The sequence below is a fragment of the Cannabis sativa genome, chromosome 1 (genome assembly GCF_029168945.1).
Source record: "Cannabis sativa cultivar Pink pepper isolate KNU-18-1 chromosome 1, ASM2916894v1, whole genome shotgun sequence".
Classification (NCBI taxonomy): Eukaryota; Viridiplantae; Streptophyta; class Magnoliopsida; order Rosales; family Cannabaceae; genus Cannabis; species Cannabis sativa.
The window spans coordinates 32845925-33129979 of record NC_083601.1 but is presented as its reverse complement, the minus strand read 5'-3'; the positions used below and the strand labels follow the sequence as shown (position 1 = coordinate 33129979).

The window sequence follows — 284055 nt, the reverse complement described above, 5'->3', positions numbered from 1 at the left end:
AATTATACTTTCTAACACCATATATCAATAATATTCAGAGATAGTGTTATATATCATATTCATACATATATTGTATATGTCATCCACTTTCGAGATGTCCCGTTTTCACATCCACCTAAATTTATATGCCTTGAATGCACATTCATTTAATTTATATAAGTCAATAATACAAATAAATATTGGTTGAATTCAGCAATTATATATTACGAAATGAAATTTGAAATATGACATTTCTTATAAATATATATAAATCTTATACAGCTTGATCTTCTGACCATTTATTATAATTAATTGTCATATATATAAGAATTGGCAGTAGGGTTCTGGCTAGGAATTTGTGTTGGATAGATGAAGAAGATGCATATGTTGTCCTACGTACGTACTGCTAGTCTGCTACATACGCTCTCAATTTCTGTCTCCACGACACAAGACAATAATAACAAAAAGTGGATTATATTACCCATATTATATATTGCCACTATATATAATATATTAAAAAAGTATTAAATGTGCATCTCCAATGCTGATCATATATATATTCATACATTGTAAAATATTTCTTTATATATGTAGAATGTAGTCGATGTACGTAAATTTTGGATATTTTGATATATACATTAATGATCTAGTGCGGTGATGAATAGTATTGGTTTGGTTATATTAGAAGTACAAATCTTTATTATTTTGAGAACAATTCACTAAATTATAATTAATAACCCTATGTAGGGATCTATTAATCGACCTCATGTTATAGTCATATATTGTGGGTATTTTTTTAGTGTGTGGTGAATATATAGGGATCTATTAATTGACTAATACCAGTCCGAAAAGAAGAAAAGACACAATGTTTGGATGTAGTGCATGTGGTCATTAATGAAAATATTAATGGTTTGGCTGCCATTAATATTATGTGCTAAAGTAAAATTAACTAAAGCAGTTTTTGCCAACTATATACCCTAGTAGGTAGTTGTCTATTTTAACATTAAAACTAACATATATACCTCTAGTAACATATTCACGAAGATATATACCTGTATATTAACATATGATGTATAATCACCAATTTTTTTCTCCTAAAATTAAAAAAGGCATATAGAGAGACTCACTTATTCACAATCACATGCTTAATATTTTTTAACTGTTTCTCTTAATGGTAAACTTGTATATATATGCTGGTCAGTGGTCACATTTGTTATATTATTTTATAATATAATAAGTGTAGATTAAAATGTAGTAATATATATTATTATGTGAATAATATGTATTAGGTGTTTGGTAAATAAATTGTGTAACATATAATTTATTTAACCTAAAATTGTAACCTACACTTTATAACATGGAGAAGAGTTACAAAGTTAATTGCTTTTGTAACTTCTTTTGGTTGATCATAATATTGTGTAATAAAAGAGATGTTACACAATTTGATGATAGGATTCAAATGGTTTGAAATATAGTTGTTACAAACTATATTAATGCTCATTATATGACAGAAATGAGATGGTGAGTTTGAATTCTAAGTGTGATCACCTAAACACTATATAAAGGAGTCTAATGTGCTCATTTGTGAGAGATGGAGTTTTCTATCAAGAAAGCACATTGCTAGAAAACCCTAAAAGGCTTGATAATTCCCAAAGCTATTTCCTAGAGAGTTCCCTTAGTGCTTAGAGATAGGGGGAAATAAGCTTTTGGACAAAGGTGTAATACCTTGTTCAAGTCATGGTGATCTCACTAATCTACACTCAAGGTTGTGAGTGAGTGTTTATATATATATTATTCTCTTATTATATATATACATATTTTATATTGCATGTGTTGTAATCTTCTCTTCTACCTTTCATATATATATAATATATAGTGTATATATATATGTATTGTAACATATATTTAATCAATCTCTTATTTTAATCCTTGTATTATTTTACAATAGAGTTGTAATAAATCTTGATTTTCTTCCATTGTTATAAAATCTCTAACAACATTTAGCCCCATTCACACGTTATTAAATCACATTTTATAACAAAATTGTTAGAGATTTTATAACAATGGAAGAAAATCAAGATTTATTACAACTCTATTGTAAAATAATACAAGGACTAAAATAAGAGATTGATTAAATATATGTTACAATACATATATATACACTATATATATTACATATATATATATGAAAGGTAGAAGAGAAGATTACAACACATGTAATATAATATATGTATATATATAACAAAAGAATAATATATATATATAAACACTCACTCACAACCTTGAGTGTAGATTAGTGGGGATCACCATGACTTGAACAAGGTATTACACCTTTGTCCAAAAGCTTATTTCCCCCTATCTCTAAGCACTAAGGGAACTCTCTAGGAAATAGCTTTAGGAATTATCAAGCCTTAGGGTTTTCTAGCAATGAGCTTTTTTTGATAGAAAACTTCTTCATCTCACAAATGAGCACATTAGACTCCTTTATATAGTGTTTAGGTGATCACACTTAGAATTCAAACTCACCATCTCATTTCTCTCATATAATGAGCATTAATATAGTTTGTAACAACTATATTTCAAACCATTTGAATCCTATCATCAAATTGTGTAACATCTCTTTTATTACACAATATTATGATCAACCAAAAGAAGTTACAAAAGCAATTAACTTTGTAACTCTTCTCCATGTTATAAAGTGTAGGTTACAATTTTAGGTTAAATAAATTATATGTTACACAATTTATTTACCAAACACCTAATACATATTATTCACATAATAATATATATTTCTACATTTTAATCTACACTTATTATATTATAAAATAATATAACAATCCCCCACTAGATTAAAATGTGTAACACACTTGTAACACACTTGTAACATTTATTTAATCAATCAAAATATTATATCAAAATATAACATTCCCCCACTTTGATTGAATAAATACACACTTTCAAAGAAGTCTTGCTTAGGTGCATTAGGTAAAATGTCTTTCGACTTGAATTTTACCTTAGTGTAGTTACCACAAAGTTTGATGAAATTTTGGTTGCCGTAGCATTGAACCACTATTTCTTTAGTACAAACCGGTGATAACACACACACCCTCGCTAATGCTCACTTGAGACCGCGTGTCTCGCTCTTGCACCGTTAATGGCCATGTGCAAAATTCCAATTCATAGACTCTCTAGAGAATACTCCCAATTCTCATAAGAGGCGGCACCACCTCTAGTCCATATAGGTGGAGTTTTAGTGTCTCACCACTCGTTAGACACTTCTTAAGCTTAAGTGAGTTTTCTTAAGCTTAAGCTCCATTAAAAAACCTTTTGGTTTTAACCCTCAATTTTACAACATGTACTCATCCATAGATGGGACAATTGAGTACCACATTCACTCTATTGACTTGTTATTACCTATTGAACTTAAGACTAGATTTTTACTAGTGTTAAGATAGGTTACCATCAATGAGCAAAACGCTAAGGGAGTTTAGGTCCCATCCCTCGAAAATTCATGCTTTAATCTTGTACGGAGATTAAGCGATTTGTTATAACCTCTCACTATTGATTCCATGTGAATCATGCATGCCAAAAATATAGTGTTCACTTTGTGACCACTTTTCTCCTTAAGTACTTAAGCTTTGAAAATTCAATCATAAAAGATTAATTTTCACACAACTCAAATTCTCAATAATTTTGATACTAAGCATATCAAAATTAAACACTAATTTAGACACCAAATATGTCTAAATTACACTTTATTTTAAGACACTAAACATGTCTCAAATTCTCATATTGGAGTATGCACCCCCACACTTTCACATTTGACTTATCAAGATAATATCTTGATTTTAAAATATAGAAGACCACTTTATCTCTATAATTTCTCTTAAATTTAATTTCTTTCTTAAAATTATTTTTACCAAAATTTGACACCAAAATATGTCAAAATTTTACATATGCACATAGCCAAATTTGATTTAGAATTTGAATTCAAAATCAAATAAATTAATCAACAATGGCTCAATACATTTTGATTAAATTTGTGGCTCACCCCAATATTTTTACCATAAAGTGTATATAAAATATCACTTTTGTGCATTTTCCTCTTCAAATGACTCTTTAAGGCCACTTTAAAAATACCATTTGACATTTTTAGTTTTCTCAACAAAACTAAAATGTCAAACTCACATTACTACTCATAAAATAATGTGATTATTTTTTGCATAATTTTAAAGTTATCTCCTCATTGAGATTAGCCCAAAATTATACCAAAGTTAACAAAATTCTCATCAATTTTGTTTACAACTTTGATCATTTAAGATTCAAAATTGCTTCACTATTTTTTGAATCCACATTGATTCATTTACTTTTGAGTCCAAAATTGCTCTTCCAATTTATGGCTCATTTCACAAGTGATTTAATACAATGGAAGAAAATCAAGATTGTTAGAGATTTTATGTTAGAGATTTTATAACAATGGAAGAAAATCAAGATTTATTACAACTCTATTGTAAAATAATACAATGATTAAAATAAGAGATTGATTAAATATATGTTACAATACATATATATACATATATATTATTCTCTTGTTATATATATACATATATTATATTACATGTATTCTTATCTTCTTCTACATTTCTTATATATAATATATATAGTGTATATATATTGTATATTATATTGTTGTAACATTTATTTAATCTCTTTGTTGGTCCTTGTATTGTACTACAATAGAGTTGTAATATCTTGATTTTCTTCCATTGTAATAAAATCTCTAACAATATGTTATATTATAACATATATTTAATCAATCTCTTATTTTAGTCCTTGTATTATTTTACAATAGAGTTGTAATAAATCTTAATTTTCTTCCATTGTTATAAAATCTCTAACAACATTTAGCCCCATTCACACGTTATTAAATCACATTTTTTATTTATATATAATATTGTTAATTATATAATATTAATTTAATACATTCATTTTTAATTATATCATTATTATTATGTTTTAAAAAATTCATTTCATTTATTAATTATCATTAATAACACCAAACTATAACCCATGATAGGGTTCTAGTAATGGGATAAATATATATTGTGATTAAATCTATTAAAAAAATTACCATTAATAATAATTATTTTTTATATCATTTTGTAACCTAATTTGTTATTTTAGATTGGATTAGAGCACACAAATACAAAAATTGTATTAGTTAATAAATATTTACTTATTTTTTTGAGCGAAGTGTAAAATTTAAACAGTGGCTTGTCTTGTATGCATGAGTCATGACATTAATATTTGGGTTTAGTATAGTATGATATGTCACATATAAAAAGCAATTTATTTAATAAAGTCCTTATCATCATTTTATAGAGAAAGAGAGACCCACCATCCATGTTGGGTCATGAATGATCGAGAATATGGAATTAATATCATGATCAACAGAGCCCTTTCAGACGAGGGCAAAAGGCTTCTTCTCTCTTGGTAGCCTAGTCTAGACTGCAGATATATGCAAGAAAATTTTATGCAAAGTAACTAAAATTATATTTTTTTTAGAGGAAAAGTAACGTTATTTTCATTTAGCCGCAAGGCCCACAACGTAAAAAGGTGTAAATAATAGTTTTTTTAAAAACAACCTAAAAACACAGTCTCTAAGAAAAAAAAAAGTTTATAAAAATATTTAAAAAATTAGAATTTCTTAAAAAAAATATCTTTTTTTTTTTTTTTGTTTTTTTAAAGTATTTCAAAAATAATCTTTATATACAAATACTTTATATGCATAATTATAACGAGGACCAGTTCTAAATTTTATTGGGTCAATGGAAAAAAAATAGGCCCATGTCTAGAAAGAAATGTAGTATTTTTAAAATTAGTAAAAAAATTATGTGGTATTAGTTAAAGTTAGTTACAACAATTAGTTTCTATACTCTTTACCAGAGAGCTAGCTGGACTTGGACTTAGGCAGCTAAAAGGAAGTAAGTTATGATAGTTGGGGTATCTCCAACTATCTTGGACAAAATTTATAAAGTGTACAAATCACTTTGATCACTAATCTAAATTCCCTTTAAAAGTAAATTGTATAGACTAAGAAACTAGAGAACTCTTTGTGAGTCTCCTAGTTCAGTCAAACATATGGATTTAATTACAAATTTACACATTAAACAATTCTAGGTACCCATAATGACTTAATCTTCACGAATAGGAAAGTTAATGTGGATCTAGAATAAGTCTTCGTGATAATCCTGGTAGTATGTTTCGGCCAACATGTAGCCCCTCCGTCGCTCGGTAAGAATCAAGTAACTCCTTCTGATCGGTCAAGTCCATTGGTCAGAGATTTGGTTGATGTAGCACATTATGCTTCATTATCTCTCAGTATTCTGCTCAGCATTTGATTTCATGGATCTGCCATGTGCTGACTAAATTTTCTTTCTCTGCCACGTGTTATCTTGTCTCGTTCCATGTTACATAGGCAATTTTAGGATAATATTTGCCCCCTCAGTCCTCGTAAGATTGTACTGGTCATACATGGACTTCTCAGTTCGTTCGTTAGGCGGCCATATAACAAGTGTAACGCCCTAAATAATTAGGCACGCTACCCAAAATGCTTATGAAACCCTAATCCCCTAATCGAGATTACTAATTAAAATAGCGCAGAATTTAAACTTTTATATTAATCAGAATGAAAATAAACTTGTAATATATTTAAACTTTTCAAAATTGTTGGGATCCCAAAAATATTTACAAACTTATTACAAGTTCTTTCTTACTAGCCGACCTAAGCGGCAAAACAGAATACAAAAGTCAACACTGTTAGACCCATAACCCCGCTTGGTCTGAAGTGGCATGAACATGTACATTCTTCGTCCTGCTCCTGAAACTCATGGCTGATCAGCTAATGCCTTACCCTTTCCTGCACAGTAGAGCACCCGTGAGCCAAGCCCAGCAAGACAGTATAAATCATAACAAATATAATATGCTCATTCACATATGTCTGTATAGCACAGACCTAATCATTATATCAACATGCCCATTTATGTCTACCTGCCGTAGACCTATGTGTTGCGCTCACACATCTAATTAAATCTCCGTGATGTAGACCCACGTGTTGCTCTCACTTGTCTAATTACATTAAGGCCTTAGAAGTGGTTCATATATCTCAAAATCACCAAATAGAGCTGCTAGCATAAATCAGAGGATCAAAAACACCTATCTCATGCATCAAATCCAACAATAAACTTCATAATTTCATATTACAAATCCATAAACATCATGCTTCAACCCACAACATGTCAAGTTCTAAAACTTGAGCTTTATACCCAATTTACTCAACCCATTTCCAGCAGCAAATACCATAGAAAACACATGGTTAAAGCTAGAAAATATTCTCAATACTTCATCTAAAGCTCAACAACATAGCTCATAACCAAATCATGCATAAACTCACTTACAACAACTCAAAATTCAAACACATGCAATCCAAGCATCACAACGCTTTTTCCATTCTCATCCAACAACAAAAATCAGTAACAATAACAAGAATTAAAGCTTTAGAAACTACCTCAAATACTAGCAAGGCTAAACACAATCAAACTCCAAGTCTTAAGCTCCAAAACAAGCAAATTCCAAGCCAAAGCCAAACACTTTTCTTCAATTCAAAATTGAAACATCAAGAGGGTTTAGAGAGAGAGAGGGGGGTCGGTGGTGTGCTATAAAACCAGAAAATTGGTTTTCTCATTTGTAAAAATTCTCTTTTGTTGATAATTAATCAAATGGTCAAAAGATCAAAATGCCCCTAGGGCCAAATAACATCCACTTTAACATACAAGGGCATGATTGTCATTTCACACTCATTTATTTTCAAATAAATTTCAGATTTCATAATATCAAATATAATGCCAATTAATTCAATCCAATTTGCATTTCGGGTCATAATTACCAAAATGCCCCTGGCTCACCAACGAGGTCTTTAACATATTAAATTTCATACAAAATCACATATATTGAACTATATAATAATATAATTCCTCAATTATTCATAATTATCTAATTAGGGTTTTGCTAATCCATTTCTTAATTCCAGGGTATTACAACAAGTGTCCCAGGCCATGTGATCTAAACCCTAGGGGTCCGTATCTGCGTGCAATGGATCTCCTCGCATCTTTGTAAATCTTTAGTCGTCCTCACTACTTGTACGAAAAAATCATGTGTGGAGAAAACTACTCAACGGTTACACAGTTTCTGAGACAATGTTAATGAAAAGTGGAGGCTTTGGATTTTTGGAGGGAAAAAGCAATCATTTAAATTTAGTTTCCTAAAAACTCTTTTCCATTCACGCTTTTCCACTATAAATATCCCCCCTTATATTCCATTTATTCTTTTAGCAATTCTAACTTTTCCAAAGCAAGAAAAAACTTCCCATTCTATAGCCTTTAAGCTTCCTGGATAGCTCCAAATTTTCTTGCAAGGAATCCAAGAGGTTTATTAGCTTTCTTCTTCACACTTTAATTTGAACAATGAGTAAGTCTTCTTATCTTTTTTTGGCATGGATTTTTAATAAATTTGATTCTTGTATTTTGTGTTTCTTTTGCCTGTTGGGACATGTGTGTAAGGACTTTGTTATTACTTGTCTGAAATTAGAGCTCTTCGCGATGAGAAATTTTAAGGTAATTCTGCAAAGATTGCCTATTTTATCTCCCTAAGTTGAATGTTAGCGTCTTTCAGATTTTGGGTTTCCTTTAAATTCAAGAAACCCTTGTTTTTTTTTTTTCAAAATTCCACCAAAAATTCGAAAACCTTGTGGCTAGATCTCCACTTTTATCTGGTCAGCATGTTGGAAGTGTTTTCTTGAGGAAGCACTTTCCGTGCAGTTCGGTATTTCACCTTTATGTCATTCCTATTTTGTAGATTGAACGTTGTTGTTATGGATTTTCTAGTACGCAAGTAAACGTAGTCGATTCAAGTAATAGACTCACAAGAGTGAGGTCGATCCCACAAGGACTGTAGTTAATTACTAACAATTAAATTCTTAAATTCTATGTGGCAACAATAATAATTGAAACAGGGAGTTTTAAAATCTATTGGAAAGGAAAACAAATGAATTAAAGTACAATTTAACAATGCTTTTATCTGAATAAATCCTATATGGCCTTATAAACCACATGTTTCTGTTGCTTGTGCACTTGGTGTGTGCGTGGGCACTTGTGCACCCACGCATGCCTACACACCATGCACAAGAATTTTTTCAACCAATTTTGCCTTTGTCTTTTTTTTTCTTTCTTATTTCTTAAGTTTCACTTTTGGTTTTCATCCAAATAAATCCTATATGGTCTTACAAACCACAGGTTCCATTGCTTGTGCACTTGGTGGATGACATGACCCTGTGCACCATGGGCACCTACGCACCATGCACGAGATTTTTTTTTGACTAAGTTTTTGTTGCTTGTGCAGTTGGTGTGTGTGTGGGCACCTGTGCACTCATGGACGCTTGTGCACCATGCACACGATTTTTTTGACCAAGTTTGCGTTTGTTTTGTTTTATTTTCTTGTTTTCTTAAGTTTCACTTTTATTTTTCATCCAAATAAATCCTATAAGCCTTACAAATCACGGGTTTTTCGTTGCTTGTGCACTTGGTAGATGCCATGACCTTGTGCACCATGGGCGGCTGCGCACCATGCACAATTTTTTTGGGACAAAGTTTGTGTTCCCACGGTTTGTGTTTCCACAAGAGGTTCTTGGATCATTGGGTCAAGTTTCTCTATTGTAAGTGTTTCCTGGATTTTTTTTGAGGGGGGGGGGGGGCTTCGTCCACTGGAATATCCCTTATGTTCCATGGTTGACCATCTTGGGGATTCGTGGGATTTCCATGGTTATCACCTCTAGAGGTTACCCCATGTCTTTAGGTCTTTGAGCCTCTAGGTCTTCCTCGAGGTTTCCTGATGGATGTGTTTGGTTGGTTAAGAGGTGTGTCAGCTCTTGCAGCCGCAGCTTCGCGTTCTAACTCAACATTCCTCCAATCTGATTTAGCCAATCTTTATCGGAGTTGTCTGTTTTCTAATTCCCCTAATGGTACATATCTGGTAGGAGCGTAAGCATCCTCATTGGGCCTTTATGGGATTCCACTCCTAGTTTGTTCAAATTCTCTAACATTTTCTCTCTCAGAGCGAGAAGTTAATTTCAGTTGTATTTCTCCTATGGAAATTATAATGTTCTTTCCCTGAACGCTGAGCTATTTCTCTTGGTTGATTATCTTCGTTTCAAGGAGTATCATCTACCATGAATGGAAGGTTTGAATATGTTTCAGGGAGGGTATTTTTCTAAATTTTTTCTTATCAGGCTCTTAATAAAAGCACCAAACTATTAATGTAAATTTTCGTTAACCAATTAATAAGCCTTAAAGTAATAAATAAATTATAAAATTTAATAAATAATAATAATAATAATAATAATAATAATAATAATAATAATAATAATAATAATAATAATAATAATAAATGACAAGAAGATTTTTAACGTGATTTTAAAATTAATTCTTCATAGTCCACAAATCTATTTTATTTTGGAATTTAATAAGTCATACACAAAATACCAAGAAAATATTGGAATAATACATACATTAACAAGAAATTCAACCCAAATTTATTAGAAACCTCACTCATGGCAGAGGTTTACCATATTAACAATCAAGAAACACAACAATATTTAGGGTTAATTGCGGCAAAATTCTCAATAGTTTCACTTTGCTTGCACTTAACCCTCAAAATTCAAATTTAGGCGACAAAACTCTCATGTTCTGTTAGCAATTTAACATTTTCGTCCATTTTAGGTGTTAAGTGCCATATTAGATTGTCCACGTGTGCATCTACGTGGACACAGTGTTATATTATTTATAATAATATAATATATAGATTAAATATGTGTAATAAACTAATAATATGTAACATATGACTATAGTAGTTGTCATCTTTTGTAACATTTGGGGAGTTGTTACTATGAGTAACCTCCACCATTATCACCAACATTAAGAGTGTAAAAGATGTTACACACTTTTATTTGAAATTCTTAATGCTATAGGAGTTATGGTGTGTGTAAGAGTTACATTTGAGTCCATAACATCTATAGGGGTTATGAGTTTGAATTTCAAATGGTGATATCCTAAACACTATATAAAGAGGTCTAAGGTGCTCATTTTGGAGATGAAGTTTTCTATCAAAAAAAGCACATTGCTAGAAAACCCTAAGGCTTGATAATTCCCAAAGATATTTCCTAGAGAGTTCCCTTAGTGCTTAGAGATAGGGGGAAATAAGCTTTTGGACAAAGGTGTAATACCTTGTTCAAGTCATGGTGATCCCCACTAATCTACACTCAAGGTTGTGAGTGAGTGTTTATATATATATTATTCTCTTGTTATATATATACATATATTATATTACATGTGTTGTAATCTTCTCTTCTACCTTTCATATATATAGAATATATAGTGTATATATATGTATTGTAACATATATTTAATCAATCTCTTATTTTAGTCCTTGTATTATTTTACAATAGAGTTGTAATAAATCTTGATTTTCTTCCATTGTTATAAAATCTCTAACAATCAAAAGCTTATCCCTTTTCAATGGAAGAGGTGATAAATCAAGATTGTGAGAATACAAGGATAAGAGATTTTATGTGAAAGTCATTCATGGGTGAGCATGATGGTGAATATTATGTGATTTACTAATTTATATGATAGTAATATATAATATATATGAGTTATATATATGTGACATATATGTGATTATGTGTTTGTATCATATTAATATATATAGTAGTATATAATATGATATTTAAATTTTATATCATGCTATTATATGTATATATGTGAGATATATAATATATAATATGTATGTATGAGTAATATATATTATATATATGTAGAGCATGTGATATAATATATATTAGTGAGATTAAATATGTAGAAATAATTATTTCTATGTATTTATATGAGACATGCATATATAATATATGTTATATATATCATGCATGTATATTAAAGTATATATATGTAACATATATATAGTTATATAAAATTAATATATTATGTGTATATGTATTATATATATACATGTATATTAAAGTTTATATGTTATATGTATGTGAGATATATAACATATATATTTATATAATTAATATTATGTATGTTACATATATATTATATTAGTTGGCATAGAATTATTATTTGAGAGCTATAATTCATGCATGGGAGTTATATATTAATTTTGTACATTAATATATAAATTATATAATGTATATGATAACAATGTTGATAGTAATATAATAGTGTTTATTACTATTGATGTGGAGATTATTATCATATATATAGTGAATAAAGAGAATTTAGAATTCTTTTTTCAATAGTGATTTTGAGAAAAGAAATTGTAACTTGTGAGAAGTTACATTCTTTAGAAATTAAAGTGATAATTATCTCATGTTATGAGATAAGGAAAAGTGAACTATGAGAGTTACACTTATGAGAATTGTCTTCTCATAGCAAGAACAAATGGATCAAAAGTGGATCCAAACTTGTGAAATGAGCCATAAATTGGAAGAGCAATTTTAGACTCAAAAATTGTGAATCATAGTGGATTCAAAAATTGTGAAAAAGATAACAAAATTGGAGAATCAATTTTGAATATCTTAAATAATCAAAGTTGTGAACAAAATGATGAGAATTTTATTAACTTCGGTATAATTTTGGGCTAATCTCAATGAAGAGATAACCTTAAAACTATGAGTAAAAATAATCTCATTATTTTGTGAGTAGTAATGTGAGTTTGGTAATTTTTGTTTTGTTGAGAAAACTAAAATGTCAAATAGTATTTTTAAAAAGGATCTTAAAAAGTCATTTCAAGAGGAAATACACAAAAGTGATATTTTATATACACTTTATGCTAGAAATGTGGGGGTGAGCCACAAATTTAATCAAAATGTGTTGAGACATTATTGATTAATTTATTTGATTTTGAATTCAAATTCTAAATCAAATTTGGCTATGTGCATATGTAAAATTTTGACATATTTTGGTGTCAAAATTTAGTGAAAATAATTTCAAGAAGGAAATTAATTAAAAGAGTTATAGAGACAAAGTGGTCTTCTATATTTTAAAATCAAGATATTATCTTGATAATTCAAATGTGAAAGTGTGGGGGTGCACACTCCAATATGAGAATTTGAGACATGCTTGATGTCTTAAAATAAAGTGCAATTTAGACATGTTTGGTGTCTAAATTAGTGTTTAATATTGATATGTTTGGTATCAAAATTATTGAGAATTTGAGTTGTGTGAAAATTAATCTTTTATGATTGAATTTTCAAAGCTTAAGTACTTAAGGAGAAAAGTGGTCACAAAGTGAACACTATATTTTGGCATGCATGATTCACATGGAATCAATAGTGAGAGGTTATAACAAATCGCTTAATCTCCGTACAAGATTAAAGCAAGAATTTTCGAGGGATGGGACCTAAACTCCCTTAGTGTTTTGCTCATTGATGGTAACCTATCTTAACACTAGTAAACATCTAGTCTTAAGTTCAATAGGTACTAACAAGTTAATAGAGTGAATATGGTACTCAATTGTCCCATCTATGGATGAGTACATGTTGTGAAAATTGAGGGTTAAAACCAAAAGGTTTTTTAATGGAGCTTAAGCTTAAGAAAACTCACTTAAGCTTAAGAAGTGTCTAAAGAGCGGTGAGACACTAAAACTCCACCTATATGGGCTAGAGGTGGTGCCGCCTCTTATGAGAATCGGGAGTATTCTCTAGAGAGTCCATGAATTGGAATTTTGCACATGGCCATTAACGGTGCAAGAGCGAGACATGCAGTCTCAAGTGAGCATTAGCGAGGGTGTGTGTGTTATCACCGGTTTGTATTAAAGGAATAATAGTTCAATGCTACGGCAACCAAAATTTCATCAAACTTTGTGGTAACTACACTAAGGTAAAATTCAAGTCGAAAGACATTTTACCTAATGCACCTAAGCAAGATTTCTTTAGAAGTGTGTATTTAGTCAATCAAAGTGGGGGAATGTTATATTTTGATATAATATTTTTGATTGATTAAATAAATGTTACAAATGTTACAAGTTTGTTACTAAAGAGATAATATTTAATCTAGTGGGGGATTGTTATATTATTTATAATAATATAATATATAGATTAAATATGTGTAATAAACTAATAATATGTAACATATGACTATAGTAGTTGTCATCTTTTGTAACATTTGGGGAGTTGTTACTATGAGTAACCTCCACCATTATCACCAACATTAAGAGTGTAAAAGATGTTACACACTTTTATTTGAAATTCTTAATGCTATAGGAGTTATGGTGTGTGTAAGAGTTACATTTGAGTCCATAACATCTATAGGGGTTATGAGTTTGAATTTCAAATGGTGATATCCTAAACACTATATAAAGAGGTCTAAGGTGCTCATTTTGGAGATGAAGTTTTCTATCAAAAAAAGCACATTGCTAGAAAACCCTAAGGCTTGATAATTCCCAAAGATATTTCCTAGAGAGTTCCCTTAGTGCTTAGAGATAGGGGGAAATAAGCTTTTGGACAAAGGTGTAATACCTTGTTCAAGTCATGGTGATCCCCACTAATCTACACTCAAGGTTGTGAGTGAGTGTTTATATATATATTATTCTCTTGTTATATATATACATATATTATATTACATGTGTTGTAATCTTCTCTTCTACCTTTCATATATATAGAATATATAGTGTATATATATGTATTGTAACATATATTTAATCAATCTCTTATTTTAGTCCTTGTATTATTTTACAATAGAGTTGTAATAAATCTTGATTTTCTTCCATTGTTATAAAATCTCTAACACACAGTATACACATGGCACAATTTTATTGGTCCACGAAAAAATTATTTATAAAAAATAAAAAAATTAAAATAAAATTGTAAATAAACAAATTATTTCTTTTTTTTTTCCTTTCTTTTTTTCTTTTCAGTTTTTTTTTTTCATTTACAGCTCTCTCTCTCTCTCCCCCAAAAACCAACATCACCTAACCAAAACCACCAGCACCTCACCAAAACCACCACCACAAAAACTCAGTTAAAGTTCACCTGAAACAGAAAAAAAATGCAAATCACAAAACACCAAAATGCAGTTTCTTAAACCAAAATAGGATAGTGAAAATATGTAAATCGCCTCCCTCTCCACCTAGATCTGGAAAAATAAAATAATATTTTACCGCAATATGTGATAAGAGAAATGAGGAGAGGAGAGGACTTATGAGAGCACTAAGGGGGAGAGAACTGTCGAGGTGGCCTGTGGTGGCGGCCCAATCTTTTTGAAAACTCTAAATCGGGATTGAAAGAGAGAAAGAGGAGGTCACGAGAGCTTGGGGTGGTCAGAGAACCACCGAAGTGGCCTGTGGTGGCTGCCCAAGGGTTTTGAAAACTTTAAATCGGGACTAAGAAGGAGAGAGAGAGGAGATTGAGATTGAGAGATAGAGAGAGGAGATCACGAGAGCCTTGGGGTGGTTGGAGAACTGCCAGGGTGGCCTGTGGTGGCTCACCAAGGGTTTTGAAAACCCTAGATCAGGACTGAGAGAGAGAGAGAGAGAGAGAGAGAGAGAGAGAGAGAGAGAGAGAGAGAGAGAGAGAGAGAGAGAGAGAGAGAGAGAGAGAGAGAGAGAGAGAGAGAGAGAGAGAGAGAGAGAGGAGATGAACAATGAGAAAGAAAAGGAAAAGAAAGAAAAAGAAAAAAAAATTATTTACAATTTTTTTAATTTCAAATTAATTTTATTTTAATTTTTAATTTTTTAAAATAATTTTTACATGGACCGATAAAATTGTGTCATGTGTACACTGTGTCCACGTAGATGCACACATGGATGTTAGGTTGTTTTAGTATTATTTTTAGGTTAATTTTTAGTATGTCATTAATTTAGTTCTACTCTTGTTTGGAGTAATTTTATGCTTTTTATCTTTTATTTTTGCAGATTTAAAATAGAAGAAGATTAGAAAATATCAAAAGATTAAGATGGAAAAAAGATAAAAAGATCTCACAAAAAGATGATCTATAAAATAGAGAAAATTGTGTAAGAAAATAAAGTTAAAACTTCAAGCCTAAATTAGACTATATTGTGATCATATTTTGGAGAAAGTCAAAGCATAAAAGTTCTAGATCTCTCTTTTATCTTTCCGGAACATCTTTAATCGTCCAATTTCAAGTAATATAGAGAGAGTTATGGTCAAAATACTATCAGTCGATGCAGTAGAAAACTCACTGCCCAAATAAAGGGGGGTCATGCCTAGGCATGGAAATCCCATGCCACGGCCTGCCCCTCCTAATCCTGAAAAAAAATAGGTTTTTCAGCGTTTTTTATCTTTCTTTTTTTTTAATCATTTTTTGGCTATAAAAGAAGTGGACTTCAATAATTTTCAACAAGCAATCAAGGAGTGCGAATTTTAGAGAACAAAATCAATATTGGAGGCTTTCTCAACAGAGTTTTCATCATTCTTTTCTTCTTCTATTCTAAATTAATATGTGTAAAATTGCCACGATGAACATGAGTAGCTAAACAGTTCATTACGGTCTAGATGGAGATTGTTTGATGTTGATTTGTGGTTTTAATATGATTTAATTTTCCCTCAATTTCTATACATGTATTCTATTTCATTCGTGCTTAATTACTTTTAATTGTATGATCACCAATTATCTGTTTATGATTTTGATGCGAGATCTGAGAAGTGAGTGTCGATTATGCTATAGTGAAATAGAACCGAATTTCGATATAGGACGAGAGTACCTATATGGTTTGGATAGCTTATAGAATTTATGTGCTTAATGGATGTTACATGTTTAATTTATCACTGGAGTAGAAAATTCGCATGTAATTGAGGTTTATATATCTGAAAAGACTATAGATCTGAGAAGACTATAAATTACCTTAGTAAACCTGCTATTGCATAGAAATTGGTAATAGAAATAGAATCATGTTTAACCATAATCAATAGATACAATTGAAATCGAAAGCCCTAACTTTTATTCATTGTTAATTCCTTTATTAATTTACCTCCTTCTTACTTTCGTTGTTTTCCTTGTTTTTCTGATTTTAATTTTCTCTTAAAATTTTATTTAGCCAAATAGAAGTAAGAATTTAATTTTAACATACTTAACTACAATCCTCGTGGGATCGACCTCACTCTTTGTGAGTATTACTTATTAAAACGATACGTATACTTGCGTGTTGCAATTTATCACAATAGTGGACAGTCTATGTTGTGATAAATCCAACACGCAAGTATACGTATCGTTTTAACAAGTAATACTCAGGTAAGTGAGATCGTTCCCACGAGGACTGTAGCTAAGTACCAATCAATTGAATTCTTGTTTCTATTTGGCAGAATCAATAATAAGGTTGAATAATTAAATAACTAAAAATTAAAAAGCAGGATAATAATAATAAAAAGTGTAATTAATTATGGATGAATATTTAGGGAAAAGAATCCTGTTGATTTAATTACCCAATTGTTAATCCTAATTACTATTCTCTTTCTCAATGTGAATGACAGATTATAAAAATTAACCTAACTCTTTTCAGATCTTTTAGGTCCTAAATCATATGTTATCTAATCATCTCTGGGATAGATTAACATATAATCAGCATTAAGCAATAATCTAAATGTCACAAAGGCTATGCAAATACTTTCGTTTCACATCAAAACCTAGTTTATCCAATTTTAGCATTCCCAATTCTCACTTTTCAGATTTTGAATTAGGATCATAGAACATGAAGAAGGTGATCAATCTTAAACATGTAATTAAACACAAATATGGATAAATTCACAATCAAGAAAGGAGAAATAACAATTATTATTAACCAAAAGTAATTTCAATCAACATTCATCATCTCCCTAAATAGGAGTTTAGTTCATAAAATCCATAATAACATCCATAATCAAAACTAAAACAGAAATTAACATAGAAACTAAGAGTTTAAGAAAGAACTAGTTGGTGATTGCATTCCGGATCGCCACAATTGCTTCCTTTGCCTCCTTCTTCATCTCTAGGGTTTTATTTCTGTCTCCTTTCCTTCTAAAACACGAGCCCCTTAAATAGAAATTAGGGTTGCTACCTTTGAAAAAGTCAAAAACTGCACAAAAATCTCGTTTTTCGCCCCTAGTCGCGACTACATAAAGCCTAGTCGCGACCATGGGCAAAATACGAAAAAAAACTCGCTGTTTGGCTCCTAGTCGCGACCATGGAAAGTGGTGGTCGCGACTACTGGAGCAAAATTTGACAGCTTCAGCATCTTTCAGTAAAATGTGCATAACTTTCACATACAAACTCCAAATGAGTTGATTCAAGATGCGTTGGAAAGAAGAAAAAGAAATCTAAAACTTTTATGTTTTGACTTTTTCCAAAATCTGATAAGAAAGTAGTCGAACTTAAGCTTGAAGTTTCAGCTTTATTTTCTTGCAGAATTTTCTCTATTCCATAGCTTGTTATTTTCCGAAATTTGATCAATTAATATATTTCAAGTGTGAAACCTGAAATCAAAGAAAACAAGCGTAATTCTATTCCAAAAAGAATAACAAAGAAGGAAAACAACTATAAAAAGTGACCCAAAATGTAGACTAAAAATAGCTTAACAGTCTAACATGACACTTAATACCTAAAATGGACAGAAATGTTAATTGCTAACAGAACACGTGTATTGGGGGTTTTGCCGCCAAAATTTGAGTTTTGGGGATTAAGTGTAAACAAAGTGAAACTATTGGGAGTTTTGCCACAATTACCCTAAATAATATGTATTTCTTTATTCTTTGAACTTTCGCATATGTTTGAAATGATAAAATCTTTGCTTTAATATTGAGATCATATAGTTTGTTAAGGAATACCTCTGTTTTATATTTATTAATAAAAAATATTATTATATTAAATAAAGATAAAAATTAAAACAAGTAAAATAAAGGGATAATTACATAATATACTATTTTTTGAAAAAAAAAATTACGTTTTTACGTTTAATGATTTTTTTTACATTTTTTTACAGTTTCCCGTAAAATAACACGAAAACAACAAAAAAAATACATAAAAGTAATATCTAAATAACATCAAAACAAGAACAAAAAATAACATACAAATAACAAAAAATTAATATGAATGCAATATAAAAAAACTGTATTTTCTGATAATAAAATAAAAAAATTCGTAAACATATTTAAAATTTCGTAAAATCGTATTTTTGTAATTTTTTTATTATTTTTATGTATTTATGAAATTATCTCAAAAATAAAAGGGATAAGTTGAAAAATACATCTTTTTTGTATCCATTAATAAAAAATACTCTCATATTATTTTTTATTAAAATATACTCACTTTTTTGAGTGGATTGATTAATATACCCTCACTCTCTATTTAAATATCACATATAATTTACTTTACCTAAAGGGTCTAATGAAAATACCATTAATAAAAGTGAGTATATTTAAAAAAAATATGAAAATAAAAGTAAAATTTAAAACAAATAAAATAAAATGGATATATAATATAATTTCCTAAAATAAAATGCATATAGAAGGTCCGTTCGAAAATTCCAATCTAATCAAAGTTCAAAGGGTTTGTTTGGTGGCACGTGACTCATCACGTGCATGTTTCTCTTCTTCTTCTCAACGACGACGTTGGTGTTGGTGTTGGTGTTGGTGTTGTTTGAGTCGGAAGGGCATTTGTTTCACACAGTAATCCCGATATCAGATACCTTTTCAACTAGAAAAGAAAAGTTCTAGGGCAACGCTGAAAATGGAGGTTGCCTCCATTACTTCAGATTCTGTAGTCGAAACCCTAAAAAACAGAGGATGGTGTTTGAGGGACTTGGAGCAGCTGGACGCAGTGATCATGATTCAGTCTGCTTTGGCCGATGACTCCAGTTCGGTCATTGATTCGGTGGAGTCGGAGCTAACCAACATGGACCTCAAATCCATTGGGGGCAAGTCTTTGCCCGATCCTTCAGTTCTTCGGAACTCTTCTCATATTGTTGGCCCCAAAGTTCTTCAGGTACTTCATCTTCTTTACTCTCTGCGTTTGGTTGCTGAGAAAATGCGGGAAAATCATATGGTTTTTAATCGCGGTCTTTTGTTTATGTTCAATCTTCTCTATCAGATATCTTCTGTGAGAGACATATCTAGAAGCAGCATAGATGATTTGACTAGAAATTCAGGCGGTCGACGTCTTTTGAGTCTTAATCTCACTGATGGGATTACGGAGATTAAAGCTATTGAGTATTCACATGTCCCATCGATTCCTGATGATGTTGTTCCTGGTACTAAGGTATTTGTTTTTGGTCTGAGCTCGCGTAACCTGCTAGTCTAGTGAATTTGTGTATGTTATATCTTTCCTTTCTTGGAACAACCAGGTGGGTCTATGTATGTGTTTCTTGTTTTCTCCCTACATTGATTTATAATACAAGTGATATTGTTTTGCTTAAATTATGCATAGTAATGGTATAAATATGCAATGTTGGGACCTGATAAGTTGGGTTGGCAGGAGATTATTTAGAGATTGACATTATAATTTTCTCCATATAAGATGGCTTTCAAAGATAATTATCGAAGTTTGAGACTGTATCGTAGACTTTGGATGAAGAGAGTGATTTTAGAGAAAAAAAAATGATGAGTTTGTTTTGCTTTGACATTATTTGTTGATGATATGAATATAGGAGCTCCTGAAACATGATTTAATTCTTTATCATTGGAGACAGCCAAATGTACTGTGCGTGTTAACATAAAGTTAAGTCTCGTTGAAGTGTCAAAGACAGGCTTCCTTTTCAGTTTATGTTGTACATGCATGCAGAATGAAATGTTAGAATGATAGAGTAGAACAGGCTTCCTTGTGAGGGTTGGATAGCCTTAACATGCTTTATGCAAATAAGTTTTTTTTTTTTGCATATAGCATGTTACTCCGAGACTTCAATTCCAGCAGTTAATTTATTTCTGTGTTCTGGTTGGCAGGTGTGTTTGAAAAATAAAGCTGCCATACATTGCGGTATAGTCTGTTTGAATCCTAGAGTTATTACTGTGATTGGAGGTGTTGTTCCATCACTTTATGAAGAGTGGCAGATGAATAAAAAGTACTCAGGTTTCTCACGTTCTTCTTTAAGGCTATCCAAAGAAAATGATGGTGCCGGTCCTCCTCCATTTGAGAAGTTGCAAATTGGGGTGTCACGACGTCCATTGGTCCAGAAAGGCAAGTATTATTTATTTAGTTTCAACAGTTTTGATATATTAAGCCATTTCCTTTTCTTTTTCCCCTTTTTACTACAATTGTGTATGTTTTTTCCCTCATCACAGTCATCCCTAGTTTTAATTTAGTACCATCATAAGGTTAATGCATGAGAAAATAGAAAGTGAACATTATGTAGTTGGAATGCTTTTTTTTTATCCCCATCCCCTTTAATAGCACGCAACTCATTGAAAACATGGACATGATGATATGCAGATTATTCAAGTTTGAACTCCAAGAATGGTGGGCCTATTAAAGATAAAAGAGAACCTGGGATTAGGCCGATTGGAAGAAATGATGATTTTCACATCAAAGCAAATGACACAAATAACCATACTAAATCAACTTCTCATACTGAAAAAACTGAAGAGAAACCAAGCAGCTCAGAAACAAGGCCGAAAGAAGGTGCAAGTTCAAACCTCTGTGATTATATGCTTTATCTTAACTCGGGGAATTTAGCTTTAAATTTTGTCCTGGTATGTAGCATAATATGATTTGTATGAGATGAGTTTATGGCTTTCAAAGCAGTTATATAAAACTGATCTGATGTTGTCATTGTATGACAAGGAGTCCAAATTCTACTCTCTAAATATCCATGAACTAACAGTGGATACAAAGGCTGTACATGGATTCTTCTTCATCTTAGAAGAGAAGTTGCGACTTTTGCTTGCTTTATTAATATTTTATATATGTTTTGTTTGTTTATTTCAATGTCATATTTCTGCAGCGGTTGAATATGTTCCAGTCCAAAATCAAGCAGCTGCACAAAAACTCCTCCAGAAATTGAATAACCAAAACGACCAGCATTATAAAGGTAGAAGGTTTAAGGGGAAGGAGAGACGAGAAGAGCCTTCAACATTCACTCTTGATGAATGGGAAAAGAGAAAAGCTGGGGCAAGCACAAAACCTCTAATAGGGCCCGGGCATCAACATTTGAGTCATGATGAGGAACTTGCATGGCAGCTTCAACACCAATTTGATTTGGAAGACTCTAATGTCAGCATCCTTGCCACTTAGTAATTATTACGAATACCACAATAATAATTGTAGGCCTAACATTGTTCAGTTGCAATTTTATCAGGTAGGAAGCGGTTTTCCAAATGCGGAGGCTGAAGATATAAAAATGAGCATGTTCAGCTATAGAAAAGATGACAACTGGGGTGGTGGGATGGAGCATGAAGGCAATAGAAGGGGTAGGGGAAGAGGGAGAGGTAGGGGGAGGGGAAGGGGGAGAGGTAGGGGGAGATGAAGATTTCATAGACTTTCTGCCTCTCCTTTGTGATATTATAATTTCTTTTATTTTCTGAGGTAATTTGATGTTAAGCATGTGTAAATTGTTGCAACAAAGCCCTCAAATTTTGTATCTGTAAAATTTGGTTCACTGTTGCATTTCGCCCGTGATTTCTGGCGGAATGTGTGTGTTGTTTCCTAGGAAATGATAACTTTTAGAGTCTATAGGCTTTTGATCTGCTGGTCCTAATCTTGGCTGGTTTTTTTTAAGTGAACTTGGTTGTTTTTTTTTCTTTGTGGGGTCATGCCATTGAATTAGATACATGCTGAAGAAAAAACATTATACTAGATTAGTATTGCTTGAGGCAGTGACAGAATTGGCAAATATTGCAAAGAGCTATTCAGACTGATCGTCTGTCTGTCTGCGTTTCATTTAAAGTACCAGATTTAGATTTGATTCATGGGATGCTTTTCTTACTGTTTTTTTTATCTCAAACATATTGCTGGTAAGGTGACTGTTTATCTTTGTTTTTTCATAGTGCAACATCAGTAGTGATGGTTTTATTATCATTATTATCAAGTGCAACTCAATTAATTTTATTATTATATATCATTGAAAAGAAATAAAAAATTACGCTCAATATTAAAAGGGATACTGAATGATATGGCGAATTGGTGATTAACAAGTTTAATATTGTTTTGGAGTATGAGTTAATGTGGTAAATTTATTTATTAGCATTTCATTATAAACTTTTTCTGGCAATATTGAAGGGGTATGGGGTTGCACATGTGACAGATCATGTATATATAGAAGTGAAGTTAGTATTAGTATTTAGTAATAAGGTAAAAAATCATAAACATGAAAAATTTAAACTTAAATTTTCACTTTCCCTTCAGTCACCATGGATAATCCGCTGTACTAGGAACCAAATCAATATAATATCCCTTCTTTCAGTTTAGTAGGTAAGTCTTTCTTGGGTTTCTAGCAATTGGGTTAAATTTCTTATTGGTTGGGAAATTCAGTTAGAAGACAAACAAACAGGTTTAGTTTAGTTCCAAACTTCCTATATAATAATTGCTATCAATAAGTAGACTATTCTTCATATCTGCCAGAATCGTACTGTTTCACCATTGACTGGGCTTGTTGAGTATTTCGGGAGGAAAAAAAATGGAAAGAGGCATGATTCAACCCTTAATTGCAGTTTTAATCTCTTCTTTAATCGCCGTCAGAGCTTACCGGAGAAAGTCCCTCAACCTATCCGGAGCTCTTACGGGCTTTCTCGTTATGACCATTCACTTCGCTGTTGGATACAGGTATATATATATACACATTTTCAATCCTATTCTTTTCTTTTTATGTATCCATAATCATAACCATAATCTTACATATTATATTTGGTTTTCACTGTTTCTTTCTTCATTAATCTTTCAAAGGTACGGGGCATTGATACTGGTTTTCTTTTTCACTTCCTCTAAGCTAACTAAAGTTGGAGAAGAGAAAAAGCGTCGCGTGGATGCTGATTTCAAGGATGGCGGCCAAAGAAATTGGTAATCAACGTATTTCAATTCCTCAAGCCTTGTTTCTTGCTAGTTCATTATTGAATTGGGTTTCTGTTTTTTTTTTGGAAGGGTTCAAGTTCTTTCCAATAGCGGTATTTCTACCATATTGGTACTGATTATCTGGAGAGTGACTCAGTGGGAGGACAAGTGCTTGGACTCAAAGAGTTCGACTCTGGTTACATCGTTGATTGGTGGGGTGATTGGTCACTATGCGTGCTGCAATGGAGATACTTGGTCATCTGAGCTTGGAGTACTTAGTGATGATCAACCTATATTGATCACTACCTTCAAGGTCCAATTTTCCCTTCTTGTCCAAGTTTTTTTTTCGTTTTTTGAATTCATGCATATGATTTTGGCAACCAACTACCTTATTTGCCATTGCCACTCCCTTTTTTTGCTACTGCTATTTGGTTTTGAAGCTTAAATGCTATTCCTCTTGATTATTGTATCATTATTATTAGTAGAAGAATTCTTAATAGTATGTTCTCCCGTTAAACCCAGACAATTCTACCACTCTGAAACATTGTTAGGTAGGTCAACACGAGGCTCCTCTTGATCATTATAAGCACAACCTACACATACATATTTGAAAATGCTTGTGTTCCAATCGAGTGGCCCTGTTTAATTGATTTTTGGACACACTACAAATTCCAGTTAAATTCTAACAGTCTGCCTTTGGTGTCTGTTTCAAGTTCTGATTAATCCCATATGCATTTCCAAACCGCTGTGTATTATTTTTTCTTTCTCTTTTTTCTTTTTTGAACTTAATATTAGTCTTATAAGAGTAGTTTTGAATTTAGTTTATCCTTAGATTGGGATAAAGTGCAAGTAGAAAACTTACATGTTTAACTTGGTTTTTCCATGGCTTCTAGCCTGTTCGCAAGGGTACAAATGGCGGGGTGACTAAAGCTGGACTCCTAGCTGCTGCAGCTGCGGGTGCTGTAGTTGGGGTAACGTTTGTTGCCTTTGGATTTTTCACTGCTAAATGCTCATATAATATAGTTATAAAGCAGCTACTGGCGATACCCCTTTCGGCTTTAGCTGGATTAACTGGTAGTTTGATTGATTCTCTACTGGGAGCAACACTGCAATTCAGTGGATTCTGCACTGTTCGTAATAAGGTATGTCATATCATATATTTTGGTCTTTACCGCCATTATAACTGAAGTAATGGACGGTAACCAAACTAGAAACAAGAATTTAAGAAGCAAGTTCAAATAATTATTCCTTTTTTTTTAAAAAAAAGCAATCACACTTTTTCGTGAAGTTTTGTTTTTTGGCTATGATTTTAGGTTGTTGGAAAACCGGGACCAACAGTGAAGAAGATTTCAGGTCTTAATTTTCTTGACAACAACGCCGTAAACGCTGTGTCAATACTGCTGACCACTATTCTAACTTCCATTGCATGCGTATACATCTTCTGATAACCATGAGGTAATAAGTTCATAGGGTTCTGAAGAATTTTTCACAACTGATATCTCTTATCTCTTTAGTACTAAATTGCTTACTTCCTAAGCCCATGAATTGCAGAGATTAGTTTATAGTTTCTGGATAAATCGGGCTCAAGTCATATTGATAATTTGATACTATTGTAATAATACAAGAAGAGGAAAGCCACCCTTGATGGGTGTATTTTGAAGGACGAGGGATCATGCAATTCCTCTTCTCATTTTTCTTATTTTCTGCTTAACATTTTTTTTAGTGCTTTATAATAAGACTTGAAAATTATAACATAAGGCAAGAGATTCATCTCGTTCTTCATCTATTCTATTGTTTACAACCAATGGTAAGTGATTAAATGATACTTCATAAATTATATAATTGCATCAGGAATTATCTATGGTGCAATTAAATCAGATGATTACATAAAATTATTATACACTACTCATGATGAGAAAGAATATCCTCTTGACACTTCTAGAGAGTGATCCCAATGCGAGTTATTCTAACTAATTCACTTCGTAGTGTTCACACTATGAGAAAGTGATTCCATTGCAGATTATCAATAATAAGCCTACTTTATCTTGTGTCAACGTTTTGGCCGATTGACAATGCAATTTCCTCTTAGGACAACTAAGAGCTTTAATAACAAAGGTCATGTATTATTGTGTAGGATAACAACACTTCCCCTAGTTAGTGGAAAATTTCAATAAGTGCATTTACTGTGGTGGATTGGTGCTCCATCTATATATATATCTATAATTCTCTTGCTTGGACAGATGACATGGCGGAGTCTATGAGTTTTTCTCACATTTCTTTATTTTCTTATTTTTTTCAATTTTTTAATATTATCTTACTTTTGTTAGCTTTTTAACATTTAAATCTAAATTTTTCAAGCTTTTTCTTCACTACTTAAATGCTAACGGCAGAATTTATTATTTTTTAATGTGATCTTCCTCAACTATTCTATGGAGTCTCTTCTCTTCCCTTTTATTTTTTAAACGTATATTATTCATAACATTTCTAAAGTATACATTAATTAACATTAATATCTTATTAAAAAAGAGAATTAAGACAAAAAAAAAATAATGGAGACCTTTTAGTTTCTCCTTTATATAACAGTAAAGCAATCTTTCGAGGCCTAACAAGTCTCTTTATCTAAATGTCATGCCTTATCATGAGAGTTTGCCCTTGGTTTGGAATCTATAGGAAGTTGTGGGTCTCTTCTCTGTGACGCTAAGCTCCACATCCACAGGTGTGTTTCCAGTTATGTGTAATTCGTAATTAAGTAAATTTATATATATTATAAATATATATATATATATATATATTGTATGGGTTTAGCTGTTGGAGATCAAATAATCATTTAAATGGTTTAAGTTTACCTATAAAAGACAATATCTTTTATGGTATTTTAGGTAATGCAAAAAATATGAAATGTGGACTATACATCTTTATATATTAAAAGTGCTTATTTAACGACATTTCTTAGTTTAACAGAATATACTTAAAAATAAAAGAATATATATTCTGTTAAATTTAACGATTAGGTTTGATCTCCCGTTAACAAATAAACCCAATAATTAAACCCAAAAAATTAAACAATCTTTTAAATATTAATAATCTATTTTTAAGTTAAAAAAATCATCTTAGCCACATATTTCTCTAACAAACCTATATAGGGAGAATATTAATAATTTTTTTTATTTATTTTTTAAAAAAATCTTTATTTTTTTGATTCCGATGCATAATGTGATGTTATTCTTTTTAATTGCTTTATTAATTTCTTTTCTATTCTAATGTGAATAAATTTTTGGCAATAGAGTCATTCAAAAAATTTTTTGGCAATAGAGAGTCATCAAATTAGTCCAAGTGTTTGCACTCCATAATCTATATATCTATCTATAATATAGGTCATTACTCTTTTTTTTAACCTATTAATTATACAGGTATAATTATTAATTTTAATTGATGATAAAATTTAATTTTTCTATTTTTCTATCATATAAGGATAACTATTTTTTTTATTGTTATTATTTTTTTCACTATGATGTTTGTAGATATTTTTTTTTACTAAATAATTATTAAATATTAAATAGATTAATTAAAAATATCTAAATCATATACCATTTAAATTTAAATTTGATTAGATTTAATTCTGTATCTACTTTCTTATTATTTGTAATTGTTCTAAATCTAATCGTGCAAACTCATATATTAAACATAATACTCCACCTTGAAACCGTTCTCTGTTTTTTTTCTTTCTTATTGGTTGGTGTTAATCCGCCCCGATGATTCAAGTGTCATGGTTTAGCAGAAATACCATTTCTATCTTTAATTTTTTCAAATATAAAGATATTTCAAATATAAATATTTAATTTTTTTAAGAAAAAAATTTGTAATCTTTAAAAATAAGATATATTTAAAATCTTAAAAAGACTAAAATCTTAAATGAAATTAGCAATACATGGCTCGGCACGTACATTCACCTAATATATAAATAGATGTGTGTGTGCATGCGTTCGTTGGTGCTTTTATATTGGTTGTTTTTTTAAGAAGAATATATGACATATTTGATTAATTAATCATGTATCTTGTATATTTATATAATCCTTTTGGCATGTGAGGTGGCTTCTCACATGAATTTTCTTTTACTTTTGTTGCTCTTTCAATTTTTCACATTTTTGTTATATTTTTATTCTTTATTAATATTTATTTATCATTTAAAAAATTATTAGTGTCTTTTCATTTTCATAACTCATATCCTAATACTATTTTATTATTACTATCTATTTATATTATCACTATTATTGTTGTAACATTTTTTTGTATTACATGATCATAACTAATAAGATTAATTTGTATTATTAAATAACAAATAATATATTCCTAATCTTTAAGTACTATATAAGATGATTTGGCTTGTGAGTTGGCAGCTAGAGAATTTTTTTTATTTGATTATAATGGTTTGTTTGAAGAGATGAACAAAGTAAAAATGTCATGCAATGCATTTGTGGTTTGAACGTTAATGGTATCCATCATGATCATTATCATTTCATTTTTGTTTTAAATTTCGTATGTTTTTTTTTTTCTATTACTTTGAAAATTAGACTTCTAAAATTATGAGTAAAAGTCTTTTATTTTACTTAATATTTTATCTATATATATATATCATAATTATGAGTCAAGGTCTTTTATTTACATATGTCTCATGGTGAGGTTTAATGTTCTTAAAATAGGTGATCACTACACTATTGAGTAAAATCAATGTGTATTAGGCTTTGGCTCACAAAAAAATTAAGAAAGAACGACAAAAGTATGAAGAAGCGGGATGAAACTCTACTTGAAGAACTCTAAGATTATAAAAAATGGGATAATACTCGAGAACAACAATGAAGTTTATATTACCTATTAGAGACGATAAACAATTCTTATCCAACATTGTGTATTATTATGTTTAGATTTTTTTTAAAAGCACTCCCATATTGTGCTACTGTATATTTAGACCTTTATATTCGGAATAAAATTTCAATTTTATGTGATCTCTTCTATTTTATTTTTCTCTTTTATTTAAAAACATGTATACATCAATTTTTTTATAATTATTTTTATGCCATAAGTTATATATAATTTTAGTACAATATATAAATTTCTTTATGCTCCAATCATTTTTAACAAAATTCATATATTATTAATAATTAGATACAAAACATTGTTTATAAATTTATATAATTTTTTTTTATTTTTAACATAATTATTCAAGAAAAAAAATTACTTCCTTTCGAGAATATTAATTCAAAATAATAATTTTTTTTAATTAATCTATTTGCATTATATTAATTTTATTTTATTGCTATTCATTAAAAATTCTTCAAATTTTATATTAGAAAGCTAAAAAAAGAAAAGAGGCTATATTAGAGTACACAAAATTATTATCATAAGGAAACAAATCTTATAAAATAGTACATAAAACATAAACACAAATTAATCAATCAATATATATATATGAAGATTTTAAAGAGTTGATGTCGCATGATTCTTATTATTTCTAATACTTATTTTTTAAATTTTTTTTATTAATTTTGTAACCCTCTATATGTAGACCAAAAATCATATATATATATCATACTAATACTGTACTTAATACTAATAACTTTTACAGCAATGACCTATCCATTCATATATTTTTTTCAATTCTCCTCTCAATGCTATTTATTATCAATCATAGTAGTTAAGAAAAATTAACTTTTTTTATTTCTTTCTTTACTAAAAAATTACATGCCTATGATATTCTAAAAACAAAACCATCACTTCTATCATTTATATACATTCATTCATTTTATTAAAAAACATAATAACAAAATAACTATATTATACCATACGTTTTTCATTATTACATGATATCTACACCCATATTTCATCTATATATATAGATATCCTCATTTAAAAAGAAACAAATTAAATACAGAGGCTAAATTTTACTTTGTGACATATGAAATCATTATTATGACTTGAGTCTTTTATATATATATATATATATATGGGTGACTATTCAATGGTTACATTTTTATTGTAACCATATGGTTACCTTTTTTTTTTAACCTGTAATAGCAGGTTACTAATAGGTAAACTTTCCTTTTTTAGATTTAATTAATTATAATTAACTATTTTCTTAAAATAATTAATTAAATAGACATTCCTTTTTTAGAATTATTTAATTATAATTAACTATTTTCTTAAAATAATTAATTAAATATTTAACAAGACCTCTTTTAACAATTAATATTTATATTTAAATCCTTACTTGACTTATTTTAATAATTAAACCATTTAATTATAATATTTACAATAAAATTTATTTTTTTTTTTACAAAAATTAAACTTCTTTTGACACAAATTAAAATTCTCTTCTTATAATAAATTTTCAAATAATTAATTATTTTTAAATGATATTTAATTATTTTGTTACAATTATATGAACTAAGTGTGAGGCCTCAAGCTAATCAATCGATAACAAGTGCAGCCATTTTTTTTTCTAAAAAATCCTTCAACTTATTTCATTTTTTACTTTTTAAATATTTAAATAAACAAATTAAATAATTAAGTGTAATAATTTAAAATTAAGATTACAAGTATAATAAAATTTAAATTATGAAATTATATGTGTATAATTTTAAATTATAAAAAGTTTTGCTATAAAATTTTAAATAATTTAAGTATAAAAAAATAAATTGCTAAAAGATCCTTATATAGTAATGAATTGCAAAAAATTAATTAATAATTATAATTAATTTAATTTTAAAATATAATTAATCTTAATTAAAGTTTTATAAGGAAATAAATGATTAGGTTACTTTCAGGTTACAAGTTATTTATTATTTATTTTTATTTAATTTCCAAAATAATCACAACCATTTAATAGTAATCCAATGGCTTAAAAAAATGTAACCATGATGGTTACAATAAAAATGTAACCATTGAAACCTCTTCCATATATATATATATATATATTTCTAATAGATTTTTTTTTTTGGTAGAAGCTAAATTTCATTAGGAAAGATCTTTCACTTCAACAAACACAACTAATCATTAATTTGAGTATGATCATCATTCTTACTAGAATTACTTTTTTAGGTGAGTCTTAATATTTTCCTTAATTTTATTAATTTTACAAGTATTCAAAAGAATTTCTTCATTTTTATTTATTTTTAAAGTTTGTGCATATTAATTTGTTAAGTTTGTGTTGTGTATGATAGTTGCCAGAAATTTTTCCTGTAAAATACATATTGTAGTAATGTGTTGCTGTATTATTATACAAACTTTTATTTTTATCCTAAACTTTCTCCTCTTATTTTTTCTGATTAATTACTTAACTTTTTATTTATTTTTCTCACTTAATTATCTTTTATAAGAACATGTGTATTTTATTATTTCTTCAAGATTCATTTTTTTTAAAAAAAAATATTATTTTGCCCACTTTGAAGTAAATATGTTATGCCAACTTTTGTTGTATTTTATTAAATATAATTATTAATTTAAAACAAATATGTTGAGTTGTTTAGTAAGTGAATTATAAAAATGAATATTGTATAAGAGATGTATAAGTTACACAAAATTAATTCTTAAAATTGATTTATTTTTAACTGTGTAACGTATGTAACTATTTTTTAATTGATTAATTTAAAATATAAATACATTAAGAAGTTTATTATTTAGTGAATTACAAATTTAATTTAAAAATTAAAAAAAAAATTATATAGCCAATGAGTTGTAGAAAATGAAATTCGTGATGTTAAATTTCAACATGTATGTAACATTCATATGTATTAATTAATTATTAATAAACTAATATAATATTAATGTGCTTTAGTGTATTAAAATTATTGGTTTACAGATGCCAATTTAATAAATACTTTGAAAAAATATGATATGTATCTTTCTGTAATTTTTACAATCTCATTTTCAGACATGTATATAACTTTTCTATTAATTTTTATTGTAAAACAATATTTTGTCATCTTAATTTTTATTAAATACCAAATTGTAGTACGGAATCATCTCCAAAGATCTCAGTCAAAGCAGGCATATGCCAAACGTGTATACCCCCCGAAGCTACAGGTAGAACACATGGTAGAGAGATCATTTCGTACTTATCCTAATTGTTGGTTCAATTTATTAATATCATATATATGTTACGCAAAGCGAGGTCTGTCATTGAGAAGCTGGTGGGAGGTCTTTGTGTTTCGGGATTCTTGAGATTTTTAGGCTGGTGAACCCTGTTCTGGGGTTGATTTTTATCATCGATGACGTGAGCCTTTTACAACAATTACCTGATGAAATCAGAGGGACCTATTATTGGATATTAGGTGGGATTCTATCATCAAAGTCTAAAGCATGGTTTGAACACTAAAACATCATCACATGGGATTAATTTTTAGAATGAATTAACATATCAATTAGAAACAATACTAATATAATTTCAAAAACTGATAGCTTCTTAAGTCGCAAATTTTCATTAAAGGGTATCTATTAGACTATCAGCATCAATCTAACAATTAGAAGTTTATGCTGCAAAATATAATTAATTTAGTATTGCTTAATTTATTGTATATTTTTGGATGAATGCAAGAAAGATTCTTGAATTTTTTAATATTTTTTCAAAACTTTAAAATTTAAATTAATCTTTAATTGTTTTTAAAAATGAAAATAAAGCTTTATTTAAAAAAGAATTGTCTAATAATAGAATATTATAGTTTATATTTTGTCTTGCTATTTATGGTATAAGTTTTTTACTTTAAACTTATATAAAATTAATTATAAATTAATAAAATTATATATTTTTTTTGTCAATTATTGAAAGGACTGCGCAACGCGCGGTTACGTTTCCTAGTATATATATATAAAGGAGAAGTATGAGACGGTGACGTGGCGGTCTAAAATCTCTCTAATTAACCTTATTTGTTCTCTCCTTAATTCTTTCTTTTTTTTTTATTTAAATAATCCATATATTTATTTTTTCTTTCATTCTCTTATTTCTTATTTATTATTTTTTTTTTAAAAAAAAACAATAATTCTAAATCTATTTCACATGTTTTTTGCTTTATTTTTTATTTTTTATTGATTCAAAAATTAATTAGGATTAGGAGCTATATTATGTAATCTATGCCATCCGTGTCTATATTAAATTAAATTTTTTATTGATTTTAAAATTATTTAGGATTAGGAAATTATGTTATGTAACCTATCTGTGTTTATGTATATCACATTATATAAGATCGTATAAATTTAAAATTATTGTTTAATAGTTAAAATTCTCTTATTTTTTCTTTATTACTTTTTAAAAAAAGCAATAATTCTAAATCTATATCACACGTTTTTGGCTTTATTTTTTATTTTTTATTGATTCAAAAATTAATTAGGATTAGCAACTATATTATGTAATCTATGCCATCCGTGTCTATATTAAATTAAATTTTTTATTAATTTTAAAATTAACTAGGATTAGGAAATCATATTATGTAACCTATCCGTGTCTATATATACCACATTATATAAGATCGTATAAATTTAAAATTATTGTTTAATAGTTAAATGAAACAAAAAATCTAGCAAAGAAATCATAAATTCTTAGAGACTGAGGCTTAGTTAGTTAAGTTAGTTATGGTTGTTAATATCTGTTATATATTCGGTTGGTTAGTTATTTCACCACCGACTCTACTCTGCTATATATAGCAGTCATTTTGCCATTGTAATCTAATTTTTCCAATCAATAAAATTCAATTTCTTTCTGCTCTTCAAAGCTAACATGGTATCAGATGCAAACTATTGAAGCTTCAAGAAACTTCATCTTGCACATTCAAACACTCATCAATGGCGAGAACTCGAACCACAATTCCAGCTACCACCAATGATCCTCCCATGGTCGATGCTGCTCCAGTTCTGCCACAACAAACCTCCGCTGACAACACAACTCGAACTGAAAATCCAGTTCTTGATCCCGATCCATTGCGATCGATTCTCGACCTCCTATTCATGATCGTCCTGCATACGAAGATGTGAGATCTCCCTACTTTCTCAACAATGCAGATCACCCTGGTTTGGTTCTTGCCACTCCGGTTCTCACTGATCGTAACTTTCAGCCATGGCAGCGTGATTTCAAACTCTCCATTGGCGCCAGAAACAAAACACCATTTCTTGATGGATCTTTACCTCAACCTCCATGATTTTCTGTACAGCTCCTGGAATAGATGCAATCAAATGGTTATGTCGTGGATCAGTCACTCGGTTTCCCCAGAAATCAAAACAAGTATCATGTACCTCGACACAGCAGCAGAGATGTGGACTGTGCTCAACAACCGATTCAATCAAGGTAATGGCCCTAGGATCTTTGAACTCAATGAATCTCTTCTTTATCTTCATCAAGGTGATGAATCTGTTAGTGCTTACTTCACTAAACTCACGGCTATTTGGGATGAGATTAACAAACTCCGGCCAAGAATACCATGTGTTTGTGCTGCTGCTGCACAAAACCATGATCACATAAATCATGCTCAAGTTTTGCAATTTCTCAAAGGTCTCCATGAATCTTATCATGCTGTTCGAGACCAAATTTTTCTTATTGATCCATGCCCACCCTTGAACAAAGTCTTTTCTATGGTGATCCACCAAGAAAGACAAAGAACTTTGGGTAATCGCAACATCCCTCCCATTGCTGCTACAACAGCCACAACATCCACACTCAGCACTGATCCAGCTGCAAATCAAACATCCAAGAACAAACGGCCTCGCCCTCACTCTACTCATTGCCAAAAACCAGGGCATTATAAGGACAAGTGTTATTTCCTCCATTGCTTTCCACCTGGATATGGAAAACCAAGATCTGACTCCAACTGACTCAAAAAAAAAAAAAAAAAAAAGATCTGACTCCAACAATCACAAGAAACCAGATTCTGGTTCCACATCTCGTCCTCAAACCCATCAAGTTTCCACAACTGACTCCCAGTTGACTCAAGCACAAAGCCAGCAACTAATTTCCATGCTGACCCAACAACTCCAACCTGCTACTGATGCATCAACATCAGACCAACCCGCAGTCAACAACATTACTGGTAAAATCAATCCTTCTTCTCCTACATCTTGGATTCTAGATAGTGGTGCTACTCACCATGTTTGTTGCCATATCACATGTTTTTCTTCTCTTCACAATATGACAACTCATAAACAGGTTACCTTACCCAATGGCACTTCAGTGACCATTGAAAAATCTGGCACAATTATCTTAAATTCCACTATAACAATATCAAATGTTCTATATGTTCCAGCATTTAAATTCAACCTACTCTCTGTCAGTGCATTGTTACACAACACATCCCTCACTTTAACATTTACTCCTACCATTTGTTATGTCTAGGGCCCTTCACTGACATCGAAGACTGGGATAGCTAAAAAGCAAAGGAAACTATACTACACTCAGCAAGAAGCTATATCAATAAATAATATCAACTGTAAACCAGCTGTATGTAATGTTCATATTGAAAACCCTTGGCATACACGCCTTGGACACCCGTCTGTAACCATTACAAACAAAATAAATAAACAGTTGAATTCATCTAAATCTCTTGCAAATACCTTTAATTGCCCTACTTGTCATTTATCAAAACAAAAAAAGCTACCCTTTATTTCCAATAATAACTTTGCTGCTGCAATATTTGATCTCATTCACTTAGATATTTGGGGTCCTTACCCCCTACCTTCAATAGAAGGATACAAATATTTCTTAACTATAGTTGATGATCGCTCAAGGTATACATGGTTATACCTACTAAAGGCAAAATCCGATGCCCCTATGATCATCCAATTTTTTTTTCACACATATTAAAGTTCATTACAAAACAGACATCAAATCTGTTAGAACAGATAATGCCAAAGAACTCACTCTCACTAGCTTCTATGCAAGCAAAGGAGTTCTCAATCATCACTCTTGTGTTGGCCGCCCACAACAAAATGTTGTAGTGGAACATAAACATCAGCATATACTCACAGTAGCCCGTGCCTTAGCCTTCCAATCCAACTTACCCTTATTATATTGGGGACATATGGTCAAGACAACAACATATCTCATAAATAGGACACCATCCATTCTTTTACATGATAAAACCTCCTATGAATTGCTGCATAACACATCCCCTCAATACAATCACTTACGCAATTTTGGACGCTTAGCTTATGCCTCACACGTTCACATCCCAAATAAATTTTCACCAAGGGCTCGAGCCTGTATATTCATAGGTTATCCTAACAACATGAAAGCTTACAGTCTTCTTGACATCCAATCTCACACCATCTTCCACTCAAGAGATGTAGTTTTTTATGAAAATATATTCCCTCTCAAACAAGGCCATCAAAATATAAACCATCAAATAGACAGATTTTTATCTCTCTACCTCCATCAGACAATCAATTTCCTACTGCTGACATCCCAGCAGCATCCCAAACAAAACAACCTGTTGTACCACATCAATTTCCCACTGCTGAAATCCCAGCAAAAATCCAAACAACACAACCTGTTGTACCACACTCACATATTTCCACCCAACTATCAGACAAATCTGATGAAAATAAACAAAATCCTTCTCCAATTGCTGAGATCCCAGCAGCCATACCAACAACACCATCTGCTATACCCAACCCCAAGATTCACACCAAAAGTGGTCGAAAATCCATTCCCCCTACCCATTTACAAGACTACATATGCCAAACTCAAACAAAGGCACCTTCCACTTCTTATCCTATTGCAAATTACATATCATATATAAAGTTCTCTAAACAATTTCAAGCAGCTATCCTTGCCGCTCACCTTGTTTAATAATAATTACAGCTAAAATTCATATTAATGGTCCAAAAATACCCAACTAATTACTTACTACTTTTTATTAATACGTATCTATTTATTGAGACAAAAAAGGATTATCATGTTTTCTTCACATTTTCAGTGTTCTCAGACTAGAATCATCCTATATAAAATCACATGGTTATATTAGTTTATTCAAACTCAAAAGTGTGTTTTAAATTACTCTCACCAAATCATTTTCATTGATAGATAAATAAATTAGAATGAATGAAAGAGAAGTTAATAATAAAGAAATTTGAAAGAATGGAAGCTTGCACCAGTGTAGGAAATTGGTCAATACAAGAATCATATTTGAGAGAGGTAGATTTTAGAAATTAAAGTGTTAGGTGAAGTTTTGTGAGACAGCAAAAGGATTTCAATTCGTAAATTGAAAAGTGTGAAACCTATTTCCCTAGACATAAACCTCTCATTTTTCTCTCCATCACACTTCCCCTTCAATTCCATTTTTATTTTATTTTTTCGATGTATACCAATTAATGAATTTTCACTCTCCTTTTCGAACGAAAAGTCATAATATTTGTGGTCAATAAATGTTATTTTGTACTGACAAAAAAAAAACGTGTTGTTTTGAAAATTGATTATTATTTTTAAGTATAATTATTGAGCAATGCTGCATAGTAGCTTCTAAATGTGTTGTTTTACCATTTATAAGCGATACTCTTTAAAAATTATTATATTAAATTATGTGAGATCTGATATTTAATTGTACAAATAGCAATATTGACACGTAGGAGTGTATTAGACACTATTAGTGCCTTTTAACATCTCTCGTAATTTCTTTTTTATTTTTCTTAAAAAAAAAATCCTGAAGTTTTGGCCGTTGCAACAGAGCAGAATAATAATTTCTCTTCAGGGTATATAATTTTTTACTCAAGGTAATTATTATTTACAAGTTAATCATCTCATTACTCTGTTATTATGAGGGATAAATAATAGAGTGAAGTAGCAATCATTTTAAATTGTTTGGTAGAAAATAATAAAATGATAGGGAATGAAGAGTATTTGTTTCTAAAATTATTATGTAGTCCTTATAAATAATGTTTTAATGACATATTAAGAAAATATAATTGTAGTTTCTTGTTAAGGGAATCTGTTATAGTGGTTAGAGTTAGTTAGATTAGCTGTCAAATATTGTTGTGTTTCTGTTATTTTCTCAGCTGATTCCTAACTGTCTCTCTCTCTTACTTCTGTATCTTTGTATATAACCTGTATCAGTTTCCCTATTCATCAATAAGACTCTTCTTTGTCTTCTTCATCTTTCTGTATCTTTTCTCTCTCTTTTCTTTGCTCTGTTTCTCTGTTCATGCTTTTCTTTACTTTGCAACAATGTCACGGGGATACAAATCTCCTCACATGGTATCAGAGCTGGAGTTTCCACCATTAATGGCTAATATGGCAACAACAGGTCCTGGATCAACCGTGAATGGTGGAATTCCGATCAATGCCTCAAATCGAAATTAAAACAGAGCATCAGATGAGAACGCTCCTATTCATTTCAATCATTCGATCTCCATTAGACTTAACGATCATAACTTTCTTCTTTGGAAACAGCAGGTCCTAGCAGCTATACGAGGAAATCGACTGATGAAATTCATCCAAGATTCTGCTCCTCCTCCACAGTTCTTGAATGATGCAAATCAAACTAATGGAAATTATGCTTTCACTAATTGGGAGGTGCAAGATCAACTTCTGGTATCGTGGCTCCTGTCATCGATGACTGAGAGTCTTCTAACTCGGATGGTAGGATGCAATTCAGCTCGCCAGATCTGGAACGCCTTGGAGAAATACTTTGCTCTGCGTGTTTCATCAAAGATACTGGAGTTTCAAACCAAGCTTCAAAACCTTCGCAAAGGATCAATGTCGCTTAATGAGTATCTGCTAAAAGTAAAACAGACAGTAGATCTTCTTGCGAGTGTTGGAGAAGAAATCAATGATTGTGATCATATCTCTGCCATTTTCAAAGGTCTTCCGAGTGAATATGACACGTTCATAATATCCTCAAACACCAGAATTGAAGGATATACAGTCGTTGAAATTGAAGCTTTGCTTCTATCATCTGAATCAAGAATCGAGAAAATTGAATTGGAACCAGAAATGAGTGTTAATCTTGTTAAGACTGATACTGAGTACTCTCTTGAGCAAGAACCGAGTATTGAAGCATACTACACTCAATTCAATCGAAACATGAGGCCTCCTGCACTAAATCGAAATTTCTCACAGTCGTACTTCAGTTTTCCTAGAAGTGGATATAGTGCTGGAACTCCCAGGGGCACTAGTTCTCAGTCATCTCAACAAGGCTATGGTACTCGAGGAGGAATATCTGCAGCAAGAGGAACCAGATTTCCCCCTCCACCTTCTGGGATTCAATGTCAGCTGTGTCATAGACTCGGTCATGTTGCTATAGATTGCTTTTATCGCTTTGACAAAAGCTTTACAGGTATCAACACCAATGTCTCACAGCAGCCTCAAGCTAATTTGGCTCAAAACTCAGCAACTGCCTCTCAAGATCCTACCTGGTACCCGAATTCTGGTGCAACAAACCATTGCACACCTGATGTGCAAAATCTGATGCATAGAGCTGACTACAATGGCCAAGACAATCTCTTTGTTGGAGATGGTACAGGTTTGTCCATTTCTCATGTCGGTACTTCTTCCATTCTTACACAATCTAATCAGTCTCTTGTCCTTAATAACTTGCTTCATGTGCCAAAAATCACAAAAAATCTGCTTAGTGTCTCAAAGTTTGCTAGAGATAATAAAGTATTCTTTGAATTTCACCCTGATTTTTGTTTTGTTAAGGACCAGGTGACTCGCACCATTCTCCTGACTGGTATTCACAGGAATGGCCTGTATTCTTTTGACCATATCCAGCTTCAGCCCTCTCCCAATTCAGTGTCTACAACAGATGACAGTGACCACAACCTGCCTTCTTCTCTTCAAGCCAATGTCATTAGTTCTATTTCTTCTCAATGTAATAAGCCTAGCAATTCCTTGTACACTTTATGGCACAATAGGCTAGGTCATCCTAGTGAAAAAGTTGTTAAAAATGTTCTTCAATCTTGTAATATTTCTATCAATAATAAAGAACACTTTTCAACTTGCTCTGCCTGCTGTCTAGGAAAAATACACAAGCTTCCATTCCCAAAATTTTCCACAACTGAATATAATCAGCCACTGCAACTTGTTGTCACAGATTTGTGGGGATCCTCTCACACAACATCTCTCAATGGATATACATATTATATCCATTTCCTAGATGCCTATACTAGGTTCACTTGGCTTTATTTACTCAAAAACAAGTCTGATGCACTAAAGACTTTTCAATTATTCAAAGCCGAAGCTGAACTTCAGTTAGGCACCAAAATAAAAGTCCTTCAGAGTGACTGGGGAGGTGAATATAGGTCCTTCACTTCATATCTAAACCAATGTGGCATAATCCATAGGCATCCTTGTCCCACAACCCATGAGCAAAATGGTTTGGCTGAACGAAAGCAGACATATTGTTGAGAACGGCCTCACCTTACTTGCTCAAGCTTCCATGCCATTAAAATTTTGGGATGAAGCATTTAGAACAGCTGTCTACATCCACAATAGGTTACCTACACCAGTTCTTGGAAACAAATCTCCAATAGAAGTGTTGTTTAATATCACACCTGATTATACAACCTTCAAAACCTTTGGATGTCAATGCTTTCCTAACATTAGATCCTACAACAAACACAAATTACAGTTTAGATCTTCACCCTGCACCTTTCTTGGATATAGCATAAATCATAAAGGATATAAGTGTTTAGATTCTAATGGTCGTGTCTACATCTCTAGGGATGTTATCTTTGATGAGTTAGTGTTTCCCCATGCACACAAAACCTCTGCTACCTCAGCTAAAACTATCAGTTACTTACCATCTGCATTAATACCTGTGCCACCTAACTCATCAACTACTGTGACTGACCAATCTATATCTACTCACTCTCATCCTTCCAGGTCTGAAGCAGGTGAGTCTTCTAACTCTGTGTCTCAGTTTCCAACCGAGTCTAATGAACCTCCTAATTCCCCACTCAATTCTCATTCCATACCTGCCTCTGTTTCCATCCCTATACCAGAAAATAATCCCTCCAATACAAGTGAGCCTACCCCTGTTGAATCTATTCCAGCCACCAATACTCATTCCATGACCACAAGAGCCAAAGCTGGCATTCGCAAACCAAAAATCTACATCTCTGAAAAGATACCAACAAGTTTTTCTAACCATTTAAAAGGGAGAGTGTGATTCCATAGAAAGATTCTAAATTGAGGATTTAGAAGGATTTGTTCAACATCTAACTATTCTTTTCCTTCTCAAATCTATTTGGCCAAACAAGAAGAATAGATATTTGCTCCCATCTCTCTCCCTCCAATACCGACCTCTCCCTCCTACCAAACATTGTGTTAAATTGAGAGAGAAAATACAATTATTATAATACTAATTTTGTTTATCCAGTCCAGTTTTGTTTATGATGGTTAATTTGGACAGGAAAAAAAATACTCTAACACTCATTTTCACCTTCATTAGTTAAAAGATTAAAAGTAGTTTTAATCTTAATCACATTTTCCAAATTCCTACATGTTTTAATTAAACTACCGAGTATATTCCATTACATTAAAAGAAGTTCATAACTAGTCCGGTTAACTTTATTCCAAAAAAAATCATATATGATAGTACTTACTATTCCTGTTAAGTTTATTCCAACACCCCATATAGATACTCATCAGTATTACTTTCAGCTCTTTTCCTTTTTTCCTAGCTGACCCAACACAATCTTAAAAAAAAACATTGTTTTGGTTCTTTCTGAGCATTAAAAAAAAAGCCTGAATTTGAAGCTCAAGAGCATTTGGTTGGGTATATATGAACTTTTGAATGAAGGGCACATGATGACTGATGCCAGACTCTGCCAGTGTGTCTCATATCATAAAAATATGAAACGCAAATTAAGGTGAAAATTGATTATAAAGACAGTAAAAGATTAAAATACTCATGACTTATTTACTGTAGGCACTATCATTGTGGTCTGAGATTGCTGATAAAAGAAGACATATCATCATTAAAAGCATCATATACTTTCTTTTTATTCATCAAACACAATAACATTAACATAAAGAGAGTAAAATTAAAAGGAAGAAAGAAGATTGGATAAAATTAATTATCATTCACTGCTGTGAATTGAACAGTACTATCTTTTCTAGTTTTCCTTCTTTTAACGTTACAAAAAAAAATCCAAAAAGATAAAAAATAAATGCACAAAGAAAATCATGAAATGATGAACACCCTTTATTCATACATATGTATGTATGTGTATTTTCCTTGATGATCAACAGCAGCCACAGCAAAGAACATCAAAACAACATTCACAAGTCTCGAAGCAGCAGAAACAGCAACACAGGGCAAACAAACTGTAATAATTATATATCAAAAATATATTAAAATTAAATCCAATTAATAATTAGATGATTAATTATGAAAAATAATAATAATATTTACCAAGCGTAAAAAAAGCCTTTATCCTCGTGGCGCTTTTTAACATGTCCAAGGTATGATTGATCCTCATTTTCCCCTGGAGCATCCATTTTTTAAAATTAGATAAATACAGAATAGAGATTAGAGAGTGAAGCAAAATTAAACTCAGATATCATCATATTATTTCAAAGGGCACATAATTTATAATCACTGAACTGTGATCACAAGTCACTGTTCATCTATATTATACTTTTCAATATTTTGTATGATTTGTGTCACTGTTAACGTTATTGTGGCCCATTTCTTTGTGACCAAAAAATTGTACCAACAACGTCATACAGCTCATATCTGACTTTTTATTTTGAATAATTTTATAATTTCTCTCCTAATTATATGGTTAGAGTGTTAATTGAAACATCTTTTGAATTTTACAAGTCACATTCATCCCTTCTGTATTATCAGATGTAAAATATATTAAGAAGATTGGTGACATAAGATTATAAAGACATTATGTTTATCTTCTAATAATATTGGAAGACTGATGCATAAAATAGAGAAAAGAAAAAAAGTGAGACAATCCATGGGGAAGAAAGATAATGACAGACCATCTGTGTAATAAAAAAATTATTAATAATTGGAAAGCAACAATGTAATTGGATTTGTGTGTAATTAGAGGTAATTATACAATTTAGCATATTTGTCTGAACATTAATTACACTGTAACTACTGTGTAATTGGAAGTAATTGAGGGTTCCAATTACACTCTCCAATTCTCATGGCTCCCATGAAAATTGAATGTAATTACACTTTGTAATTACTGAAAAATTTCCATATTAAATATTAGCTACTAAAAAAATATTATTTTCCTATGTAATTACTAACTATTTTGCCAAACAAGATATTAGAAATTCATATGTAATTACTACCTCATATCCAAACACACCTTGCTGGTACGTTTGGAAAGCCATAATGTAATTGGATTTGTGTGTAATTAGAGGTAATTACACAATTTGACATGTTTGTCGGACTATGTAATTACACTGTGACTGTGTAATTGGAAGTAATTGAGGGGTTTCAATTACAGCCTCTAATTCTCATGGCCCCCCATGAGAATTGAATGTAATTACACTGTGTAATTACTAAAAACTTTCCATATTAAACATTAGCTACTAAAAATTACTATTTTCTCATGTAATTACTAAGGGTGCATTTGGAAAGCTACAATGTAATTGAATTTGTGTGTAATTGGAGGTAATTACACAATGTAATCTAAACTGTGTAATTACCACTCTAATAATTACCCTACCTAATAATTATACAGTTACTTCCACAGTCACTTCTAAATACATCCCAAATATTATTTAATAAAATTATTAATTTTCAAATCATTTGTTAGCAAATTAATTGAAAAATATATATAATTATAAACAAATGTCAAAATTATAATACAAGAGACAAATGTCACTTTTAAAATTTATGGGACAATTCACATTAAAGGAGACATTTAAAATTAATACTTTATTATTATTTAAATTTATTGTATTACATTGTAGTGGTAGCAGGTGGTTGATGTTTTATTAAACTATATCAAATCATAAAGAGATTAACAAATTTTGTAAATTCACATGTAAATCTGATATGGTCATGTGGACAATAATGACAATTACATTTTTTTAGTTTCAGATTTTAAATGAGATATACATAATTTAATAAAAGAATGAGACACATATAGATAACCCACTAAACATAATAAGATATACTATTTTCTCTTTACTTAATAAAATAGAAAGTCCAATACAGAGTATAAAAACATCTATTACTTTTGATAAGCTACACTTTACAATCTCATGATCTTATGACTTTAATACAACTCATACCCTCATCTTATTTTCTTTTTATTTGGGATCTTTTTGTTATTATCGTAAATATTTCAGAAGTGGCTTAAATTGGTTTCAAAATAATGATAGTGTTACAAATTGTAGTGGCAGGTGGTGATGACTTATTATTATAATAATTCTATCAGTCAATAGTGGCTGTGGAACATGTGTAAAATAAATAATTTTGAGACAAGACAGGGCAGGTCATATCAACTTGGAAGTGGGTCTCATGCTCTTATATTTATCTGTTTTTTTTTTCTTCTTTTTTCTCATTTCCTTTTTATAAATTTCTTTATCCACCGTCTCAACATTCTCGTCTAAACTCAAATAAAAAATATGGCCTGTTTCATTACAACTCTGCCCCTACAAAAGAATCCTATTCTCATATAAGTAGGGGTAAAAGCAATATTAATCTATTCATGGTTTTATTACATAGTTAAGTAATAATACTGCTTGTACTTTATTAGCTTCTCATCACTTTTCTTGAACAAGTTTGCATAATATTAGTATATAATTTTTGAATTTGTCATAATTCCTCATCAAGAACATCATATAACTATGAAAAAAACTATAGCTAACAGTATTTATAATGCATCTTTCTACAAAAAAAATATATATAAAAATAAAGAAAGAGCCTTCAAAACACCTGAACTAAGATCAATATTTTCTTAGAAGGGGTAATAAATGCAACTTATGGAAGGTAGATATTAAGCTAAAGACAAACAGCACTTGTGGAAAATATACATCAGACGTTCATTGACATAATATTGCAAGCAAAAGGGCCTCTTGTGATTTCAAGGGCAAGGGAGGGATCACTAATACAATTTATCACAACATCCAGGCACTAATACACACCCAATTTTTCATCCCAAACTCATATCTTCCAACAACCAACATCTCATACTATGATTGACTTTCTTTACCAAATACTGTTATTCCACATGAATTAGCAGGCAACAGAGCATGTAGCAGGCTTTACGGGAACTAGAAAGTTACCAGCACCAGTGGTAGTAGTAGCTGGGGATGGGAGACCAGCGGCTGTTTCAAGCAATTCCCAAGTTAATCTTCGCTTCTCAGCTGCAGCTTTTAATCTTGAAGCTTCCTCTTCCAACTTACATTGACAAGCAAGGACAAGCTCCTCATCGATCTCACGGAATATCTTCTTCACATTCAATGTCAAGTTCAGCACTGCTTGATTCCAGTGATTTTGAGTATTCTGCTCTAGAGCCGGGACGACAAGTGGTAGAATTGCTTGCCGGTTTTGAGTGGTGAGATTAAGAACGCTCTCATTGTTCCACAACAAATGGGCTCGTTCGGCCACCTGAAAAAGGAGGGGTAGTAGGTAGTTATAGTCACCACAACAATGAAGGAAGTAGTTATTCACATCATTTAGTTGTTACCCACCAAGAAAACGAAAATCCTGAAAAGTCACAACCAGGCGATACAAAAGAGCAAAATGTCTAGATATCTGTCAAACAAGACTTATACCTGATAATGTTTGCTGTTGAGGCAGTAAGCTATTCGTCGAAATAGTGGGATCATAATCTTTTGGAACTCAACCATATTGATCAACTCCAAAATCTCTTCCATCTCACCTAAGAACATCAACTCCTTCTGGCTATTTGTTATCGGCCAGTATTTCAATAGGCCTTTGATCACACTACCGGCCAACTTTTGATCCTTGTCTATGAACTGTAAAACACAATATGTTAGCTGTTGGTGATAAATACCCACTGATTTTGGTTTGTGTAAAGGAATAAGAGCCCTCCACAAAAAGATTTTGTGCTCCTCCTTTAATGGAGTGGCAAATCCACTAATTACACTGCCAAAAATCTCCAACAGCTCAGCAATACCGTTATGCCGTTCAGTTTCAAAGACAAACCGGTAGATGATATTGCTGACAACTTTACGGATATAAGGCCTATGTACCATAAATTTTCCATAGATCCTGTGAAGAATTGTTTTCAAACAATCTCTTTCTCTTGGATCCTCAGAATCAAATAGGTCAAGTAATCTTGAAATAAAAGAATGATCAATATATTTCTTTGCCAACTTTGTGTCAAGTGAGTTACTGCTGGAAAACCTAAGAAGCAGATCATACACAAGTTGTAGATGAGACCAAGCAGGATCAAACATTGGTTCTTCATCTTCTGTCTCACCACCACCAATGATAGAACGATACTTAGGTGGGAATACTCTAAAGAGGTTTGCTGCACACATTTTACACATTGCTGAAATTGTAGGTTCCGTGAACTTTGCTGAACCAGAATTAACAAAATCAACAAGCTCTAACAAAGTTTCCCGTTTAACATCTTGCTTGGCTGTGTCACTGTAATCAATGATCTCGCAACAGAGGTTCAGCTTACTGATAAATAAATTCTGCTTCTGTTGATTTGAGACATCTTTAAAGGATAAATGAGGTTCTACTGCCTCTGCTCCAGCTGCAATACTTGTTGGGAATACCGCAGAAGAGACTCGTTTAACAACACTTAACTTGCTGGAAAGAGAACTCCCACCTATTGTACACGGGAATCCATTGCCCAACTTGCTATTGCTGCCTGAATCACTCCCTGCAGCATCTAGAGTGTCTGATTTCGGTACCTTCCGTGGGAGTTTGCTCAGAATTTGTTTCAGCATGGTAGCAAATAGCAATGCTGCTTTCTGGGTCAATAAGTTTGCAGTTAATTCAATGGCCAAAAACACTAGAATATCAAATGAAATTGGTGAGAAAGTAGTATATCATTCTTCAACTGATCATCAACTACAAATAACAGACAAATAAAAATCATGTGCGTGAGCCGTTGTTTGTATAAAAATTAAGCAAAAGAATTCATTTAATAGCAATATATTACTTCCCGTTCTGAAAAGACAACCAAGAACACTACTTAACATGCGAGCATTCAGGAATAAGAGTGCCTAGACTCAACTATCAACCAAGGGAAAGAAAAAAAAAATGAATCATCATGATTAATATCAAAAGCACTACGCTTTATTACAATGATATGTAAGTAAATTAAAATATAGTGGGGGATAATTTCTCAACATTACAAGATATCTTTAGGAAAATGGGTCTGCAACCAAACCCGCTATATACAAATCTTGGTGCTTGGGTTTGGATATTACAAACCCAGATCAAAATTATAACTCAACCCAGTAAAATTTAAAGCAAAAAGTTACCCCAATTTAGAACACTTCAAGACGAGATTAGAAGAAAAGTCAATGAGACACCATACTTAGCTATGACAACAAGCCTAGATTTAAGTCAAAGTAGTCAAATTGGTCAACAGAAACCCAGATCTGGGACCAAAACTAGGAGCAAGATAGAACAGACACCGAAGGATCTAGTTCTAAACAAAACCCAAGATAAAACTGTCTATATGTGTAGATATACATCAAAAATAAATGATGAAAAAAGCTAACCCATTATCCACAACAATGCATATGCTTAAACTTTCAAGTTCAAAACCAGAAAAAAGTAAATCTATGCAAGTTAGCTAAAGTACACAGTCAGAGAGAAAGAGAGAGAGAATGAAGTGAAAATACCTGATTTTGAACAACTGGGTATGAGTGAATCACAAGGAAAAGGCTTTTAGGAGATGAGAAAGGCAAGAGAAGAAGGTCATGATAACCTCAAAAACTCACTCCATAATGTTTTTTCCTTTTTGAAAGAGAAAGAAGCATTATTAGTTTTCTTTTCTTTTACTTTTAAATAAACCCAAAAACAGTAGTACACAACACACAGTATGGCCTCTCAGCCTCCTTAGATAGAGATTATAAGACCGTGTTTGGGGTGAACTGGGTGTGAAGGTTCCTCTCTTTCGCTCTGATATTGATCTACTTTGAGTCCATGGAAGGAGATCAATAAGAGAACCTCGATTAAAGAGAATAAGCGGTGTGGCATTTTCTGAGAATTGCAGGTACTACCAGTCCACCAACATAACATAACCAAAAATTTAAACAAACAAAATTAAAAAATTTAAAGAAAAGTACTAATATTTAGTATTTTTTTAAAAAATATATATATAATTATTTCTAAAGTACTTTTTTAAAAAAAAAAATGGAATTACATTATTAAGATCCTTTTCTTTCTTTGAAATAAATAACAATACTTATTCTCACTTTTTAGATCTATTCTCTACATATTGGATTTTACTTTGGTTAAAAAAAAAAGCCATAGCTTTGTATTGTATTTTGTACTTGTATTTGTGGGGTATATAAGAGAAGCTGATTAGTACTATGTACCAACCTTGGTATGGTTTTGAGCATATGCACCAGATGTGTGTCGTTTGGTGTGGCCCCAATTTTTGTTGTTAGGTTTTGAAGAAAAAAAAATAATAAAAAGTTATGTTACCCACCAAAAGCATCAAATTTCAAACTAAAGATTATTGTAATTTTTTTTAGTCTTAAATGGAATAAAAGAAAAAACATGTTTGGATAACCATCAAGTATTTAAACTGACTGTTCTTCTTTTCTTTTTCTAGTTTATTTTTCTGGTAAATTCCAATAAGGATTTCTAGGTTGTAAGTTGTTTTCAACTTTGCTAAAAAAAAGCATTATGGTCTAAAGACAGGACATATATATAGAATAAGATATTTTTCTGATAGTAATTGTTACTAAAATTAACTGTACTGAAATTATAAGTGGGTGAAACAAGTAATTGGGTTGGCACAAAGCAACTCTATCAAATTTCAAATCAAAGTGTTTAGCATATTTTCCTGGAGGCTCTACCTTTTTAGGGAATCCAATCCAATGAATCAACTTTAAAATATAAAACATTAAAATAGAAATCTTCTGAAAGGCATGTTCCGACTGCAACAAGCCAGGGAACTCTATGTTTTGATTTTCTTCTTTAATATATAAATATTCTTGGTAAAATTGCAACATATATTTATTTATTATATACATGGGTGACTAGGAAATTACAAATGGATGTTTTAAGGTTGAAGGTTAAAAAAAATGAGAAGGCTTAGAGATAACAGTACAAACATATGGATCAATACATGGCCTTTTGTCTAATTTGATTGCTGAACTTAAACTTGTTTCTCTTTTTAGAAGTGGTAGTTGTGAATCTTATGTAAAGGAGTTTTGGTATTTTGTTCCAAATAATGATAATGAGGTTTTACAACCCTACCACCTTCACTTTTTCTTCATTTGTATATTTTGGGAGGGGAGGGGTAAAACAGTCTATTTATGTGTAACACTTTTATATACGTGGACCTATCTCTGGAATTAGTGGAGTTAATTAGTGGCAGACCGAAGAGTTTTCAGAGTAATTAATAGCAGCCCAACTTCTTATTTGACTCTTTAATCTTTATTTATATTTTAACAACAATTAATATACCAACTGCTTACAAAATTTATACACATTAAGTATTGTATTAACTTCCAATATGATACCCTTAGGCCTGATGGATTACATTAATCCTTTTCCCACTGTTTTACTTTACAAGTTTAGCATCCACTCTCTATCTAAACTACTAACCTTTTTTGGCATTTTTACTTGAATTCTATTCCTAGCCTCCACTTGTATAGTCTTGACTATTGTAGATGGGAGTTGTATACATTGGAGCCAATAAGCTTGATTCTTCTCCTTCCATATAGGTATATGGTAAATTGCAGCAGTAATTACAGTAATAAGCACTTATTTTCTGCATTTAGCCATGTTACTTTTTTCTAATCCGCTTCAATTAGGCCGCACCTATTGTAGAGGCAGAGGTCTTCCATTTAAGTCATTTCAGCAGCTCCTCAAGGCACCTTCTACTAATTGGACACTGGAAGAAGAGGTTCTCTATTGTTTCTCTAGCTACTTCCCTGCCGCACACCATGCAAAGGTGATCATTAGGAAAAATGCTCAAGTGCAGCAGATTGTCTTTAGTTTTCTTGGAATTTCACTCTTGGGATTTTGGTTATTTTGATTCATTGCTCTTTTACTTACTTGAGGGGTGCCGATTTGTAAATAATATGTGAAATTTTACAAATATGTCACATGCACAAATCGGCACTCCAAGTATCTAAAAGGCATTTTACTCTTGGATACAGCCACAGCGATACACAGCAAATTTTGATTTATTGGGATATAATCTTGATGTCTCTGAAAAAAATTTCAGGCCTTGAAGTGTAAGGTATATGGACTTAAAATCACCATGACTAAATATGAACACATTATCCGCGAAACACTTATGATTTAACTCAAGTTCCTTGCATTTATCATGGAATTTAAAGTCTCTTTTCTGTCCTATTTTCTTCAAGATTCCAGATAAATATTCTACCCTAGGACAAATAGTAGTGGAAACATGAAGTCCTCTTGTCTCAACCCTCATTTAACTTCAAAATAACCATGCAATGCTCTATTAAACATCAAGAAAAATCTAGGACTTTTTGTATACATACTATTATTAGTTGAACGTACTGGATGACATTATCTCACGCAGATCAAATATAAAATTATTGAGCTATATGTAAGAACATGGATTATTCCACTTATCACAAATTAGTTTTGAGAAAAAATCTCATGATTCTTAATAGAATGACTGTGCGAGGGAAGTGAAAGGCTCTCAATATTTCTTCAATGAATTCCCAATCTATCGTTTCATACGCTTTCTTCAAGTCCAGTATTATCATGCAATTTGCTCTGGTGTTCTTCCTTCCATAATGGCACATTAGGTTTTCGACAAATTATTTTATTGTGAGAAATATATCTCCCTCGAATAAATCCCCTAGGTTTGAGTTATTAGCATAGGAAGAATGATTCTCAATCTTGTATACATCATATTCATAGCCACTTTGTATAACACATTACAACACACAATTGGTCTAAAGTCACTAACCAATGTTTGACATTTTCCCTTTGGGACAAGTATTAAGGTTGTAGTATTAAGCTCATTTAACAATCGACATGTGAATAAGAAATCCAATACAACAATACTCACCTCATCCTCAATCAAATCTCAATTGTCTTGGTAAAGTTGACATGTTAGGATATTACAGTTGTTGACATGTTATATATCTTATGGGTCTAGATCCTCCACACAAATGCTCTGGTTAATAGAATCGTTGGGGCAGTTTTTCCATCCCCGAATGTTATAAGGCCTCTATACCTGAGTACCCGACTCTTTGTTTCGCACGATTCTGCCCTGTGGAATACTGATTGGTTGGCCTAACCTTGGGGCTTGAGCATCCATTTCTTTCTGTTGGGGTTGGTCGATTGCTCTTTAGTTGTTCTGTGGAACATTGTGTGTGGGTTTTCTCGAAGGGTCGCCCATTACACCCTTTCCTTTGTTATTTTCTAGAGCAGACAATCCAACTCTAGGATGGTTAAACTTCTTAGCATGAGGGTTTTCTTTTGGAGGATGTAACGTAGAATGATATCGAGAGTCTTCCGAATGTCTCTTTAGTTGCTTGTTCCTGATTATCCCATGAGGGTATTTAAATTTGTCCTGGTGGACCTTTTAGCTTTTGGGCAGGATAATATCTCCAGAACCAAAGTGGTCTAGCATTGTTGCTTCTATAAGTTTGACTTTTGTTCAGATCCAGAGCCGTAGCCTGAGTCTGGTTGTGGGATGATCTATTGATTTGATTGGGCCCAAGAGTGGGCCCGTCTTGGCTAATATTAGGCCTTGGAAGCATACGTGTCATCAATCTAGAAATGCAAATAACACTGATGTATGCTGTAATATAAGAGTTTGAACAAAAATAATAAAAAAAAAAATAATGTTTCAGTAATGTAATTTGAAGGACAGAGTAGAAAAACTATGAGAGTGCTCTCAGTCGCAAATATAGTATTACAACGTATTATATTGTATAGTATTTTATTGAATTGTATTTATGCAATATTTTTGTGCAAAACTATATGGGGTATTAACTTTTATAAACACCTAAATATATAATATTTTAGTATTTTAAATTGAAATTTAATTTAATATTATATAAAAATATGTTATGTAACCCAATTTAATATAATACCATACAATTGGACTTACCTACCAAACAAGCCCCTCCTAAATATTATTCCACAAAGCATAACAAACTCTTCGCAAGAAAACAAAAACAAAAAGCAGGAAAAAGTACATTAACATTAAAAAAAAAATACATCAATTGAAAAAATATTAATACAAGGGATCGAGGCAGCATATATATGTAACCATGGCAGGTGGTCTATTTCTCATTATTATTGTCTAATATTAACCTTAATCTCTCATGGTGGAATACACTAATCAACTCTCAGAAAATATATATGTACTGGGGAGGGGTGTGGGGTGCTTTGTGTGGCACAATTGGTAGCTCTGATAATTAATTTGATGTTCTACCGATTCATTTCAGGACTCTCGTTCTTGGATCGAGCTGCTGCATGTGTAAAGAGGCCAAAATGGTTGAATTTTATTTAGTAAACAAAAACCATATAAATTAATTAGGTAAAAATTAAAAAAGGAAAGAGGTCATCTTTAATGTATATAAGTGTGTATTATTACCTAACCCAAGAGCCTCTGAACTTTTCATCAGTCTGATACGTTTGCATGATTCTGTGAACATTCTGCCATATTGAAAAGAAAAAGAAAAATTAGACAATATGAAATTATATGAACCTTCATTATTTTTATCTAGATATTATATAAAAAAAGTACAAAACAACCAAATATTTGACTTTGTATTGGTAATTTTTTTAAAAAAAATAATTAAATATGTAGATAGTTAATTAAAAGAGTGTTTCTCAATTTTTTTTTTCAACAAATAAAACTAATTTAAAAACTACTATTCAGAAATGCTTTAGAATACTCTAGCTACCTAAAAATAATAGGAAAATTATGCTATGTAATAGTTTTTAATTTTTTTTTTTTCATATTATTAATGGTTTGTGTTGCTCGGTTTTTTTTCTGATGGCTTCTATATGAATTTTAATTACGATTTAGATTGTCTTGTTGATTGCTATGTGGGTTTTTATATTGATTTCCATAAAAATGTAAAAACTAAAAAATTATTTTGAAGTATAAAAATAATAAAAAAAAAATCCCAAAATAATATTCGTTTATTTTTTTCACCCACATACTTTCAAAATAATTTCCAACATCAAAATGGTGAAAGTATTTACCTATCTGGTATAAATTTCTGGCTTACTATACAGAGTATATATGTATACACTAAAATGTATATTTTCTTATGTTTAAATTTTAGTGAGGTACAATTGATATAAATTTAGGTGGCGTTTGGTAACACTTTTTAATCAGTTTTTTGTTTTTAAAAGTAGAAAAGTGAATTTTTTTTTTCAAAAACATGTTCTATAAAACTGTTTTTACTTTTCAATTTTATAATTAAAAATCAAAATTTTAAAAATAAAAAAAAATCACTTTCAATATTTTTTTAAACAGTATTTCATTTTTAATCACTCTTTTGGATTACGACCAGACCCGGACCCAAATCTCCTCCCTACGGCCCTGGCGCTGAACTCGGCTTTTGACTTGAAACCGAATCCGACCCCGGACCTAGACCCGACTTAAATAAAAATAAAAATAAAAATAAATTTTAATAAACACACTTTTATTTTCTGTTTTTAAAATTAAAAAACAAAAGTGGTTAGAGAACGCATTTTTATTTTTCAAAAATAAATTTTTTAAAAACAAAAATTTTACTTTCATTTTGTGATTAAAAAATTAAAAAAATAAAAGTATTACCAAACGGCACTTTAATTAACTTCTATTTTTTAACTTTTTTTTTTTCTTTTTGCATGGTGTTTCGGATTTTAATATATTTCCAACATTTGAGTACTTGTACTGACAAAGCGGGTATTATAATTTTGTAATAAAAAAATTAATTAATATTTTAATTAAATATAAGCTAGTTTGTCATTTTTTGATGATATAAATCTGGCAAAGAAAATATATATATGATGATGATGATGAGATTTGGAAATTAATTAAAAAGGATTAACATTAATTAAAGAGATAAGATCGAGTTTGAATTGGAAATTAATAATAATCTTACTTCCAAGGAACGTCTCCAACTAACATCAAGTCTCCATCTTTGTCCTCATAGGTTGGCACATATTCAGTACTAGTTCCTTTCACTGCTTTAGCAACCTTATAATCAATATTGCTTCTTGATATTTGATCCTCCACATTAGTACTACTACTACATGCTGTGTTCAACGTTCCTAATTATAATTAATTTAATTATCAATGAATTAACATTTATATTATAAATTAAAAGAAAAATATTAAAAATGAGATCAATTAAGTGCGTATATATATAGGGTAGGTAGGTATACGTACCTTGGATATTGGTGATGAGGCAATAGTTATTGTTAGTAGTAGTGGGAGTGGGATTAAACATGTTGTGTAAGGCTGTCAATAGTTGGTGATAAGTATTGTAGTTTTCTAGGTCCACTTTGCGTAGATATGGTGCTCCGTCTGCGCCTACTTTTACGTACTTGTTATTCATAGCCTTCTTTCGGAACGATCTAACGGGTGGCCAACCAATTACTTCACCCCTATACATACACATACATATATTATATCTTGACCAAAATATTCAAACCCCCGCCCCTTCAATTACTTTCATCATCACTAATAATAACATATACACATGCATTCAATATGCCAATGTCAATGTGTGTGAATATTGTTTAATATATGCTGTTTAATTTCTTTTAAAGTGGTAATAAATAAGTACATACACACACTAGACATATTACGTTAATCAATGTGGTGGATATGTATAGCATGAAGTTAGGTACATATACAATCACAGTATATATATGCTATAATGTACGCACAAGGCTGCAGGTGATCATATCATTTCAACAGCTTTAAGTAATATATAAATGGTGTTAAATTGAGGGTCTATTTATAATCATATAGTAACTTTCCACCCGCGAAACTGTTAGACATGCGTGGTATTTACCTCAACAAATTCCCATGCATATATATATTCTCATCCCAAGAAAGATATATATTTGCTTTTATATTAATATTGTTAAGTCAGATCGATTCTTTGTATCATTCCTCTTATCGCGCGCCTTTTAAGTATAACTAAACTAGTTAAATTATACAAGATATTGAATTTAATTTCACCAAAACATAAAGTATAGTGTGTATATTATCGATCTTTAAAGAATAAACATAAATTTTAATATCATAAATGTTAATTATATAATGTGGTTTCTATTTATAGACAGTTGATAGTTTTTCCAATATAAACTATACATTTTATTATATATATGTGTAGATGTAGTATATGAAAAACGAGTATTACTAACTTACTATACATACATGTAACAAGTTAACCACATAATCAATATAAAAGACAATAATTAAGTTTGTAAAGTTATTTTTTTGGTAAGTTAGATGTGAAAATATTTTTTATTTATGGTGAGATTTATTTGTATTATTAATCCAATTTTATCACCTTTTATTATTTGGTTTTATTGTTCTTTCTATCTTAAGAAAGAATTATTTTTTAGCTGAACTTTTCTTTATATGGAAACTTCTTGTAAGAGAAGAAATTCTATTATGGAAAATTTGTTTTTTAAAGAAATTTTGACTATTATTATTTTCTATCGAATGCACTGTTTATGGCAGGTATCAAGACCCAATACATGATCAGACACGTTTTTGGCAAGTTTCTTTTTCTGGTATGATTTGCTGGGACAGAATCTAGTTCTGATGCTGCAAATTAGGGTTTTATTTAGGAAAGTTTTTGTAAGCTGTAGATTCGACTTTATGGCTGTCTCTAGGATTTCTATGTTCTATAAATAGAACTTAGAGAGCAGCCATTCGAATTAACTCTTCTAACTTTCATTTTTTTGTATTTTTCTCATTTTGTGAAGAGAGAGTTCTTTTTGTGAGAACCTAGTTGTTCATCTAGGTTCTAATTTTTTTCATATCTGTTCTTACTCTGTCTTAGGGTTGATTAGAACACTTGATTGAACAAGAGAGATGTCTTTGGGAGAAGACTTGTTCAAACCTTACTTCGGGAGGAAGTAAGCACGCACCTTGAAAGACGAAGGGAGTTCGCTGTTTGAAGGTGTTTCAGAAATCAGATTCATAAAGTGCATTACAAAGGATTGAGCCAATAATTTAGAGAGAGTCTAAACTTGTTTAAGTCAATTGCTATTGTAATTGTTGATACTTTATTAATGGAAAACTTACAAAAATACTAGAATTTGGGTTAACTTTTACAAAAATACTGTGTTTTTATAAAACACCAGTAAAACACAAAGCAGTATAACTCAAAACAACAGTAGAACACTAGTAAAACACCAGTAGAACACTAGTGAAACTTAACACAGTATACTGCAGTATGAAACTTATAAAAAAACACAGTAAAAGAGTAAAAAATACCGCATAGCAGTATTTTTGTAAAAAAAATAGTAAAAGTTAGTATACCATGTAAATTTCCCTTATTAATTGATATTTTTCTCTGAGCGTGGACCTGTGGACTAAGACCACGTATAAATCTCTTGTGTCAAGTGATTTAATTTTCTATAATTATTTTTATATTCTATCTATTCTTGTTTGTCTTTGCAAAACTGATTTTTGCAGTAACAGAATTACATTCTTGTGATATAGACGTATACAGTTTTATATTTCGTATATTTTTGTAATAATTATTGGCATTTGTACAAACTAGTTTTTTCAAAATTAATAAATTATCTTCAGAAATAATTAATATATTAATTATTAAAAAAAAAGGAAAAAAAAACGAAGAACAAATAAAAAATTTGACTTACTTAGCAGGTGGGGATTCAGATGCACTAACAGTACGAGAGGTGACGTCAGCATGAAACGACATGTCGTTTAAATGATAATTTTTATCCTCCTCAGTAGAGCTGAGCTGGTCGTGAACTTCAACTTCATCAGTACTCTCAACAAACGCACGTTTGTTACACTTAAGACTCGCCGCCTCAGCCACCGATAACTCACGGCCGCCGCCAGGGGGTCCCAAAGTGAGTTCGGTAATATCCTTGAAAGCCATTATTCCGGTGTCTGAAACGCATACCACTCTCTACAAATCTCTCTGTTTGTATTAATTATATGTGTGTTTTGCGGCTTTATTTGGTTGTTAATATTATTGTTTGCTTTCTTTCTATGTATGTATATATATAGAAAGAGAGAAGCAGTGAGGACCAATGAGAGAAGTGCCACGTGTGCACGTGTGGAGCCACGGATACCGATTGAGTTGCATGCTTTGACGGCGGCAGCATTTAAATTTGGGGCTCTAAGTTGTCGGTTCATCTAATTCAAACCACTTTTCTGTCTCCTACGTATGTATTATATGTTATACATAGTATAGTATTACTGCATATACAACTTAATTATTATTTCCGCTTATATACTGTATATATATGCAATTAATTAATTAAACTGTTGATGAACTATTATTATATTATTAGTTCCAGTAAATATATTATTTTAGAATTTATATTTTGTAAAAAAATTTAATTTGATTTTTTATTTTATTAAAGAATAAATTACACTTTGTATTTTTTAAAAATATATTATTAAATTTATAAAATAAAACTTAATATATAAAATTGATTACGTTTTTTATTAAAAAAATTGTCTTTAAGTAAATTATATTAAAAAAATTATTAAAAATTGAACTCAATGTCTATATTATAATTTTACTAATTTTAGAAAATATAAAATTTATTTTATTATTTAATAAAATAGAGATTTTTTTTTTGAAAAAAAAAAAAAGTCTTAAGTATTAACCCTATGTGTGATCGAGCACAATTAGCAAGTACATGTGTATGTGTTATAAGTACCCCAGCAATAATTTACGGTAATTATAACTTAATTTATAATCCATATATATATAATTAATGCCCAAATGTTCATTAACTGATCGATCATATATATTAGATGGTCCCCTAACTTCCCCTTAAATTCAATAACATCATTCAAAACCTTGCATCCAAGTTTAAGTACATATGTGTATACATGTTTGAATAAAAATCAAAATGTATATGATTTAATAGTTTATATTTACGTATACTAATAATTGAGATATTATTTAGATAAGGTGTATATATATAGTATAATATGAATAACTTAATTTATTATTTTGGACAATATTGAATAAGCATATACATTATACACACATATATACTTATACACAAGACAACACCTAGGCAAACAATTTCACATGGACTGCCTACCAACTGATCATATAATATTATTGGTATATATATGTGATATATAGTTTCAGACATATACATTTAATTCCTATATATACATTCTTTGAATGCGTTAATTTCTTAATAAAATAAAATAGAACCTTGATGATGATCATTATTGTATATATATGTAGAAACAACATAATACGTACGCTAGAATTAATAGTCTGATGACTATATTTGATATTTTTTCATGCATGTTAATTTGTTAATTATATATTGGTTCACATTTTACATACGAAATATTTGGACTGAATTTTATAATAACAAAAAGGTCATTGTTGATGGGACGTATTAATGTTAAAAAGTATGCTTGACAATGTAAAATAATTAAACTCCCTATAGATGGACATACCCTGAGGCAATGTCTGAAAATGTCATCATCAATATATATCCATCATTATTACTATTATTATTATTATTATTTGAAGAAGGAAAATGCCAAAGTAAATATATTAATAATTAATGAGAAGATTTATGAATTTGAAAGTGAAAAGATTAAAAGGAGAATTGAAAATGGAATACATGCATGGTGAACGGTGATCACTAATGAGTTAATTTATAAAACACATGTGACAATGTTGGAATGTCGGCAATGTCGTTTTTTGTATTCAAAGAATCTAATTCTAAAGTCAAAAAGAAAATTCAAAAGTCTGTGTACGTACTGTGTAAGGGCTTAATTAATTACAATTAGTAAAAATACTCAACTATAAAATTAATTAATGTATACCTTCTTTTACACTGCGCAATACCGGTAGGCTGCACAAAACTTTTCATGGCTTTGCATGTGGGTTTAGTTTTGATTCTTCATTGTGTCCAGTTAGACATTAATTGTTAATTGAATTTTCATTGCACTTATTACCCTTTTTAATTGAAGGCAAATTTATCTCCCTTTGGATATATAATATCATTATTAAAAAAAACCTAATTATCGTGTAAATTAAAAATAGCGTGATCAGTTGAAGAAATTATTGAAAATTTGTCTTAGACATCCTTGAGTAGCTTGATCATGACAGACTCAGTTCCTTTCATTTGACATATGCTAGATTGTCTCCCAATTTCATATTCCTTGTTGGAACTTTAATTTTATGAAATTATGTAAAAATAAAAAAGTGAAGCGTGTGAGTAGGAGTCCCACATGGAATAGAAACATTTTATTTAAAGTGTATAACTAGTGCAAGTTTGAGATATAAGTTTGGGCCCTAAGGGGCACCCAGTTTTGTGCGCATGGGTGAGGACTCACAGCGAGCCGCCATCCGACTGAGCCAGGGCTGGTGAGGTGTCACTTAATTTTTTAAAGAAAAATTATTTAATTAAATAAAGATTTATTTTTTATTTATTTATTAATTAATTTTAACACGTGATCAGAAGTGGTAAAACGCGATCAGTAATGATCCGCCTTTTACTCCCACAATCCAACTCCTCCACGAACGATAACATTACCGTTTTTTCTTGGATCGACTTCTATACAAGTCGTATCAGAACAACGTAAGAACATATCCTTTCCAACATTAAAAATTCTTTTCTTTCTTGCTTACGATTTTTTTAGAACAAATTTTAGGGTGTTATAGAGCGATACAGTTCGGTGCAGAACGTATCGTACTTATACATAGGTTGTTTTATCCTAGGGACGCCATGGTTGCTAGACTGCCGTGCACACTTCGGGCAGAGCAGCGAAACGTCTTAAAGAGATCGACATTGTCCGCGACTCAGCCAAATTATTCTATCAGTAATTCGTTCCAATTTCATTGTTTTTAATTTCGGAATAACATTCCTTATTTGACAGATTGGAACTTACGAAATCTTGATCTTTCAAGGTAAATGTGAAATGAACATCTTGAATGAAGCACCCAACTTGAACTAGAATCACCCTCAGACGCTATTAGGATCCTTGAACTTTCATAATCATTAGTGTCTTCCCTTTCAAAAAAAATTCTAGCGTTGTCAAACTTCTTATTGAAATTCTTGAAAATTGAACAATTTCTAATCAAATGATCAAGCTTGTTAGAGACATAGCATCTTCTTTGTTTTGTCTTTGATCTAGTCTTTTTGTTTTGATTTCACTGATCTTTGTTCTCTTTCTTGGAGAATTTCCCTCGAGCAAACGATCCACATCCGATATGTCTACTCTTTCATCTCATATTTTCTCTTTATTTCTTTAGGCATCAATGCATCCTGAACCTCCTCAAGTGTTAATGTTTCTCTTCAATACATCATAGTATCTATGAAATATTCATATGAATATGAAGGCAATGAATTAATTCAAAATAATAATTGCTTAATCTTCATCTCCAATCTTGATGTCAATATTCTCCAAATGAAGAATTATCTTGTGAAATTCATCCAAATGGTCTTTAATATTCTTTCTCGATCCCATCTTAAATGAATATAAATTCTACCTTCAAGAACAATTGATTGTTTTATAGAGCGATACAGTTCGGTGCAGAACGTATCGTACTTATACAGAGGTTGTTTTATCCTAGGGACGCCATGGTTGCTAGACTGCCGTACACACTTCGGGCAGAGCAGCGAAACGTCTTAAAGAGAGCGACATTGTCCGCGACTCAGCCAGATTATTCTATCAGTAATTCGTTCCAATTTCATTGTTTTTAATTTCGAAATAACATTCCTTATTTGACAGATTGGAACTTACGAAATCTTGATCTTTCAAGGTAAATGTGAAATGAACATCTTGAATGAAGCACCCAACTTGAACTAGACGCTATTAGGATCCTTGAACTTTCATAATCATTAGTTTCTTCCCTTTCAAAAAAAATTCTAGCGTTGTCAAACTTCTTATTGAAATTCTTGAAAATTGAACAATTTCTAATCAAATGATCAAGCTTGTTAGAGACATAGCATCTTCTTTGTTTTGTCTTTGATCTAGTCTTTTTGTTTTGATTTCACTGATCTTTGTTCTCTTTCTTGGAGAATTTCCCTCGAGCAAACGATCCACATCTGATATGTCTACTCTTTCATCTCATATTTTCTCTTTATTTCTTTAGGCATCAATGCATCCTGAACCTCCTCAAGTGTTAATGTTTCTCTTCAATACATCATAGTATCTATGAAATATTCATATGAATATGAAGGCAATGAATTAATTCAAAATAATGATTGCTTAATCTTCATCTCCAATCTTGATGTCAGTATTCTCCAAATGAAGAATTATCTTGTGAAATTCATCCAAATGGTCTTTAATATTCTTTCTCGATCCCATCTTAAATGAATATAAATTCTACCTTCAAGAACAATTGATTGGGCAGAGACATTTAGAATGTTACAGTCTTTTCATTTAAAATCTATCTACGTACCTTATTCCCGAGACTTAGAATAATGGCATTATGAGTTTTGTTTCTTTTCATTTAAAATCTTTGTGCTCTCAGAATCAAACTTTGCATAACCCATATGGTGATAGATTTTCATCACAATCTTGATCCAAGAATTAAGATCGCCTTTCTTGAATCATCTTCACCAGCTCTGATACCACTTGTTGAGTTTTTAAGCTTTGATCTTATCACTGAAATCTACACAAGATCATATAAACGCAAACCTCTCTTGGATAAATAATGAATAAATAGTATCTTTATTGAAGTGAGTTGTATTACATTAGGGAAAAATAATATGATTTAACAATTAAGCTTGTGTTCAATGTTAAAAAATTAACAGAAAAATCGGTCAGCCAAAACTAACTGTCCCTAGGTAACTAACAAACTAACTTAGACAAAGTAATCAGATTAGCAATTAACTAACAATATATATATAATATATATCTTATGCCTAAAAATTCGTCAATCTATTTTTAACTTATTCAATTTTATTATAATTACTATTTTTTTTTTAATTATTATTATTATTAATATACTTCAATTAACTAGTTAGTACGGTAATTAATAATTTATCTAATAATTATAATAACAATAGTGTATAAAAATATGAGTGAGCCTAAAAATAATTTGATTGTACATTTAAATATAAATATATAATATATATTTATAGAAAAGCATGGATGTGTGAATTATAATTAGTTGGGCGGTTAGAGACATTTGGTAGTAGTACTATATAAAAGAGTCCCCAGTTGACGACTTGGGATCGATGATATGATCAATAAATCATGTGATCTCTCAAGTTTGGAGAACTTGTTCATGTGCAACCATGACTTTTATATTTATTATATACTGCAAACTCATAAATATTGATATATATTTATACAACCATCGAATATACTATTTGGCTTATCTTCATATCTTTTTAAAAAGTGCCATTATTAATCTATTTAAATATTAAGTTCAATGAACCATAAAATTTCCTTCTAAATAGCTAGCTAGGACTATTATCCAATTAATTAAGTTATTTTTGGTTCATGAACTTTGTTCAATCGATCATATATTGCATATATATACTAATTAAATGGATTGGTTCTTTTCTTTTCTTTTTTTCTCGTCTTTTATATTATTAATTAGTTCGTTTTTTATATATCAATATCATTATATTGTAGGAGATTCTGATTTATAAATTCCGTAAAAGAAATATTAATTAATTAAATCATAATATAAAGACACTGATATTATTTGTGTTGCGAACAATTAATGGACACAACACACCTTAATTTATAATCACTATGGGCCCGTTTGGTACGCAGGATTGGACTGGATTGGACTGAAAAGGATTGGACTGGACCGGACAAGATTGGATTATGCTGAAAGTAATCCTGTGTTTGGTTTAAGAATGGACTGGACTATTTTATTTATTTCCTTTTAGAAAAAAAAAACTTAAATTAAATAAAAATATATAATAATAAATTAAAACTAAAATATATAATAATAAATAAATATAAATAAATAATTCGTAGCAAAAAAAATAATATATCATATATAATTAAGAATATATCATAAATATATAATAAAATATTTTGTCATATTTTTTATTTGATAAATAATTAAAATAGTAAAATAAAAATACTTGAATAATATAAAATTGTTTATCTTAAACACTAATTTAATATAAATATTAATTTTTTAAAATATTTATATAAATTTTTTAGTAATTTAAAAATAATATATCATTTTATTGTCAAATTTTTTTCTTAGAATCAATTTAAGTAACTATTATTTAATTAATAATATTCTAAATTTTAAAAACTTATGTATAATAATTCAAAATTATACATTTTCACTAATTTTAATGAATAAGTTTTTGATAAAAAAATGTATAAATAAATGTGTGATAATTATTTCCTTGAAATTCTTATTAAATTTAAAATATATTAATGAAATTTAAATTAAAAAACGATAAAAAAAAAATCTCACCTGCATGAGATTATTTATCCCACTCTGCTGGATGGGATAAATAATCCCAGACAGATGAGGTTAACAGGATTAGTTATCCAGACTTGTAACATGCCCAAACACTGGATTGGACAAATTAACCTGTCTAATCCAATCCAGTCCTGCGTACCAAACGAGCCCTATATGTGGTTTTATTTTTTTTTAGTTTTGAACAATAAATTAATTAGCTGTCTGCTATGGTCTATAATCAATAAAAAGTTATTATAACTAGAGTATTATTGTTCTATATATAATTATCACAAATTATTGGCTAACTTATCATTAAATTTAGAATTCGAATCAAAGTAATGAAAATTATCTAGACAAGAATTAACAAAAAATATGATTGTAAAACGACACGTACGTCTTATGTTCTTATTATTATAGTTAAAAATGAAAAGAGATATTTTATAAAGATCTGCTCAATTCATTCTAAGGCAGATTGCAATTCATTTATAGGTAAGATTACACATACTAGAATATTCTGGATTAGGGCCAGCACACCAGAGAGTTTGTTACATACAAGACAAAACAGAGGAATATTCCCTTAACAATACAGAATGAGAATCAGGGAAATCATTCCCTAATCATTAGGAATAAGCTGACGTGGGAGAACAATCAGCAAATGCTGACTTGGACGCTGACATAGCTTTGACTGGGCTGAGTAGGATCATTTCTTTACACTTCCCCTCAAACTGAGCGGTGGAGATGTCACGCCCAGTTTGTCGACTAAGAAATGGAACCTGCTGCTTGAGAGGCTTTTTGTAAGGAGGTCTGCAACTTGTTCTGAGGATGGCACATATCTTATTTCTAAGGACTTGGCAAGAATCTTGTCTCTTACAAAGTGAACATCAAGCTCAATATGTTTCGTTCGTGCATGATAAACTGGGTTGGAGGCCAAAGCCTTTGCTCCCAGGTTATCACACCAAGTAATTGGTGTAGCAGGCAGTGGAAAGCGAATTTCCTTTAGCAAGGATTGGATCCATGCTATTTCGGCTGATACATGTGCCAATGCACGATACTCTGACTCCGTACTTGATCTCGACACGACTGCTTGCTTCTTCGACGACCATGACACGAGTGTGTCTCCAAAGTATACACAGTAACCTCCTACTGAGCGTCTGTCATCGGGACAGCACGCCCAATCCGCATCTGAAAAACCCGTGAGAGCAAGTCTAGGACAGTACTTGATATGCAAGCCGTGATGCATTGTGCCCTTTAGATATCGAAGTATTCTTTTTACCGCTGTCCAATGACTGGTTGTGGGAGCCTTGAGAAACTGACTCAGCTTATTAACGGCAAAGCTTATGTCTGGTCTTGTGTGAGTCAAGTATTGCAAGGCTCCAATGATGCTTCTGTAGTCTGTAGGATTGTCGAGTAGAGTACCATCGTTTATAGACAAAGTTTTTCCCACTGACATTGGTGTTGGACACGGCTTAAGGTGAATCATTTTGGTCTTCCTCAACAGTTCAGACACATATTTGGATTGTGTGAGATACATACCAGTATCATCTCTTTGAACTTCTATTCTGTTAGGCTATTTTTAGCCTAAGTTTTGGGTCACATTTTATAGTTATTTTTCTTCTTTATTATTGTTTTTGGAATAGAATTACGCTTGTTTTCTTTGGTTTCAGGTTTCTACACTTGGAATGTAGAAATTGGACAAATTTCGGAAAACAGTGATCTATAAAATAGAGAAAATTTTAAAAGAGAATAAAGCTGAAACTTCAAGCCTAAATTCGACTATGTTCTGATCATATTTTGGAAAAAGTCAAAACATAAAAGTTTTAGATCTCTTTCTTATCTTTCCAACGCATCTTGAATCAGCCCATTTGAAGTTCGTATGAGAAAGTTATGCCTATTTTACTAAAAGATGTCGAAGCTGAAAATTCCATCTCGCCGCGGCGAGATTTCCATGGCCGCGGCTAGAAAGTCTGGGCAGAAACGTAGTTTTTTGATGCACTTTTGGCCGCGGCGAGACCACTTTTGGCCGCGGCGAGCGTCCGTACGGTCAGGGGTATTTTTGTCCGACGAACCCTAAATTTTAGTTATAAATAGAAAATTGCGATTGGAAGTCTGGGAGAGCGATTTGGAACCCTAAAACACAGCTGAGAGCGGCAGGAAGAGCATAGAGATTCAAGTGAAGATCCAGAATTCATCCTCAAACAGTTCTTTTCTTTATTCCTCTTTAATTTATTTATGTTGAATATTGCTATAGGAATGGTTATGGATTTGTTTCTGAACTAAATTTCCCATTTAGGGAGGATGATGATTGTTGTTTAATGTTTTCCTAGTTAATGTTTAATTACCATTCCTCAATTCTTGTGTGTGTGAAATTATCTTAATTTGTGTTTAATTTCATGTTTAAGATTGATCACCTTGTGCATGCTCTATGATCTCAATTCAAAATCTGAAAAGTGAGAATTGAGAATGCTAAAATTAAGATAATCGATGTTCTATGTGAAACGAAAGTATTTACATGACTTATGTGACGAGTAGATTATTGCTTAATGCTGATTTCATGTTAGTTTAATTAAGGAATTAATTAGATAACATGTGATTTAGAATCTAGAAGATCTGAAAGGAGCTAGGTTATTTTATAATCTGTCATTCACCCCAAGAATAGGATAGTAATTAATCATTAACAATTTGGGTAAACAACAACAGGATTCTCCTCCCTATTGTCTCATCTTGCTCAACTTTAAACTGTGTTATTAAGTTTTCTGAATTTCTTTCAAATTTTACTGTTTTTAAACTGTAATTGCTTTTGATTTACCGAATAGAATCATAAGTATAATTTAGTGGTACTTAATCCAATTCCCTGTGGGATCGACCTCACCTGTGTGAGATTTACTACTTGATTGCGTATACTTGCGTAGTGTTTAAAAATATAGCAACAAGTTTTTGGCGCCGTTGCCGGGGAATTGTATAAAGATTGATATTACATAAAATTATACTAACTTCTACTTTGGTTCTTTTTGCTTATTTCTAATCTGTTTCTTTTAGATTAAATTTTGTAATATTATTAAAAATTAAATTTTGTTCTAATTTGGTTTTACTTTTTAGTTTTAGTATTAATTTTGTTGTTTCAAATTTTTATCTTTTTAGTATTAATTTAGTTTTATTTTTCTTTTAATTTTACTAATGTGTTACTTATGAGTTTGACCTGCAAGATAAATCCAGATGTTATATCTTGAGGATTTTGCCCAACAACACAATGAACCATTCTATTCTGCTTGGAGGAGATTTAAAGAGCTTGGAGAGAGATGTTATCCCACTTTCTCAAGTGGGTGTTTTACATGGCTCTTTTATAACGGACTTAATGATGAAACAAGAAACTGGGTTGATTATGGAGCAGAGGTCACTGGAGCGCCTCTATTAATGAGAGGTTATGACGTAATAAATCTGTTGAATGATATGGCAGATTTTGATTACGACTGGCATTGGGATCCATCACTTCAGGGTTGGAGTCACCAATACCCACCTTATTGCCCAAATTCATCCCAACAAACTGAAAAAGAGGAGCAACTACTATCACTTCTACAATCACTTCCAGGAGAGATTAACCGCTTAACTGACATGGTGAGATCCTTATGTGATAATTCAATGACTCATGATTCAGAATGTAATAACTCCAATGATGAAAGTTATGAGAGTTGTTGGTACAATGAAGAAGGGTCATTATTTGAATACAAGGAAGATAATGAGCCTACAATTGAAGATCAAGATCCTTGTGAAGAGGAACTCATTGAATATGAAATCACAAGCAAGGGTATGGATAGCCAAGTGGAGAGTGAGCAACAAGAAGAAGTGTTGTTAGATGAAAGTGTAGAAACTGTGACATTGGAGGATGAAGAAGAACATGGCATCATTGATTCAACTTCATCAATGATATTGACTAATAAACCACCAATGAATTCATATATTTCATCAACACCATATTATATCCTCTACAAGCTACGAAAGGCATCTCCCCAAGCTCATCATCCAAAGTCTTATGTTGTTGGTACTGACTTTGATTCAAACTCATCACTTGCCAAGCTTGAAGGCAAGTACAACAATAATTTTCAAGTTGTCTTGCATGACGCTTATTACGGGCGTCAACCGCTTATTGATGTGGCACTCAGGTAAGTTTCTCTCAACACAGTTTTATTTTCACACATTGGGGACAATGTGCATCTTTAGTTTGGGGGGAGAGACTTAATTTTTTTCTTTCAGTTTATTTCAGTTTTTTTTTTTTTCGTTTAGTTAGTTTTTTTTTTAGTGTCGTGTGTTGATATCTGAGCTGGAATATTGATTGAACTACTGTTATTCACTTGTGCAATGGATTAAAATCTTAATTGTGTGCTTGACTCGTAACTTTTTGAATTAAATTGGATGTTGTGTTAGAAGTTTGTTCATTTAGATGTAAAACATTTATTTTTGACGCATATCATTTTTTTTTCTATTTGGATTGTGGAATGATTTGGCTTGACATGAAATAGAATTTGTTTGACATACTCTCTTGAAGCGAAATTCTTGTTGATTTTTGTTTGGAAAATAATTTAGGAAAATTTTCTTTGGATCGATTGAGCCTTTCAAGCCTACTTAAAAAAGTTTTATCCTTAGTATACCCAAAGTTGAGCCTTAGCTTATTCTAAAAAAAATTTCACCACTTAACTAAGTTGAATTCGTTATCTTTAACTACTTTCACCCTCAACATACCTTATTATGTCATAAGCTTTTAAGCAAGTTTGGGGGGGATAAATTATTGTAAGTGGGGGAATAATTTTTGCAGTAAGAGATTAAAAAAAAAAATTAAATAGTTGTCATGTGTTGTGCCTCTATTGAAAAAAAGAGAAAGAAGAAAAAAAAAGAGAAAAATGACATGTGATAATTTCTTCTTGAGAATCAATTGTGAACAATGGGGTAGGCACATAGGAAAAAATATGCAATCTCTTACTATCTTCTTTGGGATATATGAAAAAGAAAAAAAATGGATAAGTGTGGGTGCTTGTTTGGTATAATTGTGCTTATGGTATAATGTAACCTAAATGACTTCTCATCTACCCGTTTTGCCTAAGCCATGCTATTATAACCGAAAAAGACCTTTTGATTCCGAGCAAAAATTGTCAACATTAGTGGAAAGAGGTATGTCATCCAAACTTATTGAACATGGGTTAGCGGAATGTCGGAAAGTGTAGAATGGTTGTGATATGAATGTCAAAAGCGATGTTTTGTGTCTGTATGAATTGCTTACTTCTGAATTGTGCATCCAAGTTAGTTCTTAGAGTTATTGAGTTGAAATTCTGGTTATTGATTTGCTTGAAGTTGTGCAGGTGGTAGTGGTAGTTCAATCATTGGAAGGTTTAGTTATCTATTACATTGTTTTTTTTTAGTTTAGTTGAGTTTTAGCTTTACTCGGGGGCGAGTAAAGATTCAGTTTGGGGGAATTTGTTAGGCTATTTTTAGCCTAAGTTTTGGGTCACATTTTATAGTTATTTTTCTTCTTTATTATTGTTTTTGGAATAGAATTACGCTTGTTTTCTTTGGTTTCAGGTTTCTACACTTGGAATGTAGAAATTGGACAAATTTCGGAAAACAGTGATCTATAAAATAGAGAAAATTTTAATAGAGAATAAAGCTGAAACTTCAAGCCTAAATTCGACTATGTTCTGATCATATTTTAGAAAAAGTCAAAACATAAAAGTTTTAGATCTCTTTCTTATCTTTCCAACGCATCTTGAATCAGCCCATTTGAAGTTCGTATGAGAAAGTTATGCCTATTTTACTAAAAGATGTCGAAGCTGAAAATTCCATCTCGCCGCGGCGAGATTTCCATGGCCGCGGCTAGAAAGTCTGGGCAGAAACGTAGTTTTTTGATGCACTTTTGGCCGCGGCGAGACCACTTTTGGCCGCGGCGAGCGTCCGTACGGTCAGGGGTATTTTTGTCCGACGAACCCTAAATTTTAGTTATAAATAGAAAATTGCGATTGGAAGTCTGGGAGAGCGATTTGGAACCCTAAAACACAGCTGAGAGCGGCAGGAAGAGCATAGAGATTCAAGTGAAGATCCAGAATTCATCCTCAAACAGTTCTTTTCTTTATTCCTCTTTAATTTATTTATGTTGAATATTGCTATAGGAATGGTTATGGATTTGTTTCTGAACTAAATTTCCCATTTAGGGAGGATGATGATTGTTGTTTAATATTTTCCTAGTTAATGTTTAATTACCATTCCTCAATTCTTGTGTGTGTGAAATTATCTTAATTTGTGTTTAATTTCATGTTTAAGATTGATCACCTTGTGCATGCTCTATGATCTCAATTCAAAATCTGAAAAGTGAGAATTGAGAATGCTAAAATTAAGATAATCAATGTTCTATGTGAAACGAAAGTATTTACATGACTTATGTGACGAGTAGATTATTGCTTAATGCTGATTTCATGTTAGTTTAATTAAGGAATTAATTAGATAACATGTGATTTAGAATCTAGAAGATCTGAAAGGAGCTAGGTTATTTTATAATCTGTCATTCACCCCAAGAATAGGATAGTAATTAATCATTAACAATTTAGGTAAACAACAACAGGATTCTCCTCCCTATTGTCTCATCTTGCTCAACTTTAAACTGTGTTATTAAGTTTTCTGAATTTCTTTCAAATTTTACTGTTTTTAAACTGTAATTGCTTTTGATTTACCGAATAGAATCATAAGTATAATTTAGTGGTACTTAATCCAATTCCCTGTGGGATCGACCTCACCTGTGTGAGATTTACTACTTGATTGCGTATACTTGCGTAGTGTTTAAAAATATAGCAACATATTCCCAAGAAAAACTTTAGCAAGCTAAGATCCTTAAGGGCAAACACCTGATTTAATCTTGCAGTAAAGTTTCTCAGTTTCTCTGAGTTGTTGCCTGTAACGATTATGTCGTCCACGTAAATGAGAACAAACATTATGTCAGTGGCTGTTATGTAGTAGAAAAGAGACGAATCAGCCTTTGAACTTTCAAATTTCCAACTCTGTAGTGTGCTTCTCAACCTGTCAAACCAAGCTCTTGGAGCTTGTCTCAGCCCGTACAACGATTTGGTGAGTTTACACACATAATCTGGCCTTTCTTTGTCCTCAAAACCCAAAGGTTGTGTCATATAAACATCCTCCTCTAGCTGCCCATTTAGGAAGGCATTATTGATATCCATCTGCCTAACATCCCAAGACTTGGCCACTGCTATAGTAAGAATAATTCTGACTGTAGAGGCCTTAACAACTGGACTAAATGTCTCTCCAAAATCAATTCCTGGTCTTTGATTGAAGCCCTTAGCTACAAGGCGAGCTTTTAATCTTTGGACTGACCCATCCGCGTTCAATTTGATTTTGTAGACCCATTTATTTCCAACAATGTTCATATCAGCTGTCCTCCGAACCAAGTGCCATGTCTTATTTCTCTTTAAGGCAACAATTTCTTCATTCATAGCATTGTTCCAACCTTTATGAGCTAAAGCTTCTTGAATATTAATCGGCTCCTGCAACTTTTCTTCCCATTTTGACTCTCCAATGTAGACTTTGGGTTTAAATATTCCTGCTTTAGCTCTAGTCATCATTGGATGTGTTGAAACCACACGGGTAGGAGCTTCAGGCTCAGTGTTTTGCTGCATTTGTGATTCGGGTAAGGGTTGATTTGGTTCCTGATCTTCATCAATACTTTCATCAATATTAGTAAGTTCAAAATCAGCAACAGATTGGTTATATTCACTTACCTGATTGCTATCAGTTGGAAAACTTTGCTGGTGAGATGGTATTGCAGGGTCGACTCCTGATGCTGCATTTTCAGACCTGAGACTTTGTGTTTCACTTGGTTGGACACGCTGATTGTGTGGAGGGATGTTTATATTGGCTGACCATGAAGGGACACTAACCTGAACTGGTTGTTCCTCCCTATGGGTATTCAAGAAGCCTGTTTTAAAGGGATATTCAGACTCGTTAAAGATAACATTTCTCGAAATGTAGAGTCGACCTGTGCTGCTTAAGCATCTATAACCCTTGTGGCTATCACTGTAGCCAAGGTTAACGCATTTGGTTGAGTGAAACTGAAATTTATGTGTTTGGTAAGGCCTTAGACACGGGTAACAAGCTGAACCAAACGTCTTAAGAAATTTATAATCAGGCTTTCTAGAGTACACCATTTCATAGGGAGACACATTGTTTAACATAGGTGTAGGGAGACGATTTATGAGATACACAGCAGTTTGGAAAGCGTCCCACCAATATTTTAGTGGCATGCTGGCTTGTGCAAGTATTGTGAGGCCCATTTCGACAATATGTCGATGTTTTCTTTCAGCTCTACCGTTTTGAGCTGAAGTATGAGGACACGGATGAGTGAACTCAATACCATTTTGAATGACAAAATCAGACAGGGGTTGGTATTCTCCTCCCCAATCTGTTTGAAGTCTTTTAATCTTCCTATTGAACTGATTTTCGACTAGAGCTTTAAACTGAACAAAAGCATTGGTAGCATCAGATTTGGCTTTCATTGGATAAATCCATGTGAACCGTGTGTGATCATCAATGAAGTGAATGTAAAATCTATAATTGATGTTAGACATGATCGGTGATGGACCCCAAACATCGGAATGAATCAAGTCAAGAGGAGAATTAGCTCTAGCAGTGTTAGTTTTGAATGGAAGAGAATGTGCTTTGCCGAATTGGCATGCCTCACAAAAGTGACTTTCTTCATTTCGAATAGTGTTTACATTCAGTTCATTGAGTACAAGATTTAACACACGACTGGACGGATGGCCAAGACGTCTATGCCATTTATCCTTAATTGAAACTAAATAACTTTGTTTTTCAGCAACAGAAACTTTAGACTCTAAACCAGAAAACGAGGCTAAACCAGTAAAAAACTTGGGTTGGGACTTGACATTAACTTGAGTGAGAAAATTTGAAAGGCTTGTAGAATGTGTTCTGGCTTTGTCAAGTCTGTACAGTCCCCCTTCAAGTCTCCCTTGCAGTACCATCTCCCTTGTTTGTTTGTCCTTCACATAACAACAATCAGGTGTAAATTCAACAATAACATTGTTATCTTCTGTTAATTTGGAAATACTAATCAGATTTTTGGTTATGCTAGGAACATGTAGGATATCTTTAAGAATTATTGGGCAGCTATTGACAGAATAAAGAGTACCATTACCAATGTGTTCAATGGTGAGTTGACTGCCATTACCTACAGCCAGAGTATCCTTACCCGTATACTTGTTTTTCTGATTCATAGTGCTTGTGTCAGCAGAGACATGATTGCTAGCACCGCTATCCACGTACCAAGCATCATCCTCGACCATTTCAGGAGTAGCAGTAAAAGCTGCTGGGTTTTGTGTGGTTTTTGCAGACTCAGATGCATCATTCGAAGGGGCTGAACCCATGTATGACTCGTCATATCTGTTGTAACAATGAGCGGCTGAGTGACCATATCTTCCGCAAACTTGACATGTGGGTTTGTTACCACCACCACCACCAGATCTGCCTCTTCCCCTGCTTCCAGACCTCCCACGATTTTGATTGTGTCCTCCACGATTGTTCCTCGGATAGCCAGATCCAGTGTTACTTCCAGGAGAACTTTTGTTTGCAAGATTTGCTGCTGGTGACAGCGTGTTGTTCTGAGACTTAATGCTGTGCATAGAACTCATTCTCTCCACTTTACTGTCGAAGCAGAGTAAGAGATCTTGAAGTTCTTGCCATGTTGTTGACTGCCGCGCTTCGATTTGTAGAACAATTGCAAGGTAAGTCATGTCCAAACCAGATAGCACGTTCGACACAAGCTGTTGTTCAGGGTAAGGTGCACCAGCAAGTGCAAGGACATCTGCCCACTGCCGCTTTTGCCTGAGATATTCCACCATAGATTGAGAACCTTTGTTAACTGTCTGGATTTTTGTCCGATATTCATCCATCTTTGCTTTCGAATGAGCTCCATAGAGTGCTTCCAAAGCACGCCAAAGATCTGTTGATGTAGAGCAACCCATCACTTCTGTAGCTATGGTCTCTGTCATAGAGCCATATAGCCAGCACATAAGAAGCTGATCATGAACAACCCATTGTTCATATTCTGGGTTCATTTCAACACCAAAGCCCGGTTGACCATCAAGGTTTGGAGTCGAAATGAACTCTTGCGGCTTGACCTTTTTCCCTGTCAAGTAACCATCCAACCTGTGTCCTTTGACAATGGCAGATACCATTGTTTTCCAAAGGGAGAAGTTGTTCCTATCCAACTTGAGAGCAAATGGCTGGTTAAGGGTACTCCCAAACTGTGGAACCACTACACTCGAACTAGAAGCTCCCATGGCTGTGTTCGATGACTGAGCAGCAACGTTGCTATTCGTCTGTGTTGGATGTGGAGCAGATCTGTCCACCTGAGATCCTGCAAGTGGTGTTTGTTCGCCGGTCGACATCACTCCGGAGGAACCTCCCGCTTTGATACCAAGTTAAAAATGAAAAGAGATATTTTATAAAGATCTGCTCAATTCATTCTAAGGCAGATTGCAATTCATTTATAGGTAAGATTACACATACTAGAATATTCTGGATTAGGGCCAGCACACCAGAGAGTTTGTTACATACAAGACAAAACAGAGGAATATTCCCTTAACAATACAGAATGAGAATCAGGGAAATCATTCCCTAATCATTAGGAATAAGCTGACGTGGGAGAACAATCAGCAAATGCTGACTTGGACGCTGACATAGCTTTGACTGGGCTGAGTATGATCATTTCTTTACAATTATAATTTATATATACTGCAATCTTGAAGGTAAAGAAAATCTAGCAGACCTCATAGACAATTAATTCACTCTTTTATTATAAGCTCAATGTACTTCTTCAAATATATCAACACAGTTAATATAATGTGACACCATATATACTTACGGATAAATAACGTACATACGTACCTTTATATCAAAATAACGGATTCCTACAAATATTTGCCAAAGAAAAAATAACGGACAAAGTGCTATATGTATTTTTTAGCTCAACTTGATAAAAATAAACTTCATTTTTTTTTCGTATTATATTGTATTTTGTTACATTAATATATTGTATTGTTAGTATTATTTAATACAATAATATATTTGGTATTGACTTGTATTAATAGGTTGTGTAAAGTTATAATATATTTTCAATAAACTCGACCCCAACACCGACTCCAGGTCGAGTTCGAGTTCGAGTTCGGAATCCGACTCCAGGTTCAGGTCGAGTTCGAGTCTAAGGTCCGACTCCCAGGTCTGAGTTGAGTCTAGGTCCGGAGTCCGACTGTCAAGTTTAGGTCGGGTTTGGGTCCAAGTCCGGGTCGAGTTTGGATTCGGATCTAGGCTCGGGGTTTGGGGTCCAAGTCCAAGTCCTGGGTCCGAGGTCCAGGTGTGGGTCCGGTACCCACGTCTGGGTCCAGGTCTCAAGTTTGGGCCACGGGTCCTGGTCTTAGTCCTGGTCTGCGAGTCTAGGTCTGAATCCTAGGTCCAAGTTCGAGTCCGGGATCAGGGTCCGGGTCCATTTTTGATTTCCGAGTTCGGATTCGGGTCCAAGTCCAGTTCCAACTCCCGAGTTTGGATTTGGATCAAGGTCTGGGTCTAGGTCTCAAAAAAAGAGTGAATAAAAAAAGTAACATTTATTGTAGGATAAATTTAATCAAGTTTATATTTTGTGCTAAATTTAATATAACTTTTAGCATGTATTAAATTTAATTCACACTATCCACAACTATCCTAATAATTATTTAATGCAGTTTCTTCTTCCTTCCAAAAAAAAAAAATTAATAATAAGAAAAAAAACAAAGCATTAACAAAGTTGAAAATGCATAAGGTGATAGTATCATGTAATAGGCCTTAGAGCTAGCTTTTAGGGATCCATGCCTTAAATGGGCTCTAGCAGGGGTTTGATCCAATGATGTCGCACTAAACAACGGGATGATTGAGATGAGTATAGTGAATTTTGAATGTTCTAGTATTTTGTTTGCAAATATATCCATTTCAATTTGAGAATAAATTCGTTTATTCATTAAAAAAAATATATTAAAACAAAAAATTATATTGTATACTCATTTTACTTTATATATTTTAATTTTTACGTTTATTTTCATATTCTTTAAAATATACCCACTTTTATAGATGATGTTCATGTTATACCTTTAGGGCCCGTTTGGTACGCAGGACTGGATTGAATTAGACAGACTAATTTGTCCAATCCAGTGTTTGGACATGTTAGAAGTCTGGATAACTAATTCAGTTAACCTCATCTGTCTGGTATTATTTATCCCATCCAGCAGGGTGGGATAAATAATCCCATGCAGGTGAGATTTTTTTTTTTATCGTTTTTTTAATTTAAATTTTATTAATATATTTTAAATATAATTAGAATTTAAAGGAAATAATTATCACACATTTATTTATACATTTTTTTATCAAAAATTTATTCATTAAAATTAGTGAAAATGTATAATTTTGAATTATTATACATAAGTTTTTAAAATTTAGAATATTATTAATTAAATAATAGTTACTTAAATTGATTCTAAGAAAAAAAAATATGACAATAAAATTATATATTATTTTTAAATTACTAAAAAATTTATATAAATATTTTAAAAAATTAATATTTATATTAAATTAGTGATTAAATTAGTGTTTAAGATAAACAATTTTATATTATTCAAGTATTTTTATTTTACTATTTTAATTATTTATTAAATAAAAAATATGACAAAATATTTTATTATATATTTATGATATATTCTTAATTATATATGATATATTAATTTTTTTTTTGCTACGAATTATTTATTTATTTATTATTATATATTATAATTTTAATTTATTATTATATGTTTTTATTTAATTTAAGTTTTTTTTTTCTAAAAGGAAATAAATAAAATAGTCCAGTCCATTCTTAAACCAAACACAGGATTACTTTCAGCATAATCCAATCTTGTCCAGTCCAGTCCAATCCTTTTCAGTCCAATCCAGTCCAATCCTGCGTACCAAACGGGCCCTTAAATTAATAAATATTATGTATGATATTTTAAGTGTAGAGTGAGAGTATATTAGGCAACCCGCTCACAAAAATGGATATATTTTAATTAAATATAATATGAGGGTATTTTTTATTAATGGATAAAAAAAGTATTGTACAATATATTATTATTAATACAGATCCAATAAGACGGTAATAAGTAACCCACAATAGAATGGGTAAATTGAAAAATACATCTTTTATTTATCAATTAATACCTCTAATTTATATTTAATTGAAATAGATTTCTTTTTATATGTACTGTATCCAAAATATTATGATATAAGAGAGTCACGTGAAGAGTATATTGAAGTGATTGAGAAAAAATTAGTAAAGTATTTTAAAAAAAAAAAGTAAAAATGATAGACTTTAAAAAATGTAAAAATAAAAGAGAACAATATAAAAAAAATATATATATATAGTGTAATTTCCTTCAAAAGAAGATTAATAGATAGTTGAAAGGGATAATTTCACAAATGCACAAAAACAACAAAAATACGGTTTCACGGAATTTTAAACATTTTTACGATTTTTTTGATTTTATTTACATAAAATACGGTCTTTTTATGTTGAAATTTTGTTCATTTGTTGTTAATTTTTTGTTATTTGTATGTTGTTTTTTTGTTGTTATTTTGATGTTATTTTCATGTTACTTTTATGTTGTTTTCTTGTTGATTTTATGTTGTTTTCGTGTTATTTTTTGGAAAACCGTAAAAATGTAAAAAAATATTCTTTGAACGTAAAAATGTAAATATTTTACAAAAAATGATGCCTTATGTAATTATTCCTAGTTGAAAGCTAATACAATAACTAATTTTGTCTTTGTGTTAATTTAAGGTGAATATGCGATTAGCTTTTGTATTTTGTTAAATGAAAATTAATATCACATGTTTTGAATCAAATTAATATCATATATAAGTTTTACTTTGATCAAACAATTAATTCTTCAATAAATTGATAATCCCTAGCTCAATTTCCCAACCATAACTTTGGATATAGATCTAGCCATACCTTTAGATTTAATTATATATATAAAAAAAATAGCAAAAATATAAAATTAATTTATTTTAATAAAAGTATGGCCAAAAAATTATCATTTAAATGCAGGACTAATTATATATTCGTGCTAAATGGGGCATGTTTTCTTTTTTCTCAATCTAATAAAGTAATACAAGAAAGAATTTTTTTATAAATTTAATATATATTTTGCAAAAATGAATTTAATATTCTTAGTGAGCTTGTAATAAGCTATTCATGCTTCTTCAAAAAGATATATATTATTATTATTATTATAAAAACTTGAAATATATAAATATACTGTAAATAACATTTTAGCTAGATTTTGTGTTTTTAAAATTTTCCAATTAGTAGAGTCCTTCTATTTTATTAAAGGTCAAATTCAACCATTTTATGTTTTATAAAATGGAAAGTAAATAATGGTACTTTTAGTTAAATCATTTTAATCTTAACCTTGAAACTTTCTTTTTCTACCTCTAAAATTTTCTCTTCCACTATAGTGACATGACTTTTAATAAATTCGAACCTTAATTTTTTTTTTATGGGTATTAGGTTCATGGGCCAAATTGTTATTTGACTGAGAAAACGGATATATTGATAGTTCAATTTGGACAATATTTATTACATTAAGATAACGCTCTACAAGACTAACCAAATTATTTACAATAAAAAGAAAAAAAAAAACTGTTTTTAGTGATTTAGTATGTTCGAGAGTCAATTATTATTATTATAATATTTTATAGTTTTTTTAACAAGTCAATTATTATATCAATGTGTGGAAGAAAAGAAATCTAATAGCAGCAAAATAGGTTTTACTCGTACGTTTCTTTGTTCTTCTTTCTTAGGTATACTTGCCATACTTGCCAAATCAACGCCAGTATTAATGTCTTTTTACACTTTGGTTAATTATTATTATATATGTAACATTTATTATTGTTCGTTTCTGTCAGATAAAATAGTTTTGCTGAATTTGGATTATATCTAATTTTAGTAAACTGCCCCAATGGAGAACAATGTACTTGCCATTACCAAAAGAACAAATTTTCCCACTCCTATCTATTAGAAAGCAAAAATATTAGATTTGAGAGATTTTCAATAAGACAAGAAACATAATTAAGGTACTTAACATGGAGATTTTCAACGAGAAAACAAGAGAGCTAATCATCAACACTTTCTTTTTTGTTTGTATAGTAAACACACTATTATTAATAGTAGTGAATAGATACATCTACAGATTCTGTGTTAGAATAATATTATATGTTATAATATTTACATATTCATTGATTCTCTAAACATTACTATATATTATTTCTAATACATCCAACCCTAGAAACTCTCAATCATACAAAGATAAAAGTATAGAATCCAAAAGTATAAAGTGGCGCAGTCCTTATTAGCCGCCATGTGTCTCCCAAAGGGAACCTCATGTGGTCAAGCTGTAATCTCTTGGTTGCTTGTTTTTGTTAGGCATTAGTTTGTCCCAAAAAAAAATATTATATATGTAGTTGGCATTCATTTCAAGATGTGACCTAACTATTATGTACACAATATCAAGTAAAAGGGGACTACATAATGAAAAGCAGCATAAATTTACCTCAATTTTCAATGGAGACAGATGTATGCAACTAAGGGAAGAAAAAGAAATAAAAAACATTATGGAAGAAGTATATATACTTGATAAAACTAGCATAAACAAACCATCAACAAAAGAATAATTAGTAGAAATATATTTATATTAAATCGGCATCAGTATAATTAACTTTTATATGTATAATATTTCTGCATTACCAATTAGATTATGTTAAAAACCTTACCTTTGTCATAATAGATATCTCAGCATAACAAGGATTCCATCTTTAATATAACTTATAATAATAGTGAATAAAATAAAACTAAAAAACCAAGGAATTTAACAGATCATATCCTTCAAAGAGGTACACGCACATGGATGGATGAGTAATCAGATAAATGGACTTAAACTTTGTCAAAATTAACTTTTCTGTCCATATATGTTTTTTTGGAGAAAATTCCACAAAATATATATCAAAATATTATCTTTAATCTTCAAAAAATATATATATTATCTTTAATGATACAATACTTTTCTAAATCAGTAGGTCCTAGTTTAAAAAAATATGATTAATTAAAGAACTGGTTGTTGTGTGCTATTTTTTCGTGCACAATATCATTATATTTTTTAGGATTAATTGGGGCATAAATACCTAATGTTTCAGATTTTATACACTTAAATACTTAATGTTTATTTTTGGAGGCAAAACTACCTAATGTTACAATTCTCTTGCACCGTTACTACCACTTCCGTTAACTCATAAATATGGACACGTGAAGGGTTCAGATGCATTACATTTATTTTTATTTTATTTTAAAACTTAATATTTTTAGTATAAGAAACTAAATGCTACTTGTTTAAAAAAAAAAAATTGTTCTCATTACATATACTACACTACTTCACTCAGCTATGGTAATTTAGTATTGCATTTCTCTTTTTTTTTAAAAAAAAAACAAGTAATATTTAGTTTTTTATATTAAGAATATTAAATTTTCAAATAAAATAAATAAATGTAATGTATTTGGACCCTCCACGTGTGCATATTTATGAGTTAATAACGGAAGTGGTAGTAACGGTGTAAGAGAATTGTAACATTAGGTATTTTTGCCTCCAAAAATAAACATTAGGTATTTAAGTGTATAAAATCGGAAACATTAAGTATTTATGCCGCAATCTACCCTATTTTTTATTTGTGTAATTATAGATAGTTTGTTTAAGAACATTATTATTGGGCACTAGTAATACTTAGAACTTTTTAAAAGTGGTGATATTTTCTAAAAATTATTGTATTAAAATATATGGCTGATACATAATTACATTAACAATGAATAGAGTGTTAGACATCACTAATATCTTTAGTATTTCTCTTTGTTTAGGTCTCTTTTGGATTTGCACGTTGAGAACTCAAATCTCAAAAATAAGCTTACACGAGGATTGCATTTAACTTGGGAAAGGACCTTGATAACAAGTCTTTGGAGGCCAAGATAACATAAAATAAAAATAAATAAATAAATAAAAGAAAGTCTTTGGAAACCAGTTATAACTTTCAACTTCAAAACTATTGATCTCCAGGAATAACCAAATTTTAAGGTTCTTAATAAAGTTAATGCAAGATAACCAGTTTGATAAATTAATTTGATGAACTGAATTACCTTCTAAATTAAAGCAAAAGGAAAATAGAAAAATGCTTTCAGTAAAAAGGTTAATACCACGAAGGTTAATGTGAGATACATACAAAAGCCAGAAAGATTATCATGGAAAATATTTTGTTTTTATCACCCATAAAATGAAATCATTTTCTTTTACCCAAAATGGTGAATAAATAAATAGATACCCACCCTTCTTGGAATAGGTATATTTGGTTTCAACTTTTAAGATATGATCCATAACTCAAGCAAATAAAAAATTTCTTTCTATTTCTTAACAGGACAATAAAAATTTCAAAAATAAATAAATAAATAAATACATGTCTTGCCCAGTTAACACTATAGGGCCTATGGCAATAATCCTGTACTATCAAGACAGCTATATATATATTAGGCCAAACGACAGAATGAGAGTTGAATACTCCCTTCAAATTACCCACCATACCAACCCACCAGGCCACCCAAGCATGAATAATATTTTGACAGAGAATTGGAGACATTGATGAGAGAGCGTGAGAGCAAAGCTAATTACAATGAGATTTTCTCTCTTTCTTTTCTTTTCTTTTCATTTTTCTTTCTTTTTTCTGACAACATATTAGAGGGAGATTATATAAATAAATATAATATATATATATGCATTAAAGAACGAAAGCAAGATTCTACACAAGCGAACACACATCAGAGGGGCTAATGTTGCTCCAGCTACAAAGAAAGAACACTCTTGAGACTAAGTGCTTTCTGCTGGAAGCTCACCCACCGATCCAAGATTGTTGGCAAACTTGGGCCTCCACTCGGTCCTTCCCCTCACAATCTCCCCTCCATTCTCCAGTTGAAGCAAGTGCTGGCATTCAACACCGCCAGGAGTTCCCAAATCTCCTACACCAGCATCAGAAACAGTGGTCAGCGACCGCAGCACGCTGTCCCTCCCGCACTCCCTCCTGTACTCAAGAGTCAGAGATGAGAGCTCGTGACTCTCCAGGACTGGCAGCGGAGCACTCTGCAACAAACACAACTATGTTTGAGAATGAGCTTGTAAATGACAAGTAATTAAATCCAGGCATCATGTTTCAACAAAACGAATAAATGAAGAAATATGTCTACGCTTGAAAGTTAAGCTAGAATCATTTCCTTTTAATTTCTAATCCAAACACATCCTTTGTATAGTATTAGGAAGTCAGAATATGCTTTAAAACAGTCAGAATTTATCTGAATACTCTACTCTCATCAATCATTTTACAAATTAAAACTAATTCATGGGAATTATTATTGAAAAATAAAACACTACTTGGCCTAGCTAAGACTAAGATCATCAGCCATACCCATAAGCATCTTTAACGATTACAGTACAGTGCTGACTATATTAAATTTAACCCTGTACTTAAAGATGCATCACGACCAAAGGGAAGACAAAAAAAGGATAAAATTAAATTGTGTCTTACACACCTCGAGGATCCAGCCAATGTATTTGACATTGTTAACATGCTGGTTGATATCCAAATCACTCCATCTAGGCTGCACAAGAAAAATATCGACCACGATAAGGAAAAAATATATAAGAAAGGAAAGTTTAGGAAATGGTTAACAAGATGAGAAAACTGAGTTTAACTTACAGTTAAACCAGTACGAACAAAGTCTGCTGTCTTGTCATCAAGCTTTGTCAGCTTTCTACCATCCTCTTCAACAACAGGATCAAAATTCCAAAAATAAGGCTCTATTTCCCCTCTAACTTCTTCAGGCATCTTTGATAACCTCCTCGTCAATTTATTCATCATCACCCAAACACTAAAATCAAAAGAACAATACAAAACACCAAGTTAACATCAGTTCAACCAATAAATCATAGAAGGACAACATTTAATACATAAAAAGTTTATTATTCTTAAGCCAACCAATAAATCATAGGTGATGCCATTTAAAATATAGCAAGTTTAATTTCAAGTCATCGAGACATTTTCTTCAGGATACAGAATATATTGAATAAAAAAATACAAAGATACAAATTATTAGGATCGAAAGAAAAGATAAATAGGCTAACAATTTAAGCTTAGTACAAATTTAGACAAACAGATGCATGCTTCTCCTATCTTAGTACCAATAAATATACAACTTTTACCACCAACTTGCCAGTAATAAATACCAAGGGAAAAGAGAAAGAACCATCCCCGTATAATATTTTTAACCAAAAAGAAATACCTGGACGCTCTTGTTAGGATTGCACCAGTTCCAGAATCACGAATAACCCAATCTCGACGCATACCATTTTTTCCAGATGCACTCACCCAAGTGTCCACTTGAACAACATCACCCCTGCAAAGAAAGTTTTGATAAATTTATAAATCTCTAGACATTATTACCACATAAAACTGATTTTCTGATACAGTAGAACCAAAAGAAATAAATCATAAAATATCTCACCCACAATATCTAAGGACATACATATAACATTTCAGTTTATGGTTCAAAAATCTAAAAACCCTGACACACTCCTAGTTTCAAAGTTCTATCTGAAACCTCAACCATGTGCTCAAGTCTATCTAGCTTCTTCCCTTCCAAAGAATTAACATCAAAATATAGCCATCAGAATGCAGAATTCTTGTCACATATCTCAGGGTAACAAATTGATAGAGTTCACATACATCTCATTCATCGAAGTACTTATTACATGAGCAAGGAAGGTTCCATGAATCAACATACATATTTATGTTTAGTAACAACATCAAATCACCTGAGCTCCAAAAAGTTATAAAACTACACCACAGGCAAAAAAAAAATTACTTACCAAGTCGGATAGCGATCTATCACAACTTGCATTTTAGTGACTACCCATATTAAGTTCTTCTTTGTCATTTCCGGTGTTGAACCAAAGCCATCACCAAGAAGCCCAGCAGACTTTACATGATTAAGTGCCGTTTCCTAAAACAAACAATAAGAGGGGGCAAAAATGAAAAGTGAGGAGAGCAAATCATACATGTTCTCATGAAGCAAATTAGTTTTTTTAAAAAAGAAATGGGTAAATAACAGAAACAGCAACAAAAATACATGTACAGCATGAAATACCTGTAAATGATTCATTAACGTCTCTATAGAAGCTGTTCGATCGGCACCTATTTCATATGATCTAATTGAAAAGTTCTGTCTGAAAACAAGACCATCCTGAACAATTCTTCCTAAATCAAATGAGTCCATAAGCATGTCGGGCCGTTTGGGTTTCCAATCAAGCATCATCCACTGCTTTTCAGCAGCTAAAAAGATTGTCGTAATAGCAGCAAGAAGCATACTCCAATCAGGCAATTGGTTAATAAAAGTTCGCGGATGAGAATGAGAGGATGGCATGTCGTCCCCGCTCTTCATTCCTTCCACAGAACTAGCCAAACCAACAGAAGTGCCATTGATTTTTGGCGGGGCTTGGGCATTTGCCTTGACTCGCAAAGAGCCTGAACCAGATTTTGACTTGGGTACACCTAAATTTGTCGCTCCAATCTTGGAACCCTTTGAGCCAGTGTTGGGAGACGGGGAAGGGGAAGCAGCAGGAAAGAATGCCGAAGTAGCAGCAGTGGCAACCATGATGAGCTTTAAAAATAAAGAGATTCAATTAGGATAGAGTACCAAGAAAAGAACTAACCCAAGAAAGGTGTTTGTTACCTCATCAATGTAAAACTAACAAGAGAGAAGTGCAAATATAATAGTTATCAAAATGAAATAAAAAATAAAAAATAAAAAATGCGCACAAGACACGGCCAATGAATAGTTCCGGCGATACAACTCATACACAATCAAAGTTCAGAATATTCGTTAACTCAAACAAAACACTACTACAGAGATAAAAGGACAATACTCAAATTTTCAAAAACAGAAAATAAATATAATTGGCATCAAGCATGGACTGTTCAACAACACTAATCCGAAAATTGTCTAATAATAAGCTTCCCATGCTTTCAACGAGTCCAACTTTTTTAAAACATGTATAAATATATTTATATATACAGAATATATTCTTCTAAACAAAAATTGCCCACGAGACGAAATTGAATTGGCCCTTAAAAATGGCCTTTTTCTTCTCAACGATCAACAAAAAAACTCATACACAAACAATCCCGGAGCAAAATTATTTGTTTTCTAAATTAAAAAACCAGAACACTTACATAAAACACGATTATAATAGAGTGAAGCAAAAATAAATGATACCCTAATTTTTTTTTATTTAAACGGATATCTGAAGCGATAATCTGGGCAGATCTGGGCAGAACACAGAAAGTATCTAAAAGAAAAATCTAATAACGTGCCACTACACACGCACTTCCACACACACAAACACGCATGGAGAGAGAGAGAGAGAGAGAGAGAGAGAGAGAGAGAGTCGATAACTTTCTATAATTCAAAGGAAAACTATCCTTCAAACCATTTCAATGCATCCACATAGCCATGGAAGTTTCAAAACACAAAAAGGAAATACGTGAAACATCATTTGTAAACGCATTTGACTCAAGAGAACACAAAGAAAAAGCAACAAAATTATATTTCTGTAAACAGATCTCTCAATTTAAGAACCAGAGAAACAAAACTTCACCAAAAACGGCTTAACAAAACCTTTTCCACTCAAAATGCAAACGTTTTCCAATTTTAACAAAGATGAACAAAACCAGAGCTATATACCTCCTCTCACCCCCTAACTTTCTGGGCAACCAAACAAAAGCCTCAGATCAGACGCCAAATAGAAAAATAGAAAAGTAGAAAAAACGAAAGAAAAATGATGGAGAATGGCGGCGTCCGTACCTCTATCAGAGAGAAGACCCAGAAGAACAGGAAAGGAAAGAGATATATATATATAAGGAATAATGCAGGAAGAGGAAGAAGAGAAGGACTAATGCGTCATTTGGGATCTAGAAGCTTGTAGTTTGTAGTAATGGTTTTCGACTTTGTTTATTCTCCTTCTTCTTCTTCTTCTTCCTTGGTTGGTTGCCTGGTAAGGTTTCGTTAAGCTAGTTCTTAAGAGAGAGAGAGAGAGAGGGAGAGAATTGGAAATAAGAAATTAGGGCCAGCGATTTCGTGGGTGGTGGGGAATTGGCCTCCACCCACACCCTGCTTATTATATACTCTCTACCTGGCGATCCCGCCTCTCCTTTTTTATTATTCAAAGTTCCATTTTCCAAACTCAAACAACTCTTATTTACTTATTTGCCCCTCCCTTCTTACTTTGCCTCGAATTTTCTTCCCTTTTTTTTTCTGCCTCTTTTTCAAAAATAAACCCCCCCTTTTTTTTTAATTAAATTACCAAAATTATTTATACATTAAAATTCAAAAAAAATATATATCGGAAATTTCTGTACTACAACGGGTAATTTGGTAGACATCATGTCTCTTTCGGCATCTAAAACTATTTATTTTAATTTTATTTTTTTTTTTTGTTATTATCGGGTATGTTGTAAATATTTATGATATTTATTCCACATAGTCGTTATGGGAAGACATAGAATAAGCTTTAGAGAAATTTTTTCTCTCTCTCTGTGAGTGTACTGGGCGTGGTGTGAGTGTACGTTTTCGTATGTCCGGTACGGCGGACAGGGGTAGTGGCCTGCTGCCCCCTGACCCTGATTCAGTGGTCCTAGGGTTCAATATCCCTTTTGCTATGAAGCAATATTACCTCATTCCTTTTTTTCAGCCGCCTCCTTCATTTTCTTTCCATTTTCTCTGTATTCCTCTGTCACCTGGTGGGGTTTTCTGGGCTGCTACAGTCATGGTTATTGCAGGGAAGATGACGATTGATGATTCTGTCGAAGCTGTTGAGAATTTCTCCTTGGATGATTTTTCTATTCAGATTACACCCGATACGGCTGCTGCGAAGAACACTCTTGAGACCTCTATTGTTGGGCGTTTCTTTTCAAAGAGGGAGTACTCAACGGCTACAATGAGAAAAGTGCTCTCTGGAATGTGGAGGTTGCAGAGGGGTTGGCGCTTCCAGCTCGTTGATCGCAAGTCGAAAACTTTTGTTTTCCGTCTAAACTCTGTCGGAGAAGTAAAACACATTCTTTCTCATGGTCCCCGGTCCCCGTGTGATGGTTTTATGTTGGTTGCTGCTATGCCGAAGGATGGTTTATGGTCTTCTGCTGATTTGAGCTCCGTTGAGTTATGGGTCAAGGCTCATGGGGTCCCTCTGGAACTACTTACGGACGAAGCTGCAGTCCAAATGGCTAACCGAGTGGGAAAGTTTGTTGCGGCAGATAGAGTAAGGCGAAATGGCATACTGGTGAACTCTTTTCTCCGCTTCCGGACTCGGATCAACATCTCCCTACCTCTGGTTCCAGGGGTGTCACTTGAAGGTAATGGTAAGAAAAAACATTGGGCCTTTTTTAAATTTGAACAACTGCCTGTGTTCTGCTTTAAATGTAGTGTAATAGGTCATATGGAGGATGTTTGTTCTGGTAGAAAGAGAGTTGTTCTTGTTGATGATGGCAGGAGTGTCCCGTTATTCGGACCGTGGCTTCGTGATGGCTCTCGACTAGAGAATGGATTCGCCTTACTTGAGGTTGAAGAGATTCAGGACCGTATTGTTTTGGAGAAACATGATGTGGCTCAAGACTCTGCTCCGGTCTCTGGCCCTCATTTGGAGGCTACCGGTGTGAGAGGTGTTGTGGAAGGGGACCCCGAGTCTAGCTCGAAGAAGATTGGAGGTGATGCCCCTGGTCTAGTTAGAAATGATTTGCTAAGTGGGGGAATGGAAGGGGTCCCTAGACAGAGGTCTGATACGGCCTTTACGGTGGCCTATAACGACTATGTGGAATTACCATTTCCATCTCAACATGTGGCCCAGGTGGCCAAAATTTTTCAAGAAAACTTAGGCCCGGTTCGCTTTGGGGCGTCTTTGAAGGATGACGACATAACATTGAAGCGCAACAAATCCACCTATCAACTCAAAAAGTCTAAGATGGTTGGACCTAATGGAATTCCAAAGACACCTGTGTTCCGTTTCTCTAATCGTGACTTGGAATCGAAATCAGGGGGTAAACGTAAGAAGACTTGTCGGGATGACTTTACTGGTGAGAGTACTGGAAATGATTGTATTGCGGTGGTGGAAAATCATCGGGTTAAAGATGTTTTTGGGGCTGGAAGTGCTATCCTACCTGGTGATGCTGAATCGGGTGATGGAGAATCCACTTTTTCCAATAAGAAACTGTGCCGGGCTGAGGATAATTTAGCCACTGAGATCTTACAGTGCTCAACCCAGTCGGAGGGTATCGGTGGCGCTTCGGGGGACTTGGTGGTGGAATCCGCACCTGCAAGAATTGATGGTATCTCTAAAGTTGGGTTGTCTTGTATTTCGGATGCTAGAATGCCTTTGAGTGAAACCCGAAAGTGGTGACAATGAGATTGTGGAGAAGGATTTTCTGTTGGCCGAGGAGGCGGGCCGTATCATGCCCCCCAAATCCCCATGAAACTCCTTTCTTGGAACTGTCGGGGCTTGGGGCAAGCTCGGGCAGTTGAAGCTCTGCGGGGTTTGGTTTTGAATGAGAATCCTGATGTTCTTTTTTTGATGGAAACTAAGGTTAAGTCCGTTAGAATGAGTAATATTTGGCGTCGTTTGGGTTTCTTTAATGCTATTGTGGTTGAGGCTGAAGGGTCTTCGGGTGGTCTCTGTCTGTGTTGGAAATTTGGTATTGATGTGGTTAATCTAGGTGCTGATAAATCTGCTATTACTGTTCGCTTTGCCAATATTTTGAACAAGCCGGCTTGGAATGGGATCTTTGTCTATGGTCCTCCAGTGAGGGGGGATCGGGTGGATTTTTGGGAGTCCCTATCCCTTCAGGTCTCGTCCATGAGTGAGCCGTGGGTCTTATTGGGGGATTTGAATTCGCTGCTGAATCAAAGTGAGAAATTTGGTGATAGTTTGGTTTCTTCGGGGGAAAGCCATTCTTTATCCGATTTTCTAATGCTCTCGGGAGGTGTTGACATTGGGTGTATTGGGAACTTCTTTACGTGGTCTAACAAACGCTCGCTGCCTTATCTGATCAAGGAAAGATTGGATCGCGTTATTGGGGCGCCTGAGTGGGTCATTAACTTCCCTAAGGCTGGGGTTAAGGCCCTTTCTATTAGGGCCTCGGATCATGCTCCTTTGGTTCTTGATTTGCTTTTTGATCAAGAGAATGTCCATAGACCGTTCCGATTCTTGGACGCTTGGACTCGCGATCCTTCGTGTTTTGATGTGGTTAGAAACGCTTGGAATTTGGCAGTGAGGGGGGTTAAAAGCTTCCAATTAGTCTCAAGAATTGCTAATACTCGGAAGATGCTTGCTAAGTGGAATCGGGAGTACTTTGGGTTCTGTAAGGAAAAGCTCTCGGCTTTGGAAAAGTTGTTGCTGGATGTACAAAATCGAGTCCCCTCTCTTGAGAATTCTCAATTGGAGGTTGATATTTTGCTTGAAATTGACGAAGTCTCTGCTCGTCAATGTGATATTTGGCGCCAGAAATCCCGTGAGACTTGGCTGAGGGATGGAGATCGTAATTCCAGATTTTTCCATGTGTCTACGGTGATTAGACGAAAGAGAAATTTTATCGGAGCTATTTCTGATGATGGAGTGCATTGGCTTGAAAGTCGGCCAGAGATCGGAGAGTACTTTAATGCGAATTTTAAACAAGTTTTTACTTCGGCTTGCCCAGTGATTGACCCTGATATTTATGAGTTGATTTCTCCTCGTATTACTTCAGAGATGAATGATGAGCTAACTAGAATCCCCTCGGGGGAGGAGATTAGGAGGGTGGTGTGGTCTATGGCTCCTCTCAAGGCGCCTGGACCGGACGGTATGCCTGGCCGTTTCTATAGGGCAAATTGGAAAACGGTTGGTCAAGATGTGGTTGATTCGGTTATTGAGTTCTTTCGGACAGGGGAGTTCGTTAAAACTTTGAACCGCACGTTCATTGTTCTTATCCCGAAGAAATGTGGGGCTTCCAAATTTGATGATTACCGCCCTATTTCGCTGTGTAATTTTGCATACAAAGTGATCTCTAAACTAATTGCCAATAGGCTTCGAGTGGTTCTCCCCTTCATTATCTCGCCGTTCCAATCGGCTTTCATCCCAGGGAGGTGGATCGCTGAGAACGGGATTATTGCTCATGAGATTCTCGACTCATTCAAGAAGAAAAAGGGAAAGATGGGGTTTGCGGGTCTTAAACTGGATATGTCTAAAGCCTACGATCGTATGGAATGGAAGTTCCTTGAGGTGGTTCTCGAGGCTTTCGGGTTTTGTGGAAAATTTCGAGGTTTGGTGATGAAATGTATTTCCTCAGTTTCTTTCTCTGTGCTGCTGAATGGTGGTCCGCTAAAACAGTTCTGCCCGTCTCGAGGCCTCTGACAAGGTGATCCGCTATCTCCTTATCTGTTCATCATCGGTAGTGAGGTTTTATCCCGTCTCCTCTTTCGGGCTGAAGGGGCAGGCATGATCCACGGGTTCAAAGTATGCCCACAGAGCCCCCCGGTCTCTCATTTAATGTATGCGGACGATACTTTCCTGTTCTGCAAAGCTCGGGTGGAAGAGGTTATGGTGATCCAAGATTGTCTCCAAAAATATTGTTCTTGGTCGGGGCAAGTTCTGAATATTGCTAAGTCTGCATCTATTTTCTCGGGCAACACCAGTTTTGAAGTGAGAGATTCTATCCAATCTCTTCTGGGGTTTCGTTCCCTCACTCCGGCGGATAAGTTCCTTGGTAACTCGATTTCTTTCTCTAAGAATTCCAGCCGTGACTTTCAATTTGTGGTGGACAAGGTGATGGCTAGATTGGAAGGATGGAGGAGTAAGCTTCTGTCTCAGGCAGGAAGAACGACCCTTATTAAATCAGTGGCTGCTAGTGTTCCTCTGTACACTATGTCTACTTTTCTCCTCCCCGGGATGGTTACTGATGAGCTTGATAAAATTGTTCGGAAATTCTGGTGGGTTGGTTGCTCTGAAAAGAACCGTTTCTTGGCGCTGACTAATTGGGACTCGATTTGCAAACCAAAGGAGCATGGTGGCCTCGGAATCAAAAGATTTGCTGATTTAAACCTTGCCCTGATTTCGAAGCTGGGTTGGATTATTGCCAATGGTGATGAGAGACTCTGGTGTAGAATCTTTCGGGCCAAATATTGTAAGCGAGGTGACACTTTTTGGAATATGGACTATCCTTGTGTGGCGTCCAAAGCAGCTCGGGGTATCTTAATGTCGAGGGAGCTTATTCGAAATGAATCTTGTTGGCTCGTGGCGAATGGGAAAAGTATTGATTTGTGGTCTTCTCCTTGGATCCCATGGCTTAATTGGAACGAGTACATAGCTGCCTTCAATCCAAGAATTCATTGGCCAAAAGTGTGTTGGTTGCACGACTTTTTTTGTGAAGAAACTGGGAGGTTTCGGGATGAGCTTGCTGAGTGGTTTATTCCCCATCTTGGACAACATCTTGGCCGTGTAAAGATCCTTCATCATGCTGACCAAGACCGTTTAATTTGGCGTGATGCGACTGATGGTTCTTTCTCGGTGAAACAGGCATATCTTTCCTTGATTAAGCCTAGGTTGGGATTGGTTAATCCCCTCTGGAGTAAGATTTGGAAGGCCCCGCTCCAGGAACGGGTAAAGTTCTTCCTGTGGAAGGTCGGAATGAACATCCTCCCTTGTGGGACTCGCATTCAGGCTATTTTTGGAACCACCAGGCGCTGTGTTCTGTGTAATGATGCTGAAGATTCTTTGCTTCATCTCTTCTTTCACTGCCCGTTCGCGCGTGCGTGTTGGTTCAGCAGCCACTATTGCTCCATAGTGATCAGGTACTCCTAAATTCCTCTGCTGATATTGTTTCATGGATTCTTCATCCCCCGTCAGGTGTTGTGCCCATCCGTTTGGATGCGGTGCGGTTCACTCAGTTTGCGGCCTTGCTTTGTTACTCGCTGTGGGAAACGAGAAACCGTGCTTTTCATGATGGCTCTTTGCCCCGGCCGATGGATGTTTTGGCTAAAACTGTGAAACTTGTAGAGGAGTTTCGTCAGGCCTTGGTAATTAACTCGGAATCGGTGCTGGAAGACTTTGGAGAGTGTAGAGCGATCCCGCACGAGCCTAGAGACTTCAATTTCTATGTGGACGCTGCTGTCCGTGGGAACGAGGCGTATCTTGCTGTGGTTGTGTTTGATAGGACTGGGGGTTTTGTGGATGCTCTCTCGGCTAAGGCGGTTGTTAATTCGGCTCTTGAAGCTGAATGCCTTGCCTTATGTCATGCCTTTTCGCTGTGCTCTTCGTGGGGTTGTGTGGAGGCAAACTTCTTCTCGGATTGCCTCCAGTTAGTTACTACTTTAAACAAGAATACCATCCCTATTTGGCATCTTTCTCATCTTTTTCTGCATTTGTTTAATAGCCTTTCTTTTGCGGCCCATGGGTGTGTGTTTTGGCTGCCTCGTTCGGCTAACTTGGTGGCTCACAAGGTGGCGGCATGGGCTGCGTCCCATAATGTTTGTCGTCCACTGCTAGAAAGGGAAGTAGCACCCTTTGTTGCTACTTAACTGTTTTGTTTTGCTGGTTTTTCAATGAAGTTTCTGTTATCAAAAAAAAATTAGGCTTAAATAATTAAATATATAAAATAATATTGAAATATTATTCTTGATATTGTAGATTACTCGAACTTTTTAAAAATTAACAGATAGTCCTAAACAAATATAACGTATGATATTGTAAAAAAAAAAAATGATTAAAAATTTATGATATGTTGAAATATATAAAAAATCTACCGAAATAATCATTTAAAAAGGTGTACTATAGACATAAAAATAAAATTGGTCATCTTATACCATAATACAAGGATGAAAATTGTCAATCAAATAACCTCATTCTTTATCTATAGTGTACATATGATGAATCGAAATACAACGTACAAGACATACACTCCAAAAAACAGATAAGAAAGATCTAAATTTTTATAAAAAATAATCTCGTAAGAGATGAGGAGAATAAAAGCATTGGTATTAGACACCTTAGAGCAATTCCAATGATAATATTTTAAAAAATATTTGATGACATGAATATATTTTTAGCATTTTTTTAATAAATGCTTACTATTAGAGTAAAAAAGAATACTAGTAATAATGCCTAAATATGACATCATTAATTATCTTTCTTTCCTTTTTTTTATTATTATTTTATCATAAAATAAAAAATCAATCATTTAATATATATTGAATAACAGTATTATTTTAATAATTTTAAATATGCTTATCATTAGAACATTTTATAACAAAAAAGTATCAAAAATAATTTAAAATAAAAATAAAATAAAATATTATATTTTTAGGTGATGTGAAAATTTTTAACAATCTTAAAGAGTGTCACTATTAGAGATGTTGTAACGGTGCGTTGTGAGTGGTTAGCAGTTTTTTATATTATTTGTTAAATGAAAAAATATTAGACCTAATATATATTGAATTGCACTAATAATTTTTTGTCACCTTTTATAGTAATTAGCACATTAAGGTGTCTCCTAATATATTCCTTAGAGAATAAAATTATCTACTATAAAAATATGAAACTCTACTAATAAAATAAATTAAAACCCCTAAAAAGTTCCATAAATAAATAAATAAAATGTATTTACACCCCAAATTCAAACTTAGTAATAGTAAGTAGGTAAAGGAAAATTAAAGTATTTGTCAAAAAAAATATTAAATTAATGTAATGGACGTTCAAATGAATTACATATATTACATGACCAATTAAAACTAAGATTTATACTTTTACAATTCAAACACTAAGTTTATTTTATCCAGTTCAAAAAATATATATTAATAAAAAATATGTTTTTATTATTATTTTTTTACAGTCTAGTCTTAAATTTGTTTTTGAAATTTTAAAATAACAAGTTGTAAATTTATTGATGATACCCTTACCAAAAAAAAATATTGAAGATATGTTATTACAATAAAATAAAGTATTTAAGTGCTGAATCGTAACTTGGTATTTTGTTGGCAAAAGAAATTACTGTGGTTCATAAAGACTTAGTATTTTAATTTAACTAAAAAAATAACTCTCTGTGTTAAAATTGTAACAATTTAAATGCTTTAACAATAAATATTTTAATAAAATATATATTACAATCGTGTCACTTGCATACGTTGCACACGTATTTAATATAAACTTTTTGCATTGTAATTTCGATGAACTTTTGTTCCAACAAAAAGAAACAAAAAAATAAAATCTAATTTACCTATAAATTTTATGTTAGCACTAATCTTCTTCAGTTTTTCTCGTTAAAATAACAAAAAAAAAAACTACATAAATAAATAAGACGTAGTGCTGGTATTTTCTCTTTTCGCTCTTTATAGACAAATTTAAAGTCATGTTACACTTACTAGCTATAACACTAACCTTATTAAATTACTTAACTAAGTCATTAGTAACTTATGCATGTCCTAAGCGTTATGTCCTTTGCTAAACTGATCAATTTTATTTATTCATTTTATCTTAGGTTTATATTATTATTAAAAGTAATGAATAAAATTTAACAAAAAATGCGTTCCTCCTAAATAAGAAATAGGAGGAGATATGAATGATTCATTCATTCTCTAATGTTAAACAAGGCGTTTGGTTAATACGGTAGGCCCTCAACTCGGACCCCAACCAGTCCCTGCTCCGAACTCAGACCTTGAATTCGGCCCACTTTCTCTCATCTTAATTTCTCTCACTCCCTCACTAAATAAAAAAATAATGATAAAACAAAATAAAATTTATGAAACACAAACAAAAACAAAAAATTCTCAAAAAATAAAAAACAAAAATCTAATTTTATTTTTGTAATTTTAAAAAATAAAAGTGCTAGTTTATATATATATATATAAGAATAAACATAGAGTTAATCCAATATTCATTTAGAAAAAGTGTGTTTAAGATAAATTGATGAAGCTATAGACTTTAGTTCTCGTCTTTTATAGGTCACAGTCAAAACAAGTGAAGAACAATAATTGATAAATAAATGCAAAAGAAAAGAACTCTTTGGAAAGAAATAATTGTGGGCAATTAGTCATGTATAGAGAGTATCATGATTCATGGTGTCTACCATTACTTGATTTAGATTGATACAAATATAGAGTTTTATATATATATATATATAGGTGTACTCTTAATAGGTAGTGAAAATTACATGAAATATGGGATTTCATAACAAAGTTAGAAAAATATGGCATTTTTAGGTTTGCCACTTTTCTATGGCATTTTTTCACATTTAAGTTTTTTATGGTATTTGATATGCCATATTTTTATAAACTTATTATCCAATCCCATATTTTATGTTTTTGTTTTTAGCTTAATTAATTTTATTTATTTTTTTAATTTATTTTACACTTACATTTTAGGGTTTCTTTTTATTTGAAAAATTTACACCAAATACTACATTTTTTTTCAAACATTACATTTTTAATTTGACAAGAACATTTTACTTTTATACTTTTATTAATTTTTTTTTCTTTTTTACTTATTGAAACTTCAAAAAAAAAATTTATTTTTGTCTTTTTTATATATTTTTTAGTCAATTTTGGCTCTCTTTTTTCTTTTCAACTTTTAAGTCAGTTGCTACTTTTTTTTTTTTCTTTCTTTCGCTTATCTCTCTCTATTTTTTTTTTCTAATTTCTCTTTGTGTCTCTCTTTTTTTTTTTCAATTTTTTTCTCAACCTAATTTTTTTCTCAACCTAATTTTTTTCTCTTAATATATATAATAAGTGTACATTTTTATATTTCATTTTTTTTACAAAAATTAAACTTGTTTTTTTTATTTAAACTACTATTCGTTTTTTTTAGTTAAAAACTAATTATTCCATTAAAAACAGCAGAAAAAAAAACCAGTTTCATCAATATCATCCTGAAAAAAAAAACAATATAAAAAATCATAATCTAAAAAGAATCCAAACTTTAAAAACTAGTTTCATCAACATTGAAAGAAACTAATAATTTCATTTAAAGAATACAAAAAATAGTTTCATCAACAAGATAATGAAAAAAATTACAATCTAAAGACGATACTAACTTTAAAAACCAGTTTCATCAATATTAAAATAAACGAATTATTTCATTAAAAGAGGCAAAAAAAAAATAGTTTCAACAATAACATAATAAAAAATACACAATGCCTAATAACTAAATTTTTACAAATTAACGATACTAAATTTAAAAACCAGTTTCGAACATAAAAAATTTATATCAATACCTAATAATCAAACTTCTAACTTCATTCTTTATTTTGGCATTTAATTTTTTATTTGCTTGCTCAAAAATTAGAGTTAATTTAAACATACAATATGCAGCAAATATAACAAAGAGAATCACAAATTAAAATCAAAGAGAAAAAAAAAGAAACAAAGAAAATTAAAGAGACAAAAGTGCAATAAAAACCATAAAAGAATAACAAAAAAAAAAACAGTGGAATGTGAGAAACCAGTTAGTAAAACAACCAAAATAAAAATAAACAAATAAAAACCAGTTTCTTGAGATAAATTAATAAAAAATTGAATAAAACTCAATTATGAACAACAATAAAAAAAAATTAATTACTTAAAAAAACCAGTTATGAAAATAATAAAATAATATGTATGTCAGAAACTGATTAATTAAAATAAAATAAAAATTGTTGTTCAAATATCATACAATAATAAAACTGGTTTTATACAAACGAAAAAATATATAATAATATCATAAAAATTGAGCAACCCCATTACAGAATAGTTAAAACATGTGAAACTAGTTTCGACATGTGAAACCAGTTTTGACGTTATAAAAAATCATAACAAAATACAAATGTTATTAATAAAGTTAATTGAAACCAGTTTCATCAGACAATCAAATAAAAACATACACACACACAAATATACAAAAAAAAAAAATACTAATCACAAATATAATCAAAACAACACATAATGCCTACCAATAATTTAATAACAAAATATAAGTGTAAGTTTCCAACCTAGAAACAAAATAATAAAAAAGTAACTTGAAAAAAAATTCTAATAACATAATGAAACTATTTTTTTTATTCTTTTAATGAAATTAATAGTTTCTTTCAATGTTGATGAAACTGATTTTTAAAGTTATATTATCTTTAGATTATAATTTTTTATATTGTTTTTTCTTCAGGATGATGTTGATGAAACTGGTTTTTTTTTTTTTTTTCTGTTGCTTTTAATGAAATAATTAGTTTTTAACAAAAAACAAAGAAAAAAAATAGTAGTTTAAATAAAAAAAAAACAAGTTTAATTTCTGTAAAAAAAAAATAATATCTATAGTTGAGATCATTTTTGATTTATTTTAGTATTTTATTTTTTTTTTAAAAAAAAATAAATAAAAAGAAACACAAATTTTAAGTTTTTTATGGCATTACTCAAGACTTTTTCCCATATTTGTAAGTTTTTTTAAAAAAATGCCATATTTAGTGTAATTAAGTTTTTATGCCATATATATCAAAACTTATCTTTATTTTCCCATATTTTTGTAAATAGCCCTAATAGGTATTACTCATGAATGGGTAAAATTAGAAAATTTTGAGTTTTTATACTTAATTTTTCTATCTAATTAAAAAAAATCTCTCATTTTTATATCATATGGGCTGAGATTGTTTCATCGGTAAAAAAAAATTTAAAAAAAAGTTTTTAGCAAGAAAAATAAAAAAAGAAAAAGTTGAGTTTGAGTTAAATATTTTTGTATGAACATATTTTTGATATAGTGTAAAAAAAAATATTTTTTGATATTTTTTTTAATTAAGTAGTTAAATTAAGCATAGAAATTCAAATTTGTGATTTCATTATTCGTTATTAGATCAAAATTCGATGGTTTGATAATTTTAAAATTAATATTTATAGTTAAATTTTTTTAAGTAACCATTTATGAGTAATACCCATCAAGAAGTATTCCATATATATATACAGTAGAACCTCTATTCAAGAATAGACTTGGGACCAAGCAAATTATATTCTAATTGAGAGGTTATAACTAAATAGAGTTATACTAGAAAAAAAAAATTTAAAATACTAAAAAATATCAATGTAACAATAATAACAATTAATAATTATTAATACTATATTATAATAGAATTATTTTTAGAGTAAATATAATGGTAATACATATGTTACAATTTTAAATAAAATTATTAATTTAATGTAAATAAATTTACAAAACATATGTATATATTTTATTAAGATGTAATTATTCTTACATAGAGGTATACTTTGTTAATATCGGACTTAAAAAATGTATAACTAATTACAATTTAGAGGTTATTCTTATTTATAACTGGCCCAAATTGGGACTTGATTTTTTTATAACAAATTAGAGGTTATTCTTAAATAGAGTATTCTTAAATAGAGGTTCTACTGTATATTGAATTATAGAATGCCATATATCAAATCATCGTACAAATAGAGTTGCTCCCAAATTTCCACAAAAATTAACTAAAGAAAACAATAAATAATTAGTAATAGATAAGGTAATAAAAATAACAAATAATGGAAGTTCAAATAATATTATATATTTTATCAATTTAAAAAAACTCAGTCGGCTCCTTATATTCCTCATGAATATCCAAGAGTAGGTTGAAGTAAACTGAGGTGGTAGAAAGTAGGTACGGTAAGGGTTCGGGGCTAAGGTCTGAGTCCAAGGTCAAAGTGTTGGTGTGGGTTGGGGTTGGGGTTCAGGGTCAGGTCCAAGGTTGGGGTTTGGGTTTGGGGTCGGGTCCGAGGTCTAAATTTGGGCTCCAGGGTTGAAGTTCAAGTATAGGTTCGGGGTGTGAGTCAGGGTCCGAGTACGGGTATGGGTTCGAGTTTGGAGTTCAAGACCGGGTCCAAGGTTAGGGTCTAGGTACGAGTATGGGGTCCGAGGTCAAAGTTTGGGATTGAGATCGAGGTTCGAGGTCCAAGGTTCGCGTCTAGGTCTGGGGTATAAGGTTGGGGTCCGGCATCTTGCTCGGGGTCTATGTTTGGATCCGGGTTTCGATTCGTGTTTGTGTCCAAGTCCGGGTTGGGGTTCAAGTAACGAGGTTTGGGGTTCAAGTCGAGGTCCTATAACAAGGTCCAAGGTTCGGGTCCTAATAGGATCGGGGTCGGGGTCTAAAATATTGATGAAAAATACAAGTAGACTATAATTAAGAAAATGAAAACAAATTGTTTAAAAAAATTTTGAAAGAGACTTTTTTTTATTTTCAAATTTTTAAAATTTTGATTCTCAATTTAAAAATTAAACAGTGAAATGTAACATGTTTTTTTAAAGAATTTTACTTTTCTAATTAAAAAATAAAAAACTGATTAAAAAAGTGTTATAGAACGCACTCTTAGGTAGCGTTTGGTAATATTTGTTTGAATATTTAATCACAAAATTGAAAGTCGAATTTTTGTTTTTTTTTTTTAAATTTTATTTTTGAAAACTAAAAATGTGTTGTGCAACTACTTTTATTTTTTAATTTTAAAAACAAAAATAAAAGTGTATTATGTAAATTTTACTTTTCATTTTGGTTTTTCGTTTTTATTTAAGCAGGGTTTGGGATCTGGGGTCAGGGTTTGGGGGTTCGGGGTCTAAAGTTCGAGTCTGGGGTCAGGGCCTAGGTTCGGGTCCGAGATCGAGGTCAAGGCTAGGGTTGGGGACAAGGTCCTGACTTCAATGTTCAGATCCATGAAAGGTATATCTCAAAAAGTTGAACTGAAGTTCCCAAACAATCCAACTCTAAGTATAGTCTAAAAAAAATTACGTCAATACTACAGTAAAATATTTATCCTGGTGCATTTTTCGTTATTTTCCAAATTTTTAATGGTGAATTTGTTCATATTAAATCATAAAGAGACATGTAAATAGAGTTATACGTACGTGGAAACACTGTTCTGATTTTTAATGTTTCACAACAGTTGCATAAATATTTTGCTAACAGTTATTTCGTCTAATTGAAATCTTCGTCTCATGTAACCTTCGGCCAACTACCCAACAACCACCCTACAACTATCGTCTGATTGAAACATTTGTTTGACGCAGCAACCACGCAACCATGCAACAACCACTCTACAACCATTGTGTGATTGTGTAAGTAATAGTGTAGGTGATATTTTAGTAATTAAAATCACATAAAAGGTTAAAATGTTATCCACACCTTATGGAGATATAATATATACATAAAGTGTCAATTTATATTTTTTTTATGTAATAATTCTTTTATTTATCATATTTGTATATGGATATGTAAAATAAAATATCATTGAAACTCTTACAATCATATATGCATGTTATAAAAACTTCTATAATATAATTAGGCAGCCGATTTTGTGCCCATATATGCAAAACACGGATTGGAATCCGTTGTACGGCAGGGGGGCCCCACCGTACTTTTAAATGTTTTTTAATTTTTAAAATGTAAGTGGTAACCGGTTGTTGTAGGTGTGGTTACCGGTTGGGATTTTATTTTTTTAATTATAAAATAATTAGGTACGGAAAAAGTACAAAATGGTACTGTTTGTGTTAGTTAGAGTACAAAAAGGTACATCACTCTTCACTGTTCCTGGCAGTTGATGGTACGAAAACACTGTAGGCAGTGGGTCCATGTTGTCGGATTAAGGCTATTTTGGTATTTTCCTTCATTCATAAGATCATATGTATTTGTGGGATGGTAATTAAGTACATTATATAGAGTACCGTGTACATTACTTATTTCTGCGTGATGTTTAGTAAAATTAGTGTACATAATATCACGTACCGAGTACAAAATTTCACGTACCGAGTACGTTCATTTACGTTTCGTAGTATATTGTTTAGAATTTTTTTTTTTTAGTGATGAAATTATTTGTTGTTATACATTGAGTTTTTAGTTGGTGTAATTTTGTAATTGTAAATATTTCGTATATTAAAAATTACCAGAAAAATATATTTTTTCACCTTATAAGATTCAGTTTTTTTTCCTAGGCATAATTTAGTTGTTCGTCAATAATAATTTTGAGGTTTGGTGAAGATGAGAGAATTACCTTAAACACAGCAAACATAACAAGAAGTATATAAATGTAGATCTTGGGTTGCAATAAGTAGAGTCATAAACGTTAAAACAACAATGGCTAAAAGTAGCTAGTTATAAGAATGACTATAGTAAGACTCTTGTGTGGAGGAAGGCGGTTCCGGGAAATACGCGTTGGAGTGGTCATTGAATGAGTCAGATGGTGGTTGATTGTTTGGAGGTTGTTGCCCCTGAGATCCAGTGTTATGTTGACGATTTGGGCACCGTCGATAATCATGGTCTGATGAGCGACAAATGCGACAATGTCTTGAGTTTCTTGGGATCTGCTCCCCGTTTGGTCCTTCCCTTGTATTTCCCGTACCCTTTGTTCTCACAACTTCGGGGTCTTTAATAATGTTGGGGTTGCTACGATATCTTCCAGGTTGTGGCGTCTCTCCTTCCGGATTGGAATTCAAGTCAAATTCTTCCTTGAACATTAGAGTTAGCCGTTCAAGCTCTTCCTTTGCACGGTTGTACGAGTCCTCTGATTTCGCTGCATAGAAAGTGAAGTTATAAGTCAGTGAACTGAGAGATCCAAACCTAGCCATCTCGTAAATGTGCTGTTGTGGTTGTGCTGGCGGGTTAAAATATAGGTGGAGATTTATCTTTGCGGATTTGCTCCATCGCTTCATGAGAAGAGAATTAGGTATTCTTCTCATGTTTAATCTTTTCATTGTAGCCCATAAATGTCTACAAGGGTACCCTTGACTTTCATAGAGCAAGCAACTACAGTGTAGTGCTCGTCGGCCTTCACAGTAATGAACTCGGTATTGGACGTCCGGATGCTTTGGAACTTTCCAATGGTGAATATACGCCACTCTCCTTCTTGCTCTTGAGTTAGGACAAAATAGTTATTCTCTAAATCAAGGCTCGGCAACCTTGTGGTACATAGTTCTTGTGTAGAATTCCGCACATTGGTTGTAGTAAGTGGTCAAGCATGTAGGATTAGGTGGGTGAGGTCGAGTGCATCTACTTTTGAAGTCATTTGCGGTCTCGTTGTGTACGAGCTTTGAGGCTTGTCATATCTATGGTTGTTACAAATTCACGCAAGCAATAATTCTTCTCTAAAAATTTTTTTAGAGCGGAGTTGATGGATTCGCAACGTTGGGTGGTTCTCATTCCTGCAACGAATGAACCCCTTAAATACGTTTACGCCCATTGTTGTCTTGACTCGAATGTTGTTTGACACCATTCATTATACGGTAGTTGTTGGGTTTGGATGACGTCTAACCATCTTGCTTCAAATTCTTCCTCCTCGTAGTAGTTGTACATGAGATCCTTAAATGTTTTTAAGAAGATCGGATCTTTAACCTTTTTCGAAGCATTTGTATTGAGATGCCAAGCGCGAGAGACGGTGCGTAACATCGGGCATGTGTTCAACGATAGCTTTTTCATGGCCGCATCTTGGTCAAGTAACTACAACACTTGGCTTCTTATCTCCATGGCATTCTAGAAATTTTTGAAGTAGCCAAGAATATGATGGAAGCTTCTCGTGGAGGAGGAGAGCAAATCCGAAGATGCATGTGTTGAAATGGTGGTTGACGCCAATGAGAACAGTGAGGGGCTTATTGTACTCATTCGTCATGTAGGTTGTGTCAAATCCTAGTACATCCCCAAAAGCTACATAGTCCACGCGTGAGTTTCCATCCGCCCGAATAAGTTAGCCAAGCGATTCTCGTCGTCAACCACGATAGACAACGAAGAAATTAGGATCCTTCTCTGCGAGACAATCAAGAAATCCCGCAGCCCCTTCCGAGTCCGTCTCTATCTTCTCTTCTCGCTTCGCACCGGCAACCACTGTTGTACACATCTCGAAGTTGACATGGCATTTTCTCGTAACCTCCACTTTGCAAAGCAACATGAGACATTATGTTGGCGAGTTTTAATTCCTACGGAGTTCATCGACGACTTGGGCAAGCAACCCATTGGAGACAACTCTATATGATCTCAAAAATTGTACCTCACTTGATGAAGCCAACTCGTGATTGTGCATTGTCTTGAACTCTTTGCATTTCCAAGTGTTAGACGGTTGTGTGAGTAAAATACGCAATGCTGCCTGACATCCGGTTCTAGTGACATCATGAGGTCTTTTTTTTCTTGGTGTGTCCGGTGATGCGATTTTTTTCGAACCCTCTGAACAACAAACCCACCTCCGCATTACAATGACCCCATGAGAACGCCGTACATCGTCTTTCCTTGTGCCGAAACCCATCCGTTTCGCATACATTTCGTAGAATGCTTCCCATTTTTCCAGTTTGTCGAGACTCTTGCCTAGCACGTCCTGTATCTCAATCTCATTCACTGGTTTTATGATGTTTAGCTCTGCTGTGATGGTTTCCCATTCATAAGTGTGTTCGTCATTCATGTTGGCTTGTTATTGATTTGTAAGAATTGTAGATGAGGAGTAAGGTGTAGAGGGTGGTGAGGGGATTGAAATTAGATTTTGTGAGTATAGAAGGCTGAGATAATAGGGTTGTGTGGAGTTGGTGATCACATTTAAAGCTGTTGGTGATATTAATGGGCCTCTTCAATATTACAATCTGAACTCAACTCCTCTCGTACGTCATAACAGTATAATAGTACAAATTGTTTTAATTTCATTCCACATGTAATTGTGAAATAAGGTTATTTGACGAAAAATTTGAAGGGTTGATGTTATTGAGTTGAAAGGTTTGGTGGTGGGATTTAAATAGATTGGGGTTATGTTAATGGGCCTTCACCTAAGTTTTTCAATGACTTGAACCATATTCGTACGTCCGAAATAAAACATTGTACTTTTATTGTTTTTGGAAAAAAATATGTTAAGAAAAGAAGAAAATTTTAATAAATGGTTAGTTGTTCACATTTAAATCCATTGGGCTTATATTAATGGGCCTATACCAACATCTTTTAATTAATTCAACCATTCCTGTACTTTACAAAGATAACGCAGTACTATTATGAAAACCCCATGCGTGTACACGTGTATTAAAGTGATGTCTTATTTTAGTAGAATGGGTAGTTTTACTGATTTATATATGTTGGGGATTTATTTATGTTGGTGATATTAATGGGCCCTTCACCTACATCTTCTTATAAGTTAAACCATCGTCGTACGTTAGAACGATGCGTAGGACATTAGGTTTTTTGGAAAAACGGCATTGATGAATAATGTTGACATTTGACCATACTACGTACGCCTACACGTGTATTTAATTGTGTAATTCAGAGATTTAAGCACCCCTCTTTTGACACATCACATTTGCCCAATGGAGTACATCCCAATGGAGTACAGCTAACTAAAAAACGTACTATAGGGTTATTCTCCACGACTTATATAAGACACTTGAGACGTTTTCCAATCCAGCATCAAGTTTATAGAGAAATTAATTTGTAACTTAGTTATTAGCATTACAATATATCAAGTATGAGTTCAGGTCCACACTGGGTTATTTTCAATGGACCAAATGAAGGTATCTATAGTACGTACGAAGATGCTGTAAGCAAAAACACTACTTCTGATGCGTCCATAAAAATAATTCGTTATGAATCTTTCATAGAAGCTTTTTCTGCTTTATGTCTACATGGAGAGACGGGAGAATGCTTCACCGGCGTAAAGTTAGAGAACTTTGCTTTGTGTTAATGAGTTTCCCCGCATGTGGGATTCGATGATGATAATGATGAAGAGGCTATCCTTAATTCCGTTTGCTCACTTTGTTTGATGAGGGTGAATGTTACGGTGCAATTAAATCACCCGAACAGACAATGTGAAAGATTCGGCGAGAAAGGTGAGGACCGAAATGGAGATGATATAGAAGTTGGAGACAAAGGAGGAGTGGATACTTCTCCCAAAAACAGTAAATGATGCCCTGTGTTAGTGTCCAAGTTATGTTATTTTATATTTTAAGCTATAATGTTGTACGATCAGTATTTGTTATGAAATATGTACTTTGGTTTATTTTGGAGTATTAATGTCACTTTCCTCATTAATTAATTGTGGAAGTAAAAGTGAAGTGAATCATTGTGAAATCACAACTGCAAACAGAAAGCAAAAAAACTTAAAATAATATAGTAAAGTTACAAACAAGTAGATATATAATAGAAGTGCTTCAATCTCATTAAATGGCCTAACAAAAAGTTGATTCAACAGCCATATGAGATGAGTTGTAACAAAAGTACAGTATATATATATGAAAAATACCACGATCGAAACCGAACGGATGTTCAATCAAGTTCTATAACTTGAGGGAACTTCCTTTGAGACGGAGGGCTATTGTCTCTGAACGGGGACTTTGGTCGTGAAGGGCTTTCTCTTGGAGTAGTGCTTGGTGATTCTTGTTTCACATGAAGTAGGTAGTGGGGAATGGACACCTCGGTGTAGTCGAGAATGTCATCCATGATACCCTCTAATTTTTCTCTTGAACTGTTGGCTTCTTGCATGGCGTGGGCTGAATGGTACAGATGTTCCGCGAGTTTGTATGACTCTTGCTTGGCCTCCGTGGCTCGTAAATAAGCCTTCTTTATAATTTTTTCGTGTTCGTGGAGAACAGACTCGAGCCTTGCACAGTTAGGACATCCTGAGATGGACGCTGAACGGAGTCTTGGACTCCGTGACGGTGTACCTACGTGTCTTGTGGAAGAAAAAGGATGCGGTGGGGATTTTTGAGGACTTGTTTCAAAAGGGTTGAAGTTTTGGTAAGGGTCCATTTGATGTAGGTAACAGTAAAACGGGGTTTGATAAAAATGCTTAGTGAATAGACATAACCTTTACTTATATAGTGGGTTGGTGGGTTGATGTACACGTGATTGGGTTGATGTAATAATATTGGTTTTCTTTTTCCGAATTTAACCATTTCATAGTTAATAAATTTTGACAATGGTAATATTTACACATTTATTAGTTAACCAATTTTAATAGAAGGAGAAGGTGAATCAAATCCCACAAACAAAATCTAAGCAATATCGGGAAAGTACTAAGTGATGTGACATGTTTATATTAAAAACAAAATTACGTACGGTTTGAGAGATTTAAATAATAATTTGCAGAATTAAAGTAAAAATAAAATGCTTTTAAGTATTAGTACAGATGGAAGACATAATGAATGATGTGAATTGATTTATTACAGCCGTATAAAAATGTCACATCACCATCTTTAAGTAATAAGTACACGGTTTGAAACATGAAAAATAGTGTTTTTATTTTTCAATCTAAAATTCAAAATAATACCCAGATTTTGTTTTTGAAAATATTTGACTAAATCAAGAATTTGTATGTAGACCCACCTTTTGAGTTTATAAAAACATAAAATTGTTTTCAAATCTTAAATAATAAGAGGAGTCACTCTGAATTTTTCTGGTTTTGTTTTTATTTTTTTTAAAATTGTTTAAAATAATGATAATATAAAACATACTTTGAAGTTTTCAAAAATTAAAAAATATTTGTTTGATGTAATTTTGTAAAAACAGAAATTATTTATTTATTCTTTCTTTTTTTCTTAGAAAATAAACTTCAATAAAAAAATTAATAAATATATTCATAAAAAAGAAATGCATTTTAAAGTAATTTGGAAAAAAAAAATTGATGAAATTAAACTCCGACAAATAACTTTTTGGTGTTCTCAAAATTTTATATTTTATTTATTTTTTTTTTAAAAAAAAAAATCTTCTGAAAATATTGTCAAACACTTATAATTGTAGGCATTATTAAAAAAAAATTTCAGTTGTTATGAATAAAATTTATTTTTTAATTATAGTGCCAAAACACCATCTAAATAATTTGTCAAAATGAGTATTTGCCTTCTTTTTTGTTAAATGTTGTATTAATTTAAATTTACTAGCCTAAATTTAAATAAGAACACAAAATGTTTCTAAATAAAATATTATATATAAAAAAAAAAATCAATATTAATTGAACATAAAGATCAAATGTGAGGTCCCATGCACCATATGCATTAAAATTTAGAATTATAAAATTAATTTTCAGAAAAAGAAAAAAAAAATGAAACTCTATTAAATGTATCAACAATAAATGTTATAATATATTGATATCAAATCATGGTGCTCTTAATTGTATTAATCCTAATTATTTTATTACAAATAAAGTAACTATATGTAGGATGTTTGTCTATTTATAGAGATCAAAATATAAGGTACATAGAATAGAACATTCCCTACAATTATAATAAATAATAAAAACAAGTTTTTTTTTACAATATTTGGCACAATACTCGAAGAATTCACGTGACATGTATGACTTTTTTTTTAATATTTTGGTCGGATCCCACAGAAGGAGTAATTATTTAATGAATACTTTGTCACCTAAATATTTAAATGTTATGGTAATAATAAGTACATGGTTTAAATGGTGAAATTTAAAAAGGTGATGTGACATCTACTCATTTCAGTCGTAAATAATTTATTAAAATTTGACATCATAATCGTTGTTGGTACTACTATCATAATTTATTAAATCTGACCTAATTGATTTGTCCAAATTTTAATAAGAAAAATGTCATATTAGTATATTAGAGCCCAACAAATATTAAATCTCCTTAAGTAATTACTGGTAGGTTTCGTGTTTTGAAATAGTATATTAATTAACTCAAATCAGGGAATCCCATGAGATCTGCATGTCGAATGTAGTCGAGTTTGATTTGATGTTACACCGTGAAATCGGCCGACGTACGTTATTTAAAGTGTAGGAAATACTCCATTTAACGTCGGTGAGTACAACGTGGGACGTACACAGAAAATTAAATATTGATAAGACAACTATTGATTTTTTTAGTTAGTATCTACAAATTAAAGAGGAAATAGTCCATACTTGGTTAAGAAGATTACAATATTTGGACAATTTTTAAATAATTCCCAACAACTTTAAAACGTGGTCCTAAATAGGAAATGGTTCAAAATGTATTAAAATAAGTAATGTACGAATAAATATGTTCGAAATTATAGTTTACATTTGAAAAAAAATCTTATTATCTCATTAAATTCAAATATTGAGTAAACATAATTGCAGCGTACTGTATTTCCGATATAAGGTACTCTGCACGTATATTAATGTACGTTATTTTCAAACTTGAACTTATTGAGATATGGGAGATCCAAATTTTCCGACGTACATTGAAATACGTTCCAAACATATTTTCATATAATTTATTTCTGTGACTGTTGAAAATTGATTTTAGGGTTGGAAAGACATACGTAGAAATACGTTATTAGGATAAAGAAATCTTTTATATATGCTAATTAATTTGTAGTAACCACATTACAATTTCTCACTTCTTGATTACAATAAAGTATTAAACATTACAATTTTCAAATAATAAAAGTGAACAACCAACTAATGGATTAACATTTGGATTAACCCAACAAAATGGATTAATTTTTGTCTTTTGTTAATAAAAACTCCTACCGTACATATGATGTGACATATATATTTAAAACTCACCCAAGTACGGTTTTATAATAAAATAATAATTTTACCAAAAAATGTAAAAACGGCGACATTTGCCTCCCGCGTATCATTTTGTTCCAGAGTATGGCGCACCGTAGTGTCAAATATGATAGATAACACTCATCCCTCGGTGGCCTTATTGGAGGTTTAGGTTCGGTTGGATGGCATATTTGGGTGCCATGATTGGAGGTTGTTCGTGCCACCCTACTCCACCCATCCGAAACCTTCGTCAACGTTTCCTGAATATACATATACCACATACATAAAATTTTTAAGAAACAATTCGTAATAATATAATTTTTAAAAAAATAGACGTAAATAGTGGAGTTATTACCGAAATTTCTAATGAGATGATTGATTGAATTGCTGAAATTCCCTTGATGCACCTACAACAAACGGTTGTAGTGCATACCAATCCTTTTGTTTACACATCTTCACTTCGGTGCAACAACAATACATAATTTACTATTTTTTTTTATATATATTATCCCTATACATACGTCTACAGATAGGGAGTGAGTTTTCTAGGAAAGAAAACAATACTAAATTGAGAGGTGAAGGAGTAAGGAGAGGTAGAGGGGTATATATAGTACTTGTGGATGTGATTGTTGAGTGTAGTCTTGTCAAATATTACAAAATAATAATTAATATAACCCTAGGTACGGCTAAAGGTGGTATAACCCCAAGACAAATTTGATTTTGTCAATCCCTTGAAAAACGTAATTTGAACAAACCCAACCCCCTATTAACTTTTCCTTGGAAGACGTAATTCCAACCAACGAAATTATCGATTTTGTTGTGGTTTGGTTGATTGTGGTTAGAAAAAATTTCTCCTTTATTAATATTATTATTAAAAAAATGAAATAATGAGCTACTCACATATTCTCACTTTAATAATTTTAAAATATATTAATTCAGCGGTTGTACGTTTTCTTTTTTTTTTTTGCCAATTACTTTTTTAGGCATCCCTACTTTTTTATTTATTATTTGTATATGACTCATGACACATATAGTAAAAATATATTTTTTGTAATAATAATAATAAACTTGTCAAACATTCTCTTTTTTAAATTTTTTAAAAAATATTTTAGTCTTTTTCTTTTTTTATTTTATATAAGAATATTTAAATTTAAATAAAATTTAATGTATGAAAACAAGTTACTACTTTTAAATTTTTTATATTTGAAATTAGAAAATTAAATTAAAAATAAACTTATTTTTATAAAACTATTTTATCAGACACATTTAAAACATTATAAGAGTTACATTTAAAAAAAAAAAAGTTACTTCAGGGTATCTTAAATAATATAATAACATAATATAGCTTAAAAATATAAAAAACTAACAAAAAAATACTTTTAATATTATTCTTCATTTTATGTTTCTCACATATTAAAATGAGTACATACTGTTACGAATACAATAGTAGTTTGAGAGAACAAGTGAGTGTAGTAATAAAGTCTGGAGAATAATGACTCTGGTACGCTTCATGATTAAATGAGTACATACTGTGCCACACCGGGCCCGTACACACCGCAAGTCACATTGTGGGTCGTACGAATGGTTGAGTGTCACTCAGTACAACCCGAGGTCGAACTGGATTCGGTGAGTTCGTTGGGAGAGTAGTGATTCCGGTACCCCAAAGCGAACTTGAGTACATATTGTGTGTCACCGGGCCCGTAAACACCGCAAGTCACAATGTCAGTAGTAGGAATGGTTGAGTGTCACTCAGTACAACCCGAGGTCGAACGGATTCGGTTAGTTCGTTGGGAGAGTAGTGATTCCGGTACCCCAAAGCGAACTTGAGTACATATTGTGTGTCACCGGGCCCGTAAACACCGCAAGTCACAATGTCAGTAGTAGGAATGATTGAGTGTCACTCAGTACAACCCGAGGTCGAACTGGATTCGGTTAGTTCGTTGGGAGAGTAGTGATTCCGGTACCCCAAAGCGAACTTGAGTACATATTGTGTGTCACCGGGCCGTAAACACCGCAAGTCACAATGTCGGTAGTAGGAATGGTTGAGTGTCACTCAGTACAACCCGAGGTCGAACTGGATTCGGTTAGTTCGTTGGGAGAGTAGTGATTCCGGTACCCCAAAGCGAACTTGAGTACATATTGTGTGTCACCGGGCCCGTAAACACCGCAAGTCACAATGTCAGTAGTAGGAATGGTTGAGTGTCACTCAGTACAACCCGAGGTCGAACTGGATTCGGTTAGTTCGTTGGGAGAGTAGTGATTCCGGTACCCCAAAGCGAACTTGAGTACATATTGTGTGTCACCGGCCCGTAAACACCGCAAGTCACAATGTCGGTAGTAGGAATGGTTGAGTGTCACTCGGTACAACCCGAGGTCGAACGGATTCGGTTAGTTCGTTGGGAGAGTAGTGATTCGGTACCCCAAAGCGAACTTGAGTACATATTGTGTGTCACCGGGCCGTAAACACCGCAAGTCACAATGTCGGTAGTAGGAATGGTTGAGTGTCACTCGGTACAACCCGAGGTCGAACCGGATTCGGTTAGTTCGTTGGGAGAGTAGTGATTCGGTACCCCAAAGCGAACTTGAGTACATATTGTGTGTCACGGGCCCGTAAACACCGCAAGTCACAATGTCAGTAGTAGGAATGGTTGAGTGTCACTCAGTACAACCCCAGGTCGAACTGGATTCGGTTAGTTCGTTGGGAGAGTAGTGATTCCGGTACCCCAAAGCGAACTTGAGTACATATTGTGTGTCACCGGGCCCGTAAACACCGCAAGTCACAATGTCAGTAGTAGGAATGGTTGAGTGTCACTCAGTACAACCCGAGGTCGAACTGGATTCGGTTAGTTCGTTGGGAGAGTAGTGATTCCGGTACCCCAGAGCGAACTATATGTAGGATATTGTGTGTCACCGGGCCCGTAAACACCGCAAGTCACAATGTCAGTAGTAGGAATGGTTGAGTGTCACTCAGTACAACCCGAGGTCGAACTGGATTCGGTTAGTTCGTTGGGAGAGTAGTGATTCCGGTACCCCAAAGCGAACTTGAGTACATATTGTGTGTCACCGGGCCCGTAAACACCGCAAGTCACAATGTCAGTAGTAGGAATGGTTGAGTGTCACTCAGTACAACCCGAGGTCGAACTGGATTCGGTTAGTTCGTTGGGAGAGTAGTGATTCCGGTACCCCAGGTCGAACTGGATTCGGTGTTTTTTGGTTAAGGTGACACACAGTATGTAGTCAAGTTAGCTTTGGTGTACCGGAGTCACTATCCTCCTAAAAAACTCAATGAATCTAGTTCGAGCTAGGGTTGTACGACGCGACAGTCAACCATTCGTAGTACTGACGTTGTCACTCGCGGTGTTTACATGCGCGGTGACACAGTATGTAGTGAAGTTTCTTTGTTGGGTACGGAGTCACTCCTCTTCTAACGAACTCACCGAATGAAGTTTGACCTAGGGTTGTACAGAGTGACACCGATGCAGTATGGGAGAAGTCGCACTATGAATTTAGGTTGTTTGGGCTGAGTGTGTACTCAGTTCATCATGACGCGTACCAGATTCACTATTCTCTTGATTTTATTACTAGAGTCACTTCTTGTCTTAAACTACTATTGTATTCATAACATTAAACAATTTTGTTATTAAATATCTATATTTATATAGTATTCAAAAAATTATTGTAATCTTGATTCCAACGAGTGATACGTTAATGTAATCTTACAAAAATTATTGCAATATTTACTCCAACGAATAATATTTTAATGAAATATTAAAATCGTATTTAAATAAATATTGAGTTTTCATTATTAGTAAACATCCTAATTTAATTTCTTATTCATTTGGCCACACATGTTTATTTGGACATAATATTAGGATATTTGTTGCTACATGTGATAACAATGGGAGCAACATTTACCTTATTTAAATACATAATTTTTGTTTAGCACAGTGAACCAATTCAATGTTGTGACCGAGCATGCATATTGGTTCCAATTACGTCTTCCAAGGAAAAGTTAGTAGGGGTTTGTCTATTTGTTGATACTACGTTTTTCAAGGGATTGAAAAAGTCAAATAAATAGCTTTAGGTTATTTGTAGCCGTACCTAGGGTTATATTATTAATTATTATTTTTAAATTTTTGTGAAGACTACACTCAACAATCACATCCACAAGTACTATATATACCCCTCTACCTCTCCTTACTCCTTCACAATTTCGTATTAAACCCTATCCTAGAGAACTCACTCCCTATATGTAGACGTGTGTATAATATATTAAAAAAATAAATTATGTATTGTTGTTGCACCAAAGTGAAGATGTGTAAACAGAAGGATTGGTATGCACTGCAACCGTGTGTTGTAGGTGCATCAAGGGAATTTCAGCAATTCAATAAATCATCTCATAACAAATTTTGGTAATAACTCAACTCTTTATGTCTATTTATTTCAATATTATATTATTACAAATTGTTTCTTAAAAATTTTATGTATGTGGTACATGTGTATTCAGGAAATGTTGACGAAGGTTTGGGATGGGTGGACTAGGGTGGCGGGAACTACTTCCAAAACGGCCACCCAAATATGTCATCCTACCGAACCTTAACCTCCCGAGTGGACAAGGCGACCGAGGAATGAGTGTTATAATATTTGACACAACGGTGCGCCAGACTCTTGAAGAAAAGATATGCGGGAGGCGAATGTCAGCGTTTTTTACAGTCCTATGTCAAATTGCTTCCTCATGTACAACCTACTGATTTGACCGTATATGGATTGATGGGAAAATATTATTAAAATGTTTATTATTTTAAAATACAAAAAAGGTCTTCCTCATTTATTTAAAATTGTTTTTTAGGGTTTTGAAGGATTTGTTGTTTACTTTAAGTGTTGAAATTATTATTTTATTGTAAAAACGTACTTGGCTGAGTTTTACATAGTTATATGTCACATCATATGTACTGTAGCAGATTCTATTAACATAAGACAAAAATTAAGTTTCATTGATATTAACCCACTCAAAATTCAAAATGTATATTTAAATGACACACATTATTTTCATTCATATTGACTTCAAAGGTTTGTATATTTAAATAAGTATTTTTTATTTTATTAAAGAAGGTAATACATCCTACACATGTCAACTGATTATTGGAAATTAGAATTCCAATACATCCTACATAAAATTAAAATATAAGAAAGTTCATACAATTCCATTAAACCAAACTAAACCGGCTGTATATGTGGTTTATTCATGTGGGGAGAAATATTTATGTGTTGTACTTTTAACTGTTCATAGAGTTAACATAAAATATTATTTTAATTTGATTGAATTTGCTTGTGATTGATTGACACTACTTTTTTGTATATAAGTATAGTGCACCAAAGACTTTGAAGCAAATATTTGAGAGGAAGCACGAAATATGCTCCCCAATTTTAATATACTTTCTAACGTTTTCAAAGAAATTCGGTTTCCCCCCTAAATTTATTTTCACAACCTATTTCCACCATAAGGTCAACGGAAACACTCCTTTTCAAGCCTCACTAACACCCTAATTTGGTTTGTTAAAAAAAAAACATGGTGGGCAGTTACCGGAGAGGACCCCTACGGGTTCGAGAGGGATTTCCCTTCATGGAAAAATTCACTTGGGGGACACCCCCATTGTTACTGTGGTGATCTAGCTTATGTTTGGACTTCTAGCAGTAGAGCAAATCCGGGTCGTCGCTTCTTTGGATGTCCGCACTATGTAAGACTTCGAACGCCTTAATAATATTTTAAACTAGGCTTTGTAAATATGGTGATGTACTTATTTTAAATTCGGTGAGAACAACGAAAGTCGAGGATGTGATTACTTTTGTTGGATCGATCAAGCTCATCCTAAAAACCCGAGACACTACTCTCGGTTTGCGAAACCAAGTAAGGAGTTTGGAGAAAGAGAAGATGCACCATGAAAACATTATTAAAAAATTATATTTCATTATATTTATTTGCCTCTTCATCATTTGCCAACTTGTATTTCGTTAGAGATATTGTATGTGGTATGATGTTTATTTTATGTTTTTTAAGGACGTAATTCAAAGGAAAGGTAGGCATTTAAGTTGGTTCTATTAAAAATTTCTTAATTACTATTTCGTCATTGATTGTGAATGTCAATATGTGCGTAGTACAGTAATTAATCTAGTGTGAAATACTAGGATTTAAAGATAAATATCGGTAATTTTCACAATATAATCCAAAAAGTGTCATAATAACTTAGTCAACATTGTTGTGTTTCACTAATTTGCATTTTAAAAATACTTCAACTTTTTTTTTCAAAGTTTAATGTTTAATAGATTGCTACCATTTTCAAACGTTGATGTTCAATACATTGCATTTTTTAAAAACACTAACCTTTATTTTTTTTGGTAGCTTTTAATTGCATTATTTAGAAATGGTGAAATTCAGAGTTATTATGTCTCATCACTGTACAGTACTTTAACTATGTGTTTAATGTTGAATAGATTGGTACCATTGTTTTTAATTTTTAATATGTTGGAGGTATCCATATAATTGTTGTAAAGGTTGATGTTCAATACACTGCATTTTTGGAAAACAGTTCTTTTTTATAGCCTTTAATTACATTATTTAGAAGTGGTAAAATTGTTACAAAGGAAATTGTGTGACAGAGTTATTATTATTGCTCATAAGCATGCGTACTTACTCTTTTTGATCCAAATTTATGTCCAAGGCCGTAATTAATGCCTTCGTTGTTGATTGTAGGTATTTTTATTATTTTGGACATAATTGGAGTAAACAATTTCATTTTGAAAATAATGTAATTCACTATCCAAAACCTAATAGTACGGCAAAATATAACAACAGTAATAATATTCACAATAGTAATGGGAAAGTACATAAGTATAAGTATTATTATTATTTTGGCTATGGACATCATTGGACTAAAACAGATAGTGCGAAAAGGAATGTAAAAATTGGTTAGTTTCATTTTCAGAATAATGTACTTGACATATTGTTATGGTAAAAAAAAATCCAAAACCTAATAGTAATGGCAAAGTATAACAACCTAAATAATATTCACAATAATAGTAATAATGACCATACAATAATAATAATCAGTTCCACCAAATTCTAAAAACTACCACAAGTCTCACCCTATAGTAAATTATAAAATCACCAACATTAGTGCAATTCCAAATCACCTAACAGTAGTATGATGCAAGTATATAACATGACTGAGTAAATATAATTTACGACCTAAAACCTAACTTTTGTAACCATTGTACTGAACATAGTAAATATATAAATAAAGTAACTTTTCTAACCATTGTAATATACTACTTGTTACTTATGGCCAGCCTTTTAGAATGACGTGTTTTCGGGGACTTGCTCTTGCCAGTCCACATGTTTTCGGACACGGCCTTCGACTGTCTTGAATCGGGGGTCTCGAGGAGACCTTGATGGACTACGTAATGCTATAGTTGTAGATGTTGATGGAAGAACTTTGGTTTTGCTCAATCCAAATTGCTTCTTAACTCCCTCCATCACAGCATGTTTAGCCTTGTTACTCTCGTGGGTGACAATTTTCCCAACACAATCCAGTCTCGCTTCAATAGGATCAAACTGCAGTGTACATTAGGAAACCAATTCAGTAATACACATGACAACCAAATCCATAGAAACAAATCCATCAAAAAATAGATTGACAACTCAATTTTCACAATATAAACGAGTTAGTTAACGGGATGAAAACTTAAACTAAAGAAATCAACATTACATTACCTCTTCCAATATTTCATTTTCCTCGAACAGTGATTCCATGTACTTCATTACAAACATTCCACAATCGTGGCCATTTTGTTGTTGTGGGTAGTCCTTGCTTGAAGAAATAATTACAAACTCGGCCGAAATTCAGTCCTGCGGCTTCACGGGGGCAAACAATTGGTCCAAAGTCCGGAGCCGCAAAAAAATTAAAACAATCACGAGTTGAGATTAGTGCAATTACACTAATAAAACGGCACACCGTGTACACACGTGCATACCATCTCTACGCAGTGCTCCGACGTGACCTCTTATGCATTGCGAAGACAACGAGTCCCTAATTTCCACACGTTGTATTAACCATGCTCACATTCGCCGCAAACCGGTGCGGAGCACTCTCGGTATCCGGTAGGGGTACCACCATCTCGACAAAGTAAAACAAACAACGTCATCGGAAAATTGAACTACACACATTTGATTCAACACAAAAGTTTCAAGAAAATGCAAATTACAGTGTGACATAAACTCAAATCTGCATCGTAATAAAGAGTGGACCACTCTTCGCTTCGCCATCCTCTCCACGATCATCGATCTTCCAAGTAACTTGCTCTGCACAATAAGCACACATAATAGATTACATTTTAAATAAAAACTTAGATTTAACGAGTTTACAAGACAAATACAAAAGATTCATGTCCACTTTTAAATATCAAATTTCATACCGAAATTCGGTGGGCATAAACCAAGTTCTCTTACTTCCAATGCCGTTGCGCTTCTTCTCTCGAAAATTCATGATTTGAGCAAAGCAATCAATGAGCCGACATTTACACAAACAATATCCGTTATGTTGTCATTCATACAATTTGTAAATGGCATTAACTAAAGTAATGAACTAAAAATTTCAAAGCACCCAAAAGCCAACTTCTACGTACATCGTGTGATATATCGGTCTCGGTTTCATGCATTTGAAATACATCCGCTCGACCTCAACCTTCCCAAAATGGGCTAACACTTCACCGAAATACCAAACAAATAATCAACAACGAAACGAATGTACTAATATCAACTACGTACACGGTAATCATGACACATGAGATTACCTCGGATCATTGGCGCTAGAGAAAATGTAACGGAACAACTCGTCTTGTTGATTTGAGTAACCCTTCTTCACGGTGAACGGACCAATCACCTTCCCTCCGCATTCTTTGAATCTTTCGAACGCAAGATCATCAAAATCATCCTTCACTTGCCTCGCTCAACTTCCTCTTTTACAATAGCGGGGAGATCTTCTCCCCAAAAGTTCATAACCTCAAACGAATCATCGAAACAACCACCTTAGTTGGAACAACGACCTTCTCTTCGATAGATTAAGTGAAGGGACACTCTCTACATCATCAACATCCTCTTCCAATTGATCCTTCGTCCCTTCACCATCCTTTTCCTCGACAACCACGTCATCCTTCGTCCCTTCACCATCCTTTTCCTCGACACAGACGTCATCCTTCTTCTCGGTCTCCCCGTTGAACGAAAGCGAGCGCTGAACTTTGCTCGTCTCAGGTATCTCCAACACTTCTTTCATAGTCCCCTTCCCAAGGGAAGTGGAGAGTACCTTCGATAATGACTCTTTTGCGCCTGCTCACCTTCAAATCAAGCCGAAGACCTCATCTTTCAACTCACACACAAACTTTGTATATTGCGTCATTTGTGGGTTGCCCAACTGCAGCGGATTCAAAACTTGGCAGTAACACATACGTGTTAGTCAACTTCACCTGCTTAGTACACCAAAAAAACTAGTTAGCATATCTCTCAAATAAAATTCTCACGCATTAGAAAATTGAAGTACTAAATGTACCTTTCCACTTGTGTGACCACCACAGTCTCGAATCCACTTGTACACCGACTTGCGGTGTTTTGTGGTCCAAAAGTCAATTGGAGCCACAAGTTCGGTCCACGTGAGTAGCAGTCCAGTCTACGTGCGTCAAATATACAAGCTGCCACCAAACAAAAGTGCATACATATATTACCACGCGGTACACGAGAGAATAAAATTACTACCATCACAATAATTCGAAAACTTACTCCGTAAAAATATCGTGCAACCGGAGACATTTTTGGTGTTCTTCGTCTTGTACCGTGTAGAGAGCTCATTAGATATCGATATCCGGCAGTCGCCCAATTCTTCTTCTTAATTGACCTTATGTCAACTAAAGAATGCATGTAGCTAGTGCTGACCTCGGTACCATTCTTCGGCGGCAACACGGTTCAATACGTACAAGGAGAAACTTAATGAGAAACAGTAGTCAACGCCGGTTTCCCCGAGCTCATTCTCCAAAGCAAAGTCAGGGAATACCTATAGTCCTTGGCCTTGAAGAGGACGTCAAACTCAACCAGGTCACGCTCACTTTCGGTTGCCACGGGTTCTCCGCCATCCCGGATTCCCATGACATCCTCAAACAGCTTGGCGGATAGTTGGATTGTTCTTCCAAATATCTCCAGGTAGAAGTGGTTGGATCCACGTGATCGATCAGCCAACTAACTATCTTAGCGTCTATGTACGGGGCATCCTCCCTTAAAAATGTTGAGAAACCGGCATTTCTCACCATTTCCTTTTGAGCCTCGTTCAGCAGTGGGACTATTCTCCCCAAACGCTCGAATGAGCAACGACCAGAAACTTGAACGTCCCCCACACCTTCGTTGTTGTCAATCCACGGCTCGGCGAGATAATGTCTCCTTCACCTTCTTCCCTTTCCCTCTACCACCAACCTTGGAGGAAGCCTCGACTTCGTATGCAGCCCAATTCTCAATCTCTTCATCGGTAAGAAGCTTGAATTGCTCCTTAAAACTACGAAGCACCTGCAATATTAAGACTCGATTATTAACAAAAGTACGCTAAATCAAAGATAAAAAATAAAAGATCCATAACACAGTCCAAGTCACTCACATCTGCTTTAGGTTTCTCTTTGTGTGCATCAGCATAAGCATAGAAATTGGCTTGGCTGCATCAATTAAATAAAGGAATGGAATTATAAATATTATTTTCAAAACCAAAAAATATTACCACTAAAATAACTGCCACAAATAACTCACTAGTACTTCGGCCAAGCTTCCTTCGGATCCTTCTTCTTTATCTCTCGTTGCATCCTTTTTGTCTGCAGCCCCCCTCTTCCGTTTAAATACCATTTTATAAACCTATTACACAAGACAAAATAACTTAAATTAACAAACATTCAAAACACTAAAATATTGGAAGACAAAGACTTTGAATAATTCATGCAATTGTCTAACATTTCAGTGTATTCATGACATCCCGACACTTAATTTTCTATATGTGTACAATAACAGGTAAGCATCTCTTCCCATATAACATAATTTCATAATATGTATTACATGGAAACTGTTAAGTACAATGTACCAATATGCCTAAATAATGGATTCTGTAAATTGTTAGTTTTGTTATAATTCTAATTTCCCAAAAGGAAAATTCAAATAAGATTAAAATTCAATTAAAAGCAATGTCAATTTCCCAAAATCGAGTGGGTTGTACCAAACCAACAACTCCAGTTACTGATTGGAACAAAAAAACCGCAAAGTACAGCAGTTCACAAACAATTAATAAAATAAACAAGTAATAATAACAATAAAAATCACTCATCTTGTTGCAAAATAGTCTCCCTTTGCTTCCAAGTTATCATATTTTCCTAAGATAATTTACTATTACAATACCATCCCAGCAAAGTCAGTTATACAGTATTCACTTTTAACATACAATGATGCCAACATATGTAATATAAAATATAGAAACAATTATATTAAGATTTTATTGTAGGCATCTCAGTGTAGATGCAGAAGGAACATGAAAATATACACTGAGAAGAATAAATAATAAGGATCTACCACAATTTTTTAAACTTATTTTCTATCCCTTCCACATTTTTTCCCTATACCTAACATAGTCAAAAACTCCATAATTCTTCAAAGGAGAATGCAACTAATGTTTTACTTCCTAACTAGAGTACTTACTAATGTCTTATTACACTTCCTCAAGTATGAACATTAAGCTTTGATGGGGTTGCAAAATGGGACTTCTAAACCTTGTCCACTTCTATATTACTTTACAAAATAGCTTTCTTTTGATACTATTTTATAAGATGAATTCTATCTGCATAAGTGAAAAAATTTCGAAAGGGTTTTAATTTTATAAGGTCTCAAAAATGTACGAAAATTTTATTTTCTATAGTACAAATATCTTTACAAAATTTAAAACATATATTTTTTTAAATTATTCTTATCCGAATTTTTAATAGTACTCCTAATTTATCTGTGTTAAGTTTTTAATTCAATACACAACTTGTTTGGTTTGATAATATCTCCTATTTCTATTAGGATATTTAAATTGTATGACATTATGCTCAGTACCAATAAGTTTAGTGCCTCTAAAATTGGTACCATACTTACAAATACTTGATATTTTCATATTTCATCCCAAAAACAAGAAAGAAAGCAAAATCAGTTACATAATGATAAGATCACTAAAACAATATCCAACCTAATATTATAGAACTTGTGAATTATATTTTTCGGGTGTTGCTCAAAAACATATGATACATTTATATCTTTAGTCTTCACCGTACACATAACTGAAAAAGATAACATCTTTTTCTCTAATACCTATACATAAGGCCATAATAATAATAACAATACAACTATTTTTGTTTTATTGGGTTCAGATTTTTAAATTGAAATGAGTTTTGTCATATTGCTCAAAAAATCTCCATTTATCCAATCCCCAAATATTCAAAATCCAAACAAGTCAACTAACACATTTCACAAATACCGAAATCAAAATACCTAAATCAAAACCCCTAAATTACAGTGCATTCCACTTTAAATAGAAATACCGAATCATATATTCATAAAAAACTAAAACGAAAAACTCAAAACAATTTAGAGTACATTCCACACATACAACCAAGCACATGCACGGGGGGAGACAGAGAGAAAGAAATACAAACTCCATTCAACACAAAACCAGAGAGAAAGAGATAGAGAGAGATAGAGAAAGTAATACCTCCACACAGAAATGCACAATCCTTGCAACACCTCACCCTCCACACCTGAGACAAAATGGAAGATATTAAGTACACGAAAATGCAAAAACACCACGTTCGCTTGAAAAATGTATTTTTTTTTCTGTGAAAAGTATGTAAAGTAGAACGGAGAAAGTGTAAAACCCACCGTTGACACTCCCTGTAACAACTCCAACAATGGCAGACTCCGAGTAATGTACACCACAGTGAACAAAATGTACAGTATGGGTTTCACCAACTCAAATGAAAATGGAAAATGGAAAAACAAAATGGAAAATGAAAAAGAAAATGGAAATGAAAGAACTTTGCTTTTGCCCTAGCAGAGACGAAAATGGAAATGAAAGAACTTTGCAAAATAAACAACAAAATAAAAATAACAATGAAATGGTATAGTGAGTGGAGAGGGACGACGGTTGATAGGTTGATAGGACTTGATTGATGGATGTAACTGTTCACTTTTCCATTTTTTAATAAATTTAAATTTCAAAAAAGTAGCCGGTATCCATTTATTTAACCCTACATACCCCTACATCAACCCCTACATGAACCCCAACCTTTGGATCAAAGTAACTGCCCATCCGACGGTTACAGTACATCACGGATTGCAATCCGTGTCCGTACAGTAACGGGACAAAATCCGGTCCCAATATAATTATCATCAAACTATAAGCATGCATTTTGTGGAATTCAAGAAATTTTATAGAATAAAAGAAATATTATTAATAAAAATACAAAATTATGCACAACTAAATCCATATGAAATTATGAATATTGCGTGGAAGGCTGTCTCAATCTAAAATTAAGCCTTTGGCAAAATCACAACGTGAGACCATAAAATAATTTTTTTTATACTTTTACAAAAAAGAAAAAATTAATCAAATATATTTTAAATTTATTGAAAATTTATTTTTCTTGCCTTTAGGGAGGGGAATTGACTAATAATTAAATCTTTATATTCAATTTCACCTAATAATTTTTTTTCTCTCAATAGATTAAATTAAGTCAGATTTGTCACTTAAAAAAGAAAAACAATATAGTTGACCATAATTAACAATCACGCGTAGCTCAATAATAATTTATACGTGTTCTCTTTATAAACTTTTTTGACACAAAAATCGTACTTAATTTATTGACTTACTGTCTTATTTATATGTTTAAGTTATGTTATAATAAATATTGTTAAGTAAATTCATTAAGTTGAAAAGACTCAACATAATTAATTTTTAGTTAGCATAATTAATTTTTTTTTTTTTTTTTGAAAAGACTCAGCATAATTTCCTAAAATATTTGGATTGTGTAATTCTACATCATCAAGTCAACTTCTGGGTTTACGTTTGGCTTTGTTTTCAAATGATGGCCATGCCCAATCCATGCCATCACAAAAAGCCAATTCCAAGTTGGATTTGAAGTGGAAATAAAAATTAATTAATAATTATTGTTATTTTTTAATTATTATTATTATTATTTTTTCCGAAGAAATCTAGCTTAGTTGGAAAGTTCAATTTCCATACCGGGCTTGTGGTTTTCAATAATTCCAGCCTTATAAAGCAACATAGGTAAGTAAGTAGGCCAGCAACCTTTTCAAAAAAGAAAATATACCAAATATAAGTTTTATTTGATCATTGCTAATATTAATTAAAAGCTATCATATCCATTACAGTTTCCGGTTGAGAAAGAATTAGTTAATTGATAATTTATTTTTAATTTTATTCGGTTGGTTTTTTTTTTTTTTTTTTTTTTGAGATAAAAATGCCAATTATATTATATTAATCATCCATAATACAATAAGCATTTAACGGGGGAGGTATTCCCTCCAACCAAAAACAAACAGAGTCCACCGAAAGAGCATACTTCGCTAACAAATGAGCAGCCGTATTCGCAGATCTATAAACATGAGAAATCTGCACTCCTGGGAAATTGGACACTAGATGTGTAATGTCTGATAACAGACAATGGAAATCAGAAACAGTAGTAGTAGATGTGTGTAAACCTTTGACCACTAAAAGAGAGTCTGTTTCTAAGAAGTGAGCAGTCAATTGATTGTCTATCAGCCATTTTAAAGCATTCAATAGAGCCAAAGCTTCCATTATTTCAGGCCGAAAAACACCCGGAATTGACTTTGAAAAAGCAGCCACAATATCTCCATTAGAGTCCCTTAATACAGCTCCACAACCAGTACGTTGGTTGGATATGTCGACTGCCGCATCTGTATTCAACTTAAGCTTGCCCGAAGGAGGATTAAGCCAAGGAGTCTCTGTAGCAGATTTCGACCGTGAGGGAGAAGACAATGTTGGAGTAGTCTTCGGCTTCTGGGCAGCTTGATAATCCTCAATATAAGACAGAGCAAAATAGAGAACCATATCATATGGCTTGGTTCTATTTCCATGCTTTTCTCTATTCCTTTCATTCCAAATATACCACAAGATTGTGATAAATTGTTCAATTGTGGAATCAGACCAGATGGTAGAAAAATAAAGAAAACATTCCTTTCAAGTCATACTGCTAAAGAGTATATTATCAAGTGAGAAAGAGGAATATTTCCAAATTTTTCTAGGCCTGTGGCAATAGAACAAAGCATGCATAATTGATTCACTATCTTGTTGACATAGTGGACAAATTGGGGACTGAGCTATATGCCTGTGAAACAGAACAGCAGTAGCCGGTATACAATCATTTATCGCACGCCATAAAAAAATACGGACCTTGGAAGGCAAGGACAACCGCCAGAATTTTTTCCACCATTGCTGTGATTGTGTACCTGATATACTAGGCTGTTGTTCCTCCAAATTAGTAGCCAAAAAATAACCCGATTTCACCGTGTAGCAGCCATTATGCTCATGGTGCCAGATAAGTGCATCCGAATATGGAGTTAGGGTCAATGGAATGCTAAGGATTCGCTCAACATCAGCAGGAATAAAATAAGAGTTCAGCAAGTTTAAATTCCAAGACCTTTCAGCTGTAATTAGAGAAGAAACCTTAACATGATCCTCAATTCCAGTCACAACCAAAGGACGAAAGTTGGTGACACCAGGCAGCCAAGGATCACTTTTGCACAAGATGCCTTGACCATCTCCCACTTTCCATCTAAGACCTTTTGAAAGCAAAGCTTTGCCCCAATGAATCCCTTGCCAAGTAAGGGAGGGATATGGGCCATTACCAGCATCCAAAAAGGAGGAATGTGAGTAATATCGAGCTTTGAGAATGCGGCTTAACAGGGAAGAAGGATTGGAGAAGATGCGCCAAGCCTGCTTCGCTAGTAAAGCTTGATTAAAATGAATGAAGCTCTTAAAACCTAAACCTCCTTCCACCTTTGGAGCACAAAGTAGAGACCAAGTCTTCCAATGAATGCCCGAACCAGAGGAATTCGAACCCCACCAGAATTTATTCATCATCACTTCAATTTGGTTAATTAGTGACTTAGAGAGGCGGAAGCAACTCATAGCATATGTCGGAATAGATTGAGCAACAGCTTTTAAGAGGATTTCCTTACCACCAATAGAAAATAATTGCTCTTGCCAAGCCGAAAGATTTTTCCATAGCTTTTCCTTAATCTCAGCAAACAAGACTTTTTTATCCCTTCCTGAATATGATGGAAGACCCAAATAGCGCTCATGACACGGTTGTATTGGCATTAACAAAATCTGTTGTAGACACGTTTGGATTGAAGGGAGAGTATTTGGGGAGAAAGATAAAACTGACTTGTCCACATTCAGTTTTTGGCCCGAAGCTCGGCAATAGATATCAATGGATGATTTAATGGCAGCTGCAGAACGTCGATTAGCACGGCATAGAACCAAACTATCGTCCGCGAAGAACAAGTGAGAGACACTTGGAGCAGAACGTGAGACCCGTAGACCTTGTAAATTACCAATAGCCTCCTCATGTTGGAGAAGTCGTGATAAACCTTCCGCACAAATAATGAAAAGATAAGGGGATAAGGGATCCCCTTGTCTAATACCACGACTTGGATGAACAAATTCCTTCGCCACCGAACCATTGATAAGAAATGAGTAAGATACACTTTGAATACATCGCTGAACAAGGTCGACCACTGCTGGATGAAAACCCAAAGCTAACATCATATGCTGAATAAAATGCCATTCGACCCTATCAAAGGCTTTGCTCATGTCTAATTTGATGGCTGCATAACCTTCCTTGCCTCTTTTTAAATGTTTAAGAGAGTGTAGCAGTTCAAAGGCAATAAGTACGTTATCAGTGATTAGACGAGATGGAATAAACGCACTTTGAGAATCTGAGATTGCTTCACCAATAAAAGGCTTCAATCGTAACACTATTGACTTCGAGACCAACTTGTATAGAACGTTACAAAGACTAATTGGGCGCAGCTGGGACATTGAAGTCGGTTTCTTAACCTTAGGAATTAAGGTGATAACAGTTTGATTGAAGCTTGAAGGATCTCCCCCATCATTTAGAACTTTGAGAACTGTACGAGAAACAAGATCGCCAACAATCTCCCAATAGTTGATGTAAAACATGACAGACATACCATCTATACCTGGGCTACCATCCGATTTCATGGAAGAAAGAGCATCATACACATCAGCAACTGTGTAAGGACGAAGAAGAGCTTGGTTAGTTTCAGCAGAAATAATATGAGGAACAACAGACATCACATGATCAATAGCAGCAGCATCGTAACCCTCTGTGGAGAACATATTATGAAAATAACTCTGAACAATGTGAGCAATATCAGCAGGAGATGAATGTTCAATTCCATGTTCGTCAATCAGCATACGAATAGTATTATTGGACCGCCTGCTAGAAGCCTTTTGATGGAAAAATTTGGTGTTAGAATCACCGGATTGCAACCATGAAATTCTTGATCTTTGCTTCCAGTATTCCTCTTCTTTAGTTAGTAACTCATCAAGGATTGATTCACTCATGCGAAGCTCTTCAAAATGTTCAATACTCGTGTCATGTTTATTATTAAGAGCAGCCACTTTATCTTGGGAAAGCTTGATTTTTTTCGGCATATCACTGAACTTTGAATGGTGCCAACGCTGAAGCTGAGATGCACAATTAGAAATATTTTGCAGCACCTGATTAGTAGGGTCAGTAGCCGAATTCTTCCACTGTTCCAGTATAATATCATGACATTTTTCCTCCTGCAACCAGATTTGTTCAAACCTGAATCTTGACTTGAATCTCGGCTGTGATTGCACATTGGGGATGGCAACCGAAAACAACAAGGCTCTGTGATCCGAACCAAAGAAATCCAAATGAGAAACAGGTTGAGTAATAAATGAATCAGCCCAGAAAGTATTAGTGAACCCATAGTCAAGTCTTTCCTTAACATTTGAAGTTTGAGAATGGTTATTGTGCAAAGTAAATCTATCACCATTGTAAGGTAGATCATGAAGTTCACAAAAATCAATGGCATCTCGGAAAGCATCAATCTGGTTTTCACAACGTAATGGACCACCAAGTTTATCACTTTGAGAGAGGACTTCATTAAAATCGCCCATGACAAGCCACGGGTATAAAGGAGCAGTATCTTTTAATTTTTTTAGCAATTCCCAAGTGAATTGCCTCTGAGAAATAGAGGGAGCACCATAGAATCCCGAAAAGTGCCAAGAAGGACCATCAACAAAACCCATGTAACAATCAACAAAGTTTATACCATAATTAATCATAGTTACATTTACATTAGATTTCCAAAGAAATAAAAGACCCCCACTAAGACCAACTCTAGGAACTTCAATACCATTAGGAAACTTTAATACATTACGGAATTTAGAAAGAGACCCTATTCTAAGCTTTGACTCCATAATAAAAACAACATCAGGACTATGATGAGAAACGAGCATGCGAAGTTGACGGAATGCTCTCGGATTGCTCAAGCCCCGAGCATTCCAGCAGATAATATTCATGACGATTGGCGAGGCTGAGCAACAGCCTTCGCCAAAGAAGCATCATCGCCATCAGCCTTCAAAGAATTGCTGGGAAATTCAGAAGAAGGGTCCGGTTGCTGGTGCATAGGAAAATTAGTAGTATCTGCTAAAGGTGAAACTCTGGTGCGACATCTCTTCAAAATGGTACGGACATTTCCTCCCGAAGTAGTAAGCTGTCTTTTGTTGAAGATGGAAGAGAGTCGATTTTCTGTTAGCAGGGTTGGGTCAGCAGTGACTGTCATTGCAGCAGGTGCATCAGACATGTGGGACATAAGTGGTGAGGAGTTAGAGATGTGTAAGTAGGCTGGTGGTATATTCATGGGGATAGGGACGGAAGTATTTGATATAGGAATAGTGGGAGGAGGATAAGTGGCAATAGGGATAAGTGGAGTAGGGGCTACTGGTGGTAATTCTTGAGAAAGAGTATGGGGAGGGATGGTAGTGGAATGTAAATCCATGACTGTTTTGGTTTGAGACACAATATTGCACGATTTAGTGCATGGGATGGGCTGCTTTAAGGAATGATTAGTGGAATTATGGGTATCATGTTTATCAATAACAGTGTCTCTCAATCCAGAAGAGGAAGCCAGATCAGATTTGTAGTCACCAACCGATGTAAGAGGGCTAATCAATTGCAAATGTTGGAAACTCTTATTAGCAGTTTCAAAGATCTGAGTAGACTCCAAAACTCCTTTGCCTTTTTCAGTATTAGTAACACGAGCAGGAGTAGCAGGCAAGTGTCTCGGATGATTGATTATGGGATTGATAGTATTTCGAGCAAGACGAGTTATGAAAGGCCATGGCCCCTCCTTTGAGAAATCTTGGCGATATCTGTCATAACTAGACTTGGGCAAAGACGATCCTTCCATCCAGGGACCATAAGGAAGATCGGGATGAAGATCTTCATCTAATTTTTCCAAAAAAGAAGGGAATTTGTCAAAAACATGACCAATTATACCACATTCATAACAAAAGTCCGGCAGTCGTTCATAGCGGTAGTCCAACCACATCTCATCAGCCATCCAAGGGAAGGAAACTAGTTGACCACGGAGCAAAGGCTTAGACACATCAATACCCACTCTCATTCTAAGAAAAGGTCCCCAACCTTCGTTAAGCGAGTCTTCATGTACTTCTAAGAAAGTACCAACCATGTTACCCAGGATTTTTGCCAAAGCTTCAGATTTACTAAGAAAAGGCAGACGATATACTTGTATCCAAAAAGGAGTTATAGTGTAGGAGTCCATTGAGGCATTTTGCAGAACACTTGGTTGGCATAAGATCATGTGTTGATTGTGGAAGTGCCAAGGTTCCTTAGAGAGTACCCTTCTTAAATCACCTTCACAGCCGAAGGAAACAGTATATGAATCAGTGTTGGAATCATAATCAGAGATAGACACTTCAAATCGACCCAACCATTGAGATATGATGAAATTCTTAAACTGTTTAGGATTATACCCTCTCTTAGAAAAAATTCGACAGAGAAGTCGATGGACAACAGGTCTCGGTGGTGGAGTATTAAGACCAGAGAGATTAATAACTTCTTTCTCTCTCGCAGATAAAGCACTAGACATAGTTGGAATAAAATTATCCATGGTGAATAATCAATCAAAAGCAATCAGACAAAACTGGTGATGGGGAAGAAGAACATGAAAGAATTCAAAAAGCAGATGAAGGCGGGAGTAGTTATGATATAGTTAAGAAAGAAGATAATGGGAAGAACAGTTAAAAAGAAAAAAACAGAATAAACTGCCACAGAGCGACATAAAGGGCAGACAACGCTCAAAAATTGTCATTTCTTTCCACCGATTATGTATTTATTTATCTTCACTTAATTCACTTAAAAGTTATCATTATAAAAAAAATTTAAAATTATCATTAAATATCAATTATAAAACTAAAGAAAATCACAATTTCTCCTACAAATTATTATGTATACATGTGTACACAAAAATCACTCTAACAAACAACTATTTGCGTCTATGACATACACGTCGGTTTTATAAACCGACGTAAATTCTTTAAATGACATTTAAAAACCGACGTGAATTATACTTTCTGTAGTAGTGAAACAAAAAAAGAAACAAAAAAAGTAGGAAGAGGATAAAAATGATTTGATGTTGTTATCAATGAAATTATATGCTTGGCATTTAGGGGTGGTAATTCAATTTAATTAGTGTAGATTTTAAAATTTAGATAATTTAACTGTATTATATTGGTTATTTTTTGATAAATAAAAAATATTTTTTATCACATATATCTAACAATAAAATAAAAAAAATATTGTTGTATTGTGTTTCTAAAAATAAATAAAATAACAAATTCAAATAAAGAAATAAAAAATATTTATGTTGAAAAAAATATCTAATTTAATTTTAAATTATATTTTCCTTATATATAAGAATAAAATATACATATGGTCTATTAAGTTTTAAAATATATTTGTATCATGTGCATGTATTAGATTTTTGAATTATTTTTTTTATATTAAAATATTAATTGTATGTATAATTTTTTAAAATATATAAAAATGTGTGTGAATTAGATTGAATCGGTTACTTTTACATGTCGATTAACATGCAATTCACACGCACAAATGGAAACTGAATTAGATTTGATTGAGTATTTTATGAAGACTCATATTAAGCACTATTAGTACATTTTAGTATTTTATATTAAAAATATTGTTATTAGATATTAGTGTGTCTAATATCATTATTTACATGTGACACCTTATAAATAATTAACCATATTTTGTAAGATCTCATATTTAATTATACAAATATTAACAATGACAGACCCAATGAAGAGCAAGGTGGGGGCTCTTGTCCATGCTCTTTTTTTTTTTTCTTTTCATAATGTATAAAAAAAATTAAAATAGAAATTAATTATATAGAATAAAATAAGTGTCTACATCTCTTAAATAAATATTTATAGTTATATTTAGATATTATATTATTTTAATAATTTAGTCCACCCCCACTTGAATGAAATTTTGGATTAGTGAATAATAATATGACACTTTGTTTTAATAGTAAGGATATTTAGGATTTTTATTCCACAAATTATGACTTATGTATTATATCTTTGAACTTTTCAACTCGTTAAAAATAATTTTTTGAACTATTCACAGTGTTATAATTACAAATATACATATAAAAAAACATATATTTTACTGATTACTTATTTTTATATTATTATTATTTATTTTTTTCTTCCAAAATATGACTTTTTATGCATTTGGTATCTTCAAATTATTTTTTATTATATGTAAGAAAAAAAAAATGGAAGTATATAAGAAACTTTAGGTTGTTTAAAAAAATTATAATTTATGTGGTTTGCTAGCATAAAATTTTGAAAATACAAAATATCCAATAAATATAAATTTTTAAAATAAAAATAAATATTTGAATATTAGTTATTTATTATAATATAATTTATTTTAAATATTTTTATTTTTTTAGTATTATATTATAAATAAGTAAATGTATTTTAGTACAAATAAGTTAATTATAAAGTTATTCTAAAAAAAATATTATAGCTTTTTAATAAAAATTCATAACAACTCTTTCAAAAAATTGAGATTTACCCATTTTAGTTTTTAGTTCCAGTTTTTTATTGGGATAATTACATAAGACACTATTTTTTTGTAAAAAAAAAAATACATTTTTATGTTCAAAATTTCTTTTACATTTTTACAGTTTTTTATAGAAACAACACGAAAGTAATAAGAAAATTATATAAAAATAACATGAAAATAATATCTAAATAACAACAAAAAATAACATACAGATAACAAAAAAACAATAATAAATTAACAAGAGTACAACATAAAAAGACCGTATTTCCTTTAAATAAAATAAAAAAAAATTATAAAAATATTTAAAATTACGTAAAACTATATTTTTATAATTTTTTTATTATTATTTTTATGTATTTGTGAACTAATCCCTTTTTATAAGCTCTTTAATAAATTGATTTTTATTTGTCTATCAAACACCTTTATAATACAAATTTTTTTCTTCTTCATATAACGGCTTTGTCTTTTCTATAAATTATGCAAAATGTTGATAAATAAATAACTGTTTAAATGGTATTATATATATTATTGCTTGATGTGACAGATTAGTGAATGTTCTTAGAAAAACCAATTAATGAAAAAATATGAATTCTTTTTTTCTTTCACTCAGAATAATATATTCGGGCTAAATACTATTTTGAATTCTATGTTTTACAAAAATTATAGCTTAAGTTCTCTCTTTTATTAGATAATAAAATGAATCATTTATTTTTCAAAATGGTAAAAATATGACCTTAAATTAATTTTTTTATCAAAATAAAACTTAATAATAATTCGACCTAAATGTGTTATGACAAAAATGATTAAATTTTATGCATCTGTTTGTGTTAAAAATTATCTTCATGCCGATTGTATTAAAAGAAAATTGTTGAAAATTGAACTCACAGTCCTATTTGTACAATTTTAAAAAATACAGAGTCTTTTTTATCATTTAACAAAATAGAGAGTCCAATCTATAATTTTTGCAAAACACAAAATTTAAAATAATATTACATATATATTCTTCACTCTATTCCCACTTTAAGGGAGTTTTCTACTGAAACTGATGTTCTATTGCCTCATGTCATGTACATCCCTAATCCTTAGTCAAAACACATTTTCTAAAATCAATTTGAAACTATTTTTTTTTTTCAAAATTTTGACAAGTAAACAAATTAAAAACATGCTAAAGCATAGTATCGATGCTATATCCATTACTGAAAAATAAAAAATCTTTATATAACTTGAATAAATAAGAATGTAAGTATCTACATTTTTAAGATTTTTTTTGTTATTAATTTTCGTTAAAAAAATGTAGTATATGTTATTGTTGCATAGTATTGTTAATAACAATAATATATCTTGTTCTCTTCATAAAAAAATAAAACAAATAAATAATAAATCTTGTTCTCTAAAAAAACAATAACATATTTTGGAAAAGATAAAGGTGGAATAACATTGGTATAAAAATAAAATGATTGTAAAGAAGTTTTCTTTCCTTAAATTAAACTAATATTTCTGTATTTGTATCGAAGGTTGACCTTATTGACCTTTCATAGGCTGAACATTTTTGTGCTTAATAGTCTTAATTGTTGGCAACACAACACCAACACGGAGTGGCAATCTAGTAAATATAACTATTTTATAAGGGTACATTCGTAATCTGATAAACACTTGAAGTGGATAGCCGTCAATAGCAGAGTTTTTTAGAGAAAAAAGTGACAGAAAATAGAAATAAATGGTGCTTTTTATTTTTTAAAAAACAATATAATAATTATACTCAAATATAAAAATAAAAAAATTGTCTTTATTTTAACATTTTTTTTTTGAATGAATAACGCTGTTTATTTATAGTGGTCCCGTGAAAAAGTGTAAGAGATTAGAAGTTACAGCTACAGGCTGTATAAGATATAATATGCATTTATATCAAATTAATTAATAATTTTATTTTTTTTGAGAAAAGTGACGAGATATATATATAAAAACAAATTAATTAATTATTAGTTTATAGTGTTTCTTTTTCAAAAAATAAATAAATTAGTTTGTAGTGTTTTTTTTTAAGATAAATTAATTTATAGTGTTGAGTGTTGACTGATGGTTGGATCTTTCTAATAGTTGAAATTTCTGTCGTTTTTGGTATTATTTACACGTGTCATTAATTTGAATTTCAGGTTTTGAGTCTTCAAACAATTAAAGAGAAGAACAAAGTGTTAAGCCTTCGGGAGAACAGAAGTAACTACAAGCTTTCGAGAGAAGGTGGATATAAGTCTTGACTCGGAAGCTCTTTTCAGGCAGATTAAAGGAAGTTCGAATATTTGAAAATTTTCAACAAAATTTATTTGTTAAGGTAAAATACATTAAACTTGCAATATATAATGAAAGAAAGGAAGTCTATTAAATTTTACTAATGAATTTTATCTTTGAACGTGATCCCGTAAATTAGTAACAATTTATAATGATGATATTGATACACGTATAAAAATCTTGTTTGTTTTTATTTTTTATGCATTTCTATTATTTTAGTAGTTTTCTAGTGTATAATTATAGAATATTGGTACGTAGCTACAAAATATTTATTTCATATCATTAATTTTATCATTTCACATTTAATTAATTAATTAATTAAATAATATATTAATAATTATATATAAAATACAAAATTTCAATGTATATTATAAATTGTCATTATAACCTGTTGTAATGTATGTTAATTAAAAGAGAAAATGATAATTTTCGTCTAGTTTCAATCTTTCAAAAGATTAAAAGAATCTTGTCAAAAATATAGATTACCTTCCACGACCCGTTTTTATATCCATTTTATGATAAAATTGGAATAGATATCTACTAGAATTCAAATCCTTAACAAATAAGCCACGGACATATCTCCATAGAGAAACCATCTTATGTTGCATGGCTTGAAAATTAATATTTCGGTCCGTGAGAAAATATCTCACCAAAACTATCTATCATCAAACTCAATCAAATCTTTTTCATTATTGTCATACATAAGAAAACTCCATCCTTGTCCCTTCCTAGATTTATTTTTACGTATTGAAGATTAGGGCCGGCCTTGAGAGTAGGAAGGCTAGGCGTACGCCTCGGACTCCCGAACGCTCACTCCCCGAAATTGTGAAAAAAAATAATATTAATATATAGATAAAATTATAAATAAGAAGAAAATATAATAAATTTTTTTTGGTGTAATGGTAAAAGGTTTAACTTCTCATATAAGAGGTCATGAGATCAATTCCCAACCTCTACATTTTAATTTTTTTACCTTGAAGCTCTTAAGAGTATTTAAAAGTTTTACCATTAAACTAAGCACTATAACTATAATTTTTATAATAGTTAAACTATATATAGGGGCCCCAAAATTTGATTTCGCTTTAAGTCCTATATATCTTAGGACCGACCCTGTTGGAGATCCATATTAGAGCCAACCATGATCCAAGCTTAGAAAATAAAGCTTGGATAAACTCAAAGAAACAACACTGAATGAAAAAAAAAATAAAGAAGAAGAAGAAAAAGGTGGAGTGAATAAAGAGAAGATGGAGAGAAAGATAAAATAAAATAATTTATTTTATTTTTGAATTTGGTGTTTGGTTTTTTTTTACCACAATTTTGTTTGGTTGATGTGAATCGTGCTTTTGATTTATTTGATGTTGAATAAAAAAAAGTTACGTTCTAGAATTGCATAAAAAAAATGAAATTTTCCTTTAAAAAACAATACAAGGAAATAATCAACTACTTCTCAATTTTAAAATGTTGTCCAAATGTTACAATATATTACTCGCTATCTAAAATCCCCACAGATGGAATCTTTTTAGGGGAGATATATAATCACTCTCTATATAGAAAAGTACATGAATTATAATTCCAGGTAATTACTATTAAGTTTTCAATAAAAAAAAAAGAAGTAGCTCCCCATTAGCTATGGAAATTCTACCTGTGGTGAGTATCCGCTTTTATTGGGATAGAAATTTCTTGCCTAAGTAGAGAATGGGGAAGTATGAGAATAATTTTTTATCTCTGAATATTAAACGGGGCAAGTATAGGTTATCATTTTTCAATAATTCGACAGGGTTCCAAACTACTTGAGGCTAGCTCAAGTAGCCATAAAAAAATGCATCTGTGTTGGAAGTTTTAAATTCAAATGTCAAATTATACACTGTAATATATAAACACATAAATAAAAAAAATCTCCCACATTTTTTTTTAATTTTTTATTATAATAGTATTTTTAATTATTATACATATTCCTTTATAAATTTTTTATAATATATTAGTATATATATTTATGTTTTATTTTTTATTTTTGAATAATGTCTCCTACTTTACATTATTGAATTATTATTTTTAATATGTAATTTATGTATAGTTTTTATTATTTTTGAAGTAAACAAATCAATTTGGAATTGTGTGTTCCAAGGGAGATGAAAAATATTAAATATGCAGGAAAGAGAGAGAGGCGAGGCAGCATTCCATTCCCCACTCATTATCCGTACCATTTCCATTCCGATCAGCTCTCACTCTGGTTTCATTTATGAGCGTCGACAGATGACAGTAGAGATTAATAGAGATACATATGGCATTTTAGTTCAGCCACACTCACTACACAACATCTAGAATAAAAGACCCACACATACACACTCCCCAATGGTATTGCATCTAATCTAATTTCACATTTTGTTGTCATGGATCAGCCACGTATTCAACTCTAAAATAAAAATATATTCACCAAAAATCACATTCATTATCATTTATTACATTTACACCCCACGTACACTCATATAAATATAATATATATATTTGGTTATAAATCTCATTTTATTTTATTTATTTATTACCATTTTGTAGTAAGCTTCCCGCACTGCTCTGCGCTTTACGGCTGCTTCTTTGGGATTTTAAGGATTATTTACCTTTTACCATTAAATATTGGCAGTATTGTTACTTCTGATTTTGGTCAAGCCCAGTGTGGCTCTCTCTCTCTCTCTTCATAGCAAGTGCTCTGACTCAACAGCCTCCATATATATAAGGGATTTACCTAGTTTAATAAATTTTGTGCAAAAAGCAAATTGTATTAATGTATGTATTTTGAATATATATACAATATCATGATCAACATCATCATTAATATATCCCTCTAAAAAATATTGAAGTATTATATTATCTCTTTAGTTAGACGTAGATAAATTGTGTTGTGCTGTTGGGAAACTAAACATTAACATCTTTAATTTAATTATTACTAAATACTATAATATAATTAAGCAGTGAAGGAAGGCTAGTGTGTGAAATAATGTGGTGGGTATCAAAATAATGTCTTCATTTAGCATGTGCCGCAACATTCAAAAGTGATAAACTAATATTATTATATTATATAGTATATAGAGATAATCAAATTAAATATAGAGATGGACCTATTAAGCTGTCAATTATCCAACAAAGCTTAGTACTGCCACGTATATATATATTAGGAATTTAGGAATAAAGATGCTACTGCCTTTTCTTTTCTTTTCCACCACTTTATTATATAATAATATATATCAGCTCAAATATTGATGAATGCCATCTGTTTCTTTCGTCTCGTCTCCCCCCATAATAAAAACTCTTTTCTCTGGAACCAAATATATATAAATATATGCTTAATATAGTGCTCTCTGATTAATTAAAAGTGCAAAATCTATCTTCACTTACTCATAATCTAATGTGGCTACATTACCAATTTTTTGAATGTATCATATATTGTTAATTTAATATGAAAAGTGAAAACTAAATATACATATATGAACAATTTATTAATGATTAACAAATATATAGATTGACATATCAATTACACATGGTAGATAATTTATTTATGCAGAAGAAATATTATAACAAATATACGGACTTCTAAATATTCACTAGTTCTTTAGTGTAGACAAAATTGAGCAGCAAACTTTAGAGATCGATACTATAAATTTATATAGGTGAAATTTTTTATTAAAAATTTTCTCAAAATTAAGTGAGAATATATTTTGACAATATTAGTAATAAGAAAATTAAATTAGATAACTACTTAAATAGTGACCATAAATTAAAATATTTTGCACTTTCAAATAATTTTTAATGGAATATATATCTGTCTTCTTTCCAAAAAAAATTAATTAATTTATGTAGTTACAGAATATTAATATATTTTAACATTATTTTCATTAAAAAAAAATATTTTAAACATTATTTTATAAAGTTCATATGTATTGACTTACCACAAGTAATAATAATTGCCATGGGAGACTGGGAGTTGAATATATATTTAGAAAAATTGCAATACAATATTCTTGGTCCATGAATAAATTATTAGGAGTGTATAATATAATATAGTTATGGGAGACTTTCCTATAAATTTTCCAAAAAAAAAAAAGAAGATAATTTAGAATGTCAAAATAGAAATCCAAATAATTTGTTGCACTTGTATTTGTTTCGAATAGGCTGTTTCTATTTGAAATTATTCAAAAATTCTTAATTGTGGGTGCATTAATTATACTATTGCCAAAAAAAAAATTGTAATTTTTATCCGTAAATAAGTACCTTAAAAAAATTCTTACTATACGTAGTACCCATATATATAAAAAATTTAATTAAGTAAAATGATAATTGTTAAAGAGTAACTATATTATTATGTTTGGTAATTCTATTTTAATCAATTTTTGTTTTTTTTAATTAGAAAAGTAAAAATAATTTCAAAAATATATTTTATAAAACTGTTTTCATCACTTTTTTTTTTTTAATTTTTTCTAGTTAATTAAGAATCAAAATTAAAAAAAAAATTAAACATTTTTTTTCATCTTTAAATATATTTTGGATTCCAACCCTGACTTAGACCTTGGGACCCACACCTGAACCCTCATCTCATGACAGACTCAGATTCGGAGGCGGACTTGAACCTAGACTCGAACCCCGGTCACGTACCTCGTCCCAGGCCCGGACCCTGAACCTCGGACCCGAACTCAGATCCCAGACCCTAACCTCGAACCCCTAGACCTTGAACCCGAACCCTGGACCCCATACTTGAACCTCGGCCCCTAACTCGGACCCACACCCAGACCTGGATTCGGACTTGGACCCGAACCTACGCCCTAGTCCTAATCCAAGACCTGGACCCAACTTAAGTAAAGTCAAAAAATAAAAATAATATTTACAGAACACACTTTTGTTTTCTATTTTCAAAATTGAAAAACAAAAGAGGTTATAGAATACTTATTTCGTTTTTCAAAAACAAAAATTTTACTTTTATTTTTGCGATTAAAAAATTTTAAAATAAAAGTATTACCAAACGTTTAATAATTTTAGCTACTTTTGAAATGAAGACTATGTCACTTCATTAGAATCAATTTATCGATAAATAATCGCACCTGTATATGTAGCTTGGCTCCAATTATATTAAGTTTTACGTACGTATAGTGAGTAGAGTAGGTTAATTTTTTTTAAGATTTTCTTAAGAAATCTTAGATTATAATTTTAGTTCATTTCTATTAAGTAAATAGGGTTTTATTTAGATTTTTTAAACAGTATATAGAAACTATATATAACTTAGAATTGGGCAGTTTCTCGAATATATGAGAGTGACATAAAATTAATTTAGATATTTACCCAAATATTTGAAGTTTCAAATATATTAAGGACACTCCCAAATAGTAACATTATTTTTATCTATTTTGTTCGATGGTTACTTAATTTAAATAATATTATATCATTTAATATATGTTTTATTTCTTTCAAATATTTTATGTAACTGTATATATTAATAAAATCCACATATTTTTAAATATTTACAATTATCTAATAATATTGCATTTAAAAAAAATCTACTTATATTAATGATTCTTTAACATGATTAGATAACTTTTTAGACTTAATTAGCTAATTGCAATTTCACACGTATGCCCCAATAATGAAAAGAATATTGTGATACAATGTTGCATCTATATATTTGTATTACATATCATATCATAAATATATATAAATATTGTTTTTGATAAGATAACAATATAAATGATCATACTCTTTAATTTGGAAACTAAATATATATTATGGATTTATAGGACTGTAAGTCAGTCTTATAATTAAAGTGATGTATAATAATTAAACAAACAATTGACTATGTATTATATGTATTGTTTTGGATGAAGTTTCGTTTTCATGAATTAAAGACATGAAAGAAACAGCGAGTAAAGGAAAATTACGTACTACTACTTCTCAGAGAAAGTGATTATTAATTAATTAATTAATTAATTACATACCAAATAACAACCGACTAGTGTCTAAACTAATCAGTCACCATCAGTTACCACAAGCCACTAATTCATTTATTTAAATTAGAAATAGAATAATAATATTAATTAATTATGGGTGTATTTAGATATATTTTTTAAAATAATTTTTTATTTTTAAATTAATATAGAAAATTAAAAACATTTTCTTAAATTATGTTCTGTAAAATTATTTTAATTTTTTAATTAAAAATTAAAATTATAAATTTTTGAAAAAAAAGTCATCTCTTTTATTTTTTTTAAAATAGTATTTTTAATTAATATTTTAGACTCTCACCCTAATCTAGACCTTAGAACTTGGACTCAATCCAGATCCTAACTTAGATCCGAACCTGGACCTGGGCTCGAGTTAAATAAAATCAACAAATGAAAATAAATTAAAATGAGATCTAAAAAGTGCACTTTATTTTTTTATTTTTTAAAATTAAAAAATAAAACTTTAGAAACAAAAATTTTACTTTTATTTGTATGATTAAAAAATTTTAAAACAAAAATATTACTAAGTACAATTTTCCCGAATATTTTCCATGTATATATTCATATTTATGTATATAATATTTTTTTAAAAAAACTTATAAGTTTATTATAAAAAAATAATATAATTCAAATAGTAAAATTATGAAAATTAATGTATATAAATATATATTTAAGATGGATATAAATGTCTCTTTTTTAAATAAAAAAATCCGTACTCTATATATACATATTAATTGAGTGATCACATAATTAAACGATTTCAAAACTATAAATTTCTATCTGCAAAAGCTAGCTATATATCCATGATAATATATTAATATATGTGTATGTGTTATATATATACTGCAGAAATCCATGTTCCAAAATTCAATATATATACTCTTCTACTATTAACATTATTTATAATCATGCATATATATATAGCTTCTACTTATTAATATATAATAAAAAAAAAATAATAATTATGTTGACAACTTAATTCCATGTACACCTAAATAGATAGTAGATCTTTTTTTTTGAGATGTGTTTAATTAAAAGATCTATATATAATATTAAGGTCGAAAATTGTCTTAATTATATTTTACTTATAATATTGTTAATATAATTCAAAAGATATAAATGCTTGAAATTTATATAGATAAAAATATAGTTGAGAGAGAACGGGCTCAATAATTTGCATGTAGAGACACCAATAAACTAGCTAGTGTGATAGATTGCTGAACAACTAACTTTTCATTTATCAGTTAGCTAGCTAGCTAGCTATATAGCTCTAATTGAATCAATAAGTTTTTATTTCATTTTAATGTATATGCTGACAAAAATGAATTTGAACTCAAAACGAAAATGTCAATTAATGGAGTCCTTAAAGGAAATTGATATATATGGGTAGGTTAGAATTGGTTGAGCTAGCTTTTATATATATGTATCTATATATAGCTATAGATAGGCTAGCTGTATTTATATACTTGGGCCATATTATATACACACACATAGACGGCTTAACATCGCTTGTCGTCACTTTTTACCCAATATTGGGTTAGCTTAGCGTGATAGATAAACTATATATACACTAGTTGAAAAACCGTGTTTTTGCAAATGTCAGTTGTATATACGAAAATATAAAAACTGTAAGCGTTTGCGGCGGCAGTAATTACTACAAAGAAACGGAACGAGCGAATATAAAATATTTGCAGAAAAATAAATAACTTGACACAAGAGATTTATACGTGGTATCAGTGTTCTCACGAACACTCCTAGTCCACGGGGCCACGCCCAGAGAATGAAATCAATTAATAAAGTATCAAAATTACAAAGACAATTGACTTAAACAAGTTTAGACTCCCTCTAAAGTATTGCCGCAATCCTTTGTAATCCACTTTATGAATCTGACTTCTTGAAACACCTTCAAGCCCGAACTCCCTTCGTCTTTGAAGTGTGAGTGCTTACTTCCTCCCGAAGTAAGGCTTTAGCAAGTCTTCTCCCGAAGACCAAGTGCTTACTTCCTCCCGAAGTAAGGCTTTATCAAGTCTTCTCCCGAAGACCAATCTCTTGTTCAGTCAAGTAGTTCTTCACAACCTCTAGGATAGAGTAAGAACAGAAATAGAACAACTAGAACCTAGGTGAACAACTAGGCTCTCACAAAACAAAGAAACACTCTCTTCTCACAAAAGATAAATGCAAAAAATGAATAATGGAAGAGGTAATCCGAATGGTTGCTCTCTAGGCTCTATTTATACATCATAGAAACCAAAGAGGCAACCACAAGTTCGAATTAGCAGCTGTATAAAAACTTTCCAAAAACAAACACGATCTGCTACATCAGATTCGGTTCTTGTCGACGAAGCGGATACGCCGTAAACGGGAAACTTACTAAAATCGGGTCCGATCTTCTTTCAAAGCTTGATTCCTGCCAAAAACAGATTAGATATTCTGATTGTATCAAGATACAATCGAAATTAAAAAGGAAAAGGCAATAATCAAGGTTTCCCTTAAAAGGACAACTTTCCAAAAGAGAATTTCTTCTCTTTTGAGAAGTTTTCAACAAAGGAAAGTTCAGCTGAAAGTGCAACTTTCCAAACAAGGAAAATGGCAACTTATAACCGAATAAAAGAGGTAAGATTTCGAAAATTAATGCATAGCAATCTTACCATAAAAAGGAAAAATTATTTTGTCACCTAACTTGCCAAAAAAGGACTTTACACTAGTAATAAGTAGTTAGTAGTTAAATGTGCCCATACATACATAAATTTTTTCAAACTTTGCAAAAATACCTGAATTTTCACATATATGTATTCTCATTTGATACGTAATAGTTTATCCAATTGGAGACTAGAGAATACTTACGTACATGACAGTTTGTATTTATCATATATATATATAGGTGTATATGCATGTTATTCAAACTACATGAATTTCCAAATGAACCACTTAAATAATGCATGTTATTCAAACTACATGAATTTCCAAATGAACCACTTAAATAAATATATGCAATTTGATACTTACGTGTAACTTTTAGTTGTAAATAAATATGTAAGTTTAATTTTTTGTAGTAATAATATTAAGGCCGGCCTTGAGTTGAAATAGGTTATAGGTAAAAAAATTTTTTTTGGCCTTTATTAATAAGGATAAATTGTATTTTTAAGAATTATTAAAAAATTAAGTATATTTTTAAAGGAATAATTACTTAAGGCACCATTTTTTGTAAAATATTTACATTTTTACATTTAAAGAATGTTTTTTTTTTTTTTACATTTTTACGGTTTTCCAAAAATAACTCGAAAACAACATAAGATCAACAAGAAAACTACATAAAAGTAACATGAAAATAACATGAAAATAACAATAAAAAATAACATACCTAGATAACAAAAAATCAACAACAAATTAACAAGATCAAGATTACAACATAAATGATCGTATTTTATGTAAATAAAATAAAAAAAATTGTAAAAATGTTTAAAATTTCGTAAAACTGTGTTTTTGAAATTTTTTTTGTTATTTTTATATTTTTGTGAAATAATTCCTTTTTTAAAAGGTATTTTTTTAATTTTGGCCCCTAAAATGATCGTGGGTCCTAAGCGCGGGCCTAGGCCACCTATGCCTAAGGCTGACCCATTAAAATATATTTTTAGAACTCTGTAAGTACCTGAATTATATGTTAAGTTTTTATCACGTGTCATTTTCTTATTAGTATATTTAAATTAATTTTTTTAAAAAAAATAAAAATTTATAACCTTGACCAATCAAAGATTGTCACGTGACAATTTACTTAATATTTAATAATATTAGGTACACTTACAGAATTCTAAAAATATATAATTTAGGTATTATTGTCGCTAAAATTAAACTTAGTATTTATTTACAATTAGAAGTTAAATTTGAGTATTTATGCTGCAAACTATTCTAAATATATTAATTATTAAATTTGTGTCGTCGCTAACTACAGATTCATATATGGTTATAGGCTTAGTTTATGGTATAAACAAATAGGAAGTTTCAAGTAGTTCAAATCTTGTGGAAAAAAAAAAAATAAAAAACGGCAGATTTTGATTGTTACAAAATTATCCTTCTAAATTATGTTGTCGCGCGTAGACAGACGTCAACTAAGAAATAATAATGAATGCAATAAACGTATTAGTTTTGGAAATGGTAATTGATTTGGAAAATTTGATTTTATATACTTAAAAAATTAAAAAAATTTATTATTAAACCAAAACTTTTCAAAATAAAAAAACTATGACATTTTTTTCAAAACCTCAAAAATTCCCCCTCACAATTCAAACCCATTCTCTCTCTTTCCCTCAAACTCTCTCTGCATCATCTCTCTCTCTATCTCGCATCCCACAACCGCCCACCCTCACCACCACCTCCGACCTCCGACCTCCGACCTCCGACCTCCGACCTCCGACCCTCACCACCACCTCTGACCACCCGCACCAACACCCTCGACCCAGCCCCCCTCTCTCGGACCACCCAAACTTCGCACCCCCTCAGCCCCACTCTCTTTTCCTCTCTCTGAAATCGCAAAAAAAAATAAAAAAATAAAAAAATCGGTCCAATGGTCGGACCATTCGGACCCCATGGTCCGACCATCGGACCAGTATGTTTTTTTTTTTTTTGATTTCAGACAGAGGAAGAGAGAGAGAGAGAGAGAGAGAGAGAGAGAGAGAGAGAGAGAGAGAGAGAGAGAGAGAGAGAGAGAGAGAGAGAGAGAGAGAGAGAGAGAGAGAGAGAGAGAGAGAGAGAGAGAGAGAGAGAGAGAGAGAGAGAGAGAGAGAGAGAGAGAGAGAGAGAGAGAGAGAGAGAGAGAGAGAGAGAGAGAGAGAGTTATGAGAGGGGTATTTCTAGGTTTTAGATAAAAGTGTCATATTTTTCTTAGTTTGAAATGTATTGGTTTAAAAATAAAATATTAAGATTTTTTAAGTATAGAAAATCAAATTTTCCATTGATTTTTCAGTAATTATTATACACACAATATGAAAAATGCTATACATGAATGGTGAATTTATTGACTTGTTACATGGTTTAATATATATTTATATATATTTATATATATTTATATATATATAAATGTAAATATATATGAACTCATAATATTTAATTCAACCAGTAAATTTATATCGTAAAATTTGATGTAAAATTTGTTAACTAACTAACTGTTCTCACAGTTGGTTAGTATTGTATTAGTTATTTCTGTTACTTTGTTTGTTAGCTTTTCTTGATATTTTTAGTTTGGTTCTGTTGTAATTGCTGTGTATATAAACTCTCAGTTGATCATTAATAGAATTGAACTTTTCTGCATTTTTCTCTCTGCATTGAACAAACTCTGTTCTTCTCTTTTCTTTCTCTGCTCAACTCCTTCATGGTATCAGAGCCCTTGACTTGCGTCAATGGCTTCCTCCGGTGACCACTCGTCTCAAGCTGGAGGTTCAGATCCTGGTGTGGTGCCTGCTCAGTCCTCCTCGACAACACCACCATGGAATCCATTTTCAAATTCTTTGACAGCTTCCTTGACACTGAAACTCAATCGCACGAACTTTCTCTCCTGGAAATCGCAAGTAGTTCCTACTGTTATAGGTCATGACCTCGACAATCTTCTTTTCAGCAATGAAGCTCCTCCGGAAAAACTCGTCAATGGTGGTGAAAATCTGCAGTTCTTGCAGTGGAGGCGTAAAGATCAATTACTATTGTCTTGGCTTTGATCATCCATGACAGAAGGAATCTTGGCTACTGTGGCATGTTACAATACATCGAATTTGGTCTGGCGAGTCTTGGAGCAGAAATTTGCTAGCCAATCTAAAGCAAGACTCCTTCAACTTAAGAGTCAACTAACGAATCTGCAGAAAGGTAACATGTCCATTTCAGATTATGTTGATAAGATCAAATCTATCTGTGATTCTTTGGCTATTGCGGGTCAACCCGTTCATGACTTTGATCTTGTTTTACATCTTCTCAATGGACTTGGTCCCGAGTTCGATTCTGTGGTTTCCAGCATCACCTCTCGAAGTGATACTCTTTCCCTTGAAGAAGTCCAAGCTCTTTTGATGTCCCATGAGGCTCGACTGGAAAAACATTCATCTGTGCTGGATCTTTCTGCAAAAATGGCAGCAAATCTCTCTGTTGGTTCAAGAAATGGTCAATACAGGTTCTTTAATAGTTCTACAAAGGGACAAGGTTCTGAAAACTCCTCCAGGTTCTTCAATCGGACAAATAACTCCAGGCCTATCAATAATAACAGACCCTTGTGCCAAGTCTGTATGAAGTTTGGGCACAATGCTGCCACATGCCACTATCGTTTTGATAGAAATTGGGTTACACCTAAGGCTTCTGCTGCTCAGCCTCAGGTTAATCTCACTGAACAGAGTTTCGAGTATGATCCTCAGGCTTTTGTTGCTCAATCTGTACCTGATTTTGGAGATGATGTTGGATGGTATGTGGATTCTGGTGCAACCAATCATATTGCTCAATCTCTTGATAATCTTGAGTCGGCTACTCCCTTTGCTGGTAATGAGACAGTTATTGTTGCTAATGGTAAGAAATTGCTAATTTCTAACATTGGTACAACTTCCCTCTCCTCTAATTCTCAATCTTTAAATCTTAAATCTGTCTTGCACATTCCTTCAATAACTAAGAATCTAGTTAGTGTTTCTAAACTAACTCATGACAATGATGTTTTCTTGGAATTTCATAAAACTTGTTGTTTTGTTAAGGACAAGGAAATAGGGGCAGTCTTGCTTAAAGGGAAAATCAAAGATGGGCTTTATCACCTTGGAGATGATAGCTCTAGTCTTTCTACCACTGCTCTGCAGGTGCATTTGGCCACTTCAGACATTTCATCTCAGCCTTTGTTAAATCAGTCTAAGTGTTGTAATCACTATTGTACTAATGTTGATTCTTCCTCTTGTACTAAGCAAAGTAATAAAGAATCTTGTTTTGCTTACTCTTGTGTTCCAAATCCTACTGTCTTATTGTCTCACACTACTAAAGATATTAATAATTGGCACAAGAAACTTGGTCATCCCTCTTTCCAAACACTTAGCAAAATTTTGCACAAAATTAATATCCCATGCCCTCTTAAAAATCTGGAATTTTGTAAGGCTTGTCAACTTGGCAAAAATCATAGACTGTCGTATCCTTTATCTCAATCTAGAGCTAATCAACCTCTTGCTTTGGTTCACACGGATCTTTGGGGACCTTCTCATGTTCCCTCCAAAGAAAACTACAAATACTATATCGTTTTTGTTGATGATTATAGTAGGTTTTCTTGGATCTTTCCTCTCACTATGAAATCTCAAGCTTTTGACACTTTTATTAGGTTTAAAAGTCTTGTTGAAAAACAGTTTAATTTACCAATTAAAGCTGTTCAAGCTGATGGGGGAGGGGAGTATAGGCCTTTTGAAAAATTTCTAAATGACCAAGGCATAGTTTTCAAACAACCTTGTCCTCATAGTCATGCTCAAAATGGTAGGGTTGAAAGAAAGCATAGACACATTACTGAAACTGGTTTAACTCTTCTAGCTCAAGCTAATCTTGATCTTTCTTATTGGTGGTATGCATTTCAGTGTGCCACTCATTCCATTAATCGAATGCCTACCCCAGTTCTTGACAATCTTAGTCCCTATGAATGTCTATTCAATGAGCAACCTGATTATAGTGTTTTCAAACCATTTGGTTGTGCTTGCTATCCACATTTGAGACCCTATCATCATCACAAACTTGAGTATAGGTCTGAAGAGTGTATTTTTCTAGGATACTCTCCAAAACACAAAGGTTATTTGTGTGAAAATGCTGCTGGAAGAATTTTTATTGCTAGAAATGTTGTCTTTGATGAGCTTTCTTTTCCTGCCTTCAAGACTTCTGCCCCTTCATCCAAGGTAACTTCTGAGGCCCCATTATATTCTACTATGCAATTTGTTACTGGAGCTCATAATATTGCTACTAATCCTGTCCCTGAGCCTATTGCAATGCCTAGTGTGGATACTGCTATTGAACAGTCTGGGAATCATGCTAATATAGCCACTGCAACTGAACATACTGCTAATATAGATACTGGTACTCGTGAAACTATAGACACTGCTGCAATTTGTGTGCCTACTGCTAATGTAGATACTGCTATCTTGCCTGCTCACTCTAATACTCATGACCTTCAATCTGTCTCTTCTTCCACATCGGTCTCTACCTTGCCTGCACCAGTAACTAATAGTGACAATACATTTTCTGCATCGCCTGCTAGTAATCTCCCTCGTACTCACTCCATGATCACTCGGTCTATGAGAGGCATTTATAAGCCAAAAGCCTATCTTGCAACTAAACATAGGCTGCCAGAATACAAACTGCCTAGAGAGCCTAAATCTCTCAAATCTGCCCTTCGTGATCCAGTTTGGAATGGTTCCATGTCAACTGAAATCAAAGCTCTCAAAGCTCAAGGTACTTGGACTCTTGTGCCCTATGAGTCTCATATGATTTTAATTGATAACAAATGGGTTTATAGAGTGAAATTAAATGCTGATGGAACCTTAGACAAATGCAAATCTCGACTTGTTGCACGTGGATATTTACAACAGCCAGGGATCGATTTTGCAGAGACTTTTAGCCCTGTGGTAAAACCAGTTACTGTTAGATTAATTCTTACTCTAGCAGTAACATATCAGTGGGAAGTAAGGCAGCTTGATGTCTCCAATGCCTTTCTTTATGGAGACTTGAGTGAGACAGTTTATATGATTCAACCTAAGGGCTTTGAAGATCCTCTCTATCCTAATCATGTATGTAAATTGAACAAGGCTATATATGGATTGAAGCAGGCACCAAGGGCTTGGAATGACAAACTCAAAAACACCTTATTCGGTTGGGGTTTTAAAGCTTCAAAGGCTGACACATCATTGTTCATATATGGCTCGGGTTCCACTCAAATTATTCTCCTTGTATATGTAGATGATATTCTAATAACCGGGCCTAATCCTACTCTCATTCAGCAGCTTATTACTCATCTAAATGCTATTTTTTCACTTAAAGACATGGGGGCAGTTCACTACTTTCTAGGTGTTGAAATTCATAGAGACAATGATACTATGTACTTGTCTCAAAGCAAGTACATAACTGACCTTCTTGTAAAGGTTCAGTTAGATGGTGCAAAAGCTTGCTCAAATCCTACAAGTAGTGCTCATAAATTGGCTTTAACAGAGGGTCTACCATTTGAGGACAAAACTCTCTACCGTAGCACACTTGGGGCATTACAGTATTTGACCTTAACAAGGCCCGATGTAGCATTTATTATCAACAATTATCTCAATTTATTCATGCTCCTACTGTGGTTCATTGGGAAGCATGTAAACGATTGCTGAGATACTTAAAAGGCACCATCTCTCACGGCCTGCAGCTCACACCAGCAACGAGATTGTCTATTGAAGCGTATTCTGATGCTGATTGGGCAAGTTGCCCTGATGATCGACATTCTACCGGAGGCTACGCTGTCTTTCTTGGTCCAAATCTCATCTCTTGGTCTGCTAAGAAACAGCCTGTCGTGGCTCGATCATCCACTGAGTCTGACTTTCGTGCCTTGGCCAACACAGCAGCTGAACTGAAGTGGTTTCAGTCACTTTTTACTGAATTACAGGTGACTTTAGCCGATGTTCCCATCATCTGGGTTGACAATCAAGGGGCTGCAGCTCTTGCTGCCAACCCTGTCTTCCATGCTCGTTGCAAACACATTGAAATTGACCAACATTTTGTGCGTGATCAGATTCTAAATAATGAAGTCTCGGTTCGATATGTTCCTTCTGTGGATCAAGTTGCTAACATCTTGACCAAATCTTTGCCTAAAGACGACAGATTTCATTATTTGAAAACCAAACTCAAAGTTGTGTCTTCCCCTTTTCGTTTGAGGGGGGATGTTAACTAACTAACTGTTCTGACAGTTGGTTAGTATTGTATTAGTTATTTTTGTTACTTTGTTTGTTAGCTTTTCTTGTTATTTTTAGTTTGGTTCTGTTGTAATTGCTGTGTATATAAACTCTCAGTTGATCATTAATAGAATTGAACTTTTCTGCATTTTTCTCTCTGCATTGAACAAACTCTGTTCTTCTCTTTTCTTTCTCTGCTCAACTCCTTCAAAATTAAATATTTTTATTAAAAATATAAAAATAATAATTTTTTATCATTAATTTTATTAAGTCAAACAATAAAATTAAAATATAAATAGTCCATAATTGATGCTATATGACTAAATATATACTAATATTTTTGAAAAAAATATACTAATAAAATAATAAAAAGTGACATAAAAATAAATAATAAAATTATACATTTATGATGATACAATTTTATATTAATTTATAACAAATATATTGTGTTAAATTTGTTACAATTTATGTGACAAATTTACATTATATTTTGACACAAAACATATTTTTTATTATTAAATGATCATATTTTAACTCTAGGTGACGTCTTCATTAGAGATATCATAAAAAGTAACGTATTCCCATTTGTATATTTCACTGTTCACCTATATTTTAATTTGATAAAATAATTATAAAAAATACTATATAACAATACTTCTTTAGTATGTACATGTTGTTAATTGGCATAACGGTTATCATGTCATATATATACCACATCACTATATATGAGTGTTGGACACTTTAAAATGTCAACAGAACTCTGTTTTAGTATCTACATGTTGTTAATAATAATAATTGGCACCAAGTGGTATTGAATAAAAATTCTGAAAATTTTATGTGTTGATAGGTTTGAGAGTAGTATATATTAATTACAATAAATTGGTTTAGAAATGGAATATTGCTAATCAACTGCATTTATTAGTGTGCCCCCATTCCCCAGCCAGTCGCAGCCCTCATCCGCCGGTGGAATTAATATAAACTTTAAACACCAATTAAGAATTGTCTTACTCACTTTATTATCACTATTAATTCCACATGATACTCCACATCAATTTGTATCAATTAAATAATCGACCTGCCCATAGTTTGAGGAAAGAATAAATAGCAATTAAAGGAAGAAAAAAAAAAGTATGAAATGATATAAAATAATAATCTTTATAGTTGTAATAAATAAAGGGAATTTTTAAAATACTTTTTTTTTATATATAATTTTATGACTTAAAATTTTTAATTATAAAATTATGTTTGTAAAATTTTAAAATTATAAAAATATACGTTGTTCAACAAAAATTAAAAATAACTAAAAACAAAGAGAAATCAACTCACGACAACTATAAATAAACTATATATATATAAAAAAACATCATAACAACTATAAATAAATTAAAAAATAATAAAAAATAATTTTTTATTTTTACTGAAAAGATATTTTTATAAATAAAAAATTCAAAGAGTAAAAATATGAAAAAAAAAAATTGTGTTAATGTATTTTGTAATTTTTAAAAAAATTTCACATGTAAATTTTTCATAAATATATATATATGTACTGTATTCATGATATAATATAATGATATTTGAAACGAAACCTTTTTAACATTTATAATTGTTACATATATGATCCTACTTAAAAAAGTGATAGTAAAAGTACATTATTTTATAATTTTGTTGTAATCGTATTAATTTTTGGTTATTTAGTATCAATTAAGTCTTTTAAGTGTGAGCTCAAAAACACGCAGCGACATATTTTTTTAACTTATTTAATATATAATCTAATAATATGTTGCTGTGTTTTTGAATTAACATTTAATGGCTAAAAAAAATACGATTATAACAAAATTATAAGATAAATAATTTTTATTGTTACTTTTTTTTATTAAAATTATATGTCTAACTTATTGTTATTATATATATATTTATATCTATATATATATACATATTTTTATACAAGTTGGTTTGTAGGTGCCGACAAATTATGGTACGATGAGTTGGAGTTTGGACCATGCAATAAAAATGTATATATATTTATACATAGTTATATGGTACTTACAAAATAAGCAATCTATGAGTGATGAAGATATGGCTTATTAAGGGTGAGGCGGTTGGTGTTAGTTGGGAGCTCACCACAATAATAAATTAAGAATTCTTTTATAGTTTTAAATGTTAATCTAATAATAGCCACCAATTTATATATACGTCAATCACGTGCATAATATTTGTTTGGTACGCAGAACTGGATTAGATTAGACAAGTTAATTTATCCAATCCAGTGTTTGAGCATGTTAGAAGTCTGGATAACTAATCCAGTTAACCTCATTGGGATTATTTATCCCATCCTGCTGGATGGGATAAATAATCCCATGCAGGTGAGATTTTTTTTTTTTATCGTTTTTTTAATTTAAATTTTATTAATATATTTTAAATTTAATAAGAATTTAAAGAAAATAATTATCGCACATTTATTTATACATTTTTTTTTATCAAAAACTTATTCATTAAAATTAGTAAAAATGTATAATTTTGAATTATTATACATAAGTTTTTAAAATTTAGAATATTATTAATTAAATAATAGTTACTTAAATTGATTCTAAGAAAAAAATATGACAATAAAATTATATATTATTTTTAAATTACTAAAAAATTTATATAAATATTTTAAAAAATTAATTTTTGTATTAAATTAGTGATTAAATTAGTGTTTAAGATAAACAATTAAATATTATTCAAGTATTTTAATTATTTATTGAATAAAAATATGACAAAATATTTTATTATATATTTATGATATATTCTTAATTGTATATGATATATTATTTTTTTTGCTACGAATTATTTATTTATATTTATTTATTATTATATATTTTAATTTTAATTTATTATTATATATTTTTATTTAATTTATTTTTTTTTCTAAAAGGAAATAAATAAAATAGTTCAGTCTATTCTTAAACCAAACACAGGATTACTTTCAGCATAATCCAATCTTGTCTAGTCCAATCCAATTCTTTTCAGTTCAATCCAGTCCAATCCTGCGTACCAAACGGGCCCTTACTTATTATACGTTTATGTATATCCATGGAATCAACTTGACTAGATGTTTTATTTGAATGGGTATATCATATGTGTTTTAAAAAAGGTACTAATTAAATTTTTTATTTTATTAAATGATAAAATAGATTTCATATTTTTTAAAATTATATAAATAAAAATTTAAACTAATTTTTTGTTAAAATAAAATTTAATAACAATGTGTACAGACATATTATGATAAAACTAATTACATTTTCTATATCTGTTCGTGTTAGAAATTGTCTTAAAGGTGATTATATTAAAAAGAAAATTTTCAAAATTTAAGCTCAGGTCCTATTTTTACCATTTAAAAAAATAAATGGTCTATTTTATCATTTAACAAAACAAAATATTATTGGTAATTTTTGTAAAATACAGGGTCTAAAATAGTATTTACCCATATATTTATATTTATATGCATATTCATAAATTCATAATTAGTTCTAACACATGCATGCATGCATGCAAAGATGCCAATATTGCTAATAATTTATATATGAGATTACTGTGGTTCTACACTTCTATGTGTATATGTAGCCGTAGAGTTCTTGTCAAATTTAAAACCGACTTATTGGTAAACTGATCGATTCAGTAGCACGCCAATTAATAATTATATGAGTTTGATGATCCATCTTATTATTTGAAATCACATATAATATTCTTTTCTCTCAAAAAAATAAAATATTCTCACGTTGTAAATATTAATATATTAAATGAGATTGATATGATCCATCTTATTATACACATTTCTTTAAAAAGAAAATATTATTTAGATATATATATTTAGGATATATATAATTAATGTTTACACAATAATTAATAATTTTTAAAAGAGTAATTACATGATATAGAACACTTTATATGTTGTGTGGGTATGTATATATATATATATAGACTATATGCTAAAATATACATTGCAAACTATGTTCGAGTTAAATATTGAGAAGTGAATAAGAGTCGAACATATCTGGAACTGAATTTAATGATAATAATTTGCTCCAACAATTTTAGCTGTCATTGATTTTGTTTTGAGGAACAACTTAAGAAAGTCAGCTATAACAGCAGCTTATATATATGTCAAGGGTCCATGAGTAGAAAAGTGTTATTAAAGGTATTTATATTATATATGATCTCGCAAATAAGCCATATATATTTATATAATTAAAATTATGTATTTTTTTTCTCATCACGTACGTATAATTAATAGTTGTCTTCTTTGTTGTGAATCTCTAATTTAATTAAATGGGAAGATATATTAGTGCATGCATGCTATATGGGAATGAGTACTTAAAGAATTAAGACTAGAAAAGTTTGGTTGAACTTTTTTTGCTACTGTATATTCCCTAGCTAATATATATTATTAGTTAGTCTATAAATTAGTATTGCTCTCAAGTATGTTGCCTAGGATGAGAGCTTGGTTCTAATTTTCATTGTTGGTTAGACTTAGGTTTAAATAATTTGTATTAAAGAGAACTTTTTCTGTTTCTTTCTTTATAGAAGTACAGTAGAAGTGTTTAATAAAAAAGAAAAAAGAAAAAAAAAAGCAAAAAGCACCGTTCGGTTGAGATAATAATGATTTTACTACAATGTTATGTTCCTTACAGTTTTCATTAATTCTAGAAAGATATACTTTTACCATAAAGATTCCAATTTCTCACAAAAGTGTTTTTAAACTGTGCATATATGTTTATTATTTTTTTAATTCTCATACGACTTAAAATTACTTTTAAGAAGCTCTTACCAAAAAAAAAAAAAAAATCAAAAACAAAAAATCTGGCCACTATCCTAGCACTATATAGGGTTGGTTTTGTGATGTAATAAATTAATTCAAGTATATATAGGAATAAATAATTAATATTAAAAGAATTTGGGTGATACGATAATTATTAATACTCACATATATAATAAGTTTTGGTGATAGTTGGGTTTCACTTCATTGTTGCTACTTTGATTTTGACTCTGATCCAGTTGAAGAATAAGATGTTTGATCCAGCTAAGGTAGATATGGATGTTTTTGGTTAAGGATGTGGGGAAATCTGATCCTTCTTCCTTGAAGATCTTAGTATATCTTCCAAGAATTTGGTAGGAGAGATTTAGTCCTATATACTAGATAAATAAATGCTATATAGTACAAAATTAATCCAATCTAGTCCAATCTTAACTAATAATTCAATTTAATTTAATCTAGTCCAGCATATTTTTATAACTATACCTGAAATACAATACGTATCATAAATAAAACGCAATAGTTCAAACAACAAATGCAACGTATGCAAGTTTTTTTATCACGCTTACATTGCATATGCCTCTCAAGAATTAAAATCTCATATTAAAATTTAGTGTCTCATACTGTGTTAAATCTATCAAAGTTTGACACATCAACTAATCTAATTTATATTAAATATGATAACTACTTTTATTGACTTTATTAGAGGTTTAATTTTTTTATAAATAAAAAATTAATGAATGTGTTAAATTTTTATTGACTTTATTAGAGGTTTAATTTTTTTATAAATAAAAAATTAATGAATGTGTTAAATTTTGATTGGTGAACACAATATAGGACACCACTTTTTAACAAGAGATCTTGAAAAACAAAAAAAGGTTCATTTCCAACCCTTGCTCTTAATTGTATAACGAGGACACAGTGAAATATTATGAGTAGATTTTCTAACATTTTTCAATTCCTTAATTGAGATTTAATTTGGCATCAATGGTTGCTTGCAGATGGCATTTGCAAAGGGCCAAAGTGGTAATTGTAAGATCCAGATGTTCTGTGTGGCAAATTGTGTTGCTCTGGTCATCTATTTGGTGGATAGTTTAATCTAATTGTTTTTTCTTTTGTCTCATCTTGACAGGTCAGCTTAGTAAGTCTAAACCGTGGACAGTTGTCCTTCCTTGATTGCTGAGCTGTTAAGTTTGTTATATTAGAGTTGTTAGTATATAACCAGGGATTACAGGTTTAACTAACTAACTCTTCTTCTTTGATTAGTAATTTTGCTCTGTTAGGGCAAAATTGCCTTCTTTGTCTTTCTGGTTATTCTTGTAGGTCAGCTGATTGGATCTTCGTGGATTGAAGGAGAATCAGTGATCGTGTTTGTCTGAAGGGAGTTCAGATTGCATTGCTGAAGGGAGTTCAGCTGCATAGAAGCAAGGGGATCTTGGCTTCTGAAGTTTAAGGATGCTTAGATGATTTTCTGATTTGTTCGTGTTCAAATCAGTAGGGTAGTATGAATTATTTGTAGATTACTTTTGAACAATTGTAATCGAAACTGGATAGTGTATTCTTTTAATGCATAGTGAAGGTTATTACCCTGGTTTAAGGGAACCCAAGTACTAGTTGTCTGAAATGAATTTTTAGGGTTGATGAAGCTTGTAAATCTCTGTGTTTTCTTATTAGTTTCTTGCAGTTAAGAATAAGTAATTTAAATCAACTAAGAAGAAAGTAACACTTATAGACTTTACATTAATGATAGGAAGTCCCACTGAAGAGTGTGTGCTCTCCTTGATGACACTTGAACACAAACACTTATTTATGTCAAGTCAACGCAAATGAGGCCATAAATAACTATGCACACTACCAGCATCTTACTATTGCCTTGCCTGCCAATTTTTCTTGGTCTTTTCCTCTCTTTGCTTGATTATTCCTTTTGTTTTGGGATTAGTTATAAGGAGTAAGGACCCCGCTCTTGTCCTTGTGATTCTATTGATACCACAATAATTAGGACACACATAAAGAAATGGGATTTCATGTTTCCAGAATCATTTTGCGACTATTATTAATATCACACTTGAGGCTCTTGCTACAAGCTGTACAAGCACAGAATGCCTAGGCATGTCACATTCTGCTTTGCAACAACTTACATGGCTTTCTTAAGTGAAGGTGCAGGTGTTCTGAAATACAACTTCGACCTTATATTGTGTGGACATCTTTTAAATCCTTTCTCTTTCAAAGTCCAAGTCAAAATTCATGTCCCCATTGATGGCATGGTTTCTAAAGGTAATGTTTGGCCATTGACATGGTACATGAGCTGTTTGTAATTACACAAGTCCGAGATAGTATGTCGTCAGCAACACTTGGCAGAAGACACTGACCTAAAGAAACTCTTCTAGTTGACCACCAATATAAACTTTGTAGCCACTTTGTGTAGCTAGAATTCTTTAATGAAGCTAGTTTAGAATCGATGTAGGAAAATTATGTACACAAAATTTGTGATCCTAATAAAGCCAATGTCAAATTGATTTCCTCAATTTTGGGGTGTGATTGATCACCTGCAAGAAAGACATGAGATTCTTCTCCAATTTGAATCCAACTACAGCCAGGAACCTTCATCAGGCCCTTTGTTTTCATCAAATGCCTCACATTTTCTACCTCATCCCACTGTCCAACAGCTGCATATGCATTTGAAAGTGCCACATAGTTTCCTGAATTATCTGGCTCCAACTCTAATAGCTTTTCAGACAAATATTTTGTTAAATCAGTATTGTTGTGTTCTCTACAGGCAGCTAGTAATGATCCAAAAATATGTGCATCTGGCTCAAAAGGCATAGAGTTGATAAGCCTAAAGGCTTCATCAAGATTCCCACACCTAGAAAGTAAATTAACCATGCAGCCATAATGAACCATACTAGGCTTCAGATGATGTTTCGATACCATATCAGCAAAAAGCTCCAAACCTTCATTAACCAGGCCTGAATGGCTGCAGGCATATAAGGCGTTAGTAAAGGTTATGGAATCTGGTTTCTTACCTTCTTCCTCCAAACGTTTATACAATGCAAGAGCTTCCACTGCTTGACCATGTAATGCATAACCGGAGATCATTGCATTGTAGATGGGAACCGCCTTTTCTTCAATCATATCAAAAAGTCTCTTTGCTTTATCTATATTACCACACTTAGCATACATGTCCACTAAAGAAGTCGCAAGTGGAACCGAGCCGCAAAGGACATGTCTTGTTACATATCCATGAATTGCCTTCCCATATTGCAGCATTGCCATATCTATGCAAGATGAGAGCACAGAGACAATGGTTAGTGAATTTGGCCTAATTCCGGCCTCTTGCATTTTTTGGAATGCAAAAATCGCTTCAAAGCCGAAGCCATTCTCAGCCAAACCAGAGATGAGAGTAGTCCAAGTAACCAGGTTAGGCTGAATACCAAGAGACTGCATCTGCAAAAACATGTCTTTGGCCTCATCAATCTGGCCATTCTTAAGAAATCCTAAAATAATCGAGTTCCATGATATAACACTTGGTGGCACACTTTCTAACTGCATTTTATAGAAGAGTTTCAAGGTCTCACCACTTTGACCCAACTCTGCATATGCAGCCAGCATTGTGTTCCAGAGTACAAGATCTGCCTTGGTTACAGAGTCAAAAACTCCTCTTGCACAATCAATCCTCTTACATTTGGCGTACATATCTACTATACTACTTGCAACAACCACATCAGAGTCAAGGTTATTTCTAATGCAATAACAATGCCCTTCTTTGCCAAGTTTCAAATTACTTGTATCTGCAGAAGCAGACATTAAAGATGCAAGCGTTACAGAGTCAAAGCGCAGTTTCTCTGATCTCATCCGCCTGCACATACCGAGAGCTTTGTCAATCTTTCCAACTTGCACATAACCTGATATGATCAAATTCCACGTGACCGCGTCTTTCTCAGCCATCTGACTGAAAACCAACTCAGCATCCTCTATCAGTCCAACCTTAGAATAAAAATTGATGATAGAGCTGCCCAAAATGGCAGTCAATACTAACCCTTCAACAACTGCTATCGAATGCCCTTGCTTGCCCTCGTCTGGAGCACCTATATTAGCTGAAGCAGAAAGATAGCTAGATATAGTGACTTGAGTGGGTTTGACGCTGTCCATTCTCAAATTATAAAACAACTTAATGGCTTCCTCATTCTCCCCATTTAGCACATACCCAACCATCAATGAATTCCAAGTTACTACATTCTTCTCAGGAATTCCATCGAAAACCATCCGTGCATCCTCCATAGCTCCACATTTACCATACATATCCACAAGACTACTACTAACAAACACACACGTTCCATAACCCATCTTTATAGCATATCCATGAATCCCTTTCCCCACCCCAATCCACTGAAGAGCTCCACATGCCTTCAATGCATTGGGAACAACAAAATTATCCGGAACATACCCAGAATCTAGCATTTCAAGAAGACCCAACAAAGCTTCTTCACAGAAACCCATCCTACAATTCATTCCAATAATGGCAGCCCAAGAAAAAACGTTCTTTGAGCTCACCATTCGGAACATACGACTCGCAACACTATAAGCATCACATTTAGAGTAAAATATCACAAGCTTAGTTTCGATATACTCGTTCCCAGCCAGAAACTCACCGTTTTTGATGATCCGAGCGTGGATTTGCTGACCAGTGGAAAGATCTCGAGCGTAGACGCAGCCCTGAAGAAGCTCTCCATAAATTTCAGGCTGGACTTGAAGATTCTCGAGCTCCATTTTAGTGAACAAGTCCACAGCTTCTTGAATTTGGCCTTGTTTGCAGAGGGAAGAGATTTGGTGGCAGTGAGATTTGTAAGAAAGCTGAAAGCTTTTGTGATTTTCATGAAAATTCGGGGAAAGGGTTTGGGTGGGTTTGGAAAAAGATAATTGAGTTTGAAGGTTGGCATTGGGAGGAAGAGGAAGAGAAGCCATGCATGAAGAATTAGATGATGATGATGATATGGCCACTGAAACACATACACAGACAGAAGAAGATAATGGTATAAAGTAGTCGTTACTCGTTACTGCCACATCAGCGAGAAGGGCATTTGTGTACCTATTTTCATTTATACTAACAGTCTTAATATTTTCATTTTTACCATCGTGATTTATATATTACATTTTTACTTTGTGTTAGTGGGAAACTAGCTAGTCAAGACTCAAGACTCAATATTCCTACCTGACTGAAGTGAGCCCCAATCGAGAACGTACCAAGCCATCTTTCGCATTGAAACAGGGAAGTTTGGCATTGGCAAGGATTGTGAGGAGGATTTATCGAAGAAAATGAGGGTTCGGTGGTCGAGTTCAGAGAAATGGGGGGTTCGGGTCTTGGTTTTGGGAATTTTGCGGGACGAGAAGGAAAGAGTGGAGTTTCATGGCGAAGACTACATGACATGTTTGAGTGCATTGGAGTTTGTGAGCCAGAGGTTTGACGATCTTTGTGGGTCTCTTTTTTAAAGGTAAGGAAGGAGAGTGATTAGCTTCTCTTTCATCTTCTTCTTCGGTATCAGCTACTACTCCACAAAGCATTGCCACATGGTGATGGTGATAATTATGTTTTTTAAATTCTTGGTTTCTCTCTATATCCAAAAGTATCTATAATCATCAGAAATCAAAACATTTTCTAATCACTAAAACAAAACAAGCTGTTGAGTCACTTGTTTTCTACTGAGCATTTGTTGATTACGGACCTTCTTTTTTAGCCATTACAGTAGTTGAAAACAGCAATTTATTTTCCATCGGCTCATTGCTATCTATCCGTATAATATTAAAATTCTCTTCATTTTACGGCTATGACATCCCAATCTGTGTGTTTTTTTCTCTTTCTTTTTGTAGGGGCATTACATCGTAGCAAAAACCTGTCGTGTGATAGTCTCGATAGATTTGATAGCACATCAATGTGGTTATATAATGACATTGCTAAGCAACAGATGTCCATCTTCCAAATTCCAATAGCAATATTAATAATAAAGAAACACTTCATTCAATTGAAATGACAGTAAGTAAAATCAATCAATCAATCATGCTCCCTAATCTTTGTGCGTTTTGTCTGGCTACGACATGAATTGTCACTGTTCTTAAAGTTGTAAGGGAATAGAAAAAAAATGTCCAACTATTAGAAAGAAAAGTTGCCATGATGCAGTCACACAAACCACCTCGCTTACACAACGCTAATTGGCAAGACGCTAACTCAATTTACAATGCGAAAGTCATCTTTACATGTAAAACAAATGACTCTCTTCCCTGTTTTCTGTTTTCCCTTGTAATTTTAATCGTCTACTCTTTATGAGCAGACAGGCAAAGAAAAAAATTTGTGAAAAAACTGTACAATGTACTATGAAAGCTATACAGATCGGTATGCAGCTTCAGTAATGACTCCTTTCACATTCCATGTACTATGAAAGCTGATCTTGTTTTCCGTTTGAGTCAGATGTTGACGAAGCAGAAGGTTTCAATGAAGTAGGTTGTGCCTGTGATGGTGGAGCTGGAAGGGCATAAGTGAGCCTTGATGATGAGTTTTCAATTAGCCCAGCTACTCCAGCTGCAGCAGACTGAGCACTCGAAGGGAGGAAGAGATCGTGTTTCTGGTCTTTATAAGCACTCCAAACCTTTTTCAAATGAACAAAGCAACTATTAAGATATGTTGCAAAATAGAAAATATGAAAGAACAGTCACATTGGATTCAGTCTTCTATTTAAGGTTCCTTGCACATGAACAGAACAAGTACGTGTTTGAACTGGGAAAAGTGAAAGATTTCCATGTAGAAAGAGGACATCTTTTAGGTCAATAACAGGAAACAAAACAGAAAATTATTCTCCAAATTTTAGTAGCAGTACAGCCGAAAACAGAAACAATTTTGTAACAAGAAATGAAAATAGGCAGAAAGAAGTAGATATTTTTAGGACTTACATCAGAGGCATCTAATATATCACGCACTTTAGTACAATGAGCTCCCTCTGTTGCGAATGCATGCAATACCTGAATCCAGTTCACAGTAAGTAATTATGCAAAAAACTGCAAATTTTCTGCATTGCCAAAGCACCATATAAAGAAAGCAACGTAGCATTTCTAAGTGAGTATTTCAAGTCTAACCTCAATAGCCAGCACTCTGCCAATGGATGCTTCAGATTCATTCCACTTCATCTGAGAGCAGAGACCATTCCTACCTCCAGCCCTCCAATCCAGAAGCCCAAGAAGTACTTCCACAAGACCAACCCTGCATTGATCCCAACATATAATTATTATGCACAGACCATTACTGTTTCAAACTAAAAATAAAATAGAAGTCAACAAAAATAAGCAATCTTTTTTCTATAGGTGTTGACTGGAGCCGCATTAGCACATAAGATGATAAATGTTGCTCACTTGAGTCCCTGTGCAACAAGTGCATCCCTAGCTCGATTTCCAGCAACCACAACACGTTTAAGAGTCTCAAGAGCAAGTATGCTTCCCCCTTGCCATCCTATGGCTTTCATGAGAAGAGGCACAACCTGAATCAAATAAGAAAGATAATTGGATTAGCAAGTGACAGCATATAGCCTATGACGAGTCCACACCACCATTTCATGAATATCCTAATTAAATTAAAACTAAATAATGAAATTTCGAGCACATTACATAAACAATGTAAACTTGTAAATATCCATAATATAAAATTACTACATTACTCCCATGTGGTCTGCTTAAATACATGATTACACTCCTATGTTTTATATATTAGTATAAAACTTTTCCTTAAATCTTGATTTTGGTCAAGATTAATTTAAAACATTAGAGAGGAATCTTGGTACTAATTTAAATAAATTAGAAGGTATTTTGGTAAAATCGAGCTTTAAGGGATAAGTTTAAAATTGTTTGCAGAGCACAAAGAGGTGTTTAAGTATTAACTCAAACACAGGGATGTAATTTATAATTGAAGCAAACCACAAGAGTAAAGTGGTATGATATTTATAATATAATACGCGAAGCAGTGCTATCACACGCAACAGAAACCAAATTAGAAGATAAATTATAAATACAAGCAACCTACCTGAGGTGTTCCTACACTAGTTGCAGCCATAGCTTCAGCACATGTGGTACTAGCTGCAAGCTGATGTAAGACACGTAAACAACTTAGGCGTACACGTTCTTGTGGTGTTTGTACAGGTTGTGATGATCCATCTTCGGGTTCATCTGTTTTCTCTGCAAAATTGCCATTGTTCGGCTCACCTGATGACATTGTTTCTCGTCTCCCCTCATAAGCCACAGCCGCCACAAGCTTGGGCACATATCCAAGATATCCAACATGATCCGCAAGTGCGGGATGCACTCTCAATAATGAAACCAAAGCAGCAGATAGAAGCAATGGAAGTTCTGGGTCAACAGCTTGAGTATTATAATGGCTGGCAGCAATGGAGGATAAATATTGATCTAACAGTCCTTCCAAGAATCTCTTTGGATTTCTGAGGGGAAATTTAGGATCTTTCAAGAATAGCCTAACATAGATTCCACCGACCTGCATGAATTTGGAAATCAGAATAAATGAACAAAGAAGACACGTCAAAATCTTACAAATAAAATCAACTGTCAATACCTGTGGTTCATCTCTCATTTCTTGCTGCCCGGATGCTTGCTCAGGCACATCCCAATCAACGACACGGCCTTTCATCTGTTCTCGGTATAAATCTGATGCCATAGTTGAAATTTGTGCAGATAAAGAAGCAGCCATTGCTGGTGTCCATACAAGTTCTGGTGTTTCTGTAGTCTGCTCAACGGAAGCTACCACTGCCTCACCAGGACCATCCCGAATTATTGACACCAAGCCGTCAGGAAGAAACCTTGCTAGTGTTATAGCAACTCTAGGCCCATGCATTGGTTGTCCTACAAGCTTCCCTAACAAAGAAGCTGCAGCAGCTCTTTGCTGCAAGGGAATCTCTTCTGCACAAGTACAGTATCAGAAGAAGTAAAGAACCATGGTGTTGAAAAAAAAAAGACTCAACAAATCAATCACAATGACAATTCCTACCTTGCAAAGGCAACAGAAGTTCGAGAATGTAGACTACTCCACCATGTTTGGCCGCAGCCCAAGCAAGTTCAGCAGTGCTTGCTAATGCATAAAGAACATGAAGAGCACCTTCACGACAACTTGGAGAAGAGTGTAGCATTTGTAACAAAAGAAGAAGACTAGATCCATCTGCAACCATGGCCTCCAAGCAGGATGCATGCTTTGTCAAGAGCGACAAGACACTCAGACAAAGCTGAGGAATGTTACTTTCTGTTGCCGCAGGCACAGAAAAGCATTCAAAAAGAGGTAATAGCTTGTCTTTCGTAGAAAATATTGATGCCAAATTTGGATTGCTTGTGAGTAGGTTCTACAAATGAAAAGGACAAAGGAATTAATTAACAAATTAAAGGGCACATCAAATGGATAAAATATACAAGCAAGCAACATACCTGAAGAGAGGTCAGCGCAAATTTCAGGTTCAAAACCAGTTTCAACTCTTTTTTCTCTGCCAATTCTCCATCAGTTACAGGTGCCAAATTATCAGATTCTTGGTCATTACCCGATCCACCAGCAATATCATTGCGACTCTCTGATGTCTCAAGGGATGAGCCCGCGAGATCTGGATTATCCTGAATATCAGAATCTGGAGCACACTGATTGCTTAATAAATATGAGATAAAATCAACCAGGGCAACACAGAATATCTCCGGTTCGCTGATCTCAAAATCTGGCTGATCATTGTAGACTCTTAAGTAAACATTGCCAACATAAAGTTCTTTAGATAGTGCCTTGTACACAAAAACATGTGAATTCTTCAGATCATATGAACCATCAGGACCCTGAGTTGCACGCTGCTGATCCACAAATTTCAATAGCTCTGCTCGGGTTGAAGAGTTCCAGATAATCTAAACACACAAAAAATTGAAAATTTCAATCAATGTTTTCATCAGCCAAATTGTTTCAAAAAAATCACACATAAATGACCATGTACATAACGAAGAACATGATATATCATTCTATGCACATCATCAATCAAACATAGATCTAAACACAAACCCCATAGAATCATAACATTGAACAAAGCCAACATGTAAATCAAACTTCATTAATAGAAACTCCCAGCACCAAGTATCAATATGCTCAAGCTTTACTCAACCCTGATAAAAATCTAAGTGCTCAAGCAGTTTCATAAATTTAGAAAAGAAACTTGAACAAGTCCTCTGAGTTCGTCTAGAATTTTGTCCTCGAAACAGGGGGATAAATACTCTTTTGTGCCAGAACATTCAAAAGCAAGTTGAAAATGGAAACCCTTGCTGTGAAGCTTCTTGGTCGGTACAGTTATTGCCAAGTGAGAAAACACCTAGAAGAATGTTGTTAGAGCTTCTCTTCAATTCCACCACAGATGGAACAAAGCCATTAGAATTTACTTTTATCCGATGCTTCAGACATTTCAAAAAGGAGAGGTTCATGGTATTCTCAAAAACCACCAACAATCCTCCATGCCTCTGCTTCAATGCATTTCATTTCTCCAGTTTACTTAGAGAATGAAACCTTTGGTTGTAATCTAAGTTGATCCCTACCTTTTTCCATTGAAGTAGATGATACATAATCATCTGTTGTAAGCCTAATGGTTTTTTTTCCTTCTCTATCTAATACAATATATATTATTTCAAAAGCATCTAAATAGTTCACCCACAACCAACATATACACATTTCTCTGGGGGGAGACAGTTTACCTCAGGAGATTCCAGGTTGGAATTTAATCTGGACAAAAGATCTTTGTGTACTTGATCTTTCAACATACTGGCAAGTTTGGGGGTGAGCATAGCTCTTAAGGCATCAACTACAGCCTGATTATACGGTGTTATATTCTCATCAGCAGACAAACCACTTAGCCGTGATAGGGCCTGGGATGCACGTACAGCATGCAAATTTTTTGCAATTTGTACACTAGCACCAACGCCATGTGACTCTGTCGTATCTGATTCGTCTGCTGTTGAGTCATACTGAAGCAGCAAAGGTAAAAGGTACCTAAACAAACCAAATTCCAAAGTTAAATGAGAAGTCAATTCAATAATGCATGCTTGAATAAGCAGCAAATACAAAAGTAGCTAACTAAAGAACACTCAAACAAATAATTAAATGATTGTGAGAAAATTAGTCTAAAATACAGCCATCTCCTGGAGCCAATATTTGGAAAAACCGTGTAATAAAATGATAACTTAAGAAATTAGGCCATTTACCATAACACGCCAGCCTTTATTAAGGCATCCTGCAATTCAGGAGACACGGAAATATGAGCTATTGTCTGAAGGGCAGCATCAACTGCCGAAGGTACAAGCTCAAGTTCAGTACAGTGCACGATGTCATCAACCAGTCCAGAATACTCGAGCATATCAGCCCTAGCACTCTCAAACTTACTCAACACAGAAAACGTCCGCATCACATTAGTAACAATAATGGCTGATGGTTCACTTGCAGGAGTAGTTGATTGAACTACACACATGCAACGGGAAAGAAGAGTCGCAATAAGTTGAATCCCACCATCTCTCACAAGTTCTTCACCATTTAACAAAGAAGATGCACATCTAATAATGAAAAAAATTAAATAAAAATAGAGTTCAGTGCATCGAGCTAAAAACTAACACAGAGCACATTAAGCTTGAACGAGTAAAAAAGCAAGTATGAGGATTTTACGTCAGCCAAATAAGCTCTGATGCTGCCACAAGGAGAGGAGCTCTATCTGAGGCAAGGAAATTGCTGTCATCTTTATCTACAGTAACTGCATTGAGCAACATGGGATAACCAGCATATTTAAATGGCTCAAGCACACTTCCATAACGTCTGTACAGGATGCACTGCCCTTTCAACAATAGCAATAACCGCCAAGGCTGAGGACCTTGCAAGCCTTGCATGGTGGCCTATAACAATCATATTTATTTCATTAGAAAACTTGAAATAATATGAAACCATAACTTGACAGCTGATATATGACACACAAGGAAGTCAATTTTTGCAGCTCATATTTAAAGTTTACTGGAATATTTCTCACTTGGGGATCAATGTCACGTGTCATGAGATAAAAATTGTACACCTACCACATTGCAAAAGTTGTCCACAAACAAATAATAATATAAAACAAACTAACAGGTTTTCTCAGAGTTTTAAGACTTGAGGAGACAATAAAAATATTGATCCATCATGAAGAAGATAAAGTCATAGGAAAGAAACCTATGCTAAATAGGAGGGTCAATCACCACCCAATATGGAGTGCTCAACGATCATGCATACAGAGAGATTTCGAGTAAAAATCAACCTTTTGGGAGATCTTTCCACCAGTTGAACACAGACATACATACATATTATATACATCTTCACATCAGACCATTGTTTACCTGCAGACGCTCGTAAGCTTTCTGTACAGCAAGAAACTTTTCCCTTCCTTCGGGATTTTTGTCAGGATGATACTTCATAGCAAGTTTTCTATATTGTCGCTTAAGTTTCTCTTCATCAATGTTTTCAATCTGCTTTGATATGGATAGCTCATCGCCAATTTCTAAGGATTGCTTCTTATTGCCATCACTATTAGATACATCTTCTAAGGATATTTCTAATATTCTGCAAGCTTCTTCTTCAGAGAGATCCATAGGCCTTCTTGTCAACTCTTCACGCCACATCACCAGTAATGATTGCAGAAACTCAACATGCTCAACAATAGGCCAGTTAGGAAACCGAATTTCATCACATAAGTTCCGCAGGTAATATCGGTGACACCACATTTCATCCCGTAGCTCTGGGTAAGTAACTGGTGGCATTGGAGCATATTCATACAGAGTATGGCAGTGCTGTGATAATTTCTGGGGAAAATCACCAAGATGCTGCAAGACCTGTGAGAAAGAAAAGAAATTCATAACTATGATTCCAATCAGAACATAATTTGTAGCTTTCGATTATGCTTAAATGTGGGGGAAAAAATACATAAAGATTTTAAGGTCATGAGCATTATCAGCATAAAAACTTCTGAAGTACCTGACAGATCAGATTTTCTGCTCGCATTTTGTGAGTCCATATAATCTCTGGAGTATCAGAATCAGAAATCATAGCAGCCGCAAATGCAGCTGGACCACTTCGCTCCAGTACATACAACAAGGATGCAGGAAGAAGGCCACCCAAAACACTGCGCTTAGCCAGCGGCAATGAAGATGACACTGCAGCTTCCTCACCACCGTGAAATGCTTGATGGACATGAGTTACCGAGAAGAGTTGGGCAATTGAAAGGAGATTAGATCCAGGATAAGCCAAGGCAAAATAAAATGCACCTGTGCTGTAGAGGCGAATCATCGCCTTGGGATTTCTAGTAACAACAGCCTTCAACAACGCAGCAGCACCTTCCACAATGCTTGGTTCACCAGAAAGCATAGCCTGAAATTATTTTGACATTAAGGTTAAAAAAGTAAGGTTCGTCACATAACATGACTTCATGCTAAAGCATAAACTATAATGGAAAGAACCCGGCGTTCCCACACATTTAATACAATGTATTCCCTTCTGACTTGGATATCTACACATTTATAAAGCTGTAAAAAATTTGAACAGGAATTCTGCTCTGAGTCACCTGTGCAATATGTGGAAGGCATCGTGGACTTGACAACATTCGTTTTACTCTAGGAGTTGGGGTAACTATCTCTCCTGCATCATCTAAATCTGAATGAGCGGATACCATGCTATGTAATATGGACAATGCTGCCTCCCCCACCTGAATTTAAAATCAAGATGTTGTGTTATATACATCATTAAATGTACTAACTAGGAAACAAAGTGAAAAGAATGGTGCAGTCCCGTGGATAAAAATGGAAAGTAACATTGAATTTTGAAAAAGTGCAAGCATTTACAACTCATCATCGAGGTATTTAAACTAGAGAGAAAAAAAACATTATTAAAAGATTTTAAGAAGCTCTAAAACTAAATGCTCTTTGGCATTGCAGCACAAAAAATAATCAAACATAATAGTAAATTGTACTAGTTTTTTTATCTGACAGTTCAGTATGAATAGCAAAACACTAACTTAAGTCCTGCCCAGGCTTAATAATGGAATGAACTAACACAATCATTGAAAATAAAAAAACTGCAGTCCAAAACAAGTATCTAAGAAATTTTACACAAGATAAACGCAACAAGTTTGAGGGCATGAACATTAGTTCCCAAGTTTCAAATAACAATACCTGAGTTGGAGTGAGAACAGGAACTCGAGCAGATAATGCCCAGCGTAGTTCACGAATATCCCTCAATCTTTTCCAGTCTACCATCCCTGAAGCCCAGCATCGTGTTGTCCAATCAATTTCCTTCTTCGACCAAAATCTTCTTATAGCATCCTTCTCCACAGGTCCAACTTCTGCTCCATCCTTGTCAACAAACATCCATTCCTTTAGTGGTTCCATGAATGCAGTAGCAGCAATCAGATTTGATTGCAAAGGAATGGCAGTCCTTTCTGCAGCTTCATGGGCCACTGTCAGCAGATCAACAGCTAATACACACCCTCCAACCAGAACACATACCTCAACATTAGATAAAACCTTCATTAAAGCCTGCACAAGCAGTAGTATGAAGAGTGATTATCGTCAATGCTTAAACAGTAGATACAAATTTAGATTCTGCAAATACCCGCCAAGTCTGTAGATATGATTTTGACTGACCCTGGTTTAAATGCAAACTTTCCTATAAAGATTCAAAAAACCATGTCTGGAAATTGGCCATTCTATAAAACAGTTCCCAAAGCAAGCCTTATTGGAAAAAGTCTTCAAATATCTTTTTAGTTCAATTAAACAAAATGGTTACAATGACTCCACTGTTGTTAATACAATAACAAGCAAGCCATCAAACATAGACAAAGGAATAAATTAAGAAAAATGGCTATATTTAATCTAAACAGAATAAGTACAATCTCAGACGTCGGAACTAATATTCAATACACAGAAGACAATGATAGTACTCTTGAAGTTTTTGCAAAACAAATATCATATGCTCAACTAGACCATTCTGAATCAAAGAGAAGAATTAAAGAAATAATAGGGAAATAAGGATCTACTTTTACCTTCAAGAGAAGAAGAAGGCGGTGCCTCAACGCTCTATCATCTGTTCGATCCAGTAGAACTGTAATATGAGCAGAGCCCTCAAAGGAACCAATTAATTTGTAGTGTTGTTCATATACAATTGCCATTGCCCTTGCACAAAGTTCTCTAACAGAGGACCCTCCTCCTCCTCCAAAGCCATCTAATCTCCCCATATCACACCAATCATCAGATGCACCCAGTTCATCAGGAACAGCACCATCAACTGTAAGCCCTATGTCCGCATCACATAAAAACCTATGATACAGTGCTCTAAAGAAAACAACCGGATCACGTAAAGGAAAATCCTGAGCCCTGCCACCACTGCCACTCTCAAGCAGCAAACGCAGATAATATTGGCCAACACAAACTTCTCTAGACAAACTAGGATAGCTAACATTAAATTCAGGGTAGTTCCAAGAAATTTGGGCCACACTTTCTTGCCCAGGATTATTCTCTATCGTAGCACCTCGAGGGACAATATCTTCTGTGCGTTCTTTCTCAACATCTAATTTATGAACCTCCGCCTGCAGAGCCTCCCTCAATTCTTGCCTCGTACGCTCATTCCATATCAAATCGGCACGATTATGGTCAAGGCTAAAAGCTCTCCAAAATTCAGGCCAATTACACAGTAGTCTGCCAGAACCCACTGGAGTATTCTCTACAACAACCTGTGCAGGAGCTGGGAGGCCTGTATTCTGAAAACCAGCAATATTGGCATCAGAATCAATTGAAATTGAAGTATTTACTTCAGAAGTATCATGTGTATCCATAGGTGGAACACTAGCCGAATGTTCATTTTGTAAAACCCCTGTAGAAGGCATTTCACTGCTCAGATTTTCACTGGTTTGAGCAACAGAAGGTTGGATGGTTGAAGACTGACCAAAACTAGGATCTATAGTTGATTTTTGATAGTAATCTGAACCTTTAATGGCAGAAGTGCTTGTCTGCTTTGTTGGATCACTAACTTCATAATTGTTTGCAGAAGATAATGAATGCTCTTGAGATGTTATTCCTCTACCTACACGACCTTTCCTTTGTTGGAGTAGCCGCCTCTGTCTTCTACTAGTCAAGGATCCATCTTGAGAACCTTCTTCTGATGGGATTCCATCAGAACGTGTATGTAGATAAGCAACAAGTCCAGGAGGAAGCACTCTAGACAATAGTTCCAGAGCAGGTTCATAGGAGTCTGCCCAAAGAGCAACAAGTTGTCGGCTAACCTCACGCCGCTCACCAACAGGGAGAAAAAATGCATGCAATAAATGTCGTAGCAAAGCACCATCACGCAATGCAGCATCACGCATCGACTCTGCCGCAATAGCGTCTTCTTCTGCAATTGTACGCATAACCACAGCTACAGTTTCTCTGACACTTTCAGCAGGATGTCCAAACAATGCAAACAAGCGACGTTTTAAACCAGCTACTTGGCGTAGCAATTCAACAAACACCGTGTATTGAGTAGTTTCACCATGAGGATCACATATCATTGCCTCGAGAACTTCAACGATTGCCATCGAGAGTAAAGGAGATACAGACATTGGCTTTAATCTGTTCACAAGAATGATAACATAGCCTTGTTGAGCAAATAACACTGACTTTGTGTGCATGATTGTGGCATGTTGCTCCCCTTTCGAGTCTGTTAGCAAATTTGTAATTGTATCCCCAGGACCACCGCCAATAAGTACAGCAACAAGCCCAGCAGCTTCAGCAGCCACACCCTCAGAGCCATTTCGAAGTAAGCCCATTATTCTCCCAACAGCAGCAGGAAAAGACATTACATGTGAAGCTGCACTCTTTGAAGCTAGTAATCTACGTAAACATGCAATGAAGCCCATTACTGTTGCGGCAGCTTTAGGTGAAGGTGGAGGCAATGGAGGGGATTCAGGAGGAAGATTTGGTGTAGATGGGAGCATAGTTATCAAGGCCATCAATGTCACCTCAGGAACTTCAATATTTGGAGGAACACCAGTATATGGTATACACGCATTAAACTCCCTAATTCTTCGCCATAGTTTAGCTCTTGATCCAGGAATAGAACCACTTTCAGAAACTGCATCTTTTGCAGCTGCTGCTAGGTGTTTCAAATGCATATTTGCACCCTCCGTATCAGCACCAAGGATTTGCTTTCCAAATTGTAAGAAAACTCTACCACAAGGAGGATCAACACGATGACCAGGCATTGTCAATCTCGGTAACACTGGCACTGCACATTGCCCCTGCACAAAAAATAAACCAAGGTCAACCACGCCACTAACATATGCATTGCATAATAATAATAATAATAATAATAATAGGAAAGTTATTAAAGAAAATATCCATGTCATTTGTTTATAATTGTAAGCAACATTAATCTCGCAGGTGAAAAACCCATCAATATCCAAGAGAGAACACATCTACCTACTTCTGTTTGCAACAAATCCAATACTGCTGCAAGTAAGTTATCACGTGATGTGCTTGCATAAACCTACAAATAAATGTCACAGATATCAGAAACTTTCCACCCCAAAAAAGCAGCAGTTGCATAATAAAATGAATAAATGCTTACATGGATGGGACACCCATCACAGAATTCAATAGCAAACATTTGGGGCTCCTCAGCGAATCGAACGAGGGAACTTACTGTAGATAAAGGTCGAACTATAACAGCCTGCACACATCTAGTGACAATTTTCAACATTTGATATAACTCGAGAAGTATACAAAGCATCATTTCTAAAATTGTTATATATTGAATTGCCCCTTCATATGTTCAAGGCTACCACACAAGTGGGAAAATATGTTATTTCATTCAGCAAATATATATATATGAAAGGTGAAAATTTTATAAATAACATAGTTTGTGCTTTAAGTTTAATGCATGTAAATACATTCAAAAATCATAAAATTAAAAGGCAACAGTGAACCAACTGAGGTTAATTAGTAAACTGGCTATGAACAAGATAAGTTGCCAGATCATACATCTATTTTGACCGTCAGTAAGCAGCATCTATACATCACACACACAAACACACAGGTACATACATAATTATGTATGCCTTTGATAATGTACCATGCACCCACTAGTAGGAAACTTGTGTGACAAGATTAGAAATACTAATAATCCGTGGTGATTATTGGATGACAACCACAACCACAAAAGCATTTAAATACAAAAAAATTATCCACCATTTTAAATTGTGAACAATGCTTAACATCTACTTAAAAATTCAAATCTATGAAGCTAAAACTTAAACCAAAAAAGTCTACCTTAAATAGACCCAATTTAAGTTAAATGCTTTAAGAAATAAAAGAAGTGTGCCCAATGCAGGAGTATTGTGCTTAATGTGACCTAAAAGCATGTAATATAAATATATATTAATTTTTTTTTTTTTTAAATTGTGAACAATGCTCAATTTCTACTTCAAAATTCAAATCTCTGGAGCTAAAACTTAATCATAAAAGTCCACCTTAAATAGACCCAATTTACGTTAAATGCTTTAAGAAAGAAAAGAAATGTGCCAAAAAAAAAAAAGAAAAGAAGAATGCCTAATGCAGGAGTATTGTGCTTAATGTGACCTAAAAGCATGTAATATGTATATATATAAATATATATATACATATACATAAATATATAATGAATTATTGGTCTGGCAGTTCCACTGGGAGACCTCCCAATGGCCCCAAGGTTTTCGAGTCTGTGGGGATTCAAACCTATGAACAAATGCCTACAAGCACTTTCCAACACTCTCCTTACCACTAAACCACCCCTTGGGGTTACCTAAAAGCATGTAATATAAGCTTAAATAAAGTCCTAAGCTTACTTCATAGTTCTCTGGACGCCTTTCGACAAGCGAAAGTTTTGTCAGAATAAGTTGACGTGATACAGCATCACCATGCTCACCAAGACCACCTTTTGGACCAACACCTAAGCTCAATCCAGAAACATTTAGAGTACCATGGGCAGCAGACCTCAACCTTGTCACAGACCAGCCTCCATATGGAGTTTCTTCTGCCCCAACTGCCTCCTTAGCTGCATTTACCATTAAACAAAAAAGGCACAATTAAGTGGAATACAAAGGAAGACGAATGTAGATAAACAGAGCAAATAATTTTAAAACAAATTTACCCCTTCGCTTTATATACTCTGCTGCTGTTAAAGATTGAGTAGTGTCCGCAGATATTGGCAAACCAACCATGGATTTTGCTGTTTTAGTCTGCATAATACATGCTCTATGTCAGTATTAGTTCAATAGGCTTACTCAAACAACCAGCTAAGAAGATGTTCTGTCAACAGTAATTGTATGGAATAAAAAGATACCTTATTGCAAATGGTAACTCAAGATTCAAAATCATTTTTACACGGCGACTTAAATGTATTGGCCATGGCAAACTTAGTGATAATAACATAACTTATATACCAAATAAAGAACCGATATATCATCCTTACCAGACTTGCAATGATAGCAGAATTTGTGGTCCCAGAAGCTGCTTTAAAGGCTTTAGATTTTCTACCATATAAAGGGCAAAGAACAAAACCACCCTGCTCACTATTTTTGTTTCCATATGCATCAGAAAGAACAATAATGGCAGGAGAATCCATGTCTCTGAAATCCAAGCACCATCGAAGGTCTCCAGATTTTAAGTCATAAAGTTCGACCCCAACATAAGTAATTTTCAATTTCTGCACAAGTGACAGATATTAGATTGAATAAATACAGTCATCCAATGGGAATATAGGCCTAGCGCTCCAGCTAGTGATATAAAATTGTAGAACAGGTAACGCAGCAATATAGGGGAAAGGTAAACACCCAAAATACTAGTAAGTTTAATTATTAAAGTTTAGTAGTAACCTTAATACCCATATCATATAAAAAAACTGGCAAAGGGGTATCAATGCATGCATACAGCAACTTATTAACTCCGTATCACTCATATGCACTCTCCCACAAAACAACTTGAGATAGCTTACTCAAGGATGCATACAACAACTTCACGAGCCTGAATTATAATAATCTCAAGCTAGCAGGTTAAACCAATACACTCCAGACCCTCAATTAAAACGTATGATGGTGTTAGCGGGCTGAAAACCTCTAGTTTCCAGAAAATACCAAAAACTAAAAATCAACACTAATAAGTTTCAAGACACTAGTTAAAATAGTGTGACCAGTTACAAAGACTATTTTTCTCAATCAATTAATCGCTACAACGACCTAACTGAACGCACAAACAGTAACAGGGCATTGGTCGAAATCACTTACAAAAGGGACCCACTCTGAGTTCCGTCGCCGCAGATGAAGCACCGGGAACTCAGCGACGGCGGCCAACCTATTCCACCTAATTCTATGCAACTCCGTCAATATGCTCGCCCGGTACCTCGACGAGAACTTGATACTCTTGAATTTCCCACGTCCATCTGTTCGAACACTCAAATTGAACTCATTAGAGCTGTCGTCGCGCCCAATTATCGGAGTGGCGGCCTCGTAATCTTTACCGACGTCGTAGGAATTGGTGACGGCCAGGGTAGAAGGGTCCAAGGTGATAATGGTAGCATTCGATATGCAGAGAATTCGCTTGTATCGGCCTCTCCACGAGTGCTTAACGACCAAGTATCTAGCCAAGTACTCCGGCTCTTCCATAGGAGGAACAGAAGCAGAATTGGGAGAAGGACCAGAATTGTCCATGGAGGTTGATGGAGGTGCTCCGCGGTGTTGATCAGGTGCGTGACGAGTCACGGATTCTACGTGAGGAAGATAATGGAGGGTGTGAGCACGAGGCGCATTGTTAGGTCGGAGAAAGAACCAGAGTCCCACGCCGGCTTGAGCCGATGGGGCCGCCGCCGGGGTATGGCGAGACCGAGACTGATTCGCCCCCAGTTCTTACGGTTATTTACGATTACGCCCAACTTTGAAACTCGATCGATCAAGTTGCTAAACCTAATTGAAACATCAGAGAACAAAAAAAAGAATGGAAAGTGAATCGAATGAAATCAAAATTCTACAGATTCAGATTGTGATTGTGATGATGAGAAAAAAAGGAAGATCTCCGGATAAACACAAATTTGAGGGAATTATATAGTAAAAGGAATAGAAATGAATATGGTTTGAGAGATTTGACCCCAAAAAAAGATTTAGGACAGGTTGGGTGGTGTGATAGTATATGAGTATCTGTCTGAGACAAAAACGGTGTTAGAAAAGAAAGAAGGAAAGGAAGGAGAAAGAAAGTGTTCCAGTTGGCGTTTGGGCTAGGCTGGGCTGGGGTGGGCTTATATACTATATTTGTTTCGTAGTTGAGCTCACATTTTGTCTTAAGATGCAAAATCATGGGCTTAGGTGTTTCTAGTCATCCCTACGCTCCATCCATCCATCTCGCTCTTCCCCCTCATTATATTATTATTATTATTATTATTATTATTATTAATAGGAAAATTTACCTGGTATACTAACTTTTGCCAATTTTTTATAAAAATACTATCAGGCAGTATTTTTTACATTTTTACTGTGTTTTTTTATTAGTTTCATATTGCAGTATACTATGTTAAGTTTTCACTTGTGTTTTTTAGTTGTTCTACTGTTGTTTTGAGTTGTTTTGTTTTGTGTTCTATTAGTGTTTTATAAAAACACAGTATTTTTGAAAACTTTTCCGTGTGACAGTATTTTTGTAAAAATTAACCCAAATTTCTATATTTTTGTAAGTTTCCCTATTATTATTTTTATTATTATTATTATTATTATTATTATTATTATTATTATTATTATTATTAGGCTAATTAGGATTTTTGTCTCATGAACTTTGACATATATTAAATCATACTTCTTGAACTTTTAAGGTCGTAAAAAATATCTTCTGAACTATTGAGATTTTTGGATTTAAGGACTTTTGTCTAATTTCATTCAATTTTACTATTTCAGTGATTGTTTATGTACAAAATCATGCTCTCCAGACTTTGATATCTACCAAATCATGCCTCTCAAACTTTAACATGTACTAAATTATGGCCCCTGAACTTTCATCCATTTTTTACTAAAATTAGAAAAAAAAATTCCTTTAAATCCAACAATTTCAATAGTTCAGGAGGCATTTTTAACGACCTTAAAAGTTCAAGGGGCATGATTTGGTACATGTCAAAGTTCACGGGGCAAAAATCCTAATTAGTATTATTATTATTATTATTATTATTATTATTATTATTATTATGAAAAAAAAATTCTTTTAGAGAGAAACTGTCATTATAAATTAATGAAAAAGTTCATTTACAACAACAGAATGATTTAGTTAAACCATACGACGTTTCATTAGTAGAACGACATACATAACTCAAAGAAACTCTAGGAAAGAAGGACGACTAATAAATAATATCTCAAATTAAATTGTGGAAGCGGTTATAATGCTTTTGATAGACATTGACACTTTGTGAGACAACAAGAGCATGCGTTTCAATAAGGTGAATAACACAAATAGAATGATGCAACTATTTTAACTAAAAAGAAATGGCTTGGGTTTCAATCTCTTTGACTTGAAAACAACCCTGAATTGGCTTATAAATGGCAGCCACAACATTACCACAAGAGTCTTTAACAATACCACCAATTCCCATAATCCCGTTAGTTGAGTCAAGGGTAGCATCAACCTTAAGTTTCAATTGTCCCGAAGGAGGCTACCAAGCTTGATAAATTTTTGAGGGAGAATAAGAGCTCCTTTGTTGCCGACTGGTATGAGACCGAAATTCAACAAGAAAGTTGAGAGCATTTTCAAAGATGATTGAAGGTGGATGGGTTCGCTTACCATAGATATTATTATTGCGATCATACCATAAATACCACATGAGGCAAATGATAGTTTCCATTTGAGAATTATCATAGTTATGAAAGAGAGAGAGAATGCACAAAATCACTACCACAGCAGGAAGATACAGCAGCAAAATCAAGTCGAAAGGGTGATTTAATGTCTCGTTGTGATAATTGCACTTAGAGCATTTCAAATCTAGAATGATATGCCTCCTGTAAAGGTTCAAAACCAAAGGTAAAGCATTATGTATCACATGCCAAGCAAATATCTTAATTTTTCAGGACAGATTGAGATGCCAAAAATAAGACCATCAGGCTGAATTCAAACTCAAAGAAGAAGGTGACTTTTTATCCCTGATTTTTGTAGCCAAGTGATAGCCCGATTTCATATTGTAACAACCATGAGGAGATTGCTGCCAAATAAATTTATCAACTTGAGCATATAAACTCAGGAGAATGTTCAAGATACGCTCAACATTATAGGGGCAGAAATGCCGATGTAGAGCAACACAGTCCCACGAACAATCACGAGTAATCAAGTCCGATACTTTATGATCATGACTACCGGTAGGATAGAAAACAAGTTTAAAATTAGTTGTACCTGGAAGCCAAGGATCTGAAGCACAAGAGATGGAGGAACCCGTGCCAACTTTCTAACAAAGACCTTCAACCAAAAGATCTCTACCCTAAAAGATATTGCGACAAGTATACGAAAGATTGTGACCCAATTTGGCTTGTAGGAATGCTGAGTGGAAAAAGTAGCGATGATAGAGAGTACGATAAAGAAGAGAATCAGTGTTATTGTTACGAAATTTTGTAAATAGTACGCAAGTGCACGTAATCAAGTAGTAACTCACATAGGTGAGGTCGAACCACAGGAAATTGGATTGAATACCACTAGACTAAATTTATGATTCTATTTGGCAAACCACTAGTTTTTATGATTAAAGACAGAATAATAATTCAAGAAACTTAAGTAGACAGATAATCAAGATGAGAAAATAGGGAAGAGAATCCTGTTGATTTGTTTACCTAATTGTTAATGCCTAATTGTTATCATTTTTCTTAATGTGAATGACAGATTGTACAATTTAACCTAACTCTTTTCAGATCTTTTAGGTTCTAAATCACATATTCTCTAATTAATCTCTTAATTAGAATCACATGTAATCAGCATTAAGCAATAATCTAATTGTCACATAGGTCATGCAAATACTTTCGTTTCACATTAAACCTAGATTATCCAATTTTAGCATTCTGAATTCTCACTTTTCAGATTTTAAATTGAGATCATAGAACATATAAAAGGTGATCAAGCTTGAACATGTAAAAGGTGATCAAGCTTAAACATGTAATCAAACACAAATATAGATCATTTTCACAAATCAAAATAAAAGGAATGATAGTTAACATTAACTAGGTCAAACTTTAAACATTTTAGTTCATGTTCAAATCCATAACTATTCCTAAAACAGAATTTAACATAAAAGAATTAAAAAGGAAGAAAGAAAGAAACTGTTGGTGGAATGAATCCGGGCTGCCACTCTGCTCCTCCCGCCGTTCTTGATTGCTTTTAGGTCTCAAATTCGCTTCCCCCTTCTCTTTCTCGCAGTTTTCTTTATATTTTTCGTCCCAGCTTTCAAAAGACGAGATTAGCCTCGATCCGTACGGAACCTCATCGCGGCGAGTGCTGATTTGGACACGGCGGTGGAGTGGCTCATTGCGGCTACTGAGCCCATCTCGGACGCACCTTTCTGCCAAATCTTGGTCGCAGCCAGAAGTGAACAAAATCCTGATTTTTCAATTTTTCTTGGCTCAACTTGTTTTTTATTGTACTTTTGAAACCCTAAACGTCCACAGCTATGGGAAACCTAAAAACATAGAAAACAAGCGTAATTCTGTCCTAAAACATCGAAAAACGACTCTATTCGTGACCTAACAGTTATCCAATAATCTCCAAGCTTGCTTAGCAAGGTATTATTGTGACAAATTTTGGCATTTGTGTAAATTCTGTTATGCCCTAGATTGTTTGGTTCACAGATTTTTTTTTTTTTTTGAAAAAAAGTATTTATTAAACAATTAAAAAATGCGATAATAAATAATTGATGGAGAAGCTTTAGTGAAAAGTTAAAAGTTAGAAGTTAAAGCTCGTACAGCTTAATTTTTTTAAAAAAAAAAATTGTGTTGATTAAAATTCTATAATAAATTTATTTGTACTAAAAAATATATTAAAAAATATATTTACTTATTTATTATATATTATATATTAAAAATAAAAAGACAAATAAATTGTTCATTGCTTTAAAAAAAGAATAAAATATATTTAAAATAAATAAATTATAATAAAATAATTAATAATGATGGTAATAGAAATAGTGATGAGAATATTATTGTGATATTTGGTTTATTTTGTAATACTTTTTTTTTTATTTAGTTATCAGACTGGAATAGAATAAGGGATTTTTTTTTATATAAATATATATTATGTTTTATTTACAGTTTTATGATTTAAATTTTTTATCTACATTACAAAATTAATTTTTCAAAAATATGTATTTAAAGTTTCAAAGAACTTTCTTAGAAAAAAATAAGAAGTATAAGAAAAATATTAAAAGACAATGAGAAACCAACCTCACAACAACTATAATAAACTATAAAATAACAAAAACAACGAAAAATCGAACCTCACAACAACTATAAATAAACTATAAAATAACCAAAAAAATAAAAAAAATGTATTTTTTATAAATAAAAAAGTTCAAATCATAGATAAAAAATTATTCGTGTTAATATATTTTTGTAAAAAAAAAAAATTCAAATTTTCGGTGTATTTTGTAAAAATATCAGATAATAAACCATTTATTAATAAAAATAGTCCTATTTTAACTTTTTTATTTATTTAAATTTAAAAATATATTAAAATCTAAGAGATATCTATGTTTTAATACAAAACGAAATATTATCATTATTTTCCTAAAAAAATACTCTCATTATTTTAAATACTTTGAATTAATTTTTATTTTCTAAACTCATAATAAAAAAATGTCCTTTTTATAATACAAACTACTGGATATGTAAGAATTTAAAATATGAAGTACCAAATATGTCCTAATACAATTTTAATACTCAGTTTTGTGTTGTGATGTTTCAAGTGGTAGTCAATGAGTTGTGTAAGCTGTTTGAAAATGTTATAATTTTATTTTTAAATTTTTGGGAGCACTTTTGTCCCATGTGGTTAGCAATAAGATTTCAATAGCCATAGTTTGGCAAAACATCCTCTTTATTAAGACGATGAGCTATCATGGTTCGAGAAGAATCCTGTGCTTTGTGCAAATTTTTGCATTATAAATTTATGAGTGATTTGAATCACTATGTCCAAAAATATACAATTTTGAAATACATATTACATATTTTGAAACAACATTGAGGAGCATTAAATTATATTTTAATCAATTCTACCCTTAAAAGATATTAGTAGTGTCCAGTATTATTTGCAATGTCATATCACTAATAATCGTATCGGATCTCACATAATTTAATTTAATATATTATAAAATATTACTAATTATTCATAAGTGCTAAACATGCATTGTAGGTATCTTATAACACTACTCTAAATAAAAATATAGAGCACTTTTGTCCCATGTGGTTAGCAATAAGATTTCAATAGCCATAGTTTGGCAAAACATGCTCTTCATTTAGACGATGAGCTATCATGGTTCGAGAAGAATCCTGTGCTTTATGCAAATTTTTGCATTATAAATTTATGAGTGATTTTAATCACTATGTCAAAAAAATATACAATTTTGAAATACATATTACATATTTTGAAACAACATTGAGGAGCATTAAATTATATTTTAACAATTCCACCCTTAAAAGATATTAGTAGTGTCTAGTATGATTTGCAGTGTTATATCACTAATAATTGTATCGAATCTCACATAATTTAATTTAATATATTATAAAATATTACTAATTATTCATCAGCGCTAAAATATGCTTTATAAATATCATTATTCAAAAAAATAAATAAAAGAGGATTGGTCTATCATGGTGGTGGTTGCTGAAAAAAGTGGTCCAAAAGCTAGACCACATCTCACATAAACTTTAGTGTGGAGTCCGAAATTCTACTAGTGTGAGAAATGGTTAAGCAATGAGCATTGAGCACGGTTAGACCGGTCCTGAGTTGAAATGAATCATAGGCAAAAAACTTTTTTAGACCTTTACTATAAAGATAAATGATATTTTTAAAAATTATTAAAAATATATGTATATTTTTTAAAAAGTATTTTTATTTGGGTCTCTAAAATGAGTGGACCCTAAGCATAGAGTCAGCCCATAACACAGTACATACTACATAATTGAGGGATTTTTTCAATAACTATCCAAAAGAAGAAATAAAAAATATTACAATTTCATATTACAGATTTAAAGTTTTTCTTATATATATAAATAAAAATTTTATTTTTTACATTATTTTTGCAATAGTATTATATATTTAGGGATACGATTTTGTCCCGTAATGTGCTTTCACGGAATGTATTCCGTGATGTACGACAACTATTAGATGGGGGCGTAATTTGATCTGAGGACTGGGGTTGATCTAGGGGTAATTGGAGTTAAAAAATGGTGACGTACTTGAGACCCCATCTAATGTACCCTGAGACTCATCTAATGTAGTATGGAATACATCCATGAAAGTACATCACGGGACAAAATCGTGTCCCTATAATTTTATATTTATATTATGCGTTTTTTAGTTGTACTCACTCATTGAGCTTCCTATAAATTTAATTAAAAAAAAATCAAATGTGAAATTAGTTCAGAAATTAGTATGAGTGAAGACAAAGAGCTCATCTTAAGGTTTTTTTTGCCCGACAAAAGTGATTATATATGCTCTTAAATTAATAAATTTTAATGAAAGATACTTTGACCTGTTATTAATAACAAACAGTATTTAATCTATAATCCTCTGAGTCGAAAGAAAATGCACCATACCATAGCAATGATGTAGTGAAGTACTCAAAAAACAGTATTACTAAATCAAAGATTAATACAAAATTTATGGACAATTTCTACTAGTTTTTTTTATATAAGATTGCCTCAATTTTGTCATATTGCTTATTTTCAATCGAACAAACTCTTACAACATTTTAACTTTCAAATATTTTCCGTACTTAAAAGTTTAGTAAATTTATCAATAGCATATTCTGGTAAGCAAATACATACAATCATTGCACCACCACAACCACTACTGCCAATAAGATTTGCCTCACCTTCAGGCAAAAGAACACAAACTTGGGGTGTGGGAGTTAAATCAATAGGACCAGCATATATTGGCCTACCCCATCCAAAATCTGCAGACTCATAAAGTGAAAATCGTGTCCATTGAGTTACAGTTAACTTTCCACCAAATTCTAACCTTCTTGGTCGTTTTACCTCGACATAGTCAACAGTAGACCTCAAATACTCTTCTGAGATCCCCCGTCGAGCCTCACCTATTGAACGCACTGTTTCAGCAAAACTACCTGTGACAAGCTTTGAAACAGTACTTGTGGCACAAGCTACACAGACAACATTGCCATAAAAACCTTCTTTCAGTGGAGGGTTCTTTAGCTTAGGTCGTGCATTGACTGAAAATGTCAACCTCAGCTCGTAATTTGTTGGTCTTACATCCAATGCTTTAACCCAAGATCTCCAAATATGAGCTGCCATGGCATCGAAGGTAGAACATAGTGAGCTCTCTTGAGCTAATATTTTGAGTCGAGATTGAAAATCATGGCTGATTCTATAACACTTTTGAATCGTCTTATCTCGAGATATGGTCGTGGTGAGACTCGAACCATCATCGATTCTCATAAACTCTACATGAGGGTATTTGATTAGAGGTGGTTTACGTGGTTTGAAGAACTCTCTATCCCAACATGGCTTAGGATTTGTGACTAGTTTTCCTATTTTTGCAGTTTCAGCCCATGAGTTTATAAATTGCATGGCTCCAAGACCATCACAAAGGCAATGACATAGTCTCAAACCAATACTAAATCCTCCACAGCTAAACAAAGTTACCTGAGCTATCACCAAAGGCATGTCTAGAACTTTGTAAGGATCTTCATTTGGAAATCGAAAGATCAGTGGTGTCCATGCTGGGTTCGGTACTGTGAGGTCACCTAATTGAGCTAAGGCCATTTCAGAGCGAGCTTCCACCATGAGAGCGCCTTGTTTTGGTCCAAAAAAAACTTCTAGTTTTCCATTTTCTGTCTCTCGGAGCCTACCAGACAAAGGATAATAGGGGACTAAGACACTAGAAAGAGCATTATATAGGGTCTGCATTACTGGCTTGTTGTGATATGATGGGTAGAAGTAGACTGTTGGAGTAAAAACACGAGATCCAATCATGTCATCAAGATTAGAGAGGTATAGGGTTTGACCAGGAGTGACTGGGATAGGACCTGCAGGAAGTACTGGGGAGATGTGATTAATGGTAATGGGTATGTTGAGTTGGGGAAAATGGAGCTCTTGAACCCATGAAGGAGCCATGGAGGAGAATCACCCCTAAGTTTTGCATTTGTAGACGATGAAGAGCCAAATATCTTTGACATGCAAAGATAATTGGCTTAGGCTAAACACAACGACTTTATATAAGTCCTGTTTGGTGAAAATTTGTTGGATAGTGTCAACATTCATGATCTCCAACTGCTTCGTTTAGCCTTTGATTAATGAATTAACTACTCATATCAAGATTTATAAGCCAACGATTTACCAAAACATAACGAGATTTATCAAATTAATGAATTAACTACTCATATCAAGATTTCATCAAAGAGATTTATCAGCCAACCATTTCGTACCTTCGCATGAACATATTATATACCAAACCTGAAACCTGCTTTCTAGAGTAGTTCAGTGGACAGAAAGATCATGGTCAACAAATACGAGAACTAAGGTGAACTTGCCCAATCCCTTCAATTCAATTGGCATAATGAATAATGAAATTATACACACTTGGCAGTATCACTTCCAAAAGTTCAGCACACCAACATATGTTATGGTGGCCATTCTCTTCAAAACCATCAAAACCTCTAAGGTTTTAAGATTTAAAAAGAACATTAATGAGCTATCACATAAGCATGCATTTCAGATTTTCAAAGTCGTGGTTATTTATTCAAATCCCGGAAAAAGAAAGAAAGAAAGAACGAGAGCTCTTAATGTGCTCAGGAAAGAGCCTGTACGATGTGCAGAAGACAACGAGATATATAAAAACATTTTCTCATTTTTTCCCTTTCAAGTAAAACAAGTTTCTTGTGGACATTCAAGTTCGCAAAACCAGTTCCTAAATGCTTATTTTTAGGTTCAACAAATGAACAAAAAGTACATGCTCATATATAAAAAGGAAAGAAAAAGAACAAAACTGGCCAGCTTACCGAACTGGCTGTTGATTGTAGTGGTTCTTCTCTTTCTTTTTTGCAGCGGCAAGCTTAGCATTTCTGGCAGCAGCTTCACTTGCAGCAGCTCGGGCAGCAGCATCCATCTCTTTGCTCGATTTCTTCTTCTTCATGGACGTCACTTTCTTTAGCCTCTCCTTGACATCAACAGCAGATAAATCTTCCGCCTTCTCAGCCTCAACAGTTTCATCTGCAACATTTCCTACGTCAGATCCGTCGGGCTGGTCCTGAGATTCTCTTGTCTCTTTCAATTTATCCTTCTTTTTCTTCTTTCTCGCAGACTTGCTCTCCCCAGCATTTTCCTTCTTGTCCACTTCCCCATTGAGGTTCTCTTCTTTCTTCTCTCGTGCAGCACCTATGTATGAAAAAGAAGATCAGAAGCAAAATATAGACCACAGATAAATTAAACATGCAGAAGAATGTTGACCAATTCAAAAATCAAAGTGATAGAAAAGTCTAAATTTAATGAAAACCCCTAAAAATGCATTCTAAAGAATCATTGCCGCTTTCAAAACTTTGAACCTTTTCATATTGTGGTGAAACCACTAAAGGTATTTATATATACACACATATATGTGTTTGTATTAAATCAATTTCAAAATAAACTATTGGCTAGAACACTTCTAAGAAGAATTTGGAAACAAACTGGACTGAAGCAAAACCACTCGATGTCCAAATTTGGCAGTCAAATTCAATCATATGAAATTATCCTCTAATGGAAATATATACTTAAATTTGGAAGGAAAAAACATAACTACTAATAACAGCTAGCCAACTGACTACTTAGCCAAAAAACAAAGAAAATTACCATGGGCATCATCTTGGCCACCAGTCTCACTTATAGTACTGCATCCTAACTCTGCAAGAACAGCTTCAAGTTCTTCAAGCTCCTTTTTCTTCAGTTCTTTCTTAGAAAGCTGCCTTTCTGATTCTTTAGGAGGCAAAGGAGCTCCAGAAGGATTCTGAACAGGTTCAGCTTGCAGTGGTGCTTCAGAGTCATTTTCATGTTCATCCTCTGCATCATCATCAACTTCATCAAGAGCTTCTTCATCACTGTCGCTTACCTGAAATCAATAAACCAAATGTATTTTGACACTTCAAATTTTAGCACTGTAACATGGCAACTCGGGGTCTAAATTGCAGGCGAAAGAAAACAAGTTTTAGCTGAATGGGAAAGATCACTACCAATAATAGCAACAAGAAACAGAAACCAAAGATGTCATTGGCCCTCCTTTTTAATCCACAGTACGTATAACATCTCAGTATCACCAAATAAATATACAGAAAAAACTAACCATTGCTTATATCCAGGCCCAACTAGGCTATGGTTCTTTTACTACTCAGTCCAATGTCAAATATTTTCGACTAGTTTGGGTAGAATCTTTTTTTTTTCTCACATAATCACATTTAATACGTTATGCTAAGTATGATGTTTGCCTAGTAGCATATGGTCTAATAATAATTGATTCTTCCATTATAGTTTTATTAACTTGAAATCTATTTGCACATAAGAGTCCTCTACAAAATCTCTTTATTCTTTATACACATACAACAGTTGAGTGATTGATTAGCTAGGTCCCAGTCCAACAATTTTAAATGACCAACATCAAACTTTGAAAATGTTGTGAACTTGTGATGTAGAACAAATTTCTACACTTGATAACATGAGGTTGTTACAGAAACTACTTGAAATTAATTTAATACGTACAGAAACCTATCATTTATTGACCCAGCTGAATTTGAATATTTGCTAATGAAATCCATACATGCCAAATAGCAAATGAATGAAAAAATCTATGCCAACCAACCAGATATTGCCTAATTTTCTATAGCAATCAACACGTATAAAAGGTGAAAGATCCTGACAAAGTAAATCATTATCTTCTGAATATTTTATCTAGAGTTGCACAAAAAGGAATAGAAAAAAATCATAACAGTTGTCTTTGTCTTTAATCCGTCATTGACACTAATTGCACAAGGACAAATTTACCCTTTAAAGTCGAGCATGGTGACAAACATAAGTAAATTCATCACCTAAAGCACAGGAAAACCCGGTCATAACAACAGAGATGTAAATAATGTAAGAAACAAGTGGATTAAATACTGACCCTCTAAGCAGAACACAAAATCGTTGGAGGATCAATATCGAATGTAGTCAATCTGAATAAGTAAGAGAATAACTGAAGAAGAGTAGACATTGAAGCCTTCACTCTAAAGTATCCTTAAAGTATTCTACATATAAATTCTTTGTCAACAAATACTACCATTAAAATAATTATCATGGAGCCTCCTACAACATCCATAAAAAATAAGAGCAAATCAATACTAAATAAGTGGACGAAATAAAACAACTTGTTCCTTTGGAAATATTAACAGCACAGGAACCCAATTAATAATTAAGATCAGATAGTTTTTCTTCTAAATGAACACAACCGTTTTAACTAAATCTGATATGAAAACGATCTCAAGATAGTAACAAAATGCAGGATCCATGTAAATCACATATTAAAAATTCACAAAATTAAACTTCAGATCACTGAAATACCACAAACCAAATAGTCAAGAGTATTCACATTCAGAAAATGAAATCGTGTGTCCTCTAGGTAATCCAGACTTTAACCCAACACTATTTCTACTTAATACTCCAAAGCAAACATCAATCTTGGAACAAACACATGTGCCTATATACCGTAACAAAAGCAGTGCGTACAAACACATCTATGAATATACAAATATAAATCTCACTACATATAAGACTATGAACAAGCTCAAACAGTGAAAGGAGACTACCTCAAGAGCAGGCTCATGCTCCTCACTATCCTTAGCGGACTTCGAACCGGGGGCACTCCAGACCGCCTCAGGCGGAGCCGTGGTGGCGTAGTAATCGTCATCATCCTCATCATCAACATCGGCCCAGGACTTAACTGTAAGCGGTGCGGGAGCCCAAAAAACCTCCTTCTCAGGCTCCTTCTCAGCCTTCTTCCCTTTGCTCTTATCCGACTTCTTCTTCTTCTTCAAACTACCGAGCGCAGCAAAAACGTTAGAACTCTGTATCACTGGGGACTCATCCCGCCTACCACTCCCACCTCCCACCATTTCCAATCGAAACACCTCACAGCCCCAAGGTCAAAGTCCCAAAACACAAACAACAGGCCTCCAACAAAAATGAGCCTACTGAGTGTGTATAAGAGAGAAAGACAAAAAAAATAGATAAATTAGGGTTTGAGTGAGAAATTGATTCACCAATTTCAACAACAAAATAAATATCGCTCGATGCACAAGGATCTGAAACCAGAGGAAGAGATAGAGAGCCCAAAACAAATCGTTCTGTAAAAAATCGAAAAAGGAGAAAGAGATTTAGCAAAGAGGGATGAAAGGTGAGAGAAAGAGATAACGCAGCTGTAGAATGTGTAGAGAGAGAAAGTCTCTCCGAGTAATAGTATTTGTTTGGGAGAGAAGAAGAGAGAGAAGAGGAAGAGGCGATTTAGATTTTAGACAGAGAACAAACCCTTTGAAACACCTCTACCCTCCTTTTATTGCTCTGTGAATCCGCGTGTGTGCGCGCTCTAGAGAGAGAGAGATTATATTTGTGTGGGTTAGAGAGAGAGACACAGATAGAGAGAGAGATGTTATTGTTAGTCTAATTCAACGTGGCCTTTGGATACGAATGCGTTAATGGGCCTGTGGATGTGCACGTACATACCAAAACCAAAAACAAAAACGGGCTCAAAAATTGGACTCCACCTATGTCCTTCTAATATCATCGTTTATGGAGCGATCTCCTCCCTCAGATCTATCCCCGTTTTCCATCACCACCGTCCAATTATAACTCTAGAGTGTTAAACCGAAATACCTATGACAGTACATTTTTACACCTTTTTTTTGTGGCAAACATACTTACACTGATTGAAACAACATTGCTTTAGAGTGTTTTTTTTCTTAAGTTTAGAAAGAAACAAAAACATTATAATTTATTTGATTATGATTAATGAGTAGGTATTTTTCACTTAATTAAGCTCTACGATTTTTTAAAAAATAAAAAAAGCTCTACGAGTTTTATAATAACAGGAAAAAAAAATAGAATTAGATTGGTGAGGGGTGTTTGAAATTTGGATGAGACAAAATTCAAACTTTAGATTTCTTGGTGTTACGATTAACAATCTCAATTAAGCACCCTTTTAATTAAGGCAAAAAAATAAAATTAAGCACCTTTTCAAGAATGCCAATATTATATAATGAAGTTGCTAAGTTTTTTGTTCATTATATATACGGAAATATCAGGTAATTTGTGCAATCTTACATCGCTTAGGAAATGTCAAGTGTGATATTCTAAAATTGTGTATGTATGTAACTACGCAGTTGAAGATGACTTAAAATGGATTGATTGGTACTATTTATATCAACAAGATACATTTTCTTTTTAAGTAGCCTATCACGAAAGAACTTCACAGTTAAGCATACTCGAAACATTCGTGTTAGTCTGTAGAACGAGTTGTCAGTCTATGAAGCAGTTAGAGTAATACACTCGTGTATAAAGAGCCATAAATCTATGGGAGAATGTCCAATAGAGGCTTGAAGCGGAGACGCTACAGAAAGAGAGGGCTCGAACCCTTGGTTGGTCGACGATGGTGGCTCATCAGAGTCATACTAAGAACAACGAGGAAGAGAGAGGGAGACAAGTTGAGAAACAAAGAGAGAAAATCGAGGTAGGGTTTTTGGGTCTTGGGGTTTTCTGGGTAGGGGGTTCTTCAATTTGGTATTAAGGGGTGGGGGGCTAACAGAAGAACAGGGAGAGAGAGAGAGAGAGAGAGAGAGAGAGAGAGAGAGAGAGAGAGGGTTTCATAAAAAGAACAAAGACAAGAAAGATGAAAGATGAAGAAGAATAAGAAAAAGAAAAAAAAATGAAAAGTAAAGTAAAGTAAAAGTAAAAAAAAATATTTCTACAAATTATTTTTTTTTCTAATTTTTTAAATTTTTTGATATTTAAAATTATTTTTTTCATTAATATTTTGTGGACCACTAAAAACGTGCCACATGTACACTTGTGTACACATGGGCAATCCATTGTGACAGTTAACTGAGACTTTTGGATGAAAGAGTAATGACCAAAACAAAAGTACAATTTAGGTAGTTTTACTGTAAGAAAATCGGTTTTTGTGGTTAAGTGTTAAAAATACAATGTTCAGGTTAGGGGTGCACATCAGGTGGTTTTACTGGGTTTCAGATTTTCAAGTTTGTGTGTATAGAATTAGTAACCTGAACCCACCTATTTGTGTGACTAAGTTTTCGGGTTTCAAGTGCAGGTGGGTCGGGTTAAGGTTGAACTGGGTTCGGGGGGGTTTTGACGAGTTTGGGTTGGGCTGACATTTCTTTCTTTTTCTTTGAATAATATCATTTTTATACATTTTTTCTTAAAAAAAAATAGAAAAAATGACAATAAAAAAATAAAAGAAGAAGAAAATAAAAATTATAAATCATTGTTTAGAATTAAGGTTTTTTTTAAAATTTATGTTTTCAAAAAAACTATAAAAAATTATTATATATATCCGTGTTTTGGGTGGGCTCGAGTGTAATTCGATTTTTTTTAGGTTTTGGATTAATGAAATCTAAACCCTGTCGGTGATGAACTGGGTGTAACCCGAACTCAGTTTACTAAAATTGAAACCCACTTTTTCGGGTTTTTTGGGTTTTGGGCAAGGTGGGTTTCAGGGGTGTTTCGAGTTTCGGGTGTAAATGTACACTCCTAGTTTACATGGTTTTTTCGCCAATATTACGTATATCTATATAAAGGATGAAACATAGGATGATGATGTGATACCTTCTATGAGTTCTATGAAAAATTAAGGGAAACTTACAAAAATACTGGAATTTGGGTTAACTTTTACAAAAATACTGTCACACGGAAATCTTTTCAAAAATATTGTGTATTTATAAAACACCAGTAAAACACAAAGCAGAACAACTCAAAACAACAGTAGAACACCAGTAAAACACTAGTAGAACACCAGTGAAAACTTAACACCGTATACTGCAGTATGAAACTTATAAAAAAACACAGTAAAAAAGTAAAAAATACCGCCTGGCAGTATTTTTGTAAAAAAATAGTAAAAGTTAGTACACTATGTAAATTTCTCAAAAATTAATAATATTAATTTTTTGTATAATTTTAAGACTTAATTATCATTAAATAAAAAATATAATTTTAAAAAATAAATAAATATTCACCGCGAAATGCAAATTGTTTAGTTCTTAATAAACGAAAATGAGGCTCTAAAATTTTCAATGAGATTAAATTATCTGTTAATAGTTACTTATGGCACGTTTACTACACATTATTCAGAATCAGAATAAAGTAATGGAGAAATGTTACAGATTAAATAAAAAATAATCGGAATCAATATTTGTAATATGTTGTTTACTAAAACTGCTTGAAAATAGAATGATAGTGATTTATCTTGTTTACTTTATCAGGAAACGTAATCAGAATGCTTAAATTGACTAAATTACCCTTTTGAGTTAAATTATAATATATGGTAGTTATTTTGTAAGACATATTTTAAAGGATAAAACTGTCATTATAAATTTAATATTAAAAAATAAAATAAAAATAAATAAAATTCATTACCCTTAGGTGCTATTTGGAATGAGTTAATACTAGCAATGAAACATTACCTTGTTTGTTTTTAGGATTTAACATTGTAATGTTATTCCCTTTGTAATATAAGTACCCTTAAAGAGAGTAATGTTGATACCTTAAAAAAGGTTAGGATTGACTTCTTCCCTTTTATTATATTAATAAATAAATTTAAATACCATTAATATTTTGATTTATTATAGAAAAATATTACGATAAATAGAAATAGCTTTTATATTTTTAATTGAGTTATTTCTATATTATTATCAATAACATATATATATATGTGCATTATATATAAATTTTATACGAATAATGTACATAAATGACATAACAAACAAAAATAAATAATATACTGATAAAATACATAGAAATGTTCATTTTAATTAATACAATAAAATTCAATATTTATTAATTAATAAATATATTACTTTAATAAATAATTATTTTATAATTAACATTAAACGGATAAATTTTCTGTACTTAACGAAAGAACAATATAATTTAATTAACGGAAATATAAATACATATACCAAAAGGGAAATTTGAATTTCTATGCATGCATAAGGGGATAATTTTTTCCCTAAACTAATACTTTTCTACATTGAAAATATATGATCACTTTTCCAAAACCTCAAAAATACCCCTCTAAAAAACTCAAACCCTTTCTCTCTCCTTCCCTCAAACTCTCTTTGCCTCTTTGCCTCTTTGCCTCTTCGCCCAAAACCCCATCGCAGGAAACCGCCCCTAACCCTCAACCATCATCACCCACCCACCCAACGACCGCCCCAACCCTCCATGCAATCCCGACCGACTTACGACCGACCGCCCCAACCATCTCCTCCTCGTCCAACCACCCACGCCGAAAGCCAACCCACGCCCATCCATACCCATCTCAACCGAACCACCATCGGCGATCCACCACGCACGCATGCCGGTCGAACACCACCGGAGATCAAAGGCAAACCCAGTCCGATGGATCTGGGTTGAAGGCGGTGGTGAATCTGTGATTTTTGGGTTGAAAATTGCATTTTCTGGGCAGGCCCGATGCAGGTTCGATGCATCATGATGAAAAAATTGAATCTGGGTTGAAGACAAAGGCCCGATATAGGGCCCGATGGGGCCCGATGGGCCCGATGGCCAGCCCGATGGTCAGTCAATTTTTTTCGGAAAAAGAGGAAGAAAGAGGGACGGTTGGGAAAAATGGGAGGGGTTTTTTGGGGTTTAGGAAAAAGTTATCCCATTTTACAAATTATACATAGTATTAGTTTAAAAAACCAATTTATGAGTTTATTAAGCATCAAATTCAAATTTCCCTACCAAAATCATATTTTCCTTAAAAAATTGGCTCCCTTATTTAATTAAAATTTTCCTCTCTTAAATTTAATAAATTAAATAAACAAATCTAAGAAAATAACTCACTTTCTATTGATTTTTATATCTTATCAATAAACATGCCAAATTCATCACCTCATGAATGTCGTACACATTTTTGGCAAAATATCAGTTATATTCCTATAATTTAATATTAAAATTAACAAATAATGTACTTTCATATATTGTTTAACTATCCATAGTTTGTATCGATTCTAAAAGAGAAACATAATAATGAGAACACTAATATAACTTAATGAACTTCTTATATCTTCTCTTGCTTGTTAAATAACTAACTGAATAAATAAATAATTAAATAGATAGATTTCCATAATTTCAATTTGCTTAGAAAGCAAATTGCAGTGAAAAGCAAACTGAATTCAGATTTTACAAGAGTGAAAGAAAGTGGAAATCAAGAGGTGAGTTGCGTGGAGTTATTATCAAACGTGGTTCCAACGTGTTGAATAACAAAGCCATAGATCTTTCTCTTCAAACGATCGACTTTTCCGGAGATCACTTCATCACTTCTCGAAACCACACGGTCCAGCCACTCATTCACTCTTTTCAACTGTGACAAAACCGTAGCAATGGAGCCACAGTCGAGGGACAATCTTCTTCCATCAGTACTACCCTCTCCGAAGACCCGAAAACCAGCATCAAGGGCCTCCTCAACGAAACGCAAAAACCACATTTTCATCTCCAATTTCAGCTTATTTCCAAGCTCAACAGTCTCCTCCATCCCATGACCCCTTGTCCACGACCCAACAACTTCAGCATTGTTTGGATTCGAAACCATTGATGAGATTTTGGGATTATTCTTTGGGGAGGGTGTGGAGAAAGAATGTCTGTTTGAGAAGCTTTTATGCAGTTTAGATGATGGAGTTTCATTGTCTTCTTGAGTAGTTAAAAGGGAGACAATCTCAAGATCAGTGGCTAAGGCGGCTTCTACCCATAGAGAAACAGAGTTTGATTGCTCGGTAGGGGTACCTTTCTCATGGGATATTTCGGAATTAATGCGGCTACTGGCAATTGACTCTGCTATTTTTGTTGATCTCACTACGTCGTCGTATATTGAAAAGAAGCGGTCAATGGTTGGTAGAGGGTTCCCAACCTTGGATGTGGAGGAGAGTTCTGAAAACATACTGAGGCACCAAAATAAAGACTATTAGATTACTTTATGGTCATTTATCATCTTTCAGACAACACAAAAAGCAAATTAGTTCCTACAATAAGTAAAACCATGAAACAATTATGAATAATATCCATTTTTAATACATACTATATATAAGTCACACTTTATTCTAAAGAAAGATTAATCATTACCTTAAGCTCCTGATAATAGACTCAGTAGCAATTGCTTCTTCAAGTGCTTCAGCTGCAGCAGTGGAAGCCAAAACCTTTCTCTGCATAGCCTCCTGCATTTGGGTATGTTTTAGTCAGCATTCTTTATTATCAGCTAGTAAAAAAGGCGAGAAAGACAAACAAAGAATTGAACTTTTTTGGGGTGTTGATAAGTTTCCAACTCCATAAGGAAAGGCCACGAGATATATTATTAACCAAGCATGGTTTTGGACCATGAAATTCAAACACTACACTTTCAAATTGGCAACGAAGCCTATATAGTCCTACTCCTACGTGATATGCTGCGTTGTTTAGTGCTACTTTATAACTATATACCACTTTCTAGAGTTTCAGCTTCTATACTAAGAAGATTTAGCAAAGCCCTTATCTTGAAATAGCTTTAAATATACTTAATTGAACAAAACGAAAGTAAAACGAGTACAATTCAAGTACATAGTAGATATAATCAACAACCAGCCATTTTCAAATTCAATTTCAAAAGTTCCAAACACATTCAACACGGGAAAGAATTGGCCATACCTTGCCAAGCTTTGCAAGGTCTGTAGAGACAGTATCCAAAGCAACACTACCATCGGTCCATTTTCGTTCATGAACGGTAATAGGCAAAGCTGCATTGTTTGTCATATCCTGAACAAGACAATCTTCAGGTGAGCTAGATTTTGTTTTCTCCTGGGTTGCTGTATCATCATTACATGATTTACGGCTACTCGCATCGCTTAAACGTCTTGATATGGCAGCCTGAAATATCCATAACTAAACTTTTAGGAGAGGGAAAACCGAACAATCTTAGACTATTATTGTGTATATCAAAGAATTTACCTGAGTCCGCCAAATTGCTTGAAGATCCGGTTTGTTTTTTAAAAATCCTCTCTCTTTTGGCTCCATCGGAGTTACCACGGCTGGTGGCTCATCCCAGCCTTTCCTGGCAGTCTTTGCAGATCCAACTAAGGCCTCCGAAACCTTAGAAATCCCGGCAGCAATAGTCGCCATTCTTTTCTTTCCAGAAGAATCTGCAACACCTGCCACCATCGGTGAGACCTTAACGCCGGACAACCTTCTGCCTGGCGAAAGCGAAGCCCTTCTTGCCGCTGGCGAGGCTGGTCTACGCCCATTAGGTGACGGCTGTCTATACCTCGATGGGACTATGATAGCAGGCTCCTTGGAAACCTTCCTATTCTCCTCACGCGCCATCATCAAGCTAGGAACAACGCATTTCGACGGAGCCGGAGACGATGACCGCTTCAACTTTCCGGCTGGAGATGGCTCTCTCTCAAATACAGGAGTACTCTTCTTCCCAACCGATACCGATCTCTTAGCCGTGGCCGGAGACGAAAACCTGGAAGACCTTTCAGAAACCTTAGAATCCTCTGAATTCCCAACTGGTATATTGTCTCGAGGCGCAAGAGGCTGCCTGGATCTAGCCTTTTCTGGTTTCGCCTCAATCTTAAATTCCTTACTCTCGCTCCGTGTTTCCAAGGGCTTCTTTCCTGACAAGAACAAAGAAATTGGGTCAACCGATTGGTCAGAATCGGAGACCGGCTGAATCACAAAATCACGCTTGGAAGCCGAGATTCTAGCGATTAGTGTTTCAGGAGTTCCAACAAACTTATGGCGGCCGGCGATTGGGCGTATCCCACTTACTCGAGGAACAGGGGAGTCGAACTCGAATCGGTCGACATAGACGAACTGGCCGAGCTGTAACCTGTTGTTGAGTATAAGATCGACGTCGCGGTCGGAGAGAGAGACGTAGGTGGAGTTGAGGGAGTCGGAAAGTTGAACAAAGAAGCCTTGGTTGGGAGAGAGATCGGAGCCAGCGAGGGCAGGGACGATCCCGACGACTTGGAGAAGAGCGGAGCGGTGGTCTCCCGTGACTCGGTTGGTTGAGTTCATGGACTGAAGAAGCCTTAGAAGAATGCCCTGAGTTAGGGTAGCCATGGCTGAACCGAGGGGATTGAGAGAGAGAGGATTATGGAGGTGAAGATATGGGGGAAGAAGAAGAAGTGAAAATAAGGGGTTTGAGTTTTGGCCGTTATGGGATTTCAAATTCAAAATGGCGGAAGAACTAGAAGAGATTCTTTTGCCTTGAATACAGCCTCCACGTTACCGTTACGTTATCAGGATTAACGGTAAGAAGCAAGATTGGAGTAAATGTACTTCATTGCACGGTAAGATTTTTAAATGTCCACTTATATCTCAACATCTGGCACACTTTTTTTTAAAACAAAAAATAACAGAAGAAAGCTATGTAGGGATGAATAGAGAAGATGAAAACTTCTCTAATATACTTGATGTGTCCATTCATTCTACTTAGAAGTTTTTGAGAAAGGTTTAATCCGAGCCTTTCTTGTGAAGTCCAATTCTTTAGGCTCTCGAACATGTCTTGGATAAGAGTCCAATTCTTTAGGCTCTGGAACATGTCTTGAATAAGAGTATTAGGAATGCCTTTACTAGGATGACTCAATTCATAATCATACAATTTCGACATATTTATTATAATAATTATCATTCGGAATTGTTTGAAACCATGAAAGTTGCAATTTTATCCGACTAATATGGCATTGTTAACAAAAAAAAAAAAAAAAGAAAAGTTTCAGCCATCTACCTCAAATGGTTGGGTGTGTACCAATTTGATACACTATTGTTCCAATTTGATACTTAGAAAGAACTAGAATATATAAGTATTTCGTTAATATCAAAGAAAAAATTATAAAGTTTTAAACTTTTCAAGACACTTTGAAATTTAACTCATGTCCCAAATAAAAGCAATAACAAAATTTTATCCAACTAACACCACCCTAATAATAATCCGATTTAGAGATATTATAGCAAAATTAGTTATATTTTTTTTTGTATTTTTTCATGTTATAAATTATCTTCAACTTGGTTATATTAAAAAATAAAATTATTGAAAATTAAGCTCAAAGTCTTATTTTTAATATTTTAGAAAATATAGAGTTCATTTTATCATTTAAGAAATTACACTTAGTAAGAGATTTTAAAAGTTCTTATGATAACTATGGCACATTTAAGTTTGGCATATTTATATGTTATTTTTTTGTTTTTAGGTTTTTTTATGGTATTTGATATGCCATATATATGTAATTAGGTTTCTAAATCCCATATTTAATGTTTTTATTTGTTTAGGAAGTTTTATTTGTCATTGATGCCGGAAAAGTCACTAGAGTTTGCTGTCGGTGTCGGAAAAGTCACCGGAGTAGCGGTTGGTGCTGGAATAGTCGTCGGAGTTGCTGCCGGTGCCAGAAAATTCGTCGGATTTGGCATTGTCGCTGGAAAAATCACCAAGAAACCGGTTTCTTGAAGTCTAAGAAACCGGTTTTTTGGTGATTTTTCCGTTGACAATGCCAATTCTGACGACTTTTCTGACGCTAGCAATACTCCAAGAACTTTTCCTAAGACCGACAAGAACTTCCGAAAAGTCATCAGAATTGGCATAGTCGCCGGAAAAATTACCAAGAAACTGGTTTCTGGTTTCTTGATGAAGAAACCAGTTTTTTGGTAATTTTTCCGGTAATTTTTTTGACGACAATGGCAATTCTGACGAATTTTCTAGCGTTGGTAGCAGCTCTGACGACTAATACATCGGCAGCTACTCCGTGACTTTTTCAGTACCAACAGTAAACTTTGGGAAATTCGTCAGAATTGACATTGTCGCCGAAAAAATTATCGGAAAAATCACCAAGAAATTGTTTTTTTTTTCTTCATCAAGAAACCAATTTCTTAATGAAGAAACCAGTTTCTTGGTAATTTTTTTTGTATTTTTTTTTTCTCTATTTGGTTGATTGATGAAAGTGGTTTCAATTATTTTCAGTGTATTATCATTTTTGTTTTGTTTTCATAATCTTTATTATTGTTGTGTAACAAAATTAGTTCCTTGATGAAGAAACCACTTTCTTGGTGAAGAAACCAATTTCTTGATGAAAAAACCACTTTCTTGGTGATTTTTCTAATGATTTTGCTGGCGACAATGCCAATTCTGACGACTTTTTTTACGCCGGCAATAACTCCGACGATTTTTCCAACACCAGGAACTACTCCGGCAACTTTTTCGGCACCGACATCAAACTCCAGAATAGTCGTCGGACTTGGCATTATCACCGGTAAAATTACCAGAAAAATCACCGAGAAATCGGTTTCTTCATCAAGACCCGTTTCTTGGTGATTTTTCCAGCGACAATGCTTTTCTGACGACTTTTTCAGCGCCGGCAGCAACTCCGGCGACTTTTCCGGCACCGGCGGCTACTCCGACGACTTTTCCAGTGCCGACAGTAAACTCTGGTGACTTTTCCAGCACGAGTGACAACTTCAGCCATCACCATAGTTTTATTTGTTTTATTTTTTTAAAAAAATAAATATGAAGGGAATTTTAATATTTTTTATGGTAATTTAATTAAGTTTTTATTTTTTATGAATTTTAAATTTAGATTTCTTTTTAATGTTTTATATGGTTTTTAGTTTGATTGGTTAGATAATGCCATATTTAGTGGCATTTACTTTTTATGTCATATTTATCATAACCTTAATAATTTTTCCCATATTTTTGAAAATAGCCTTTTAACAAAACAGAAAGTCCAATTAGTAACTTTTGCAAAACACAAGATGTAAAATGGTACCTACCCAAAAACTTATTTTGGTTAAGCCTTACATACTACCTTGAAACTCACTATCCTTACAAGCCTGCTCAACTTGCTTTGATCCAAAATATTTTTGGAGTAACCCAATCGATCTATTTACATCAAACACATAAAGATTTTTAGTTTCCTCCATGAATACTAAATAAATTCTCTTAGTTGCCCAATTATTCGGACCCCAAATTCTGAAGACCTACTTAAGCCTTCTTCACACTTGCAGTTCAACTCCACCGAAAATAACCCCTACACAATTATAATTGTTTTATCTATTCTGGCAAGAAAGCACCTGCAATTTTTGTGAATATTGTGAAAAAATGGATGTGATAAAAATTTGTGCATGCTAGACACTTTTATTTTACACTCATGTGTTCCATACTCAAAATACACATAAAATCAATGTATGTATAGGAATGAAAATTAGATAACTTCAGTTTTTCTTTCTTTAGTAGATATTCAAGTGATAGAAGAAGCCCAATATAAGTGTATTTAGGAATGAAATTTAGGAATTTTCATATGTTTAGAAAGTTATTTTTGTGAATTATTTTAACGAGTACATGGTTATAATATATTTAAATATAAGAGGGTTATTTTGAGAAGTCATCCTTCTGCTAGCTATCCATCTCGAACAAAAAGCATACAAATTACTGTCCAAAAACCAGTTTAATCGATTCTGATGTACACCGGAAAACACGAAAATAAACCAAACCACTTGGCTATTAACGGTGGAATGAATATCTATAGGTGTAGAAGATTGGTGGGAATTTTGTGTTAGCAATAATATGCACTCAAGAAATTGTATGCTGAAAGCGTAAAATGCAATAGCAAATCAACATAATCCATGCTCTGATGGGAACACACTGGTTTATACAAATCAAATGAATAGAAAACTGAATGGTGATCTAACAGACATGTTGAACATGACATGGATGTATGAGAATAGTTGTACAGTAGATATTATACTAAACCTAACTACTACTACTACTACTACTAGCTCATTGAGGAGGTTTCATTTTGAGGAGATGAGAGAGACCTGCTATTACATGTAGCCGACTGCTCGGAATGCCGGTCTTTGCTAGTGCCCTCCCTTTCTTGTCAAGCAGTACAAAGCAAGGCACATATCTAATGTCATAATGGAGGAGCTAAATTGCCAAAAAGAAAAGTAATGAGCTACAGAAGCAAAAACAAGAAAAACCAAACCTCTTTTTGTTCCTTAATGTTAAGATAACAAGATCACTAAAAATATTATTGGGGTACCTCGGGGAGCCATTTATCGTTCTCTGCATCTGCCATCACAATGTTCATCCAGTCTGAATTCCTAGCCTCAATTTCCATAACAAAATTCACCAGGGAATTACACAGCCTGCACTTGGGGGAGTAGAACTCGATTACTGTAGCTTCTTTACAACTTGCTAGTGCTGATGCAAATGCTCTTTGCTCTGCCTCTCCTTGCTCTTCAGGATTCAAGTTTAGCTTCGACTGTAAAGTCCTACTTTGGCTGGTTCCAGTTCCAGCATTAAATTGAAAGTGTTTGAAGTTATTTGTCAAGGGATCTGAGGATTTTGAAATTGAGTTGATGAACTTAAAAGCCATGGAACCCACATTTTGCAGAGATCTAAATAGCCAAGGAGCCTCAAAACTGCAGTCACTAGGACTTTTAGAATTTTGATTCACATCCCATGGTAGCTTGAGACAAAATAAAGGTCTTTTCGGAATAGAACCCATTTTCCTTTATAAACGTTTCCTTTACTGTATTATAAAACCACCCAATGTAGTTATAAGCGAAAACATTCACGCAGAAGACATCATTGAACACGAAGTATACTTCAGAGAATATCAACAGTTAGGAAAATGAATGCATTTAAAAAGAATACATTCAGCGTCAGATAAATGTTGGAGAAATTGATCAATATTATGTATTAACTCCAATTGGTCAACAAATCTCAAAACCAAAACAAAATGATAAATCAACATATTTACAACTACAAATAAATCAAAATATAACCACGAATCAGTGCAGTAAAGCATTTTATTTGAAGAAAAACAGCTTGAATCGTTCCTCCTCACCAGTTAGAGAAAAACAAGTAACAATATCAGCTACCAAGCAAACAGGTAATTATTTTAAATGTTTAAACAACTAAAAGAGAATGCAATGTCAAGAGCTAATATTAGCATTTCAACCCCAAACCAGGAATTCCAAGTCAATTTATGTACTATTGGTTTCCTTCTAACTACATTAACCAAATTATTCAAATGGATTCAAAACAGAAAGAAACCAATGATATAACATGACCTTTCATAAAGAACAGAACAGAACAAAAAAAGAAATTGGATATGCATACATGAGCAGTAAGAACATACCCAGTTGAGGTAATGTAACACAAATTAGAAAAACCAGTATCACAACACAAGCTCCGTCGTGATCATATCTAAATCTGAACTAAATGAAATATTGTTTGTGAAGTATTAGAAAAAGAAAAAGTTTTGATGATAATTTAGAGCTTTAAAACATATATCCAAAAAACTGTAGATTGAAGTCTTCAACACGAGACTTACTTGAACGCGAAACCGAAGAAGGGATGAGAAAGATGGCCGGAGCCTCAAGACGGAGCCGGTAGGGAGCGCCGGCGGAGGTGGCGTCGCGGAAACTGGGCACGGTGTGTGTGTGACTTTGAATTGGGTATGGGGTTCAGTGGTTCACGGCTGGGCTGGGCACTGCATTTTTTCACTCTATTATCGTTATTAATCGGGCTGGGTATATCCGACCGCCACAATTCATTTTTATTTTATTTTATTTATTATTAATTTTTCTTTTCAATAATATGGAGTATGGGATGGGCATCATCCAATCCAATCCAACTGAACCGAACCGATTCGATCAAATTCAATTTAATTAAAAAATGTTAGATATCTAATTACAATTGAATTGGATACTAAAAGAAAGTTAGATTCTAATTTGATTGGATTGGTTATTGGATGTCAACCTCAAAATCTAATTAAAAATAGATTCAATCCAATTACATTATATATGTTAAAAAATTATTTATATAATAAAAAATATTAAAAAATATAATATATATTAATTACATTTTTATTAGATATTTTTATGTGTTAAATTTGTAATACTTGATTGTTTTGTGTTTTTATATTCATAATGTTTTGTTCTATTTTGTTATTTAAAAATGTTGTTGTTTTAATTATTTAAAACGTTTGACTGCATTACACTTATAAAGATCGTATATTTATGAAATATTAAACTTAAATAAAGGGTGATAATTTACTTTTACGTATTTTTCTTCATATTTTTAAGTTAATATTAAAATTTAAGTGTGTAATTAGAAATCTAATTAAAAACCGATCCAATCCAATAATTAGATTGATTTTGAGGTCTAATTGGATTGGATCGGATGATGATTTTCCAAATCAAATTAGTGATTGAATTAGATTGGATGAAAAAAAAAGGTTAAATTCAGATGCTCACTCCTAATTTTGAGTAGGCATGGAAATTGGGAATGCTCCCAGTCCATATCTTTGTTAACTAGTTTAATACCTATTTCCATCTCGATCATCGCATATTTTTTTATTGGAGGCGGAGAAAAAAATCTCATCTAGGGTGGATAATAATAATACCTAATTGAGGATCCATTTATTTAAAATTAAATAAAATTATGAATAAAAAAGATAAATTACATAGAATTTAAAATATTATATACCATTGATAATTTAAAACAAATAATGCTATTTAAAGTAAAATAAAAATATTTAAAAATTTACTAAAATAAATACAAAACACATGAAGATACACATATAATAATATAAAATAAATAAATAGGTCCATGTTGAGGAGGGGCATGTTATGTTATCCTCATTTCTGTCCCATTTAACATTTAGGGATAGAAAATTATTTCCGTGCTTGTCTCATTTCCTATTAAGACGAGGAATCCCCACACATTAAGGGTGGGTTCCCGCGGAACCTCATACCCGAAAGGTGTAATTTCCATCTCTAATTTTGAGTCAAGTTTGAGATAAACATAATGGTATACTTCTACATTATTAATAGGGTAAATATTATTTTGGACCTTATATTTTGTAAAAGTTACCAGTTAGACTCTCTGTTTTATTAAATGATAAAATAGACTTTGTATTTTCCTCAAAAAAAAAAAAAATAGACTTTGCATTTTCTGAAATGGTATAAATAGGACTCTGAATTTAATCTTTGTAACTTTTTTTTAATATGACTAACTTGAAAACAATTCCTAACACGAACAAATACAGAAAATGTAAACAATTTTCTCATAACACTTTTAGATCAGATTATTATTAAATTTTATTTTGACAAAAAATCAGTTCAGATTCCTATTTGTACCATTTTGAAAAATACCGAGTCTATTTTATCATTTAACAAAACAGAGAATCTAATTAGTAATTATTACGAAATACAGGATTCAAAATTGTATTTGCTCTTATTAATATTGTTTATAGAGTAATTTGTGGCGATAATATTAATGTATAGCTTCCAATCACACTTAAATATTTAAATTTAAATTTTGAGGGTAATAATATTTTTTTGTTAACATTTTATTGTAAATGAGGTACACCTCACGTTAAATTTATTGTTAAATGCTAATTATTTACATATACTTAATTGTTAAAAATTTAACTTATAACGAAAGAGTTATAACTAAGTATTATTATCACGATAGATTACCCTTGTTTATACAATTTTATTTTTCTTATCAAAATGTTCCTAAATATATTTTTGAATGTGATATTTTTAAGAAAAGAAAAAGATTCTAAAATATGTTATTATTTTTTAATCCTTTAGTCGGCCCTGGAGTGTATTACTTTTTGGTGTAAAAAAATAAATAAAAATAAAAATAAAAAATAAAAAATTATAAGGCATGTGACTTTTAGTGCTCAGTTGATAGTGTTTGATTTGATTTGTGTCTATAAAGATAAAAATAAAAATAAAGTCGGACCATGTTATTGCAAACTTCTCAATACATATCATTTTGTGTAATGCATTAATTGTCCACAAAAAGTTTACAAATAGTGGCATATTAGGCTTTCTAAACAAACATATTTATTTAAGACACCCTTTTCTTAAAAAGAAAAAAAAGTGACTATAATATTTTGATAAGTATTTTAAATTTACAACTATGAGTCTATTACTAAAACTATTTTTGTATTAGGAAAGCTCTAGATCCAAACATACTCCTTCCTTTTTATGCTCAACAACTCTAGAATGAAAGGAGGTCACATTTGAAAACAACTTTTTTGGTATCTAGTTTCCCTTTTTCTTGTAATAATATCAACCACGACAATGAAATATGCAATGAGACTTTTTCCTTTACATACCTTTATACTTTTTTTGACTTTCAAGAACCAAAATTTTTATCTATTTGAATCTAATTTATAAAGACAGAGACCTAGGGCAATTTGCTTAGCTTACACAAATCACTCTGCATGCTCCATCCAAATTCTTGTTAGACTCGAGCTCGACTTCATAAGATATGATATTTCTACCTAAAACTTAATTCTCTTTTTCCTCTAATCATAGCAAAATGATTAACAAAGTAAATAGGCCAACAATTCTCATGACCTTTTCTGACATACCACTTTGCAATGAAGAACCATAAGCAATCATCACAGGGAACTGGCAGTCCCCAACAGAAGGGTCCTCATCTGTCACCATAGCCAAACCAGAAAAATCACAGGTCCATCTACTCTGATCATTGACCTGATAGTACATGTTGAAAGCATAAGAAGCATTTTGATGGACAGTCAGATTATTACAAGAACATCCATAACCCAAAGCAGTGCAATCTGACAAGCTACAAGCATAATCAATGTTCTCTGGCAATACATCCAAGTATTTAACATCTGGGTTCAGAACACACCACCTTTTCAGCATATATTCCACTCCATCCACAGCCACCAATCCTTTATTTTTCTTTGACCCAGTTAAGTCAAGCCCATATTTTGGCTTCCCATCATACTCGAATAACCCCCAGTGCCTCTCAAAGTTCCCAGGCTCAACACTCTTGGCATTCTCATCAATGAGACTAAACAGGTAAATCTCTATCTTGCCTTTCCGAGCTGGGGTTCCATTCCCACTCAGGGCATGCTGCAGCATTCCCTGATTGAATCTCTTGGCATTTTTTATGTTGGCATTTTTGTCACCATCAGTTGGCCAACCAACTTCTCCAACTATGATCTTCATGTCAGGGAAACCTGCTTTCTCTAAGGCCGAAACAAGGGTGTCGAAATTGGCATCAAACACGTTTTTGTACACTCTATCACCATCGATAAGAGGCTTGAAATGCTTCCCATCAAAGAAAGCAAAGTCCATGGGGAAGTATTCATCACTGTAGAGACTAAGAAAAGGGTAGATATTGACAGTGAAGGGAGCATCATTGACTTGGAGGTACTGGACTAACTCAATTGTTATGTCTCTGATTTCAGGGCGGAAATCTCCAGCAGATGGTACAGGGTTTGAATCAGGAGAGAAGTAGATGTCTGCATTCAAAGGGACTGTTGCTTTGACCCTTGACCCCACACCTTGATCATTTAGAGCTTGTTGAATGTTCATAAGAGCCGGCAATGTAGTATGTAGATAAGAACCATTATATGCTTCTAGGAATGGTTCGTTTCCAACAGCAACATACCTGAAAAAACACACCAATTCCCATTTCAAGTTTAATGCTTCTTAACAAAGAGTAAACACTCCAAACAGCTTGTATTAAAGCAAACACCTAGTCTTCACAATTTAACCAAAACCAAAAAACTCGAAAAGGAATCTTCAAGCATTAATTAATTACAGACTTTAATCGTTGAACTTATGTGAATAAAAGGATTGACATCAGGGGTTGGTAGTCTTAATAAACCAACAATTTAATATATAAAAAAAAAAGGGAAACTAATTTACCATAATAGGAAAACCAATTACCCAAATTAAATAGAAGAGGGTTTCAGAGTGAAATTTAGTAGAACACTTGATGAACAAGAAAAGAGGAAGGTCATACACACACACACATTAATACCATATATATATATATAATGTAGCTAAACCTGATATTGACTCCACCAGTGTACAAGTAACTGGTCACATTGGCTTGAACCCAAGAAGCGGCAGCCTTAGGATCGTCACTCATTTCTTCCAACATACGGTTAGGTATGGCCACCATGACCTCAATATGAGTCCCCATTAAAGCCGCCAAAATCAACTCATCGGCCTCGAACAGCTTAAGCTTAGTGAACCCATTTTCCTTGAGCATTCGAACTATCTTTCTAGGTGAAATTTGATTACTAGCTAATGTTCCCCAGTTCACTCCAACCCCTGATCCAGTCGATACCATAGCCATAAAAACAGCAAGAACAACAAAGGTTACAATGACTAATCTTTCTTGTGACATTTTGGATTTTTTTTTTTTTTTTTTTTTTAAAGAGGTTAAATCTTTAATGGGTTTTGGTTGAAAATAAAGAAAATATGTAAATCTTTCTTGAACAAAGAGTCAGCAATTATTATTAAAAGGAGGGAAAGAGCAGAAAAGGGGGAAATGTATTGGTTGCTATGCTTCAAATTTATAAGCAATTGTAGTTTGTGATCGTTGTATGTAATTTTGGAACCTTCATGGGGAAGGTGAGAAAAATTAATAAAAAAAAGAGAAAGATTCGTTCCTTAATTCAGTTATTCGGTTATGGTGCACAGCCATTTGATAATTCTTTTATACCTATGTGACAACATATTATATTTATAACAAATAAAAATAAAAATTATAATAAAAAGTATATTATTAGCAAGTACACCCTATTATATAGCATATAGAAGGATATTAAAAAAGGATTGATAATATGTGTACATATAAATCACACTCACGTGACAAATCATTTTAGATAAGTAGAATTCATTTTGAATAAAAATAATTGGTTGAGGTAACTTCATATATAAATGTATGTCACATATTTGTGTGTAATTTGTTTGTGCACATATTATTACTCTGAAAATTGAAAAAATAAGAATAAGAAAACGAAGAGCAGGGACTTACTTGACTTGAAAGTTGAAATTCATTGACTATATTTATGAGAAGAAAGACTAAAGAAAGAGAATCCCTTTAAATTGCCTTTTTCAACTTTAGCCATAAAAACTAATTCAAATGCCTTTCCAGCAAAATTTTAGGTGTTAAGTTGCATTTGTTTTCAATATTTCTACTCTTTTATATCTTGCTAAAAAGTTTACACTTCAATTACTTAATACCATTTACTTCCTCAGTGTCATAACCCAACAATAAACTTCGGAAGCTAATAAATAAGCCTTTAACATGGTCAGTTGGCCATAAAAGGTAGCCTACGTAGTATGAAGATGGTGCATTCCAAAGAAAAAAGATGTTTTCAGAAAAAGTAAAGGGAAAACAAAAAAAAAAAAAAAAAAGGGAAAAAAGAGAGTTAATACAGTTGCAATAGTTTATTAAGTTTATTTATTTATATACACATATATGTTGAATTGTAAGGAATCACTGAATGGGGGTTCAACAGGAGCTTTTAATGGAAAAGTTTTATGAGAAAAACTCCCCAACAACTTGGCGTCTAGCTATATCATATGCTTATTTTATTTCATCTTTTAGATTTGTTAACCACTAAATATAATACGATACTGTCTTTTACATTTTTATAGCCCCAACATTATTGTTTAGCTATAGACAGAGATTACCAATCAGAATGTTTTGACATAAAGAACAAAACTTTCAGTTTTCAGTGTAAATCTTTCAAACAGGTTACACAGAAAATGTCAAAAGCCAATCTCCTTGTCACCCTTTCAACCAGAATGTCACAAACATGATGTGTTAAACTGGAACAATATTGCTAAGCTTGATAAAAAAAAAACATCGTCCCTCATGTTAGGCAACCTAAAGTAACAAAACTGAAAAGGATTAAACCCTTTTTTCATTGCTTTCAGAGTTTCACCCCATAGAATTCAGACAAAAATGGGTTTTCTTCAAAGTAAATATTATATCTGTTGTATGCATTGTCTGAGAGTATTTAAACTGGCAAATTTGAAAGCTAAACCCGAACGCCATTAAACCATCCCTGCAATGTTAACATCGGTGAATATTTAATCTAACTGTTGCCTACGTCGATACGTTTTCACACTAAACAAGATTCTGGAAGCCTGAAGCTTAAGCAAAACATTGACTGCAGAACAAAGAAAAAAAGAACAGCCAATAAGTATCCAACCAAGTAATGTTTCTTACCATAGTGCAGAAATGAGAAAAAGAAACAAAAGGAAAGTGTTAAAACGGTGGTACCTTGTTTGGAGCAACATCCCTGACCCTGTGAAATATTGGATCTTGTATAGACGAACCTAAGGCAGCCTCAGCCTCCTGAAATAGTAGGAAAAACAAATGTAATCAAAGCAATGAAGAAACCATTTTAGAGCAATAAAAAATTTCTTACATAACATAATAAATATGGTTGAGTGCTACATTACTTACCGATATAATATACTCTTGGGTTTCATTTGCCCGTATAAAGCAATAGCAGTGAATCCAAGGAAGATCACCCTTCCAATATTTCTTTTGTATTATGCCCCTAAACGCATCTGATGACCAAAAAAACAATTAAAGGTTGGTTCTATAATTTTAAGCTTGTGAGGATAGAATTTAAGGGTTCCATGTTCCACTAGATAAATGATGAATAGTGCAGAGCATCTGTACCTAAAAACTGAAGAGCAGAAGCAGGTAGATTCATTATAACATGATCAACATGTTCCCAAGTCTTCACGCCAACAACCTTTGAGCCTCGTAATCTCTTATTCTTGTTTCCTTTTCCTTTTCCAGCAAGAGAAGTATCAGTGCTACAAAGGCTTCCATTTCCTGCAGAGACATATGGTTAAGACTGTAAATCCAGCATTTTTGGTCAGGAAAACAATAATTCGATAGGTAACAAAGCAATTTTTAAACTTCATAAATGCACCCTATATTAAGCATCACATATACACCTGAAATAGAATTAAGAGAATAGCATAGATTCACTAGTAGTAAGTCCTGTTTGTACCATCCTCACCTTCTTGACAATCATCTGAAGGTCTTTTCACTGCAACTACTGAAGCATCCACAGTCTTACCTGAGCCTTCTACACTCTCAAATTTACCCTCAGCACCATTCTGTAATTCTTTCACTTCAACTGCAAGGAACATATAAGATTTACTTGATGTGTGCACTAATATATTTTACCTACCAGAAGGTTGTACTCATAAAACATATTACCAGTTACTTTGCTGCATTTTGATTCTGATTCCTGATTGATAACCGTCTCCTTCTGCTGTTCACTTGATTTTAAGGGAGAGATATGGTTCAATTCTATCTCTTCGGGTACAGTCATCATTTGAGCAATGAATTTTCTTGCATCAGTATTGTAAGGACAGACATAATCATCAACCTTGTTAACTTCAGCATTAATCTTCAGATAACGAATGCTATCTGGATTTAGGTCATTTGCAAAGACTATGCATTCTTTCTGTGCTGCAGGAATGGCAAAAGGACCAATGCCAGCAAACATGTCACAAATAATTTGCCCTGCCTGAAATTGAGAAACCAACCTAGTGTGTTCATGTTCCAATCTCGAATTCCAGTACACCAAGCCATAATCAAGCTTGAAAGTCAATCGATACTGCTTCACTTCTGTAACCATATCATTCTCTCCTGCTAGAACTTCAAATTTGGGCACGCGGAACTCATTTGAGATTGTACCAACTTTATTAACAATAGTTTTGATTCTTGGATAATTTTTCTGCCAATATAAATATGAAAATTTAAATCATTACAAAAAAAAAAAAAGTAAAACACATTATAAGCACAGAAAATGTAGTATCAACTGTGCTTATGACTCATGACTAAAAGAGAGACGAAAACAACATTAGACACCAATAGTAAAAGAGACTCAAACTCTTGGTTGATAAAGTCCGTCTTCACATTGCAAAGAATGATGCCAATACCAAACAAATATTCTTCAATTAAAAAAGGGATAACTCTATCACTAGCAAACTACACAAAACCGTATAGAATATGTTGCTGTACTTTTTCAGTGGCACAAAAATAGAAAACGTTTGTAAAGATGTAAAGTCAGAAGAAGTGATGGAAACATACATCATATATAACTTTTGCTATAACATCCTTGAAGGGAAGTAACTCATCGTGGATATTCAGATGGGCAATGTGACCTGCACAAGTACAAGCAAGCAACACAAATGAGCTTCGCTATTCCACCTGCAGATAAAATTAAATAAAACAAAAGTAACATTGACGGTGGTACTAGCATAACAAAATAAAAATCTTAAAATGCTCAAATTGGCTGGCTGCAGTAAAAAAGTTTTGATTGCTAAGCTGAATATAAACAGAAGAGAAAAGGTTTCAATAAAGAATAACGTAAATACTTAACTATTGTTTCGAAAGATGAAGGCACCTCAACTCCAGCAGGCAGTATCTGCTTCAAGATATGATCTGCAAACCAAATAATCAAAGCAGAAACTAGAATAAACATCTTAATCAGGCAGAAACTGGAATGACATCTTAATGCATACAGAATATCAAACAGCCCACTTTCTAAAACAAACTTTACTGCAGAAAGATAATTCTAAAGCAGATACGCATGATGGATTGTCTTTGGTATCTTTCTTTATTAGCAAGGATTCCTCGCATGTGACAAGGGTCATGATCATAATTCCAAAAAACTGACAACAGATAATCTCGGTAAATAAAAAGCGTAGCCAATGACACTTTATAACATTCCAGATTCTAAATTTAACATTCTAGTTTCTAATCATAAAACCGTGCCTGGTTGAAATTTAAACATCTCCTGTTTTCTTCAAACGCTTCACTATACAACAAGGTAGAATGAAGAAACATTTATTTTTCTTTTCTATACCAGTAAGGCCAAGTCCAAAAGAAAATCAAGTTTATGACAGTAGAAACCGAATAAAAATTGATATCTCAGAAAATATAATCAATTAGCTTCACTAACCTGCACCCCAATATGAATATCCAAGGGTCAATGTATATGGAACTACATCAATTTCGCACAATCCTCTCAGCTCCTCAAGTTTGTCATTGGGGATATCAGATAAATCTGCCTCAAAAGCAAACAATATATACATAAATTTTGCAACCAATAATCATGTTATGCAAAACAAATAATCTACAAGAAAATTTTGTTAATGTCACCACATGTGATTTATCCATTTTAAAAGTTGACTAATCTACTTTATTTGATGAATTAACTTTGACTACAATTTAAGAATTAACAACGAGCAACCAGTCAAGCTCAACTATGATTGATACCATGAACTAAAATCAGCATTTTGGCTCTTTACTACAGTAATTACGAACTAAATAAACAATTACATAGACCCAACAATACCATGAAACCTCAAGAATGTCTACAGATGGAGCTCATATTCATTTTATTTTTATAAAAGAAACACTTGTTACATATGACCAATGAACCCTTAAACATCTTCATACTAATAAACATTATAGAAACTAAAATTTCAAAGCAGATTCATAAAGATATAATTACAAAACAGTTCAAAATCCCCTTACCAAAGTTTTGGACACTTTCAGACAATATCATGTAACGGTTCTTCTCACATGTTGGGTCTTCAGTAATAGGCTTAACACGAGGCTTATCGAGCAAGTAGCTGTAAATAAAATGGCAGAAAAATAAATTTATGGATTCTTCTAACAAATAATTACAGGAACTGTATATTAGGCAAAGAGGCGAACCCATTTAGTAATCGAGTGGCAGCTTTGCAAAGTTGGCGAGGTATTCGAAGTGCCCACAACTTCAAATTCAAATCAAATTTACTTTCGTCTAGCATTGTACGTAAGCTATTCAACAAAAATGGTTGTGAACTGAATCTGCAACAGAGGTGTATAACATTAAGTCGATGATGTTGTAGAGTCTAGCAGAGTCTCGGTGAAGAGCGAAAACAGGACGGAGAGCCCAGTCGGTCTTCTTCTCTAGAGAAATTGTGTCACTGGAGAAAGCAATCTTCTTCACCAGATGACCTCGGCGCCGGCGGTTGGTTGGGCAGAGAGGAAATTGCGTTGAAGTGGAGGAGGCGGCTAAGGTGGGAAGTCAGAATTATTGTATGGGCCCTTTTCTTGGGCTTTATTGGACCTAATTTGTTACCGGACCGGGCCGGACTGGACTGGACTCTTTTGTCTGGTATCCAAAAAAAAAGTGAAAATTACATTGTATACCTACTTTATTTTATTTATTTTCATTTTTACCTTTATTTTTCATATTCTTTAAAATATACTTACTTTTATAAATGATCTCTATTATACCCCTTAGATTAATATAAATCATGTGCTACACTTAAGTTTAGGACAGTGGTATATTAGGCAATCTACTCATAAAAATAGGTAAATTTTAATAAAATATAATATAAAGATATTTTTGATTAATTGATACAAAAAATAGGTATTCCTCAACTTACTAAAAAAAAACTGTCAAAAAACGAAAGAAAACAAATTATTGTATAATTTTAAAAATGTAATTAATATCTTATGCTGAAATATTAATACAATTTTTTCAAAACAATAAAAGAAAGATTGATATAATATTATTGGGATAATAGTGACTAAATTATTTATGTATTTTTATTTATTATAGTTGATTACTTGGGTACAAAATGAGTGACAATGGACTTAAGCAAAAGATTTTAATCCTCTAAGATCCTTAACGTGAAGTCTACCCTTAAATTTGACTAAATATAGGCTCAAAATTATATTTAATTATTTACATTAAAAAATTTATTTGTTTCATGTATTTTATATCAAATTATTTATTATTTGACTTTTTGTACATATATAGAAACATTATACTAAATTATTTATTATCTGTTTTTTTTTTTTTTTTGAGAAAATTTATATTCTGACTTTAATAGCTTCTTTGGTACGATTGGAGGAATAATGAATTAAAGAATGTGGAAAAAGGCTGTATTAGATTATTTTTGTTTAGTAAGGTGGAAAAGAACGAAACAGAAATATGGTTATGGATTGCAAAGTTCCAAAAAAAAATCCTTTGTTTTGTAGATAAAGAAATGACAACTTTTTTTTTTTAAAAAAAAATAATAATAATAATTAAGAAATATTATTATATATTTAAATAGTTAAGAAAATATTACTCATCTCTTTCTTTCTCATATAGCAAACAAGTAAAATGACGAGTTATTGGAATACCTATTGTCTGTTGTATTATTTTACTTAGTGTCTAATCTTAGAGTATTTAGCAATTACGTAGAAGATTAAATTGAACATAACTTAATCCAACAATAAATTGTTTAATCATTTTCACATTATAATCAGTTCAATCATGGTGCAAACTGCAAAACTAGTCTCTACTCTCTATCAATTCTGTTAAAACTAAATGTGGATTTGGACAGAAAGGATATGGCTTTATTAATACAACTTACCATCGTTGTCTATTTGTATAATTAGTATTAAATTTAAAGCACTACATGGTTGTCATTGTCGTATGTTAGCAAACTTGAGGCAATCTTTCTCCACCACCGATATCCATCCACCCTTCCATGACCTCCATTTCTCAATCTCAATCCAAAACAAGCATCCATAAGGACCATAACCAAAAGCAACGCAAGTGGAGAAAAATAAATTTATATAAAACAAATTTTGCTTCTACTTTTTGGAGCCGCAAACTCTTACTTGGCCCTTTACATTTCCTTACCTTATCTTTTAATCGAACCCCAAACAACTAAAACTAATATTAGAGTTATCTTAATGTGTTTTACTTGAACACTCATTTAGAGTCTTTATTATTTTAATGATATTAAATAATTTAATAAGACAATAATACCTCTTATTTGTATTAGAGTATTTGAGAAATTTAGGTGCCGTTTGGTAATACTTTTTTAATCAGTTTTTTATTTTTAAAATTGAAAAAGTTAAAATATTTTTCAAAAACATGTTCTATAAAACTGTTTTTACTTTTCAATTTTTTAATTGAGAATCAAAATTTTAAAAACAAAAAAAATCACTTTCAATATTTTTTTTAAACATTTTTTTTTTCTTAATCAATATCTTGGACTTCAATCATGACATAGACTCAAATCCCCCCACGGTCTTGGCGCTGAACCCAACCTTTGACTTAAACCCAAATCCGACCCCGAACCTAGACCCGACATAAATAAAATCAAACAATAAAAAAAAAAAATAAACTTTACAGAACACACTTGTGTTTTCTGTTTTTAAAATTGAAAAACAAAAGTGGTTACTGAAAGCATTTTTGTTTTTCAAAAACAAAATTTTTAAAAACAAAAATTTTACTTTCATTTTGTAATTAAAAAATTAGAAAACAAAAGTGTTCCCAAACGACACCTTACATTTTTATATTTTTTTTAAAACTTCATGTTTTTGTAAAAAGAAAAAAGAAAAAAAATTATAGATCAAATATTTATCATGGGTATTCTTGGGTAATATGGATATTGGATAGACCCTATTATATAATAAGAAATTTTGTCTTCCTTGCTTTGTTTTATCCTAAACGAAATCGGGCATCACATTAATAAACAAACAAATTATATTAAGTAAAAATAGTCAAAGAGAAAGTATAGCAATAACCAAGAATGTCTGAATTTCAATTTCTCGTTCTTTAAATTGAATAACTAGAAATTTTGTATGTACATGGATTGATCCTATTGTAAAGGAACTGAATTACATAATACTAGCTAGTAATAGTTTCTCAACCACCAAAAAGAAACTCATCTATATTACAGAGTAACAAAGATCCAATATATATATACATACAAACGTTATATGCTTCTCTGTTTTCTATGCCGGAAGAAATCTAATCTTTGATCCCAAAAGAAAGCTCATCTCCTACTCCTATTACCTCCCATGGAATCCCCAATGAGACAATATAGTCAGCTTTAGCTATAGGCTTAGAATTAAGGATTTAAGCTAATCTGATATGGAGTGATCGTGCCAGCAAAGTAGCATCGAAACGCAGCGTCCAAGGATGTAAAATCGGGTCTTCTGTTGCTTCACCATTAACAAACACCGCTTTCTCAGACCAGTTTTCCGGCTACTTTTCCGGCGAGTTCCCGATGAGGCTGAGCTCAAGTAGTAGGAAGATGTCATATTTGTAAGGTAGAGAATATTGGGTAGGTATGGGATTATGGAGTTGGAGAATGTGAACTGTGAATAAACAGAGCTAGTTTTGGTTGTGGGGGTTGTTTCTCTCTTATATAGACCAGGAAAGAATCAATGTCTTCCTTATCTCTGCTCAAAAACATGGGGACCCCACTTTTTTGGAATTGATATTTTACAATAGAATTATAGAAATCAACTTTTGCACGCAAATAAGGACCTTTTATTTAATACTAAACCTAACTCATTTATAGAATTTTCTCACTCCTATCTCAGCACAGAACCAGGGGAGAAGAATTTTGTTTTTAATTCCATTTTCAGATAAGAAAAAAAGAAATATCAAGTAGATGAAAAGAGTATAAATTTGGGCAGACTTCACATACTTCTATGCATATAAAATAAGTAATGATATATAAATTCTTAATTTACATACCTAAAGTATATATCATGATGTGTAATTAAATTTAATTATGAATTTTTTATTGAGGTGATTCAAACTACATCATGCCTACCAATCATGAATATTTTCAAATAAAGGCCACATCAATTTTAATTTTATATATAAATATCACATTATAATGTGAAGTTAAATGTATAAATAATAGTTAAGTCTATAATTAGTCATCTAAAATAAGTGTCACTTTGCGAATCTGTAAATATTTAAAGAGAAACGGTTTAAAAAGTGTAGTTGACTACAAAGGGAAAGAATTTTGCGGCTTTAAAATGATTTGTATAGGATTAGCACTAATATGATATGATAATATTGTTTAATTTCAGTCGACATAAAATATATTATTTATCCAAGAGGAAATTGACTTGTACTTTCCTTGCATTAAATATTCATGAATTAATACTTTAATAAGAGCAATGACGAGTATGCAATTTGATCTTTTTATATAACAACAAACCAAGCACGTGGGACGACTTAGGAAGTTTCCTTATGTTGCAATATATACATTTAAATACATAATAATAATAATAATAATAACGCTTCAGTCAATTTTAGCCATATGTATTATAATTGGTAATATTTTTTTAATTAATTTTTTATTTTTAAAATTAAAAAAAATTAAAATAATATTCTATAAAACTGATTTCACTTTTTAATTTTTTAATTAAGAATTAAAATTTTCAAAAAAAAATACTTTTAATATTTTTTTAAACAGTTTTTTTTAATCAATATTTTAAGTTTTAACTAGACCCAAACCTGATCCCGGCCTTAGCACCACACCTAGCCTCTAACCAGAATCGAATTCGAACCCGAATCTAAATCGATTTAAATAAAATTAAAAAATAAATATGAAAATAAACTTTACAAAATATTTTTTTATTTTTTATTTTTAAAAATAAAAAATAAAAAATAAAAATAGTTATAGAATGTATTTTTTATTTTTGAAAAATAAAAATTTAACTTGTATTTTTGTGATTAAAATATTACTTTCTTAATTTTTTTTAAAATGCACAACATTATCAAGTAAGCCTTCTCTGGTTTCCCTTTCATCGAAGGTGAATCTACCTGAATTGATATAAAAAATTTATTGTCGTCCAATGACCTATAAAGTATAAATGCCCACCTTGTTGTAACATGTAACTATTGGGATTCAGGAATTGACTATGTAATATTTTTTAATTTAGTAAAGAAAAATATTTATGAAAAGAAAGAGAAGGCTGGTGTGGTGGTATGGTGTGTAATAAAGTAGCAGTACAAAAAAAGAGTCAAAGATGGTCAAAAAGAGAGTGTGGGTTTTGTGGCCAATGATCCAAAACAGATGACGAGGACATTTGAGAGCAGAGGAATCCGTGTGGGGACACAACGTAGCCAAGTCCAGCCCCCTTCTATCCCATACCACGCATTTCCACGTGGCACCATTAAATATTTTACCCTTTTTGTCCTTATTTGCACACGTTTTCCTTTCCTTTATCCGTTAACACCTTTTCTATGCTGCTGGCGGCAAATTCTCAAATTTTCTTCTCGGGACAATATCAAAATATCGTAATGTTAACGTTAAGTCCGTTTGTTAGGCTTAACATACGATATTTTGTTGATAATACCGTAACAAGATGATTTATACATATCGGACAATTTAATGCCGACTTCTCTCGTGTCGTCTTGTCACTATCTCCTTAACAAAACGTTAAGCAAATAGTCGGCTAACAGAAAAGACCACCAAATCATCAATGACGTGGCAGATGGATTTGGAGTCTGAGTCTGTGTTTTCCCTTTTACGTGATACTGTTAATTCATTTGTATTAAATGAAATATACAAAAAAGTGTACTGCTACTATGAGCTTTTAGGTAGCTAATAGTTTAGACTCATCTACTAACTAATTGCTTTGATCCCATAAAACCAATAACATCTCTCTTGTAACATGTGAAAAGGATGGGAAGTAGTTTAATAAGCCAATATGCAATTAAAAGGTGATTCCCAAGAGAATAGCAAAGTAGATTTTAGCCGTAACTTACATATTTCAGTCTATACACAAACCAGTCGGAGAAGAATGAAGAAAACAGTGTTCTATGTTCTGAGGTGGTAATATTTGTCAAGAAGCTTCTCTGTGTACTCTCCGAATGTAAGCGGACCACTTGATGAAATCAACTGAGGAAGAAAGAGAGTATAAATACAGGAGAAAAAGTTTAAACACAAAAAAGCAAAACAATTGAATCCCAAAGCAAAAATTATATCTAGATTCTACATATGGATCCCTGCACAGGTATTGGTTTTGGTGCCAAAAAATTGCTCAAACACTACGTACCTCCTTATGAATATGCACTTCCTCAGGAAATTTTAGTTTTTCTTCCCTACAAAGAAAAGAAAAAAAAATAACGCTTTTGCATATGTGAAGAAGGAAAACTCGTCGGAGGTTTTATATAGAGACAGTATTTGCTTTTAGTATAATTAATCTTTATGAGAAAAGAATAGTGTAAAGTTAGCAAAACTTCAGAATTTGGACTAAAGTTACGCGTGATGTTGGTTTTTCACGAACTTTTCACACTTAACAATATGGATGATAATACCTTGATCTTTCTTTAATAAATTATTATTCACTAATAATTTTTTCTCGATCCATTCTATTAAAATATAGAGATTCTACATTTATCACTAAGGACAGACAATTTTCGGTCCAGTAGAATCACCTCCTCAAAAGAAAGTATTGGAAAATAACTTATCAGAGGCGTTAACCACAATAGAACTCCACTATTGCTGATATCAATTCAATACAAGCAATACTGCCGTATTAATTAGAAATGAATACTTACCAGTCAGGCTGCATAAATAATGCAAATGTTGACCGCTCAAGACGAGAAGCTTCTTGTCCTCTGGGTGCCTGCGATCAATTAGACAGTATCAGTTTCGTCCTATGTCATATAAGTACGTAAGACTTGATTAAGAAGAAAATCAGAAAGAAGTCTTGATAAAAATGGTGCTAGATAGTGATGTTAGAACCTTGGAGACATAAAAACTGTACTCTCAAAACACTATCATCAGATACAAAATGTGATCAAACCTTTATTTTTTAGGGGAATACCGATAAAAAGTTAAAATTAAAAGGTAAACAAATGTTACAAAAGAGGTGGAGGGTTTGTAACATCAAAAAAAAAGTTCATTATATATCCTAAGGACATGCTAAACCAATTCAAAATGTGATCAAACATTAAAACATTATTAGTTGTTAAAATCATGACGCTTCTATGATTAAACTAAAATGATATAATTATTTTTTTCAAGAACATAATCTGATATGCAACTCAAGTGTATTTAATATACTGCCAAGTAGGGAGAACCTTGATACTTTGAGGGGCATCGCTAATTGTAACATTATAAAAAGAGGATAAAGAATAGAAAACATCTGCTGCTTCTTTCTTGGATTGATATGTTAACATCGTACATGAGCACATATTATTGGGAAAGATTAAGTACCCGAACGCAGTGGGGTGTTGCACAAAGATAACCACTTGAAAGTATTTCGGCGGTTTCACCAATTTGGTATGCTATTTCGTCTTCTCCATAGACAACCTAGCAAACATGGAAGGAAGAAGGAGACAATTATTTTTTGTGAAGCAAAATTATAATTATGCAAAGAAAAAATAAGGAAAACTTCCTTATTAGATGGCTGAGTGAGAAATGATTAAAAAACACAAATCAACTTGGGAGAAGATCTATACAAAAGTTCTAACTCTTACTCATAAGCTTCAACTATCTAATAGTGTATTCCACACAATTCAAGAAGTTTGCAATACATAAGATACCATGCAGATAATGTTTGCATGATTAATTATAATTTTGTTCCTAACTTCTTAATCAGAGAGAGTATTATGGATATGAAAGTTCATAGGTTCAAGTTTTTCATTGTGAGAAATTAAGACACGGATAGTGTACTTTGACAATTTGATCAGTTCTTGTTCTAACATAAAGACCAGCAGCACTATCAGGGCAAGGTACTTCGACCGCATCCCTCATAAACATACCACAGGCCAGACCTACATATGAAATTGGTAATTGTGTGAGAAAGAGGTGTGAGGTATGAATCAAAACTTAGATTAACAACGAGAACAAGTGATCACCTGTCAGTGAACCATGGTCTGTATGCCACCCACACCAAGATGACATGGAGATGTTATCGTTACTGAAAGCATAGTTGCTAGTTAAACAAAATTATCCTGAAGCCTAAAAAGTAAAGCTGAAACTTCTTCTCTTTTTCACCATAACCTCCAAATTGGAGAGAGATTTAATAAAAAAATTAAATAGTTTCTTTCACTCAAATTATTAATTCTTCCAACAGTCTCACATTACAATAGTCCCCTTAAAACATCGACAGCTGAAAATACGACTTTTGTCACATTCCAATGATTCCATAAATAAAATAATAGAATTGAGATGTGGCCCTCTCATGGGTGGTTTATTTTCTCCCAAAAATTACTGACCTCCCCAGATTTTCTTTCTGAATTTATGTTACATTTCAATTCACGTCACAATTCCATTCAATTTATGGACATAATAAAAGACAAACATTCCAGCAGTTGAAAATCTTAGAAGAGGAAACTTACAATTACAAAACAAAAAAAATCAAGAAGTGATATGCACCGAACCCCTTGGAACAACTATTAGATGCAAATACTACTAACAGTAGCAGAATTGTGTATTTTGAGAAGGGAGCAATTTGTCTTTAAAAATGAGTTCAAAAACAGAAATTACACTAATAACTAACAATTCATTTTTCTGCTACATACAAGGACACGAATTCTTCCAAAGTCTCCTATCTTTATACAATATCCGAAACAGTATATATTACATTTACATTCTTGATTAAAGTTTCAATGAGAATCTCCCTCAGTGTCGCAATGGCATATTTCTGCACTGCATTTTAGTAGGTTTCCAAAAATTTAGTAAGAGCCAGATTTTACTGGCTCACTTGCGCTTAGACCAGAATCTATCAGTAAATCAATGACATGGTGGAATCAAAACTTGTTTCTCCCATGCAACATATGACATTATAAATTTATTCTAGAGATCAATTTTTAAGATTCATAGTTCATTAGGAATTGCAGTTTAACAGATGCAATTTCAAAGCCACATTAAATATATAAAATTATGCATTTAGAACATGCCTTCGTCAGAATTTTCACTTCCACCAAAATATGCAATAAAAACGTACCAAGGTTTAGAAAAATCCTAAGATGGTTGTGACACAAGAACTGGGTCATATGAAATTTCAGAACATCCCAGCAAGTGTTTAAAAAAACTAAAAAGCTGATATATAATAACAAGTTAACTGGAACTTTCAGCCGAGGGATGTATATATGTAAAATTATTTTATATACAATTTCAAATGAAAGAACAGAATCACCTTTGTTCTGTTGGAAAATAATAAAGTAGACGTCCTTTAGGACACCGAGAACGACGAAGAATTTTTTCAAGGCCTTCATCCTCGTCCATTTTCATCACTCTGGATACTAATTGAGAAAGAGCACATAAAAAGTTTGTAACTGTTAGAGCAACGAAATGACAAGGTTGCCAGGAAATTTGTTTATTTACAAAAGGCTAGTGTCTTCCACTTGCTTTTACGGTATAGGTACATTTATTTCTTTTTATCATACATGAAAACATGATGATATGAAGGCGGGCTCAGATATATTTTTTCAAAGTGAAATGAAAGTCTTTTGTGGATGTCAAGGTTCCCGCTATTGACTTTCCTAGGAGATCTTTTGATAGAATTTCTTAGATTAGAAATCTGCTATCAAGTATTCGAATACCCTGAATGAAATCCCTCAAAGAATTGTCTTTTATTTATGAATAATGATCAAATTACACCTAGCTTTCGAGAGGCTAGTCTCTCCCAAGTACACAAACTTTCGAGAGGGTTGTTCTCTCCAAAAGACTTCTCTTAATACTTAATTCCCTCCCTAGAATGAATTCTAATCTCTTATATATATACATAATAAACCTGCCACATCAGCAGCTCTAATTAAACCCAAGTGACCAATACAAAAAGACAATTCAACCCTTAAAACAATTTAATAAAACTCAACTAAAGACATAAGTGTGGCCTTTAGGCCCCTCTTTTTCTATGGTAAACAAATCTGACCAGGGGCTTATCATCTTCACATATGATTAATTCTATGCTTGCGTAGGGAAATGGTACATATTGACACCCTTGATTTATGTGACGAAAAACATATACCCTATGAGAACTTACCATAGTGGTCGCAGTGATGAGCCAACATAAGTCCGACATCATGCATCATCTGGCCAAGAGCTTTAAAGGCTACACGTAGATTTAGTATATTTATCATGAAAATAAGATTCTAAATGCATTATAAGATACAACATCAATTATTATCGCTTATCAATTTAGTGTGCTGAAATCAAAACCAAAGGAACGTATTTGGTACATGAACAATCCATACTTGAGATACTAATGAATAATGATAATGAAACAATTAGCATATAGAAGGGAGGAACATTACATTCAGACCAGAATGCAGTAAATAGACATATATATTATAGACATTCTTCTGTTTGGGAACTTAATTATCGCATGAAAGTATGACGCAGTAGTAAATCAAGACTGACTTAATATATTCAGTGATAAGAACATTGCTTGCAAGACTCCTCTGTACACATACTCTCTATCTCTTTAAAATATTGTATTCCTTTTTTCTTTTCTCCCAAAGGATTGCAGATGATAAGTCCAAAACAAAAGTTCACACTGAGGGATCCTGAAGGAAGATTCTCATGATGAATCAGAAAAGTCTACAATCATTTTGTCATGAAAACATACCTATTTCAAGTTCCGGCAAAGCAGCATCTGGCCATATATTTGATCCACAGTATGATGGGTATCTGTAACATCACACCTTAATAAGGAAAATCAATAAGTGCTAAAAATGGCATAATCACAAACACCAACAAAATATCTGCAAAATCAACTTTCCTATTTGTTATCATAGACATTGATGTCTTATATATACATACAAACTGGATTGCAGTACTGCAAAAAAAAAAATCTAGATTCCTCACCTTTCAATTAGATATGCATCTGTTGTTGGTGTGTCCAAGATCGGATTAGCATAGAAAGAGCCTTTAAGCATATCTGAAATTTAAAATTGTAATCAATTAATCCATCAGGTTGAAGCATTTGGATTGGAATTCCTAAAGGGAAGACAAAATTATTAAACCTTGTTAGAATGTTTAGCATCCACACTTTTGCTATCAGAACTTGACAAAATTAAAATACACACGCAACCACAATTACATTCATTACCAAGTATTACCACAATCACATTACTATCGAGTATTCTCATCATTATCATGTTTAAATTCTATCATTTGTCTTGAAAATAAAAATTCTACAAAGCCTAGGAGGTTTTGCCTCAAAGCACTGCTAGGATAAATTTTATTCCCTTTCCATTTTGAAAGAAAATGGCAAATTTACCAAGCTTCCCAGATTCAAGCTTCTCTTTCCCATGACTCCATCCGAAATTGTACCTACGAACGATTGACAGAGAAAAAATAACAGAAGTCATGCCTGTTTGCATTATAATTCAAATTAAGTATAATAAATTTGCAATTCTTAATTCAAGTTACACAGTTCAATTCAACAAGACTTCTAAATACAGCAAAAAAACTGAGTTACTGCGGAAAACAATAATATATCTAACAATAACTTTTAAGGATATCCGAAGCTCTAAATAGCTACAAAACATCTGAAAATAATGAATTGTTATTGAACCATTTCAGAACAAAGAAAACAAAAGTGAAAGTTGAATCCAGACAAGCAAGGAAGAAAAAGACTACTAAAATGGTGTACAGCACTAGATTTTCAAATGAGTAAGCTAGTCCATGTCAAGCGAGATCTTGAAACCACTACAGTCTTACCTACTATGAGGATCTTCAAGTTCCATTTTCACTTCTTTAGGCAGGTTGGCTAAGCTAATAAGAGGAAAAGGAAGGACCCACAGTGATATTTATTTAGTTATGTTTCCCAGAGTTATATATCTCAGTGCCCAAATAGAATGAAAGTCGAATTCAGAATCATACCGAGGAGAAAGAAGTAGAAGATTTCGCCTCAATGTAGAATACCCTGGAACCTACAGGATCACTCGTGTAATTAAAAAAAAAAAAGTTACCGATAGGCAGCAGAAGAGAATTTACAAATCGAACATTTTCTTTTAAGTACATGAGTATCAGAAAACAAGAATCAAACATCCATTAGTCACAAAAAAGATGCTTCAACATATGGCAGTACTGCAAAAATGAATGTATGTGTATCTATTATCTACACTCCTTTAACCGAAAAGAAAGATAACATCGACAATGTCATGCTATAACAATATCATTTCAACCACGAACATATTCTACGACAGCTTAAGAATCAATTCTCAGAAAAGAAAAAAAAAAACTGAACATATTCGCTGAGAATTAAATGGCACGAAAGATCAAATAGTGTTTGTTTACGAAATTGTTAAGATCATTGAAAACCAATAACACAAACAAATGTCATATTAAGCGAAAGAGAAAATCATCGCATACATCTGTTACGGACAAAATTCCTAGCCCGCTTGGCCCGAACCCTTCCTCGATCTTCTCTGACAAATCCATACTCTTATCCTGATTTAACCAAAAAGTCATAATAATAAAGAAGCAGGTGCGAACGTAATGAACACAACATATATAAGATCAAACTCAACATAACTTAATTAATTTTCCTCATTTATATGTTTTTCTCGGGAACCAAACATAGAAGAAAGAAAAGAAAACAAATTACCTGGAGGTCAGAGTATGAAATGGTAACGGTTCTGGTAGTAGCAGGGATTGAGGTTTGAGAAGGAGAAGCCATATTCCGACGCGTAACGAGGCGGGAGAGAGTGAAAGAGCGGTGGAGTTGTGACGTTGACCAAGAAGAAGTTGCGGGGAAGGAAAGGAGTTTCGGAGTTTTGGTTTTGGAAGTTTTGGCTTGGTATAGAAGAGAGGAGAATAGGCTTCCAGGCTCCACGTGTGAACTTCCCGGGCAGAGTTAAGACTTGGCCTCACAGAGGTGCCAAATACAAAGTGGAGGGAACTCTTCTCCAAATTCAGCCTTTCTTTCTTATGACAACACTTTTTGGCCAATAAAACAAAAAACACATTAATATATAATAAAATTTAAAATGAGGGCTGTAATATGATTTGAGTGTAATTAAAAATAATTATATAAATTTTACATATTTATCTATTTATATAATTTGAAGATAATTCTCTAATTTTTATGTTCTCATAAAAGATCTAATTAAAAAAATAAGAAAATTATCCGTATATTATTTTTTAATTTTTTTTTTTAAATTTAGAGTTTGAGTTTGGATTTGAATTTATATGAAGAATCCCGTAAAAATACATATAAAAAAAAAAATTGTTTTAAAATGTAAAAATAAAAAAAATTAAAAAAAATATATATTTTAAATATTAAATACTACCAAATATTATTTGTCTACCATCTCATATCCAAACAATTAATTCGTATTCAATCTCGGCCACTCCTAATTCATATATGGAACTATTTAGTTACAAACGCACCCTTAATTTTATTTCCTTATTCAACTTCGTAAATCTCGGGCATACATAATATTATCGTCACCACTCCCTAGTCCCTAGTACAACCAGATAGTTCATCTCGACCGTCTATTCGTTCGTTACTAGGCTTTAATGGGATCAAAAGAAATCCCACTTTTTCTCTAATCAATCTTTATTTTGGTTTTGAATATTACCATTTATAAACTTTTATTTTTGTAGAGAAAGAAACAAAGGTTTTAATACCATATACTGAAATTTTATTTTTTTTACTGTGGAACGAAATTTTTTTCAAAAATATTATATTTTTTACAAAAAATATTATGTAAGTTTTACATTGTGTACTGTGTTAAGTTTTCACAGTTATTTTTTTAGTTGTACTTTTATTGTTTTAATGGTTTCATTTTGTTGTTTTACGGTTATTTTATAAAAAGACAGTATTTTTATAAAAAAAATCCATCTTACAGTAAAATTGTAAACTTTTGTGAAAATTCAGAGAAACAAATATATTCAAAACAAGTGAAATACAAACAGAAAGATGTATCTCGCCAATTTCCGATTGATCATGTGGAAGGCCTCTCTTTCCTGGGCCTGTGAAGCCCAAACAAAACATGGGCCTTTGAAACCCAAACAAACAAATATATTTTAGCTTTTTGGATATTTTCATACCCAAAAAAAAGTGAAAAAATATAAAAATACCGTTAAATAGAAATTATAAAATTTTAAATATTTTTACAGTTTCTATTTACAAACAGACTAATTATGTTTCATATTTTTTTTTGTGTTGCAATTTTGTTATTTATACTTGTTTTGATATTATCCTTTTGTTATTTTCTTATTGTTTTCATGATATTTTTATAGAATATCATAAAATTGTAATTAAAAAATAAAAACGGTAGAATTGAAAAAAAAAATTGTAAAATTATATATGAAAAATAATTATATGACTGTAAAATTACTAATTTTACCAAAAGAAATATTTTGTAAATATTTTTCTTTTGGTTAGTGTTTCACTCTTCAGCTGGTAATAATGACAATGCAACTTGTTTTGTTCCTTAATTATTTAGGAATTTTGAGACTTTTACTTACATATTAAAATGGTTGGATCACATCTAATAGATTTTGGACCCAATCCAGCCAATATAAATATTTATTGGATATTAAATTTTGTCATCCGATCCAATTCAATTGAATTGAGTTTTCCGATCCGATCCGATCCGATCTAATAGATATATTGGATTGGATCGGTTCCAACCATTGAATGCATTGACTGGTTTTTTATTGGATTGGATTGGATTTATCCAATCTATTTTAGCTACCATTTAAGTTAATTTAAAAAGAAAAATATATATATAAACATAATTTAAAACCTAATAATCCAACATATATAATAAACATTAGTTTAGTCCAACCTAATTCTCATGATCTCATAATAAAACTATTAAAAAATAAAATTTATTCAATACGTATTAATAATTTTATTAGCATTTAGGAAGATGAGAATTAATATTTTAACTCTAATATTTTTTTTAATCTCATGTATTAAATATATCAAATCAATTAATATATATTTTTAAATAAAATTTATTAAATATATAAAATTATAAATATATTTTAAAAATATATAAATATAAGGGATAAGTTGAGAAATATTTTTTTTTGTATCAATTAATCAAAAATACCTTCATATTCTATTTAATTAAAATCTACCCACTTTTATGAGTGAATTGTCTAATATATCCTTACCTTTCACTCAAGTGTAGTACATAATTTATATTTATGTAAAGGGTATAATAGGCACATCATCTATAAAAGTAGGTATATCTTAAAGAATATGAAAATAAAAGTAAAAATTAAAACAAATAAAGTAAAGTGGATAAACAATGCAATTTTCTCTAAATTAGATGAGTATTAGATTATAAGATCCCATGAGATTTAATTTTCAGCTAAGCATATTTGATCAACACAGGACTCGTCATTTCAAATTGTTGCCATATGACTGACTGTATAGCATTTCATTGCAAGTCTTGCAAATTTTACATGCCTACATTACTAGTCGTTCTATTTTGTTAGTATAAACCTTTTTAGCCCAAAAAATAAATAGAAAAAAACAATTTTTTTTTCTTTTTGAAAAAGAGGAAAAAAAAAACAAAATACTTTAATCAATTATATGTTATAATTGAAATGATTGGAAATAGACAAAAGAGAAAATTGCATTATAAATTACTTCTTTTTTGGTCACTTAACTTATTATTATTATTATTTTAAGAATTTACATATTGATTTTAAGCTTAATTTATATAAAACAAAAAAATATTATATATAGTTTTATATAATTTGAATGATTAAAATCGAGATGAAACGAATGAAGTTTATTAATTGTTGTAACACTCTTTTAATATTTTTCATAAATATTGAAAAATTATTAGTTCATATGTTTCTCATTTTATTATGTGGGCTTCCATTTTGTGTTATTTCATAGATAAATAATGAGTTTCCAAATTTTAAGTAACTTGGAATTTTGTTTAAGGTGTTACTCAGAGTTGAATATTATTATAAATTCGATATTTTTTTATCATAACTTTTGTATATTTATTTTAAAAATAATAAATAATGATAGTCACAATTTTTTATATTTGAACAAAAAAGAAAAATAAGAAACATGAATTAGTAATTTTTCTATCATTTTCTATTTTTCAAAATCATAAAATTAAAAATAAATATAAAAAGTTACTAATCATATCTTGTTCTTAAAAAATAAAAATAGTTACCAATCACACTTTTTATTTTTCAAAAATTAACAATAAAATTGTATTTTTATTTTTGTGATTTAAAAAAAAAAGATGAAAAGTGCTACCGTCAACCTCCTATTACAATCTCTACGTCCAAAAAATATGTCGGAATATTTTTTTTCAATTTTTTTTTTCACGAGGGCGTTCGTTATGCTTACAACATCATCCTTGTAAATTTTTGAAAAATTTCAAGTTTACAGTGCCGAAAATACGTTTGAAGTTTTTTGAACGCGCGTGGTAAAGTGAAATATCAGGAACTCTGTTTTCCGTACGGTAAACTATTCAGAATTTTTCAAAAATTTACAGGGATGATACTGTAACTATAACGAATACCGTTATAAAAAAAAATATTTCGATGTGAGTTCGCACGTAGAGATTGACTAAAAAATTGTAATTAGCACTGTTCAAAAAAAAGTATTACCGAACACTAATTTTGAAGCAACTTTAACTTCTAATATATGTCCCATATAATTAAGTAAACAAAAATTTGATCGAACGAACACATGCTCTATTATTTTGAAACTATTATAGGAGAAAAGCTATGGTTTGGGTGCCCTATTTTTCTAACCAAAAAAAACAAAGTCAAACATATATACATGAAAATTATATAGGCTTATTTGGCATTATTTTTTATTTTTTCTTTTTCTTTTTATGTTGTCTTAAATGAGAATGCAAACGAGTTTTGTTGTTTTCAATTTCTTTTTTTCATATGTTTTCTAATTTTTCTTTTATTTACAAAACATTGAAAGAAAAATCTAGGAATATATTATAAAGAGAAATATTTTATCAGTTTTGATAAAATAATAAGATAGAGTAATACGAAAGGGAATAAAATGATAAAAAAACAAATGATAGAAAATGAGAAATAACAAATGATGAAACATATTTCAAGCAAAGTAAATAAATAAATGATGAAATGTATATATAATTACTGAAATACACTAATTATTTCAACATAATTGTGATGAGACAATATGTATTTATAGAGTTAGAGAGGAATACTAAATAAATAGTACTGCACTATCAAATTGTGGTAATTACTATAAATCAATATACATAATTGTTATCTATTATTATAATGTTATATATTATATACAAATTGATCTTGAGTTTATTATTAATTTTTCTAATATAGGATACATGAGAGACATGTCCCAATCAAGTTTCAGACCTTAGAGATAAGTTTGAACAAAACCCCATTCAGAGACACCAGGTGCATTTGGGCGCCCAGGTTGACATTCAGTCAGCATGGGCGACGCGACGACTAGGTTTAGGTTTTCAGGAACTTTTTTAGATACTGATTCCTCAAATCCAATAAAGAACAATGACAGGGCATGAGTATTCATCAAAGATATCCTGAAGGAGCATATTCCAAGTCATGGGCACCTAGGTTGACATTGTAACCTGGGCACCAATTATGCTTTACCAAGTAACAACTGTGTGAATTTGATGAAATTAAAATCTAGTGAACATTTTTTACAAAAAAGAGATTGGACATCAATGAGACAACTTTCGATGACCTTGGCCCCCACTTGAGCCCCCAATGCAGACTCTCGGAACACTATGGTGCCCAGGTGAATGAATCTCAACTAGGAGCGCTTTGGTTCTCCTTTCTGGAGAAGCCTTTCGGGCATTTTTCTTATTTTTATCAACAATGAAGGTACAACTACTTTTAGAAAGCAAACTAAATCATCTAAGGCCTGAATGAAAATTTGGGCGCCTAGCACACTAGTTGCATGTGCCCGAGGTGCCTAGGTTGACATATTCCACGTGATTTGTGGTTCTGTCACATAGAATGTGCTTCCGTCTCGAGCATTATTCTTGTTTTGCCCTCAAAATAACATATGAAACTTGAATCATGAAAGAATATCATCGAAGTGGTGGATCAACCCCCAAGCATCAGCTAACACCACACTGGCATCCAGGTTAACATTCAAAGCTTAATGTTCCATCCATCAAACGACAGTTTTGTCCGACATCGATCTTATTTTGCCTCCAAAATAAGAATTGGGTGCTTTGGAAAGTCAATTTCTCATGTACATGTGTCACACATAAACCCACCAACACCAATGCAAATTAGTGATCACCCGGTTATCACCTAGTTGTCACTGTGTGATCACCCGGACATCTCCTGCGCACACCGTGCATAATTACCATGAGACGGTGCACCGGAGTCAAAGAATGAACTAAGGAGTGTTTTCACAACACTGATGCATCTCAAAACATGCTTAAATCCCAAGAAGTAGAGTTTTAGGCGCTCAGGTCGATGTTTTATGTACAATCTGGTCGCCCATCAACTTGACAATTTTTTAGAACTGCACACTGCTCAGTATTTTTGCCATAACTCGCTCAATTTTTATCCAAATGATGTTGTTCAAGTGGCATTGGAAAAGTTCTTTTCAAGATAGATCTAAGCTTGTCTAATGTCCTTCCCACGATTTTGATATTTTTGGCCTCAAAATCAGTCTGCGAGCTCGGCCTCAATTTCCTAACAAATTTCATGCAATTTTCCCACTATTTTATTGTAATTTAATTGAACCTTATTCTCTATAAAAGGAGAACTCATCTGACTCGTTATTCACATTCTCAATTCTCTGTAAAAGGTTAGAGGTTATCTCTCTTTAGTTATTTTTCTCCAGTTCTCTTCTAAGCTGAGTGCTTTTCGTGATAAGCTCAAAGGAGACGTAGTTCCATTACTATCACAATATGGGGAGTGAGCTACTATAAATTATGGTTTTCTCTTTAGTTCTTATTTTTCTTATAAATGTTATTTTGGACCTTGTGTTTTGTAAAATTACCAATTGGACATTCTATTATATTAAATGAGAAAATATACTTTGTATTTTCTAAAATGGTACAAATAGGATCCTGAACTGATTTTTTCTCAAAATAAAACTTAATAATAGTCCGATCTAGAGATGTTATGTATTTGTATATTTTAGAAATTGTCTTCAAGTTGGTTATATTAAATAATAAAGTTTTCGAAAATTAAGCTCAGAGTCTTATTTTTACTATTTTAAAAAATAGAAAATCTATTTTGTCATTTAACAAAATAGATGATTCAATTTGTAACTTTTACAAAATAAAGAGTTCAAAATAATATATTTTTTTTATCGTTATCGCTTATCAGACGTTACAGAATTGATCGTTTTTCAACATCAACAATATTATTTCCAATACGATAGAAGAAAAAATATATATAATTTTAACCATTTTTAATTTTATTGTATTCATTCTTATTCTTGTCTTTTCTTTCATCTCTAGTAAATAATTGTCTACTATTATACACAACAACTACTACAGTAATAATAATTAAATAGATATCTATTAAATAATTAATATCAAAATCTATTAATATATCTATATTTATCTATAATCTATAACTACTATAAAAGTGAGAATATTGTTTTGGGCTTCCACATATTAAATTACTAAAAAGCCCTCACTTCTCACCTTTAATTTATTATGTTGAGGTTAATCATATATAAAATATGTGGTGATTAATTGCTTTTTTTTATTTTTTATTAATAACTACTATGACAATTTTATTTTGGGCTTCCACATATTAAATTTATTATGTTGAGGTTAATCATATACAAAATATACAAAATATGTGGTGATTAATTGTTTTTTTTTTTTTGACTAAATTATCATTTATATGTGAATGATTGAGTTTAATTGATTAATAAAACTAAGTTTTACTCAATATATGTAAGAACATGTTTTATTATTTTTTTTTTATTCAATATAGTTGCATATATATATATATACATATTTATTAGAATAATGGTATGCAAAATAAATATTTAGAGTTTTTTTTAGCAAAATTAGCCTTAACTTTATCACCCTATATAATTTACTAAGAATTACATATTATAATTTCACATTAAAAAAATAATTTTAATATTTTTAATTTTCTACTTTTTGTAAAGAATTACATAACATAATTTCACATTAAAAAAATAATTTTAATATTTTTATTTTTTTTACTTTTTATAGTATACATTCTTCTATTTTTATTTTTTTTTTCTTTTGGTCTTTTTTTTTTTTAAGAAGAGAAAATAAGTGTTTATTAAAGATTTTTTAGGACCACTATTAAATTGTATTTTTTTTTAAGATTATCTTTGAACTAATCCTATTGTTAAATATAAATGAATTATGTTAGATTTTATCGCATAGAGTTAATAAAATGTTCAGATCGTATTCAATGAGAAATATAAAAATTGTGTTATATTTTATACAAACATTTAATTTGTACATGACGCATGCTATACTGAATTAAAACTCAACCTTGACAGAAAGTGGAGTTGGAGTCAGATTGCTTAGTAGCAGTTCAAGCTATTAAGGAAAAATCTTATCTTTTAACTGATTTAGCACATTAATAAAAATTTTATATTTACTTCCAAAAAGATTACACGTGCATAGCACGTGTTGTTGCAACTAGTATATATAAAAGAGAGAATAGGTTTTGGGCTTTTCAAAGTAAATTACAAAAAAGTTACTGATTTTTTTTGTTAATTACTATTATATCCTATTATTTAATGGCAAGAATAATTATAAATTTTCAAATATAATTTAATTATATAAAAAATGACAATAGGCATAGATTAGAGTTCCATTTTTTTATAGAGTTATACATATATTTAATAAGTGATGAATAGTATTGATATTTTTGAATTATTATTTTGTAATTTTGATTCTTTCTTTTTTTTTTTAAATTAATAATTTAATGAACTAATTTATATATTTTTCTTACAGCATTTTGTAATATAGTTTAAACTTTTACATATAAAAGTTAAATTATTGTCTTTTTTTTTTTTTTTGAAATATTGGTAGAATTCAATGTATATTCAAAGTTCATTAATTATATGTGTTTTTCTTCTTCATCTTATTTTTAAAAAAACCCATTTATAAGTGATAAATGTACTAATATTTTAAATTAATATATTTTGTAATTTTGATTTTTTTTAATTAATAATTAGATGAAATATTCATGTATTTTTCTTGCAGTACTTTATACATATAGTTTATATTTTAACATATAAAAATTAAATTAAGTTATCATAATTTTTTATTTTAATCTTAATTTTCTATGAAGATTCGTTTTAATTTTATGTACAATTTGGAGTATTTTGCCTAATTTGATATTCTTAGGTTTATTTCAGTATATATTTTAGTTTTATTATTTTAATAAGTAATATGTCTCGTTTCAAAATAATTATTTTTTAAAGAAAAATTAGAAATACCTCACGTGCCCGTGCGTAGCACGAGTACCCTCACTAGTATATATAAAAAAGAGATAAAATCGCCACAAGACATTTTAAAATTATTTCAAATATATTTATCTCTCTCTCTCTCTCTCTCTCTCTCTCTCTCTCTTTTTTTAAATTCTCTCAGTTAATTTTGTATTAAAAAATATCTATATGTATTTATTCTATTAAATTAAATATTAAATAATTAACAAAAACACTTCACAGTTCACATTAGTTTTATAGCAAATTTGGATAATTTTTTTAAAAAACAAAATATTTTAGTAAACTTTGTACATAGTATTTTTTCCAATTTTATATTTTTTGCTTTCTAGTTAATTATGATTTAACATTTTGTGTCATATGTAGTTTAGGCTTTGAGTAAGTATGGGCTAATTTTTATTGAATTATGACAAGAGTGCTAAACATATCTGCTTAACCATTTGAGTATATATATTCAAATGTATTTTCTTTTCTCTACATTTTATTTGAATTTTAGCTTCAGATATAAAGTTTATTTATGATGATTCACATTGATCTATGTATATTTTGTCATGTCAACCTTTATTTTTTTTTTGGGTCAAACCTTTATTAAAAAAAATTGTTGCATAATAGGTGCACGTAATTTCTACTTTTATGTAACTTTTTTTACTTGATTAATTTTATTATTTTATAATTTAATTTATAAATTCGAGATTATTCTAAAAAGTAGTAGTTACTCAAAAAATAAAAATTGTTCTAATATATAATAGTGTAAGTATTTTTTTCTTCAAAAATTTATACATTGATAATAATTAAAAGTGAGATACAGTGATGATATTGATTACAAAATTCATAAGATGAAATTTTTATTGATTTATCAATTATTTTTTTATAATTTTATTTTTTAATTTCGAATCTTTTTTTTATTATAATGTTTATATAGAAGTGAGTATTTAATTTATTAAGTAAATTTATTGAAAATAATAACTATAAGTAAGATACAATAATAATATTTACGTTGAATATAATGGTGACTAGCATTAAGATGAATGACGAAAACCAATAAGGCCAAAGGGTGCCACACACCCCCTCATTTTTTTTTTTAAATTATATGCAAAAAATTATTAAAAAATAAATAAATATTTTTTATATATATATTTACATATATTGGCTCTTGATAAATTTTGGGCTAAACGGTTTTGAAATAATAAAATATTTTTTTTTTTTATAGATTTATCAATTATTTTTTCTCTAGATCTTTATTTTTTGTGACAATTTTTTAATTTTGGGTGCTATTTTCCTTTCTTTTTTTTTTTTGGTACTTTTCACTTTATCTCTTAAGTGTAAGGGTACTTCATTAGTTTCTCCATTTTATTTTTCAGAATATTTTATTAAAAGTTTACTTTATTTATTTTATCTCACATTTTTTATATTACAATGTACATCATCTTCTTTATTTATCTATCTATTTCATTTATATGAATAAAAAGTTAAAAATATTAAATGAGAAAATAGAAATAATGAGAGAGAAACTATTAAAATATTATTTAATGAATAAATAGTGCTTCTTTACATTTAAATAAGCACTATTCATAATATAATAATTTGAGCTATTTTAACTCACTTGATGGAGCCTTATTTTAACACATTTTCTTTATATTAATTTTTAGAATAATTACATAAGGCACTATTTTTTGTAAAATATTTATATTTTTACGTTCAAAGAATGTTTTCTTTACATTTTTACGGTTTTCCAAAAAATAACACGAAAACAACATAAAATCAACAAGAAAACAACATAAAAGTAACATCAAAATAACAACAAAAAATAACATACATATAACAAAAAATTAACAACAAATGAACAAAATTTCAACATAAAAAGACTGTATTTTATGTAAATAAAATTAAAAAAATCGTAAAATGTTTAAAATTTCGTGAAACCGTATTTTTGTTGTTTTTTTTATTGTTTTTGTGCATTTGTGAAATTAACCCTTAATTTTTTTAGCTGTTTTGAAGAGATTGTTATAAATACTCTAACACAACCAATTCAAAATAGACAAAATAGTCTCCATTTATTTTTAAGATTATTTAGTAATGAAATCATTACATTACTTGTAGGGAATTAAAATTATAGTAGAATAATATTACTAAGATTAAAATTGCAAAACAAACAAATAAATGCTTTTAGTTATGGGATTATTTTATATTTACTAATAAATGGAAATAAAAAAAAAAAGTTATACTTATGTATTTACATTTTTTATTTTTTTTTTACAAAGTGTTGTTTTTCACTATTACAACAAGAAATCAATATAAAACAATATTTTTCTAAAGAAAAAAAAAGTGAAACACTTGAAAAAAAAAAAAAACATAGTCCTTAAGAAAATATAATTGCCTCGTGTAAATTTACCTTCACTTATTTCATTACCATCAGCATTAATTTATACCAAACATGTAATAAGTTAAAAGTCCACAATTTGGACAATATTTTAACAATTTTTTCCCCAATTAGTCTAACCAAAAATTTGGGTGTATAGACATAACTTGCATTCTTTGCCTAATTTTAAAGTTGAATAGAGATAATTAATTAGCTTTATATTATATAACATGAGTATACTATTAATATAAATGATTTAAATTATTTTAAGTTTGAATGTAACATTTACTCAAATCAACAAGCATGTTTAGGGGTGTGCATAAATCGATCCAATCCAATGAGAACCGACCGATCCAATTACAACCGACCGCCAAACATTGGATATCCAATTGTGATCGGATCGGATTGGATGTTATTTTTAAATATCCAATTGGATCGGATCGGATGGTGGATGGAGTGTCTAAAAATCCAATACATCCAACATCCAATCGAACTAATTAGTATTTTCATTTAGTTTGAATGAGTAATTAGATTTTATATTATTATACGTCAAATCTATATGTATATATGAAAATTAACATTAAAGTTTTACCTTTTTTTTTTTCTTGGATTGGATGGATCCAGTCCAATCCAATATATACTGGATCTAAAATATTGGATGGATCCAATCCGATCCAAAAAATACTAGGTCTAAAATATTAGATAAACCCAAATTAAATATATAAATATATATGAAATACATCCAATGGATAGAACCGATCCAATCCAACATCCAATGGATGTTGGATCGATTGGATGACGAAATTAATTGGATCGGATCGGATGGTAAAATCTAACATCCAATATATGATTGGATCGGATCTGGATAGACCTAAAAACATTGGATGTGATCCAATGAACACCCCTAAGCATGTTACTCAAATAAATTTTGTATATTGTCATTTTTCTTTTCAAAACATATCCTAATATAATTTTATATTTTTATTTAAAATACTCAAAAATTTTAGCTACTATCATCAACAAAAGTTTTTATCATATTGATCATCTCTAATTAACAAGGTTGACTTGGAGTTTTATTGTACTTTGGGAATTTTTTTAAATCTAGGTGATATTTTTAAAAATCACAAGAGAAAGTATAAATATTTTAAAAAAGACCTTTTTTTTTTGAGATTTTTACACTACATACTAAAATTTTCAATTGTTTTTTTTCTTTTTTACTATGGAGCGGAATTTTTTTAAAAAATATTGTGTAAGTTTCATACTGTATATTGTGGTAAGTTTTCACTCTTGCTCTAGGTTATTTTTTAGTTGTTCTACTGTTGTTTTTAATTGTTCTGTTTTATTGTTTTCGGTTGTTTGAAGTTATTTTATAAAAAGACAGTATTTTTGTGAAAAATTCTGTGACTATAAAAATTGAAAACTTTTATTCAAAATTCAGTATTTTTGTAAATTTTTTTTTTTTTTTCCACTTTTAGGCCCTTGAGATGGATGAGCCTTAACCCACCTTATTCTGGGTTCAACCTTACTAATTAGTTATAACAAATAAGAGGTTTCCCTCATATATATCTAAAATACCAAATAAAATACACTTGTGCATTGACTTATATTATTTCGTTAGTTTGATAACTATTTTGAAATACTAAATACTTAATCTCAGTCTCTGATACCACATTAAAGTAGAAAATTAAAAAAAATTAAACATGATAAGAATTACGAGTCATTACATATCAAAACAAAAAATTGTTAACTGAATAGAGTAATTTATAATATTATAATTATTGTAATTATTTATTATTTTTTAAGTTAATGAATTTCTTTTTTTATAAGATATGTTTAGTAATAAAAATATGCGTTACAATTAAAAACGGATATTTATTTAAAGTGTTTGGATTTTTTTTCTTTTCTTTTTTTTTTTTTGTAAGAATAGATTTACAATTGAAACACCAACAAATAGTAATGCTTTTTAAGCAATTGATATTTATTATTCTGATTTTTTTTACTTCATTGCTGTTCTGATTTTATCACTCATATGTTCTCTTGAGAAGAAAATGAGAATTTTTTTTTGGACGGTGCCTTGGCAAAAATGAATACATAGTAAAGGGTATTTTGAAAGAACAAATACACTCCATTTGTTTGGAATTAATCAAACTTAAACCCATTAGATTTGAGAACAATTTTTTTTGCCATTACAATCTTCAAATTCAAAGAAATAAAAATCTCAGTTACTTTTGCAATTAGAAGAAAAACCACTTGTTTTGAACTCACATTTTCACCAGAAGTAACTGACACCCAAATTAAAAACTAAGATTTTTTTTATTACTATTAAAATTATTTATTACTATCTTCTGGGTTAAAAAAAACCATAAACAAATTTTTTTTTTTTTTCAAAATTGAAAAATAAAGAGAGATTCCTCACTCTCAGCACATAAAAAGGCCAGCGAATAGAGAAAATCCCATTGGTAGCATGGCTGCGCCTCAAAGCCAAGTGTAGGGCACATAATTAACCCGTGGTTAAAGATTTAACCCGACCTAAACCTTAAGTTTTAACCCAAGGTTAAGACTTACAAGCAAAACCTTATAACCCCTCCATTTTGTTCTCTGTTCGCGCACACACACACAAACACAATATTCAGAATACTTGGGTTTTAGCAAAATAGATAGGTGACATTTATATATATATAAATATATTCTCTATGATCTGATTACTCTCTCTGGTTTGGGTAATTCCTTCACTGATTTTCTTCTAACAACTACTGTGACTCTCTCATTGTACAATCTAACAACGAAAAAAAAGTTAGGCAGTATTGAAAGATCCACTTACCCAACATGTCTAATTTCCTCAACTAGTTTTTTTTATTTTTGTTTGATAAATTTTCTGGGTAAGTGAGAGAAAGGAAAAGTGAGAAAGAGAGAGAAAGGCATGAAGAGGTCTCCTTCTTCTTCTTGTTCTTCATCCTCTTCATCCTCATGCGTGGAGCCTGAAATTGTTCAGGTCCAATCCGAGAAACCGAAGAAGGTTAAACGTGCCAGGAAAGAGAATATCGGTCGAGAAAATGTCAAAGCTCAAACATCTGCCTCTGGAAGGAGAAGCTCTATATACAGAGGAGTCACCAGGTAATTAATTAGTTTTTTCTCTCATTATCCTCGATCGATTTTTATTTTTATTTCTTTTTTGTTGCGGATTTCGTTTGCATGTGTGAAATTCTGGGTTTATCGTTCAATTTGAATCCAGACATAGATGGACTGGTAGATTTGAAGCTCATTTGTGGGATAAGAGTTCTTGGAACAATGTTCAGAACAAGAAAGGAAGGCAAGGTAAAAATTATAAAAAAATGAAAAAGAAAATTGAAATTAATTTATTAAAAAAACCTTGATTATAGGGAATCAAGGAGATCTATTAGCTTAATATTGTTTGTTTATTATGTTTTCTTTTTATAAATTTTAAATTAAGTTATGCATTTCTGAGTTCTGACTGTTTTTATTCCTGATAAATCTCTGTCATTTGCAACGTTCATATGCTACTCCCTTCGTCGCCGCTCAATGTAGTTTATTTGGGTAAGTATCTTTTTATGCACCTCTTTATTTTATAATTATATATATTTTTATATTATTATTCTTATATATATATAACATACATAACCATCTCTCACTATATTAGTGGACTTGAAATTTGAATATATTACCAAGCCAAACACACACACATATATATATATTTCGAAAAATATTACCGATATTTGTTTAAATTGAAAAATCAATTAATGTACAGAGTAGTCAATTGTGTAATAATTTATCTCGTATTAATTAAGTAGAAACCAGTGTGAATTAAGTTTAGAGTAGATAATATCACTTTCTATATTTTTATTTGTTTCTTATATATTTTTATTTGTGATGTAGGGGCCTATGATAGTGAGGAGGCAGCTGCTCGCACTTACGATTTGGCGGCACTTAAGTATTGGGGTGCTACAACAACCTTGAATTTTCCGGTATGATGCGGTGATTTTTTTTTTTAAATATATTATTAACACTATATTTATTTATTAATCAATAATAATTAATTTAATAATTAGTGATAAGTGTGAATTATTAACATTGCTACTTCACCCATTGTCTTATTACAAATCTTTGAATTGACCCATTGATGCAGACAGATTCATATACAAAAGAAATGGAAGAAATGGAAAAAGTCAGTAAGGAAGAGTACTTGGCCTCTTTGCGGCGCAGGAGTAGCGGATTTTCTAGAGGAGTTTCTAAATATCGAGGGGTCGCTAGGTAAATGATAAAATACTATGAGGACCTTATACTTATTAATTTTAACATTAAAAACATGCTTATATATATTTTTGTTTTCTGAAATGGTATAATAATATTACATAAATATTGGTCAAGGTTTGATTTCACTGAAAAATTATGCGTATCTTGAATTTTGAAATGAAATTAATTAAGCTGGTTGAACTCAGCTTGTGATTAAGTGTTTCATTAATATTAATTAATATTAATAGTATTATTTTCCTTTTCTTTTTCCTAGGCATCACCATAATGGAAGGTGGGAGGCTCGAATTGGACGTGTTTTTGGGAACAAATATCTGTACTTGGGAACTTATAGTACGTTGTTTCTCTCCTTTTTATTTTTTATTGAGAATAATATTTTGTAGAATAATATAATATAATATGATACATATTTATTATAGGTGCGAAATTGCCCCTACCCTACATATTGGTTTCTGTTGATTTCAATAATCTTTTTTAATTGCACATACATTTTGCATTTAAGTATTGCATAAACTTCATAATTTACATAACAAATGTGTTTTTTGGCCGGTGGAAAATAATACTATAGTACTAGTCAAACAATGAAACAGACATTTCCTTAAAAAAAAATGTATGAAACGGAAAAACGTGATTAAGTGTCAAATCACTTACACGTGTATGATTTCTTTTTCTTTTTTGTTGCCAAAAATTAACAAAGAAAAACAATAGTTGTGTTTAATTTGTTTTGTTTTGTGGGGGATTTTGTTTGGTTTTGGTGCTGCAAAATCTGAAATGCCCATTTTTTCTTTTTGCAAATGTCAAAATTAAAATAAATAAGATTGTAGTCAATGAAAGAACGTGGAATCAACATTTTCCGTACACTCCAAGCACATTATTTTATATTATTATTTCTTTTGTTTTTCTTGGCCGGAAACTGAATATTTTTACTTAGTTCACTTCAATAAAATATTCTCCTATACTTTAGAAGATATTGCTTAAATAGTATAAACAGATCTTAGATTCATTGATTTCGCTATGAGTGATATCTTAGCTAGTTAATGATTATGTAGTTCAAACCAAATTTTAACAAAAGCTTTCATTGCTTGATTTAATTTTTTTTTTTAGTTTGAATTTATCATACTCACATATAATTATTAATTTTATTTAATAACTTGACAACTTAGTGGGTTGATTGGTTTATATATCTACATACATTCGTAGGATTTTGTCTTCAATACTAAAAACATAATTATTTGAGCTTATCTTGGCTAATTGGATGAAATCATAATATCCTTATCTTAATTATTAAATTAATTAATTAAGAATGGAAAAAGAGAGAGAGAGATAGAATTAGATCAATACACACTAATCTTAGTCAGCACAAACTTTTTTATTTGGATAGATCCTAAAATGGAGTCGGGAAGTAGCGATTGCCTACATGCGATAGTACCATAAGAAACGGTAACCGGCCAAACCATTAGTTTGACCGGATCTGATTTGACCTTTGGCAAAAGAATATGTGAGAGTAAGAATCTTGGGATTTGACAGCAGTACGGCACGTGACGCTCCCAAGTGCTTGTCATTCTTCAAATTCATTAAAACAAAGTAGAATCAGATTTTTAAGCAGAGATCACTGAATTTATTAAGCCCTTTACGTTTCTAAAAGTGACTGTCACTGGGAGTCACGTGTTCCCCTTCTCTCTCTTATATATTTCTCTCTCTGTTACTCTGTGAGCTAGCCAGGTCACCCATAGTGTGTTAAGTCCCTCGTTAACACCCCTACCCCATAGCCATTATATGAGATTCTAAGGTGGGATTGGGACCACTCGACTCCGTCCACTTCCTTATTAGGACATGTCACAATATTAAATAAGGGCCACATTCTCACCGTCCATCCAAACCATAAAACTTCATACTATTTTAGAACAAATCCACTAACCTTAAATCAATGTCAAATCACATTAACGAAATGTCACTCACTCACTCACAATTTGATTTTGTTATTTTCTTTAATTGTTACATTTGATTGTAGTCTACTTTGTTATTTATCCAAAATAAAACATATGAAAATGCTAGAGCTTATGTGCATGTCTTCATAGGATTTATTTAAAGTGTTTTGTCTTACTTGATGACGTTACCTCAGAAAACATGGATCCTCTATTTCAGGCCTGCTTTACCGTTCGAGTTTTTCTAATCTTTTTTTACTACCTTATATACCTACCAACTTGTTATAGCTCTGATTCTATGACGACAATATTTTTTATTGTTTTTAGGGAAAAGGAGAAATTTTATGTTTAAACCGAGAATGTATGAACAACTTTTCAGAAAATATACCTTTCTTTTTACCTCAACACTGAAAAAAATTCATCTGTAGTTTTGCTGATCATTCATCAAAAATAGAAAGTTTTAAAATTTTCTTTTAAGAGAAAAGGTCGGGACATAATAAGGAGAGAAACTTTATACATGAAAGGGTGCAAAAAAGTACAGGTGATCTATCTTTTTGTACTATTGGATTTTTTTAACGATGTGAGACGTGGTTCTGTACTGTGGTCACGCGAGTCGCTACAACTACTCATTACTTTTATTTTTTCTGATTAGTATAATAGTTGTATGCATCATTGCATTTACTGTCAAAATAGTTAGATATTGTGGTTTTATTAGGCCATTTTTACTGTTACAATTTTATTAGTACTGCTCATTGTTTATAGTGTCATATGAACAAGGCCAACATTACTAGGATGGTCCAAAGATTTTTAACTGATTTTTATTGACCTAATTAATTTGAATTAATTGCAGAGACGCAAGAAGAAGCTGCGGCAGCATATGACATGGCGGCGATAGAATACAGAGGAGCAAACGCTGTTACCAATTTTGATATCAGTAACTACATCGACCGAATCAAGAGCAAGGCCGGTGAACCAATCCTTATTCCCGGCGTTGAAGCCGAAGCTGAACCAGAAGCTGAATTTCAACCCCATTCACCACCGCAAATGAATGAGGTCTCCTCCGGGGAGAATCTTCAGTGTTCTCAGCTTCTTCATTGCATGGACTCTTCAACAATGGCGGCCGTCATGATCGACACTCCAGACGACCACGAGCTCATCCCTTGGAGCTTCCTTGACGCCGGATATGTTCATCATCCGGTACCGGATCTGCCGATCGAGAAGCCAGAGGAGTTACTGGACTTGTTCGAAAACAGTGGATTTGAAGATAACATTCATATGATTTTTGAATCTGGATCGGTCGATTCCAGTGAAGACGATTTCTCAGCCGTCTTTAATAAATTGGATAATAATCAAATCACCGGGAAGGGCGGATCGGGAAACGTTGAGGACGAGAGTAACAGTGGCCGGAGAGATCAGCTTGAGCTGTTTTCTTCTTCCTCCTCCTCATCATCCTTACCTTCCTTTTCTCCGTCATCGTCGTTGACGGAAACTCCAGTGTCTTGTATGTAATTTCAGGTTTTGGTACTGCTGTTTGGATGTTTTTCCTGGATGTTTGGGAAAATGTTCAATTTTCTTTCTTCTTCCTTAAAAAATTACATTTTTCTTTGTTTGGCTTGGGGGAAAATTGTTCGTTTAGTTAGTTTATTCATAGAAAAAAAAAATGAAAAGAAAAATAGAAAGAGGACATGTTGTTGGGAATCTAGATGAAAGAGGTAAGTTAAAATTTTCTTACTTTAATATATAGTGTGTTTATCGGTTTAAGTTAAATTACTTAATCCCTTTTTTATATATAAGCACATACAAACCAATATATTGACAAAAATAAAAAAACAAAAATTATACATTTGTAGTAGATGCATAGTTTTATATATATGTTTCGTCCATTTAATAAAAGTATAATTAATAATACATATACTTTTGAAGTTAATTATAATTAATAAATTTGATGTGAGTTTTTGTTGCAATTATTATAAAAAATAAATAAAAAAAGTATGAAATTATATTTGTATAATTGTTTTGGGATATGAACCGAGAAAACATTAATGTAAAATTAACAAACTATATTCAACCAAAGTGACATATATGTATTGAAATATAAAAAGAGGATGATTAATTATGTATATTTACGGTAGAAAATTATATTTATATAAGAATTTTTACACAAAGTGTGATATTGACATATTTTTTTTAGGCTAATTATGATTTTTGACTCTGAACTTGACATGTACCAAATCATGCCCTTGAATTTTTAAGGTAGATAAAAATGTCCCTTGAGCTATTGAGATGGTTGTATTTAAGGACTTTTGTCAAATTTCATTCAATTTTACTATTTCAGTGATTGTTTATGTACTAAACCATGCTCCTCAGACTTTGATATATACCAAATCATGCCCCTCGAATTTTGAAATGTACTAAATCATACCCCCTAAACTTTTATCCATGTTAGACTTTTTTACTAAAATTGCACAAAAGTCCTTAAATTCAACAATCTCAATAGTCAGGAGCATTTTTAACGACCTTAAAAGTTCATGAGACATGATATGGTACATGTCAAAGTTTTGGGGACAAAATTCCTAATTAGCTTATTTTTTATTGACACGGAGCCTTTGATTATTGATTAAGTACAAGGTTACTACTTTTTGTTATATATATTTTATGATTGTTTCTATTAACTTTTGCATTATGTAATTAGTTTATAGTTAGTTTTTATGATACATAAAATATAAATTTTAGGATCGTTTCTATTAACAATTTTGGTATTATGTAATTAGTTAATAGAATCAATTACTAATTTTATATATATAAGTTTTATAAACGTTATTTTAATTTTTTTTGTATCATGTATTTACTATTATATAAAATCATTCTAAAATTTGAAAATGCAGCGAGGAAAAAATGCATGAAATTTGCAATTTTTTCTTACATACATTTATGCTTCATTTTATAAATGACGCAATAAGTTAAAAATAAAAGTATTTCAGCAATTTATATGTCATTTTAAAACCGACGCTATAAATTTTTAGTGACAGTTTTAAAATGCTACAAACGATATTGCGTCATTTTCAAACTGACGCAGAAGATGAAAAAGAAGAGTGTATATTTTGCATCGGTTTTTAGATGAAGATAATTGTTTTTTGCGTCATTTAAAAAATGACGCTAATAAAAAACTATTTACGACTACGGTATATACGTCAGTTTTTTAAACCGACGCAAATTCTTTAAATGACACTTTAAAACCGACGAGAATTGTACTTTTTCTAGTAGTGTTCTCAGCTTCCAACACATCAGGGCTCATAAGATCCAACATCTCCTGATAAAGACAAGGTGATGTAGAAGAGAAGACATCCATGGATCAATTCCATAAATAAAGCCCCATCTCATCCCTACCACTTACCCAGTTCAATCCATTATCCGACACCGAGCCAATAAAATTGTGTCTTTCTACGAATGATAGTTGAGGCATGAAAGAACTTTGTATTTTTATCCCCATCTCGAAGCCATAATTCACAAGATTTCTGACGCCAAATCTATGATTTCCTCTTCTCCACCTCTTATAATTTAAGAAGAATGTCTGCCTCAATCTTCAAATTATCTTTAGACGGGTTCTATTTTGGACATCCACCAAAAGTTGATTACGAAGACCAATTGTTTCTCTACAAAATTTCAAGCAAGCTTTATTCCATTTGGCAAGACTTCTTCTCGTATTACCCAACCTCTTAACTAATTGGAAACTATTGACACCCTTAACATAAATAGCCTACACTTGTTGAACCACTTTCCTGCAACCCAAATCGTGTGTCTAAGCATCCAAAAAGCGAAAAGTCCTTTATAGCTAAAGATTCAACCCAAGTCTTATTGAAGTTAGGAATCCATTTAGGGTCCCCAATTACAAGATCGATTTAGTCTTATCTTAATAAAACCATATCCTAACTATTGGACCAGGTTTAAAAAAATTCCAATACACCCAAGGTTGACGCCTCCAGTAACTGCCAAAAAATCCTAAAGATCTTTACTATCACTAGAAGAAAGAAAATTACTCTCGAACTTTTCTTGTTGATCTAACAACGAATTAAGATTACCAAAAATCATCCAAAGATCATTAAATGCACCCACCTTAATAAAAAGATTCTCCAGAAGCTCAGTACTCTCTCCATGCACATGAGGTGCATAAACACAATAACAGATCCAATCAAGATAATTCAAGAGCTCAGGAACCACACTTTAATAGTTGAAAGAGAAGTCAATAGAACGTCAACTTGAAGATCTACCTTCCAACATAAGAAAATACCACCAACCAAACCCACATAACTTATGACTGAAGCACTAACAAAACCCAACTGTCTCCACACATTGGTCATACGCCTTCAGTCCAACTTTGCTTTCATAAGGAAGAATACATCCAGATCCTGCACAAAAACAAGACTCCAAAGAGCTTTCTTTGCACGTGATTCCCCAATTCCTGACAATTCTAAGAGAGGAGCTTCATGGGGCGTTGGGGGAAATGATAAGGTCCGCGTCCTCGGTCAAAGAAAAATTGTGCACAACAATTCCATTCTTTAAAATAACATTATCAACACTGGAAAGTCGTTGGACTCAAGCATCAGAGATAAACGAATTCACATCACCACCTTGAGAAGCACAAATAACATGAGTCAATTCTGTAGTCAACCCATTAACACCATTAGCAAAATCCTTGGACCTTGACCTCTATTCTCTAAACAAGGCAGAGAAGGGTAAGTCAAACCAGAGTTACCCCCTCATCTTGAGTAGGCAAAATCCTCACGCCTCCATTTTAGGAGCTCACTTGAGATCGAGACTTCTTACCTCGACCCTCACTAGTATTCTCGCTAGTCTCCGAACTATTAATATCAACACCACTATTATGTCACATTTATTAAAATATAGTCAAAATCAAAATAAATAAATAAGTGTTTTAAAAATAAATAAAATATTAAATAATCAAAATCATGATTATGTTACGTTGTTTATTGAATAGACGGAAAACATAATCAACATTATTTTATTTTGTTTATATAATTAGATTATGTAATTAGACTGTTTTAAATATTAGACTAAATTACATTTCATAGAAAATATTTATTATTTATTTAATGGTAGAATCCTCTTTTAATTTATGATGAAATGTAGTGGCATACTTTGAGAAAATAAGGGAAAGCTTTTCTCATGTTTTAAATTTTTCATTCTCATTAGTTTCTCTATTCTTTATTTAAAATATATTATTAAAATCTCATTTTCTTTATTCTAAATCAAACTTTTACATTACACCATATATAAAATTTTTTAAAATATATTACCCATTTTTTTCTTCAAATTTTAATATATTTTATTTATTTCAAATATATAATATAAATATATCTTTATATAAAAAAATTATTAAAATTAAAAACAATTAATAAAATACATTTAAAGCAATGAATAATATTCTATAAATATAGAGCACAAATGTTAAAGAATTTTTAAATTGAAAAAAATCTAAAGCATTTGATGTAGTGTTTTTAATTTGATTTTTTTTAAATATTTAAAACAAATTTATTTTAAAACAATGAGTGCTCTAACATTCACGCAAATAGATTAGCATAATTTTAATATTTTATCCTCATTTTTTTCAAATAATTATTTAATTAATTTTATATTTTATTTCAAATAAATATATAATATGAGCTAATTATGTATAGATTTTTTTATTTAATATTTTAGAAAGAAAAAAAAAAGAGTTCATCTGTTGTGGATCGTTGGATTTTAATCGAACAATCATAAATAAACTCTGTTACGGTGGGCCATATTTTCTGTGGCCACACGGTAGAATTTCCCTTAAATAAAAATAAAAACAAAAACTTAAACAAACTGAAATGAAATTGAAGGCAGCTCTTCCAACGGAACTGAAAACCCTAATAAAGCTCAAGAGCTTTGCCGGAGAAGACGATTAGAAAAAAGCTGGCCAACACTTTTACATTTTCGACCAGTGAATTTGGTTTGTGGAATCAGGTGATAACATTTTCTTTTTAAAATTTTGTTATATTAAGCTCCATATTTTAATACAGCGATTGTTTCCCTTTGAAATCCAATAATGGAACGGTTATTGTTGTTTTCTTTGTTGGATCCTAACTGGAAACTTACTGCAATGGATGCTTTGATAAATTTATACAACAAATGGCGTTTCCTAGTTTGATGGGAGCATTACAGAGGAGGTGTTTGAATTCTTTCCAAAATTGATACATTAATTATCTAAACTCTTTGGGTTTTTATGGAATAAGTAATATTTGAAGTTTTAAAGCATTTGGGCACCTCATTATTATTCTGTTAAGTTTGCTGGTATGTAATGCCATTCACATTTGCCTTTTGAAGTTTGGAGGTATGAGATATTTTGAAATCTGTTAAGGCATTCAGTCTTTCTTATGGTGCATATTATAGCACGATAAAGTTGTTTGCTAGTATTTTTTTCCTTTTCATGAATAGAATTATAATGACAATTAAGTGCATACTCGTGTGGTTTTGGTGAATCAGTTATCACGATGTATGGATATTTCATTCTTGGAATTTAATTTTGCTTACCTGACATTCTTGTTTATAGAGGTCGATGGCCTCTGTTACAGCTGGGATAACTGTGCGGAATTCCTTGTAGTCAACCAATAGGGAGACCATACAGTGGAAAGTTAACTAATCTGGCATGGATGCTGAAGCTGAGAGGGAACGTAGGGAGCATCATGCTGGGGAAAGCACTGAATTGAATAAGGGCGAAAAGCAAAATACAAATGAGTGTTTGACCGGGAGGGAACAAAGTGTTCACGTTGATGATGACAATGCTAAACCTCATGTTGGCATGGAGTTTGATTCAGAAGATGCTGCCAAAACATTTTATGATGCATATGGCAGACGTGTAGGTTTTAGCATCCATGTTGGTCAATTCAGTCGTAGTAAGCCGGATGGACCAATTGTAACTTGGGAGTTTGCATGTTCCAGAGAGGTATTTAAAAGGAAGAATGTTGAAAGTTGCAATGCGATGCTAAGGTTGGAAAGAAAGGACCAGGACAGTTGGGTAGTCACAAAGTTTATTGAGGACCACAACCATTCTATGGCTAGTCCTGGTAAGGTCCATTACCTTCGACCCCGTAGGCATTTTGCTGGTGCAACAAAGAATGTGGCTGATACATTAGATCTTCCTAGTGATATTTTTGTTTCAGCAGATGGTAATAATGTTTCTCATGAATCCAATCGTGTAGTTCGGAGTGTTTCACCTGTGGAAATAAATCGCCCATCAAGAAATGCTGGCCCTATAAACTATATTAGGCCTTCTAGCCGAAAGAGAACTCTCGGAAGAGATGCTCAGAACCTTTTAAATTACTTTAAAAAAATGCAAGCTGAAAACCCAGGCTTCTTCTATGCAATACAGCTAGATGATGACAACCGCATGACTAATGTGTTTTGGGCTGATGCACGATCAAGGGCAGCTTATAATTACTTTGGCGACTCTGTTATATTCGACACAATGTACCGGCCAAATCAATACCAGGTCCCGTTTGCTCCTTTCACTGGCGTTAACAACCATGGTCAAATGGTATTGTTTGGTTGTGCATTACTTCTAGATGAGTCGGAGTCGTCGTTTACTTGGTTATTTAAGACATGGCTTTCTGCCATGAATAACCGACCCCCTGTCTCTATAACAACAGACCAAGATAGGGCTATACAGGTTGCTGTTTCTCAGGTATTTTCAGAAACACGTCACTGTATTTGCAAATGGCACATCTTGAGAGAAGGTCAGGAAAGATTGGCTCATATATATCTTGCCCAGCCTTCCTTCTATGGAGAGCTGTACAGCTGCATCAACTTTTCAGAAACTATTGAGGATTTTGAATCTTCGTGGGCATCTCTCCTGGAAAGGTATGAACTTCAGAGAAATGAATGGCTGCAGGCAGTGTACAATGCTAGAAAGCAATGGGCACCAGTTTATTTCCGAGGCACTTTTTTTGCTGCACTTTCCTCAAGCCAAGGTGTTAGTTCTTTTTTTGATGGTTATGTCAATCAACAGACCACTATCCCATTATTCTTTAAGCAGTATGAAATTGCTCTCGAGCATTCATTAGAAAAAGAAATAGAAGCAGATTATGATACAATTTGCACTACACCAGTGCTGAAAACACCATCACCAATGGAGCAACAGGCAGCCAACCTTTATACAAAAAAAGTTTTTGCTAAGTTTCAAGAGGAATTAGTTGAAACTTTTGTGTACACTGCAAATAAGATTGAGGGTGATGGAGTGGTCAGTAAATTCCGTGTTGCAAAATATGAACATGATGACAAGGCATATATAGTCAGTTTAAATATCTCAGAAATGAAAGCAAATTGTAGTTGTCAGATGTTTGAGTATTCTGGCATTTTGTGTAGACATATATTAACTGTCTTCACTGTTACTAATGTTCTTACCCTGCCATCACATTATATATTGAAGCGTTGGACAAGAAATGCCAAAGCTGCACTTGGACAGGACGAATCAACTGAAGATATGCAAGGAATTGAGTCTCTTACCTTGCGTTTTAACAATCTATGTCGGGAAGCAATTAAATATGCACAGGAAGGAGCAGTTGCTGTAGAGACTTACATTGCAGCAATGAGTGCTTTACGAGAAGGTTCAAAAAAAGTTTCTGCTGTGAAGAAAAATGTTGCTGAAATTACAACTGCTTCTCAGGGAAGTGGAATTAGTCAGGAAGACAGTAATAGGAAAGTGCATTTGCCGGCTGCCGACATGGTTTCAACATTGTGGCCCTGGCAAGAAGCAATGCCACATCGATTTAATCTTAATGATGCTGGTATTCCCATTTCTGATTTCAGCTCCATGGGCCCTGTGTCAATTCACCGGGACGGTGGCACTTCTGATAACACTGTAAGACAACGCAAAATTTGTTTGATTATTTTGCATTTTCACTTCACGACTTGAAGATTTGTAGAAGCTCCATCAAAATGAATTTTCCACGAGTATTTAATAATTTATGTGTTTGATTTTACTTTTGTTTTAATTGATTTAGGTTGTTCTTACCTGTTTTAAGTCGATGACTTGGGTTATAGAGAACAGTAATTCAACTCAAGATAGCAAAGTTGCCGTGATAAACTTGAAGGTAAGAGTCTTCATCTTTGTTAACCCATTTCTTTCTTTAATATTTATCTATTGTACCATTTGGAATTTACTCCTACTGTTCGAATTATGTTGGGTATCATATGTAACAGCTGGAATTGGTTACTAATGCAGAACAAGATAATTAAAATTCATATTTATCATTAACTGTGATAGTTTAGAAAGATTTAATTAGATTTTTATTATGCTCCAAAGTTTTAGAATTAGTTTCTAGTTGATTAGGATTTTTGTTTGCATATCTACAGGCATAGTCTTGCTAAATTTCTCTCTTTCTATATGCTGTTCTGTTCTTTGTTACTTTCTCACCCTGTCCTACATCTATTATTCTTATTTCCATCATGGTGTTGTAGTTTATTTTGTTACCTTTGATGTAGCTTCAAGATTATGGCAAGACTCCTTCAGGAGAGACAGAAGTGCAATTTAGGCTAACACGAGTCACACTGGAGCCTATGTTGAGATCAATGGCCTATATCAGTCAGCAACTCTCAACGCCTGCCAACAGAGTTGCTGTCATCAATCTGAAGGTATCTTTCGTATATTATTTATCTTATCACATATAAGAAAATAGAGATAGCGGAAGTTTAGTTTTTTTTAGATAAGAAACAAAATTATATTAGATATTGTGGATAAAAATACAAAAAGGTTTACAAGATTGGCTTTGATAAAACGTTGATTTGTGAGTTGTCATTTAGTGAAAAGATTACCAGGTGGTGGGCTATTTTGATGGGGTTCAATAGGCAATATGACAGATCTTATAGCTAGAATCAAGTTGAGTATGCAGAAGCATCCATGGAAAATCTGGAATTAAAGTATAAAAAGGCCTTTTGTTATCATGCTGTGCCTCCATTTTGTACTGTACTCTTTATATGGTTTGTAATTAAGAGTACAGTACAAAATGGAGGCCAGGGTGTCTTCTTAATTACAACAACAAATCCTACTCATCAAAGCAAGCAGAAAATAAATTTCCTTTAAACTCATTAACACCGAAAAGCCATAATGCTACCAAGACATTTTTCTTTACCTCTCTATAGAATATTTTCAATTGATGTTTCAAACATACACGAACATTTTGTTATCTATTCCAAAAATTATCTAATAGCATATGATTATGTACCCAATTTTCAATTTTGAATTAAATTGAACTGAGCAATCATATTTTTGCTTTGATCTTATCTTAGCTCCAAGACACAAAGACAACAACAGGGGAAACAGAGGTAAAATTTCAAGTATCCAGAGATACACTAGGTTCCATGTTGAGATCAATGGCTTACATCCGTGAGCAGCTATGAAACCTGTGAGCATATATTTCATGTACTTTCTGATCCTTATGCATCATATTTTTCGTTCACGATGCTAGAAAATCCAACTTTAATTGAACCTTTTCTTTTGGCTTTCTATTAAATGGTTTTATGCTGTAATTTATTAATAAATTGATGTCCATTGCAGAGTTTTATTCTGTGAACAAACTTTATAGAGATAATTGTGCCTCGATGCTTCGCTCCCTGCCAAGCTAATAACACAAATTACTGACTCATGGCTGCCAATTCTCGTTGTCTGAAAAGATTCGAGCAGTAGAATTATTCAAGGTTGGTCCCAGTTTATAACCAAATATGTGTAATTTTAATATTTATTTAACAAGTTCCAATTTAGCCGTAATTAGATATTTTTGTCATTTCCTTGGATCACGTTTCGTTAGGTTTAAGCTTATTAGGGTTAGCACTTCATTTCTCTAACTCACCTAATATACAGCGTTTCCATGTAACTATGTGCTGGAAACTTATTTGTAAATGTAAAACCTGTGAATTGTGAAAATTTCTTTATGAGCTCTTTGGCTGATAATTTGTATCTAAAGCTTCCGAGATTAGAGGTCTTTGTACTCTTGTTTGGTGATGCAAATGTTTTTATTTATTTATTAATGATATTATTATATATCTTTGTGACAGAATTCTTTCCACTTGCTATTTAATGTTTCAAGCTCTCCAGCAATGTTAAATCAGCTGTGACTGTGAGGCTGTGATATATAAACTAGTGAGAAATATTCATGTGAAATTGTGTGATGGTATCCAACTAAAATTAACATGGAAATACACATTTTTTTTTTTGGGTGAAAAACCCGTTATAGGCTTTCATCAATCAACAACTTTAACCTTTTATACCCACTTCTGCAATAAACAACAAATGTTTTTATGAAATGAATAAAAAATTCATTTATAAGTATTAGTTGTTAGGATGTTACTCGAGGAAATCTAAAAGAGGGATGATATGTGCACATATTTTTTACACTGAACTTCTTGGGTGACAAATATTTTCAACTAATTAAATTGTTTATAAAATTTAACTCTAAATTGGTAGTGTATAATATAATAAATTTGACATATAATAAAACTCGTGTTAAATTTATTACAGAATATATTTTTGTTGATTCTTTTACACTTTTTTATTAAAATAAATTTAATTTTATCCTTTGTACCTTGTAGTACAATTGTAAAATTTGGACTATTTAAAAATAGTTAAAGTGTATAGTATTTTGGTGTAAAGGTGTGCGAATATTATTACTCAATTCAAAGTGGCTTATTTTTCTCTCGAATTATACTCTCAACTATTGCGTTGCAAAAATAGATGGAAAATATTGTGAAAATGCCCCATGTAAAATGTTTAATTCCAAATGAATAAAATTGAAAAGTAAAAAGACTTGAGTAGCATACAATCACATTCTAGACATTTTCAATGAAAGAATAACCAGCATAATTTCAGCGATAGTTTATACTTACAATTTAGAAAGTTTACAATTACAATTAAAAATCATGAGACTTCGGTTAAGACAATCCTAGAATCAGAAGATCATGACATCAGAGACCCCTATAAGGAATCGTTAAGACAACTACCATCCTACAATATGGTACATGTGCCATCCACTTATGTCCCCTTGATAGGAAAAAAAGAAAAAGAATGCGAAACCGAATACCGAAATCAGATTAAGGGTCTACGGTTCATTTTATGCAGATCAAACTTCCTTTGGGGGAAGAAGCCTACTAAATAGAATTTGCAATTGATTAATCACAATCTTACAAGCTTCGGTAGTCGATTACAGTGACCTCATCATCAGGGGCATCAAGATCTTGATAACTGCACCAGAAAATGATTATATTGCATAATAATACTTGTTGAGATCAGTAACAATACAATTGGACCTTTTTTTTTCCTATTTAACAAAAAGCGTACCTTCGCATTTGTCGAGGATCCTGCCTGAAAGGAGGAACAGTAAGAATCGGTGTTGGTCCTCCAATTTGAGCACCAGATCTCATTTGTCTACCACTGGCATCATACACAGAAGGCTGGTCCCTTAGCATCTGCATTGCAACTTCAGGTGGGGCAGGAACAAAGGGTCCCAAAGGCCTATAATAATTAAAAAGAAAAATTAGACATTGCCATTCACTATGTAACATGAACAAGATTTGAAAAAAATAAAATTGATGGATGGTAACCAACCCAGCACCAGGTACAGGCATCAATACAGAAGGCATATCTGAGGCAAAAGGAGCACCCATCCCTTGTCCAGCATATGCATCATACATAGATTCGTCTTGATTCCCCATTTCTACACCACCAGCTTTCGACTGTCTGCTTGGAGAACTCTCAGAATTATTAAACCGCTCTCCATCATTAACACCATCAACCGTTCTCAGGTGACGATCATCTTTTAATCGGCTTTCGATACCAAGCCTACGCTTCTGAGGTCTGTCCTTCTGTAATGGTAAAAAGTACACAAACGAGGGTCAGTACTCAGTAAGTAATTAGGTTTAAGGAAATAACTTGTAGCACAACCCAAAATGCTTTAGTAAATACTTGTAGCACAACCCAAGCAGTAATGAAATCGCCATTGTTCAAAAAAAGAAAATAAAGATATATATATGTATGTGTGTGTATTGAAGCACAAGAGATAGATATCCATTTGTTTGTAAGATGATTTGGTCAGGGCAAAGAAGAAGGCTTTTTGAAGATGTTGAGGATTCTCATGAAACTCTGTGGGATAAAGTAAGACACTGGAGACAGAAATCATTTTCAACTTATGACGAGAAATAAAGAGCTGCAGAGATTATGTTATTATCAGCTTCAAAAATGAATTTCAGAGTATAAATTTATTATCCTTTATTTATTCCCAGCTTAGAACAGATAGCATAAAAGAATACAAATTACCTGAAAAGTTTGCTGCATGACAGGTTTTCCACCAGGAGCATCCGGATCACTGCAAATATATGAAGGTAGCAACTAAATCACAAATGAATTCCACAAAAACAAAAGTAATGATCAAAGAAGCAAAAAATAATACTTACTTCATGTAGTTCTGAAAATATAGATCATCACGCATTTTGGAAGTAAGCTCCATCACGACCTCTGGATGTTTCAGCTTCAGATGTTTATGAACAAACTCAGCAGCATGGAAAAGTTTTGTACAGCTCTTAGCTCCACAGCCATACTTCCATCCATACTTTTCATCCCTTATTTTTCTTACATATGGATCTAAAACTTCATTTGCAGCCGCTTCTATCTTCTCCTTGGCAGACATCACTTCCAAGAAATCCTGACCTTGTAACCTTTCTTCCCAAAATGAGTCAAGTTTCTTTTCCCACTCAGCCCCGGATTCATTTGTTTCTCCATGATTCTTGCCATCAGGTCTCACATGCCTAAAACCTTTTGGTTCATTACTTTCAACCATGCCATAATAATCTAACCCATGAACACGCCAGAGATATGTAATTAGTGTGTCGAGTAGCTCAGTTCCTTCTAGTCCTTTAACGGATGTTAAACCACGTATAATAACTATTTGACCTGAACCACCGTGAGGTTTCTCACTATCATAGTCAACATTTTTTAAAATATGGTCTTTGATGCCTTTTTCATCATCAAGCTTACGTAGGAGAGCAAGGGCTTGATTAATATCTGCATCTATTCGTCTAGGTTCAGAACTGATTGCGTGGGCCTTGGGAGCAGCTGAAAAATCAATGTCATCAGCTCTACCCCTACCATGTTGCTTTCGTTTCCCACCAGCGTCTGCTGCTTCATCGTCAGAATTTGGTTCGCTTGCTTGTCCTAATTTGCTTGATGATGAGGCCGTTACGCCAGGATTCCTATATAACAAATGTGATCATTACATTACAGTCTATGCTAAACAAAATAGGGGGAGACAGAGAGAATTTGCGAGAGAGCATACAAGTCCAATGTTCCACTCTGCAAATCAAGCAAAAGATCCTTTGCCACCTGCCGTGCATGTTCATTTCTCCTGTTTTATACACAAGTAACAAAAGGAGCAACTTAAAGAGTAATGATAGCTAGATTTTTACTAATTATTTCACTTTTTTGTTTGAGACTAACCTTTCGATGACTCCAACTAAATTAGTAGGATGATACTTGTTTTTCAACCTTTATCAACACACAAGTCAGTTTAGAAGATAAGTAAAAGAACAATTAACAAAAGGAAAATGAAAGGGCAACTAAAAAGAACACGTGTACACCATCTCAATGCAAAAAGAAACAATGTGAACCAATGAAAATATAGATTACGCACCACTCCTCGCCCTTATGAGCAGTAAAGAAAGTCCGCTTCTGAGTGGAAATGTACTCCGATCTATATTCCTGATATCTGTATGATTATTTGAATACATCATTTCACAGTGAAAATAAACATCCATTCTATCAAGATTTCAAGTAAAGGGACATACCTGCGCTCAGCTTCAGATGGTAATACATCATCTTCAAGTTCCTGAATGAACTGTTTATACGACATCAACCCCTCTCTGAAAATTTGTGTTGTATGATTTAAGTAAGGTAGCCCAGAAATAATAAGAAAATTGAACATCATTGCTGAGCTTTAGTCAATGGCTATAACCAAATGACCACGACCTTTATATATCTCCCGTTCCTCACCCCAATGTAATGACAAAATAGAACATTTCTATTTTCAATCTATGAACAAGTAATGTAATGACATTTATATAGGACAGTGAACATCTTAGCAAAAAAAAAAAAATGCCCAGTGAACACACAGCACGCAGAGATGGTAATAATAATAACAACAATAACAATAATAATAATGTCGACAAAGTTCCAGGACATCGAGCAGCCTCCTGAAAATATTGACTCCATTTCAAATATTAAGCATACAATACACTTTCTTTCAAAAAAGAAGAAAAAAAACATAAGAATACATGCTAGTGGCATAACAACAAAAGATGAGCAATTTTTTTTTTTCAAATTCATCAAGCAATTGCATGCCTAGACAAACGTGCAATTTCCCCACCAAGATATAAACATTAGGGTCACATTAGAATTCAGGCATTAATTCCATACATGGCAGAGTAACAATTAACTTAGTCTATGATATTTCAATTAAGAATAAATATAACTAAGTATATTCCAAAAGAATTGAACGCTTTCAATTTCAAGAATCCTTCTTAAATCAAGGTAACCATAGTGTACTTGAACTTTGAACAAAAATACAAGACTAGCTAAGCTAACCTTTGTGTATTCCCTCTGTTTGATGAATCAGCATAACCCCCTCGATTAAATCCAGCATCTGTCAACATATAATCCCAAGGATTATACGCGCATATTGATCAATTTCATAGCATAGAAGTAAAAGCAGTAATAAGAAAGAAACATTTGACGCCAAATAGAAAGTATACCAGAAAATGTAATGTCAACGCATTCCAGTTGCTATGTTCATGATAGCATAAATTTGAAAGATCAAGACAAAGCACAGGTGCATGTACACAAACTAGTGCATGTATGTCTGTCTATGTATGTATATGAGAGAGGTGACAAGTGACAACAAGTTACAAGTAGGTATATAGAATCAGAGCTTTTGCATCTCACAATGTTGAATAAAGACAAACAATACTGAACTTAGTGAACACTATATACCAAAATATCATGTCTGTTGGCTAACTACTTATTATAAAATAGAAGCAAATGTGATTTCACAAAGCTTATTCCTGCCTTGATAAGCAAAACTACATCACAGTCACCACTAAGCCCTAATTAAAAGTCAGAAAATCTCGTGGATAAACACACCAGTATAACATACCAGTCGGCCCATGATGATAGCCACCCATTGAACGATTAAATCGACCATGAGACTTCTCATCAGCATAACCTGATCTTCCTCCCACCCCACGCTCATATCCACCGTTGTTATCATATCCAAACCTGAACCCCGTAAAAAGAAAACAAAAAAATAACTCACAAAACAGTGTAGATTTGAAAGTCCATATTCAGTCAAAAAACTCATCCATAAGATACTTTTCATATTAACAAATAAAACATCATCCCAAAAATTTGTAGCATGAACGTAACAAGATCAATCAAGATTCTCAACATTCAAATTATACAAGAAGAGCATTGCATCAAAGTACATGATAAGGGTGGGAACAAAAGAAATCTAATTCCAACATTTAAAAATGTAATGATACGAACAAAATAGGAAAACCTCAATTTCAGATATTGCCTCTTATAGAAAGATTTGGCAATTGTCACCACTCAAGCAAAAGCAAGTACTTAAACCAAGAAGTCTAAAGCATGAGATGCAAAGGAAAAGAAGAGAGAAGAGCTTGTGAGCCCAAACTTTGCCTTCTAGCTGTAAGTGTTATCAAAACTATCCAGTACATCCAGCTGTTGTAAAATAGAACTATCAAACATGTCTTAAGTTTCATAGATTTTAAACAAATGGAAAGCACTTAAAATAGCATCATCCACAATATAACTGAAAGAGAGTCCAATTCGATAAGAGCTAAGGCCACTTGTCCAAAATCATTGAAAATGCACATATGATTACTCATTTAGAGATCCTACTAAACCATCTATCAACTTTGCACATAGGTTCAAGATTCCCTTTGGAATAAGAGAACAAGCACTCTGGTCTAAAATCATTAAAAGTAAACGTGGCATGAAGTCTAATGGGTAGGATTTAGAGGCTGGACAAGTAACATAAAAATATCCTTGAAAGTTCATTGCAGGGCATTATGAGGATTCTTCAAACTTTTAAAAGCTAAAGGCAAGGAAGGGAATAAGAACAGATTTTTGGAGCATTTGTGATTACAAAAAGTATCCTTAGCATTAAGTTTTCCAGTGTCGCAAAATTTGTCTAATTCTCACAGTATGAGTATTCATTCTTTGACATCAACAAAGAGCTTTGTAAGCAGTGGCGGCTCCTACTCATGAAATTCAAGTTTCATTAGAAATTTGGGTGAATGGAGCAGGTCTCAAAATGAATTATGATGTTGAGACTTTTGGAAGGCACAAAACGATAGGAGTCTTCAAATCTGGAAACTTCTGAGCTTAACGATCTTTACATAGAGAATTAACTGTGTCTAAGTGTAGTTTGCGTTTTCAAGATTGTTGAATTCTAATTCAACCAATTGTTAAGATTTTCAGCTAGCTGTTGATTTTGGAGAGTATTTACAATATTTCTTTTTCATTTTCACTCTATTCATAAACTTCTCTCAATCCAATTCGAATCTTTTTTTGACCCATGAGTCTTTGAGTCAGTCGCCTCCTGAATTGCACTAAAGCAATATAGGTTTGGTCCAGGTTCCGTAAGGAGTTTGGTTCGCCTTGGTTTTGGCTATGGTGGTTTCCGTAAATGGAAAATAACCATCGAGTTTTTAATGATTTGGAGGATAGTTTAGCAGAGTGCTTATGGAACAGAGTCAAGTATTGGAGGTGGTGGCTCGATGGGTGTTTGATACTTAATATTTTATCTTTTACTTACGAATTGGCAATACTTGTAATTCTAAGACGATAACAAACCTCTGACATATCTTTCGTACTCTTAAAATCTTAATTCACATGAATAATATTATTTCTCAAAATTACAGTTTCTTAACAAAATAAATCAATTTCAAAATCAATGAACCAAACAAAAATAATGAAATCAGTAGAGCGAGAATGAATGAATGTCTCTAACCTATCATCAGGTCCATAACCCCCGCGAGGACTAACGCGCCTGGACCGCTTAAAAGACTGGGGAGAATATCGCCGCTCACGGTACGGAGGAGAGCTAGGGCTCCGGCGCCGCTTATAGTCCCTATCCCTGTCCCGGTCCCTCAACGGCGGAGGCGGAGGCGAGCTCCGGTCGCCATAATCGCGGCGGTAAGGAGGACGATCAAAATCCCTATCATCTCTCCTATCCCTCCGACGGGACGGAGGAGGTTGCGTTGGTGGAGGCAGGTCATCGTCCGCGGCGGCGGCGGAAGGAGATTTATCGAGGGAATCTAGAGGCATGGCGACGAGTGGAGAGTAGGGAGCATGGAATGGGTGAGAGAGGCCCAAAATGAAGGAGAGAAGGACAAATGTTTTTTAATTCCTCCCCTTCTTCATATGTTTGAAATAAATTTTTTATTGATTTTATTGGTTTCTAAATTTTGTTAAAAAAAATAAATAAAATATTTGAAGTGAAACTCTTCTAACATTTATAATTATTATACACTAGGTAACAATACCGCGCCTAAAAACTTTTTATTTATGTTGTAAATATAAAATTAATATTTAATATATTAAAAAAATTATTAGTTATTTAATATGTTAATGTACTATAAAAAAATACTAAAAATTATAATCTTAATTTGTTAAAATATTAAATCACATTATTTAGTTGAATTATAATTATTATTATCGTAAATTGTTATATAAATTACACGTATAATTATTTGTTAAAATATGTGAAAGATAAATTATTTTTAAAAGAAATTACTTCAAACTAAATCAACCACAAAATAAATAATCTAAAATAAAAAAAAAAATTAGAGAGTCAATTTATTATCTTTATAACTTGCACTAATAAGGAGCATTAAAAAACAGAAAACACAAAATTTAATAAGAAAAAATTAGCAAATAAGCATATCTTTATTATTATTATTATTATTATTATTATTATTATTAAGATGCCAAGTTTAGAATGTTACAAAATTAATATAAACTATTCAAATATTTTGTTTATGCTTTTTTTACTATTAAAAATTAATGTGTTTTTTTATTCTAAAATAGACTATTAATTTTTTAGAAAAAAAAAACCTATAATAATAATCATGGTGAGTGTTATAAAATGAAAGGACATTAATAATAAATAAACACAATTAATTATAATTTAACTCTTAAAATTTAATATTTATATTAATTAATAAAAAAAATACACATTGAAAAAATATATATCTATCAAATTATATTTTTATAACTGTCAACACTAATAATAATAATAATAATAAAAAAAAAAAATTAATGTAAGTTACCTTTTCATTTTTTTTTATATTTTTGTAATATATAGATAAATATAGATTGATATTTATATTAGTTAAAAAATTAAATAATTAATATTACACAAGTAAAAATATAATTGATTATAAAGTTATAATAATATGATGTTAAAAATTAAATTATAACCTTTCAGGGTTTTCTATAAAAAAAATACTAATGTATAATCACTAAATAAATAAATTTAAAGACAAAAAATATGTTACTGCATCATATTAATATACCTAATCATTCTCTAAACTGTTAATATATTATATATGAATTTCTCAAGAGATAAATATTAAGTAATAACTTCATCTTTTAAATTATAGACATACATCACCACCTTAAAGAATTGACTAATAATATAGTTAAATATTCTATATATAAAAAAAAAAATATAAATGTGTCGTTAAATAACAAATATAAAATTTTAAAAATATGTCTTTATACTTTTTTTAAAAGGTAAATTCTATGTGTATCATTATCAAAAATAGCTATAAATAGTGTTAATATATATAATGATATATTACATCATCCAATTTAATACAATCTTTTATGAGTAAATATGCAATATTTTTTTAAAAAATATATAAAATAAAAAAAAAATACGATGCTTACCTCAAATATCTAATTTAGATGATAATATATCATCAAATTGATACAAAATAGTAGAAGTTGTTTTCAATTTTTGATAAAAACATATATATATATATATAAAAGTATAAAATTAGTTATATATATTATATTTGTACCAGATTAATATATATTAGAACAAAAAAAATATGATGCTTATTTCTAATGTCAAATCTAGATGATAATAGATATCATCAAATTGATACAAAATAATAGAAACCTTCTTCGATCTTTGATAAAAAAAATATATTTATATGTATAGGTATGAGATTAGTTATATATATTATAATTGTATCCAACTAATATATATATATATATATATGTGTGTGTGTGCATATTACATAGTGTATATAATTATATATGATTTACAATTTTTTATTGAGTGAAAAACATAATTTACAACAAAAAATTTAAAGAAAAATAATATAAAAATATGACACTTACCTCCTATATCCAAAGCTAGATGAATGAATATATTATATTTTTAATTTTATTATTATTTATTTTATATTTTTCACTACACTCACGCTCCGAAGCTTGGTTGATCCGTAGATGAAGAGAGTTTGATACTGCAAGAGAGAGAAAATTGAAAAAAATAATTGAAATGACCCCAAATATAAATTAAGAAATTATTTTTGTTATAATAAGAATGCAAAAGGTCTTTATAAATTCATTGAAAATAGATTATAAAATTATGTATTAATTGCTTCAATTAACCAAATAATAAAGTAGGCTTTTATTATTATATTATTAGGTTGTATGGAATGGAACGGTTATATGAGAATGAAGAATTAAAGGTTATAATTTATGAAACTTCTACCTTTTAAAAAATAATTAATATATTGAAACTTCCACCTTTTTTTTTTTTTTTTTTTTTTTTTTTTTTTTTGAAAATGAAATATCAACTTCATTGAAATGAGCATTCTAATTACAAAATAGCTTGAAGATCAGCTAGAACATTATTCTCAAGAATGCTACGATCAGAGTAAAATCGAGAGCGTCTAGCCACAAAATGTGCCACTCGATTTGCTGATCGTTTAACAAAACGTAAACTAGTATTTGGTGAAGAAGACAGTAAAGTTTTACAATCCTTAGTAACCAAACCAAATACCGAAGACATTTGTTGTGTACTAAAAATTGCTTGAACAGTGAGTAAGCTGTCAGTTTCCACCTCCATTGTATTCCACCCTTTATTCTTGATCCAACTAAGGGCCTCCTTAACCCCTAAAGCCTCAACTACCTCCGCCTTGTAATCCCCATGGTAATATTTAGCAATAAAATCAATTATTTGGCCGGTTGAATCACGTGCAACCACTCCAAACCCATAGGCATTTTCCTTCTCAAATATAGCGCCATCGACATTGATCTTGATCGTATTAGAAGCAGGTGGAATCCATTGCTCAATGTTACTACCATCATGCAAAAGAGAGGATGATAATAAACATGTTTTGTCTTGAGCTTTACGCCAATGATCAAGAGTAACCCAAGCCGAAGTGAGAATTTGAGTAGCAGAAGAAGCTTTTTTGTCCCAAACTAAGGTGTTTCTTGCTTTCCAAAGAGCCCAGCAGATCATAACCACACGACAAATAACATCATCATCATAATTAGCAAACACACTATAAAGCCAATGACCAATAGTGCCTTGCGAATCAGCTAAAGGAATCAAATCAACCTTGTGCCAGCAGCTTAGAGCAAGCGGGCAGTTGAGAAGAACATGAGAAGGTGTTTCGGCATGTAGTTGACAAACAGGGCAAGTGGGAGAGATACTTACACACTTAGTAACCAGTTGGAGGCATGTAGGAAGAGCATCAGAAACTGCTCTCCACATGAAATTTGTCACTTTTGGCGGTATTTTAAGGTGCCAAAGTTTGTGCCAGAATCCCGAATTGTTTTCCCCAGACCGAGAAGTCTTCTGAAGTTGCAACATAGCATAGGCAGACTTGACAGTGTAGCTGCCTGTTCTATCCCCAGTCCAAGACCAACAATCTTCAGTAGCTGTAGAGCTAAGAGGAATTCCAAGGATGAGAGCTGCATCCCGTGTGTTAAACATATCCTGGACAAGAGAGACATCCCAGCTTCGAGTTGAGACATCAAAGAGAGAGCTTACCATATACCCATCGAGACCCGGTCCTGTAGTAGAGACATAGGGGTTGACAGAGTCAGGAAGCCAAGGTTGCTTGAGGATATGTGTTGAAAGACCAGTACCAATAGTGATTCTAGCTCCTAGCCGAACCAGATGCTGTGCACTCCAAATGCTACGCCAGACAAAACTAGGATTATTACCCAATTCAGCATTTAGAAAATCAGTACGAGGGTAGTATTTAGCTTTGTACACCTGACTAGCAAGAGAAGAAGGAGAGTAGAGAAGTCTCCAGCCTTGCTTGGCTAACATAGCAAGATTAAAGTCATGGAGATGTCGAAAACCCATACCCCCAGAGTCTTTAGGTGCGGCCATACGATCCCAAGACATCCAGATGATACCTTGTCCATTTGAACTCTTTGTTTTCCACCAAAAGCTTGCCATAATTTTCTCAATGTCTTGGCAAATACCCAAAGGAATAAGGAAAACACTCATGGCATACGTTGGGAGAGATTGGATGACAGTCTTAAGCAAAATTTCTTTCCCAGCACGAGAAAGAAATTTACCATCCCAACTGTTGATTCGGTTAACAATTTTGTTTTTGAGAAAGCCAAGAATCACCGTTTTTTTCCTCCCAATAATATTTGGAAGCCCCAGATAGAAAGAACCAGCAGTTGCTTCGGCCATTCCAAGAATAGAAGTGATTTGCTCCTTAACCGAAGTTACTGTGTTAGGACTAAAAAAGATGGAAGACTTGGTGACATTAACACGCTGTCCCGAAGCAAGCTCAAAAGTGTGAAGAAGTCTGTTCATACTACCAGCGGCATCAGATGTGGCTTGGCAGAAAAGATAACTGTCATCAGCGAAGAGCATATGCGTAATAGAAGGTGCCCCATTAGCCACGCGACAGCCTTGTATGATTCTGTTAGCCTCATAACTCTTGATTAAAGCTGAAAAACCTTCAGCGCAAATGATAAACAGATAAGTAGACAATGGATCACCTTGACGAATCCCACGAGAAGGAATAATTGGCCCCAAGATATGACCATTATGAACCACAGAATATCTGACAGAGGTAACACACTTCATAATAAGATTAATCCATTTACTAGCAAATCCCATCTTGACCATAACAGCTTTCAGATAGTCCCACTCGACACGATCATATGCCTTACTCATGTCAAGTTTCAAGGCCATGAAGCCTTTTTTACCTCTTCTTTTCCGCTTCAGATAATGCATGACTTCAAAAGCAACCATAATGTTGTCAGATATAAGTCTACCAGGTATAAAGGCACTCTGTGTGGGAGAGATAATAAGATCAATCATGCCTCTCATCCTGTTTGCAAGAACTTTGGCCACAATTTTATAAGAGACATTACACAAGGCAATAGGACGCAGATCACCCATAGTAGTAAAGTTCTTCTTTTTAGGAATCAGCACGAGGTGAGTGTCATTTATACTTGGTGGAAGTTCCTCAGTAACAAAGAAATTCGTAACAAGTTGCACAATATCAGGACCAACAGTTTCCCAATGCTGCTGAAAGAAGCCAGGACCCATGCCATCAGGGCCTGGTGCTTTGTCAGGATGCATTTGAAATAGAGCTTGCTTGATTTCCTCAGGAGTAACCGGTTGCAAAAGAGCCTCATTATGAACATTAGACACAGAGCAATTGATGCCCCTCACAACAGTATCACAAGTGATGCCTTCGGCATTATACAGAGAGGAAAAATAGTCAACAATAACATGATCAAGCCCCGAAGACCAGTTCTTCCAATTACCAGCACTGTCTTGCAATTGAACAATTTCATTACTACGTTTACGAGCACTTGCAGTAGCATGAAAGTATTTACTATTTTTGTCACCCGCATGTAGCCAAAATTGTTTTGATCGCTGCTTCCAATAAATCTCTTGTTGAGCTAAAATCTCAAAGTAATTACATTGTTCTGCAGAAAAATCATCAGTAGAAAAAGGGCCAGTAGCCGACTTGAGATGGCTCATTTTTTTCTTGCTTTTATTTAATCTCTGTTTAAAGCTTCCAGTAATTTCATATCCCCATTCAGTTAAAATTAAACTACACATATGAATTTTTTCAGCAAGGGAAACATGTATATTTTCATCCCAGCAGTTTTTAACCAACTGCCCACACAAAGCCTCACGGCCCCATGCGTTCTCATAACGAAACAAACGGACTGGTCTGAAATTTATAGTGGGGTCGGGTTCAAGCAGCAGGGGTGTATGATCAGAGGAAGTATAATCAAAATTGGACAGCTTAGCTTCAAGAAAAATAGAGAACCATTCATGAGTAGCAAAGGCTCTATCTAACCTGATTTCAACATGTGCAGGACCTCCTCTTCCACGCTCCCAAGTGTACTGGTAACCACCAAGAGCCAATTCATCAAGACGGCAGTCACAAAGAGCAAGATTGAAGCCGTTGATGAGGGTGTCGGGGTAGGGGCGGCCTCCTTTAACGTCACCGTTGGAAGTAATGTTGTTGAAATCTCCGATTACGCACCATGGGAGAGTCGACTCAGCGACAATATCACGGAGCAAATTCCAAGTTGTTGCGCGGAGTGAACGTTGGGGTTCACCATAAAAGCCGGTCAGCCTCCATTTAGCATACCCAGTGATAGAAATCTCCATATCAATGTGATTGTTGGAGTATCCTAAAAGATGGGCTTCACTTGATATCTTCCAAAATAGTGCAAGGCCTCCTTTTCTTCCTTGGGCTTCAACAGAGAAACAACTTTCAAAGCCCAATTTGATTTTTACCCTTTCCACAATATCTTTTTTACACAAAGTCTCACAAAGGAACAAGAACTTGGGTTTCTTACTGACACAAATGTCAACTAGGAATTGTAAGGCCCGCGGGTTCCCAAGCCCACGGCAATTCCAACTTATGATATTCATAATGATTGGTGGGCCTGGAAACCAGGGCCCACCGAACTCCCATTTTTTGAAAGACCAATATTATCTTGAACAAGAACATTATTGGGCTCATCATCATGGTCCACTTCCTTAGACTTTGCCACATCAGCAGCTTTATATATAGCACTTTCCATTCTTTTCCTTTTTAATTCCACCAAATCCATGTCCACATCAGAAATGTACATAGCATCATTCTCTATCACATTAACGATAGGATCAAAAATAACCTTATCAAGTCTTTGACCAACCTCCCTAGAATCATGGGATTGAGATATGGGAATGCCTTGATTGCCGTGGGTGTTATGATGCAGCTGGTGAGATCCCACAAAATCAGCTTGTGTTGATGGCATTGGAGTAATGGTGCTCGGACCACCATTGTTACCGTCGGCTCTTGGTGGTTGATCGGCAAAGCTGGTACGCAACCATGGAGAAGCTGTGAGGAAGCTTTGCTTTCTTGATGGGGCTCGCATGGCTATACCATAAGGTTTTTCAATGTCTTCCAATGGAGTATCATATAACTTGTGACACAAACGCTCGGAATGGCCCATTATACCGCAAATAAAACAAAAGGTTGGTAGATATTCATACTTGAAGTTTGCATAAAATGACTCACCACCTTTTTTTTCTGAATTTCATGCGCCTCTTGAGTGGAACGTCAACAGTCAAATGAACTCGAACCCGCAAATATTCACGCCATACACCGTGAAAATTTTTCGGATCCGATTCCAGATAAACGCCCATATAGTTCCCTGCTTGTTGTACCGCCCTTGCAGTTTTGAATCCAGATTGAAGATCATGGATTTGCACCCAAATATCCAGCTTATTTAGTGCAATTGTTCTCGGATTATCACCCTTTTTCAGCCGCTCAATAATTAACTGCTTTCGATCATACGTCCATGGGCTTCCCGTTAACACTCTTTGAATATCGATTTCATGAAAAAATTGGAAGAGGAATCGATTCTGTTCAATGATCTTGACATACATTCCTTTCCCCGGTTTCCATAAATCCGCCATAATATTTTGAAATATCATGAAGTCCGACACTTTCCCCGTTAGCAATCGACCGACAAGGCACCACCGATCGTCAAACTCGAGTTCTTCCACATCCTCCTCTTCATAAACCACCTCATTATCTTCCTCATCATCAAGACATATATTTTTCCATTTTTGTTCCATATCCTTGTTCACTCCACTAGATGAAGCCATTACAGAGAAGATCAATCAAACAATCACCAGTATACAATTACACACAAAAATTGAGAATCACTCTAATGTAGAGAGACAACAAACATGTCAAGAGACATGACTTTCAAAAACGACTTGAAACTTCCACCTTTTAATTGAACAAATTGAATAAAATTTGAAACAATGAGAAAATAAGATAATTAGTTTTCTCAAAAGGTAGAGCGCCACATCATTTGCTGAAACAACAGAATTATATAAATATATTAAGAAACAATCCGCGCTTCGCAACGGATATTTTATAAATATTAAATTATTTAATATAAAATAAATTATATCTATTATTTAATGATAACTAAATAATAAAATTGTATTAATTTTTTTAAAACCAAAAATTGTATTAAATTGTAACTTTACTAAAGTTTAATATATTTTTTTAATAATATGTAGATAGTAAATTTTATATTTAAAATATTAATGTATATAGTTAAAATAATATTATAATAACTAAAATGACATGATAATAAATAAATAAAAAAATTGCTACAAATATACATCATGTTAAATTTTGTCTTAAATTTAACATATTTTGTAGAATATGTCAAATATCATATTTTTTACCATACTATTGAATTATTATTGATAACTTAATTAATATTGTCGACTCTCAATTTTCTTCCAAACTTAATAATTTATTAAAAGTTGAATATAAACGTTATTTTTATAAGATAAAGGGTCTTTGGTGTGATTTTCGAGTATGTCTTTTAAGATGAATAAATTTGTAATCAATTAATCAAGAAAGATTTTAAAAAAGTAATGTATTACGTACTCTATTTAAATTTGTGATTAAAAGAAATTGATTTTATTTTATTATATTTAAAAAAATCTCCATGTAAACAGTTCACTACACAATAATATTTTAGTTTAAAGTAATCTTTAAACGTTATTATTCAAGTTTTATATTAGTTTAGTTTATGCTCTAACAATATTAATGAAATTGAGATATGCTATGTAAAATATAATTTAAATTTTTTCAAAAAAAATAAAATTAAATGAAGTTATTTTTCGTGAGTAATATAAGATTAAAAAAATATAAAAATATACAAATTTAATAAAATAAATTGAGTGCAAATTTACAGTTACACAATCAATGTAAATATTGGTTAAAAAAATGTGAATATATGTATTAGCTAAAAACAATTAAACAAATCATATAAATAGAACGAATGAATGATAACTATTTTCTTACTATTTCAACATTAATATACTCTTATTTTTCTTTTTCTTGAAGGAATAAATGATAAAAAAATAATTAAAAACATTCTTATTAATAAGTTGATGTTTTAATTAGAGGACTTATAAATAAAATATATGATCATATATATATATATACTTATAAATTTATCACAATACATTTTATTATGAAGACTATTGGATTATATGAGGCTTATTGATGCCGACTATCTATATAGAACACAAGCTTCCTATTAAGTGCAATCTAAAAGTGGCTTGGAAGTATCATTACAGACTCACAGAGTCTAAACAAAACCCACCTTTATGTCAGTGTAATCAATCTGGGTCATCGAGAATTAGTTTGTTGAAATATAAGCTTTCTGTACAACAAACTCCCTAAATCTGACCATCCAAAGTCCATAGCACAATCAGTTGCAAAAACTGTGAAACTTAATTTTCTCATCCATCAGTTCCATAACATAATGTTAGATAATAAGAGAAAAAAAAACATGAAAAAAGAAATAGAAACTAATTAATTTGAGATTAATCATCACATAAATGATAATAACTAATTATAGACTGAGTTGTTCTCAATTTTTTGAAATTGAGACACAATCCAACATAATAGAAAGAAAGACAAAAACAATAAATAAGAAGAGATAAACAAAGAAATAAGTTAAGCGTACGTACTTAAATGGGAGAAGAAACATGGAGGCAGAAAGGGTGATTGTTATCAGAACCTTTGCCCATGCCAGAACTTCGTCGAGCTTCATCGGCCAATGTACAGATGGGGAGATTGGTTTGATTGGTTGGATGGTCTCGATCCGACTGGTGCCTTTCTTTAATATATAGTTTGTCTTGCCACATGGAAGAGACACCAACAGACAAAAAATATAAGAGAATGAGAATGGTTAGGGTTTGTTTTAAATAATAGACAAATATTACTATTACTATAAATTATATTATAATAAAAAATAAATAAAAAAATTATAAAAATAGAAAAAAATTAGGAAAGCAAGGCAAGAATAGGAGAAGATAGTTTGTAGCACCTACCATGTCATTACCTAATTATTTTTTCCATTTGATATTATTATAGCATAAACTACATTAATATATAAGATAAAAACTAACGTTTATGTAGTAAGTGATTACATGGAAATGTCTAAAATAAATAAAGTTGGTCATTATTATTTAAGTAATGATTATCAGTTTTTATATTTATGTAGTCTTTATTTGTTGATGTTATGATCCGTTTTTCTTCTCCTTTTTCTATAAATAATTACTCCCATGTAAATACACCTCAAAATATATAGGTTTTAATGTGTATACGAAAAGACTTATATGTTACTATTTCTTTTTTGTTTTTTTTTTGACAAAAGATGAATGTTACTATTTTCTTTTAATTGCTGGGTATTAATAGTTAATATTAAATAGAAAAAAAAAATTTAACAAAAGTCTACTTGATTAATTAGAGTTACATATTTTTTTTTAACTGAATATTTATTTAAAAAATTAAAATGATACACTTAAAAATATGAAAAGACACATATATTATTACTTTTATTTAATTATTTTTTTAATTATTTCTTTTGTAACTGAATATTTATTTAAAAAATTAAAATGATACACTCATAAAATGAAAAGACACATATTGCTTCTTTTGTAACTGAATATTTATTTAAAAATTAAAATGATACACTTAACAAATGAAAAGACACATATATAATTACTTTTTTTAATTACTTGGCATTAATGTAATTAGTAGTAAATAGAAATAATATTAAGAAAAATTAAAAAAATTAGAAAAAATGAGAGAGCAAGAAAAATATAAGAATGTTTAACAAAAGTCTACTTGATTAATTAGAGTTACATATTTTTTTTTAACTGAATATTTATTTAAAAAATTAAAATGATACACTTAAAAATATGAAAAGACACATATATTATTACTTTTATTTAATTATTTTTTTAATTGTTTCTTTTGTAACTGAATATTTTATTTAAAAAATTAAAATGATATACTCATAAAATGAAAAGACACATATTGCTTCTTTTGTAACTGAATATTTATTTAAAAATTAAAATGATACACTTAACAAATGAAAAGACACATATATAATTACTTTTTTTAATTACTTGGCATTAATGTAATTAGTAGTAAATAGAAATAATATTAAGAAAAATTAAAAAAATTAGAAAAAATGAGAGAGCAAGAAAAATATAAGAATGTTTGTAGAAGCTGCCATGTCATCATGCTTAACAACAGCATTATATAGATATATAGATATACATATAACTCTAATAAAAAAGTGATAATAAAAGTATAATATCTTATAATTTTATTTCATACGTATCCTTTTAAAATTATTACATAGAAAATATAAATTACAACATTTATACTTTTTATGTAATTTTAATTATCAAAATACCACTTACACTATCACTTACACAATCAGATGATAGTTGTTGCGTAGTTGCACAGTAGTTGCATCAGACGAAGGTTTCAATCAAATGATAGTTGTAGGGTGGTTGGTTGAAAGTTGCATCAGACAAAAGTTTAACCGAAGTTTGCATCAGACAGGTTTCAATCAGACAAAATAATATTTTCATGTACATAACTCTATCTGCATGTCTCTTTATAATTTAATATGAACAAATTCACCATTAGAAATTTAGAAAACAACAAAAATACATTATGATAAACATTTTATTATAATATTGATGTAATTTTTTTAGATTATACTTGAGTTGGATTGTTTGGGAACTCCAGTTCAACTTTTTGAGATCTATATTTCATGGATCTGAAAATTAAAGTCAGTACATTAGGTTTATGCAAATTAAATTGAATTTTTGGTTGAATTTTAGTTTTGAAGTCGTTTTTCTACACTTTTTTTTTTTATGAATTTGAAACAACCACTGTTTTGATTGATTCTGATCGTCTTCTCAAGTGAAGTCGCCAGAATTAATGGTGGTTCTCTTTCTAGTTGAATTTTCGTTTCGGTTGCGTTGGGTTGCTGCGTGGTTGCGCGATAGTTGCCCAGGATGCATGAATCCTGGGTTGAAAGAGTGTGTAAGTGGTATTTGTGTAATTTTTTTTTATTTGGGCTGTATATTTGTTTATTTGGCCAGCTGGAAGTACTTTTGTAATATTGTTACTTTTTTTGGTTAAAACTGAAAAAAGCCCTATTTTTTTAGCTGTGAAGTGTCAATTAAATATGTTAAGTGTCAATTTAGAAACATGTGACGATATATTTATTTAGCTTATTTAATACGTAGTCTAATAATATGTCGTCACGTATTTCTAAGTTGACACTTGATGGCCAAAAAAGGGTACGATTGTAACAGAATCATAAGTTAAGGTATTTTTGCCGACAATTTTTTATTAGGGTTATATGTGTAACAATTATAAATACTGAGCGAGTTTCGCCACAAATGTTCCCAAAAAAATAATAAAAGTAATTTTTCGCATAAATACCTAAGTTTAACACATGATTGCATATAAATATTTTAGTAAGTACATGGTCGTTAAGTATCCATGGCAATCCCTAATTAGTCCATTCATTAAAATTTTATTTTTTATTTAAAAATTAATTTAAATATATCAATAACAAAATAACATCAGATAATAATTTGAAAAAATTGATCTCTTAGCAATACCATTAGATCCTACCATCTTATCCTTTTTTAGCTAGTAGGAGGTTTTAGTATGTCTCACAGGTTCATCCTCATGCTCCCAGGTCACTCCAAAACGAACTAGTACAAGATTTTCTCGGAAAATTTGTGCGACATAAACCTGGGCTGAAAAAGGCAACTCCACATAATCATTATATGGCACTGAGAACGTAGTATCATATATACCTTTGTCGTGTCACACCCTCCATACCCCACTAATAATATCCTTAGCAGAAGTAACCTTACCACCAGAAGTATCATTGGTCTTCCCCTGTGTATTGGTAGCCGGAGATGATCTAAGATGTTCACCCCCACCAGGCCACCACTCTATCAGTCTGTTCCTGAGCCAAAATCATTCTTCTCTAACAGAGCAAAACCATTTTTAAGTCGAGACCCATCCCAAAGCCATTGGCCGAAGAGAGGAACACTTGAAACAGAACATAGAGAGTAGTTTGTATTTGAAATAGGCCACAATATTTTTTCTTGCCATTACCTTCAAGCGACACACCAGTGATCAAAGGAAGTCGAATATTGATGCGAGACCTGAATCTTAGGAACGAGTTTAGCAATATCCCCTTCTTTCTAACCTTATCAACCTTGACAATTTTCTTAATTTTCAAGGAGAACTCCATGCACCTTATTAGGGACACTGTTCTGGGTTGTTATTAGGTTGTTACTGTCTGTTTCAGGGTAGTTAGAAAGTTGTTATAAGTTGTTATCAGCTCCTTCTCTTTTCTTTCTTTTCTACTACTCTGATGTGTATAAATATAGCAGCTCTTGTACTCAGAACAGTTGATGAATACAACAAACACTTTCAATCTCTTTCTCTGCCTTTCGGTCTCATTTTCTCTCTTCTCTGTTTCTTCTTCTTTCTCTATCTTTCTCCATTGTTTTCTCTCTCTGGTGTTAAGCTATGAGTAGAAGAACTAACAATCCTAATATGGTATCAGAGCTCGAATTCCCCCCCCCCTCAATGCAAACATGGAGACTGTTGGAGCTTCGAATCACTCCAATCCACCGAATCTGGGAAATACAGCCAACTCCTACCCTGCTTCTCGAGGAAATCGCACCCGTGCGACAGATGAGTTCTCTCCTGTATATTTTTCTCATAATCTCTCTGTTAAACTCAACGATCACAACTTCTTGCTCTGGAAACAGCAGGTTCTTGCGGCCATCCGTGGCAATCGGCTGCTTAAATTCATTCAAGATGTAGCTCCTCCTCCACAATTTCTGTCGGATGAAGATCGGGCATCAAAGACCTATAATCCGGAGTTTCTTGATTGGGATGTCCAGGACCAGCTGCTGGTTTCATGGATTCTCTCTTCAATGTCCGAAAGCCTATTAACAAGAATGGTTGGTTGTCATACAGCTCGCCAGATCTGGTCCACTCTTGAGAAACATTTCACACTTCAAGTTTCTTCCAAAATTCTTGAATTCCGAACTAAGTTGCAAAATCTCAAGAAAGGCACTCAACCGTTGAACGATTACTTACTCAAAGTTAAGCAACATGTCGACTTACTCGCCTCAGTTGGTGAAGTTTTAAGTGACCGTGATCACATCGCAGCCATCTTCAAAGGTCTTCCGAGTGCCTATGACACCTTTGTCATATCTACCAATACAAGAATCGAAGGGTATACTGTTGGAGAGATTGAAGCATTGCTTCTTGCTTCGGAATCAAGAATAGAAAAGACAGATCAAGAATCGGAATTACATGTCAATGTGGCTGTTTCTGATACTGACCAACAATCTGAAGCCAATGTTGTGTATCAAAATCGATTCAAAGCTGGTTTTCCACCTGGTTTCCCTCCCAGACCTCCACTGCAATTTGGTACTTTTTCCCCAAATTTTTCACATTCCAGAGGCAACTCTCGAGGAGCTTCACCTTACCATCCAACTGGCTTTGTTCCACGGGGATATCAGTATCCGTTCACTCAGTATAACCACTCTCCAAATCCCCAGGCTCATCGTAGCAGCAGCAATAGAGGAGGCCGTGTTGTCACAAGTTCTGGCCGCCCCCAATGCCAGCTATGTCACAAAATAGGCCATACTGTGGTCGATTGCTTCTATAGATTCGACAAGAGTTTTACTGGTGTGCAAACCAACAATGCTTCCCCTACTCCTCAAGCAAATTTAATGCACACCAATACTCAAAGTGACAGCAACTGGTACCCCGATTCCGGAGCTACCAATCACTGTACGCCCGATGCTCAAAACTTGGCTGCCAGTTCCAACTATGAAGGGTCTGAACAGCTTTTTGTTGGCAATGGTACAGGTTTGCCTATCAAACACATTGGTTATTCTTTTCTTTCAAATGCTTCAATTCCTTCTCCTCTTATTTTGAGTAATTTACTTCATGTCCCTGCACTAACCAAAAATCTCTTAAGTGTTTCCAAGTTCACTAGAGATAACAATGTATATTTTGAGTTTCACCCCGATGTTTGTTTTGTCAAAGATCAGGTTTCTCGCAATGTATCATTGATCGGGACATACCGAATGGCTTTGTATTCCTTTGATTCTTCTCGATTACACTACGAATTCAGTCTCCTCACCACCTGTTCCAAGCAGCCCCGTCCCTCTTCAATCTATACAGCCACAAACACTCACTGCTACAGCCAGTATTCCCACTTTAAACATAGATTCCACTCATGTACACTCCATGCATACTATGTCTCCTTTTGATATTTGGCACAATAGACTTGGACATCCTTCTGAAAAGGTTGTCAAGTCTGTGCTTCATGCTTGTAATGTTCAAAATGCAAATAAAGTGTCAAATTCTGTTTGTGCAGCCTGTTGCTTGGGTAAAATTCATAAATTACCTTTTCCAAAGGCTTCTCACACTACTTACACTACCCCTCTTGAGTTGGTTGTCTCGGATTTATGGGGACCCTCCTATATTCCTTCAACTAATGGCTATAAATACTATATCCACTTTGTTGATGCATATTCGAGGTTTACATGGATTTATATGCTTAAAACCAAAGATGAGGCACTCAAAACCTTTCACCATTTCAAAGCTGAATCTGAATTGCAACTTGGCACCAAAATAAAAGTTCTTCAAACGGATTGGGGGAGGGGAATATAGGTCCTTTACTAGTACTCTACAAGCGGCTGGTATAGTTCATAGACATCCATGTCCCACCACTCATGAGCAAAATGGCTTAGCTGAACGAAAACATCGACATATAGTTGAGAATGGCCTCACCTTACTTGCCCAAGCTTCCATGCCTTTGCAATATTGGGATGAAGCTTTTCGAACAGCTGTGTACATTCATAATAGGCTGCCTATACCTGTTCTTAATTACAAATCACCTATAGAAACTCTCTTTCACATCCCACCTGATTATACTCAACTCAAAACCTTTGGTTGCTCTTGCTATCCCAATATAAGACCTTACAATAGGCACAAACTACAATTTAGATCCTCTCCTTGTACTTTTATTGGGTATAGTCTCAATCACAAAGGGTATAAATGTCTAGACCAATCGGGTAGGGTGTACATTTCAAGGGATGTTATTTTTGATGAGTGTCATTTTCCTCATGCTTTACACAAACATCCTCCAATTACTACTGAGGTTATGGCTTCATTTTATCCCTCTGCAATAATTCCCACTGTTCATACACAACATCACAACTCACTTATTTCTAACTCTCACAACTTGTGTAGTTCATTTCCCACTGTGCAGGAACCAACTCCAATGTCTGATACTCAATCTTTACCATCCACCACAGCTGCTACAGACCCTGCACCTCAAACAACACAGTCAACACCAGGTTCCAGTGATCGGGCTACTGCTACTGATCAACCTACTGCTGTGCCTAGTATTGTGGATGTCTCTAATACTGCTGGTGTGAGGAATACCACCACAAGTGCCATGCCTACAGATCCTACTGCACCTACAGAGTCTACATCAACCATTCCAGTGAACTCACACCAGATGCAGACTCGTGCCAAGTCTGGCATCAGAAAATTAAAAGCATACTTAGTTTCTCAAGAGCCTTCAAGTGTCAAGCAAGCTCTCCAAAGTGCTCACTGGAACCGTGCCATGTCTACTGAAATGGTTGCCCTCAAGAAAAATAAAACATGGACTTATGTGGTCTTACCCGAAGGAAGAGAGGCTATTGGGTGCAAGTGGGTTTATCGAAAGAAGGAAAATCCTGATGGCACTACATCCAAGTTCAAGGCTCGCCTTGTTGCTAAAGGGTTCCATCAACAACCCGGTTTCGACTTCACCGAAACGTTTAGTCCTGTTGTGAAACCGGTTACCATAAGAGTTGTTCTCTCTATGGCTATTTCAAGGGGCTGTGATATCAAACAATTAGATGTGAACAATGCGTTTCTTAATGGTGATTTGCAAGAGGAAGTTTACATGCAACAACCCCCCGGGTTCGTTCTCCCCAATGCTCCTCATCTAGTGTGCAAATTACACAAAGCCTTGTATGGCCTCAAACAAGCCCCTCGGGCTTGGTTTGACAAATTGCACACTAGCCTCCTTACTCTTGGGTTCTCCTCTTCAAAGTCTGACAGGTCCTTGTTCACTCTTCACACATCTACTTCTACTACTCTCATCCTAGTATATGTAGATGACATTATCATCACTGGAAGTGACTCTAATCTCATTACCACCATTGTGCAATCCTTAAACTCTCAGTTCTCTCTAAAAGACCTCGGGGATTTGAGTTATTTTCTTGGTATTGAAGTACAATCTACTCCCCAAGGGCTGCACTTATCACAATCCAAATACATTAGAGATCTTCTACTCAAGGCTCAAATGCAGGATGCAAAACCTCTTCCCACTCCTATGGTGAGTGGTTTAAAGCTCTCGGCACATGGTCATGAACCGTTTGATAATCCCCAACTCTACAGGTCAATTGTAGGTGCTTTACAATATCTTCTAATCACTCGCCCCGAGCTTGCATTTAGTGTTAACAAAGTTTGTCAATTCATGAAAACTCCTCTACAACCACATTGGCAAGCTGTGAAACGGATTCTCCGTTATCTTAGTGGCACAATTGACCATGGCCTGCATCTACATAAATCACCCTCGACTGATCTCACTGCTTTCTGTGATGCCGATTGGGCTTCCGATCCCGATGATCGGCGATCTACCTCTGGTTTTGCAATTTTTCTAGGAGGTAATCTCATCACTTGGCAGTGTAAGAAGCAACAGACAATAAGCCGCTCCAGTACAGAAGCTGAATACCGGAGCTTGGCTAATTGTGTTTCTGAACTCACATGGCTGCACTCACTCTTTACTGAGCTTCAGATACCTCAAACAACACCTCCCACTGTTTGGTGCGACAATCTTAGCACTGTTCTGCTTGCTGCCAATCCGGTTCTTCACGCGCGCACAAAACACATTGAACTTGACCTTTACTTTGTTCGTGAGAAGGTTCTTCGTAAACAAGTTCAAGTCAAACATGTCCCTGCTACAGATCAACTTGCTGATGGTCTTACAAAGTCCATTTCCAGTCATAGTTTTCCAGCATTTTGTACCAAACTCACAATTGCAAGCCCTTCCAATTTTGAGTTTGCGGGGAGGTATTAGGGACACTGTTCTGGGTTGTTATTAGGTTGTTACTGTCTGTTTCAGGGTAGTTAGAAAGTTGTTATAAGTTGTTATCAGCTCCTTCTCTTTTCTTTCTTTTCTACTACTCTGATGTGTATAAATATAGCAGCTCTTGTACTCAGAACAGTTGATGAATACAACAAACACTTTCAATCTCTTTCTCTGCCTTTCGGTCTCATTTTCTCTCTTCTCTGTTTCTTCTTCTTTCTCTATCTTGCTCCATTGTTTTCTCTCTCTGGTGTTAAGCTATGAGTAGAAGAACTAACAATCCTAATACACCTTCACCCATATATGTAAGAAACAAAATAATATTAATAATATAAACTTTTTTTTTTTAAATTAACATATCAAACACTATTATTATTAATAAATTTTTGTTTCTTACATTCACATACCACATCAATATTTCATTTTATATGTTGTAGGTTCTTTCTTGTATTTTAATACATATATTTGAATTTATTATTAATTGCTTATATAATATGATATTTTGTAGCATCTCCAATGGGATTGTCTATTGGAATGTCTTGTCACATTATATATACAATGTTATATAATTTTTAAGATTAATTTTATGTATAAATGTATAGAGTGTTGCTGAACATAGACCAAGCTATATGACTTTTTTTTTTTTTTTTTTTTTTGAGAAAATGTTATTTTTTTTTAACCAAAAAGTCATTAATGATGTGGGACCATGGTAGATAACTTTAAGTGTAACGTCCCCGTTTCAAACTTTCATTGGGTCCTTACACCCATGGAATAATGACTCTTATACACGAGTACGCCACTCTGGCTGCTTCCTGAATTGATGACTGACCCTACATACCAACATGAATGTTTCCAGCGTGCTTTGTCCTCACTCACACACTTCCTGGGAGACTTTACAAATGGTATTAGAGCTTTGACCCAGTCAGAAGTGTGATCGACGAGGACGTCGGACCCCTAAAGGGGGGTGATTATGATAGTCAGTAGTCCTGTGATCCATAAAAAGAAATACCGGGTAAGCTGTGTAATCCCACATCGCTTGTGGAAGGTCAAGTGAGATGATTCTGAGACTGTGTAGGTATGGGACTACACAGTTAAAGATGACTTAAATTAATTGATTGGTACTACCTATATCAACAAGGTGCATCTTTTTTTTGGATAGCCCATCACGAAAGAACTCCACGGTTAAGCGTGCTTGACTTGGGGTAATTTTAGGATGAGTGACCTCCTGGGAAGTTTTCCCAAGAAGTGTGCGAGTGAGGACAAAGCATGCTGAAAACACTTGTGTTGGTCTGTAGAGTCAGACGTCAGTCAAGGAAGCAGCCAGAGTTGCGTACTCGTGTGTAAGAGTCATTATTCCGTGGGTATAAGAGCCCAATAGAAGATTGAAGCAGGGACGTTACATTAAGAGTTGTTAACTATTAAAGTATTTTTTGTATGTAAATGGATCAAATCTAATGTGGATCAAAGAGAAAATAAAAAATAATATTTTCGGATGGTGTGTTTACTTTTGATAACTATAGATAATGCCCTCATTGGATATGCTCACTATCTCTAATGGATAGTGCAAAATTTGACTCAAAAAATGAATCAATGTTATAGTTAACTCAAATTTTATTTTTGATAGAAATGTATAAAAAAATTAACAAATACATTAAATTTTGATTGAAAGTATACATAAATCCTATTAAATGTATAAATAAAATGTAAAAAAATTATTAAATGTATTAATAAGTAACAAAAAAGTAAATAAAAAAGTAATATTTATTATGGTGTAAATTTGGCACAAGCTGCACAATTTTTAGCACGTGCTAATCACATTAAAATATTTCCAATGGAGTACTATAAATATGTGGTATAATGTATATGCATTTTTTAGCTCATATTTATAAAATTAAATTTTAATGGTAATGTATAATGTGGTTTAAATCTAGCACACACTAAAAATTATGTCAAATTTTATACCACAATAAATATCACTTTTAGATTTACTATTTTATCGTTCATTAATATAACTAGCTTTTTATATTGTTATTTATATACTTAGGACATGTCTATGGTAAATACCTTACTTTCGTCGGAGCCATAGATATTTAATCTAAGGGTCATAAATTGATGAGTGCATATAAATAGGTAATACTTACAATGTATTAGATTATTCTTAAAATTATTTTCTTAATAATATTTTTAAATTAAATAATAATTATTTAAATATATAATTAATTTTTTTTAACCTCCTCCAATTAATTAATCTCTCTCTCTCTTTCTCTCTCTCTCATTAGAAACCTCGTCCAATTGTTCATTGATCATCATCACCATCCACCAAAACTTCCCTTCTCAATCTCTTCGTCTTCATCTTGCAACCGAAGAATGATGGAGGTGGTTTTGAATTTAAATCTTTCATTCTTCTCAATGCGTTGAGTGATCTTTTAATAGTTTCAAAAGATATGCTTATGGACCGATCAATGAAAAAAGAGGTTGATATATAGTTAAACTTATCTTCATACCATTTGCATTGAGATTACAAAACTGTTATGCTTGTTTGGTAATACAATCCTCAATAATAGACCTGGTTTTGGTTCGACCCTTGGTAGCTTTGGGAGTTTGGACAAGTCAAGTTCTTGAGCTTGGCCATTAATTTTAAAGCTCCAGCCCAGAACATAGTGATTACTAATAACAGGGCCTGTTGATGAAGAAAAACCAATATATATGGTATCCTTTATAAATGGCGAAAGATCTTCCGTCAAAGACAAAAGAGGTTTCTAGGGTTTAAGAGCTTGAGGCGGAGCTAAAGTCACATTCATCTGCTTCTTAACAGTGTCATAGTCGACCCATACTCTCAGCGTCAAAGACAAGCAAGTTATGGTACCAGGGAATGCACTCTCGTTCTCCGATACTGATGGTGGGCAACTTACGGATCAGTTGTACGGTCCGATTACAATGGAGTTAGGCAACTGTTGCAGTCTCCAAATATTCACGGCCGCAAACAATGACGTCAAAGGATCGATCCCTGTAGAGTTGGGTCATCTCCAGTCAGTAGCTTCTTTTCTAGTTTGGCTGTGGCTGGTTCGAAATTAAAAGGAAAAGTGGGAATGGAATAATGGTTTGTTGTGGCTGTGGGTGGTTCGAAAGGTAGAAGGAATGAAGAATGGGAATGGATTATGGGTGAAATGGGGCTCATGGGAAATGATAAATAACATTTAAAATTGGTTTTTTAAAAGATAAAAAAAAAAATATTGGTTGTTAATTTTTTTTAATTGGATGTTAATTTATTTTAATTGAGTGTCAGATTCTTTTTTTTTTTTTAAAAAAAAAAAAAATTTGATAATCTACAAACATATACATTTTTTATAATCTTGACTTTAAAAGTCATATAAATCAATCGCTAAAAAGATGTGTGCATAGTATAAGAACAAAACTATAGTCACTCGCTATCATAGAATTTCTCTTTATATTTAATACTAAATAAAAATTTAATATTTCAACTATAAAAATTAAATCAAATATAATATTTGACTCATTTTTAAACCAAGTTTAACACAAAATTTATATTGATTACACTAGATTAAAGTGTTATTTGAAAAATAACTGAGTCTTGAAGTTGGGAGCACCCAGCCATCGTTGGTTTAGGCCACACAACAACCTCTCCAATCATTGTACAGTAGAATCTTTATCTAAAATTATATTTGACCAAGTAAATTATATTCTAATTAATAGATTATAATTAATTAATAGATTAGTAGTATTAAAAAAATTATAATTAATTAATAGATTAGTAATATTAAAAAAAAATCAAAACACCAAGTAATATCAATGTAGCAATAATAATAAAAAATGCTTAATACTATATCATAAAAGAATTATTTTTGAGTAAATTTAATATTTATACATGTATTATAATTTGGAATAAAATTATTGACTTTACATGAATAAATTTATAAAATATGTATATATTTTTATGATGTATTTTATACGAATATTGCTATTAGACACTATAAATTTAGAGATAATTATTGATTTTAAGCAGGGCCGGCTCTAGCATAGGTGGGGTAGGCCCGCGCTTATGGCACACTAAATTTAAGAATCCAAATAAAAATATATATTTTTTTAATAATTTTTAAAAATATCATTTATCTTTATAGTAAGAACAAAAAAAATTTCTTCACCCACGACCAATTTTAATTCAGGACCAATCCTTATTTTAAGCACTTATTTATATCTCTATATAAGAATTCTACTCCTTCAAAGAAAAAGTTGCATAAAATTCATTTCAAAAAGCATTATTCTCTATCTATGGAAGAAGAAGGATATGATATACTAATTTTTATTTCATTTTGTTGGAACATGGCAAAACAAATAATCGTGTAGTGCCCATCATTTTGCCAATAAGACTAAAGTGATAGAGCCAATTATTATATCTCACTAATCTCATATGTAGCTTCCATAGATGTGTTATTTTTAAAACTAAATAAATACTAGATATAGTTTTAAATTAATATGACATTTCATCCGCTTAACCACAATTTATTTTTATTTATTTATTATTTTTATTTTGGGAGAAAAATGGAGATTTCATTAAAAGCTAATTATGTACAAAGTTCATAACACGATCATATCACTCTAAAAGCATAATATGATGATATCGATGAAGAAATAGGTTAATTAAGCTATTTATATAAGGTTAATTAATATATTTTTATCCCCCGAACTTTGATATGTACTAAATAATAGGGTTGTACATTGTTCGGTTTGGGCGGTTTATCCTATATATTTTCTAACCCAATCTAAAGTTCGGATTGCTAAAATTTAAGTGCAACCCGCCCAATTTTTTTTTTTAAAAAAATCTATAAACCGACCAACGGTTTGGGCGGTTTGGTCGGGTTAACCCGCCCAAACCGGCCAAAATTTTTTTTATTTTTTATTTTAGTTTCAAAGTCAAAATCAATAAAAATTAAAAAGATAAATTAAAAATATCATATTCCACCAAAGTACAATACCATATATATGACTTTAAAACTAATAATTAAGTATATAACTTAATATTATTATATATTTAATCATTTATGTTATATATAATAAAAACTAAAAAGTTAAAAAAAATAAATAAAGGTGCAAAATCGGGTTGGTCGGTTTAATTGGGCGGGTTGGACCTATTTTCAACCCGCCCAATTAAGAGATTGGGCGGTTTGTAATTTTTTCGGGTTATTTCGGTTTGTAATTTTTATCGGTTTTTTCGGTTTGGTTTGGACGGGTTATTCGGTTTGGGCGGTTTACGAATTTTTTTGTACAGCCTACTAAATCATGCCATTTGAACTTTTAAGATCGTTAAAAATGAATCGGGTGCGTACCAACCGGTTTCATAGGGAGAATTTTGATGGTATTGTTGGCTGCAACAATATACCATTTGTGGAGGAATAGAAATAGCTATATCTTTTTAAATTTTTCAAAAACTGTAAATAGTATAGTTAAGGATATAAAGAAGGATGTCAAGTATATATTGTTCTTGCTCAAAAATGGAGTTGATTACTCTTGAGAGATTGATATGTAATTAATTGTTGTGAGTTGAGTCTATCCATTGGAAGGGGCTTGAGGGTGTATTTGCTTGGTTCGATTAATGAAGTTTTCTTTTTGATTAAAAAAAAAAATACCCCCTGAACAACTGAGATTGTTGGATTTAAGGTTTATCTAATTTTAGTAAAAAAAAAATCTAACATGGATGACAGTTCAGTGGGCATGATTTAGTATATGTCAAAGTTCGAGAGGCATGATTTGGTAGATATCAAAGTCAGGGGAGCATGATTTAGTAAAATTGAATGAAATTAAATAAAAAGTCCTTAAATCTAACAATCTCAATAGTTCAGGAAGAATTTTAAACGTCCAAAAAAGTTCACGGTGTATGATTTAGTACATGCTAAAGTTTAGGGAGTAAAAATCTTAATTAACCTTTATATAATAAAAGGTAAGAAAATTAGGGGTGTTCATATAATTCGCAATCTGTAATTTTAAATTTTAATTAATCCAGACCAAACCATTTGAGATCGGACAAAATGAATTCATTGTGAATGATTTGATCAATTTGGACCGTTTTAAATTCTCTAGTTCGGTCACGGTTTTAGAAACCTCGATAGTAGTTCAAACCAAACTAATCCGTATAATTATTTTATATATACTTAGTATGTATTTTTTTTGACGAAATGTTAATATTTGGGAACAACTGTAGCTAGAATTTTTTATATTACCTTTATATTGTTATGATAATAATTTTTTATTGTTATTTATATATTATAAACTTATTAAAAGTAAAAAAACAATTACCCAAAAAAATAAATAATTATTGTAAAAGAATTTAGAACTAAGAAATACAAATTATAGTTTCGAACCAAACCAATCCGTTTGAGTAGATTGGTTTGATCATTTAATTG

At 32.5% G+C, this 284055-nt stretch overlaps 21 protein-coding genes and 2 long non-coding RNA genes across 38 annotated transcripts; 4 read left to right on the top strand and 19 right to left on the bottom strand.

The window, feature by feature from the left end:
- The first annotated feature begins 19588 nt into the window (after nucleotides 1-19588).
- LOC133028901 (uncharacterized) lies at nucleotides 19589-22767 on the top strand. The gene is made up of 6 exons (XM_061108258.1): nucleotides 19589-20063; nucleotides 20169-20336; nucleotides 21017-21251; nucleotides 21504-21692; nucleotides 22015-22283; nucleotides 22369-22767. The coding sequence occupies exons 1-6, from the start codon at nucleotides 19809-19811 to the stop codon at nucleotides 22534-22536; spliced, it is 1284 nt and encodes a 427-aa protein (XP_060964241.1). The 5' UTR covers nucleotides 19589-19808; the 3' UTR covers nucleotides 22537-22767.
- On the top strand, nucleotides 22573-29059 carry LOC115706174 (protein PGR). 5 transcript variants are annotated; one of them, XM_061108260.1, is made up of 7 exons: nucleotides 23356-23480; nucleotides 23631-23831; nucleotides 23952-24065; nucleotides 24147-24369; nucleotides 24950-25198; nucleotides 25370-25511; nucleotides 25608-25838. In XM_061108260.1, exons 2-6 carry the CDS (start codon nucleotides 23686-23688, stop codon nucleotides 25499-25501), a joined length of 864 nt encoding a protein of 287 aa, XP_060964243.1. In that variant the 5' UTR covers nucleotides 23356-23480; nucleotides 23631-23685; the 3' UTR covers nucleotides 25502-25511; nucleotides 25608-25838. The 5 variants fall into 5 exon arrangements, 4 of the variants coding, with proteins under 4 accessions (XP_060964242.1, XP_060964243.1, XP_060964244.1 ...); XR_009685620.1 differs by lacking the exon at nucleotides 25608-25838 and adding exons at nucleotides 26727-26772; nucleotides 28757-29059 and having other exon boundaries at nucleotides 23357-23831; XM_061108259.1 differs by lacking the exon at nucleotides 23356-23480 and adding an exon at nucleotides 22573-23023 and having other exon boundaries at nucleotides 25370-25838.
- A 12946-nt stretch (nucleotides 29060-42005) lies between these two features.
- Nucleotides 42006-42795, bottom strand: LOC115706686 (uncharacterized). Its single transcript, XR_004009620.2, has 2 exons — nucleotides 42446-42795; nucleotides 42006-42357 (listed from the first exon to the last, which is right to left on the bottom strand). It is a non-coding gene; the product is annotated as an uncharacterized LOC115706686 (long non-coding RNA).
- Nucleotides 42796-44979: 2184 nt separating this feature from the next.
- Nucleotides 44980-48363, bottom strand: LOC115706173 (serine/threonine protein phosphatase 2A 57 kDa regulatory subunit B' kappa isoform). 3 transcript variants are annotated; one of them, XM_030633717.2, is made up of 3 exons: nucleotides 47842-48363; nucleotides 45787-46959; nucleotides 44980-45619 (listed from the first exon to the last, which is right to left on the bottom strand). In XM_030633717.2, the coding sequence occupies exons 2-3, from the start codon at nucleotides 46933-46935 to the stop codon at nucleotides 45245-45247; spliced, it is 1524 nt and encodes a 507-aa protein (XP_030489577.1). In that variant the 5' UTR covers nucleotides 46936-46959; nucleotides 47842-48363; the 3' UTR covers nucleotides 44980-45244. The 3 variants fall into 3 exon arrangements, with proteins under 3 accessions (XP_030489577.1, XP_030489578.1, XP_060964240.1); XM_030633718.2 differs by having other exon boundaries at nucleotides 45787-47059; nucleotides 47842-48335; XM_061108257.1 differs by having other exon boundaries at nucleotides 45787-47000; nucleotides 47842-48335.
- A 3910-nt stretch (nucleotides 48364-52273) lies between these two features.
- LOC115704913 (auxin-responsive protein IAA1) lies at nucleotides 52274-57368 on the bottom strand. Of its 2 annotated transcripts, none has more exons than XM_030632132.2 (5): nucleotides 57020-57368; nucleotides 54561-54778; nucleotides 54274-54442; nucleotides 52767-52828; nucleotides 52274-52641 (listed from the first exon to the last, which is right to left on the bottom strand). In XM_030632132.2, exons 1-5 carry the CDS (start codon nucleotides 57262-57264, stop codon nucleotides 52601-52603), a joined length of 735 nt encoding a protein of 244 aa, XP_030487992.2. In that variant the 5' UTR covers nucleotides 57265-57368; the 3' UTR covers nucleotides 52274-52600. The 2 variants fall into 2 exon arrangements, with proteins under 2 accessions (XP_030487992.2, XP_030487993.2); XM_030632133.2 differs by having other exon boundaries at nucleotides 52274-52638.
- Nucleotides 57369-81308: 23940 nt separating this feature from the next.
- On the bottom strand, nucleotides 81309-86304 carry LOC115706172 (palmitoyl-acyl carrier protein thioesterase, chloroplastic). 2 transcript variants are annotated; one of them, XM_030633715.2, is made up of 7 exons: nucleotides 85838-86304; nucleotides 84122-84634; nucleotides 83844-83977; nucleotides 83258-83371; nucleotides 82675-82846; nucleotides 82508-82576; nucleotides 81309-82061 (listed from the first exon to the last, which is right to left on the bottom strand). In XM_030633715.2, the coding sequence occupies exons 2-7, from the start codon at nucleotides 84626-84628 to the stop codon at nucleotides 81792-81794; spliced, it is 1266 nt and encodes a 421-aa protein (XP_030489575.2). In that variant the 5' UTR covers nucleotides 84629-84634; nucleotides 85838-86304; the 3' UTR covers nucleotides 81309-81791. The 2 variants fall into 2 exon arrangements, with proteins under 2 accessions (XP_030489575.2, XP_030489576.2); XM_030633716.2 differs by having other exon boundaries at nucleotides 85718-86146.
- A 29525-nt stretch (nucleotides 86305-115829) lies between these two features.
- Nucleotides 115830-116364, bottom strand: LOC133034085 (uncharacterized). Its single transcript, XM_061109105.1, has 2 exons — nucleotides 116250-116364; nucleotides 115830-116090 (listed from the first exon to the last, which is right to left on the bottom strand). The coding sequence occupies exons 1-2, from the start codon at nucleotides 116304-116306 to the stop codon at nucleotides 115830-115832; spliced, it is 318 nt and encodes a 105-aa protein (XP_060965088.1). The 5' UTR covers nucleotides 116307-116364.
- Nucleotides 116365-119002: 2638 nt separating this feature from the next.
- Nucleotides 119003-119360, bottom strand: LOC133033487 (uncharacterized). Its single transcript, XR_009685619.1, has 3 exons — nucleotides 119316-119360; nucleotides 119170-119224; nucleotides 119003-119081 (listed from the first exon to the last, which is right to left on the bottom strand). It is a non-coding gene; the product is annotated as an uncharacterized LOC133033487 (long non-coding RNA).
- Nucleotides 119361-123804: 4444 nt separating this feature from the next.
- On the bottom strand, nucleotides 123805-127206 carry LOC115703751 (uncharacterized). The gene has a single exon (XM_030630985.2). It carries the CDS (start codon nucleotides 127204-127206, stop codon nucleotides 123805-123807), a length of 3402 nt encoding a protein of 1133 aa, XP_030486845.2.
- Nucleotides 127207-155792: 28586 nt separating this feature from the next.
- On the bottom strand, nucleotides 155793-159884 carry LOC115704106 (pentatricopeptide repeat-containing protein At5g55740, chloroplastic). Its single transcript, XM_030631326.2, has one exon. It carries the CDS (start codon nucleotides 158725-158727, stop codon nucleotides 156235-156237), a length of 2493 nt encoding a protein of 830 aa, XP_030487186.2. The 5' UTR covers nucleotides 158728-159884; the 3' UTR covers nucleotides 155793-156234.
- A 5-nt stretch (nucleotides 159885-159889) lies between these two features.
- LOC115706166 (dnaJ homolog subfamily C GRV2) lies at nucleotides 159890-175106 on the bottom strand. Of its 3 annotated transcripts, XM_030633710.2 has the most exons (22): nucleotides 174123-175106; nucleotides 173312-173545; nucleotides 172991-173078; nucleotides 172686-172894; nucleotides 171431-171532; nucleotides 171287-171349; nucleotides 168870-171101; nucleotides 168001-168363; nucleotides 167394-167534; nucleotides 166808-167200; nucleotides 166174-166665; nucleotides 165476-165699; nucleotides 165022-165366; nucleotides 164515-164809; nucleotides 163228-163683; nucleotides 162800-163145; nucleotides 162368-162711; nucleotides 161825-162289; nucleotides 161161-161285; nucleotides 160888-161011; nucleotides 160705-160773; nucleotides 159890-160403 (listed from the first exon to the last, which is right to left on the bottom strand). In XM_030633710.2, the coding sequence occupies exons 1-22, from the start codon at nucleotides 174543-174545 to the stop codon at nucleotides 160191-160193; spliced, it is 7746 nt and encodes a 2581-aa protein (XP_030489570.2). In that variant the 5' UTR covers nucleotides 174546-175106; the 3' UTR covers nucleotides 159890-160190. The 3 variants fall into 3 exon arrangements, with proteins under 3 accessions (XP_030489570.2, XP_030489571.2, XP_060964239.1); XM_030633711.2 differs by lacking the exons at nucleotides 172991-173078; nucleotides 173312-173545; nucleotides 174123-175106 and having other exon boundaries at nucleotides 171431-171542; nucleotides 172686-172827; XM_061108256.1 differs by lacking the exons at nucleotides 172686-172894; nucleotides 172991-173078; nucleotides 173312-173545; nucleotides 174123-175106 and having other exon boundaries at nucleotides 171283-171349; nucleotides 171431-171489.
- Nucleotides 175107-181563: 6457 nt separating this feature from the next.
- On the bottom strand, nucleotides 181564-183766 carry LOC115706164 (omega-hydroxypalmitate O-feruloyl transferase). The gene has a single exon (XM_030633708.2). It carries the CDS (start codon nucleotides 183186-183188, stop codon nucleotides 181812-181814), a length of 1377 nt encoding a protein of 458 aa, XP_030489568.2. The 5' UTR covers nucleotides 183189-183766; the 3' UTR covers nucleotides 181564-181811.
- A 135-nt stretch (nucleotides 183767-183901) lies between these two features.
- On the bottom strand, nucleotides 183902-187758 carry LOC115706165 (uncharacterized). The gene is made up of 3 exons (XM_030633709.2): nucleotides 186884-187758; nucleotides 184902-185157; nucleotides 183902-184448 (listed from the first exon to the last, which is right to left on the bottom strand). The coding sequence occupies exons 1-3, from the start codon at nucleotides 187187-187189 to the stop codon at nucleotides 184069-184071; spliced, it is 942 nt and encodes a 313-aa protein (XP_030489569.1). The 5' UTR covers nucleotides 187190-187758; the 3' UTR covers nucleotides 183902-184068.
- A 4497-nt stretch (nucleotides 187759-192255) lies between these two features.
- Nucleotides 192256-195824, bottom strand: LOC115707208 (uncharacterized). The gene is made up of 4 exons (XM_030635093.2): nucleotides 194283-195824; nucleotides 193983-194201; nucleotides 193425-193516; nucleotides 192256-193243 (listed from the first exon to the last, which is right to left on the bottom strand). Exons 1-4 carry the CDS (start codon nucleotides 195396-195398, stop codon nucleotides 192514-192516), a joined length of 2157 nt encoding a protein of 718 aa, XP_030490953.2. The 5' UTR covers nucleotides 195399-195824; the 3' UTR covers nucleotides 192256-192513.
- A 3081-nt stretch (nucleotides 195825-198905) lies between these two features.
- Nucleotides 198906-200886, bottom strand: LOC115704663 (uncharacterized). Of its 3 annotated transcripts, none has more exons than XM_030631865.2 (4): nucleotides 200666-200867; nucleotides 200471-200549; nucleotides 199367-199858; nucleotides 198906-199251 (listed from the first exon to the last, which is right to left on the bottom strand). In XM_030631865.2, exons 3-4 carry the CDS (start codon nucleotides 199832-199834, stop codon nucleotides 199105-199107), a joined length of 615 nt encoding a protein of 204 aa, XP_030487725.2. In that variant the 5' UTR covers nucleotides 199835-199858; nucleotides 200471-200549; nucleotides 200666-200867; the 3' UTR covers nucleotides 198906-199104. The 3 variants fall into 3 exon arrangements, with proteins under 3 accessions (XP_030487725.2, XP_060964238.1, XP_030487724.2); XM_061108255.1 differs by having other exon boundaries at nucleotides 200471-200544; XM_030631864.2 differs by lacking the exon at nucleotides 200471-200549 and having other exon boundaries at nucleotides 200666-200886.
- Nucleotides 200887-203628: 2742 nt separating this feature from the next.
- On the bottom strand, nucleotides 203629-206683 carry LOC115706909 (glucan endo-1,3-beta-glucosidase 8). The gene is made up of 2 exons (XM_030634679.2): nucleotides 205181-206683; nucleotides 203629-204777 (listed from the first exon to the last, which is right to left on the bottom strand). Exons 1-2 carry the CDS (start codon nucleotides 205522-205524, stop codon nucleotides 203664-203666), a joined length of 1458 nt encoding a protein of 485 aa, XP_030490539.1. The 5' UTR covers nucleotides 205525-206683; the 3' UTR covers nucleotides 203629-203663.
- Nucleotides 206684-206815: 132 nt separating this feature from the next.
- Nucleotides 206816-211264, bottom strand: LOC115707168 (tRNA (guanine(37)-N1)-methyltransferase 2). The gene is made up of 11 exons (XM_061108254.1): nucleotides 210889-211264; nucleotides 210706-210803; nucleotides 210128-210232; nucleotides 209547-209607; nucleotides 209254-209329; nucleotides 208375-208897; nucleotides 208172-208291; nucleotides 207823-207981; nucleotides 207601-207707; nucleotides 207415-207489; nucleotides 206816-207301 (listed from the first exon to the last, which is right to left on the bottom strand). Exons 1-11 carry the CDS (start codon nucleotides 210981-210983, stop codon nucleotides 207254-207256), a joined length of 1467 nt encoding a protein of 488 aa, XP_060964237.1. The 5' UTR covers nucleotides 210984-211264; the 3' UTR covers nucleotides 206816-207253.
- A 2496-nt stretch (nucleotides 211265-213760) lies between these two features.
- Nucleotides 213761-214269, bottom strand: LOC115704777 (small polypeptide DEVIL 10). The gene has a single exon (XM_030631982.2). It carries the CDS (start codon nucleotides 214267-214269, stop codon nucleotides 214090-214092), a length of 180 nt encoding a protein of 59 aa, XP_030487842.2. The 3' UTR covers nucleotides 213761-214089.
- LOC115707362 (uncharacterized) lies at nucleotides 213761-223885 on the bottom strand. 2 transcript variants are annotated; one of them, XM_030635296.2, is made up of 15 exons: nucleotides 223546-223885; nucleotides 223311-223388; nucleotides 222819-222868; nucleotides 222657-222710; nucleotides 222214-222266; nucleotides 221799-221871; nucleotides 221560-221621; nucleotides 220975-221043; nucleotides 220126-220231; nucleotides 218843-218904; nucleotides 218658-218758; nucleotides 218199-218294; nucleotides 217538-217605; nucleotides 217033-217078; nucleotides 213761-216875 (listed from the first exon to the last, which is right to left on the bottom strand). In XM_030635296.2, the coding sequence occupies exons 1-15, from the start codon at nucleotides 223615-223617 to the stop codon at nucleotides 216795-216797; spliced, it is 1071 nt and encodes a 356-aa protein (XP_030491156.2). In that variant the 5' UTR covers nucleotides 223618-223885; the 3' UTR covers nucleotides 213761-216794. The 2 variants fall into 2 exon arrangements, with proteins under 2 accessions (XP_030491156.2, XP_030491157.2); XM_030635297.2 differs by having other exon boundaries at nucleotides 220975-221034; nucleotides 223546-223883.
- A 13442-nt stretch (nucleotides 223886-237327) lies between these two features.
- Nucleotides 237328-242688, top strand: LOC115706982 (ethylene-responsive transcription factor WRI1). Its single transcript, XM_030634769.2, has 7 exons — nucleotides 237328-237841; nucleotides 237960-238042; nucleotides 238274-238282; nucleotides 238622-238710; nucleotides 238872-238996; nucleotides 239253-239329; nucleotides 241772-242688. Exons 1-7 carry the CDS (start codon nucleotides 237648-237650, stop codon nucleotides 242428-242430), a joined length of 1236 nt encoding a protein of 411 aa, XP_030490629.2. The 5' UTR covers nucleotides 237328-237647; the 3' UTR covers nucleotides 242431-242688.
- Nucleotides 242689-246762: 4074 nt separating this feature from the next.
- Nucleotides 246763-251939, top strand: LOC115706161 (protein FAR1-RELATED SEQUENCE 3). Of its 3 annotated transcripts, XM_030633705.2 has the most exons (7): nucleotides 246782-246927; nucleotides 247107-247130; nucleotides 247514-249820; nucleotides 249963-250052; nucleotides 250444-250593; nucleotides 251248-251363; nucleotides 251516-251939. In XM_030633705.2, the coding sequence occupies exons 3-6, from the start codon at nucleotides 247610-247612 to the stop codon at nucleotides 251356-251358; spliced, it is 2562 nt and encodes an 853-aa protein (XP_030489565.2). In that variant the 5' UTR covers nucleotides 246782-246927; nucleotides 247107-247130; nucleotides 247514-247609; the 3' UTR covers nucleotides 251359-251363; nucleotides 251516-251939. The 3 variants fall into 3 exon arrangements, with proteins under 3 accessions (XP_030489564.2, XP_030489563.2, XP_030489565.2); XM_030633704.2 differs by lacking the exon at nucleotides 247107-247130 and having other exon boundaries at nucleotides 246763-246927; nucleotides 251248-251380; XM_030633703.2 differs by lacking the exon at nucleotides 247107-247130 and having other exon boundaries at nucleotides 246771-246927.
- Nucleotides 251940-252766: 827 nt separating this feature from the next.
- Nucleotides 252767-259446, bottom strand: LOC115706160 (serrate RNA effector molecule). Its single transcript, XM_030633701.2, has 12 exons — nucleotides 259032-259446; nucleotides 257154-257275; nucleotides 256586-256643; nucleotides 255790-255864; nucleotides 255636-255710; nucleotides 255443-255490; nucleotides 255282-255350; nucleotides 254404-255198; nucleotides 254267-254315; nucleotides 253559-253815; nucleotides 253292-253465; nucleotides 252767-253195 (listed from the first exon to the last, which is right to left on the bottom strand). The coding sequence occupies exons 1-12, from the start codon at nucleotides 259346-259348 to the stop codon at nucleotides 253135-253137; spliced, it is 2100 nt and encodes a 699-aa protein (XP_030489561.2). The 5' UTR covers nucleotides 259349-259446; the 3' UTR covers nucleotides 252767-253134.
- Nucleotides 259447-261917: 2471 nt separating this feature from the next.
- On the bottom strand, nucleotides 261918-265976 carry LOC133034075 (uncharacterized). Its single transcript, XM_061109093.1, has one exon. It carries the CDS (start codon nucleotides 265974-265976, stop codon nucleotides 261918-261920), a length of 4059 nt encoding a protein of 1352 aa, XP_060965076.1.
- Nucleotides 265977-284055: the final 18079 nt, after the last annotated feature.

Bases quoted from the DNA above. Each gene is read 5' to 3' on its own strand.
- LOC133028901 (XM_061108258.1), top strand. From the start codon at position 19,809: ATGGAGGTTGCCTCCATTACTTCAGATTCTGTAGTCGAAACCCTAAAA. The intron at 20,337-21,016 runs GTATTTGTTTTT...TCTGGTTGGCAG, and splicing joins ATGTTGTTCCTGGTACTAAG to GTGTGTTTGAAAAATAAAGC. The intron at 21,252-21,503 runs GCAAGTATTATT...GATGATATGCAG, and splicing joins ACGTCCATTGGTCCAGAAAG to ATTATTCAAGTTTGAACTCC.
- LOC115706174 (XM_061108261.1), top strand. From the start codon at position 23,686: ATGGAAAGAGGCATGATTCAACCCTTAATTGCAGTTTTAATCTCTTCT. The intron at 23,832-23,951 runs GTATATATATAT...AATCTTTCAAAG, and splicing joins CACTTCGCTGTTGGATACAG to GTACGGGGCATTGATACTGG. The intron at 24,066-24,146 runs GTAATCAACGTA...TTTTTTTGGAAG, and splicing joins GATGGCGGCCAAAGAAATTG to GGTTCAAGTTCTTTCCAATA.
- LOC115706173 (XM_030633717.2), bottom strand. From the start codon at position 46,935: ATGCTGAAACAAATTCTGAGCAAACTCCCACGGAAGGTACCGAAATCA. The intron at 45,620-45,786 runs GTATAAGTCTTG...CTCCTTTTTCAG, and splicing joins TCAACAGCAAACATTATCAG to GTGGCCGAACGAGCCCATTT.
- LOC115704913 (XM_030632132.2), bottom strand. From the start codon at position 57,264: ATGGCTTTCAAGGATATTACCGAACTCACTTTGGGACCCCCTGGCGGC. The intron at 54,779-57,019 runs GTAAGTCAAATT...GTGTATGTATAG, and splicing joins TCTGAATCCCCACCTGCTAA to GGGTGAAGTAATTGGTTGGC. The intron at 52,642-52,766 runs GTAATAATACAC...TTACACATGCAG, and splicing joins TTCAGAGGCTCTTGGGTTAG to CAGCTCGATCCAAGAACGAG.
- LOC115706172 (XM_030633715.2), bottom strand. From the start codon at position 84,628: ATGGTTGCCACTGCTGCTACTTCGGCATTCTTTCCTGCTGCTTCCCCT. The intron at 83,978-84,121 runs GTATTTCATGCT...TGTTTGTTTTAG, and splicing joins CGTTAATGAATCATTTACAG to GAAACGGCACTTAATCATGT. The intron at 82,062-82,507 runs GTGTGTAAGACA...TGTTTGTTGCAG, and splicing joins ACATTGGCTGGATCCTCGAG to AGTGCTCCGCTGCCAGTCCT.
- LOC133034085 (XM_061109105.1), bottom strand. From the start codon at position 116,306: ATGTTTGTAATGAAGTACATGGAATCACTGTTCGAGGAAAATGAAATA. The intron at 116,091-116,249 runs GTAATGTAATGT...TGTACACTGCAG, and splicing joins AAAATGAAATATTGGAAGAG to TTTGATCCTATTGAAGCGAG.
- LOC115703751 (XM_030630985.2), bottom strand. From the start codon at position 127,206: ATGAATATTATCTGCTGGAATGCTCGGGGCTTGAGCAATCCGAGAGCA.
- LOC115704106 (XM_030631326.2), bottom strand. From the start codon at position 158,727: ATGGCTTCTCTTCCTCTTCCTCCCAATGCCAACCTTCAAACTCAATTA.
- LOC115706166 (XM_030633710.2), bottom strand. From the start codon at position 174,545: ATGGACAATTCTGGTCCTTCTCCCAATTCTGCTTCTGTTCCTCCTATG. The intron at 163,146-163,227 runs GTATGTTGCTTG...TTTCATTTGTAG, and splicing joins TTGCGCTGACCTCTCTTCAG to AACCTACTCACAAGCAATCC. The intron at 160,774-160,887 runs GTTAGACTTGAA...AACTGGATTCAG, and splicing joins GCAGAGTGCTGGCTATTGAG to GTATTGCATGCATTCGCAAC.
- LOC115706164 (XM_030633708.2), bottom strand. From the start codon at position 183,188: ATGGCTCCTTCATGGGTTCAAGAGCTCCATTTTCCCCAACTCAACATA.
- LOC115706165 (XM_030633709.2), bottom strand. From the start codon at position 187,189: ATGGTGGGAGGTGGGAGTGGTAGGCGGGATGAGTCCCCAGTGATACAG. The intron at 185,158-186,883 runs GTAGTCTCCTTT...TATTGATTTCAG, and splicing joins AGCATGAGCCTGCTCTTGAG to GTAAGCGACAGTGATGAAGA. The intron at 184,449-184,901 runs GTAATTTTCTTT...TTTCATACATAG, and splicing joins TGGCCAAGATGATGCCCATG to GTGCTGCACGAGAGAAGAAA.
- LOC115707208 (XM_030635093.2), bottom strand. From the start codon at position 195,398: ATGGCTACCCTAACTCAGGGCATTCTTCTAAGGCTTCTTCAGTCCATG. The intron at 194,202-194,282 runs GTAAATTCTTTG...TGGATATTTCAG, and splicing joins AAGCAATTTGGCGGACTCAG to GCTGCCATATCAAGACGTTT. The intron at 193,244-193,424 runs GTAATGATTAAT...TTGGTGCCTCAG, and splicing joins TCTATTATCAGGAGCTTAAG to TATGTTTTCAGAACTCTCCT.
- LOC115704663 (XM_030631864.2), bottom strand. From the start codon at position 199,834: ATGGGTTCTATTCCGAAAAGACCTTTATTTTGTCTCAAGCTACCATGG. The intron at 199,252-199,366 runs GTACCCCAATAA...TTGGCAATTTAG, and splicing joins ACGATAAATGGCTCCCCGAG to CTCCTCCATTATGACATTAG.
- LOC115706909 (XM_030634679.2), bottom strand. From the start codon at position 205,524: ATGTCACAAGAAAGATTAGTCATTGTAACCTTTGTTGTTCTTGCTGTT. The intron at 204,778-205,180 runs GTTTAGCTACAT...GTGTTTTTTCAG, and splicing joins ACTGGTGGAGTCAATATCAG to GTATGTTGCTGTTGGAAACG.
- LOC115707168 (XM_061108254.1), bottom strand. From the start codon at position 210,983: ATGCTAGACGAAAGTAAATTTGATTTGAATTTGAAGTTGTGGGCACTT. The intron at 209,330-209,546 runs AGTTAAGTATTT...TTGTACTTGTGC, and splicing joins CCTTCATCTTTCGAAACAAT to AGGTCACATTGCCCATCTGA. The intron at 208,898-209,253 runs GTATGTTTCCAT...TTATATTGGCAG, and splicing joins TAGCAAAAGTTATATATGAT to AAAAATTATCCAAGAATCAA.
- LOC115704777 (XM_030631982.2), bottom strand. From the start codon at position 214,269: ATGACATCTTCCTACTACTTGAGCTCAGCCTCATCGGGAACTCGCCGG.
- LOC115707362 (XM_030635296.2), bottom strand. From the start codon at position 223,617: ATGGCTTCTCCTTCTCAAACCTCAATCCCTGCTACTACCAGAACCGTT. The intron at 222,711-222,818 runs GTATGATTCTGA...TCCTCTTATTAG, and splicing joins CTTCTACTTCTTTCTCCTCG to CTTAGCCAACCTGCCTAAAG. The intron at 222,267-222,656 runs GTAAGACTGTAG...AATCGTTCGTAG, and splicing joins CTTGAAGATCCTCATAGTAG to GTACAATTTCGGATGGAGTC.
- LOC115706982 (XM_030634769.2), top strand. From the start codon at position 237,648: ATGAAGAGGTCTCCTTCTTCTTCTTGTTCTTCATCCTCTTCATCCTCA. The intron at 238,711-238,871 runs GTATGATGCGGT...CCATTGATGCAG, and splicing joins CAACAACCTTGAATTTTCCG to ACAGATTCATATACAAAAGA. The intron at 238,997-239,252 runs GTAAATGATAAA...TCTTTTTCCTAG, and splicing joins AAATATCGAGGGGTCGCTAG to GCATCACCATAATGGAAGGT.
- LOC115706161 (XM_030633704.2), top strand. From the start codon at position 247,610: ATGGATGCTGAAGCTGAGAGGGAACGTAGGGAGCATCATGCTGGGGAA. The intron at 249,821-249,962 runs GTAAGACAACGC...TAATTGATTTAG, and splicing joins GTGGCACTTCTGATAACACT to GTTGTTCTTACCTGTTTTAA. The intron at 250,053-250,443 runs GTAAGAGTCTTC...CCTTTGATGTAG, and splicing joins TTGCCGTGATAAACTTGAAG to CTTCAAGATTATGGCAAGAC.
- LOC115706160 (XM_030633701.2), bottom strand. From the start codon at position 259,348: ATGCCTCTAGATTCCCTCGATAAATCTCCTTCCGCCGCCGCCGCGGAC. The intron at 256,644-257,153 runs GTATGTTATACT...ATATGTTGACAG, and splicing joins CTATCATCATGGGCCGACTG to ATGCTGGATTTAATCGAGGG. The intron at 255,865-256,585 runs GTTAGCTTAGCT...ACAAATTTTCAG, and splicing joins AACAGAGGGAATACACAAAG to AGAGGGGTTGATGTCGTATA.
- LOC133034075 (XM_061109093.1), bottom strand. From the start codon at position 265,976: ATGAATATCATAAGTTGGAATTGCCGTGGGCTTGGGAACCCGCGGGCC.